This window comes from Manacus candei, unplaced genomic scaffold, assembly GCF_025592945.1.
Source record: "Manacus candei isolate 608988 ecotype Guabito, Panama unplaced genomic scaffold, ASM2559294v1 h1tg000185l, whole genome shotgun sequence".
In the NCBI taxonomy this organism is placed as follows: Eukaryota; Metazoa; Chordata; class Aves; order Passeriformes; family Pipridae; genus Manacus; species Manacus candei.
This window is the reverse complement of record NW_026138233.1, coordinates 216,011-448,066: the sequence shown is the minus strand read 5'-3', so window position 1 is coordinate 448,066 and position 232,056 is coordinate 216,011. Positions and strand designations below refer to the sequence as shown.

General features: G+C 54.3%; 8 protein-coding genes, 4 long non-coding RNA genes and 2 pseudogenes across 47 annotated transcripts; 6 read left to right on the top strand and 8 right to left on the bottom strand.

Annotated features, from left to right (window-relative positions):
- The first annotated feature begins 12,423 nt into the window (after positions 1–12,423).
- LOC127464000 (class I histocompatibility antigen, F10 alpha chain-like) lies at positions 12,424–202,258 on the top strand. 30 transcript variants are annotated; one of them, XM_051774096.1, is made up of 7 exons: positions 12,424–12,739; positions 12,952–13,221; positions 13,455–13,727; positions 13,843–13,877; positions 97,567–97,642; positions 201,719–201,757; positions 202,112–202,258. In XM_051774096.1, exons 1-7 carry the CDS (start codon positions 12,439–12,441, stop codon positions 202,123–202,125), a joined length of 1,008 nt encoding a protein of 335 aa, XP_051630056.1. In that variant the 5' UTR covers positions 12,424–12,438; the 3' UTR covers positions 202,126–202,258. The 30 variants fall into 30 exon arrangements, with proteins under 30 accessions (XP_051630056.1, XP_051630048.1, XP_051630055.1 ...); XM_051774088.1 differs by having other exon boundaries at positions 202,109–202,258; XM_051774095.1 differs by lacking the exon at positions 201,719–201,757 and adding an exon at positions 97,741–97,779.
- Positions 21,481–22,289, bottom strand: LOC127464015 (uncharacterized). Its single transcript, XR_007901110.1, has 3 exons — positions 22,218–22,289; positions 22,081–22,119; positions 21,481–21,729 (listed from the first exon to the last, which is right to left on the bottom strand). It is a non-coding gene; the product is annotated as an uncharacterized LOC127464015 (long non-coding RNA).
- On the top strand, positions 23,725–40,549 carry LOC127463999 (zinc finger protein 696-like). 2 transcript variants are annotated; one of them, XM_051774068.1, is made up of 2 exons: positions 23,725–24,815; positions 39,980–40,548. In XM_051774068.1, the coding sequence occupies exons 1-2, from the start codon at positions 23,725–23,727 to the stop codon at positions 40,155–40,157; spliced, it is 1,269 nt and encodes a 422-aa protein (XP_051630028.1). In that variant the 3' UTR covers positions 40,158–40,548. The 2 variants fall into 2 exon arrangements, 1 of the variants encoding a protein (XP_051630028.1); XR_007901109.1 differs by lacking the exon at positions 23,725–24,815 and adding an exon at positions 38,840–39,033 and having other exon boundaries at positions 39,980–40,549.
- LOC127464019 (uncharacterized) lies at positions 25,078–25,715 on the bottom strand. The gene is made up of 3 exons (XR_007901114.1): positions 25,574–25,715; positions 25,220–25,438; positions 25,078–25,183 (listed from the first exon to the last, which is right to left on the bottom strand). It is a non-coding gene; the product is annotated as an uncharacterized LOC127464019 (long non-coding RNA).
- On the top strand, positions 52,336–170,920 carry LOC127464006 (gastrula zinc finger protein XlCGF7.1-like). 6 transcript variants are annotated; one of them, XM_051774108.1, is made up of 5 exons: positions 52,336–52,546; positions 141,618–141,696; positions 141,841–142,105; positions 170,186–170,290; positions 170,542–170,920. In XM_051774108.1, exons 2-5 carry the CDS (start codon positions 141,645–141,647, stop codon positions 170,801–170,803), a joined length of 684 nt encoding a protein of 227 aa, XP_051630068.1. In that variant the 5' UTR covers positions 52,336–52,546; positions 141,618–141,644; the 3' UTR covers positions 170,804–170,920. The 6 variants fall into 6 exon arrangements, with proteins under 6 accessions (XP_051630068.1, XP_051630069.1, XP_051630064.1 ...); XM_051774109.1 differs by lacking the exon at positions 141,618–141,696 and adding an exon at positions 107,481–107,559; XM_051774104.1 differs by lacking the exons at positions 141,618–141,696; positions 141,841–142,105 and adding exons at positions 107,481–107,559; positions 107,704–108,136.
- Positions 53,071–54,246, top strand: LOC127464024 (zinc finger protein 70-like; the record flags this gene model as incomplete). The annotated part of the gene is given in 3 exon segments (XM_051774119.1): positions 53,071–53,076; positions 53,666–54,080; positions 54,083–54,246. Coding segments are annotated over 3 exon segments (585 nt in total), but the record flags the coding sequence as incomplete, so codon positions are not given.
- LOC127464012 (class II histocompatibility antigen, B-L beta chain-like) lies at positions 66,443–72,235 on the top strand (annotated as a pseudogene).
- Positions 73,514–74,856, top strand: LOC127464023 (DLA class II histocompatibility antigen, DR-1 beta chain-like). The gene is made up of 3 exons (XM_051774118.1): positions 73,514–73,838; positions 74,335–74,604; positions 74,783–74,856. The coding sequence occupies exons 1-3, from the start codon at positions 73,754–73,756 to the stop codon at positions 74,854–74,856; spliced, it is 429 nt and encodes a 142-aa protein (XP_051630078.1). The 5' UTR covers positions 73,514–73,753.
- LOC127464013 (class II histocompatibility antigen, B-L beta chain-like) lies at positions 80,537–83,358 on the bottom strand. The gene is made up of 5 exons (XM_051774115.1): positions 82,962–83,358; positions 82,190–82,459; positions 81,328–81,609; positions 80,736–80,842; positions 80,537–80,621 (listed from the first exon to the last, which is right to left on the bottom strand). The coding sequence occupies exons 1-5, from the start codon at positions 83,044–83,046 to the stop codon at positions 80,613–80,615; spliced, it is 753 nt and encodes a 250-aa protein (XP_051630075.1). The 5' UTR covers positions 83,047–83,358; the 3' UTR covers positions 80,537–80,612.
- LOC127464017 (uncharacterized) lies at positions 105,392–106,246 on the bottom strand. The gene is made up of 3 exons (XR_007901112.1): positions 106,081–106,246; positions 105,944–105,982; positions 105,392–105,589 (listed from the first exon to the last, which is right to left on the bottom strand). It is a non-coding gene; the product is annotated as an uncharacterized LOC127464017 (long non-coding RNA).
- LOC127464009 (class II histocompatibility antigen, B-L beta chain-like) lies at positions 120,532–122,687 on the bottom strand. Its single transcript, XM_051774111.1, has 3 exons — positions 122,597–122,687; positions 121,814–122,083; positions 120,532–121,117 (listed from the first exon to the last, which is right to left on the bottom strand). Exons 1-3 carry the CDS (start codon positions 122,685–122,687, stop codon positions 120,675–120,677), a joined length of 804 nt encoding a protein of 267 aa, XP_051630071.1. The 3' UTR covers positions 120,532–120,674.
- LOC127464011 (class II histocompatibility antigen, B-L beta chain-like) lies at positions 125,116–128,006 on the bottom strand. The gene is made up of 5 exons (XM_051774113.1): positions 127,525–128,006; positions 126,742–127,011; positions 125,766–126,047; positions 125,360–125,466; positions 125,116–125,254 (listed from the first exon to the last, which is right to left on the bottom strand). The coding sequence occupies exons 1-5, from the start codon at positions 127,607–127,609 to the stop codon at positions 125,246–125,248; spliced, it is 753 nt and encodes a 250-aa protein (XP_051630073.1). The 5' UTR covers positions 127,610–128,006; the 3' UTR covers positions 125,116–125,245.
- Positions 175,940–178,885, bottom strand: LOC127464014 (class II histocompatibility antigen, B-L beta chain-like; annotated as a pseudogene).
- Positions 202,259–209,722: 7,464 nt separating the features above from the next.
- LOC127464020 (uncharacterized) lies at positions 209,723–210,301 on the bottom strand. Its single transcript, XR_007901115.1, has 3 exons — positions 210,250–210,301; positions 210,113–210,151; positions 209,723–209,758 (listed from the first exon to the last, which is right to left on the bottom strand). It is a non-coding gene; the product is annotated as an uncharacterized LOC127464020 (long non-coding RNA).
- Between the last annotated feature and the right edge of the window lie 21,755 nt (positions 210,302–232,056).

The following is a 232,056-nucleotide window of genomic DNA, read 5'->3' as shown; positions in this document are numbered from 1 at the left end:
CTGCACCCTCTCCCTCTGCACCAGAACCCCCTTAAACCTCCTTATCCGGCACCAGGACCCCCTCAGTTTCCATTCCTGGGCACCGAGACCCCCCTGAACACCCATTCCCGGGTACGGGAATCCCCTTCAACCTCCATTCCTGGGCACAGGAACACCTCTGGAGCCCCATTCCTGAGTACTTGGACCCCCTGAATACCCATTCTTGGGCTCTGAGACCCACTGAACCCCCATTCCCTGGCACGGGAATCCCTCCCCACCTCCATTCCTGGGCGCTTAGACCCCCCTGCACCCCCTCCTGCAGTGCTGGGACCCCCCTAAAGCCCCTTACCTGGAACTAGGACCCCCTGAACCCCCATTCCTGGACACAGAGACGCCCCTGGACACCCATTCCTGGGCACTGGGAATCCCCCTGAACCCCCATTGCAGGCACAGGGATCCCACTGCAGCCCCTTATCCAAAACAGGGACACCCCTGGACCCCCATTCTGGGCACTGGGACCCCCCTGAACCGCCTTACCCTGCACTGGGACCCCCCTGCACCATCCCCGGCACCAGGACCCCTCTGAACCCCCTTATTCTCAACAAATACCCCCCTGTGCCCCTTTTCCTGCCAATCCTGCCTCTCCCAGCCCCCTCATCCTCCCTTTTCCTTGACCCTGGGACCCCTTGGACCCCCATTCCTGCCTTTCCCAGACCTCAGCCCCCACTTTCCTCAACACCGGGGACCAGTGCACCCCCCTTTCCTGGGCACAGGGACCCCCTGGATCCCCTATCCCACCTCTCCCAGTCCCAGCCCTGCCTTTCCTTGAACCCTTCCCAGCTCTCCCAGCTGTCCCAGTTCCGTTCCCTTGACCCTTGGACCCCCCAAACCCTCCAATCTCTGTGACCCCCCCAGTTCTCCACTCCCTGTGCTTCCTGCAGGGGGGTCCTACCTATGCCAGACCCCCTTTTCCTTGACCCTGAGACCCCCTCGACCCCCTCTTCCTGCCTTTCCCAGACCCTAGACCCCATTTTCTTCAACAATGGGGCCCCCTGGACCCCCCTTTCCTGGGCACAAGGACCCCTGGATGCCCCATCCCACCTCTCCCAGTCCCTACATTCTCCTTCCCTTGGCCCTGGGATCCCAAAATCCCCTTGAAGCCAGGTAACACCTGAAAAGCGAATTTAAGCAATATAAAGAGTTAAGCACAAAATATAGATGCAAGCTTTAGCAAAGCACATAGAATTCAGTATTAGGAAAGCGGAGACAATAAATTCACTGAGGTACAGGACACCCTGACACAGAAGAACATAAACATGAACAGAAAATGCTAGCACACACAAAAAGGCATATGGAGAGGAAACCAAAGAGATAAAGAGAGGGACAAGCCAAGAAATTAGGTATTAGTGCCAAATACCAAAACTCTCTGCCAAATTCATAAGGAAGCTACCCAAATTAGGAAAGGTTCAAAAGTTTAGGAGGATGATGATGAAAAGGACATGAGGCTCATGATGAAGAAAGACCGGAACTCCCACCGAAGTTCTCCCCAAATTAAGGACCACGCCTATAACTCCGCCTCAACTCCACCTGTTATGAATATTAAAAGCAGATGTTGCAATGTAATGAATATTCATAATATATGATGTAATTGCTTAGTAAAAGGTGTATAAAAGTTGGATTGTGTGTTTCTCGAGTCGGAGCAGTTTGTCCAGGGCGACCTGGCTGCTCCCCGGCCGTGAAATAAATACCTCCTGCTTATAGACTGAAATTCTGTCTCTGAGCAGTTTCTCCGCGCCTTGTTTTGGGGCATAAATTGGCATCAATTTGGCGAGCCAGGCAGGAGAGAGGGGGTCTTCCCGAGCCAGGACCCAAGGGGCCGGGACGCTCTCGGGCCCCCCCGACTGAATTTTTGTCGGCAGAGTCTCCCAGACCCCTTGGATCTGCGTAATGGTGGACAAGAACCTCCTGCTTCAAATTAAGAGGTATTTATGTTTTGAACTGCAGTTTATAAAGGAAAGTAATTAAGTTGGTGGGGATAGGACGCTATCGCCCAAAAGGGAGCTGGAGGGACGCCTCAGCATTAGCCCTAAAACTGGGTTAGAGTCCCAGGTATTGAAAGTTGCGGGTTAGAGTCCTGCAAAGATAGCGGGTTAGAGTCCTGCCAAGAAAGGGTTAGAGTCCCAGGTATTGAAAGTTGCGGGTTAGAGTCCTGCAAAGATAGCAGGTTAGAGTCCTGCCAAGAAAGGGTTAGAGTCCCTGATCGGGTTAGAGTCCCGACACTGCAGTGTAAAATTGTCTTTTCTTTGTAATGCTGTGTTCACCCTTTATGTTTCTGTGTCCTGTTTGCAAATGTTCTTGCTCTAATTTCTCCTGATCATTTTTGTTTCGTGCAAGATATTGTCTGGTAATGCATTGGAAACTGTGCTCGAATCAGAGAGTTAACCATTTTTAATTCTTCCGAAGCTGCTTGAGTGTTTCTAGGAGCTTTAGGACCCAGGGAACTCCTTGTACCAGCAAAGAATTCTTGGAATGCGGTTTCTCTTGCAGACTGTTCTGGTTTTTGTTAACGAGTAAAACGAAACTAAAATAAGCTGTTTAGGTACTGAGAGACTCTCATTTATGATTTTATTGTTTGCAGCGGTTTGTTTGTCCATTGAAAAATTAGATGTTGTGTTTTCATATACAGTATAATCCTTGAAACGTCTTTTAACTCTATATGGGAAATGATTGCAATCTCAGTTCTATAAGAGTGAATAAGCTTTTGCCGGCACGTATAAATCCTAGGATTAAAATCTGTCCTTTCTGTTATTGCTCACTGTATGTTAGAGCTTTGTGTAACAATTGTGGTAAATATATTTTGGGTCCAAGAGGAACACAAGAAATAGCGCTCAATCGTACCCTTACCTTCCACTGTATACGCTGTTGGTCAAATCAAGATTTGGCAGAAACTAAGTGGGTGAGATTTTATTGCCGCCACACTCATAGACAAGTATTTGTAACATCTTGGTTGCATTTTCTGTAAGAAGTGTGTTTTATAGTTTGCAGCGGCATCCTGTGATTTTGTGATAACATAAGATCGGACAGCCAACAGCAAACCCATATTTCACGGTCTGCGGCGCCCTCTCGCAGCTTTGTTTGGTGACGTAGATTGCTCAGATAGAAACCAGAAGGTAGGAAAGCTTTTTTATTGAGCGTGCAAGTGTGTGAGTGTGTGAGTGAGTGAGACGCGGCATTGCTGCGAAGCGAGTGGGAGTCCTGCTCTGCGGTTCCTGTTCTCCGTGAGGAGCCAGGCCAGAAACGGACGAAGCGGCTGGAAATTGCGTACATGAAGTGTTGGGATAAAGTGAGAAATACCTTGAGACGGTGGAATAGAATAAGGAGAGTATTGCGGTTCAAAGTACAGTTCACTGACATACCGAAAGCTACTCAGCTAGAACACATTGATGGAAGCCTAGCCCGGTTGGATACAGAAGCACAAATCCAGAGACAAGAATTGCTTGATGTAATAGAGTATCACATAAGAGAATTCATAGCAAAATTAGAAAAAGAAAGTGACAGGTTAGGATACGATCCTCTAGTAATAGAGAATTTTCTTGATTGGGCACCAGTCTGGGAACACGATCCCCAGGTCAGTTGGTATATCACTGACGCTCGAATAATAAGAAAATCTGGTAAGACACCCTATAGGTTTGCCTGGTAAACCCCTCTGTCTCCCGTAAAACCTTATCAATCGCTACATAACTTAAACCTTACGATAATAATGGGAACCCAGCAAAGTAAAGACATAAATATGAAAACCCCTCTAGGATGCATCTTAAAACACTGGAGAGATCTAGGGGGAGCCCCAGGAGGAAACATAAGCAAAAAGACACTCTTAAAATACTGCACGCAATGGTGGCCTCTGTATAAACTAGATGATGATGAAAAATGGCCACCTGAAGGGACAATAAATTACAACACTATTTTACAGCTTATGTTGTTCCTCCGTCGACTGGGCAAGTGGGATGAAGTGATTTATTGCGATATGTTTTTCACGCTCAGGAATAAGCCTGAGTGGCAAAGAGAATGCGGAGTAAATGTTGCACCGCAGGACCCCTTGGTTTTAGCTTTGGAAAAGGATAAGAAAAATTTGAAACCAAAAGAACGCTGTTGTGATGCTTGTAGTATCGGACAACAGTGTCTTAAATTAAAAAGAAGGGACAGTGAAGAAGAAAGTAGAATAAGTCTATGGGAGTATCAACCATATGCTCCAGGATACGGGATACCACGACCAAAGCGGAGAGAAGGTGAAAGAGACACTAGCCTATTAGGAGATATTTCACTAGAGCTAGGAAGATTTAGGACCGGATATAGTTCTCAAAAATCAAAAGACAGTTGGGAAGAAAGTAGCCCATCAAAATCGGAGAGCCCCCAAGGAGAAAGCAGCTCGCAGGGACTGAGTAGTCCACAGGGATCAGAAAGTTACAGAGAAGAAAGCAGTCCACCTAGATTAAAGGTCGATAGGGAAAAAAGTAGCCTGATAAGACCGGAGGGTCACGGGGAAGAGAGTAGTCCGCCTAAACCAAAAGACGACAGAAATAGAGATAGCAGTACACCAAGAAAAGAAGATAGCATCTATAGAGTGGAGAGTAGCACACCAAGAGCTGATTATAAAGGCGAAAGTAGCCCATTGAGACCAGGGGGCAATGAAAAGAAGGGTGATTTCCCCAAGACAAGATGTAGTAAAGAAGATAGTGACATTATAACTCAAGGGGAAAAGGAAAACAACTCACAAAGATTAAACATAGTGATTCAAATAGACGATAAAAGGGATACCAGAGAGATAGAGGAAAATGAGGAACGTAGCCCCGGGCAGGCTGAACGCCGACAGCATCTCCTCCAAACCCAGAGAGAGAGGCGGCTGGACTGTGTGAATCATGCTAGAGGGTTGGCAGAAGATGACTGGGCAGGAACAGGGAGTGAAGACGAGGAACCGAAACGGGGAAAGAGAAAAGAAAAAAGAAAGAATAGAATAGATACCGGGGCCCAAGAAGACCCTGGGGAAGGAACTAGTCACCTACACTATACTAGATCTGTAGCACGAAAAGAGGCAAGAGAAAGGATCGGGGGAAGTCATACAATAGCTCCCCTCCGACAGATAATGCCTATTGCAGGAGACCAGGGACGAGTAAAGGTGCCATTTACGACGAGTGATTTGAACAGCTGGAGAGAAGAAGCCCGGAATTTTAGGAAAAATCCAGAAGGGGTAGCTAAGAGGTTCGAGTTAATTGCAAAGAACCTAGACATTGACTGGAGTGATATAGAAGTAATGCTATCAGAATTAACAGAAACGGAAAAGGAACTAGTATTAAAAACGGGGAGAGATCATGCCAGCATGTTACCTGAAGAGTTAGAAGTTGTATTTCCAAGTAGAAATCCGGAGTGGGATCCAAACAACCCCGATTCTTATGGGAAACTGGTGCAATATAGGAAGCTAATAGCATTAGGTCTGCGGAAAGCAATACCTAAAGCCATTAACTGGGCAGCCTTGTATGATGTTAGACAGGGAAAGGATGAAAGTCCCTCAGAATTTCTGGATAGACTCAGGACCGCCATGAGACAATATACACCCCTAGACCCAGCATCAGAAGAAGGGAGACAACAGCTACTAGGATTGGTAATGGGGCAGTGTACTCCCGACATTAGAAGGAAATTACAAAAACTTAAACATCCAGCAAATAGAGATCTAGAGACATTGATGAATGAGGCCTGGGAAGTATACAACAACAGAGAAAAAGAAGAGAAAAAGAAGGAAGATAAGAGAATTGCTCGAGTCGTGGCAGTAGCAGTGGCAACTCAAAACGCAAAATTCCCAGATGCAGGTGCCAGGGGTAGAGGTCGTGGTTACCCTATGAGGGGGAGAGGGGGATTCAAGCCCCAACCCATCAGAGTAGGACCGGATCAATGCTCCAATTGCTTCCAGATAGGCCATTGGAAACGAGACTGTCCCCAGCTAAGAGAAAGGCTTGCAAACACTGCCATTGCACATCAGAGCAGTGACTGAGGGGGACCGGTGAGTCGTTCCCTAGCAGACCCACTGGTTAAAATGGAGCTAGGGGAAGGTGAAGAAGAATTAGATTTTCTGATTGATACAGGAGCAACATTTTCAGTTTTAAATCAAGAACTAGTACCAAAGAGTGATGAGTTTGTACAAGTTGTGGGAGCAACAGGCCAACCAGAAAAAGCTTACTTCCTAAAACCTATTAAATATAAAATTGGAAAACAAATGGGGATCCATCAATTTCTATATTTACCAAATTCTCCAAAGCCTTTACTAGGAAGGGATTTACTGGAAAATTTGGGAACCGTAATAAAATTCAACAAAGACAAACTCGAATTCCAGGTAAATGAAGAACAACTGATTGCAGCTTTAAGTTTGACAATCAGTTGCATAGAACCAAAACCTGAGAGTCGTAATATCGAACGGATTATGAGCGAGGCATACCCATTGGTATGGGCCACTGATGTACCTGGGAAATCCAAACAAGCAACACCTATTGCTATTGAACTTATACCTGGAGCAAGACCAGTGGTAAGAAAGCAGTACCCACTGAGATTAGAAGATAGGAAAGGGATTGAACCCATAATTAGAAAATTCTTAGAGTTAAGGTTATTAATAGAATGTGAATCAGATTATAACACACCAATCCTGCCAGTTAGGAAACCAAATGGAACTTATAGACTGGTTCAAGATTTAAGAGCTGTGAATGCCATAACAAAAACACTACATCCAGTAGTAGCCAATCCTTACACACTCCTAACCAAGTTAAAAGACAATTTGATTTGGTTCACAGTATTGGATCTAAAAGACGCATTCTTTTGCCTTCCCTTAGCCCCCGAAAGCCAAAAGATTTTTGCCTTTGAATGGGAATCTGTGAGCAAAGGGAGAAAGACTCAATTAACCTGGACAGTGTTACCTCAAGGCTATAAGAATAGCCCAACAATTTTTGGGAATCAATTGGCCAAAGAATTAGAACAATGGGAAAGGCCACAGGGAGATGGTACTCTTCTTCAATATGTGGACGATCTACTAATAGCAACTGAGTCAGAAGAAGAGTGTGTTAAATGGACTATTTCTCTGTTGAATTTCTTGGGTTTAAGTGGATATCGAGTCTCTCAACAGAAAGCGCAGCTAGTGCAAGAAAAGGTAATATACCTGGGATATGAGATCTCCAGAGGACAACGATCTCTAGGAACAGCAAGGAAAGAAGCCATCTGTCAGATGCCCAAACCGGAAACTGTGAGAGATCTACGAGCCTTTCTGGGAATGACAGGTTGGTGCCGTTTATGGATCTACCAATATGGGGTACTCGCCAAGCCATTGTATGATTTATTAAAAGAAGCTAAGAGTATCCTGGTTTGGACTCCCGAAGCAGAGGGAGCTTTTAAGAGACTGAAACAAGAACTCATGAGAGCCCCGGCTTTGGGCCTCCCTGATGTAACAAAACCATTCTGGCTGTTCTCTCATGAACGGCAAGGGATGGCTTTAGGAGTCTTGGCGCAACAGTTGGGACCACACAAAAGAGTTGTGGCCTATTTCTCCAAACAGCTGGATGAAGTAAGCAAAGGATGGCCCAGCTGTTTGAAAGCGGTGGCCGCAGTGATCATAAATATAGAAGAGGCCAGAAAACTCACGATGGGCCAGAAAATGACTGTGTTAGTGTCCCACACTGTATCTGCTGTACTAGAACAAAAGGGTGGCCATTGGTTGTCGCCTTCCAGATTCCTAAAGTACCAAGCAATCCTAGCTGAATCAGATGACGTAACCATTCAAGTAACTAACGTTGTGAATCCAGCCTCATTTCTAGAAGGAAGAATGTCAGCAGAACCAATAGAGCATGACTGCCTGGAAACCATCGAAGCAGTCTACTCCAGTCGCCCGGATCTCAAAGAAGAGCCATTAGAAGATGCAGACAACTGGTTCTCGGACGGCAGTAGCTTCGTGAAGCAAGGAGTAAGGATGGCAGGCTATGCAGTGACCACAACGGAAGAGGTAATCGAATCAAATCCTTTACCTGCAGGGACCTCAGCCCAAAAGGCAGAACTAATAGCTCTCACCCGAGCTCTGGAATTAGCAGAAGGCATACGAATTAATATTTGGACAGACTCTAAGTATGCCTTCTCCGTCGTGCATGCTCATGGAGCACTTTGGAAAGAAAGAGGACTGCTAACTGCTCAAGGGAAAACAGTCAAACATGCAGAAGAAATTCTACGATCGTTAGAAGCAGTCCAGCTCCCAACACAAGTGGCCATAATGCATTGCAAGGGACACCTGAAAGGTAACACTGTTCCAGAAATAGGAAATAGGAGAGCTGATGGAGAAGCTAAATTAGCTGCTGCAAGAACTGAAGAAGTGGTTATAACAGCTCTAGTACCAGGGGAACTAGATACTGATTTCCAACCAAATTATCAAGACTCAGATCATAGGTGGATTCAAAAGAACAAAGGTAAATTGTTAGATAATGGATGGGGTCAATTAGAAACAGGACAGCTAATAATACCAGAGAAATTAATGTGGCAATTTGTAAAAACAGAACACGAGAAGGCACATTGGAGTTTAGATCCACTTTATCAGTATTTACAAACTAGAATAGCAGGACCAAAATTATTCACTACCATAAAACAAGTTACATCCCAGTGTGAACGATGCCTGAAGAATAACCCAAATACAGGAACCAAGATACACCAAGGGGCAATAGATCGAGGTAAATTCCCAGGTGAAGCATGGCAAATTGATTTCTCTGAACTCCCAAGAAAAGGGGGGTATCGATATCTATTGGTACTAACTGATACATTTTCTGGGTGGCCTGAAGCGTTCCCCTGTAGAACAAACAAAGAGAGAGAAGTAACTAAAGTCTTACTAAATGAAATTATACCACGGTTTGGAGTACCAAGAAGTATATCTTCAGACAGGGGTTCACATTTTTGTGCAAAGGTTGTGAGAGCAATAAGCAAAGCACTGCAAATTAAATGGCAATTGCATACGCCCTACAGGCCACAAGCCAGTGGGCAAGTGGAAAAGATGAACCATCTTATTAAACAACAAATTGCTAAAATATGCCAAGAAACTAACTTACAATGGTATCAGGCTCTGCCTATTGCTCTGATTAGATTGAGAGTCAAACCTCGATCGAAAGAAAGGTTGAGCCCATTTGAAATTCTGTATGGTAGACCTTATGCTATGCAGATTGTAAATAGCGATGCTGTAGACCAAATAGGCAATCAATATATATATGATTATGTAATTGCTGTGGGGAAACATTTTGATAAAAATGCCACGATAGTAATAGAACACCAGCCCAAGCAACCTGACTGTAAATTACATCCGTTTAACCCTGGTGATTGGGTGTATGTTAAGAATCTTCTAGGAAAACCCCTACAAGAAAAGTGGGAGGGACCTTTCCAAGTGCTGCTGACCACCTTCACCGCGGTTAGGATCAAAGAACGACCTACATGGATTCACTACTCTCGAGTCAAGAAAGCTCCAGAAGATAAGCGGGAAGACCTGGCATCATGAATCCGGCTCTTTCAACATTGATCATTGGACTTTTGATAAGTATTGTTTTATCCCAAAACCCTACTCCAGAAGGGCCGTGGTCTAGTGCACGCACACTACCACGCTCCGAGGAAAACCCAGACTTTGAGATTTATGTATTACATAACAATCAACCCTATACGATAGATGAATGGGATAGCGGAACCCATTTCATAGCACAAAAAGAAGACCAAATTCAAGTAGGATGCCGAGAAGTCGAGGCTTTAGTGGGAAAAACAGATAAACTAACATTGACAATTGAATTCTGGCAAGAAGCCCCTAGACAGAACTTAATTACTCATAGCCAAGTAGAAGATGGGAAGCCCATCGTCTGGATTGAACAGAAGGGACCAGTCTCATGTCAATGGGATAGTACTGAAGGGGGTAGAGCACAGTGTGAAATTATATTCAAACTAGATCAATCGATGTCGTTTTCATGTAGCAGAGAAACCAAGATTCTTGAACCCATTGGTGAACAAGGCATTGTAACCGGTAGAGCCTTTAAGCGGGCCATTAGATTAGCAACAGACTCGATTGTGAGCCCGTCTCGTGAAACCACTCCGCCTCTAGAATGCAGGAAGATACATAATTTAACCTTTATAGGACCTCAAGTAATAAGACAATCGAACGAACTAAAGTTGTTATTAGATCCTACATATTCTCTGAAGAAAATACAGATGAACATTCAGCCAGACATTACACACTTACAGGGAGATTGCCGACCATTTATACAGCACAGCCTCAAAGGCTGGAATGCCTGGTTAGCAACTAGATCACACCGCAAACGAACACAAAGAGATATAAGCGGATGGGTTGGTACAGGGTTCGGCATATTGAACACTATAGACCAAGAAGTATTAGTGAACAAATTAAGTACCGTCACTTCGAATTTGGGAAAGCTTAAAGTACCTTTAAGCTCGTCTATGCTAACCTTAGCAGAGACACAGTCATTAGTGGTCAAATTGATGACCTTAGTAGCCAACCACACCGCTGAAGATTTTGTTAAACTTACTGACTATACTGGAGAGATTAGCAAAGAAATTGCACTTGCTATCCAGTGTGTTCAGACACAGCAATGGGTACAATCAGTAGCAGCGGGAATATTAAGAGAAGGAATGTCAGGTATACTGCCTCAGGAAATAAGGGAGAGTATATTAAGAGGTAGTTCCACCACACAGTTTGAAAGAGACCACCAGGCTTGGTGGCAACTAGTTAATTTCACTTATGATCCACAAGAGGAACACATTGAAACCTATGTCCTTACTATTAGTGCCGCGGAAGAAAGGGTTATATTTCCTGTTTTAACATTAGGAGCTATGCATCAGAATGTCATTGTCAAACCTGTGGACCATAACGTTTGGGCAAATTATGATAGTACTAAGAACAAGTGGCAATCAATTAGTACAGAAGCATGTATTCCTAAAGGGCAATTAGGTTATATCTGCGAAAATGCCATTGTAGAAGCTGAGGATCTATGCTTAGATGCCGAAGACAGTGTATGCACTTTTGAAATGCTTCCACACAATAGAGCGCCATCACAAGTATTCTATATAGGGAATGGATGCGCTTGCATTAGAACCGCCTGTAATGATGTTACTATAGATAATTGTCATGAAGTGACTAACGATACTAACTTTTGCATATGCAACTTCACAAAAGTCATAGGTTGTGACTTTAACTACACTGCTCCCATAACTACACAGCAGTTAATCGAAGCTGAGTATACTTTATATCATGAGATACCCAAGCTACAGATAGGCATGGATGTTAAGCTTCTCAAAGAGATGCTTGTGCATCCTGAAGTAGAAAAGTTAGTTCAGAAGGTGAACCAAACGACCCAACGCATGTTGTGGCAAGTAGAGCATAATTCTAAAGGTATAAAAAATATCCTGACAAAAGTTGCGCAAGTAGGCCAGCATCATTGGTGGGACATTTTCACAGGATACTCCCCAACAGCAACACAAGTCTTTCACTACCTAATACACCCCATATTGATTATAACTATGGCCATGTTCTTGTTAACTCTCATGAATATATGTCTGTGGTATAAGTTAAGATCCATAGTCAAAAGAACCCAAATAATCTGGGCAATGATGAAAGCCTATCAGCGCCCCTTAGGATTAGAACTTGACGAAGGAATTCGTAAGTTCTGAGAAAAGGGGGGAAATGAAGCCAGGTAACACCTGAAAAGCGAATTTAAGCAATATAAAGAGTTAAGCACAAAATATAGATGCAAGCTTTAGCAAAGCACATAGAATTCAGTATTAGGAAAGCGGAGACAATAAATTCACTGAGGTACAGGACACCCTGACACAGAAGAACATAAACATGAACAGAAAATGCTAGCACACACAAAAAGGCATATGGAGAGGAAACCAAAGAGATAAAGAGAGGGACAAGCCAAGAAATTAGGTATTAGTGCCAAATACCAAAACTCTCTGCCAAATTCATAAGGAAGCTACCCAAATTAGGAAAGGTTCAAAAGTTTAGGAGGATGATGATGAAAAGGACATGAGGCTCATGATGAAGAAAGACCGGAACTCCCACCGAAGTTCTCCCCAAATTAAGGACCACGCCTATAACTCCGCCTCAACTCCACCTGTTATGAATATTAAAAGCAGATGTTGCAATGTAATGAATATTCATAATATATGATGTAATTGCTTAGTAAAAGGTGTATAAAAGTTGGATTGTGTGTTTCTCGAGTCGGAGCAGTTTGTCCAGGGCGACCTGGCTGCTCCCCGGCCGTGAAATAAATACCTCCTGCTTATAGACTGAAATTCTGTCTCTGAGCAGTTTCTCCGCGCCTTGTTTTGGGGCATAAATTGGCATCACCCTTCCCGGCTCTCCCAGCTCTCCCAGTTCCCCCTTTCCTTGCCCCTTGGATGCCCTCAGACCCCCCAAATCTCCGTGTCCCCCCAGTTCTCCACTCCCTGCATTTCCTGAATGTGGCGGTGTCAGAGCCCAGCCCGGGGATCCCTCAGTACGTGGAGATTGGATACCTGGACGGGATCCCCTTCGAGCGCTACAACAGCGAGCGGGGCCGGATGGAGCCGCTGACGCCGTGGATGGCGGCCGAGGTTGAGCCGGGATATTGGGATGGAGAGACCCAGATCAGTGAGAGGATTGGGCTCATGGCTGCCACTGACCTGGAGAGAGTGGGGGGCCTGTACAACTGGAGTGGGGGTGAGTGGGGGGAGCCGGGGAATGGGGGGATCTGTGGGGCTGGGATGTGGATCCAAGGTGCTCCAAGGTGCTTGGATATGGATCCAAGGTGTGATCTGGGATGAGGCTCTGTGGGTCTCCATTGGACTCTGGGGCTCCATAGGGCTGGAATGGGGCTCCGTGGGGCTGGGACACAATTCCAGGGTCTCCATGGATCCGATCCCACCCCCCAGGTCTCCACACATGGCAGCGGGTTTGTGGCTGTGACCTCCTGTCCGACGGGAGCGTCCATGGATCCCATCGGTACGGCATCGACGGGCGGGATTTCATCTCCTTCTCCCCGGAGACCGGGACCTTTGTGGCAGCCGATGGAGTTGCCCGGATCACCGAGAAGCGCTGGAAATCCAACGGGTACGAGGCTTTTCAGCTCGACCTGGCACAGAGCTGTGGGGAAGACCTCCGAATATACATCGAATACGGGCGGGAGGCGCTGGAGCGCAAAGGTGAGGGAGACAGAATTCCCATGGGAATGTGGGATTTGGGAGGGTGGAACTGAGCAACATGGGAATTCCCATGGGAATTCCATGGATGAATCTGAGTCATCCAACTACCATGGGAATTCCATGCATGGATCCCACTGTTGTCCCACTCCAGTGGGAATTCTGTGGATGGATCTCATTGCCATCCCATTCCCACGGAAATTCCGTGGATGGATCTCACCGTTATCCCATTCCAGATCCCCCTGATGTCCACGTGTCCGGGAAAGAGGAACACGGGATCCTGACGTTGTCCTGCCGCGCATACGGATTCTACCCTGGGATAATCGGGATCAACTGGCTGAAGGGGGATGAACTGCGGGATCAGGAGACGGAGTGGGGCGGGATCGTTCCCAACAGCGACGGCACCTTCCACAGCTGGGCCAGGATCGAGGCGCTGCCGGGGGAGCGGGAGCAGTACCGGTGCCGGGTGGAGCACGCCGGAATGCCGGAGCCCGGGATCTTCGCCTGGGGTGAGGCTGGGAACGGGCAATGTGGGAACTGGGGGTTTGGGAAGGAGGAATTTGGGAGTGTGGAGCAGCGGGATGGGGGTAACCCTCCTCCTCCTGCCCCTCCTGCCCTTCCCAGAGCCAGAATCTGTCGGGAATTCCAGCCCGGTGTTGGTGGCTGTGTCCGTCATCGCTGCCATCATCATCATCATCATCGGCCTCGTGGCAGTCGGTGTCTGGAAGCTCCGATCCGGTAACTCCCGGGATGGGGGTCGGCAAGGGGCACGGATCCGCCCGGCAGCATTCCGGGGATCCTGTGCCACGGGTGCTGATCCCACTTTCTTTCCATAGGGAAGAGGGAGGGGAATGGATACGACCCCGCGCCCACCAGTGAGTCCCAGCAGCATGTGTGGATCCAGATCCTCTGTGCAGGGATCCCAGGATGGATGCCGGGATTCCAGAGGGGAATGGGGGCCTAATGGCTGGAGTGGGATTGGAAGGGGATTGCAGCTCAGGGCAGGATTCCAGAGTGGGATCAGGTGGAATTGTGGATTGGGATCAGGGCTGGATTCTGGAGTGGGATTGGGGTGGGATGGATGGAGTGGGATTGGGGTGGGAGGGACGGAGCAGGATCAGGTGGGATTCCGGAGCAGTTCCTACTCTCCCTGGGCTCCACAGCCGGCTCCATCCCTTGGGATGGGAACAGGGACATGGTGACTCCTTTCCCCGCTCTCATCCCGGCAGGAATCACGTCCTGAGCGATTCTGGAGCTGGATCCACCCCTTCCCTCTCCCTGTGGAAAGGCAGGAGCTGCTGGCAGAGCTCATCCCGCTGCTCCCACCCACCCCGGCCCCCCTGCGGCTCTTCCGGATGGATCAACTTTCTGCTTTTTCCTGTGTGAACCTGTCAGAGACTGAAACAGTCAATGATTTCTGCATTCTGGGATTGCCAGGAGGCTTTTGCAGGACTTAGGCATTATCCCTCTGATGGGCAGCTGGGCCCATCTCCCCCTCCAGTGCTGCTGAAGGTGTCAAGCCCTGGAAAGGAGAGAAGAGCCGAGTTTACCAGGCCCCTCACGGGAACTCTGCTCTGGGCTGTCCGAGGTGTTGGGGGTTCATGGCATGGCCCATCAAAGCCCATCCCCCTCTGCCAACCTTGGAAGGTGGGAAAAAACCTTTTCCCTGCCCCTCACAGGAACTCTGGGCAGGCCTGGGAGATGTTGGGGGTTCGTGGCATGGCCCGGGACACTGTCCATGGATATAATAACTCATAACTTCCCTGAGTGTGGGGGCTTCCCTCCTTCACCCCCAGTGGATCAAGGCCACCACTTCAACTGACAGACATGGGAGCTGCAACTCCCAAGTTCCATCGCTGGACCCCATGGGCAGTGACTATGGACATCTGTCCACTCTCAACTTTTCTTTCCCTTCCTCTCCCTTACCCTTATCCTGTCTTTCCTTTCTCTCCCTTATGCATTTTCCCCAAAGGTTCTCTTTATGCCATATTGCTGTAGATGAGAGATGCAGATGATAACACCCAAAATGGCAACGTACCTGTTTACCTTTGAAACAAAATTGTTCTAAAATAAACCCTACATATGTAAGTTTTCAAACACCAATTATTCAGTGTCGTTTCACTCTAATCCACCCCAAGGGATTCATTAATAAGAACCTGGGTTACCCTCCCCCTTTTCTGGGGTGCGTTGTAAGGTTTTTGGTGTCAGGGACAAGGACCCTTTGGATGTGGTGGAGTAATCAGTGTAGTCCAAAACTGACACTGAGGGTGAGTCAAATGGTGACCATCCCCTTGTTGTGAAATTATAGTGAGAATTTTTCTCCTCTCGGTGTGACCCGGGCACATCAGACCTGTTGAAAGGCTTTCTGGTGTAGCCTGGACCTGTTGAAAGGTTCTCTGGTACCTGGACCTGTTGAAAGGTTTTCCAGGAGAGAGTCAAGCCGACCCTCAGAGGGTTAAGGGGGAGAAAGACATTAACCTGAGCTGGGTTAACGACTGAGTCAAAAGGAATGACACCCCAGGGTGAGTTAGGTGGGGGTTATACCATCAGACCTTGGTGATGCAGTCATCATCACCTTGTATGAGAAGAAGGGAGATAAATCAGACTGCTCAAACTACCGGGGTATTACTCTGCTCTCCATTGCTGGCAAGATCCTGGCAAGAATACTTTTGAACAGACTAAAATCCGCTATAGCAGAAGGAATTCTTCCTGAAAGCCAATGTGGTTTCAGAACCAACAGGAGCACCACAGACATGGGATTTGTTCTCAGACAACTGCAAGAGAAGTACAGGGAACAGAACAAAGGTCTCTATGGAACCTTTGCTGACCTCACCAAGGCTTTCGATACTGTGAGCAGGAAAGGTCTGTGGCAGATTTTGGAACGTTTAGGTTGTCCCCCCAAGTTCCTCAAAGAGATCATCTCACTCCATGAGGATCAGCACGGCCAAGTCAGATATGGCAATGCACTTTCTGAGCCCTTTCTAATAACCAATGGTGTGAAACAAGGCTGCGTTCTTGCACCAACCCTATTCACAATCTTTTCCAGCAGGATGCTCCAAAGGGCCACGGCAGACCTCGATGATCAGGACGGGATCTACATCCGATACCGTACTGATGGAAGCCCTTTCAACCTAAGGCAACTGAAGGCCCACACCAAGACCTTAAACCATCTTGTCCAGGAGCTGCTTTATGCTGATGACGCCGCCCTCGTCGCTCACACAGAAGCAGCTCTGCAGCATTTAACATCCTGCTGTGCTGAGGCTGCTGAGCTCTTTGGGCTGGAAGTCAGCTTAAAGAAAACAGAAGTTCTCCATCAACCTGCACCTCAGGAAGTCCCCCATCATCCCCATATCACCATTGGCCAATCAGAGCTCAAATCAGTCCAGCAGTTTAATTACCTAGGGAGCCTCATCTCCTCGGATGGTGAGATTGACGGAGAGATGGACAACAGGTTAGCAAAGGCATAGAGAGCTTTTGGGAAAACTCCATAAAAGAGTTTGGTGAAATAAACACTTGAAGAAAAGCACAAAGATCGGTGTTTACAGAGCCATTGTGCTGTCTACTCTCTTATATGGGTCCGAATCCTGGGTCATCTACAGCCACCACCTGCGACTCCTGGAACGCTTCCATCAACGCTGCCTCCGTACAATCCTAAACATCCACTGGTCAGATGATGTGACCAATCCATCTGTTCTGGAACAGGCAGCAGTCACAAGGATTGAGGCCATGTTGCTGAGAACACAGCTGTGCTGGGCAGGGCACGTCTCCAGGATGAAGGACCAACCACCCCCTCCCTAAGATCGTGCTCTGTGGTGAACTTGCCACCGGCTGCTGCAAGAGAGGAGCCCCGAAGAGGAGATACAAGGACTGCCTGAAACAACATCTCAGCCTTGGCCATATTGATCTCCATCACTGGTCTACTCAGGCCTCCAGTCGGGAGGTCTGGAGACACCCCATCTCTAACGCTGCTGCTGCCTTTGAGAACGCAGCAGGATCACCATCGAGGAGAAAAGACAACGCAGAAAGAACCGTGTCCTGTCCATCCCATCCAAGGAGTCTTTCTGCTCTGCCTTTTGCAACTGGACGTGTCTATCTCGTATTGGCCTCTTTAGCCACCAATGTGCTTGCAGCAAATGTGGGCAGAGCCCTTCCCACATCTACCTTTGCGAAGCCCAGCCATGATTTTGGATATTAATTTGGGAGTCTGGACTCACTGGTTTATTTGGTTCTGGAACTGGTATTTGTTTTATTTGGTTTTGGAAACAGGTATTTGATTTATTTTGTATTATGGGTACTTCAGGTTGCAAAGAAAGAATCTTGAAGAAATCCTTTCTGGTATTTTGGATATTAACTTGTGATTTCTGGACTTATAAGTTGATTTGGATTTGGAAACTCGTATTTGGTTTATTTTGTATTCTTGAACCATTGGAAACAAATTGGGACCCCTGTGGAGGGACAAAGCTGTTGATACTCCAGAGGTTCCAGGACCCTGAGGATTCCAGTGCTCACTGAAAGTGTTATTCAGGGAGATCCTCTCAGTCCCTGGATGCGGGGAGTTCCAAGAAAGATCGCTGGGATTTTATTAAGGCATTAAAAGGTTTATAAAAGGTATATAAAGGTATATAAAAAGTATATAAAGGTATATAAAAGGTATATAAAGATATATAAAAGTTGAACATAATAAACATAGAAATGGAGCTCTAAAATATAATATGATTGACTTATAAAAAGTTGTGAAAGAACTGTAAAAGAAGAGGTGTGATGCCTCAGAGCTTTTTGGGCTGCCCAGGGGGGTGGTGGAGTCACCGTCCCTGGAGGTGTTTAAGCAAAGACTGGCCATGGCACTGAGTGCCGTGCTCTGCTTGACGTGCTGGGGATGGGGCGTAGGCTGGACGCCGGTTGATCTCCCAAGTCTCTGCCAAGCTCAGGGACTCTGGGCTTCTGTGCCACCCCAGCCTTTGGGGACAGCGTGCTGGTGGCTCAGAGGCTCCGTCCTTGCCTTGCCTTGCCCATCTCCTGGCTGCCAGGCAAGGGCCTTGTGACATCACAGCCTCTGTGGAACAGCGCAGGGGCTGAAAAGTGTCAGTGCTGCGTCCCCGTGCCCAGAGCCTGGGCAGAAGTCGGCTGGCAGGGACGGGCAGAGACTGTGCAGAGGTGTCAGCTCGTCCCGCAGCAGCACCATGCCCAGCCAGGGCATCTCCTGGCTCCTCAGGCTCTCGGTGCTCCTGCTCTTGCCTGGCCCACTGGAGCCTTGCAGCCGTGCCACAGGTGCCATTGCTGAGAACCGGGGTTTGCCTTGGATGGCCCCTTGCCAGAAAAGGCAGGAGAGGCTGGAGAGAGGGGAAGGAGGGGGGTCAGGCCGCTGGGATGGTGCCGGCGGGCCGTGAGCCCGAAGCCAGCAAGGCCTTGGGCCCACCCGGTGTCAGGGGAGGACTGAGAGCCCCCAGGGAGGAGGAAAGCTGGGCAGGCCCCAAGGCTCCTGGGCCTCTTCCTTGGCAGCCCTTTGGCCAAGGCCCCGAGGCAGAGGTGGGGCTCAGCCCCTGCCCAGCAATGGGGCACAGGCTGAGCCCCAGGGACACCAGACCCAGGCGGCCTGAGCTCTTCTTCCTGCAGCGTCTGCCTGGGGCAGCCCAGCCAGGCCTGAGTCTCTGCAGGAGAGGCCAAGCCCAGCCAGAGAGGGCTCAGCCCTCTGAGGCTGCACTCACTGCAAAGGGAGCAAAACATTGGCCCAGAGGACATCCTGCCCCCAAATGGAGAACTGGAAAGGTCAAGAATAAAAAAGTCACCCCCCTCCATTGTTCAAGAAATGTTCAGACCTCTTTCCTAAAAGCATCCAGGACTCAGGTCACCCAGTTTTCTCTCTGACAAGGCTTTGCAGGGGCTGCTTGGGAAAGGGAAGCCCTGGGGCCCCAGTGCAGATGGTGGGGCTGCACTCTGGGGGGGTCGGCCTTTGGCTCTTGGCTTCCAGGGGCCCCCAGGAGTCAGTGAGCCGGGCTGGGGCCGAGGGGCAGGACTGGCTGGGATTGCCTCTGGGGCCTGGCCCAGAAAATGGAAGTGTCCCCATGGGGGCAGCTGGAAAGGGCCCAGGAAGGAAATGCTGCCCCAGCGCAGGCTGTGGCAGTGGGGAGTGTGCAGGGGGAGGAGGCTGGGCCAGAGCAGGGCTGGGCAAGAAGGGCCAAGCCGCGGGTGGGTTCTCCCCCGGCCCCCAGGGCCCAGCCCCTGATGGGAGGGCCTTGGGCAGGGCCTGGGGCGACTGCAGGAACCTCCGAGGCAGCCCAAGGGCCGTGCTTTTGGCAGCTGGGTTGACAGGCCCAGCTCTCTGCAAGAGAAGTTGAGGGCTCTGAGCCAGAGAGGGGCTGAGAGCCGGGTCCAGGCTTGGGAATGGCCGGGAGGGGAAAGGGATGTCTAAGAACAAGTCCCTCAGGAGAGGGAAGCAGAGAGGCTGTGTTTTGACCCCAGCACAAGGGTCTGCAGGGCAGAGCAGAGAATATCCCCCACGTGAGATTGTTCTGCATCCCTCCTTGCAGTTGTGACAGGCACTTCTCTTCAAAGGTCGGTCTGTGAGCGTCTTCTTGTTCTTTCCAGGTGGGATGCAAGCGGTGGGGGGGCCTTTGGCACCAAAGGGGAGACATGCAAGGTGAGCATTTTCCTGCCAGTGTGAATCAGATGTTAATTCTGGTGGGCTGTATCTTTGGTGAATCTAAGCACATCCCTTGGCATTTGGGTTTTTTCCGGGTGGTTCGCAACCTGAGAAGCATCATCAGAGTGGGAAGGAGGTCCCTGCAGTCAGAGGTCAGTGTAAAGGAAGCTGAGAGGGGAGCTTTGGTGAGAATGTTGCCCTCTGAGGGGATCCGTCAGTGTGTGCCTTCCCTGGGGGATTTCTTTGCAGTGGCCGTGCCTATTGCCAGGGGAGCAGAGCCACAGGCCCAGGAGCCGAGCGACAAGGTCAGGTGCTCTTGTGCTGGCCTGGTGGGCAAGGGCAGGGGATTGCAGGGCTCAGCAATGAAGCATTTCCCTCTTCTCTTTGGAGGGAATGTTGCACTCTGAGGGCATCCATCAGTTTGTGCCTTTGTCTCTGTGATGCTGAAAAACCCAGTCCGAAGAACTGCTCAGAGACTTTGGATCTTTGAGCAGCAAAGGGATTTATTGCCAACGTCGGCAGCGAGCGTGGTTCGCACCACAGAGAACTTGGTCGAGAGTTTCACACAATATCGGGGTTGTATACAATTTTCATATATGATTAAATGTGATAAATCATATTCATCTGATCACAACATCTCTCTATGCATATTAATAATGGGCAAAGCTCGGGCGGAGCTCAGGCGGAGCTTCTCTTGGCCCTCAGTTCTGGGAGGGGTTTAGGTGAGTCTGGGGTCTCTGCTCCTCTCCATCAGTCCCCAGTGTCCCCATCCTGGTCCCTCATGTTCCCACTCCATTCCTGCTGTTCCCATTCCCAGTGTTCCCATTCCCAGTGTTCCCATTCCCAGTGTTCCCATCCCATTCCTGATGTCCCCATTCCCAGTCCCTGGTGTCTCCAACCTGCTGCCGATGTCCCCGTTCTCTTTCCTGGTGTTGCCATCCCAGTTCCTGCTCTCCCCAGGCTGCTCCCAGTGTCCCCAGCATGGTCCTCCAGGTCCCCATTCCCATTCCTGGTGTCCCCATTCCCATTCCTGGTGTCCCCATTCCCATTCCTAGACTTCCCAACCCAGTTCTGTTTTCCCCATTCCCATTCCTGGTGTCCCCATTCCCATTCCTGGTGTCCCCATTCCCATTCCTAGACTTCCCAACCCAGTTCTGTTTTCCCCATTCCCATTCCTGGTGTCCCCATTCCCATTCCTGATGTTCCCATCCCAGTTCTGTTTTCCCCATTCCCATTGCTGTGTGTCCCCATTCCCAGTTCCTGCTGTCCCCAACCTGCTCCCAATGTCTCCATTACTATTCCTGGTGTCTCCATCCCATTCCTGATGACCCCAGCCTGTTCCAGTGTCCCCAACCTTCTCTTGGTCATCCCATCCTGCTCCTGGTGTCCCCATCCCTTTCCCCATTGTCTCCTGGTGTTCCCATTTCCATTCCTGATGTCTGCAACCTACTCCCAGTGTCCCCATCCCTGTCCGCAATGTCCCCATCCCAGTCCCGACGTCCCCATTCCAAATCCTGGTGTCCCCAACATGCTCCCAGTGTCCCCATCCCTGTCCCCAGTGTCCCCATCCAAGGCCCCCTGTCCCCATTCCCATTCCTGGTTCCCACAGAGGAACTGCCGAATGCCGGAGGAGGGAGCCAGGATTTCTTGCCCAAAGCAGGAGATTTTCACACCCAAATTAAAGCCTCAGGAATAATTGTGGTCCTGGGTTTCACACGGGAAAAAGCAGGAAGTTGATCCATGGGGAAGAGCCGCAGGGGGGCCGGGGTGGGTGGGAGCAGCGGGATGAGCTCTGCCAGCAGCTCCTGCCTTTCCACAGGGAGAGGGAAGGGGTGGATCCAGCTCCGGGATCGCTCAGGCTGTGATTCCTGCTGGGATGAGAGCGGGGAAAGGAGTCACCATGTCCCTGTTCCCATCCCAGGGGATGGAGCCGGCTGTGGAGCCCAGGGAGAGTAGGAACTGCTGCGGATTCCCACCTGGTCCTGCTCCGTCCATCCCACCCCAATCCCACTCCATCCATCCCACCACAATCCCACTCCAGAATCCAGCCGTGATCTCAGTCCACAATTCCACCTGATCCCACTCTGGAATCCTGCCCTGAGCTGCAATCCCCTTCCAATCCCGCTCCCGCCATTAGGCCCCCATTCCCCTCTGGAATCCCGGCATCCATCCTGGGATCCCTGCACAGAGGATCTGGATCCACACACGCTGCTGGGACTCACTGGTGGGCGCGGGGTCGTATCCATTCCCCTCCCTCTTCCCTATGGAAAGAAGGTGGGATCAGCACCCGTGGCACAGGATCCCCGGAATGCTGCCGGGCGGATCCGTGCCCCTTGCCGACCCCCATCCCAGGAGTTACCGGATCGGAGCTTCCAGACACCGACTGCCACGAGGCCGATGATGATGATGATGGCAGCGATGACGGACACAGTGTCCTAGTTAGAACAGCTGGGACCGATTCCTCACTGGATGGGTGTAGCCCAAAAGTGTGTATTCTATGGCCTTCCATGCCATTTTCCCAGGAACTGTTGTCGGGGGGTGGGGGCCTGCGAGGTGGGGGGGGTGTCCCTGTCCTCATACCCTTTTATGGAATTGCCCACTCTGGCAATCTTCATATCCTTTTATGGAATTCCCTGCTCTGAGGGAACGAACTAAGCATCCTTTTATGGAATTCCCTGCTCTGAGGGAGCGACTGACCATTCCTGCCTGAACTGGAGAATATATAAACCTGGAGTTTCAGAACCTTTCCACCACTCGTGGGATCCACAGGAAGGCTGCAGCTCTCCACTCTCAACCAGACTGAGATCACCACCCTCAACTGGACTGCAATCACCACTTCTGACCAGACTGCAACAGTTCTCCCACCAGCAGGTTTTTTTTCCCTCTCCCTTTACTTTGGACTCGGGGGGGGCAAGGAAAACCACTTTGTTCATGCCCCAGGGTGCTGGGTTATACATTTGGGTTTTGTGGATTTAAACCAATTGCTTGTCTGTATAATCAGACTTATTGGGCAAGAGGGGCCCAAGGGGGGCCCAAGGGGGGCCCAAGGGGGCTGGTCCAGGGGGGGAAGGGCTGCAGGGGGCGGATCCCGGAGGAGGAAACCCGCCAAAAGCGGCGGCCCAGCCGAGGGAGGAGCCGAGCGGGAGCACAAAGAAGAGCAGCCAAAAGGTCCTGGCGGTGGCTGGGCAATGGCGGGGGGGGCGAGAGCGGTTTGGGGGCCCCCGTGAGAGCCGGGGGGGAACCCCGGTAGCCGCGGAGTGGGGAGAGCGGAGAGGGGCGATCCCGGAGCTGGGGGACCCCCGGAATGCTGGAGGGGGGGGAGCAGAGAGGGAGCGCCGGGCCCCTTAAGCGGGGGTCCCGGAGAGGGGGAAGGCCTTGGAGTGTGGAGAGGAGGGGGGGCCTTGAGGCGGGGTGGGAGCCGAGAGCGCCAAGAGGTTTGCGAGGGTGGGAGCCGAGAGAGGAGGGCCGGCCGGCCCCGGGAGGCAGAGTGGGGAGAAGTGAGCCCTGGGACCCCCCTGGCAACACTCAAGGGGACCCCGGTGAGTGGGAACCCGCCGGAACTGCGGGACCCCCGGCAGCCCGGAGAAGGGGGACCCCCAATGCAGGCAGAAGTGCCATCAGGCCAGACAGGGGGGACCCCCTAACCCCAGAGAGCAGAGAGGGGGAACTCCTGGGAGGGGAATTTGGGCTTAATGTTGGTGTTTTGGGGGTTTTTATGGACACAAGATGCCCGGTGAGTCCTAGAGCTGGACTTGGGTAGGAGAAACCCCCAAGACAACGCGCTCACCCCTTGTTTTTACCCCCATCAGGATTTCTGCTTCCCAAAGCTTGGTCGGATGGAGGAGGAGGCTGCAAGGAAGAGGAAGATGCCTTGGGCCCCCCAGGCAGGTGAGGAGGAAGTCAGTGCCCCTTTGGGTGGGTCTTTTGTCTTTTGTGGCCGTCCTGCCGGGGCCAGAGTTGGGGGGATGTCCTTGGGCTTCCCTGTGGGCCGGAGGCAAATCCCCTGCGTGTCCTTGTTGGTTCCTGCCCCAGGCCCCGAGGTGAGGCCGGAGAGCGCGGAGGACAAATCCCCCCGGCAGAGCCTGGTGGGAGAGGCCGTTTTGAAGGGCTCCCCGGCGCAGGAAGGCAGCGGGGAGGAAAAGGGCCGGAGATGCCCCCGCAGGAGGGGCTCCAAAGCCAGCCCAGGGGGCTGTGAGGAGGAAAGAGCCAGCGTGTGCCGGGAAGGCGGCCGGAGCTTGAGGCGGAGCTGCGAGCTGGTGGTCCCTGAGCAGCCTCCCAGCAGGGAGAAACCCTTCAGGTGCTTGGAATGTGGGAAGAGCTTTAGGAAGAGAACCAACCTCCTGAGGCACCAGCACGTCCACAGTGGGGAACGGCCCTACACGTGTGGGGAATGTGGGAAAAGCTTCAGGCAGAGCTCCACCCTCCGCAACCACTGTCGCATCCACAGTGGGGAACGGCCCTACACGTGTGGGGAGTGTGGGAAGAGCTTCAAACTGAGCTCCAACCTGCTCCGACACCAGATGATCCACAGTGGGAACGGCCCTACACGTGTGCGGAGTGTGGGAAGAGCTTCAGGGACAGCTCCAGCCTTTGCAAACACCGTTGCATCCACACCAGGGAATGGCCCTACAAGTGCTTGGAATGTGGGAAGAGCTTCAGCACAAGCACCAAGCTGCTCAGCCACCAGCACATCCCCACTGGGGAACGGCCCTACACGTGTAGGGAATGTGGGACAGCTCCACCCTCTACACCCACCATCACATCCACATCAGGGAGAGGCCTCACAAGTGTGGGGAGTGTGGGAAGAGCTTCAGGGACAGCTCTGCCTTGACCTCCCACCAACGGACCCACCGGTAAGAGAAGCCCCGAGTGCCCCGACTGCGGGAAGAGCTTCGGCCGCTGCTCCAACTCCATCAGCCATGGGAGGACCCGCGTTGGATGATCCACAGGGACCCCCGTTGGGCACAGCCCTGGTGTGCTGGTTTAAAGGTAAACCAGCAGGGGAAATGACAGCGGTGACACCTAGAATGGGATGGAACACCTGGAATGGGAATGAAAATGCCTGGAATGGGAATGGGGACATCAGGAATGGGATGGGGACAATAGCAATGGGATGGGAACACCAGGAATGGGAATGGGAACACCTGGAAAGGGAATGGGGACTTTGGGAGCAGACTGGAGACACTAGGAATGGGAATGGGGGCATCAGGAATGGGAATGGGGACACGTGGAATGGGGAAGGAACACCTGGAATGGGAATGGGAACATCTGGAATGGAAATGGGGACACCAGGAATGGGAACACCCGGAATTGGAATGGAGACACCTGGAATGGGAACACCTGGAATGGGAATGGGAACACCTGGAATGGGGACACCAGGAATGGGAATGGGAACACCTGGAACTGGAATGGAAACACCTGGAATGGGAATAGGAACACCTGGAATAGGAATGGGGGCAGCAGGAATGGGAATGGAAACACCTGGAATGGGAATGGGAACACCTGGAGTGGAAATGGGAACACCAGGAATGGAAATGGGGACACCAGGAATTGGAATGGAGACACCTGGAATGGGAACACCTGGAATGGGAATGGGAACGCCTGGAACTGGAATGGAAACACCTGGAGTGGGAACACCTGGAATGGGAATAGGAACACCTGGAATGGAAATGGGGACACCTGGAATTGGAATGGAGACACCTGGAATGGGAACACTAGTAATGGGAATGGGAACACCTGGAATGGAAATGGGGACACCAGGAATGGGAATGGGAACACCTGGAACTGGAATGGAAACACCTGGAATGGGAACACCTGGAATTGGAATAGGAACACCTGGAATGGGAATGGGGACACCTGGAATGGAAATGGGGACACTAGGAATGGGAATGGGGACACGTGGAATGGGAATGGAAACACCTGGAATGGAAATGGGGACACCGGGAATTGGAACACCAGTAATGGGAATGGGAACACCTGGAATGGGAATGGGGACACCAGGAATGGGAATGGAAACACCTGGAATGGGAATGGAAACACCTGGAATGGGAATGGAGGCAGCAGGAATGGGAATGGGGACACCTGGAATGGGAATGGGGGCAGCAGGAATGGGAATGGGGACACCTGGAATGGGAATGGGGACACCTGGAATCGGAATGAGGACACCTGGGCTGGTAATGGGAACATTGGGAATGGGAATGGGAACATCGGGAGCAGGTTGGGAACACCAGGAATGGGAATGGGATCACCTGGGATTGGAATGGGGACACCTGGAATGGGAATGGGAACATTGGGAGCAGACTGGGGACACCAGGAATTGGAATGGGGACACCTAGAATGGGAATGGAGACACCTGGAATGGGAATAGGGAAAACAGAGGTGGGATGGGAACACCTGGAATGGGAATGGGGACAATAGGAATGGGAATGGAGACACCTGGAATATAAATGGGAACACCAAGAACTGGGAATGGGGAAAACAGAAGTGGGATGGGAACACCAGGAATGGGAGGACGGACAATAGGAATGGGAATGGAGACACCTAGAATGGGATGGAACATCTGGAAAGGGAATTGGAACACATGGAATGGGAATGGGAACACCTGGAATGGGAATGGGGACACCTGGAATGGGATGGGAACAACTAGAACGGGATGGGAACACCTGGAACAGGAATGCAAACCCGTGGAATGGGAATGGGAACAGCCGGGCCCGGACTGTGTCCCTGGGGAAACAGGAGGCCAGGCCCAAAAGAGTTAACTAAGAAATTGGGGCCTGCTAACAAACTACCAACATCCAAGAGCATCTGTGCTCGTTCTGTTCCACTGACTGGAGCAAAGCTTCAGAGAATAGTACAGGAACATGTCCTAGGCCTAGAGGGGATAAATTAGAGAGACAGCAGGATCAGGGAGACATTGGAATAGGAGGAATAGGCCGGGAGCCAGGGCTTTTTCCAAGCTTCAGTGAGCGGGTCAAGAAGAATGGAAGAGAAGGAAGGTCAAGCTGAGGAAGATGAGTTGAAGGCCCCAGAGCCATGGAGGAAGAGTGGAAGTACCCTCAGGATTGAGGGCCAAGAGAAATACCGCCCCAAGCCCCGCCTGAGCTCCACCTCTACTCCGCCTGTTATTAATATGCATCGATAGATGTTGTAATCACTTGAATATGCATTTAATCCCAGCTGAAGATTGTAGAAAAATGCTGATTTTGTGTGAGGCCTTTGAGTAAGTTTGTCCAGCTCCAGCTGGCTTGCTCCCAACGTTGAATAAACAAATCCCTTGCTGCTTAAAGATAAAAAAGTCTCTGAGCAGTTTCTCGGACCGATTTTTCGCATTCAGCGCCCAGTCAGTCCCAGGATGATCCCAGTCACTCCTGGTCTCTCCCAGTTGCTCCCAGTTTCCTCCATGTGGTCCCACTCATTCCCAGTTGCCCCCAGAAGCTTCCAGCATGATCCCAGTTGCTCACAGCCACTTCCAGTCATCCCCAGTGCACTCCCAGTTGCTCCCAGTATGATCCCAATCACCTCCTGCATGATCCCACTCACTCCTGGTTTGATCCCAGGATGACCTCAGTCACCCTCAGTGTGGTCTCAGTTGCTCCCAGCATGGGCCAAGCTTCTCCCACCGTGATCCCAGGATGATCCCAGTTGTCCCCATCATGGTCCCAGTTGCTCCCAGTTGCCCCTAGCACAGATCCAGTCACTCCAAGTATGATCCCAGTCCTCCCTCCTGACAGTCCCAGTCAATCCCAGTTGCTTCTCTTGTAGATCCAGTCACTCACAGTTCCTTCCAGTTGCCCCCAACCTGGTCCTAATTCCCCTTCACGTAGTCCCAGTCACTCCCAGTATGGTCTCAGTCACCCCCACCATGGTTGCAGACACTCCCAGTATATCCCAGTAGAGCCCTCAGCATGCTCCTAGTCCTTCCCAGTCACTCCCAGTGTGGTCCCAGTAACATTCCAGTTTCCACCAGTATGATCCCAGTGACTCCAAGCCACTCCCACTATATCCTATGTGGCCTCCAGTTGCTCCCAGTACCCCTCAGTGTGGTCCCAGTGGCTCCCAGTATGATCCCTGTTGCCCCAGTTCTGGTCCTGGAGGGTCCCAGTGTGCTCAGATCCTGCTCCCGGGGGGTCCTGTTTTTTCCCAGTACTGGTCCCGTTGTATCCTTGTGTATCCTGGTGTCCCGGTCCATTCCAATCCATCCCAGTCTGTCCCAGTCCATCCCAGTCTGTCCCAGTCCATCCCAGTCCATCCCAGTCCCTCCCAATCCATCCCAGTCCATCCCAGTCCATCCCAATCCATCCCAGTCCCTCCCAGTCCATCCCAGTCCATCCCCGTCCCTTCCCAGCCGTTTCCCAGGTCCTGCCCCCCCGCCCCCCCAAGATGCTGACGGGGGTCGGGGCTCCGTCTTTGGCTTCGTCTCCCTGGGCCTGCCTGGAATGAAGGGGCCGCTGGGCCACTGCGGAACCTCCTGAGACCAAAGGAACCCCGGGAGAATTTGGATACTCCTGGAATCAAGGCACAATTGGGACACTGCAGGGCCCTATGGAAAAAAAGGAACCTTGTGACACTGCGGAATTCCTGGAATCCAGGGGCCTTTGGGACATGGGGGCCTCATGGAACCAAAGGAACCCTGAGGTGTTTCCGAAGGTCATGGAATCAAGGGGCCACTGGGACACTGCAGGGCCTCTGGGAATTAAAGGAACACTGGGACACTGGGGCAGGACATCCCCCTGCAATGGCACCAAGACAATGCCCCATTTGCAAAGGGGTCAGTGCTGAGCTGAGAGGGGGCCAGGCCAAGGCAGGAGATGTTGGACCCCAGACTGGTTTCACCCCAAATGAAGCCCCTGATGGTGAGGGAACCCCTGGAGTCCAAGGACTGTCAGTCCATGGGTTTCTACCAGAAAGGGCCAGTCCCCTTTCCCAGGGGCAGGTTCTTCCAACAGAACCCTTCTTGGGGGTGTGTGGAGATTCCTGCCTTGGCTGGGGACCCCCCAAGGTCACTGCTGGAGGTTGAGAGCAGAGATCTCCCCACGAGCGCTGCTCTGGGGCAGTTCCATCCATCTCTAATTAAGAATTCTTGCTTGTTTGCCTCCTTTAGTAGAATTGCTTCAACAATTGCTTTAGTGTAGTGCCCTGTCCTACCTTATCCTGCACTACTGGTAGTTTTAGTGTTTCTATTGTTCACTAAATAATTCTGATTAAAACCTTTTGTGTCATCATTTGCAAAAAATAAATATTTCATTTTCTTCCAATAGATCTGATGTGCCATCATTAAACCCTGGGGGCCAAACGTGGTTCAGTCACCCCTCTAGAATTGCTCTAAATTTCAACTGTTGGCACAATGCAAGGCTGAGATTGGATCCAGCAGCCCCCAGCACCCAGAGTAAGTTGGGAGCTCAGGGGGACCACCCCCCTTTCCCAACCCCCCAGTGCCCAAAGACCCCCATGGGACCGTCCATCCCTCCAGACCACCCCCCTTTTCCACCCCTCTCCCTGTTCCTCCCACTTTTCCATGGTCCCCTCAATCCCCAGCCACCCCAAATCAGTTCTGGGGTCTCAACCCCCACTTTTCCCCCTCGCTCCCACCCCTTGCACATCATTCCCCCAATCCCCAGACCCCTCATGCTCAGTTTGGGGGTCCCACCCTCCCCTTTTCCCCACTCTTCTGACCTCTCCCACCCCTTTCCCATCATCCCCCAATTCTCAGCCTCTCTCCTCCTCCACTTTTGGGGGGTCCTAGTCTCCTCCCACTCAGTTTGGGGTCCCACCACCCCTTTTATCCCCTCTGACTCACCTACCCCCCTTCCCAACACCCCCTCTCACCCAAGAACTCATCGCCTGCAGTGGGAAGGGTTCCCAGTAACACCAGAGCCCATGAAAGTCCCCCCAAAAATGGGTTAGGTTGAGTCCTCAGTGGGCTCTGAGTGGGTTTGGAGGTTCCTTGGGGGCTGTGGGGTGGTTAAGGGGGTCCCAGCACACTTTGGGATGCGTTGGATGCCGTGTTGGGGTGCAGATGTCCCCCCAAAGCTCCCCCAGAACAGGGTGACACAAGGGGGGGAGGGGGCACAGAGGTGCCCCTATTCCTGATCCATCCCAGAGCAACCACACTGGGGGCAACTGGGATCGTACTGGGAGCAGCCGGGCCCCTGCTGGGTTTATACTGGGATTGTACTGTGAGTGACTGCAATAATACTGGCAGTATGTGAGAGGGACTGCAGCCATTCTGGGGATGATTGGGATCAAAGTGGATTCACTGAATCCCCTGGAAGTGTCTAGAAGTTACTGGGATTATTGGGGGTGATTGGACTCATAGTGGGATCATCTTGGGAGCAACTGGGGCCATGCAGGGGCAAGTGGTATCCTCCAGGCAGTACCTCCCATTTCTTAGGAGAGAGTTAAAAAAACCCCACACCCTCCCACAGCCTTTGGAGGCCCTTCAACCTGGAATGTGGATGTGCTGGTTGGTTCTTTTGTGTGGGTCAATCACCCAAGGGAAAAACTCCCCTCCCCCGTTCAACATCCCCCTTTACAGCAATGCAGGGCAAAGAAAGATTCCCTGCCTGGGTTTTTTTGAACAAGTAAACCTGTGACAACCTCCCAGGCTGCTGAGCAGGGACAAGGAGGCAGTGAGGGCCCAGGGCTGCAAGGGGCACTTGTCTCCTCATGGTGGGACCCTAAATGGGCAGAAAAGAAACCCCCAAGGCTCAATTTGGGAGCAATAGTGGGCAGCCATTCTTTGTTATCAGCCCCTCACCCATGGGAGGATCTTCCCCCCAACCACCAGTGTGCCCCGTTCTCCCCCAGCACAGCTGAGATTTACTCACAATTTTACACATCCAGCAAATGTCTTACATATTCACTCCTTCCCTCAGAAAGATCACACCCATGGGAATTAGCTCAGAGAGGTCCTTCTGAAGTCCTTCCAAAGTCCTTATTCGGTCACTGGGGGCCTTCTGGTGGCCTCTTGGTGGTCTCTGGTGCTTGTTTGGAGCTTGAACTGTACTGACCTTGTCTGTTGAGCAGAGTATTTACAGCTGGATACAGAGGGCCCTTGTTCAGCATCTCTTCTCCAAAACCTGGACACTCATGTGACAACTACCCCAACTGAAAAGCATTCAGAAACTTCCTGATTTTGTAACTCCCCTGCCAGAAACTTCCACTGCAAAGACCCGTGGAAAATTGCCGAGCAAGGGAGAATTCCTGCTCTCAGGAGAGACCCCGCCTGGTTTGACGGGAGGCCTGGGAAGGACCCCCCTGGCAGAAGCTTTCCCCCCAGGCTCTCCAAGCTCCCGGCTGTGGGCAAAGCCAGCCCATGGCCCAGCGGGGTGGGCTGGGGCTGCCCAGGGGCAGGAGACACGGGCCCCACGGAGCGAGGCCAGCGGAGCCCCAGTGGGCCGGGGCTGGAGCGCCCGAGGCCCGGGAGAGGCTGGAGAGCAGGCAGGGAGCCCGCAGGCCTGCCCGCTCCCAGCTGGCAAGGGCTGCAGGCAGAGAGGCAGCTCTGCAGGCCTGGAGCAGCACAGGGGCTCTCCAGCTCTGCCCTCGGCACAGGCCTCTCCCAATGCACCAGGCACAGACGGGCACCATTGCAAAGGGGAACCTTTTAGCCCCAGTTTCGGGGGGAATCACAGACTCGCCCCGAGGAGCCACAGCCAAGAGTCTGGGGGCAGCACGGGGCCCTTCCTGGACATTAGAGACCTTTCCTAATCTTTCAGTGGGCCCACTTTGCCTTTGGATTCGTTGTTTCCATTAATCACAGAGGGGGTGTTAGGCCATAAATCACCTTTAGCCAGCACACAGCAAAAATTCCTCACAAGCTGCTTTGGAGAGAACACAGTTTGGGAAAAGCACTAGAACTGTCAGTTTTGTGAGAGTTACCCTCGATAAGCTTCAGTGAACAAAGCCTGGGAGAGAAAGATGTGTTCTTGAACCTGCATATCTGGAAACAAGGGCCTTCTGCAGAAAGCAGCAGGTAAGGAGGAAGATGAACAAAGGCTCAGCATTTGTGGGGGAAAATCCCCACCTGAGAAAAAGGTGCTCAAAAGACCGAAAGCATGAACTAATTAGCATAAGCAACAAGAGAGTACTGAGCAAGAGTGGCTAAAATACTGATTAAAGAAATGGAACAATGAAATGATGCCATTTCGTACCAATGAACATTAATTTCTTTGTCAAAAAAGCGTAAATGGGTGCAAAAGTGATGTACTGCTGTCTGTGTGAAGGCAGCATTGTTGTTGGCCACATACACAGCCAGCAAAGAAAGTAATGCCTTGCTTTGTCACACTAAACCCACGGTGTTAGAGGGTTTGATTGATCCCAACAATGTCAGAGCATTTGGCAACACCCTCAGCACTCAGTCACTTGCACTGCCAGCATGGGGGCCAAATGCTGTCCTTGGAAAAAACATGAACTGCCATCATTTCCAGGAGCCCAGCTCCAAAATTTGGATAGCACTTCCCAAATTGGATATGTCTGGGGATTGCTGCCATGCTAAAAGGGTCAGGACAGAAAGCTGCTGCTGGCCTTTGCCTGCCCTGGGAAACCTTTCCTCTGCCCCCCAGCACTGGGGCTGGTGCTGTCCTTCCCAAGGGAAGGGACTGTCATCCCCCCCGGGAGCCACCTCCAAACCTTGGATGCCACCTGCCAGCCTGACTCTGTCAGGGATTGCTCCCACCCAAAAGGGGCCAGCACAGGAACCTGTTGCTGGCCTTTGCCTGCCCTGGGCACCCTGTCACCTGCCCCTGAAACACTAGGGCTGGGGGCTTTCCTTCCCAAGGGCAGTTAATGGCACCAACTTTCAGGAGCCCACCTCTGAGCTTTGGGCATCATCTCTGTCCTGCAAAAGGGGCGTTTCCTCAACCCTTTGTGTTCCCTTGGTCTGTCACAGCCCCAAAAAGGCTGAGACCCTTGTTCCTGACCACTTTTAAAGAGGATTTGAAGCTTGAAGTCTTTTAGGAAACTAATCCAAAAGAGCCCCCCGTTTCCAGCAGTGGCTTTCCTGCATTACTGGAGGGAGCAGTGAGAATTTTGGGATGAAGTCTTTACTCTCCTGATGATGAGCTCAGAGTCGGTGTCTCCTGTGCTCTGGCCACGGGGCAGGGCCTCCCTGCCCTTTGGTCCCTGCCTCGTGGCCACCCCTGTGCCAGGGGATACTGTGCAGGCCACCTGGAAACAAACCCATTCCAGCCCAGCATTCCCCTGTGTGCCCACTGGAATGTGCACCAGACACCCTGAGGGAAGAAACATTTCCAGAGGAGAAGACTTTGCTCTTCCTGCTGCAGCCACAAATGGGACAAATGAAACCCTCCAACTCTGTCCTTTTGTATCAGTGAGTCAGGCACCACTTTCTTCTGGCCCGGGGGTGTGGGGGGGATAACTCCAACCCTCCCTGCCCCCCCAGCCTTTTCACTTATTTGTATGTGTTTAACAAAGAAAGAATTTAAAGGGCATCAGTTCTAACTTACATCATCCTCTTCAGTATTTAGCATTCTGTCCTCTATTGGTTATTGACTTCTCACTTCTCACCCTAATTAGTCCCCATCTTTCAGGCTTTTTATTATCCTTTTCCCAGGCAGGGAGTTTCCAACACCTATTGTATGGCCTTTGTTAACCTCTTCTTTATCTTCTAGTTCCTGCACAATGTCCTTGTGGTCTGTAAATTCTGCATTCCTTGTGTCCAGTTTCAGCAATCCACCTCTCTCCCCAGGCTTTGTTCACTGAAGCAGATCAGGGCTAGTTTAGCAAAACTCAGAGTTGCAATAATTTTCCCAAGCCTGTTCCCACAAGAGCAGGTGATGACAAACTTTGCTAAGTGCTGGCCAATAGTGACTTAAGACTAACCCACTGTTTAGGATGAATATTCTGGTTATGATTCACTAAAGCAATTAACTAACAAGTTAATGAACATCATTCATTTAAAAGAATCAGGAAATGATCTCGTTCCCAGCAGCAGCACCGAGTGCCCGGAGCCGATGTGTGCAAGTGCTGGGCTGGAGCAGAGACGTGCTGGAGGGGCAGATGGCAATGGGACAGCACAGAAAGGGGAAACGCTTCCCCCCAGGCCAGGGAAAGGCTGGGTTGGTCTCTGCAGCCCTGGCAGGAGAGGCCTTTGCTGTCGGGGGGGTCTCTGCAGCCCCTGAGGGGCTGTGCTGGAGGAGAAGCTGATCTCAAGGCAGGACAGAGATGCTGAAAATGTCTTTGGGTGGGCACATCCCGTGATTCAGGAACACTGACAGTCATCCCACAGAGCCTTGGTTAAATCATCAGGTGGGTGATGAAGGGACAGAAGGGCCTGCAAAGCCTGGGAGCAGGTCCCCCATTCCATTGCAAGTGGGAACACCGTGGGATCTTCTGGCAGGGCAGCAGGGCTGGGCACAGGCAAGCCAGGAGATGCTGGAGGCTGTGGCAGACAGCTCTGGGCCCCAGACAATCCCTGGGCTGCCCAGGGCTGCTCTCTTGCTGCCAGACAAGGGGGTCTGGCTGGGCAGGGGAAGGCTGAGGGAGCCAGGGCTGCAGGGAGCAGGGAATGGTGGAGTTGCAGGACAAGGAGCAGAAGGGCCCTGCAGGGCTGCAGCAGAGCTGATTGCAGGGAGCTGCCTTCAGGGCAGGGATTCTGCCCCTGGGCTCTCCCTGCTGAGGCCACACCTCGAGTGCTGTGCCCAGTTCTGGGCCCCTCACTTTGGGGAAGGTGTTGAGGTGATGGAGCGTGTCTGGAGAAGGGCACTGGGGCTGCTGAAGGCTCTGGAGCACAAGTGCTGTGAGGAGCAGCTGAGGGAGCTGGGCTTGCTGAGCCTGGGCAGAAGGAGGCTCAGGGGGGACCTTCTCACTCTCTACAACTCCCTGACAGGAGGGGGGACCCGGGGGGGTCGGTCTCTTCTCCCAGGCAACCAACAGTGGGACAAGAGGGCACAGCCTAAAGCTGCACCAGGGGAGGTTTAGGTCAGACAGGAGGCTCAAGTTCTTCCCAGAAGGGGTGACTGGGTGTTGGAATGGGCTGCCCAGGGAGGGGGTGGAGTCACCATCCCTGGAGGTGTTTCAGAAAAGACTGGATGTGGCTCTCAGGGCCATGGTCTAGTTGACAGGGTGGGGTTGGGGCATGGCTTGGACTCCATGATCTCAGAGGTCTTTTCCCACCTCGTTGATTCTGTGATTCTGGAATGGCCCCTTGGTTCCATGAGGTTTTGCAGTGTCACAGTGGCCCTTTGATTCCATGAGGTTCCACAGGGTCACAAAGGCCACTGGATTCCATGAGGGTACCAAAGGTCTCAGGGCTCGTTTGATTCCATGAGGCCCCACATGTCACACTGGCAACTTTGTTCCATGAGGCACCACAGTGGCCCCTGGGTTCCTTTAATTCCATGAGGTCCCGCAGTGTCACGATGGTCCCTTGATCCCATGGGGTCCCGCAGTGTCCCAGGGTTCCTTTGGCTCCATAAGGCTGATCTCGGGCTCTGAGACAGAACTGAACCAGCAGTGGTTGTCCAGAATGTGCCCTAGAAAATATCTGTGTAACCAACTGCAATGGAGAGAAACCAGCCAAGGAAAGGAAAGAAACAATGAAGGGAGGAACTCGTGGTTCACAGAAGCAGCAAAGCAGGCAAAGGTGGGGTGTTACAGAATCCCAGAATGAAAGAATGTGCGAGTTGGAAGGGACCCCAGAGGGATCATCAAGTCCAACCCTCAGCCCTGCCCAGGCCCATCCCCAAGAGTCACAGCCTGTGCCCCAGAGGATCATCCAAACTGTCCTGGAGCTCTGTCAGCCTTGGTGCTGTGCCCACTGCCCTGGGGAGCCTGTTCAGTGCCAACCACCTTGGGGGGGAAGAACCTCTTTCTAACATCCAACCTGAGCCTGCCCTGACACAACTCCAGGCCATTCCCTGGGGGCTGTCCCTGGTCCCCCCAGAGCAGAGCTCAGGGCCTGCCCCTCCTCTGCCCCTCTGAGGAAGTTGGAACTGCCATGAGGTCTCCCCTCAGTCTCCTCTTGTGCAGCTGAACACCCCAAGTGCCCTGAGCTGCCCCTCCTAAGGCTTCCCCTGCAGAGCCTTCCCCATCCTGGTGGCCTCCTTTGGACACTCTCGACTGGCTCAATCTCTTCCTTCCATTGTGTCCCCCCCGAGTGCCCCACTATAGAGGTGAGGCCGCCCCAGGGCAGAGCAGAGCGGGACAATCCCCTCCCCGGCCCGGCCATGCTGGGCCTGATGCCCCCAGGACAGGGTTGTCCCTCCTGGCTGCCAGGGCACTGCTGACTCCTGGCCAAGTGGGCACCCCCAGGACCCCCAGGGCCCTTTCCCAGCACTGCTCTCCAGCCTCTCATTCCCACTCTGTCCCCACATCAGGGGTTGCCCATCCCAGGGGCAGAATCCGGCACTGCCCCTTCTTGAACTTCCGTGGCTCTGCCGCCAACCCATCCCTCCACCACTGCAAAACACCCACCGGGGACCCCCAAAATCCCCCTAAGGGGCATTTGCGGCTCAGCTTTGGAGTCCTGTAAGATCCAAACATTCTCCCCCTACACCCCCCGCTTCCAAAAAAGAAACAAACACCAAAACCCCCACCAAGATATTTGGGACGAGCTCCCCCTTCCCGATCCCCCGCGAGATGGGGCGGGGGGGACGATCCTGTTGCCGTTCCCGCTCCGCCTTTCTCCCTGCCCTTCCTGCCGCCCCTCCTTCTCCTGCTGCATCGCTGCGGCCGCGGGCGGAGCTCTGGGGTGAGCGGGGGAGGGGGACGAGCCGATGGGAAAGGGGGGAAAGGGAGGGAAACGGGGGGTAGGACCCCCAAAGGGAGCGCGGGGGGCGGTGGGTGAGCCCCAAAGGGAGCTGGGGGGAGCCGGGGTTTGGGGGGCCGGTGGGCAAGGGGTGGGTGAGGGGGGCTAAGGGGAGGTGGGAGAGCGGGCAAGGGGTTCCCTTGGGGGTCCCTTGGTGTCCCCATGCGTTGATCTGTGGAGAGGGGGGCCCTGGAGAGGGGACACCCCCGGGCTCGCTGTGCCGAGCCGGCGGTCGGGGCCGTGCTGTTGGTTGCCGATCCCGGCCGGCTGAGCCAAGAGCCCGGCCACGTGTGCGGGGCCCGATCCGCTCCCTGCTCTCGTTGCCCCGGGGCAGCCTCTGGTGTCCCCCCGGCTGTGGGGGCGTTTTGTTGGCTCGGGCACAGGCGGCCCTTGTGCGGGGCTGTGTGCCGGGGGGCTGCTGGGGGTCCCCGGGGGGTGTTTTGGGGCGGTGTCGGGGTGGGTTGTGGGCAGAGCCCCGTGGGTGGTCGGGGGGCTGCGGGTCCCCCCCTTGTTGGGGGTTGGTGTTGGTGGGTGAGGCCCCGGCGGCTCCATTGTGAGGCCGGTGTGGGCGGGGGGGGCTGGTCCGGGGGAGCCGGAGGGAGCCGAGGCAGCGGGTTTGGGGAGCCCTCGGGAGAGCCGGGGCTGGGGGGAGGAAGGGCGGGAGCCCCGGAGTGTGGAGAGCGGAGCGGGGCGATGGCGGAGCTGGGGGACCCCCGGCAGGCTGGAGGGGGGAGCAGGGAGAGGGAGGAGCCCCGGGAGGCTGCAAGGGGGGTCCCGGAGAAGGGGGAGCCTGGGCAGTGGGGACCCCTGGGATCCCCGGGCCAAGAAAGTGGAGAAGGCGGAGAGGGGGAATGTCTGGGAACCCGGCCCCCTGAAGCAGAGAGTGAGGGGAGAAGGGACCCCTGGGACCCCCAAAAGCCCTGGCACCCCTAAGCAGGACCCCCAGCAGCCCAGAGAGGGGAGAGCCCAGAAGGTAAATGTGCAGAGACCAGAGAGGGGGAACTTCTGGGAGGGTTTTTTGGGCTGAATGTTCATATTTTGGAGTATTTTTTTGCTGTCCCTTGATCTTTTGCAAATTTGGGGGGACTTTGTTGTTTTTTTTTTTTTCCCAAATCTCTGTGTTTACTGTTTTTCTGGTCTAAATCTTGTTGTTTTGGAGATTTCTATGGACACAAGATGCCCAGTGAGTCCTAGAGCTGGACTTGGGCAGGAGGAACCTCCAAGACAACGCGCTCACCCCTTGTTTCCCCCCTTCCCATCAGGATTTCTGCTTCCCAAAGCTTGGGCGGATGGAGGAGGAGGCTGCGAGGAAGAGGAAGATGCCTTGGGCCCCCCAGGCAGGTGAGGAGGAAGTCAGTGCCCCTTTGGGTGGGTCTTTTGTCTTTTGTGGCCGTCCTGCCAGGGCCGGAGTTGGGGGGATGTCCTTGGGCTTCCCTGTGGGCCGGAGGCAAATCCCCTGCGTGTCCTTGTTGGTTCCTGCCCCAGGCCCCGAGGTGAGGCCGGAGAGCGCAGAGGACAAATCCCCCCGGCAGAGCCTGGTGGGAGAGGCTGTTTTGAAGGGCTCCCCGGCGCAGGAAGGCAGCGGGGAGGAAAAGGGCCGGAGATGCCCCCGCAGGAGGGGCTCCAAAGCCAACCCAGGGGGCTGTGAGGAGGAAAGAGCCAGCGTGTGCCGGGAAGGCGGCCGGAGCTTGAGGCGGAGCTGCGAGCTGGTGGTCCCTGAGCAGCCTCCCAGCAGGGAGAAACCCTTCAGATGTTTGGATTGTGGGAAGAGCTTCAGGATTAGCACCCACCTCCTGAGGCACCAGCACATCCACACTGGGGAACGGCCCTACACGTGTGGGGAGTGTGGGAAGAGGTTCAGTGACCGCTCCACCCTCCGCACCCACCGTCGCATCCACAGTGGGGAACAGCCCTACATGTGTGAGGAGTGTGGGAAGAGCTTCAAACGGAGCTCCCACCTGCTCCGACACCAGATGATCCACAGTGGGGAACGGCCCTACACGTGTCGGGAATGTGGGAAGAGCTTCAAACGGAGCTCCCACCTGCTCCGACACCAGATGATCCACAGTGGGAACGGCCCTACACGTGTGCGGAATGTGGGAAGAGCTTCAGCACAAGCACCAAGCTGCTCAGCCACCAGCACATCCACACTGGGGAACGGCCCTACATGTGTAGGGAATGTAGGACAGCTCCACCCTCTACACCCACCATCACATCCACATCAGGGAGAGGCCTCACAAGTGTGGGGAGTGTGGGAAGAGCTTCAGGGACAGCTCTGCCTTGACCTCCCACCAACGGACCCACCGGTAAGAGAAGCCCCGAGTGCCCCGACTGCGGGAAGAGCTTCGGCCGCTGCTCCAACTCCATCAGCCATGGGAGGACCCGCGTTGGATGATCCACAGGGACCCCTGTTGGGCACAGCCCTGGTGTGCTGGTTTAAAGGTAAACCAGCAGGGGAAATGACAGCGGTGACACCTAGAATGGGATGGAACACCTGGAATGGGAATGAGAATGCCTGGAATGGGAATGAGGGCATAAGGAATGGGATGGGAACACCAGGAATGGAAATGGGAACACCAGGAATGGGAATGGGAACACCTGGAATGGGAATGGGAAACTCTGGAATGGGAATAGGAATACCTAAAATGGGAATGAAGACACCTGGAATGGGAACACTTGGAATGGGAATGGGAACACCTGGAATGGAAATGGGAACACCTGGAATTGGAATGGAGACACCTGGAATGGGAACACCTGGAATGGGAATGGGAACACCTGGAATGGAAATGGGGACACCTGGAATGGGAATGGAGACACCTGGAATGGGAATGGAGACACCTGGAATGGGAACACCAGGATTGGAAATGGGGACACCAGGAATTGGAATGGGAACACCTGGAATGGGAACACCTGGAATGGGAACACCAGGAATGGGAACACCTGGAATGGAAATGGGGACACCTGGAATGGGAATGGGGACACCTGGAATGGGAATGGAGACACCTGGAATGGGAACACCAGGAATGGAAATGGGGACACCAGGAATGGGAATGGGAACACCTGGGATTGGAATGGGAACACCTGGAATGGGAATGGGAACATTGGGAGCAGACTGGGGACACCAGGAATGGGAATGGGAACACCTGGAATGGGAATGGAGACACCTGGAATGGGAATAGGGAAAACAGAGGTGGGATGGGAACACCTGGAATGGGAATGGAGACAACAGGAATGGGAATGGAGACACCTGTAATATGAATGGGAACCCCAAGAAGTGGGAATGGGGAAAACAGAAGTGGGATGGGAACACCAGGAATGGGAGGAGGGACAATAGGAATGGGAATGGAGACACCTAGAATGGGAATGGGAACTCCTGGAATGGGAATGGGGACACCTGGAATGGGATGGGAACAACTAGAATGGGATGGGAACACCTGGAACAGGAATGCAAACCCGTGGAATGGGAATGGGAACAGCCAGGCCCGGGCTGTGTCCCTGGGGAAACAGGAGGCCAGGCCCAAAAGAGTTAACTAAGAAATTGGGGCCTGCTAACAAGCTACCAACATCCAAGACCATCTGTGCTCGTTCTGTTCTACTGACTGGAGCAAAGCTTCAGAGAATAGTACAGGAACATGTCCTAGGCCTCGAGGGGATAAATTAGAGAGACAGCAGGATCAGGGAGACATTGGAATAGGAGGAATAGGCCGGGAGCCAGGGCTTTTTCCAAGCTTCAGTGAGCGGGTCAAGAAGAATGGAAGAGAAGGAAGGTCAAGCTGAGGAAGATGAGTTGAAGCCCCCAGAGCCATGGAGGAAGAGTGGAAGTACCCTCAGGATTGAGGGCCAAGAGAAACACCGCCCCAAGCCCCGCCTGAGCTCCACCTCTACTCCGCCTGTTATTAATATGCATCGATAGATGTTGTAATCACTTGAATATGCATTTAATCCTAGCTGAAGATTGTAGAAAAATGCTGATTTTGTGTGAAGCCTTCGAGCAAGTTTGTCCAGCGCCAGCTGGCTTGCTCCCAATGTTGAATTAACAAATACCTTGCTGCTTAAAGATAAAAAAGTCTCTGAGCAGTTTCTCGGACCGATTTTTCGGATTCAGCGCCCAGTCAGTCCCAGGATGATCCCAGTCACTCCTGGTCTCTCCCAGTTGCTCCCAGTTTCCTCCATGTGGTCCCACTCATTCCCAGTTGCCCCCAGAAGCTTCCAGCATGATCCCAGTTGCTCACAGCCACTTCCAGTCATCCCCAGTGCACTCCCAGTTGCTCCCAGTATGATCCCAATCACCTCCTGCATGATCCCACTCACTCCTGCTATGATCCCAGGATGACCCCAGTCACCCTCAGTGTGGTCTCAGTTGCTCCCAGCATGGGTCAAGCTTCTCCCACCGTGATCCCAGGATGATCCCAGTTGTCCCCATCATGGTCCCAGTTGCTCCCCGTTGCCCCTAGCACAGATCCAGTCACTCCAAGTATGATCCCAGTCCTCCCTCCTGACAGTCCCAGTCAATCCCAGTTGCTTCTCTTGTAGATCCAGTCACTCACAGTTCCTTCCAGTTGCCCCCAGCCTGGTCCTAATTCCCCTTCACGTAGTCCCAGTCACTCCCAGTATGGTCCCAGTCACCCCCACCATGGTTGCAGACACTCCCAGTATATCCCAGTAGAGCCCTCAGCATGCTCCTAGTCCTTCCCAGTCACTCCCAGATGCCCCAGTAACATTCCAGTTTCCACCAGTATGATCCCAGTGACTCCAAGGCACTCCCACTATATCCTATGTTGCCTCCAGTTGCTCCCAGTAGCCCTCAGTGTGGTCCCAGTTGCTCCCAGTCTGATCCCTGTTGCCCCAATTCTGGTCCTGGAGGCTCCCAGTGTGCTCAGATCCTGCTCCCGGGGAGTCCTGCTGGGTCCCAGTCCTGGTCCCGGTGTATCCTGGTGTCCCAGTCCATCCCAGTCTGTCCCAGTCCATCCCAGTCAGTCCCAGTCCATCCCAGTCCATCCCAGTCCCTTCCCAGCCGTTTCCCAGGTCCTGCCCCCCCGCCCCCCAAGATGCTGACGGGGGTCGGGGCTCCGTCTTTGGCTTCGTCTCCCTGGGCCTGCCTGGAATGAAGGGGCCGCTGGGACACTGCGGGACCTCCTGAGACCAAAGGAACCCCGGGAGAATTTGGATACTCCTGGAATCAAGGCACAATTGGGACACTGCAGGGCCCTATGGAAAAAAAGGAACCTTGTGACACTGCGGAATTCCTGGAATCCAGGGGCCTTTGGGACATGGGGGCCTCATGGAACCAAAGGAACCCTGAGGTAACGTCGCGACGGAAAGCTCTAGACACCTCAATATGAGAATCCAGGAACTTTGTTTATTGTAGATTGATAGCAGCTTAATATACACTCTATAATAGGTTCATGAATATTACAGAAATTAGGCTCATTATCGGTACTCGGTTAGGTGGTGATATCATCTTAACTGCTTTCCACTGTTTACACAGGTGGCTCATTAAGTGCCTTTGTTTTGGTAATGCCTAGCTCCTGTTTCTCAGCTCAATTTAGAATACCCAAGGACACTGCCCCTTTCTCAGGGCCCTGCTATCTCTAACTTTCTCATGGGCCTAGGGAAACTACATCTTATACTTTAGCAGTAGTCTTATACTTTAACAGCTCATCCATAGCCTTAGCCATGTTCATATGTCCTCGCATTTCTAACCAATCCTCTACAATTCCCCCGTTTTTATTATGGGTCAACAATGTTTTCTTTGTCGTAGTATTTAGACGTCTAGTAATACAAGAAAAGGTAACACGAGCTAAAAGGCATACCAAATAAGCAAGTACGAAAAGGATCTGAGGCAGATGCCAAGGACAAGCAAAAGGATGATTGTCCTGTTTGATTTGCCCAGGTGACCCATATGTTTTTCCGAGGGTCAATGGTGTGAAGAGCCCCAACATTGGCAATCATACCCGTGAAAAGAAGAAAACTTATTACATAGCCGTACAATGAAATAGACAGAAATCCTAACATCTTTGCTATACTAATACACAAAAACAGTAAATCAAGTCCGGGCACGTAAGTCTTGCAGTTCCTTTGTGTACAGTTACTCAGTTAATTCAGATGCTGTTCCAGTGTCTCCCTCTTCAGCAGGTGCAGGGGAATCAGGTGTTGAAGAGGCTGGAGGTGGTGGTGTAAGGTCAGGTGAGGCTGCAGGCACCGCAGGTGTCTCTCCTTCTCGTTCTCCAGGGCTCTCAATTGCTGGCTTGACCCAACGACTGGGAACCCACAGGGTACCTGTAGAAGTAGACACACAGAAGTAGCCTCGGCCTATAAAGATGACTTCTGCTGGACCTTCCTACATCCCAGTTTTAGGATTCCGATAATGAACCTTCATGGGTGGTCCTTTTGACACCTGCTCTTTCTGATTATGTTTGATGATAGGAGGTACTGAATCATCTCCGAAAATACACAAATGGTTAAGGACAAAAAGAGTTTTGCTAACTCTCTCTCGGGCATCCCTGATGTCTTTGTATTTCTCAAGGTAGCTTTTAATTGTTCCATTCATTCGCTCTACTGTAGCTTGTCCAGTAGGCGAATGAGCTATGCCCGTAACATGCTTTATGTCCCACTGCTGAAAGAATTGTCCCAGAATCCTGCTAACGTAGGCAGGTCCGTTATCTGTTTTTAACGTTTTAGGGACTCCCATGACAGCAAAGCAATCTGTCAGATGACGCTTCACATCTTGGACCTTTTCTCCTGGCTGCAGCGTAGCCCATACGAAGTGACTGTAGGTGTCAATTGACACATGCATGTATTTCAATCGACCAAAAGCAGGAACATGTGTGACATCCATCTGCCACAACTCATTAGCTTTTAGTCCTTTGGGATTAACTCCCACTCCGAGGCCTACTCCTTTATTTTGCTGACTGCAAATAGGGCATGCTTTCACTATTGCTCTGGCATCTTCAATTGACAGTCCATATGAGTGACTGAGACCTTTTGCATTTTGGTGATATACAGCATGAGCCTCACGTGCTCTCAGGAAAGGAGGTATAGGAGCTTCTGTGACTGTTGACACTAGACGATCTGCTCTAGCATTTCCTTCTCCCAGCCCTATATTCCATTGATGACTCCTGATATGCAACACAGCATATCTGGCTGACCGGTAAGCAATTGCTTTGTGAAGCTGCTGTAATAGTTGCATGAGTCTGGCATTCTTAACTTCTCTAATGCTGGCATCTTCGATTCGATTAGCCACTCCTGCAACATACATCGAGTCTGTAACCACATTAAGTGTTTGATCTAGCCAGTGAGATAATGCCCACACAACAGCTGCAAGCTCTAATGTTTGTAAAGAGTCCTTTAAGTGAGCGCTTAAGAAGTGTTGATGCCATCGCCCTTCGTGCCTCCAGGTGGCTACGGCACGCTGTGATCTTTTTCCAGGGTCAGTGAATGCGGTGATTGCATTCTGAAGTGGTGTCGCAGATCGTTTTGGAACTTGCAGCCACGCCTGGTTAGCCATCCAGGCTAGTGACTGCAAAGGATGGATGTTAATGATGGCATCTGACACGAGTAGTGCTCCTTGCAGCTCAGGAGAATGGACTAAATACCAATCCAAGTCCTCCTGTCTTATCGGTACTTGTATCTCATGTGGTTCTGACCCGGTCGCTTGCACAATCCGGTTTCTGCCTTTTTTAATGAGCTCTGATAAAGTCTGAATCCTTTCCTGGACTGTTCTGCATGGTTGCAAAGACGTTGTCAGCCATTCTAACACAATTTGTTGCCCTTTAGTTGATGTTGCAAGCCGCTTTTGATTGTCCCCCGTTTTTATTTTTTGCTGCGTGAGGGCTCCCATAAAATGCTTTTCTCCTGCCAAGATGGTGAGATTGACAGGTACACCCTCTATCCGTCGGTGTGTGACACGATCTGCAATACTGGTCGTAATCCGATGTAAGAGGTTTCGCTGTTCCGGGGTGACAGTTACTGCTGTTGAAGGGTCTGTACCCTTTAATAGCGGCCTGAGGGGTTCTAGCCACTCATTAGGTATTCCCACTACTGGACGCAGCCACTGTAAGTCTCCTAAGAGTCTCTGAGCATCGTGCAAGGTGGCAATCTCTATATTGATAGACAATTTCTGAGGTCGAACGACAGAGTCTGTGATTTGCCAGCCTAAATAATGCCAGGGACTGGATTCTTGAATTTTCTCAGTGGCTATGACTAAGCCTTGCTGCTGCAACTGATTAACCAGCTGCTGTTTTTGATCTTTTGTAAACTTAGTCGGCTGGGCGAACAATAAATCGTCTACGTAGTGGTAAATGACTGTCGAGGGCCATGATTTTCTGATTGGCTGTAATGCAGCGTCCACGTAGAGCTGACAAAGAGTGGGAGAATTCTTCATTCCCTGAGGCAACACAGTCCACTCATAACGTTGCGCTGGTCCTTCCTTGTTTATAGCAGGAACAGTGAATGCAAAACGCTGACGATCCTGCTCATGTAATGCAATAGTGAAGAAGCAGTCCTTAAGATCGATTATTAACAGGAACCAATTTTGTGGGATCATAGCTGGATTTGGCAGTCCTGGTTGTAATGCCCCCATCGTATGCATCTGGGCATTTACTGCACGTAAATCATGTAACAGCCTGTATTTCCCAGATTTCTTCTTGATCACAAAAATAGGAGTATTCCACGGGCTAGTTGACAAACGCAAATGTCCCTGTTGTAACTGCTCTGACACCAACGCATGTGCCTGTAAAAGACTTTCCCTTTTTAAGGGCCATTGCTCTACCCACACCGGCGTTTCTGTCTTCCATTGGAGCGGGATCGGGAAAATCCAGGCAATGGCCGTCATGCTAAAGGGGATCTTGGTTCGTTGGTCAGAACCACCCCCAATCTGAGCGAGAATGTCTCTCCCTATTAACGCTTGTACTCCATCGGGTAGGGGGAGAACAGACACTGTACAGTTCACAGTCATTTCATCCAACGTGATAGTTATAGGAGGAGACCTTTTTGCCAGAGTCAGACCACCCACTCCTGCAACTGTTGCTCCTGAGTTTACCAAGGGCCACGATGTGGGCCACTTGCGAGCTGCAACAATGCTGACGTCAGCTCCCGTATCCAAAAGAGCAATTAAATGTGCAGTTTGTGAGTTCCATTGGAGCTGGATAGCTTTTCGTGGTCGTCTGGCCAAATCTATTGTTAGCAGAGCCGATGTACCGGTAGATCCGAAGCCCTGATCTCCTCGTTCGGGCTTATCCGATGGTCAGGAGCGATCTGAGGGAGCGGTATCAGTTGTGCGATACGAGATCTGGCCGGTATATGCAAAGGTGGAAACAGTGTATTTACCATGATTGATATTTCTCCAGTGTAATCGGCATCAATCAGTCCCACTAAAACAGTTAATCCAGCCATTGTGGACGAGGATCGACCTATTAACAAAGCCCCCACTGGTTTGCCGTCGATTAACACCGGCCCGTGCACTCCTGTCGGTATTTTCTGAGGACGCTGGTCTATTAAGGTGCAGTCTATTGTGGTTGCCAGGTCCAGCCCGAGGCTCCCTCTGGTTGCGGGATGCAGTGTGAGGTCTGAGCCGGGAAGTTGTGAGTAGTTGGAGCCGTCACTTGTGTCTTGGCACGGGAGCCCTTCGCGCTGGCTTTCCCGTTTCCCGACCCACGCCAGCACATAGCAGGAACATGCGTGTTTTGCTGACAGTGAGAACACCACACCGGACCGGACTGGCACTCTCTTCGTACGTGTCCGTATGCTCCACACCAAAAACAGCGTCTTTGTGCTGGTCTGCTTCGTTGCGTGGCTCCGGTCGGAGCTTGTAAGGGCGCAAGCGCGGCTAAAACCTGAGAGCTAGTAGCCTTTGCCTGCTCCTTTAAGCTTTCACCTAGCTCTTTAACCGCGTTCACTAACATAGCATTAGGCCCCTGGGGTATTTGCGCCATTCGCTCTAACAGCTCCTCAATTGACCAATTACCCGGGAGCGTAACAATGACATTGCGAGCTGTAGAATTACAGTTCTGCAGCACACACTGCTTTAGCAAAGCGCCGCGCATATATTCGGGAACCCCCGCTAACTGGATGGCATTAGCAACCCGATCTATAAACGATCCAAAAGGTTCATCCCTTCCCTGTTTGATTCCCATATATGACGGAATTCCCCCTGGAGCTTTGATCTTATCTAGAGCGAGACGGGCTAGGCGCATAGACTCCCTGATCTTATCCGGCCCTATTAACGCTTGTGCCTCTATTCTGGCGTACGGTCCGAAGCCCATTAATTCATCTAGCGTAACCCCGTGCAAAGGGTCAGCTGCCTGTCTCTGAACCGCTACGGCCTCCTGGCAAAGCACCTGCCAGTGCGCACTATGTAGCATTTGCTGATGCTGTGAAAGAACCAACTTCATAATGTTACTAATATCTGCTGGTAAAAGCAAGTTGCTACCCCAAATATAATTTAACATTTGTCGGGTAGGCTCACCCTGGATTCCACTCTCATTAACGGTAGCACGCAATTGCGACAACAGCTCCCAATCAAGGGCAGTGATATTCGCTACCAATCCACCCCCTTGTGCCAGAGCATAAACTACTGGAAAGGCATTAGTTAAAGTTTCTGCCGCTTCTTTATCTCCCGCTTGCAAAGCATCTGCGGCAATGCCTTGCCAGAGCTTTCGCCGCTCTGCCGCGACAGTACTCGATGTATCGGGTGAGGGGAGTGACGCAGCCCCGGTAGACGAGGTCTGCTGGGACTCAGGGGACGGGCTAGGGAACTCTAGGGAAGGGGCAGTGGGAGTAATAAGAGCCTGCTCTTGGGGTTCGGGTGGGATATGTACAACATTAGTCGAGGGAGGCAGCGGGCACGGAGACTCAGCCGCGAAAGGATTGCCGATGTCTCCCAAACGCTGCGCAGCAACTCGGGCAGCCTGCTGCTCGGCCTTATGTTGTTGTAAAGCATTAGAAACAGCCTGCCACTGCTTGGCTAACTTTTTAGCTACTTTATCATCATTCAATAAATCCTCCCACAACTTATCCCCGTACCGTTTCCATTCACCTTCATCAAAGACCGTATTGGGGTCCACAAAACACCCTTTCGCAAACCCCACCTTAAGCAATTCCGGTAAATCCTTTTTTAAATCTAACCCTTTAACTCCCCGCTTTCCCAGAAAGCATTGGAGCAATGATAGTGCCGCCTGTCTCTCCATTACCTAAAAAAAACGTGTTACCACGCTTTGTGCAGCCCTTTCCACGAGACTTTGCGGCTTTGTCGGCGGGCCTCCTTCTTCAGGAGTCTTCCCGGGCGCCGGGTCCAACTATTTCGTTGCTGGGAACGCAGAACTTAACTCTTTCGCCGTCCGAAATCCCCGAAAGGGAGGCGTCCGGCGGCGGCAAGTTGAGCTCTTTTTCGTTCAACCCTTTCGCCTTCTTGTGCTGCACGGCAAGACCGACCGAAACTCCTACGTCCGACCGCGGCTGCGAGAACCCGACTTGGCTCTCGGGAGTCCGACTTGACTCCGACCCAGGAGATCCGACTTGATCTCCTAGAGACCCCCCCTTGGTCCCTGCACACGGGTGCCAGTAATAATGTCGCAACGGAAAGCTCTAGACACCTCAATATGAGAATCCAGGAACTTCCTTTATTATAGATTGACAGTAGCTTAATATACACTCTATAATAGGTTCATGAATATTACAGAAATTAGGCTCATTATCGGTACTCGGTTAGGTGGTGATATCATCTTAACTGCTTTCCATTGTTTACACAGGTGGCTCATTAAGTGCCTTTGTTTTGGTAATGCCTAGCTCCTGTTTCTCAGCTCAATTTAGAATACCCAAGGACACTGCCACTTTCTCACAGCCCTGCTATCTCAAACTTTCTCATGGGCCTAGGGAAAACTGCATCTTATACTTTAGTAGTAGTCTTATACTTTAGCAGCTCATCCATAGCCTTAGCCATGTTCACATGTCCTCGCATTTCTAACCAATCCTCTACAATTCCTGGTGTCCCCAGTCTGCTCCCAATGTCCCCATTCCCATTCCAGGTGTTCCCATATCCATTCCTGGTGTTCCCATCCCATTGCTATTGTCCCCATCCCATTCCTGATGTCCCCATTCCCATTCCAGGCAGTCTCATTCCCATTCCAGGTGTTCCATCCCATTCTAGGTGTCACCGCTGTCATTTCCCCTGCTGGTTTACCTTTAAACCAGCACACCAGGGCTGTGCCCAACGGGGGTCCCTGTGGATCATCCAACGCGGGTCCTCCCATGGCTGATGGAGTTGGAGCAGCGGCCGAAGCTCTTCCCGCAGTCGGGGCACTTGGGGCTTCTCTTACCGGTGGGTCCGTTGGTGGGAGGTCAAGGCAGAGCTGTCCCTGAAGCTCTTCCCACACTCCCCACACTTGTGAGGCCTCTCCCTGATGTGGATGCGAAGGTGGGTGTAGAGGGTGGAGCTGTCCCACATTCCCTACACGTGTAGGGCTGTTCCCCACTGTGGATGTGCTGGTGGCTGAGCAGCTTGGTGCTTGTGCTGAAGCTCTTCCCACATTCCAAGCACTTGTAGGGCCATTCCCTGGTGGGGATGCAACGGTGTTTGCAAAGGCTGGAGCTGTCCCTGAAGCTCTTCCCACACTCCACACACGTGTAGGGCCATTCCCACTGTGGATCATCTGGTGTCGGACCAGGCTGGAGATCTGATTGAAGTTCATCCCACATTCCTCACACATGTCGGGCCTTTCTCCACTGTGGATCATCTGGTGTCGGAGCAGGCTGGAGATCTGATTGAAGCTCTTCCCACACTCCCCACACGTGTAGGGCCTTTCCCCACTGTGGATGCGACGGTGGTTGCGGAGGGTGGAGCTGTACTTGAAGCTCTTCCTGCATTCCCCACACCTGTAGGGCCGTTCCCCACTGTGGATGTGCTTGTGACTGAGGAGGTTGGTGCTCTTCCTGAAGCTCTTCCCACATTCCAAGCAGCTGAAGGGTTTCTCCCTGCTGGGAGGCTGCTCAGGGACCACCAGCTCGCAGCTCCGCCTCAAGCTCCGGCCGCCTTCCCGGCACACGCTGGCTCTTTCCTCCTCACAGCCCCCTGGGCTGGCTTTGGAGCCCCTCCTGCGGGGGCATCTCCGGCCCTTTTCCTCCCCGCTGCCTTCCTGCGCCGGGGAGCCCTTCAAAACGGCCTCTCCCACCAGGCTCTGCCGGGGGGATTTGTCCTCCGCGCTCTCCGGCCTCACCTCGGGGCCTGGGGCAGGAACCAACAAGGACACGCAGGGGATTTGCCTCCGGCCCACAGGGAAGCCCAAGGACATCCCCCCAACTCCGGCCCCGGCAGGACGGCCACAAAAGACAAAAGACCCACCCAAAGGGGCACTGACTTCCTCCTCACCTACCTGGGGGGCCCAAGGCATCTTCCTCTTCCTCGCAGCCTCCTCCTCCATCCGCCCAAGCTTTGGGAAGCAGAAATCCTGATGGGAGGGGGGGAAACAAGGGGTGAATGCGTTGCCTTGGGGGTTCCTCCTGCCCAAGTCCAGCTCTAGGACTCACCAGGCATCTTGTGTCCATAAAAACCCCAAAAACACCAACATTCAGCCCAAAAACCCCTCCCAGGAGTTCCCCCTCTCTGCTCTCTGGAGTTAGGGGGGTCCCCCCTGTCTGGCCTGATGCCACTTCTGCCTGCATTGTGGGTCCCCCTTCTCCGGGCTGCCGGGGGTCCCACGGCTCTGCGGGGGTTCCCACTCTCCGGGGTCCCCTTGAGTGTTGCCAGGTGGGTCCCAGGGCTCACTTCTCCCCACTCTGCCTCCCGGGGCCGGCCGGCCCTCCTCTCTCGGCTCCCACCCTCGCAAACCTCTTGGCGCTCTCGGCTCCCACCCCGCCTCAAGGCCCCCCCTCCTCTCCACACTCCAAGGCCTTCCCCCTCTCCGGGACCCCCGCTTAAGGGGCCCGGCGCTCCCTCTCTGCTCCCCCCCTCCAGCATTCCGGGGGTCCCCCAGCTCCGGGATCGCCCCTCTCCGCTCTCCCTACTCCGCGGCTACCGGGGTTCCCCCCCGGCTCTCACGGGAGCCCCCAAACCGCTCTCGCCCCCCCCACCATTGCCCAACGACCGCCAGGACCTTTTGGCTGCTCTTCTTTGTGCTCCCGCTCGGCTCCTCCCTCGGCTGGGCCGCCGCTTTTGGCGGGTTTCCTCCTCCGGGATCCGCCCCCTGCAGCCCTTTCCCCCCTGGACCAGCCCCCTTGGCCTCCTTGGGCCCCCCTTTGGCCTCCCTTGCCCAATAAGTCTGATTATCGAGACAAGCAATTGGTTTAAATCCACAAAACCCAAATGTATAACCCAGCACCCTGGGGCATGAACAGAGTGGTGTTCCTTGGCCCCCCCCCGAGTCCAAAGTAAAGGGAGAGGGAAAAAAAACCTGCTGGTGGGAGAGCTGTTGCAGTCTGGTCAGAAGTGGTGATTGCAGTCCAGTTGAGGGTGGTGATCTCAGTCTGGTTGAGAGTGGTGAGCTGCAGCCTTCCTGTGGATCCCACGAGTGGTGGAAAGGTTCTGAAACTCCAGGTTTATATATTCTCCAGTTCAGGCAGGAATGGTCAGTCGCTCCCTCAGAGCAGGGAATTCCATAAAAGGATGCTTAGTTCGTTCCCTCAGAGCAGGGAATTCCATAAAAGGATATGAAGATTGCCAGAGTGGGCAATTCCATAAAAGGGTATGAGGACAGGAACATCCCCCCCCACCTCGCAGGCCCCCACCCCCCGACAACAGTTCCTGGGAAAATGGCATGGAAGGCCATAGAATACACACTTTTGGGCTACACCCATCCAGTGAGGAATCGGTCCCAGCTGTTCTAACTAGGACACTGTGTCCGTCATCGCTGCCATCATCATCATCATCGGCCTCGTGGCAGCCGGTGTCTGGAAGCTCCGATCCGGTAACTCCTGGGATGGGGGTCGGCAAGGGGTACGGATCCGCCCGGCAGCATTCCGGGGATCCTGTGCCACGGGTGCTGATCCCACTTTCTTTCCATAGGGAAGAGGGAGGGGAATGGATACGACCCCGCGCCCACCAGTGAGTCCCAGCAGCGTGTGTGGATCCAGATCCTCTGTGCAGGGATCCCAGGATGGATGCCGGGATTCCAGAGGGGAATGGGGGCCTAATGGCTGGAGTGGGATTGGAAGGGGATTGCAGCTCAGGGCAGGATTCCAGAGTGGGATCAGGTGGAATTGTGGACTGAGATCACGGCTGGATTCTGGAGTGGGATTGGGGTGGGATGGACGGAGCAGGACCAGGTGGGAATCCGCAGCAGTTCCTACTCTCCCTGGGCTCCACAGCCGGCTCCATCCCCTGGGATGGGAACAGGGACATGGTGACTCCTTTCCCCGCTCTCATCCCAGCAGGAATCACAGCCTGAGCGATCCCGGAGCTGGATCCACCCCTTCCCTCTCCCTGTGGAAAGGCAGGAGCTGCTGGCAGAGCTCATCCCGCTGCTCCCACCCACCCCGGCCCCCCTGCGGTTCTTCCCCATGGATCAACTTCCTGCTTTTTCCCGTGTGAAACCCAGGACCACAATTATTCCTGAGGCTTTAATTTGGGTGTGAAAATCTCCTGCTTTGGGCAAGAAATCCTGGCTCCTCCTCCGGCATCCGGCAGGTTTTTTTCTCCTCTCCTCTTATTTTGGACTCGGAGGGGGGGGGGCGAGGCAAGGAAAACCACTTTGTTCATGCCCCAGGGTGCTGGGTTATACATTTGGGTTTTGTGGGTTAAAACCAATTGCTTGTCTGTATAATCAGACTTATTGGGCAAGGGGGGCCCAAGGGGGGCCCAAGGGGGGCCCAAGGGGGCTGGTCCAGGGGGGGAAGGGCTGCAGGGGGCGGATCCCGGAGGAGGAAACCCGCCAAAAGCGGCGGCCCAGCCGAGGGAGGAGCCGAGCGGGAGCACAAAGAAGAGCAGCCCAAAGGTCCTGGCGGTGGCTGGGCAATGGCGGGGGGGGCGAGAGCGGTTTGGGGGCCCCCATGAGAGCCGGGGGGGAACCCCGGTAGCCGCGGAGTGGGGAGAGCGGAGAGGGGCGATCCCGGAGCTGGGGGACCCCCGGAATGCTGGAGGGGGGGGAGCAGAGAGGGAGCGCCGGGCCCCTTAAGCGGGGGTCCCGGAGAGGGGGAAGACCTTGGAGTGTGGAGAGGAGGGGGGGCCTTGAGGCGGGGTGGGAGCCGAGAGCGCCAAGAGGTTTGCGAGGGTGGGAGCCGAGAGAGGAGGGCCGGCCGGCCCCGAGAGGCAGAGTGGGGAGAAGTGAGCCCTGGGACCCCCCTGGCAACACTAAAGGGAACCCCGGTGAGTGGGGACCCCCCAGAGCCGCGGGACCCCCGGCAGCCCGGAGAAGGGGGACCCCCAATGCAGGCAGAAGTGCCATCAGGACAGACAGGGGGGACCCCCCTAACCCCAGAGAGCAGAGAGGGGGAATTTTGGTAGGGGATTTTTGGCTGAATGTTGGTGTTTTGGGGGTTTTTATGGACACAAGATGCCCGGTGAGTCCTAGAGCTGGACTTGGGCAGGAGGAACCCCCAAGGCAACGTGCTCACCCCTTGTTTTCCCCCCCCATCAGGATTTCTGCTTCCCAAAGCTTGGGCGGATGGAGGAGGAGGCTGCGAGGAAGAGAAAGATGCCTTGGGCCCCCCAGGCAGGTGAGGAGGAAGTCAGTGCCCCTTTGGGTCGGTCTTTTGTCTTTTGTGGCCGTCCTGCCGGGGCCGGAGTTGGGGGGATGTCCTTGGGCTTCCCTGTGGGCCGGAGGCAAATCCCCTGCGTGTCCTTGTTGGTTCCTGCCCCAGGCCCCGAGGTGAGGCCGGAGAGCGCGGAGGACAAATCCCCCCGGCAGAGCCTGGTGGGAGAGGCCGTTTTGAAGGGCTCCCCAGCGCAGGAAGGCAGCGGGGAGGAAAAGGGCCGGAGATGCCCCCGCAGGAGGGGCTCCAAAGCCAGCCCAGGGGGCTGTGAGGAGGAAAGAGCCAGCGTGTGCCGGGAAGGCGGCCGGAGTTTGAGGCGAAGCTGCGAGCTGGTGGTCCCTGAGCAGCCTCCCAGCAGTGAGAAACCCTTCAGGTGCTTGGAATGTGGGAAGAGCTTCAGCAAGAGATCCAGCCTCCTTAGCCACCAGCACATCCACAATGGGGAACGGCCCTACACGTGTGGGGAGTGTGGGAAAAGCTTCAGGCAGAGCTCCCACCTCCTCAGCCACCAGATGATCCACAGTGGGGAACGGCCCTACACGTGCGGGGAGTGTGGGAAAAGCTTCAAGCGGAGCTCCACCCTGCTCCAACACAAGATGATCCACAGTGGGGAACGGCCCTTCATGTGTGAGGAGTGTGGGAAGAGCTTCAAGCGGAGCTCCACCCTGCTCCAACACAAGATGATCCACAGTGGAGAAAGGCCCTACATGTGTGAGGAATGTGGGATGAACTTCAATCAGATCTCCGCCCTGCTCCGACACCAGATGATCCACAGTGGGAACGGCCCTACACGTGTGCGGAGTGTGGGAAGAGCTTCAGGGACAGCTCCAGCCTTTGCAAACACCGTTGCATCCACACCAGGGAATGGCCCTACAAGTGCTTGGAATGTGGGAAGAGCTTCAGCACAAGCACCAAGCTGCTCAAACACCAGCACATCCACACTGGGGAACAGCCCTACACGTGTAGGGAATGTGGGACAGCTCCACCCTCTACACCCACCTTCGCATCCACATCATGGAGGGGCCTCACAAGTGTGGGGAGTGTGGGAAGAGCTTCAGGGACAGCTCTGCCTTGACCTCCCACCAACGGACCCACCGGTAAGAGAAGCCCCGAGTGCCCCGACTGCGGGAAGAGCTTCGGCCGCTGCTCCAACTCCATCAGCCATGGGAGGACCCGCGTTGGATGATCCACAGGGACCCCCGTTGGGCACAGCCCTGGTGTGCTGGTTTAAAGGTAAACCAGCAGGGGAAATGACAGCGGTGACACCTAGAATGGGATGGAACAGCTGGAATGGGAATGAGAATGCCTGGGATGGGAATGGGGACATCAGGAATGGGATGGGGACAATAGCAATGGGATGGGAACACCAGGAATGGAAATGGGAACACCTGGAATGGGAATTGGGACATTGGGAGCAGATTGGGGACACTAGGAATGGGAATGGGGCCAGCAGGAATGGGAATGGGGACACGTGGAACGGGGAAGGAACACCTGGAATGGTAATGGGAACACCTGGAATGGGAACACCTGGAATTGGAATGGAGACATCTGGAATGGGAGCACCTGGAATGGCAATGGGGACACCAGGAATGGGAATGGGGACACCAGGAATGGGAATGGAAACACCTGGAATGGGAATGGAAACACCTGGAATGGGAATGGGGGCAGCAGGAATGGGAATGGGAACACCTGGAACTGGAATAGAAACACCTGGAATGGGAACACCTGGAATGGGAATAGGAACATCTGGAATGGGAATTGGAACACCTGGAATTGGAATGGGGACACCTGAAATTGGAATGGGGACACCTGGAACGGGAATGGGAACACCTGGATTGGAAATGGGGACACCTGGATTGGAAATGGGGACACCAGGAATGGGAACAACTGGAATTGGAATGGAGACACCTGGAATGGGGACACCTGGAATGGGAATGGGGGCAGCAGGAATGGGAATGGGAACACCTGGAATTGGAATGGGGACATCTGAAATTGGATTGGGGACACCTGGAACGGGAATGGGAACACCTGGATTGGAAATGGGGACACCAGGAATGGGAACAACTGGAATTGGAATGGAGACACCTGGAATGGAAACATCTGGAATGGGAATGGAAACACCTGGAATGGGAATGGGGGCAGCAGGAATGGGAATGGGAACACCTGGAACTGGAATGGGGACACCTGAAATTGGAATGGGGACACCTGGAACGGGAATGGGAACACCTGGATTGGAAATGGGGACACCAGGAATGGGAACAACTGGAATTGGAATGGAGACACCTGGAATGGGAACACCTGGAATGGGAATGGGAACACCTGGAATGGAAATGGGGACACCAGGAATGGGAATGGGAACACCTGGAACTGGAATGGAAACACCTGGAATGGGAACACCTGGAATTGGAATAGGAACACCTGGAATGGGAATGGGGACAGCAGGATTGGGAATGGGGACACCAGAAATGGGAATGGAAACACCTGGAATGGGAATGGGGGCAGCAGGAATGGGAATGGGGACACCTGGAATGGGAATGGGGACATCAGGAATGGGAATGGGGACAACTGGGCTGGGAATGGGAACATTGGGAATGGGAATGGCAACATCGGGAGCAGGTTGGGAACACCAGGAATGGGAATGGGATCACCTGGGATTGGAATGGGGACACCTGGAATGGGAATGGGAACATTGGGAGCAGACTGGGGACACCAGGAATTGGAATGGGGACACCTCGAATGGGAATGGAGACACCTGGAATGGGAATAGGGAAAACAGAGGTGGGATGGGAACACCTGGAATGGGAATGGGGACAATAGGAATGGGAATGGAGACACCTGGAATATGAATGGGAACACCAAGAACTGGGAATGGGGAAAACAGGAGTGGGATGGGAACACCAGGAATGGGAGGAGCGACAATAGGAATGGGAATGGGGACACCTAAAATGGGATGGAACACCTGGAAAGGGAATTGGAACACATGGAATGGGAATGGGAACACATGGAATGGGAATGGGAACTCCTGGAATGGGAATGTGGACACCTGGAATGGGATGGAAACAACTAGAATGGGATGGGAACACCTGGAACAGGAATGCAAACCCGTGGAATGGGAATGGGAACAGCCGGGCCCGGGCTGTGTCCCTGGGGAAACAGGAGGCCAGGCCCAAAAGAGTTAACTAAGAAATTGGGGCCTGCTAACAAGCTACCAACATCCAAGAGCATCTGTGCTCGTTCTGTTCTACTGACTGGAGCAAAGCTTCAGAGAATAGTGCAGGAACATGTCCTAGGCCTCGAGGGGATAAATTAGAGAGACAGCAGGATCAGGGAGACATTGGAATAGGAGGAATAGGCCGGGAGCCAGGGCTTTTTCCAAGCTTCAGTGAGCGGGTCAAGAAGAATGGAAGAGAAGGAAGGTCAAGCTGAGGAAGATGAGTTGAAGCCCCCAGAGCCATGGAGGAAGAGTGGAAGTACCCTCAGGACTGAGGGCCAAGAGAAACACCGCCCCAAGCCCCGCCTGAGCTCCACCTCTACTCCGCCTGTTATTAATATGCATCGATAGATGTTGGAATCACTGGAATATGCATTTAATCCCAGCTGAAGATTGTATAAAAATGCTGATTTTGTGTGAAGCCTTGGAGTAAGTTTGTCCAGTGCCAGCTGGCTTGCTCCCAACGTTGAATAAACAAATACCTTGCTGCTTAAAGATAAAAAAGTCTCTGAGCAGTTTCTGGGACCGATTTTTCGCATTCAGCGCCCAGTCAGTCCCAGGATGATCCCAGTCACTCCTGGTCTCTCCCAGTTGCTCCCAGTTTCCTCCATGTGGTCCCACTCATTCCCAGTTGTCCCCAGAAGCTTCCAGCATGATCCCAGCTGCTCACAGCCACTTCCAGTCATCCCCAGTTGCTTCCAGTATGATCCCAATCACCTCCTGCATGATCCCACTCACTCCTGCTATGATCCCAGGATGACCCCAGTCACCCTCAGTGTGGTCTCAGTTGCTCCCAGCATGGGCCAAGCTCTCAGTTGCCCCTAGCACAGATCCAGTCACCCCAAGTATGATCCCAGTCCTCCCTCCTGACAGTCCCAGTCAATCCCAGTTGCTTCTACTGTAGATCCAGTCACTCACAGTTCCTTCCAGTTGCCCCCAGCCTGGTCCTAATTCCCCTTCACGTAGTCCCAGTCACTCCCAGTATGGTCCCAGTCACCCCCACTATGGTTGAAGACACTCCCAGTATATCCCAGTAGAGCCCTCAGCATGCTCCTAGTCCTTCCCAGTCACTCCCAGATGCCCCAGTAACATTCCAGTTTCCACCAGTATGATCCCAGTGACTCCAAGGCACTCCCACTATATCCTATGTGGCCTTCAGTTGCTCCCAATAGCCCTCAGTGTGGTCCCAGTTGCTCCCAGTCTGATCCCTGTTGCTCCAGTTCTGGTCCTGGAGGGTCCCAGTGTGCTCAGATCCTGCTCCCGGGGGGTCCTGCTGGGTCCCAGTCCTGGTCCTGGTGTATCCTGGTGTCCCAGTCCATCCCAGTCTGTCCCAGTCTGTCCCAGTCCATCCCAGTCAGTCCCGGTCCATCCCAGTCAGTCCCAATCCATCCCAGTCCATCCCAGTCCATCCCAGTCCCTTCCCAGCCGTTTCCCAGGTCCTGCCCCCCGCCCCCCAAGATGCTGACGGGGTCGGGGCTCCGTCTTTGGCTTCGTCTCCCTGGGCCTGCCTGGAATGAAGGGGCCGCTGGGACACTGCGGGACCTCCTGAGACCAAAGGAACCCCGGGAGAATTTGGATACTCCTGGAATCAAGGCACAATTGGGACACTGCAGGGCCCTATGGAAAAAAAGGAACCTTGTGATACTGCGGAATTCATGGCAGGGAGAATATAAACTCCTGCAGGTGGCTGGGGCCAAACACAGACCAAAAGGATCAGCATCAATTCCCCCTAGTACAGATAAACAAGCGCAGGGAAAGCCCCGCGTGCGCAGAAGAGATGCACTGACATCACCAAGGGGTGGGACTGAGGGCTCTGGCTGGGCGGTGCTGGCCACACCTGCCGAGGTTGAGGGGACTCAACTAATTGTATAAAAGCAGATAGCTCTTTTTTTGGAGGGGAGCAAGCTCCACATCAAGGACAACGTTGCCTTTGGCAGGGACACCTGCCAGTTTGTGAACTTACTGACTCTCCAAGGATGCAGCTTCTGCCATTGGTAATTACAGGCATTCTAGGTCAGTGAGATAACTTTATGGGCAACAGCTGGGTGACTGGGGGAGGTCATGCTGGGGGCTTATTTCTCTCTTCCTTCCTCTCCTTTGAGTGTGTTCGTTTTGTTGGCCACCTCTTGCTAATAAAGATCAGTTTTGTTGAGCTTTCAATGGTGTCGTGCTTTCAGCTTCAGTATGATCCGAACCCCTCCCCAATACAGCCAGCCAAAGGGACGGTGGGTTGACAGGCCCAGCTCTCTGAAAGATGAGTTGAGGGCTCTGAGCCAGAGAGGGGATGAGAGCCGGGTCCAGGCTTGGGAATTGCCGGGAGGGGAAAGGGATGTCTAAGAACAAGTCCCTCAGGAGAGGGAAGCAGAGAGGCTGAGTTTTGACCCCAGCACAAAGATGTGCAGGGCAGAGCAGAGAATATGCCCACAGAAGGTTCTTTTGTGCCCATCTTTGCAGTTCTGACAGGCACTTCTTGTCACAGCCTGTCCTCTCCACTCCAGAATAGGCCCTGGCAACCAAAGAACCAACGCCCTACAACCCCAAAGTGAAACCCCACCCATGTGCCATGGGCCCTTTTGTGATGTCACAGCCTGTCCTCTCCATTCTGGAATAGCCCCTGGAAACCAAAGAACCAACACCTCACACCCCCACAGTGCAGCCCCACCTGTCTGCCACGGGACTCTTTGGGATGTCATGGCCTTTCCCCCAGGAAAGAAAGCCTGGAACCTTCGGGTTTCACATGCAGTTGGGGGGCCACCCTGGGCACTCCATGAGCAGCAAGAGCTTTCTGTCCTGGCCCTTTTTGTCTGGCAGGAATCTTTAGCTGTGTTCAGGTTGGGCAGTCAGACTGGCAATTTCAGCACAGGGCTCCTGCAAGTGAACGACAGCCCTTCCCTCCAGGAAAGAAACCCCTTACCCTCGGTCTCTTCTCCTGTTCCTTAAAACACAACCTGCTGGGGAGCTTTCTGGGATCTCTTCTCTTGGGAATTGGGAAGACAGACCCACTCCCATGTTTAACACCTCAGGCAAAACCACCCTTTGAACACCTTTCCCAACCCTCCCCAACCTTTCCCAAAGCCCAGATTTTACAGGTGTCCTGTAATTCTGGCCCAATCTCACCCAAGCCCACAAACCATGACAGAAACCTCTCAGCCTCACGCTGCGTCCTTCCCATTGCTGTGCCTTATGTGCAGGCAAAAGGCCTTAAAATCAAGTACCCAAAATTCATGGCCTGTTCTTTTTCCCACAAAAGAAGGCGTGGTGAACTCTCCAGACCAGGGAATTGGAAGATCTCCCCAAAACTCCTTTGGTACACACTGCGGGGCCAACGATTCCTCTGCTCTGCCCTGTCGGCGCTGCTTTGTCTCATCTGGGTCCCCAGAAACCGTCAGCGAAAGCCGGGGAATAAAATCTCTGAGCAGTTGGTTGGGTTCCAGAGGTGACCCTACTTCATTCAGTGGCTGAAGGGACACAGGAATTGCTCTCTAACACATGTACATCAGTTCTCAAAACTTTTATCTATTTTTACATTCTAGCAAACAAAGGAATTCCTGTCCATTGGTTTACCAGTTCTCTGCAGGAATTCTTATTCTCTCTTCTATTGACTCTTGATTTCTCACTTTGCATGATACTTAGTCCACAGTTTTTGTCCTTTTCTTGTCTTTTCCCGAGATAGAGAGAGCCTCAGTAACTGTCTGTGTTACTTTTGTCTTCATCTCTGGTTTCTCTAAGAATCTTTGTGGTTTAGAAATTCTGCCTTCTTGGTGTCCAGGTCTCAAAAAAAGATTTCTCTGCCAGGTCTCTGACCACTGAAATATGGCAGAGCTTAAACTTTTACTTTGTTTTTCTACCAAATGGCCATGGCCCAGAACTTGTCCATCATCCATTGTCTATTGCCCAAGGCTCCGTCCTTGCCTTGCCTTGCCCATCTCCTGGCTGCCAGGCAAGGGCCTTGTGACATCACAGCCTCTGTGGAACAGCGCGGGGGCTGAAAAGTGTCAGTGCTGCGTCCCCGTGCCCAGAGCCTGGGCAGAAGTCGGCTGGCAGGGACGGGCAGAGACTGTGCAGAGGTGTCAGCTCGTCCCCCAGCAGCACCATGCCCAGCCAGGGCATCTCCTGGCTCCTCAGGCTCTCGGTGCTCCTGCTCTTGCCTGGCCCACTGGAGCCTTGCAGCCGTGCCACAGGTGCCATTGCTGAGAACCGGGGTTTGCCTTGGCTGGCCCCTTGCCAGAAAAGGCAGGAGAGGCTGGAGAGAGGGGAAGGAGGGGGGTCAGGCCGCTGGGATGGTGCCGGCGGGCCGTGAGCCCGAAGCCAGCAAGGCCTTGGGCCCACCCAGTGTCAGGGGAGGACTGAGAGCCCCCAGGGAGGAGGAAAGCTGGGCAGGCCCCAAGGCTCCTGGGCCTCTTCCTTGGCAGCCCTTTGGCCAAGGCCCCCAGGCAGAGGTGGGGCTCAGCCCCTGCCCAGCAATGGGGCACAGGCTGAGCCCCAGGGACACCAGACCCAGGCGGCCTGAGCTCTTCTTCCTGCAGCGTCTGCCTGGGGCAGCCCAGCCAGGCCTGAGTCTCTGCAGGAGAGGCCAAGCCCAGCCAGAGAGGGCTCAGCCCTCTGAGGCTGCACTCACTGCAAAGGGAACAAAACATTGGCCCAGAGGACATCCTGCCCCAAATGGAGAACTGGAAAGGTCAAGAATAAAAACGTCACCCCCCTCCATTAGTCAAGAAATGTTCAGACCTCTTTCCTAAAAGCATCCAGGACTCGGGTCACCGAGTTTTCTCTCTGACAAGGGTTTTTCCATGGTTCCCCTCAATTCCCAGGTTTAAGGTGGTCCCAGAACACTTTGGGATGCGCTGGATGCTGTGTTAGGGTGCAGATGTCCCCCCAAAACTCCCCCAGAACGGGGTGACACAAGGGGGGGGCACAGAGGGGTCCCCATTCCTGATCCATCCTGGAACAACCACACTGGGGTCAACTGGGATCAGAGTGGGAGCAGCTGGGCCCCTGCTGGGCTCATACTGGGACCATACTGGGCGTGACTGCAATAATACTGAGAGTATGTGAGAGGTACTGCAACCATACTGGGGATGACTGGGATCAAACTGGATTATACTGGGAGTGTCTGCAAGTTCCTGGGATCATACTGGGGGTGACTGGACTCATAGTGGGATCATACTGGGAGCAACTGGGACCATGCAGGGGCAAATGGCATCGTCCAGGCACTGACTCAAAGTGCCTGGGGCCAGACTGGACTCAGACTGGGAGTCCCTGAGAGGGAAAGGAACCATCCTGAGCAGGACTGGGAGCAACTGGGACCACCTTGGGGGCAACTGGGATCGTATTGGGAGTGACTGGGAGTGACTGGGATCCTAGTGGGAGTGACCAGAACCATACTGGAACCATCCTGGGAGTGACTGTCAGTGCCCAGGATCATACTGGGAGCAACTGGGATCATGCTGGTGGCACAAAGGACAGAGGGAGGGGAGGGGAAAAGGGAGGGGAGGGAAAGAGAGGGGAGGGGGAATTTTAGAAAGGATAAAGAGGAAAGAAAGACAAAAAAGGAAGAAAAATAAGAGAAAAAGCCGAGTTTAAACATTCAGTACATGTGTGAGTCCCTGAGAGCTCCCAGGTCAAAGGCAGGGGAAGTGTTTGCAGGGGACAGGAGCCTGTTCAGGGCTCAGGAGCTGCTGCTGCCCAAAGGGAGGAAACGCACCGAGGGCTCGGAGCAGAGTTTGTGCTTTGGGGCCTTTGCCAAGAACCCGCAGGAGGGAAAGCAGTTCCAGCCAGGGGGGCCCAGGGGTTCCCAGCACGGGCCCAGGGGCTCCCAGTCACCCCCAGGATGGGCCCAGTCACCCCCAGGATGATCTCAGTCACTTTTAGTCACACTCAGTCTGATCCCAGCATGATCCCAGTCACTCCCAGTCTGATTCCATTCTCTCCTAGTAGGTCCAAGTTACTCCCTGCAAGTTCTGAGTTGCTCCCAGTCACTCCCAGTATAATTCTGGTGTTTCCCATTATATCTCAGTTGCCCCAATGTAGTCCCACTCACTCCCAGTCGTTTCCAGTAGCTTCCAGTATGATTCCAGTTGCTCACAGCCACTCCCAGTCACCCCCAGTGTGGTCCCAGTCACTCCCAGGATGGTTGCAGACTCTCCCAGTAGATCCCAGTTGCCCTCAGCATGCTCACAGTCATACCCAGTTGACTTCCACTTGCCCCAGGATGCTTCCAGTTCCCATCAGTATAATCCCAGTCACTCCCAGTCTATGCCAGTTGCCTCCAGTATGCACCCTGTCACTCCCAGTTACTCCCAGTTCCACCATACTTCCAGCATGGCCCCACTGGCTCCCAGTTCCACCCTGTGTAGTTTTACTCACTCCCAGTATGATCCTGGGCACTGACAGTCACTCCCAGGATGGTTCCAGTGTGGCCCTGGTCACTCCCACTAGGATCCCAGTCTCTCCCAGTCACTCCAAATAGGATCCAAGTCACTCCCAATTGGATCCCAGTTACGGTCAAGGTGGCCCCAGTTGCTTCCAGTATGATCCCAGTTGCCCTCCGTGTGGTTCCAGTTGCTCCCATTTACCCCTTCTGTGCTTCCAGTCACTCCCAGTATCATCCCTGTCACTCCCAGTCACTCCCAGTAGATCCCACTTGCCTCCAACAGGCTCCCAGTCACCCCCACTATCATCTCAGTCACTTTTAGTCATGCCCAGTATCATCCCACTATTATTCCAGTCACTCCCAGTACAATACCAGTCTCTCCGAGTAGGATCCAAGTTACCCCCTGCATGGTCCCAGTTGCTTCCAGTCACCCCACTCGAGTTCCACTCCCTCCCAGTCCCTCCCAGGACCATCCCAGTAGGATCCCAGTGACACCCCAGATGGTGGCACTCACACCCAGGATGAACCCAGACATGCCCTGGCACTCCCAGGATAAAGCCATTTGCCCCCAGCAGGGTCCCAGTTCCTCCCAGTCACTGACTATGGTTCCAGTTGCTCCCAGGATGATCCCTGGCACTCCCAGTCACTCCCACTATGATCCCAGTCAGTCTCAGTATGATCCCAGTCCCTCCTGGTCTCTCCCAGTATACCTCAGTTGAAGTCAATGTGGTCCCACTCACTCCCAGTTGCTCCCAGTATCTTCCAGCATAATCCCAGTTGCTCACAGCCACTCCCAGTCACTCCCAGTGTGGTCCTAGTTGCTCCCAGTTTTTCTACTGTGATCTCAGTTGCTCCCAGTTGCCCTGAGCAGAGACCCAGTTGCTTCCAGTATGATCCCTGTCTGATCCCTGTCTGATCCCAGTCTGATCCCAGTCTGATCCCAGTACAATCACAGTTGTCCCCAGCATGGGCCAAGTTGCTCCCAGTTGCCTCCAGCACAGATCCAGTCAATCCAAGTGTGATGCCAGTCTTCCCCCAGCATGGTCCCAGCCAATCCCAGTTGCACCACTGTAGATCCAGTCACTCCCAGTCACTCCTAGTGTGGTCCCAGTCGCTCCCAGTATGATCCCAGGAACCTCCAGCGTGATCCCACTTGCTCCCAGTCTATCCCAGTTGCACCAACATGGTCCCAACTGCCCTCAGAATGCTCCCAGTCATTCCCAGTATGACCCCAGTCACCCTCACTGTGGGCCCAGTTGTCCCCAGCATGGGCCAAGCTGCTCCCAGTTGCCTCCAGCACAGATCCAGTCAATCCAAGTGTGATCCCAGTCTTCCCCCAGCATGGTCCCAGCCAATCCCAGTTGCACCACTGTAGATCCAGTCACTCCCAGTTGCTCCCAGTTGCCCCCCACATGGTCCAACTCACTCCCAGTGTGCTCCCAGTCACCCCCACGATGGTTGCAGACTCTCCCAGTAAATCCCAGTAACCCTCAGCATGCTCACAGTCATACCCAGTTACTTCCACTTGCCCCAGGATGCTTCCAGTTCCCATCAGGACAATCCCAGTAACTCCCAGTCACTCCCAGTCTATGCCAGTTTCCTCCAGCATGCACCCTGTCATTCCCAGTCACTCCCAGTTCCACCATACTTCCAGCATGGCCCCACTGGTTCCCAGTTCCCCCTGGAATACTTGCAGTCACTCCCAGTATGATCCCAGTCACTGACAGTCACCCCCAGGATGGTTCCAGTATGGTCCTGGTCACTCCCACTAGGATCCCAGTCACTCCCAGTAGGATTCCAGTTGCCCCCAAGGTGGTCCCAGTTGCTCCCAGTATGATCCCACTACGAGTCCAGTCACCCTCAGTACAATCCCAGTAACTTGCAGACACTTCCAGTACGAATCCAGTTTGATCCCAGTCACTCCCAGTATGACCCCAGTCACACTCACTGTGTCCCCAGTTTCTCCTAGCACTGGCCAAGCTCTCCAACTGTGATCCCAGTATGATCCCAGTACTCCCCAGCATGGTCCCAGTTGCTCCCAGTTTCTCCCAGTGTGATCCCAGTTGCTCTAAGTTGTCTCTAGGATTGACCCAATCTCTCCCTTTAAGATCCCAGTCTGATCCCAGTATGAGCCCAGCAGGGGCCCAGCTGCTCCCAGGATGATCCCAGTTGCCCCCAGTGTGGTTCCAGGTGCTCCCATTCACCCCTATTATGGTTCCACTCACTCCCAAACACCCCCAGTATATCCCAGTTGCCCCCAACATGCTCCCAGTTGCTCCCAGTATGATCCCAGTTGCCCCAGTTCTGGTCCTGCTGGCTCCAGTCCAGGTCTGGGTGTATCCCGGTGTCCCCCCTGTCCCCCCACCCCGCTCTCACCCCCTTTTCTCTCCCCACAGAGCTCCTGAGCCGCCGGCGGCCGCAGCCCCTCCCCGTGGCCTCGGGCCCAGCCGGGACCCCCCAGTCCAGCCCCACCTGCACTTTGGGGGGGTCGTGTGTCCCCCCCAGGCCCTGCTTTTGTTCACACCCCAGCCAGCTCCTCCCAGTGCTCCCAGTAAAGCTTCCCAGTTCTCTGCAGTCCCGGTTTTTGGGGGGGCAGTGAGGGGGCTCTGAAAATCCCAGGAATGGGGGGGTTTGGGCACTTCCAGACCCACAAAATCCTTTGAACAGGGCTTTTGGGGACATTCAGACCCCAAAAATCTAGGGAACATGGGGGCTCTCCTAGATCCCAGAAGTTACAGGAACATCGTGGTTGGGGCACTCCCTGACCCCAAAATATTGGAAAAGAGGGGCTTGGACACTCCTAGAGCATAAAACTCATGGGAATAGGGGGTTGGGGCACTCCCAGACCCTAAAAATCCCCGAGAAAGTTGGCTTGGGCACATCCAGAGCCCAAAATATTGGAAAAGAGGGGACTGGACACTCCCAGACCCTAAAAATCCCAGGCAGAGTGGGATTTGGAAAGCGTCACACCCCCAGAATCCCAGGAAGTGGAAATTATTGGGCACTCGGGGCCACCCAGAACTTCATTCCCACGTACCCAGGTCAACCCAAACGCCAACCCCAGGAATCCGGGAACTCCCAGAACCCACCTTGGACCCCCCAAAACCCGGGCAGGGTCAGCAGCAGCAGCCAATGGGAGCGAGTGCTGTTGGTGCGTCATCAGCTGCCGGGCAGACCCGTCCGGAACGGAGCCCTCCCCGAGCTCAGCCAATCAGAGAACGCCCTCAACTCATTTTGGGGACCCGTGGGAGCTCCGGGAGCCCGGGATGGGCGGTTTTGGGGGTTCCCTGAGCTTTGGGAGCCCTGGCTGGGCATTTTTGGTGGGCCCTGAGCTCCCCCCTCCCCCGCAGCCCACGGACCCCCCGAACCCTCCAGCCCCGGGGCTGCCGCGGGGGCCCCCAACGGCCCTCAGCCAATCCCAAAGCACCCACGCCGCCCGCGCCCAATCCCAGCGCGCCGCGCTGATGACTCATCAGTCGCCGGGAAGACGCCTCGAAAAAAGGGCCCCAACTGCGCCCTCAGCCAATCAGAGCGCGCCCCAAACCCCCCAAAACGGCGCCGCCCGGCTGGTTTTGGGCTGTCAGCAGCTGTCCGGCGCTGGGCATGGAGCGTGTGCGGGGAGCTGGGGCCGTGCTGGCGGTGCTGGTGGTGCTGGGAGCCCCCCGGCTGCGGGCGAGGAGCTGTCGGGTGAGCGGGGGGGGCGGGCAGGGGGTCGGGTGGGAAAGGGGGGAAGGAGGGGAGAAAAGAGGGGGTGGGAGCCCCAAAAGTGAGTGCGAGGGGGGTTGAAAGCCCCGGAATGAGCGGGAGGGGTGTGGGACCCCCAAAAGTGAGTGGGAGGGGGTTTGGAAGTCCCGGACTGAGTGGAAAGGGGGTGGGAGCCCGAAAGTGAGGGTGGGGCGTTCTTCGGATTGGGGGGACGGTGGGAAAGGGAGGGGGGGAAAGGGGTGGTGGGAGAGCAGGCAGAGAGGTGCCATGGGGGTCCCTCGGTGTCCCTTGAGCCCTGGTAGGGGGTTCAGTTCCTGGAGCTCTGGAGGGGGTTGTATCCGCATTGTGGGGGTCCCCAACCCCCCTGTCCATCCCCGGGGGACTGATGAGGGAGTTCCCCTCACCCAAGAGCCGGTGCTGGGGCGTCCGTGGGGTGGACTGGGTTGGGAAAGGGGGGTCCGGGGTGGCCCCTTGATCTCCCACCCTGTTGTGGGGGGCTGGAGGATGATGGGGGGGACGGGGCACCCCCTGACCCGTGTCCTGCACACACAGGGGTGTTCCAGTGGATGGGAAAACAGGAGTGTCATTTCATCAACGGCACCGAGCAGGTGAGGTTCCTGGAGAGGCACTTCTACAACCGGGAGCAGCTCCTGCATTTTGACAGCGACGTGGGGGTCTATGTGGGGGACACCCCATTTGGGGAGATCTAGGCCAGAGACTACAACAGCCACCGTGAATATCTGAAGTACAAACGGGGTCAGGTGGACACGTACTGCCGGTACAACTACAAACTTGGTACCCCGTTCAGCGTGGAGAGGAGAGGTGAGCGTGGGGCAGAGCGGGTCCCCTCGGCACCTGCTCTGGGAATGACCATGGAGCCCCTCAAACCCTCCCTGGGAATCACTCCAGACCTCTCAGCCCTCCCTGTGCCCGTTCCCGTAGCCTTTTGCCCACTCCGCGTTCCTCCCAGTCCATCCCAGTCTCTCCCAGTGCCTCCCCGCGTTTCCACCCCGCTGGGGCCACCCCGCTCCCGCCCCTCAGCCAATCCCAGCGCGTGTCTCTGATGACGCTCCAGTTGCCAGGCAGACCCAAACCAAAGAGTTCCCCCACCACGACTCAGCCTCCCAGTCCCGAGCGCTCCTTCCCAGTCCACACCAGTCACTCCCAGTCCCTCTCACTCCACTCCCAGACCCTCTCGATCCACTCCCAGACCCTCACAGTCCATTCCAAGACCCTCTCAGTCCATTCCCAGTCGTTCTCACTTTACTCCCACACCTCCCAACTCTCTCCTCAGTGCCCCCCCAGCCCATCCCTTTCTACCCCAGTCTATTCCCAGTCCCTCCCACTGCCATCCCAGTCCCTCCCAATGTCCTCCAAGCCCTCTGCCCTCCCTCCCAGTGCCCCCCAGCTGAGCCCAGTGTCTCCCCCGTCCCTACCAGTGCCCCCCAGCGTGTCCATCTCGCTGGTGCCGTCGAGCTCCCAGCCCGGCCCCGGCCGCCTGCTCTGCTCCGTGATGGATTTCTACCCTGCGCCGGTGCAGGTGAGGTGGTTCCAGGATGGGCAGGAGCTGCCGGAGCACGTGGTGGCCACCGACGTGGTCCCCAACGGGGACTGGACCTACCAGGTGCTGGTGCTGCTGGAAATCCCCCCCCCGGCGCGGGGTCACCTACAGCTGCCAGGTGGAGCACGTCAGCCTGGAGCACCCCCTCAGCCGGCACTGGGGTACGGCCCGGCCCCCCCAGCCCCGGGGGCGACTGGGGGCGACTGGGAGGGAGTTTGGGGGGTGCTGGGGTTGATGGGAGGGGGGTTGAAGGGTCCTAAAGGGTCTGGGAGGGGCTGGGTGGGATCCCTGCAGGGGCTGGGAAGGGACTGGCAGGAGGTTGGAGGGACCCCCGGGTGGGCTGGGGGAGAGCGGGCCGGGCTCTGTGGGGTGCCGGGGGGTGCGTGGGAGGAGGTTTTGGGGGTGCTGACCCCCCCGGCTCCCCCCAGAGATGCCACCGGACACCGTCCGCAGCAAGATCCTGGTGGGGGTCGGGGGCTTCGTCTTGGGCTTGGTCTTCCTGGCGCTGGGGCTCGGCTTCTACCTGCGGGAGAAGGTAAAGGGGGGTCCCCAAATGGGGGTCGTGGCCCCCCCCTTGCTCTCCCACAGCCTTTGGGCCCCCCCTGTCCCCCCAGCCCCTTTGCTCTCATCCCCTTTTCTCTCCCCACAGAGCTCCTGAGCCGCCGGCGGCCGCAGCCCCTCCCCGTGGCCTCGGGCCCAGCCGGGACCCCCCAAACCCTGCGCTCATTTGGGGGGTCGCCTGTCCCCCCCTTCCCTGCATTTCTTCCCACACTAGCCAGCTGTTCCCAGTGTTCCCAGTAAAGCTTCTCAGTGCTCTGCAGTCCTGGGTGTTGGGGAGAGGTGGGGGGGGGTGTGCAAAAATCCCAGGAATGGGGGAGGTTGGGCACTGCAACAACTACAGAATCCTGGGAGCAGAGGAGTTTTGGGAACTCCCAGACCCTAAAACTCCTGGGAACTGAGGGGTCTGGACACTCCCAACCATTCAAACTAATGGGAACAAGGGGTTGGGCACTCCCAAACCCACAAAATCCTGGAGAAAGGTTGTTTGGACACATCCAGACCAAAACCAGTGGACAAGAGGGACTGGACACTCTCAGACTCTAAAACTCCCGGGAACATTGGGGTTTAGGCACACTAAGACCCACAAAATCCCGGGAACTCGGGGCTTTGGGAAACATCAGCCCCTCAAAATCTGGGAACAGGGTGTTTGGGCACATTCAAACCCCAAAAATTCTGAGAACAGGGGGGTTTGGGTACTCCCAGACTCCCAAAATCCCAGCAACAGGGGGTTACTGGACACCCACGGACACCCAGAACCTCATTCCTACGTATCCAGGACACCCCAAACCCCATCCCCAGCAATCCGGGAACCCCCAAAACCCACCTCGGACCTCCCAAGGCCCGGGCGGGGTCAGCAGCAGCAGCAGCCAATGGGAGCGAGCGCTGTTTTTGCGTCATCAGTTGCCGGGTAGACGAGTCCCGAACTGAGCCCCGATCGGACTCAGCCAATCAGAGACCGCCCTGAGCTCGTTTTTTGGTCAGCGGGGGCACTCCCAGACCCCCAAAATCCTGGAGAAAGGTGGGTTTGGACACATCCAGACCCTAAAAATCCTTGGAACGGGGGTTTTGGAAGTTCCCAGCCCCCCCAGAAACCAAGGGACAGGGGAGTTGGGAGCAATCGGACACTAAAAATTTTGGGAACATGGGGGGGTGGGCTCTCCTAGACCCTAAAAATCCCAGGAATATGGGGTTTAGGGCACTCCCAGAGCCCAAAATATTGGAAAAGAGGGGCTTGGACACTCCCAGACTCCTTCAAAATCCTGGGAATGGGGGGGGGGGGGGGGGGGGTTGGGCACTCTCAGACCCCCAAAATCTTGGAAAAAGATGGTTTGGGCACATCCAGAGGCAAAAAATCGTGGGAAAAGGGGGGTTTGGGACATGTCAGTGCCCTAAAAACCCAGGAACACAGGGGTTGGGGTACTTCCAGACCCCCAAAATCATGGAAAAATGGGGTTTGGGCACTCCCAGACACTAAAAATCCTGGGAATAAGGTGGTTGGGCACTCCCAGACCCCAAAAATCCCGGGAACAGGGGGGTTGGGACAAACCCAGACCCCAAAAATCCCGGAAAAGGGAAGTTGAGCTGCACCCAGACGGCCAAAACCGCAGGAACGGGGGGGGGGGGGGGTGGGCACATCCAGGTGCCCAAAATCCCCGGAAAACGAGGATTTCTCACCCCCTTCTTCCCCATCACGGCATTCCCACCTATCCAGGTCACCTCAAACCCCATTCCCAAAAATCTGGGACCCCCCAAAAACCAACCTTGGACCCCCAAAATCCCAGGAACAGAGGGGTTGGGGCTCTCCCAGACCTTAAAAATCATGGGAAAAGGTGGTTTGGGCACATCCAGAGCACAAAAATCTTAGGAACGAGGGGTCGGGGCACTCCCAGAGCCCAAAATATTGGAAAAGAGGGGCTTGGACAGTCCCAGACTCCATCAAAATCCTGGGAACAGGGGGGGTTTGGGCACCTTCAGACCCTCAAAATTTTGGGAACAGGGGGGTTAGGACACTCCCAGACCCCAAAACATTGGAAAAGAGGGCTTTGGACACTCCCAGACCCTAAAACTCCTGGGAACAGGGGGGTTTTGGCATTCCCAGAGCCATGGAATTGTGGGAACAGAGGGGTTTGGGCAACGCCAGACCCACAGGATTTAAGGAACAGAGGGGTTTGGGCACCCCCAGACCCCAAAACATTGGTAAAGAGGGGTTTGGACACTCCCAGACCCTAAAACACCTGGGAACAGGGGGGTTTGGGCACTCCCAGACTCCCAAAATCCCGGGAACAGGGGGTTATTGGACACCCACACCCACCCAGAACCCCATTCCAACGCATCCAGATCACCTTAAATGCCATCTCCAGTCCATCCCAGTCATTTCCAGTCCATCTCACTCCACTCCCAGACCCTCTCGATCCATTCCCAGTCGTTCTCACTTCACTCCCACATCTCCCAACTCTCTCCCCAGTGTCCCCCCAGCCCAGCCCCTTCTCCCCCACTCTCTTCCCAGTCCCTCCCACTGCCATCCCAGTCCCTCCCAGTGCCATCCCAGTCTCTCCCAACGCCCTCAAAGCCCTCTGCCCTCCCTCCCAGTGCCCCCAGCTGAACCCAGTGTCTCCCCTGTCCCTGCCAGTGCCCCCCAGTGTGTCCATCTCGCTGGTGCCGTCGAGCTCCCAGCCCGGCCCCGGCCGCCTGCTCTGCTCCGTGATGGATTTCTACCCTGCGCCGGTGCAGGTGAGGTGGTTCCAGGATGGGCAGGAGCTGCCGGAGCACGTGGTGGCCACCGACGTGGTCCCCAATGGGGACTGGACCTACCAGGTGCTGGTGCTGCTGGAAATCCCCCCCCGGCGCGGGGTCACCTACAGCTGCCAGGTGGAGCACGTCAGCCTGGAGCACCCCCTCAGCCGGCACTGGGGTACGGCCCGGCCCCCCCAGCACCGGGGGGGCAACTGGGGGCGACTGGGAGGGAGTTTGGTGGGTGCTGGGGGTGATGGGAGGGGGGTGGGAGGGTCCTAAAGGGGCTGGGAGGGGCTGGGTGGGATCCCTGCAGGGGCTGGGAAGGGACTGGCAGGAGGTTGGAGGGACCCCCGGGTGGGCTGGGGGAGAGCGGGCCGGGCTCTGTGGGGTGTCGGGCGGTGCGTGGGAGGAGGTTTTGGGGGTGCTGACCCCCCCGGCTCCCCCCAGAGATGCCACCGGACACTGTCCGCAGCAAGATCCTGGTGGGGGTCGGGGGCTTTGTCTTGGGCTTGGTCTTCCTGGCGCTGGGGCTCGGCTTCTACCTGCGGGAGAAGGTAAAGGGGGGTCCCCAAATGGGGGTCGTGTCTCCCCCCTTGCTGTCCCACAGCCTCTGGGCTCCCCCTGCCCCCCCAGCCCCTTTTCTCTCACCCCCTTTTCTCTCCCCACAGAGCTCCTGAGCCGCCGGCGGCCGCAGCCCCTCCCCGTGGCCTCGGGCCCAGCCGGGACCCCCCAAACCCTGCGCTCATTTGGGGGGGTCGCCTGTCCCCCCCTTCCCTGCTTTTCTTTGCACCCCACCCAGCTGTTCCCAGTGTTCCCAGTAAAGCTTCTCAGTGCTCTGCAGTCCTGCTCACTGGAGAGAAGGGGCTGGGGGTGACTTGGGGGGAAACCGCGGGGGGAGCAGAGTTTGAGGGGGGCAGAACCGGCCCCAGGATGGATCGGGAATGGGGAACCCCCTGAGTCCCTCATATGTCACCCCGTTCTTGGGGGGGTTTGGGGGGGCATCTGCACCCCAACAGGGCACCCAGCGCACCCCAAGAGGTGCCAGGACCCATCTAAACCCCGTAACAGAGGTGCTGGGAATCCCAAATTCAGTGGGAGGGGAGTGGTACCCCCCAAAAGTGGACGGGGGCGAGGCAGGGCTGAGGAGTGGGGAATGATGGAAAAGGGGTGGGAGAGGTCAGAAAGGTGGGGAAAAGGAGGATGTGGGACATAATCCTGTCCCCAGCTCCCTGCACACAGTGGAGCTTCCCAGTTCTCTGCACTCCTGGTGACTGGGGAGAAGGGGGGGCTTCAAAAATCCTGGCTACGGTCAGGGACACTCCCTGACCCTGAAATATCACAAAAGAGGGATGTGGACACTCCTAGACTGCAGAAATCCTGGGAACAGGGAGTTTTGGATCCTCTCAGAGATAAAAAATCTTGGGAGCAAGGGGGTTTGGACATTCTCAGAATTACAAAATCTTGCAGAAAGGTGGTTTAGGCACATGCGGACCCTAAAAATCATAGGAACGGGGGGCTGGAAACATTCAGAACCCAAAAATCTTGTGAGCATGTGGGTATGGGCTCTTCTAGACCATAAAAGTCCCACGAACCAGGGTTTGGGGCACTGTCAGACCCCAAAATACTGGAAAAGAGGGACTTAGACACTCCCCTACCCTAAGACTCCTGGGAACAGGGGGGATTTGGACATCCTAGACATTATAAATCCTAAAGAAAGATGGTTTGGACACACCCAGGCTCCGAAAATCCTGGGAACAGGGGGTTTGGGCAATGTCAGCCTCCCAGTAAACCAGGAATGGGGGGGTTGGGCTGTCCCAGAACTACAAAATCCGGGAAAAGAGGGAGTTAGGTACTCCCAGACCCCTAAAATTGTGCGAACGGAGGGGTTGGGCACTCCCAGTTCCTCAAATCTTATAAAAGTAGTTTGAGCACCATCAGCATCTAAAAAACACGGGAACAGGGGGGTTGGGGACATTCAAACCCCGAAAAACTTGGGAACACGGGAGTATGGGCTCTCATAGACCGTAAAAATCCGAGGGACAGGGGGGTTGGATCAACCCCAGACCCCAAAATATCGGAAAAGAGGGGCTTAGACACGCCCCCAACGGCCCTCAGCCAATCCCAAAGCGCCCACGCCGCCCGCGCCCAATCCCAGCGCGCCGCGCTGATGACTCATCAGTCGCCGGGAAGACGCCTCGAAAAAAGGGCCCCAACTGCGCCCTCAGCCAAGCCCAGCGCGCCCCAAACCCCCCAAAACGGCGCCGCCCGGCTGGTTTGGGGCTGTCAGCAGCTGTCCGGCGCTGGGCATGGAGCGTGTGCGGGGAGCTGGGGCCGTGCTGGCGGTGCTGGTGGTGCTGGGAGCCCCCTCGGCTGCGGGCGAGGAGCTGTCGGGTGAGCGGGGGGGGGAAAGGGGGGGCAAGAGGGGAGAAAAGAGGGGGTGGGAGCCCCAAAGTGAGTGCGAGGGGGGTTGGAAGGGCCGGAGTGAGTGGGAGGGGGGTGGGAGCCCCAAAGTGAGGGCGGGGGGTCTGGGGATTGTGGGGCCGGTGGGAAAGGGGTGGGAGAGGGGGGCAAGGGGATGTGGGAGAGCAGGCAGAGGAGTGCCCTGAGGGACCCTGGGTGTCCCTTGAGCCCTGGATCAGTTCCCTGGGGCTCTGGGGTGGTGGGATCCGCATTGGGGGGGTTCCCAACCCCCCTGTCCATCCCCGGGGGGCTGATGGGGGGGTTCCCCCCCAGCCAAGAGCCGGTGCTGGGACGTCCGTGGGGCAGAGGGGGGTGGGAAAGGGGGGTCCGGGGTGGCCCCCTGAGCTCCCACCCTGCTGTGGGGGGCTGTGGGATGATGGGGGGGGGGGGGTCGGGGTACCCCCTGACCCGTGTCCTGCACACACAGGGGTGTTCCAGAGGATCACAAAACGCGAGTGTCACTTTATCAACGGCACCGAGCGGGTGAGGCTCCTGGAGAGATACATCTACAACCGGGAGCAGCTCCTGCACTTCGACAGCGATGTGGGGGTCCATGTGGAGGACACCCCGCATGGGGAGAAGTTTGCCAGGAGCTTGAACAGCCAAAAGGAATATATGGAGTTCACACGGTCAGCTGTGGACTGGTACTGCCGGCACAACTACAGGGTCGTCACCCTGTTCACCGTGGAGAGGAGAGGTGAGGGTGGGGCAGAGCGGGTCCCCTCGGCCCCTGCCCCGGGAATGACCCTGGAGCCCCTCAAACCCTCCCTCGGAATCACCCCAGACACCTCAGCACTCCCTGTGTCGGTCCCCGTGGCCTTTTGTCCTCTCCCAGTCCATCCCAATCCATCCCAGTCCATCCCAGTCTCTCCCAGTGCCCCCCCGCGTCTCCACCCCGCTGCGGCCACCGAGCTCCCGCCCCTCAGCCAATCCCAGCGCGTGTCTCTGATGACGCTCCAGTTGCCAGGCAGACCCAAAGCAAAGACTTCCCTCACCACGACTCAACCTCCCAGTCCCGAGCGCTTCATTCCCAGGCCACACTAGTCCTTCCCAGTCCCTCTCACTCCACTCTCAGACCCTCTCAGTCCATTCCCAGTCGTTTTCACTTCACTCCCACATCTCCCAACTCAAAGGGACACTGACTTCCTCCTCACCTGCCTGGGGGGCCCAAGGCATCTTCCTCTTCCTCGCAGCCTCCTCCTCCATCCGCCCAAGCTTTGGGAAGCAGAAATCCTGATGGGGGTGAAAACAAGGGGTGAATGCGTTGCCTTGGGGGTTCCTCCTGCCCAAGTCTAGTTCTAGGACTCACCAGGTATCTTGTGTCCATAAAAACCCCCAAAACAACAACAATCAGCCCAAAAACCCCTCCCAGGAGTTCCCCCTCTCTGCTCTCTGGGGTTAGGGGGGTCCCCCATGTCGGGCCTGATGGCACTTCTGCCTGCATTGGGGGTCCCCCTTCTCCGGGCTGCCGGGGGTCCCGCGGTTCTGGGGGCTTCCCACTCTCCGGGGTCCCCATTAATGTTGCCAGGGGGGTCCCAGGGCTCACTTCTCCCCACTCTGCCTCTCGGGGCCGGCCGGCCCTCCTCTCTCGGCTCCCACCCTCGCAAACCTCTTGGCGCTCTCGGCTCCCACCCCGCCTCAAGGCCCCCCCTCCTCTCCACACTCCAAGGCCTTCCCCCTCTCCGGGACCCCCGCTTAAGGGGCCCGGCGCTCCCTCTCTGCTCCCCCCCCTCCAGCATTCCGGGGGTACCCCAGCTCCGGGATCGCCCCTCTCCGCTCTCCCCACTCCGCGGCTACCGGGGTTCCCCCCCGGCTCTCACGAGGGCCCCCAAACCGCTCTCGCCCCCCCCGCCATTGCCCAGCCACCGCCAGAACCTTTTGGCTGCTCTTCTTTGTGCTCCCGCTCGGCTCCTCCCTCGGCTGGGCCGCCGCTTTTGGCGGGTTTCCTCCTCCGGGATCCGCCCCCTGCAGCCCTTCCCCCCCTGGACCAGCCCCCTTGGGCCCCCCTTTGGCCCCCCTTGGGCCCCCCTTGGGCCCCCCTTGCCCAATAAGTCTGATTATACAGACAAGCAATTGCTTTTAACCCACAAAACCCAAATGTATAACCCAGCACCCTGGGGCATGAACAAAGTGGTTTTCCTTGCCCCCCCCCGAGTCCAAAGTAAAGGGAGAGGAGAAAAAACCTGCTGGTGGGAGAGCTGTTGCAGTCTGGTCAGAAGTGGTGATTGCAGTCCAGTTGAGGGTGGTGGTCTCAGTCTGGTTGAGAGTGGTGAGCTGCAGCCTTCCTCTGGATCCCACGAGTGGTGGAAAGGTTCTGAAACTCCAGGTTTATATATTCTCCAGTTCAGGCAGGAATGGTCAGTCGCTCCCTCAGAGCAGGGAATTCCATAAAAGGATGCTTAGTTCGTTCTCTCAGAGCAGGGAATTCCATAAAAGGATATGAAGATTGCCAGAGTGGGCAATTCCATAAAAGGGTATGAGGACAGGGACACCCCCCCCACCTTGCAGGCCTCCACCCCCCGACAACAGTTCCTGGGAAAATGGCATGGAAGGCCATAGAATACACACTTTTGGGCTACACCCATCCAGTGAGGAATCGGTCCCAGCTGTTCTAACTAGGACACTGTGTCCGTCATCGCTGCCATCATCATCATCATCGGCCTCATGGCAGTCGGTGTCTGGAAGCTCCGATCCGGTAACTCCCGGGATGGGGGTCGGCAAGGGGCACGGATCCGCCCGGCAGCATTCCGGGGATCCTGTGCCACGGGTGCTGATCCCACTTTCTTTCCATAGGGAGCAGGGAGGGGAATGGATACGACCCCGCGCCCACCAGTGAGTCCCAGCAGCGTGTGGGGATCCAGATCCTCTGTGCAGGGATCCCAGGATGGATGCCGGGATTCCAGAGGGGAATGGGGGCCTAATGGCTGGAGCGGGATTGGAAGGGGATTGCAGCTCAGGGCAGGATTCCAGAGTGGGGTCAGGTGGAATTGTGGACTGGGATCAGGGCTGGATTCTGGAGTGGGATTGGGGTGGGATGGACAGAGCAGGATCAGGTGGGATTCTGGAGCAGTTCCTACTCTCCCTGGGCTCCACAGCCGGCTCCATCCTCTGGGATGGGAACAGGGACATAGTGACTTCTTTCCCCACTCTCATCCCAGCAGGAATCACAGCCTGAGCGATCCCGGAGCTGGATCCGCCCCTTCCCTCTCCCTGTGGAAAGGCAGGAGCTGCTGGCAGAGCTCATCCCGCTGCTCCCACCCACCCCGGCCCCCCTGCGGCTCTTCCCGATGGATCAACTTCCTGCTTTTTCCTGTGTGAAACCCAGGACCACAATTATTCCTGAGGCTTTAATTTGGGTGTGAAAATCTCCTGCTTTGGGCAAGAAATCCTGGCTCCCTCCTCCGGCATCCGGCAGTTCCTCTGTGGGAACCAGGAATAGGAATGGGGACAGGGGGGACTGGGATGGGGACACTGGGGACAGGGATGGGGACACTGGGAACAGGCTGGGGACAGCAGGAATGGAAATGGGGACGTCGGGCCATGAATTTTGGGTACTTGATTTTAAGGCCTTTTGCCTGCACATCAGGCACAGCAATGGGAAGGAGGCAGCATGAGGCTGAGAGGTTTCTGTCCTGGTTTGTGGGCTTGGGTGAGATTGGGCCAGAATTACAGGACACCTGTAAAATCTGGGCTTTGGGAAAGGTTGGGGAGGGTTGGGAAAGGTGTTCAAAGGGTGGTTTTGCCTGAGGTGTTAAACATGGGAGCGGGTCTGTCTTCCCAATTCCCAAGAGAAGAGATCCCAGAAAGCTCCCCTGCAGGTTGTGTTTTAAGGAACAGGAGAAGAGACCGAGGGTAAGGGGTTTCTTTCCTGGAGGGAAGGGCTGTCGTTCACTTGCAGGAGCCCTGTGCTGAGATTGCCAGTCTGACTGCCCAAACTGAACACAGCTGAAGATTCCTGCCAGACAAAAGGTGGCAGGACAGAAAGCTCTTACTGCCCATGGAGTGCTCAGGGTGTCCCACCAGCTGCACCTGAGACCTCGAAGCTCTAAGCTTTCCTTCCTGGGGGAAAGGGTTGTCCTTGGCTTGCAGGAGCCCTGCACTGAAATTGCCAGTCTGACTGCCCAAACTGAACACAGCTGAAGATTCCTGCCAGACAAAAAGGGCCAGAACAGAAAGCTCTTGCTGCCCATGGAGTGCCCAGGGTGGTCCCCCAACTGCATGTGAAACCCAAAGGTTCCAGGCTTTCTTTCCTGGGGGAAAGGCCGGGACATCCCAAAGAGTCCCGTGGCAGACAGGTGGGGCTGCACTGTGGGGGTGTGAGGTGTTGGTTCTTTGGTTTCCAGGGGCTATTCCAGAATGGAGAGGACAGGCTGTGACATCCCAAAGGGGCCCATGGCACAGGGTTGGGCTGCACTAGGGGCTGTGAGACATTGGTTTTTTGGTTTCCAGCAGCCATTCTGGAATGGAGGGGATAGGCCGTGACATCACAAGAGGGCCCATGGCACAAAGGTGGGGCTTCACTTTGGGGTTGTAGGGCGTTGGTTCTTTGGTTTCCAGGGCCTGTTCCAGAATGGAGAGGACAGGCTGTGACACCACAAAGGAGCCCTTGGCACACGGATGGGGTTGAACTGTCACATGGTGGGGGCTTGGTTCTTTGGCTTCCAGAGGCCATTCCAGAATGGAGAGGATAGGCCAGAATGGATAGGACAACAAAAGGGCCCAAAGCACATGGGTTGGTCTGCACTATGGTGTGGGGTGTTGGTTCTTTGGTTTCCAGGGCCTATTCTGGAATGGAGAGGACAGGCTGTGACAAGAAGTGCCTGTCAGAACTGCAAAGACGGACGCACAAGAATCTTCTGTGGGCATATTCTCTGCTCTGCCCTGCACATCTTTGTGCTGGGGTCAAAACACAGCCTCTCTGCTTCCCTCCCCTGAGGAACTTGTTCTTAGACATCCCTTTCCCCTCCCGGTAATTCCCAAGCCTGGACCCGGCTCTCATCCCCTCTCTGGCTCAGAGCCCTTTCACTGGGATGGAGTTGTGATGATATTTTTGGTCTGTGTTTGGCCTTAGCCACCTGCAGTAGTTTACAGTTCTTCCTGCCAAGTTAACTGATAAAACAGTATATTTGTCCTTGGAGGGAGAACTTCTGTATAAACTGTTTTAATTGGTCTCCTGTGATTGGTTAATGGCTCGTCAAGGGCATTTGGAGGAGAAAGTGATGATGAGGTGAGGAAGGCTCACCCCCAGACTCAATTGGGAAAGACCCCCAGGACTCACTGCGCCTCCCTGGGGGGATTTCCAAAGTGCTCACCCATGCACAGGAGGGGGGCACTGACATAACCAAGGGGGTGGGATTGGGGACCCCTGACAGGGCAGTGCTGGCCACACCTCCCCGGGCAGGTGTGCTCAATGAACTGTACAAAAGCAGACACGTTTTCCGTGCTGGGGGCGGCTCTACACGAAGGACCAAGTTGCTTTTAGCGGGGCCGCCTGCTGGAGTGGGAGCCTGCCAGCCCCTCGGAACACGCAGCTGCTGCAGAGGGGCTTTAGAGGTGGTCAGAGTGGGTAAGACTCTCTTATAGGTGACACCTGGGTGAGTAGGGTGTTGTGCCTTCCTTTTAGGATCTTTTTGTTCACTTTTCTCCTCCCTAATCCCTTTCTCTTGAGTGCCTATGTTTTCACTGTTAGCCACCTTTGGTAATAAATGGTTACTTTCTTAAGTAGCAACGGTGTCTAGTTTTTCACCTTCCAGTATCTCTCGGACCTTTTCCCTCCCTGATACACCGCATGTGCCTAAACCACCTTTCTCCAGGATTTTGTAGTTCTGAGAGTGTCCAAACCCCCCTGTTCCCAGGATTTTTAAGGTCTGAGAATATCCAAACCCCCCTGTTCCCAGGATTTCTGCGGCCTAGGAGTGTCCAAATCCCTCTTTTGTGATATTTCGGGGTCAGGGAGTGTCCAAACCTTCCTGTTGCCAGGATTTTTGAAGCCCTCCCATATCTCCCCAGTTACCAGGAGTGCAGAGAACTGGGAAGCTTCACTGTGTGCGGGGAGCTGGGGCCGTGCTGGGGGTCCTGGTGGTGCTGGGAGCCCCCCCGGCTGCGGGCGAGGAGCTGTGGGGTGAGCAGGGGAATGGTGGGAAAGGGGGGAAAAGGGGAGGAAAGAGGGGCTGATGTCCCACATCCTCCTTTTCCCCACCTTTCTGACCTCTCCCACCCCTTTCCCATCATTCCCCACTCTTCAGTCCCGTCTCGCCCTCGTCCACTTTTGGGGGTACCACTCCCCTCCCACTGAATTTGGGATTCCCAGTACCTCTGTTACGGGGTTTAGGTGGGTCCTGGAACCTCTTGGGGTGCGCTGGGTGCCCTGTTGGGGTGCAGATGCCCCCACAAAACCCCCCAAGAACGGGGTGACATGTAGAGGACTCAGGGGGTTCCCCATTCCCGATCCATCCTGGGGCCGGTTCTGCCCCCCTCAAACTCTGCTCCCCCCGCGGTTTCCCCCTCAGTCACCCCCAGCCCCTTCTCTCCAGTGAGCAGGACTGCAGAGCACTGAGAAGCTTTACTGGGAGCACTGGGAACAGCTGGGTGGGGTGTGAACAAAAGCAGGGAAGGGGGGGACAGGCGACCCCCCAAATGAGCGCAGGGTTTGGGGGGTCCCGGCTGGTCCCGAGGCCACGGGGAGGGGCTGCGGCCGCCGGCGGCTCAGGAGCTCTGTGGGGAGAGAAAAGGGGGTGAGAGCAAAGGGGCTGGGGGGGCAGGGGGGGCCCAGAGGCTGTGGGAGAGCAAGGGGGGGGCCACGACCCCCATTTGGGGACCCCCCTTTACCTTCTCCCGCAGGTGGAAGCCGAGCCCCAGCGCCAGGAAGACCAAGCCCAAGACGAAGCCCCCGACCCCCACCAGGATCTTGCTGCGGACGGTGTCCGGTGGCATCTCTGGGGGAACCGGGGGGGTCAGCACCCCCAAAACCTCCCAGAGACAACCCAGGACCCCACAAACACCATCTTAGTCTCTCCCAGCCCACCCATGACTCCCTGAAATCTCCTGCCAGTCCCTTCCCAGTTCCTCTGGGATCCCAAAAAGCCCCCCCCATCCCCTTTAGGACCCTCCCAATCCCTCCCATCACCCCCAGGGCCCCCCTGAAACCCCTCCCAGTCCCTTCCCAGCCCCCTTAAGACTTCTCTGAACCCCTCCCAGTCAACCCAAGACCTCACAAGCTTCCTTCCAGCCTTTCCAGACCACTCCTGAAAACTCCCTCCCAGTTGCCCCCAAGACTCCCCAAAGCCCCTCTCAGCCCTCCCAGCACCAACCAACCTCCTTCTCAGCCTCTCCATTGCCCCCCAAATCCTTCCCATTCCCCCCCAGACTTCCTCCCAGTCGCCCCCAGTTGCCCCCCCGGTGCTGGGGGGCCGGGCCGTACCCCAGTGCCGGCTGAGGGGGTGCTCCAGGCTGACGTGCTCCACCTGGCAGCTGTAGGTGACCCCGCGCCGGGGGGGGATTTCCAGCAGCACCAGCACCTGGTAGCTCCAGTCCCCGTTGGGGACCACGTCGGTGGCCACCACGTGCTCCGGCAGCTCCTGCCCATCCTGGAACCACCTCACCTGCACCGGCGCAGGGTAGAAATCCATCCCGGAGCAGAGCAGGCGACCGGGGCCGGGCTGGGAGCTCGACGGCACCAGCGAGATGGACACGCTGGGGGGCACTGGGAGGGACGGGGGAGACACTGGGCTGAGCTGGGGGGCACTGGGAGGGACAGGGGAGACACTGGGCTGAGCTGGGGGGCACCGGAAGTGAGGGGAGAGGGCTTGGAGGACATTGGTAGGGATTGGGATGGCAGTGGGAGGGACTGGGAATAGACTGGGATAGAAGGGGAGGGGCTGGGGGGGCACTGGGGAAGAGAGTTAGGAGACCTGAGGGTGAAGTGAGAACGACTGGGAATGGACTGAGAGGGTCTGTGAGTGACGGGGCTGGACTGGGAAGGAAGCGATCCGGACTGGGAGTCCTGGGGAGGGAACTCTTTGGTTTGGGTCTGCCTGGCAACTGGAGCGTCATCAGAGACACGCGCTGGGATTGGCTGAGGGGCGGGAGCTCGGTGGCCCCAGCGGGTGGGGAAGCGGGGGGGCACTGGAAGAGACTGGGATGGACTGGGAGGAGGCCAAAGGGCATGGGAAAGTGCAGAGGGAGGGCTGAGGGGTCTGGTATTATTCCCAGGGAGGGTTTGAGGGGCTCCAGGGACATTCCTGGGGCAGGGGCCGAGGGGACCCGCTCTGCCCCACCCTCACCTCTCCTCTCCACGCTGAACGGGGTGTACAGCTTGTAGTTGTGCGGGCAGCACGTGTCCACCAGAGACCGTGCATACCCCAGTCGTTCTTGGTCGCTGTTCCATTTCCTGGCAACGTTCTCCCCATACGGGGTGTCCCCCACAAAGACCCCCACATCGCTGTCGAAGTGCACATATTGCTCCCGGTTGTAGATTTTCCTCAGCACATTCCTCACGCGGTCAGTGCCGTTGATGAAGTGACACTCGAACTTAAACATCTCCTGGAACACCCCTGTGTGTGCAGGACACGGGTCAGGGGGTGCCCCGTCCCCCCCCATCATCCCCTCCACAGCAGGGTGGGAGCTCAGGGGGCCACCCCGGACCCCCCTTTCCCACCCCCCTCTGCCCCACGGACGCCCCAGCACCGGCTCATGGCGGGGGGGAATCCCCCCATCAGCCCCCGGGGGATGGACAGGGAGGTTGGGGACCCCCCCACTGCGGATCTACCCCGCAGATCCCAGGGAACCACTCCGGGGCTCAAGGGACACCCAGGGACCCCCGTGGCACCCCTCTGCCTGCTCTCCCACACCCTTTTCCACTCTCTCGCACCCCTTTCTTACCATCCCCACAATCCCCAGACCCACCCCGACCTCACTTTGGGGCTCCCACACCCCTGTCACTCACTCCGGGCCTTCCGACCCCCCTCCCACTCACTTTTGGGGCCCCCACCCCCTCTTTTCTCCCCTCTTTCCCCCCTTTCCCCCCCACCCCCTTTCCCGCCCCCCCCCGCTCACCCGACAGCTCCTCGCCCGCAGCCGGGGGGGCTCCCAGCACCACCAGCACCGCCAGCACGGCCCCAGCTCCCCGCACACGCTCCATGCCCAGCGCCGGACAGCTGCTGACAGCCCCAAACCAGCCGGGCGGCGCCGTTTTGGGGGGTTTGGGGCGCGCTGGGCTTGGCTGAGGGCGCAGTCGGGGCCCTTTTTTCGAGGCGTCTTCCCGGCGACTGATGAGTCATCAGCGCGGCGCGCTGGGATTGGGCGCGGGCGGCGTGGGCGCTTTGGGATTGGCTGAGGGCCGTTGGGGGCCCCCGCGGCAGCCCCGGGGCTGGGGGGTTCGGGGGGTCCGTGGGCTGCGGGGGAGGGGGGAGCTCAGGGCCCACCAAAAATGCCCAGCCAGGGCTCCCGGAGCTCAGGGAAACCCAAAAAACGCCCATTCAGGGCTCCCGCAGCTCCCACGGGCCCCCAAAATCACCGGAGGGCGTTCTCTGATTGGCTGAGCTCGGGGAGGGCTCCGTTCCGGACGGGTCTGCCCGGCAGCTGATGACGCGCAAGCAGCGCTCGCTCCCATTGGCTGCTGCTGCTGATCGTGCCCGGGCCTTGGGGGGTCCAAGGTGGGTTTGGGGGTTCCAGGATTGCTGGGGTTGGGGTTTGGAGTGTCGTGGATAGGTGGCAATGAGGGTCTGGGATGCCGGGTGTGCCCAATAACCCTCTGTTCATGAGATTTTGGGAGCCTGGGAGTGTTTGAACCCCCTGTTCTCAGGAGTTTTAGGGTCTGGGAGTGTCCTAACCCCTCCATTCTAAAATTTTGGGATCTGGGTGTGCCCAAACCCTTCTGTTTTCACAATTTTGGGGCCCTGGGAGTACCTAAACTTCTCTTTTCCAGGATTTTTTTTGGATCTGGGTGATCTCAAACCCCCCTGTTCATAGGGGTTCAGGAGGCTGACATTTGTCCAAATCCCCTTTTCCTAGTATTTTGAGGGTCTGAGAGTGCCCAAACCCCACTGTTCCCAGGATTTTGATGGAGTCTGGGAATGTCCAAACCTTCTTTTCCAATATTTTGTGCTCTGGGAGTGCCCAAAACCCCTGCCCTTCAGATTTTTAGTGTCTAGGAGAGCCCATACCCCCATGTTACCAAGATTTTTTAGGTCCTAATGTTCCCAAACCCCCTGTTCCAGTTTTTCAGACACTGATGGTGCCCAAACTCCTCTTTTCCAAGATTTGAGGAGCTCGGAGTGCACAAACTCTCCTGTTCCCAGGAATTTTAATGTCTGAGAGTGCCCAAATCCCCCGTTCCTGGGATTTTCAGAGCCCCCTCAATGCCTCAAATAACCAGGACTGCAGAGAACTGGGAAGCTTTACTGGGAACACTGGGAGCAGCCGGCTGGGCTGCGAAGAAAAGCAGAGAAGGGGGGACACACGACCCCCCCAAACTCAGCGTGGGGCTGGACTGGAAGGTCCCGGCTGGGCCCGAGGCCACGGGGAGGGGCTGCGGCCGCCGGCGGCTCAGGAGCTCTGTGGGGAGAGAAAAGGGGGTGAGAGCGGGCAGGGGGGGCCCAGAGGCTGTGGGAGAGCAAGGGGGGGGCCAAGACCCCCATTTGGGGACCCCCCTTTACCTTCTCCCGCAGGTGGAAGCCGAGCCCCAGCGCCAGGAAGACCAAGCCCAAGACGAAGCCCCCGACCCCCACCAGGATCTTGCTGTGGACGGTGTCCGGTGGCATCTCTGGGGGGAGCCGGGGGGGTCAGCACCCCCAAAACCTCCTCCCACGCACCCCCCGGCACCCCACAGAGCCCGGCCCGCTCTCCCCCAGCCCACCCGGGGGTCCCTCCAACCTCCTGCCAGTCCCTTCCCAGCCCCGCCAGGGATCCCACCAAGCCCCTCCCAGCCCCTTTAGGACCCTCCAACCCCCCTCCCATCACCCCCAGCACCCACCAAACTCCCTCCCAGTTGCCCCCAGTTTCCCCCTTTCCCCCCCGGCCCCCCTGCCAGTGTGCCCCCGGTGCTGGGGGGGCTGGGCCGTACCCCAGTGCCGGCTGAGGGGGTGCTCCAGGCTGACGTGCTCCACCTGGCAGCTGTAGGTGACCCCGCGCCGGGGGGGGGATTTCCAGCAGCACCAGCACCTGGCAGCTCCAGTCCCCATTGGGGACCACATCGGTGGCCACCACGTGCTCTGGCAGCTCCTGTCTGTAGGGAATTGGCTATAGAACAGGGCTTGCCTAGGCTGTGAGAAAATCTGAGTTAGCGAGGTTACAGTGCCCTTGTACCCTGTTAGCTGGCTGGTAAACAGGACATTGTGATTAGCAAAACAAAAAGCAACTGAGTACCACCTGTGTCAACAAAGAAATGAGTATAAGAGGTGAGATCAACATTTAAGCAGAACCAATAATGAGCTTAGCTTTTGCAATATGTATGAACTAATTATAAAGCATATATTAAGCTGTTAGCAATGATCAATAAACGAAGCTTGCTGATTCTCATATTGAGCGTCTCATTAGTCCCTCGCCACGACAAATGGCGCCGAACAAGGGACTAAGTTGAATCTGCAGTCCCCGAAGCTTGAACAGGGGGCAAGTTAAATCTGCATCCCCCAGGGGCTAAGTTAAATCTGTAAGCCCCAAGGGACTACGTTTAATCTGCGGTCCCCGAAACCTGAACAGGGATAAAGTTAAATCTGCATCCCCCGAAGCCACGGTCTGACGCAGTAGCCGGTTGGTCTTGCAGCAGCACAAGAGGCAAAAGAGCTGGACTCCGTGCCCCAGGCGACCTGACAGAAGGGTCCTGGCTGACAACACCGCTGACATCTTGTAAAGGGCTGCAAAGTGCACTGAAGATTTATAGGTATGGAAAGACAAGCGGTGCTTTCATTACTCCAGTGCTTTTTAGAAAAGCGGGGACTTAAGGGTATAGATTTGAAAAAAGAATTACCAAGATTGCTTACGACGAGGGTTGCTAAAAGTTGTTTTGTGGACCCTAATACAGTTTTTGATGAAAGAGAATGGAGATGTTATGAGGTTAAGTTGTGGGAGGTTGCCACGGAGACGGAGCTCAGTGTAACATGACAGAAGTGGAGAGGCTGCCAGGCCAGCCAGACAAGACGCCTGGACAGGTGAGCCACCGAGAACAAAAGGGATCTAATGTTGCATCTATATGGAAGTCTATCCTGCTTAAAAAGGAAGAAAAATTAGACGAACTGGCTTTGTGGCAGATGCTGCTTTCATGTAAGGGCCAGGGATATGAAGCGAACACTGTAACTGCCTTTACTATCTCTACTTGGAAAGAACTTAGTGATAAGCTCTTTACTGCTGCCTCTAAGGGAGAAAAAGTTGCTGCTTCCCTCCTTACAACTTGGCGATTGTTATGTGGAACAGTAAAAGACATTAAAGCACAGTCTGAGGGCATTAGAATGCTACTAGATACCATCATACAGAGAAATCGTGTAAAAAGGGAGTCGAGCGGAGTTGAAGGGAGCCAGAGCGGGACAGGAAATCACGGATCGGGGCCGGGGACAACCGAGCGGCCCCACCAACATGAACGCGGTGCAACATCTCGGCAGTGCATATCCAGGACGATCGGAGACGATGGCTGCAGTGTGAAAGTACTGCTGATGGACCAGGGATGAACTTTACAAACACTATGACTGAGTTCCACCTGAAGACATTTCCAGCTTTTCATCTGAACTGTACTGCGGGACTGCGCTGCGCGTTTGTGGCTGTGTTCACGGCGCTGGGTGCTCACACCGCCGTGCTGAGTGAACCCGTGCCGGCGCCGGGTCTGTCCGCCTGTGGCGGGTGCCTGCGGGGCGGCGCTGGGCAGCGGGGCAGTGGCGGTGGTCGCGGTTCCTGTGCGGCCCCGGCTCGGAGCGCTCCGGGATGCCGCAGAGCTGGGGCCGGTGATATCGCTCGGAGCGCTCCCGGATGCCGCAGAGCCGGGGCCGGTGATATCGCTCGGAGCGCTCCCGGATGCCGCAGAGCCGGGGCCGGTGATATCGCTTGGAGCGCTCCCGGATGCCGCAGGGCCGGGGCCGGTGATATCGCTCGGAGCGCTCCCGGATGCCGCAGAGCCGGGGCCGGTGATATCGCTCGGAGCGGTGCGCGGCCCCGGCTCGGAGCGGTGAGCCCGCGCGCGTGCACGCCGGCGGCCCCGGGTGCGGCGGGCGGCGGGGGGGGCTCTGTGTCCCCCGCACTGCTGACAGCCATGGTCCCGGGGGGTGTGCGTTCCCCTTCCCTTCTTTGCAGCGAGTGTTTTTTCCCTGGTGCCGCTCCTCTTCCTAGAGCGGCGAGTTAATGATGGTAGCAAAAGCCTTGGGTGGTGCAGTCGGGGGAGGAGGAAAAGCTGTTTGTCCTTTTCCCCGTTACACCAATCACCCCCTCTCTGAAATGTGTCTGTTTGCAGCTGTTCTCTCCCTCTCCTATGTTTTGTCTTTTCTTAAGCAGACTCTGTGATTAAGTTCCTTCTGCTGATCTCTCTGGGTGAGCCCGGCCCCTCCTTCCCCTCCTTCATCCTTCGGCACCAAGGAGCGTGGGGGAGGCAAAGACGGTAAAACACGAAAAAAAGGGAAAAGGGAAAAAACAACTTAAAATTAACAATATCCCAACTTATAAATCAAATAAGATTGCATTGTTTTTACAGCAGTAGGTGTCACGCATACAGCGTGCTCATGGCATTCTCAAACGTTTTCTTCAAAACAGGGAGACTGACGAAAAATCCTTTGAAGCAAGATTAGAAATAACGGAACATCCGTGCTTAGCTTTTTGCATATTACAGAAGGTTATTAAGAATTTCCTATCGTTTGCTATTTTGCTTCTCTTACATGAAATTTGGCTGTTTCCCCCAGGGGCAGGGTGCAGGTAGAAGATTTGGAGACGGAATGATGAGACAGAAGGGGACATAGTCTTGCCCCCTGCAAAAGTAGTTTTATTGCCTTTATGATAGAATATCATTGCTGTATGAGAAGAGTTGAAGATTTCCAAGATAATATTCTGTTCTTTCTTGCTGTATTTGTCTTTTACATGGAGAGTTATGCAGGATTTGCAGATTGCTGATGGCAGCTATGCCATAAATTTCCTTTGTATTATGAAACTGATAAGAAGTGCACAACCAATGACTACTTGAAAATGTGTGTGAATGATGGATGTCTGAGGTGGCCCCCTAAGAGTGTGTGAAAAAAGATTGTGTGAAAGAGAAAAGCTACATGAATGTGTGACTGTGTAAACTTAAAAATACCTTCTGCCGGTGTCAAGATTTTAGAGATGTGTAACATGATTCTGTTGAACCATAGTGACTCCTTATTCTGAAGGGTAAATGAATTCTTCAAATTCCCACCATGAGTGACGAGGCTTTGGTTATTTCTGGACTAGCCCTGTCCGGCTAGCTGTTTGATCTGAACTGAGGTTGAATAAGGGGTTCTTGCATAGGTTTGGTGTTCTATTTCTGCCTTGTTTCAGAAATTTGTGAAGGTTAAGTCTCAGGTGGAGTTTTTCCACTGCTGTTGTTCCTTAGCTGTGTAAGCTGCGCAGGAGATCACCAGTTTTAAAGCGAGTAAAAACCATAAGCCAGCAAACATTGGTGCAGACTGCAAGGTTGGCAGAGCCCGAAGCAAGGTACACCACTATGCATCCAGGTGCCCGGGAACCATTCTTACAATTCGTGGAAAAGCTGCAAGACACTGTAGAGAAACAAGTTTTGTGACAGATACAGAAGTTGCTAGTTACATAACTAGCTAGAGATAATGCAGGCTTGTGCCAGGGTGAGGTCCTTAGACCATCAAATAATTGCATTTGCATCTGCTATGGCAGTAGTGAGGGTCGTTTTGAGCTTTTCTGTGTTTCCCAGGATTTAAATCAGGAGTTGTCGATGTTGCTGCCTTGTTTGCTCAGCTCATTGCAGGGGGGCCTTTAGGCTGTCAAGGCCATCCTGCGTGCCTTCTCAAAAACATCTGTAGTGTTGTGGATAGTGTGTCTTCAGGCCTCCTGGCTGGAGCCCAGAGCAGACCAGTTATGTTGATCAGTGTGACCAGAGCTGAAGTGTTGTTTTAAAGAGTCCTTATATATTGTCTTCAAAACCCCTCCTGTGCACCAGCTGGTAGCAATATTCATTGTAAAACGGCTAGTCTCTCCTCCTTAAAACATGCCCTACCCATTGTAGCTGTGTTCTCAGCAAAATAGCCTCACTAATTGTGATTACTCCTTGTTTCATACCAGACGTATTGCTTGCATAATTTGACTAGTGAATGTTTAGGGTTGTACGAAGGCAACCTGTACTCTTCATGATGCTCAAAGCTTGCTGTTAATTGTCCAAACAAACAAACAGACTTCTGTAGTCATTCCAAGAGTTAGGGTTGTGATACTAGGAGGTACTGCTCGGAGTTTTCCTTTAGAACATACAGATCCTGTGTGACTTAAACAATGGCTCCTACCTACAGAACAGCTGTTGGCCCTGCAACAGCTTGTCAGAAGGCAGCTTGATGCTGATTACATTGAACCATCTCAGAATCCTTTAATTACCCCTGTGTTTGTGATAAAGAAAAAAAAATCTGTGAAATGAAAACCTTTGCATGATCTTTGCAGACAGGTTGGTGCAGTCATGGTTAGTAAGCATTGGCTTACTGACCCCTTCTGTGCTTTCTGCTGAATAACCCATTGTTATTATTGATTTGACAGGTTATCTTCTCACAATCCAGTTAAATCCCAGTGATAGAGAAAAGATGTGCATTTTTAGTTCCATCTATTATTCGTGCAGAACCTTATGAGTGTTATCCATAGAAAACCCTCTCCCATGGAATGAAAGGCTTTTCTATAATTTGTCAGTGGTTTATGTTTCCAATGCAATTTTCTGACTGTCTTTGTTGTCATTATATAGATGATATTTCTGCTAGCTGTAGCCACTGAGGATCAGCTGGGTGTGTTGGACGCTGAAACCAGAAAGAGTCTACAATTCTTTGGCCTAGTAGTTGCTCCTGACACGGTGCAGTGAAAAGTACCCTGGAAATATTTAGGGTTCACGTACACAAAAAGCAGTCATTTCTCAACCAGTTATGCCAAGTCTTAATTTTCAAGCGTTGTTTGTACTCTAAAGAACTCCTTTGCAGAGGATTGTTCCAGCAAGTTTCCTATGCTTCGATCCAGTGCAGTTTCATAGTTTTTCACCTCTTTTACAGTTTTGGGAAAAACACGCTGTGCTTGGCCAAAAGCCTCCTTTAAGCTGATGGTCTTGTGGTCCCTGTGGGAGCTGGGGGCGGAGCGCAGCGTGCAGGTGTGGACCTTGTCCTTCTCACAGTAGCATTCCAGCAGTTTACTGTACTGGGGGATTTCCTCTCAGCCAAAACCTGGGCACCACAGAGCCCCACCAGGACGTAGTTTTTTCTGAGTGTTCTTTGTGCTGTGCTTACTCAGGTGGGCTTGGCACAGGGAGGCCTTGCAGGTCAGGCAAGTCTTCATGGCTGGACGGGGGCCTGTGGGGTAAAGGCAGAGTGGGCACTGGGAAGGGCCCTGCTGGCATATTTCTGTTCCTTCTGTATGCACTCCTTGCAGAAGCTGTGACCGCACCCCAGGGACATGGGGTTCCTGTAAATGTCCAGGCAGATGGGGCATGTCAGTTCATCCTCCAGCCTGGCCTCAGCACCCACCTCGGCCATGTTGCCTGAGCCTCGTGACAGGGCTGAGAGCAAGGAGGAGGGCACTGGTGAGAAACTGAGAGCACAGCATACAGAAGCCTTCAGATGTCGATTTAGCTTAATTCATTCTATTGCTCGCTCAGTTGTTGTCTCTTGTCCGGATTGTCGTCGTGCTTGTACTGTCTATTTTAGTACTAACCCTCGAGGTCTTACTCTGGCAAAAGATCCTCAAGAGTTAGATTTAATGGGATCACTGTCTGTACATAACACAAGTGGTAATGGGACTCAAACCTGTTTTATGTTGGGATTATTTCAATCTAGATTAAGTGTTTATCAAAGCCGTGACTTGTCCAGCTGGCACAAACTGCCTAGCCTGTACACAAAAGAACTGTAGAGCCTGAGTGAAACAGTAGGACACACAAAGAAAGTAACAGTAACAACTAGTCCTATAGACTTGTAGCTTCAATCTATTTTTGGTTCTATGTCTGAATAAGTTTTAAGTTTTGTTAAAGAAAAGCCTATGATGGTTGTTGACAATTGTTGTAATTTTAGTAATAGTTCATATTGTTTTTTCTTGTATTGTTAAATGTGTAAGTGCTATAACAGAGAAAACATTATTGGCCCAGAATAAAAAAACGGGGGTATTTGTCGGGAATTGGCTATAGAACACGGCTTGCCTAGGCCATGGGAACATCTTAGATAGGAGGTTACAGTGCCCTTGTACCCTGTTAGCTGGCTGGCAAACAGGACATTGTGATTAGCAAAACAAAAAGCAACTGAGTACCACCTGTGTCAACAAAGAAATGAGTAAGAGGTGAGATCAACATTTAAGCAGAACCAATAATGAGCTTAGCTTTTGCAACATGTATGAACTAATTATAAAGCATGTATTAAGCTGTTAGCAATGATCAATAAACGAAGCTTGCTGATTCTCATATTGAGTCTCTCATTCTTCCCTCGTCCGACAGGATCCAACATCTCCTGCCTTGGCCTGGCCCCCTCTCAGCTCAGCACTGACCCCTTTGCAAATGGGGCATTGTCTTGGTGCCATTGCAGGGGGATGTCCTGCCCCAGTGTCCCAGTGTTCCTTTAATTCCCAGAGGCCCTGCAGTGTCCCAGTGGCCCCTTGATTCCATGACCTTCTGAAACACCTCAGGGTTCCTTTGGTTCCATGAGGCCCCCATGTCCCAAAGGCCCCTGGATTCCAGGAATTCCGCAGTGTCACAAGGTTCCTTTTTTTCCATAGGGCCCTGCAGTGTCCCAGTTGTGCCTTGATTCCAGGAGTATCCAAATTCTCCCGGGGTTCCTTTGGTCTCAGGAGGTCCCGCAGTGTCCCAGCGGCCCCTTCATTCCAGGCAGGCCCAGGGAGACGAAGCCAAAGACGGAGCCCCGACCCCGTCAGCATCTTGGGGGGCGGGGGGGCAGGACCTGGGAAACGGCTGGGAAGGGACTGGGATGGACTGGGATGGACTGAGATGGACTGGGATGGACTGGGATGGATTGGGATGGACTGGGATGCATTGGGACAGACTGGGATGGACTGGGACAGACTGGGACGGACTGGGACACCAGGATACACCGGGACCAGGACTGGGACCCAGCAGGACCCCCCCGGGAGCAGGATCTGAGCACACTGGGACCCTCCAGGACCAGAACTGGGGCAACAGGGATCATACTGGGAGCAACTGGGACCACACTGAGGGCTACTGGGAGCAACTTGAGGCCACATAGGATATAGTGGGAGTGCCTTGGAGTCACTGGGATCATACTGGTGGAAACTGGAATGTTACTGGGGCATCTGGGAGTGACTGGGAAGGACTAGGAGCATGCTGAGGGCTCTACTGGGATATCCTGGGAGTGTCTGCAACCATGGTGGGGGTGACTGGGACCATACTGGGAGTGACTGGGACTATGTGAAGGGGAATTAGGACCAGGCTGGGGGCAACTGGAAGGAACTGTGAGTGACTGGATCTACAAGAGAAGCAACTGGGATTGACTGGGACTGTCAGGAGGGAGGACTGGCATCATACCTGGAGTGACTGGATCTGTGCTAGGGGCAACTGGGAGCAAGTGGGACCATGATGGAGACAACTGGGATCATCCTGGGATCACGGTGGGAGAAGCTTGGCCCACGCTGGGAGCAACTGAGACCACACTGAGGGTGACTGGGGTCATCCTGGGATCATACCAGGAGTGAGTGGGATCATGCAGGAGGTGATTGGGATCATACTGGGAGCAACTGGGAGTGCACTGGGGATGACTGGAAGCAGCTGTGAGCAGTTGGGATGATGCTGGAAGCTTCTGGGGGCAACTGGGAATGAGTGGGACCACATGGAGGAAACTGGGAGCAACTGGGAGAGACCAGGAGTGACTGGGATCATCCTGGGACTGACTGGGCGCTGAATCCGAAAAATCGGTCCGAGAAACTGCTCAGAGACTTTTTTATCTTTAAGCAGCAAGGGATTTGTTTATTCAACGTTGGGAGCAAGCCAGCTGGCGCTGGACAAACTTGCTCCAAGGCTTCACACAAAATCAGCATTTTTCTACAATCTTCAGCTGGGATTAAATGCATATTCAAGTGATTACAACATCTATCGATGCATATTAATAACAGGTGGAGTAGAGGTGGAGCTCAGGCGGGGCTTGGGGCGGTGTTTCTCTTGGCCCTCAATCCTGAGGGTACTTCCACTCTTCCTCCATGGCTCTGGGGGCTTCAACTCATCTTCCTCAGCTTGACCTTCCTTCTCTTCCATTTTTCTTGACCCGCTCACTGAAGCTTGGAAAAAGCCCTGGCTCCCAGCCTATTCCTCCTATTCCAATGTCTCCCTGATCCTGCTGTCTCTCTAATTTATCCCCTCGAGGCCTAGGACATGTTCCTGTACTATTCTCTGAAGCTTTGCTCCAGTCAGTAGAACAGAACGAGCACAGATGGTCTTGGATGTTGGTAGCTTGTTAGCAGGCCCCAATTTCTTAGTTAACTCTTTTGGGCCTGGCCTCCTGTTTCCCCAGGGACACAGCCCGGGCCCGGCTGTTCCCATTCCCATTCCACGGGTTTGCATTCCTGTTCCAGGTGTTCCCATCCCGTTCTAGTTGTTCCCATCCCATTCCAGGTGTCCCCATTCCCATTCCAGGTGTTCCCATTCCCATTCTATGTGTTCCAATTCCCTTTCCAGGTGTTCCATCCCATTCTAGGTGTCTCCATTCCCATTCCTATTGTCCCTCCTCCCATTCCTGATGTTCCCATCCCACCTCTGTTTTCCCCATTCCCAGTTCTTGGTGTTCCCATTCATATTCCAGGTGTCTCCATTCCCATTCCAGGTGTTCCCATTCCCATTCCTGGTGTTTCCATTCCCATTCCTGGTGTCCCCATTCCCACTCCAGGTGTTCCTATTCCCATTCCAGGTGTTCCCACTCCAGGTGTTTCCATTCCAGTTCCAGGTGTTCCCATTCCCATTCCTGGTGTCCCCATTTCCATTCCTGGTGTTCCCATTCCCATTCCAGGTGTTTCCATTCCCATTCCTGGTGTCCCCATTCCCATTCCAGGTGTCCCCATTTCCATTCCAGGTGTTCCCATTCCCATTCCAGGTGTTTCCATTCCCATTCCTGCTGTCCCCATTTCCATTCCAGGTGTTCCTATTCCCATTCCAGGTGTTCCCATTCCAGGTGTTCCCATTCCAGGTGTCTCCATTCCAATTCCAGGTGTTCCCATTTCCATTCCTGGTGTCCCCATTTCCATTCCTGGTGTTCCCATTTCCAATCCAGGTGTTAGTATTCCCATTCCAGGTGTTTCCATTCCCATTCCTGGTGTCCCCATTCCCATTCCAGATGTTCCTAATCCCATTCCAGGTGTTTCCATTCCAGGTGTCTCCATTCCAGTTCCAGGTGTCCCCATTTCCATTCCAGGTGTTCCCATTCCCATTCCAGGTGTTCCTTCCCCATTCCACGTGTCCCCATTCCCATTCCTGCTGGCCCCATTCCCATTCCTAGTGTCCTCAGTTTGCTCCCCATGTCCCCATTCCCATTCCAGGTGTTCCCATTTCCATTCCTGGTGTTCCCATCTCATTGCTATTGTCCCCATCCCATTCCTGATGTCCCCATTCCCATTCCAGGCATTTTCATTCCCATTCCAGGTGTTCCATCCCATTCTAGGTGTCACCGCTGTCATTTCCCCTGCTGGTTTACCTTTAAACCAGCACACCAGGGCTGTGCCCAACGGGGGTCCCTGTGGATCATCCAACGCGGGTCCTCCCATGGCTGATGGAGTTGGAGCAGCGGCCGAAGCTCTTCCCGCAGTCGGGGCACTCGGGGCTTCTCTTACCGGTGGGTCCGTTGGTGGGAGGTCAAGGCAGAGCTGTCCCTGAAGCTCTTCCCACACTCCCCACACTTGTGGGGCCTCTCCCTGATGTGGATGTGATGGTGGGTGTAGAGGGTGGAGCTGTCCCACATTCCCTACACGTGTAGGGCTGTTCCCCAGTGTGGATGTGCTGGTGGCTGAGCAGCTTGGTGCTTGTGCAGAAGCTCTTCCCACATTCCAAGCACTTGTAGGGCCATTCCCTGGTGTGGATGCAACGGTGTTTGCAAAGGCTGGAGCTGTCCCTGAAGCTCTTCCCACACTCCGCACACGTGTAGGGCCGTTCCCACTGTGGATCATCTGGTGTCGGAGCAGGTGGGAGCTCCGTTTGAAGCTCTTCCCACATTCCTCACACATGTAGGGCCTTTCCCCACTGTGGATCCTCTGGTGTCGGAGCAGGTTGGAACTCCGTTTGAAGCTCTTCCCACACTCCCCACACGTGTAGGGCCGTTCCCCACTGTGGATGCGACGGTGGTTGCGGAGGGTGGAGCTCTGCTTGAAGCTCTTCCCACACTCCCCACATGTGTAGGACCGTTCCCCACTGTGGATCATCTGGTGGCTGAGGAGGTGGGAGCTCTGTTTGAAGCTCTTCCCACACTCCCCACACGTGTAGGGCCATTCCCTACTGTGGATGCGACGGTGGTTGCGGAGGGTGGAGCTCTGCCTGAAGCTCTTCCCACACTCCCCACACGTGAAGGGCCGTTCCCCAGTGTGGATGTGCTGGTGCCTCAAGAGGCTGGATCTCTTGCTAAAGCTCTTCCCACATTCCAAGCACCTGAAGGGTTTCTCCCTGCTGGGAGGCTGCTCAGGGACCACCAGCTCGCAGCTCCGCCTCAAGCTCCGGCCGCCTTCCCGGCACACGCTGGCTCTTTCCTCCTCACAGCCCCCTGGGCTGGCTTTGGAGCCCCTCCTGCGGGGGCATCTCCGGCCCTTTTCCTCCCCGCTGCCTTCCTGCGCCGGGGAGCCCTTCAAAACGGCCTCTCCCACCAGGCTCTGCCGGGGGAATTTGTCCTCCGCGCTCTCCGGCCTCACCTCGGGGCCTGGGGCAGGAACCAACAAGGACACGCAGGGGATTTGCCTCCGGCCCACAGGGAAGCCCAAGGACATCCCCCCAACTCCGGCCCCACCAGGACGGCCACAAAAGACAAAAGACCCACCCAAAGGGGCACTGACTTCCTCCTCACCTGCCTGGGGGGCCCAAGGCATCTTCCTCTTCCTCGCAGCCTCCTCCTCCATCCGCCCAAGCTTTGGGAAGCAGAAATCCTGATGGGGGGGGAAACAAGGGGTGAGTGCATTTCCTTGGGGACTCCTCCTGCCCAAGTCCAGCTCTAGGACTCACCGGGCAACTTGTGTCCATAAAAACCCCCAAAACACCAACATTCAGCCCAAATTCCCCTCCCAGGAGTTCCCCCTCTCTGCTCTCTGGGGTTAGGGGGGTCCACCCTGTCTACCCTGATGGCACTTCTGCCTGCATTGGGGGTCCCCCTTCTCCGGGCTGCCGGGGGTTCCGCGGCTCTGGGGGGTCCCCACTCTCCGGGGTCCCCTTTAGTGTTGCCAGGGGGGTCCCAGGGCTCACTTCTCCCCACTCTGCCTCCCGGGGCCGGCCGACCCTCCTCTCTCGGCTCCCACCCTCGCAAACCTCTTGGCACTCTCGGCTCCCACCCCGCCTCAAGGCCCCCCCTCCTCTCCACACTCCAAGGCCTTCCCCCTCTCCGGGACCCCCGCTTAAGGGGCCCGGCGCTCCCTCTCTGCTCCCCCCCCTCCAGCATTCCGGGGGTCCCCCAGCTCCGGGATCGCCCCTCTCCGCTCTCCCCACTCCGCGGCTACCGGGGTTCCCCCCCGGCTCTCACGGGGGCCCCCAAACCGCTCTCGACCCCCCCGCCATTGCCCAGCCACCGCCAGGACCTTTTGGCTGCTCTTCTTTGTGCTCCCGCTCGGCTCCTCCCTCGGCTGGGCCGCCGCTTTTGGCGGGTTTCCTCCTCCGGGATCCGCCCCCTGCAGCCCTTCCCCCCCTGGACCAGCCCCCTTGGGCCCCCCTTGGGCCCCCCTTGCCCAATAAGTCTGATTATACAGACAAGCAATTTGGTTTTAATCCACAAAACCCAAATGTATAACCCAGTACCCTGGGGCATGAACAAAGTGGTTTTCCTTGGCCCCCCCCCGAGTCCAAAGTAAAGGGAGAGGGGAAAAAAACCTGCTGGTGGGAGAGCTGTTGCAGTCTGGTCAGAAGTGGTGATTGCAGTCCAGTTGAGGGTGGTGGTCTCAGTCTGGTTGAGAGTGCTGAGCTGCAGCCTTCCTCTGGATCCCACTAGTGGTGGAAAGGTTCCGAAACTCCAGGTTTATATATTCTCCAGTTCAGGCAGGAATGGTCAGTCGTTTCCTCAGAGCAGGGAATTCCATAAAAGGATGCTCAATTCTTCCCTAAGAGCGGGGAATTCCATAAAAGGATATGAGGATTGTCAGAGCGGGAAATTCCATAAAAGGATATGAGGATGCTCAGTCCATAAAAGGGTAGGAGGGTGCTCAGGACATCCCCCCCACTTCGCAGGCCCCCCCCCGAAAACAGTTCCTGGGAAAATGGCATGGAAGGCCATAGAATACACACTTTTGGGCTACACCCATCCAGTGAGGAATCGGTCCCAGTTGTTCTAACTAGGACACTGTGTCCGTCATCGCTGCCATCATCATCATCATCGGCCTCGTGGCAGTCGGTGTCTGGAAGCTCCGATCCGGTAACTCCCGGGATGGGGGTCGGCAAGGGGCACGGATCCGCCCAGCAGCATTCCGGGGATCCTGTGCCACGGGTGCTGATCCCACTTTCTTTCCATAGGGAAGAGGGAGGGGAATGGATACGACCCCGCGCCCACCAGTGAGTCCCAGCAGCGTGTGTGGATCCAGATCCTCTGTGCAAGGATCCCAGGATGGATGCCGGGATTCCAGAGGGGAATGGGGGCCTAATGGCTGGAGTGGGATTGGAAGGGGATTGCAGCTCAGGGCAGGATTCCAGAGTGGGATCAGGTGGAATTGTGGACTGGGATCAGGGCTGGATTCTGGAGTGGGATTGGCGTGGGATGGATGGAGTGGGATTGGGGTGGGATGGACAGAGCAGGATCAGGTGGGATTCTGGAGCAGTTCCTACTCTCCCTGGGCTCCACAGCCAGATCCATCCCCTGGGATGGGAACAGGGACATGGTGACTCCTTTCCCCGCTCTCATCCCAGCAGGAATCACAGCCTGAGCGATCCCAGAGCTGGATCCGCCCCTTCCCTCTCCCTGCGGAAAGGCAGGAGCTGCTGGCAGAGCTCATCCCGCTGCTCCCACCCACCCCAGCCCCCCTGCGGCTCTTCCCCATGGATCAACTTCCTGCTTTTTCCCGTGTGAAACCCAGGACCACAATTATTCCTGAGGCTTTAATTTGGGTGTGAAAATCTCCTGCTTTGGGCAAGAAATCCTGGCTCCCTCCTCCGGCATCCGGCAGTTCCTCTGTGGGAACCAGGAATGGGAATGGGGACAGGGGGGCTGGAATGGGGACATTGGGGACAGGGATGGGGACACTGGGAGTAGGCTGCAGACATCAGGAATGGAAATGTGAACACCAGGAGACAATGGGGAAAGGGATGGGGACACCAGGAGCAGGATGGGATGACCAGGAGAAGGTTGGGGACACTGGAACAGGCTGGGGTCATCAGGAATGGGGTGGGGACACCAGGAATAGCAATGGAGACATGGGGAGCAGGTTGGGGACAGCAGGAACTGGGAATGGGGACACACGGAAATGGAAATGCGGAAAACAGAGCTGGGATGGGAACATCAGGAATGGAAATGGGGACACCAGGAATGGGAATGGGGAAAACAGAACTGGGTTGGGAACTCTAGGAATGGGAATGGGGACACCAGGAATGGGAATGGGGACACCAGGAATGGGAATGGGGACCTGGAGGACCACGCTGGGGACACTGGGAACAGCCTGGGGAGAGCAGGAACTGGGATGGCAACACCAGGAAAGGGAACGGGGACACTGGCAGCAGGTTGGAGACACCAGGGACTGGGAATGGGGACATCAGGAATGGGATGGTCGCACTGGGAATGGGAACACCAGGAATGGAGTGGAAACATGAGGGACCAGGATGGGGACACTGGGAACTGATGGAGAGGAGCAGAGACCCCAGACTCACCTAAACCCCTCCCAGAACTGAGGGCCAAGAGAAGCTCTGCCTGAGCTCCGCCCGAGCTTTGCCCATTATTAATATGCATAGATAGATGTTGTGATCAGATGAATATGATTTATCATATTTAATCACATATGGAAATTGTATACAACCCCGATATTGTGTGAAACTCTCGACCAAGTTCTCTATGGTGCGAACCACGCTCGCTGCCGACATCGGCAATAAATCCCTTTGCTGCTCAAAGATCCAAAGTCTCTGAGCAGTTCTTCGGACTGGGTTTTTCAGCATCACAGAGGCAAAGGCACAAACTGATGGATGCCCTCAGAGTGCAACATTCCCTCCAAAGAGAAGAGGGAAATGCTTCATTGCTGAGCCCTGCAATACCCTGCCCTTGCCCACCAGGCCAGCACAAGAGCACCTGACCTTGTCGCTCAGCTCCTGGGCCTGTGGCTCTGCTCCCCTGGCAAAAGGCACGGCCGCTGCAAAGAAATCCCCCAGGGAAGGCACACACTGACGGATCCCCTCAGAGGGCAACATTCTCACCAAAGCTCCCCTCTCAGCTTGCTTTACACTGACCTCTGACTGCAGGGACCTCCTTCCTACTCTGCTGATGCTTCTCAGGCTGCAAACCACCCCGAAAAAACCCAAATGCCAAGGGATGTGCTTAGATTCACCAAAGATACAGCCCACCAGAATTAACATCTGATTCAGACTGGCAGGAAAATGCCCACCTTGCTCGTCTCCTCTTTGGTGTCAAAGGCCCCCCCACCGTTTGCATCCCACCTGGAAAGAACAAGAAGACGCTCCCAGAACGACCTTTGAAGAGAAGTGCCTGTCACAACTGCAAGGAGGGATGCAGAACAATCTCACGTGGGGGATATTCTCTGCTCTGCCCTGCAGACCCTTGTGCTGGGGTCAAAACTCAGCCTCTCTGCTTCCCTCTCCTGAGGGACTTGTTCTTAGACATCCCTTTCCCCTCCCGGCCATTCCCAAGCCTGGACCCGACTCTCATCCCCTCTCTGGCTCAGAGCCCTCAACTTCTCTTGCAGAGAGCTGGGCCTGTCAACCCAGCTGCCAAAAGCACGGCCCTTGGGCTGCCTCGGAGGTTCCTGCAGTCGCCCCAGGCCCTGCCCAAGGCCCTCCCATCAGGGGCTGGGCCCTGGGGGCCGGGAGAGAACCCACCCGCGGCTTGGCCCTTCTTGCCCAGCCCTGCTCTGGCCCAGCCTCCTCCCCCTGCACACTCCCCACTGCCACAGCCTGCGCTGGGGCAGCATTTCCTTCCTGGGCCCTTTCCAGCTGCCCCCATGGGGACACTTCCATTTTCTGGGCCAGGCCCCAGAGGCAATCCCAGCCAGTCCTGCCCCTCGGCCCCAGCCCGGCTCACTGACTCCTGGGGGCCCCTGGAAGCCAAGAGCCAAAGGCCGACCCCCCCAGAGTGCAGCCCCACCATCTGCACTGGGGCCCCAGGGCTTCCCTTTCCCAAGCAGCCCCTGCAAAGCCTTGTCAGAGAGAAAACTGGGTGACCTGAGTCCTGGATGCTTTTAGGAAAGAGGTCTGAACATTTCTTGACTAATGGAGGGGGGTGACTTTTTTATTCTTGACCTTTCCAGTTCTCCATTTGGGTCAGGATGTCCTCTGGGCCAATGTTTTGTTCCCTTTGCAGTGAGTGCAGCCTCAGAGGGCTGAGCCCTCTCTGGCTGGGCTTGGCCTCTCCTGCAGAGACTCAGGCCTGGCTGGGCTGCCCCAGGCAGACGCTGCAGGAAGAAGAGCTCAGGCCGCCTGGGTCTGGTGTCCCTGGGGCTCAGCCTGTGCCCCATTGCTGGGCAGGGGGTGAGCCCCACCTCTGCCTCGGGGTCTTGGCCAAAGGGCTGCCAAGGAAGAGGCCCAGGAGCCTTGGGGCCTGCCCAGCTTTCCTCCTCCCTGGGGGCTCTCAGTCCTCCCCTGACATCGTGTGGGCCCAAGGCCTTGCTGGCTTCGGGCTCACGGCCCGCCGGCACCATCCCAGCGGCCTGACCCCCCTCCTTCCCCTCTCTCCAGCCTCTCCTGCCTTTTCTGGCAAGGGGCCATCCAAGGCAAACCCCGGTTCTCAGCAATGGCACCTGTGGCACGGCTGCAAGGCTCCAGTGGGCCAGGCAAGAGCAGGAGCACCGAGAGCCTGAGGAGCCAGGAGATGCCCTGGCTGGGCATGGTGCTGCTGCGGGACGAGCTGACACCTCTGCACAGTCTCTGCCCGTCCCTGCCAGCCGACTTCTGCCCAGGCTCTGGGCACAGGGACGCAGCACTGACACTTTTCAACCCCCGCGCTGTTCCACAGAGGCTGTGATGTCACAAGGCCCTTGCCTGGCAGCCAGGAGATGGGCAAGGCAAGGCAAGGACGGAACCTCTGAGCCACCAGCACGCTGTCCCCAAAGGCTGGGGTGGCACAGAAGCCCAGAGTCCCTGAGCTTGGCAGAGACTTGTGAGATCAACCGGCGTCCAGCCTACGCCCCATCCCCAGCACGTCAAGCAGAGCACGGCACTCAGTGCCATGGCCAGTCTTTGCTTAAACACCTCCAGGGACGGTGACTCCACCACCTCCCTGGGCAACCCATTTCAATACCTAATCCCTGTTTCTCTCCAAAAAGTCCTGCTCCTGTCCCTGACAAACAGCCCCTGACAGGCAGGTCCTCGTGTCCTCTTGTCCTATCGCCTGTTGCCTCGGAGAAGGGGCTGACCCCCACCTGGCTCCAGCCTCCTGTCAGGAAGTTGTGGACAGGGAGAAGGTCAGCCCCGAGCCTCCTCTTCTCCAGGTTGGAGAAGCCCAGCTCCCTCAGCTGCTCCTCACAGGCCATGCACTGCAGACCCTTGCCCAGCTCCATTGCCCTGCTCTCCAACCACTGCAGCCCCTCAAGGTTCTCCCTGAATTGAGGGGCCCAGAGCTGGACACAGCACTCCAGGGGTGGCCTCACCAGTGCCCAGTCCAGCAGAAGAATCCCTGCCCTGCTCCTGCTGCCACACTCTTTCTGATCCAGGCCAGCCTGCCCTTGGCCTTCTTGCCCACCCGGGCACCCGCTGGCTCAGGTTCAGCCTCTGTCCACCAGCACCCCCAGGGCCTCTCCCACGGGGACCCTTTGCAGCTCCTCTGTCCCCGACCTGGAGCTGCAGGGGGTTCTTGTGGTCAGAGGCCCCAAAGGCACCAAAGGCACTCTTGAACCTCATGCCCACGGGCTCGGCCCAGAGGTCCAGCCTGTCCAGGTCCCTCTGCACAGCCTTCCTACCCTCCAGCACACCCACACTGCAAGCCAGCTTGGGGTCCTCTGCCAATTTGCTCAGGGAAGACTCAATGCCCTCCTGCAGATCCCCACGAAAAATAGGCAACAGGACTGGGCCTGTTACCCAACAAGTTCTAGTGCTTGACAAAGGAGCCCACCCAGCAGTGGGGAGAAACTGCTGGTAGGAGATTGAATGGGGGCAAGAGACAATGGATGATGGACAAGTTCTGGGCCATGGCCATTTGTTAGAAAAACAAAGGAAAAGTTTAAGGCCTGCCATATTTCAGTGGTCAGAGACCTGGCAGAGAAATCTATTTTTGAGACAGTTACTGAGGCTCTCCCTATCTAGGAAAAAGACAAGAAAAGGACAAAAACTGTGGACTAAGCATCATGCAAAGTGAGAAATCAAGAGTCAATAAAAGAGAGAATAAGAATTCCTGCAGAGAACACATAAGCCAATGCACACGAATTCCTTTGTCTGCTAAAATGTAAAAAGAGTTAAAGTTTTGAGAACTGATGTACAGGTGTTAGAGAGCAATTCCTGTGTCCCTTCAGCACTGAATGAAGTAGGGTCACCTCTGGAACCCAACCAACTGCTCAGAGATTTTATTCCCCGGCTTTCGCTGACGGTTTCTGGGGACCCAGATGAGACAAAGCAGCGCCGACAGGGCAGAGCAGAGGAATCGTTGGCCCTGCAGCGTGTACCAAAGGAGTTTTGGGGAGATCTTCCAGTTCCCTGGTCTGGAGAGTTCACCACACCTTCTTTTCTGGGAAAAAGAACAGACCATGAATTTTGGGTACTTGATTTTAAGGCCTTTTGCCTGCACATAAGGCACAGCAATGGGAAGGACGCAGCGTGAGGCTGAGAGGTTTCTGTCATGGTTTGTGGGCTTGGGTGAGATTGGGCCAGAATTACAGGACACCTGCAAAATCTGGGCTTTGGGAAAGGTTGGGGAGGGTTGGGAAAGGCGTTAAAGGCCGTGACATCCCAAAGAGTCCCGTGGCAGACAGGTGGGGCTGCACTGTGGGGGTGTGAGGTGTTGGTTCTTTGGTTTCCAGGGCCTGTTCCAGAATGGAGAGGACAGGCTGTGACATCACAAAGGGGCCCTTGGCACACGGATGGGGTTGAACTGTCACCTGGGGGGGGCTTGTTTCTTTGGTTTCCAGAGGCCATTCCGGAATGGAGAGGATAGTCCAGAATGGACAGGACAACAAAAGGGCCCAAAGCACATGGGTTGGTCTGCACTATGGTGTGGGGTGCTGGTTCTTTGGTTGCCAGGGCCTATTCTGGAATGGAGAGGACAGGCTGTGACAAGAAGTGCCTGTCAGAACTGCAAAGACGGGCGCACAAGAATCTTCTGTGGGCATATTCTCTGCTCTGCCCTGCACATCTTTGTGCTGGGGTCAAAACTCAGCCTCTCTGCTTCTGTCTCCTGAGGGACTTGTTCTTAGACATCCCTTTCCCCTACGCTCCTTTCAAAAGCCCTCCTGGCAATTCCCAAGCCTGTACCCAGCTCTCATCCCCTGTCTGTCCTCTTCCCACTCCCCTGGTCAATCCCAACATCCCAGGACAGGGATCCCAGTTGCTTGGCTGCACTCCCACCTAGTTCCATATGCTGGGCCATGATATCCCAGCACTGGAGCAGCCAGGTCAGCAGGGGCTCTCCCAGCTGGAGGCTGAAATCTTTTCACATCTCTCACAGCTCAGCCTGGGATGGGGATCTGGTGATTATCTCTGGCCCTGCCTCTTGCTCCTGTTCTGAGGGCTCTGCTTCCCCTTCATCCCTCACTAACTGAGCTGATTTGGTCTTGGATTTCTTCTGTAGAGGGGCAGCTGCTACTGGCACAGGTTGTTCCTCTGCAGTTTGAGTGGCCACAGCACCTCTTGGTCTCCTTTCCTCCTCCTCCCCCTGGGGGCACTGGGTCTTAGTTAAACAAGATTACAACTTAGAAATTAAGAGACTTCAGGTGGAAGTGTGGAAAAGGAAAAGAAGCAGCTTTTTATTAACAAAATCTGAATAAACAACAAATGGTGCAACCAAAAACTTTCAGAAGAAACAAAACAAAGTCCCAAATCCCCGGGTGGGGGGGAGAAACTGTCCCGGCAGTTCAAAGCTCTCCAAGCCCCGTGTGCTCGCAGCCAGCAGTGAAGGAGTCCCTTTTCCCAGGGCAGTCCCCAAAGCAGAACACCTCGCTCCCAGATGGGTCGGGCTCTCTCTCTCTCTCTCTCTCGGTTGCTCTCCACGAGGTGTCCCGTGGGGAAAAAACTTCCTGTCAGGAAAAGAGAACGAGGTGGCCAAAATCAGCTCCCGCTCTGTCCGGTCCCGGACAAACCCCAAAAGCCCCCGAACAAAGGACCCCCCGCCCTCCCCGCGGCCACCGCGGTGTCCCCGAGAGCCGCCCTCCCCCCACTGCCCCTGCCCAGTGCCTGCGGCTCCGCTCCAACCCACCCCATCCCGGGAGACACAGATGGGAATGGGGGGACACTGGGAAACAATTCCAACACCTCTTTTCAAACCTCTGACACCTGGTTCCCAGACATTCCCAAAGAAGGGGCTTCCCGTGGCCTCGAGCCAGGGACCGACCTTTGTATGGAACCAACTCCTGGAGAGACACGTTCCCATCCCTGTCCCCATTCCCATTCCTGGGGTTCCCATCCCTGTCCCCATTCCCATTCCTGGGGTTCCCATCCCTCTCCCCATTCCCATTCCTGGGGTTCCCATCCCTGTCCCCATTGCAATTCCTGGGGTTCCCATCCCTGTCCCCATTCCCATTCCTGGGGATCCCATCCCTGTCCCCATTCCCATTCCTGGGGTTCTCATCCCTGTCCCCAATCCCATCCCTGTCCCCATTCCAATGCCTGGGGTTCCCATTCCCATTCCCATTCCCATTCCTGGGGTTCCCGTCCCTGTCCCCATTCCCACTCCCTGCTGTACCAACCTGCTCCCAGTGTCCCCATCCCTGTCCCCAGTGTCCCCATCCCAGTCCCCCCTGTCCCTATTCCCATTCCTGGTTCCAAGAGAGAAACTGCCGGATGCCGGAGGAGGGAGGCAGGATTTTCACACCCAAATTAAAGCCTCAGGAATAATTGTGGTCCTGGGTTTCACACGGGAAAAAGCAGGAAGTTGATCCATCGGGAAGAGCCGCAGGGGGGCTGGGGTGGGTGGGAGCAGCGGGATGAGCTCTGCCAGCAGCTCCTGCCTTTCCACAGGGAGAGGGAAGGGGCGGATCCAGCTCCAGGATCACTCAGGCCGTGATTCCTGCTGGGATGAGAGCGGAGAAAGGAGTCACCATGTCCCTGTTCCCATCCCAGGGGATGGATCTGGCTGTGGAGCCCAGGGAGAGTAGGAACTGCTCCGGATTCCCTCCTGATCCTGCTCCGTCCCTCCCACCCCAATCCCACTCCATCCATCCCACGCCAATCCCACTCCAGAATCCAGCCCTGATCCCCGTCCACAATTCCACCTGATCCCACTCTGGAATCCTGCCCTGAGCTGGAATCCCCTTCCAATCCCACTCCAGCCATTAGGCCCCCATTCCCCTCTGGAATCCCAGCATCCATCCTGGGATCCCTGCACAGAGGATCTGGATCCACACGCGCTGCTGGGACTCACTGGTGGGCGCGGGGTCGTATCCATTCCCCTCCCTCTTCCCTATGGAAAGAAAGTGGGATCAGCACCCGTGGCACAGGATCCCCGGAATGCTGCCGGGCGGATCCGTGCCCCTTGCCGACCCCCATCCCGGGAGTTACCGGATCGGAGCTTCCAGACACCGACTGCCACGAGGCCGATGATGATGATGATGGCAGCGATGAGGGACACAGTGTCCTAGTTAGAACAGCTGGGACCGATTCCTCACTGGATGGGTGTAGCCCAAAAGTGTGTATTCTATGGCCTTCCATGCCATTTTCCCAGGAACTGTTGTCGGGGGGGGGGCTGCCAGGTGGGGGGGGTGTTCCTGTCCTCATACCCTTTTATGGAATTCCCTAATCTGAAAATCCTCATATCCTTTTATGGAATTCCCCGCTCTGAGGGAACGACTGACCATTCCTGCCTGAACTGGAGAATATATAAACCTGGAGTTTCAGAACCTTTCCACCACTCGTGGGATCCAGAGGAAGGCTGCAGCTCACCACTCTCAACCAGACTGAGACCACCACCCTCAACTGGACTGCAATCACCACTTCTGACCAGACTGCAACAGCTCTCCCACCAGCAGGTTTTTTCCTCTCTCCCTTTACTTTGGACTCGGGGGGGGGCCAAGGAAAACCACTTTGTTCATGCCCCAGGGTGCTGGGTTATACATCTGGGTTTTGTGGATAAAAACCAATTCCTTGTCTGTATAATCAGACTTATTGGGCAAGGGGGGCCCAAGGGGGGCCCAAGGGGGCTGGTCCAGGGGGGGAAGGGCTGCAGGGGGCGGATCCCGGAGGAGGAAACCCGCCAAAAGCGGCGGCCCAGCCGAGGGAGGAGCCGAGCGGGAGCACAAAGAAGAGCAGCCCAAAGGTCCTGGCGGTGGCTGGGCAATGGCGGGGGGGGCGAGAGCGGTTTGGGGGCCCCCGTGAGAGCCGGGGGGGAACCCCGGTAGCCGCGGAGTGGGGAGAGCGGAGAGGGGCGATCCCGGAGCTGGGGGACCCCCGGAATGCTGGAGGGGGGGGGAGCAGAGAGGGAGCGCCGGGCCCCTTAAGCGGGGGTCCCGGAGAGGGGGAAGGCCTTGGAGTGTGGAGAGGAGGGGGGGCCTTGAGGCGGGGTGGGAGCCGAGAGCGCCAAGAGGTTTGCGAGGGTGGGAGCCGAGAGAGGAGGGCCGGCCGGCCCCGGGAGGCAGAGTGGGGAGAAGTGAACCCTGGGATCCCCCTGGCAACACTCAAGGTGACCCCGGAGAGTGGGAACACTTCTGAGTCACGGGACCCCCGGCAGCCCGGAGAAGGGGGACCCCCAATGCAGGCAGAAGTGCCATCAGACCAGACAGGGAGGATCCCCCTAACCCCAGAGAGTAGAGAGGGGGAACTCCTGGGAGGGGAATTTGGGCTGAATGTTGGTGTTTTGGGGGTTTTTATGGACACAAGTTGCCCGGTGAGTCCTAGAGCTGGACTTGGGCAGGAGGAACCCCCAAGGCAACGCGCTCACCCCTTGTTTCCCCCCTTCCCATCAGGATTTCTGCTTCCCAAAGCTTGGGCGGATGGAGGAGGAGGCTGCGAGGAAGAGGAAGATGCCTTGGGCCCCCCAGGCAGGTGAGGAGGAAGTCAGTGCCCCTTTGGGTGGGTCTTTTGTCTTTTGTGGCCGTCCTGGTGGGGCCGGAGTTGGGGGGATGTCCTTGGGCTTCCCTGTGGGCCGGAGGCAAATCCCCTGCGTGTCCTTGTTGGTTCCTGCCCCAGGCCCCGAGGTGAGGCCGGAGAGCGCGGAGGACAAATCCCCCCGGCAGAGCCTGGTGGGAGAGGCCGCTTTGAAGGGCTCCCCGGCGCAGGAAGGCAGCGGGGAGGAAAAGGGCCGGAGATGCCCCCGCAGGAGGGGCTCCAAAGCCAGCCCAGGGGGCTGTGAGGAGGAAAGAGCCAGCGTGTGCCAGGAAGGCGGCCGGAGCTTGAGGTGGAGCTGCGAGCTGGTGGTCCCTGAGCAGCCTCCCAGCAGGGAAAAGCACTTCAGGTGCTTGGAATGTGGGAAGAGCTTCAGCAAGAGATCCAGCCTCTTGAGGCACCAGCACATCCACACTGGGGAACGGCCCTACACGTGTGGGGAGTGTGGGAAGAGCTTCAGGGAGAGCTGCAACCTCCGCACCCACCGTCGCATCCACAGTGGGGAACGGCCCTACACGTGTGAGGAGTGTGGGAAGAGCTTCAAACGGAGCTCCCACCTGCTCCGACACCAGATGATCCACAGTGGGAACGGCCCTACACGTCTGGGGAGTGTGGGAAGAGCTTCAGGGACAGCTCCAGCCTTTGCAAACACCGTTGCATCCACACCAGGGAATGGCCCTACAAGTGCTTGGAATGTGGGAAGAGCTTCAGCACAAGCACCAAGCTGCTCAGCCACCAGCACATCCCCACTGGGGAACAGCCCTACACGTGTAGGGAATGTGGGACAGCTCCACCCTCTACACCCACCTTCGCATCCACATCAGGGAGATTCCTCACAAGTGTGGGGAGTGTGGGAAGAGCTTCAGGGACAGCTCTGCCTTGACCTCCCACCAACGGACCCACCGGTAAGAGAAGCCCCGAGTGCCCCGACTGCGGGAAGAGCTTCAGCCACTGCTCCAACTCCATCAGCCATGGGAGGACCCGCGTTGGATGATCCACAGGGACCCCCGTTGGGCACAGCCCTGGTGTGCTGGTTTAAAGGTAAACCAGCAGGGGAAATGACAGCGGTGACACCTAGAATGGGATGGAACAGCTGGAATGGGAATGAGAATGCCTGGAATGGGAATGGGGACATCAGGAATGGGATGGGGACAATAGTAATGGGATGGGAACACCAGGAATGGAAATGGGAACACCTGGAATGGGAATTGGGACATTGGGAGCAGATTGGGGACACTAGGAATGGGAATGGGGGCAGCAGGAATGGGAATGGGGACATGTGGAATGGGGAGGGAACACCTGGAATGGTAATGGGAACACCTGGAATGGGAACACCTGGAATTGGAATGGAGACATCTGGAATGGGAACACCTGGAATGGCAATGGGGACACCAGGAATGGGAATGGGGACACCAGGAATGGGAATGGAAACACCTGGAATGGGAATGGAAACACCTGGAATGGGAATGGGGGCAGCAGGAATGGGAATGGGAACACCTGGAACTGGAATAGAAACACCTGGAATGGGAACACCTGGAATGGGAATAGGAACATCTGGAATGGGAATGGGAACACCTGGAATTGGAATGGGGACACCTGAAATTGGAATGGGGACACCTGGAACGGGAATGGGAACACCTGGATTGGAAATGGGGACACCTGGATTGGAAATGGGGACACCTGGATTGGAAATGGGGACACCAGGAATGGGAACAACTGGAATTGGAATGGAGACACCTGGAATGGGGACACCTGGAATGGGAATGGGGGCACCTGGAATGGGAATGGGAACACCTGGAATTGGAATGGGGACATCTGAAATTGGAATGGGGACACCTGGAACGGGAATGGGAACAACTGGAATTGGAATGGAGACACCTGGAATGGAAACATCTGGAATGGGAATGGGGGCAGCAGGAATGGAAATGGGGACACCAGGAATGGGAATGGGAACACCTGGAACTGGAATGGAAACACCTGGAATGGGAACACCTGGAATTGGAATAGGAACACCTGGAATGGGAATGGGGACAGCAGGATTGGGAATGGGGACACCAGAAATGGGAATGGAAACACCTGGAATGGGAATGGGGGCAGCAGGAATGGGAATGGGGACACCTGGAATGGGAATGGGGACATCAGGAATGGGAATGGAGACACCTGGGCTGGGAATGGGAACATTGGGAATGGGAATGGCAACATCAGGAGCAGGTTGGGAACACCAGGAATGGGAATGGGATCACCTGGGATTGGAATGGGGACACCTGGAATGGGAATGGGAACATTGGGAGCAGACTGGGGACACCAGGAATTGGAATGGGGACACCTGGAACTGGAATGGAAACACCTGGAATGGGAACACCTGGAATTGGAATAGGAACACCTGGAATGGGAATGGGGACAGCAGGATTGGGAATGGGGACACCAGAAATGGGAATGGAAACACCTGGAATGGGAATGGGGGCAGCAGGAATGGGAATGGGGACACCTGGAATGGGAATGGGGACATCAGGAATGGGAATGGAGACACCTGGGCTGGGAATGGGAACATTGGGAATGGGAATGGCAACATCAGGAGCAGGTTGGGAACACCAGGAATGGGAATGGGATCACCTGGGATTGGAATGGGGACACCTGGAATGGGAATGGGAACATTGGGAGCAGACTGGGGACACCAGGAATTGGAATGGGGACACCTCGAATGGGAATGGAGACACCTGGAATGGGAATAGGGAAAACAGAGGTGGGATGGGAACACCTGGAATGGGAATGGGGACAATAGGAATGGGAATGGAGACACCTGGAATATGAATGGGAACACCAAGAACTGGGAATGGGGAAAACAGGAGTGGGATGGGAACACCAGGAATGGGAGGAGCGACAATAGGAATGGGAATGGGGACACCTAAAATGGGATGGAACACCTGGAAAGGGAATTGGAACACATGGAATGGGAATGGGAACACCTGGAATGGGATGGGAACAACTAGAATGGGATGGGAACACCTGGAACAGGAATGCAAACCCGTGGAATGGGAATGGGAACAGCCGGGCCCGGGCTGTGTCCCTGGTGAAACAGGAGGCCAGGCCCAAAAGAGTTAACTCAGAAATTGGGGCCTGCTAACAAGCTACCAACATCCAAGACCATCTGTGCTCGTTCTGTTCTACTGACTGGAGCAAAGCTTCAGAGAATAGTGCAGGAACATGTCCTAGGCCTCGAGGGGATAAATTAGAGAGACAGCAGGATCAGGGAGACATTGGAATAGGAGGAATAGGCCGGGAGCCAGGGCTTTTTCCAAGCTTCAGTGAGCGGGTCAAGAAGAATGGAAGAGAAGGAAGGTCAAGCTGAGGAAGATGAGTTGAAGCCCCCAGAGCCATGGAGGAAGAGTGGAAGTACCCTCAGGATTGAGGGCCAAGAGAAACACCGCCCCAAGCCCCGCCTGAGCTCCACCTCTACTGCGCCTGTTATTAATATGCATCGATAGATGTTGTAATCACTTGAATATGCATTTAATCCCAGCTGAAGATTGTAGAAAAATGATGATTTTGTGTGAAGCCTTCGAGCAAGTTTGTCCAGCGCCAGCTGGCTTGCTCCCAAGGTTGAATAAACAAATCCCTTGCTGCTTAAAGATAAAAAATCTCTGAGCAGTTTCTCGGACCGATTTTTCGCATTCAGCGCCCAGTCAGTCCCAGGATGATCCCAGTCACTCCTGGTCTCTCCCAGTCGCTCCCAGTTTCCTCCATGTGGTCCCACTCATTCCCTGTTACCCCCAGAAGCTTCCAGCATGATCCCAGTTGCTCACAGCCACTTCCAGTCATCCCCAGTGCACTCCCAGTTGCTCCCAGTATGATCCCAATCACCTCCTGCATGATCCCACTCACTCGTGGTATGATCCCAGGATGACCCCAGTCACCCTCAGTGTGGTCTCAGTTGCTCCCAGCATGGGCCAAGCTTCTCCCACCGTGATCCCAGTATGGTCCCAGTTGCTCCCAGTTGCCCCTAGCACAGATCCAGTCACTCCAGGTATGATGCCAGTCCTCCCTCCTGACAGTCCCAGTCAATCCCAGTTGCTTCTACTGTAGATCCAGTCACTCACAGTTCCTTCCAGTTGCCCCCAGCCCGGTCCTAATTCCCCTTCACATAGTCCCAGTCACTCCCAGTACAGTCCCAGTCACCCCCACCATGGTTGCAGACACTCCCAGTATATCCCAGTAGAGCCCTCAGCATGCTCCTAGTCCTTCCCAGTCACTCCCAGATGCCCCAGTAACATTCCAGTTTCCACCAGTATGATCCCAGTGACTCCAAGGCACTCCCACTCTATCCTATGTGGCCTCCAGTTGCTCCCAGTAGCCCTCGGTGTGGTCCCAGTTGCTCCCAGTATGATCCCTGTTGCCCCAGTTCTGGTCCTGGAGGGTCCCAGTGTGCTCAGATCCTGCTCCCGGGGGCTCCTGCTGGGTCCCAGTCCTGGTCCCGGTGTATCCTAGTGTTCCAGTCCATCCCAATCTGTCCCAGTCTGTCCCAGTCCATCCTAGTCCATTCCACTCCATCCCAGTCCATCCCAGTCCCTTCCCAGCCGTTTCCCAGGTCCTGCCCCCCCGCCCCCCAAGATGCTGACGGGGTCGGGGCTCCGTCTTTGCCTTCGTCTCCCTGGGCCTGCCTGGAATGAAGGGGCCGCTGGGACACTGCGGGACCTCCTGAGACCAAAGGAACCCCGGGAGAATTTGGATACTCCTGGAATCAAGGCACAACTGGGACACTGCAGGGCCCTATGGAAAAAAAGGAACCTTGTGACACTGCGGAATTCCTGGAATCCAGGGGCCTTTGGGACATGGGGGCCTCATGGAACCAAAGGAACCCTGAGGTGTTTCCGAAGGTCATGGAATCAAGGGGCCACTGGGACACTGCAGGGCCTCTGGGAATTAAAGGAACACTGGGACACTGGGGCAGGACATCCCCCTGCAATGGCACCAAGACAATGCCCCATTTGCAAAGGGGTCAGTGCTGAGCTGAGAGGGGGCCAGGCCAAGGCAGGAGATGTTGGACCCCAGACTGGTTTCACCCCAAATGAAGCCCCTGATGGTGAGGGAACCCCTGGAGTCCAAGGCCTGTCAGTCCCTGGGTTTCTACCAGAAAGGGTCAGTCCCCTTTCCCAGGGGCAGGTTCTTCCAACAGAACCCTTCTTGGGGGTGTGTGGAGATTCCTGCCTTGGCTGGGGACCCCCCAAGGTCACTGCTGGAGGTTGAGAGCAGAGATCTCCCCACGAGCGCTGGTCTGGGGGAGTGTCAGAGACTGGAACAGTTAATGATTTCTGCATTCTAAGAGACTTCTGCAGGCTTTTGACTTTCTGATGGGCAGCTGGGCCCATCCCCCCTCCTCCAGTGCAGAAGATGTCAAGCCCCCAAAAGGCGGGAAGAGCCGAGTTTACCACGCCCTCCACATGAACTCCGCGCCAAAAAGGGGGACACCCCCCTATGGAAACAACTCCCCGCCTTGGGGGGGTGCAAAGGATATGGATATTGACTGGTGACTTTGGGGGTTTGGGGGGGATTTTTCCTTCTTCTCCCCCCACCGCCTGTGGATCCAGACCATTGCTTTTTACATGGCTGGATCCAGTGGGCGGTGACTATTTACGTTTTTACCACTCTCATCTTTTCCTTTTTCTTGCTCTCCCTTACTCTTACCCTGTCTTTCTCTCCCCTATGCATTTTGCTCCTCCCCCGAAAGGTTGGCCTTGTTATATGACAGCCCCCAAAATGCTGGCAAACCTGTTGATACAAAATTGTTCAAATAAACCTTGTCAATATGTTTTCAGACACCAATTATTCAGTGTCGTTTCACTTTAATCCACCCCAAGGGAATTATGGATAAAACCTGAGTTACCCCCCCGCCTCTTTCCTGGGGGGGTTGTAACAGTCACTGCTGTCCCTGTGATGTCACCGCTGTCCCTGTGATGTCACTGCTGTCTTTGTGATGTCACTGCTGTGACTGTGATGTCCCTGATGTCCCTGTGATGTCACCGATGTCTCTGTGATGTCACTGCTGTCCTTGTGATTGTGATGTCACTGTTGTCCCTTTGATGTCACTGCTGTTCCTGTGATGTTACCGCTGTCTCTGTGATGTCACCAATGTCTCTATGATGTCACTGCTGTCCCTGTGATGTCACCAATGTCCGTTCAACCAGACTGCAACCACCACTTTTCAATCAGACTGTGACCACCGCTCTCAACCAGACTGCAGATCACCACTCTCGACCGAACCTCAACCACCACTCTTGACCAGACAGCACCACCACTCTCACCAACAGGTTTTTTCCCCCTCTCCCTTTACTTTGGGCTCAGGGGGCCAAACAAACACCACTCTGTTCATGCCCCAGGGTGCTGGGTTAGACATTTGGGTTTTGTGGGTTAAAACCAACTGTTTGTCTGTATAATTGTACTTATTTATTATTTCATGAAATTGTTATTCTGACTGTTATAGATTAGGAAATCAGGGGGAATTTTTCTTCCCCTGCCCTCACTCCAAGGGAAAGAAAGGGAGTGAGCAGGGGGAAGGGAGGTCATTAGCATTACAAAAGATGTAGCCAACCTAGGGTAATGGACCCATTGGAGAAAGGGGAGAGGTAAGGGGGGGGGGGGCTGGGCGCTGGTGGGAAAGGTGAGAGGCAGAGTGCTGTGACTGGCTCCCGGGGTGCAGACAGGCATTTTGTTGGGGAGGGGGGCTGGAGGCCTAGCTTGTTTTTTGGCTGTTAATTCTGGGGAGTTCGGCCTCTTGTCCTGCTGGCTTCGACCTGCCTGACTGTCCCTCCTGCCGGAGCTGCTGTGTTTCATCGGAGAGTTTTGCTTGCCCGCGGGAGAGGAGGAGGAGTTTTTTTGAGACACCACCGCCTGAGACTGCAGTGAGTCCCCGCCACTTGAGACAGCGGTGAGTTCCCGTGGGAGTGTGCTGCCTGCCTTCCTTGTGGCCCCCACGGAGGCGAGGACCCCCCTCATCTCCTTCTCGGCTTCCCCCGCGGTCCCGGGACCGCTCTCTGCGGCCCCTCTGCCCGCGGGGACTGACGGGCCCACAGCGCCCCCTGCTGGCCACGGCCGGGCACTGCAGGTCCTGCAGCTCCAGCGATCCCACAGCGCCCCCTGCTGGCCACGGCCGGGCACTGCAGGTCCTGCAGCTCCAGCGGTCCCACAGCGCCCCCTGCTGGCCACGATTCGGGCTGTGCCGAAGGACAGAGCAGTGTTCTTTTGGACTTGTTGTTGTGGTGGTTGTTGCTGGTGTTGTTTTGGTTTGTGTTACTGGTTTTTTGCCAACATACATATATCTTTTAATAAAGGGTTGTTATTTCTTCTGGTTTTTCCACATTTTCCTCGAGTAAAGCCCCTTAATTTGACATTACAATTGCAGAGAGAGAGGAGTTTGGTCTACCTCATAACTCCTCCTCTTTACAGTCTAGTCTCTTCAGACTGAGACACCTTGGTAGCTGCTTTCTTTATACAGGAAAATCATGGAGAGATCCCTGCAGAAGTTGAAAATGCTGTCATGCCTTTAGTCTGGGCCAGCGAGTACCCTGGGAAATCAAAGCAAGCTGAACCAGTAAGCATCGCACTCAGGCCAGGAGCAGCCCCAGTAAGGCAGAAACAATATCCTTTGAAATTAGAAAGCTGAAAAGGCCTAGCACCTATAATTGAAAAGTTCCTTAAATTTGGTTTACTAGTAGAATGTGAATCCAGATTTAATACCCCCATACTGCCCGTGAAAAAGGCTGATGGCAAAAGCTATCGGCTAGTCCAAGATCTTAGGGCCTTCAATAGAATAACTGAGGACATTTACCCAGCAGTAGCCAACCCCTATACACTGTTAACCACATTGACAGAGGATTTAGGATGGTTCACTGTACTCGACCTTAAAGATGCCTTTTTCTGCATTCCTGTACACAAAGACAGCCAGGAGATTTTTGCCTTTGAGTGGGAAAATCCTGAGACGGGGAGAAAAACGCAACTAACCTGGAGAGTTCTTCCACAAGGCTTTAAGAACAGTCCAACACTTGTCGGAAATCAGTTGGCAAAGGAACTGGAGGACTGGAGAAGACAGCAGCAAGAAGGAGTTGACCTGCAGTATGTTGACAACATCTTAATTGCAGCCAAAAGCCGGGACCAGTGCATCAAGCTCACTGTAAGTCTCTTGAACTTTTTGGGGCTAAGTGGGTATCGGGTCTCGAGAGAGAAGGCACAGATAGCCAAGGAGATAGTCATCTACCTGGGACTTGAGATCTATCGTGGGCATCGGCGACTCAGTACAGACCGACAAGAGGCCATTTGCCGTCCCCCAGAGCCCCACACTGTACGAGAGAGGCAGGCTTTCCTGGGAATGGTAGGATGGTGTCGGCTGTGGATAGCTAACTATGGGTTGCTAGTCAAACCTCTGTATGAAGCCCTGAAAACGGCCAAAGAGGGAGTTGTAACATGGACAGATGAGACCAGAGATGTGTTCAAACAACTGAAACAGTCCTTGATGTCAGCTCCAGCACTAGGACTACCAGATTTGACTAAACCTTTTGAACTGTTCACACACGAGCAGTTAAATGTTGCTCTGGGGGTATTATCACAAACTCTGGGAAGCCAAGGAAGAGCTGTGGCTTATTTCTCCAAACAGCTGGACAGTGTTAGCCAAGGGTGGCCGGGGTGCCTGCGAGCTGTCGCAGCAACTGTTATCCTGATTGAAGAGGCCCGGAAGCTCACCCTTGGGCAGCACATCACTGTGTATGTACCCCATGCAGTTCAAGCTGTGCTTGAGCAAAAGGGAGGCCACTGGCTGTCCCCCAGCAGAATGCTTAAGTACCAGGTTGTGTTGCTGGAACAGGACGATGTTACCTTAAAAACAACATCTATTGTAAATCCAGCTATGTTTCTGTCTTCAACACTAACTGACAGTGTCCCCGAGCATGACTGTTTGCAGACTATAGAGGAGACTCACTCCAGCAGACCAGACCTGAAGGATGAGCCCCTGGAAAACGCAGACTGGGAACTGTATACGGACGGAAGCAGCTTCATGCGGGATGGTAAACGCTTCACAGGGTATGCAGTGACAACCAGAGACAAAGTGATCGAGGTAAAAGCCTTGTCCGCAGATGTGTCATCCCAAAAAGCAGAATTAATCGCACTGACAAGAGCCTTGGAACTGAGTGAAGGAAAGAAGGTAAATATCTGGACTGACTCAAAATATGCATTTAGTGTTGTACATGCCCACGGAGCCATCTGGAAGGAGAGAGGACTACTGACAGCCCAAGGCAGTGGAGTCAAGCATGCAGACCAAATCCATGCACTCCTGCAGAGTATTTGGAAACCAGAGGAGGTAGCTATTATGCATTGTAGGGCCCACCAGAAGGGGAAAACAATTCCCGAGTTGGGAAATCAGTTTGCTGATCGAGCAGCAAAAGGGGCTGCAGAAAAAGGCATCTTGGCAGTAGTGCCACAAAAAGAAATTGATTTGACAAAACACACCCCTAAGTATGATGAGAGAGACAATCAGCTAATTAGATCACTGAAAGCTGAAATCAAAGAAGGGGGGTGGGTGTTACCCCTACTGGACAGGTTGTAGTCCCACCACCACTCCTCAGGGAAATAGCTCAACAGGAACATGAGGCTACCCATTGGGGAACGGAAAACCTCCTGAAACATCTAAAGAAATCAGTAATAGGAACAAATATGACCGAAGCTGTGCAGTCTGCGGTAGGTAAGTGTGAAATCTGCAAACGAAACAATCCAGATACATCAAAGAGAGTGGTACTAGGGGTAACCAAAGCTGGAGACCAACCCGGAGATTACTGGCAAATAGATTTTGCTGAGTTACCACCATGGGGGGGTACAAATACATCCTTGTACCTGTTGACACTTTCAGTGGATGGCCTGAAGCATACCCCTGTCGCACTAACACAGCAAGGGAAGTGGTAAAAGCTTTACTAAACCACATAATTCCAAGGTTTGGGGTTCCTCTAGGAATGGCATCAGATAGAGGAACACATTTTATTGCGACAGTAGTAAAAGAAGTATGCTGCATCCTGGGAATTGTCTGGGACCTACATACCCCCTACAGACCTCAGGCCAGTGGCAAAGTTGAACGAATGAATGGCACCTTGAAAATGCAAATTAGTAAAATTTGTCAGGAAACATCTATGTCCTGGGTTCAGGCTTTGCCACTAGCTCTGCTGAGAATTCGTATCCAGCCGAGGCGGAGGGATAACATAAGCCCCTATGAAATATTATATGGAAGACCATATCAGGCACCACACGTACCAGGGGATGTACACTTAAGGGGGAGAGCCGATTTACAAAAATATTTGATTGCTTTAGGCTCTACTTTGCAGAAGCTGCAGAAGGTCATCGAGCTATCCAGACCCATAGGACTGGACACCCCTGCTCACCCATTCCAGCCAGGAGACTGGGTCTACGTCAAGTGGTGGAACAGTGGCCCCTTGAGAGCCAAGTGGAGAGGACCATACCAAGTCCTGCTGACTTCCCTCACCTCCGTCAAAGTTGCTGGCAGAGAACCCTGGTTCCACTATTCCAGAGTCAAGAGAGCATCAGCTCCTGGAACAACCAACCAGACAGAACCAGGCACCGACGACGAGGATGTGGAATAGACTGCTTGTTCTGTGCATTCTGTTCGTGCAACCGGTAACTATGAACCGAGTTTGGGACCAAAAATTGCATGTGGCCCTAGTCCAAAACGGATCTAAAATTCTCCGAAAAACGGAATGCTGGATTTGTACTCAAGTACCAGCAATTGATGATGAGAATAGTGAGTGGCCCCTAATTGGCATTTTACTAAATGAGACAAACTTCGGTAAGTCCATGATGAATTTCCCAGGGACCTGGAAGCCTGTTACAGAGGCCTATTACCCGGTGGCCCTAAGTAATGTAATTTCTAATCAGGATGTTGTTCCCTGTATGATCATAAACGCTACAGGAAAAATCATTCTCCCCCCCTACTGTGATAAAAACAATTCAAAAGAAGAAATAAACCCAGAAATTGTTGCAGGGATGGCACAGTTCCCTTTGAGATTAATTCCTCCCCAGGGTTCAGGATGGTATTGGATTTGTGAAAAGGAGGCCTGGAAAGTTTTGCCCCTTGATAAAGATTGGGCCTGTGCCCTGGGGGCAGTGATTCCAAATATAACAATTCTCGACCCAATTGATGAACAGGAATGGGAAAGACCCTATCCAAAAAGAGTGAAAAGAACTAGCAATCCCCTCATTGAGCGCCCTACGATTTTCCATAGCATAATCAGAGCTTTAATCCCATCTCTAGGAGTGAGTGAATTGGAAAAGGCAATTGTAAATATTTCGGCTGTTATGGAAAACATACAAGATCACACTCTGGATGCAATTGAAACCCTGAAAGAACAATTCCAGAGCTTGTCTCATGTAGTAATACAAAACAGAATGGCCCTCAATTTTTTGCTAGCCTCACAGGGAGGCGTGTGTAAAGTCATCAATACCAGCTGCTGCTCTTACATAGACCAGACTGGTAGAATTAATAATGATTTGGCCGCAATTCAAAATCAAACTAAAATCTTACACCAAATATCTCTGGATGATGTCTCCCTAGGTTTAGGAGATGTCTTCAACAAACTCACCTCATGGTTACCGAACTGGACATGGATGAAACAACTGTTTATTTTAGTATTGTATATACTTAGTGTTAGTGTAATAGCTCACTGCATGCACCGTTTTATAGTTGTTGTAGGTGTAGGTAGTAGAGATTGGACAAGACCTTTGGGTTTTGTCCAGTCTCTAAGGGGGGACTGATGCCTTAAGCCCCTAATGTTTTTTTATTTTTCTAATATTTGTAAGACTTGTAAGTTTTATAAGTAGTGGAAGTAGATTTTAAAAGCAGCAACCTCCCCTCCCCCTTTTTGTCCCTTGTTCCTTTCCCTCTCTCTAGCACCCTTGTTCATACATTCCTTAACCCTCTTCCCCCATTCTATCCTCCCGATATCACTCATAGCCCCAAATCCAATAGAAATGTTTAGTCTTTTGTCAAGGCAAGGCCTAGATTGTTGGCAGAACAGCATATCAAGGCCTAAACCACAGAATACGGTCAAGAATTAGGTAACTATGTACCCTTTGTGCTCTGGTGATGGTGAAGATGGGATGAATGGGGGGTCCCGAAATACACCCCAGACTCATTTTAAGGGGGTCGACCCAGGGCGGACCAGAGTAAAGGCCACAGGGTGGGCACATCTGGGATTGGATGGATGGTGTTATAAAACGTAACCTCTCAGGCACGGCCTGCGCGGGTCTTGTAACATCTTAGCCTTGGTAAATAAACCCTTTCTTATCTCACCCCTAATTAACTGCTCCGGAGAATTTTTCAGCACCAAAATACAGCAGCAACAGGGGGGACACACGACCCCCCAAATTCAGTGTGGGGCTGGACTGGGGGGTCCCGGCTGGGTCCGAGGCCACGGGGAGGGGCTGCGGCCGCCGGCGGCTCAGGAGCTCTGTGGGGAGAGAAAAGGGGGTGAGAGCGGGGTGGGGGGGCAGGGGGGGGTCCGCAAGCTCTGGGAAAGGGGGACACGACCCCCGGGGACCCCCCTTTACCTTCTCCCGCAGGTAGAAGCCGAGCCCCAGCGCCAGGAAGACCAAGCCAAAGACGAAGCCCCCGACCCCCACCAGGATCTTGCTGCGGACGGTGTCCGGTGGCATCTCTGGGGGGAACCGGGGGGGTCAGCACCCCTAAAACCTCCCAGACACCACCCAGGACTCCACAAACCCCATCCTAGTCTCTCCCAGCCCACCCAGTACCACCTGAGACCTCCTGCCAGTCCCTTCCCAGCCCCTTTGGGGATTCCACAAAGCCCCTCCCAGCCCCTTTAGGACCCTCCAAACCCCCTCCCATCACGCCGAGGACACCCCAGAACCCCTTCTAGTCCCTTCCCAGACCCCCCACCACTTCTCAGATCCCCTTCCAGTCATGACAAGCCCCCCCAGCCTCCCTCCTGTCCCGCCCAGGCTCCCCCAAACTCCCTCCCAGCTGCTCCCAGGATTCCCCAAAGCCCCTCTCAAGCCCTCCCAACACCCACCAACCTCCTTCTCAGCCTCTCCACCACCCTCGAGCCCTTCCTATTCCCCCCCAGTCTCCCTCCCAATTGCCCCCATTGTCCCCCTGAGCCCCCAGCCCCCCTGCCAGTGTGCCCCCGGGGCTGGGGGGGCCGGGCCGTACCCCAGTGCCGGCTGAGGGGGTGCTCCAGGCTGACGTGCTCCACCTGGCAGCTGTAGGTGACCCCGCGCCGGGGGGGGATTTCCAGCAGCACCAGCACCTGGTAGGTCCAGTCCCCGGTGGGGACCACGTCGGTGGCCACCACGTGCTCCGGCAGCTCCTGCCCATCCTGGAACCACCTCACCTGCACCGGCGCAGGGTAGAAATCCATCACGGAGCAGAGCAGGCGGCCGGGGCCGGGCTGGGAGCTCGACGGCACCAGCGAGATGGACACACTGGGGGGCACTGGGAGGGACGGGGGAGACACTGGGCTGAGCTGGGGGGCACTGGGAGGGAGGGCAGAGGGCTTGGAGGGCGTTAGGAGGGATTGGGATGGCAGTGGGAGGGACTGGGATGGCAGTGGGAGGGACTGGGATGGCAGTGGGAGGGAGTGGGAATCGAGTGGGGGAGAAGAGGCTGGGCTGGGGGGGCACTGGGGAGAGAGTTGGGAGATGTGGGAGTGAAGTGAGAACGACTGGGAATGGACTGAGAGGGTCTGGGAGTGGAGGGAGAGGGTCTGGGAGTGACTGGTGTGGACTGGGAAGGAGCGCTCGGGACTGGGAGGCTGAGTCCTGGGGAGGGAAGTCTTTGGTTTGGGTCTGCCTGGCAACTGGAGCGTCATCACAGAGACGCGCTGGGATTGGCTGAGGGGCGGGAGCTCGGTGGCCCCAGCGGGGTGGAGACGCGGGGGGGGCACTGGGAGAGACTGGGATGGACTGAGATGGATTGGGATGGACACTGAAAAACTGGAATGGATTCAGATGGACTGGGCCTCACTGGGAGAGACTGGGATGGACTGGGAAGAACTGGGAGGGGCAAAATGCCACGGGACGGGCACAGGGAGGGCTGAGGGGTCTGGAGTGATTCCCAGAGAGGGTTTGAGGGGCTCCAGGGTCATTCCCGGGGCAGGGGCCGAGGGGACCCGCTCTGCCCCACACTCACCTCTCCTCTCCACACTGAACGGGCCGTACCCCTCGTAGCTGGGCAGGCAGACCCTGTCCACCAGAGACCGATAGTACTCCAGCCTTTCCTGTTGGCTATTCCAGTTCCTGGCCTGGTACTCTCCAAATGGAGTGTCACCCACAAAGATCCCCACATCGCTGTCGAAGTGCACTTGCTGCTGCCGGTTGTAGATGTACCTGTGTACGAACCTCACCCGCTCGGTGCCGTTGATGAAGTGACACTCAGATTTCACCATGTCCTGGAACACCCCTGTGTGTGCAGGACACGGGTCAGGGGGTGCCCCTTACTCCCCATCATCCCCCAGCCCCCCACAGCAGGGTGGGAGCTCAGGGGGTCACCCCGGACCCCCCTTTCCCAACCCCCCTCTGCCCCACGGACACCCCAGCACCGGCTCTTGGCTGGGGGGAAACCCCCCCATCAGCCCCCCGGGGATGGACAGGGGGGTTAGGGACCCCCCCAGTGCGGATCCAACCACTCCAGAGCCCCAGGGAACCGCTCCAGGGCTCAAGGGACACCCAGGGACCCCCAGGGAACCCCTCTGCCTGCTCCCACACTCCCCTTTCCCCCCTCTCCCACCCCTTTCCCACCGGCCCCACAATTTCCAGAACCCCCCAACCTCACTTTGGGGCTCCGAACCCCCTCCCACTCACTCCGGGCCTTCCAACCCCCCTCCCTCCCACTTTTGGGGCTCCCACCCCCTCTTTTCTCCCCTCTTTCCCCCCCTTTCCCACCCGACCCCCCTGCCCGCCCCCCCCCGCTCACCCGACAGCTCCTCGCCCGCAGCCGGGGGGGCTCCCAGCACCACCAGCACCGCCAGCACGGCCCCAGCTCCCCGCACACGCTCCATGCCCATTGCCGGACAGCTGCTGACAGCCCCAAACCAGCCGGGCGGCGCCGTTTTGGGGGGTTTGGGGCGCGCTGGGCTTGGCTGAGGGCGCAGTCGGGGCCCTTTTTTTCGAGGCGTCTTCCCGGCGACTGATGAGTCATCAGCGCGGCGCGCTGGGATTGGGCGCGGGCGGCGTGGGCGCTTTGGGATTGGCTGAGGGCCGTTGGGGGCCCCCGCGGCAGCCCCGGGGCTGGGGGGTTCGGGGGGGTCCAAGGTGGGTTTTGGGGGGTCCCAGATTCCTGGAGATGGCATTTAAGGTGATCTGGATGCGTTGGAATGGGGTTCTGGGTGGGTGTTGGTGTCCAATAACCCCTTGTTCCCGGGATTTTGGGAGTCTGTGAGTGCCCAAACCCCCCTGTTCCCAGGAGTTTTAGGGTCTGGGAGTGTCCAAACCTCTCTTTACCAATGTTTTGGGGTCTGGGGGTGCCCAAACCCCTCTGTTCCTTAAATCCCGTGGGTCTGGCGTTGCCCAAACCCCTCTGTTCCCACAATTCCATGGCTCTGGGAATGCCAAAACCCCCCTGTTCCCAGGAGTTTTAGGGTCTGGGAGTGTCCAAAGCCCTCTTTTCCAATGTTTTGGGGTCTGGGAGTGTCCTAACCCCCCTGTTCCCAAAATTTTGAGGGTCTGAAGGTGCCCAAACCCCCTCCGTTCCCAGGATTTTGATGGAGTCTGGGACTGTCCAAGCCCCTCTTTTCCAATATTTTGGGCTCTGGGAGTGCCCCGACCCCTCGTTCCTAAGATTTTTGTGCTCTGGATGTGCCCAAACCACCTTTTCCCATGATTTTTAAGGTCTGGGAGAGCCCCAACCCCCCTGTTCCCGGGATTTTGGGGGTCCAAGGTGGGTTTTTGGGGGGTCCCGGATTTTTAGGAATGGGTTTTGAGGTGACCTGGATAGGTGGGAATGCAGTGATGGGGAAGAAGGGGGTGAGAAATCCTCGTTTTCCGGGGATTTTGGGCACCTGGGTGTGCCCACACCCTCCCGTTCCTGCGGTTTTGGGCGTCTGGGTGCAGCTCAACTTCCCTTTTCCGGGATTTTTGGGGTCTGGGTTTGTCCCAACCCCCCTGTTCCCGGGATTTTGGGGGTCTGGGAGTGCCCAACCATCTTGTTCCCAGGACTTTTAGTGTCTGGGAGTGCCCAAACCCCATTTTTCCATGGTTTTGGGGGTCTGGGAGTGCCCCAACCCCTGTGTTCCTGGGTTTTTAGGGCACTGACATGTCCCAAACCCCCCTTTTCCCACGATTTTTTGCCTCTGGATGTGCCCAAACCATCTTTTTCCAAGATTTTGGGGGTCTGAAGGTGCCCAAACCCCCCTGTACACAGGATTTTGTGGGTCTGAGAGTGCCCAACCCCCTTGGTTCCCAGAATTTTGAAGGAGTCTGGGAGTGTCCAAGCCCCTCTTTTCCAATATTTTGGGCTCTGGGAGTGCCCTAAACCCCATATTCCTGGGATTTTTAGGGTCTAGGAGAGCCCACACCCCCATGTTCCCAAAATTTTTAGTGTCTGATTGCTCCCAACTCCCCTGTCCCTTGGTTTCTTGGGGGGCTGGGAACTTCCAAAACCCCCGTTCCAAGGATTTTTAGGGTCTGGATGTGTCCAAACCCACCTTTCTCCAGGATTTTGGGGGTCTGGGAGTGCCCCCGTTGACCAAAAAACGAGCTCAGGGCGGTCTCTGATTGGCTGAGTCCGATCGGGGCTCAGCTCGGGACTCGTCTACCCGGCAACTGATGACGAAAAAACAGCGCTCGCTCCCATTGGCTACTGCTGCTGCTGACCCCGCCCGGGCCTTGGGAGGTCCGAGGTGGGTTTTGGGGGTTCCCGGATTGCTGGGGATGGGGTTTGGGGTGCCCTGGATACGTAGGAATGAGGTTCTGGGTGTCCGCGGGTGTCCAGTAACCCCCTGTTGCTGGGATTTTGGGAGTCTGGGAGTACCCAAACCCCCCTGTTCTCAGAATTTTTGGGGTTTGAATGTGCCCAAAGACCCTGTTCCCAGATTTTGAGGGGCTGATGTTTCCCAAAGCCCCGAGTTCCCGGGATTTTGTGGGTCTTAGTGTGCCTAAACCCCAATGTTCCCGGGAGTTTTAGAGTCTGGGAGTGTCCAATCCCTCTTGTCCACTGGTTTTGGTCGGGATGTGTCCAAACAACCTTTCTCCAGGATTTTGTGGGTTTGGGAGTGCCCAACCCCCTGTTCCCATTATTTTAAATGGCTGGGAGTGTCCAGACCCCTCAGTTCCCAGGAGTTTTAGGGTCTGGGAGTGCCAAAAATCCCGCTGCTCCCAGGATTCTGTAGTTGTTGCAGTGCCCAACCTCCCCCATTCCTGGGATTTTTGCACACCCCCCCCACCTCTCCAAACACCCAGGACTGCAGAGCACTGAGAAGCTTTACTGGGAACAGTGGGAACAGCTGGTTAGTGTGGGAAGAAATGCAGGGAAGGGGGGGACAGGCGACCCCCCCAAATGAGCGCAGGGTTTGGGGGGTCCCGGCTGGGCCCGAGGCCACGGGGAGGGGCTGCGGCCGCCGGCGGCTCAGGAGCTCTGTGGGGAGAGAAAAGGGGGTGAGAGCAAAGGGGCTGGGGGGGCACAGAGGCTGTGGGAGAGCAAGGGGGGGGACACAACCCCCATTTGGGGACCCCCCTTTACCTTCTCCCGCAGGTAGAAGCCGAGCCCCAGCGCCAGGAAGACCAAGCCCAAGACAAAGCCCCCGACCCCCACCAGGATCTTGCTGTGGACGGTGTCCGGTGGCATCTCTGGGGGGAGCCGGGGGGGTCAGCACCCCCAAAACCTCCTCCCACGCACCCCCCGGCACCCCACAGAGCCCAGCCCGCTCTCCCCCAGTCCACCCGGGGGTCCCTGAAACCTCCTGCCAGTCCCTTCCCAGCCCCTGCAGGGATCCCACCCAGCCCCTCCTGGCCCCTTTAGGACCCTCCAACCCCCTTCCCATCACCCCCAGCACCCACCAGACTCCCTCCCAGTCGCCCCCAGTTGCCCCCTTCACCCCCGGCACCGCTGCCAGTGTGCCCCCGGTGCTGGGGGGGCCGGGCCGTACCCCAGTGCCGGCTGAGGGGGTGCTCCAGGCTGACGTGCTCCACCTGGCAGCTGTAGGTGACCCCACGCCGGGGGGGGATTTCCAGCAGCACCAGCACCTGGTAGGTCCAGTCCCCGGTGGGGACCACGTCGGTGGCCACCACGTGCTCCGGCAGCTCCTGCCCATCCTGGAACCACCTCACCTGCACCGGCGCAGGGTAGAAATCCATCACGGAGCAGAGCAGGCGGCCGGGGCCGGGCTGGGAGCTCGACGGCACCAGCGAGATGGACACACTGGGGGGCACTGGGAGGGACGGGGGAGACACTGGGCTGAGCTGGGGGGCACTGGGGGGAAGGGCAGAGGGCTTGGAGGACATTGGTAGGGATTTGAATGGCAGTGGGAGGGACTGGGATGGCAGTGGGAGGGACTGGGAATAGACTGGGGGAGAAGGGGCTGGGCTGGGGGGGCACTGGGGAGAGAGTTGGGAGATGTGAGAGTGAAGTGAGAACGACTGGAAATGGAGTGAGAGGGTCTGGGAGTGGAGGGAGAGGGACTGGGAGTGACTGGGAAAGACTGGGAGTGACTGGTGTGGACTGGGAAGGAGCGCTCGGGACTGGGAGGCTGAGTCCTGGGGAGGGAAGTCTTTGGTTTGGGTCTGCCTGGCAACTGGAGCGTCATCACAGAGACGCGCTGGGATTGGCTGAGGGGCGGGAGCTCGGTGGCCCCAGCGGGGTGGAGACGCGGGGGGGGCACTGGGAGAGACTGGGATGGACTGGGATGGACTCTGAATAACTGGAATGGACTGGGAGTGACTAGGGAGCATTGGAAGGACTGGGAGACACTGGGACGGACTGGGAGGAACTGGGAGTGGGGAAAAGGCAAGGGGATGGGCACAGGGAGGGCTGTGGGGTCTGGGGTGATTCCCAGTGAGGGTTTGAGGGGCTCCAGGGTCATTCCCGGGGGAGGGCCCAGGGGACCCGCTGTGCCCCAGGCTCACCTCTCCTCTCCATAGCAGGTGGAGTGTACACCTCGTAGTTGTGCCGGCAGAACGTGTCCACCTCAGCCCGTTTACGCTCAATGATTTCTGGGTTGCTGTTGAAGTACCTGGCCTGGATCTCCCCAAACGGGGTGTCCCCCACATAGACCCCCACATCGCTGTCGAAGTGCAGGAGCTGCTCCCGGTTGTAGATGTACCTGTCCACGAGCCTCACCCGCTCGGTGCCGTTGATGAAGTGACACTCGCTCGGAGACAACAACTGGAACACCCCTGTGTGTGCAGGACACGGGGTAGGGGGTGCCCCGTTCCCCCCCATCATCCCCCAGCCCCCCACAGCAGGGTGGGAGCTCAGGGAGCCACCCCGGACCCCCCTTTCCCACCCCCCTCTGCCCCATGGACGCCCCAGCACCGGCTCTTGGCTGGGGGGAAACCCCCCATCAGCCCCCCACGGATGGACAGAGGGGTTGGGGACCCCCCCACTGCACATCCGACCCCCCCAGAGCCCCAGGGAACCACTCCAGGGCTCAAGGGACACCCAGGGACCCCCAGGGCACCCCTCTGCCTGCTCTCCCACACCCCTTTGCCCCCCTCTCCCACCCCTTTCCCACCGGCCCCACAATCCCCAGATCCCCCCGCACTCACTTTGGGGCTCTCACCCCCCTCCCACTCACTCCGAGCCTTCCAACCCCCCTCCCTCCCACTTTTGGGGCTCCCACCCCCTCTTTTCTCCCCTCTTTCCCCCCCTTTCCCACCCGACCCCCCTGCCCGCCCCCCCCCGCTCACCCGACAGCTCCTCGCCCGCAGCCGGGGGGGCTCCCAGCACCACCAGCACCGCCAGCACGGCCCCAGCTCCCCGCACACGCTCCATGCCCAGCGCCGGACAGCTGCTGACAGCCCCAAACCAGCCGGGCGGCGCCGTTTTGGGGGGTTTGGGGCGCGCTGGGCTTGGCTGAGGGCGCAGTTGGGGCCCTTTTTTCGAGGCGTCTTCCCGGCGACTGATGAGTCATCAGCGCGGCGCGCTGGGATTGGGCGCGGGCGGCGTGGGCGCTTTGGGATTGGCTGAGGGCCGTTGGGGGCCCCCGCGGCAGCCCCGGGGCTGGGGGGTTCGGGGGGTCCGCGGGCTGCGGGGGAGGGGGGAGCTCAGGGCCCACCAAAAATGCCCAGCCAGGGCTCCCGCAGCTCCCACGGGTCCCCAAAATGAGTTGAGGGCGTTCTCTGACTGGCTGAGCTCGGGGAGGGCTCCGTTCCGGACGGGTCTGCCCGGCAGCTGATGACGCACCAACAGCGCTCGCTCCCATTGGCTGCTGCTGCTGACCCTGCCCGGGTTTTGGGGGGTCCAAGGTGGGTTCTGGGAGTTCCCGGATTCCTGGGGTTGGCGTTTGGGTTGGCCTGGGTACGTGGGAATGAAGTTCTGGGCGGCCCCGAGTGCCCAAAAACCTCCAGTTCCTGGGATTCTGGGGGTGTGACGCTTCCCAAATCCCACTCTGCCTGGGACTTTTAGGGTCTGGGAGTGTCCAGTCCCCTCTTTTCCAATATTTTGGGCTCTGGATGTGCCCAAGCCAACTTTCTCGGGGATTTGTAGGGTCTGGGAGTGCCCCAACCCCCTATTCCCATGCGTTTCATGGTCTAGGAGTGTCCAAGCCCCTCTTTTCCAATATTTTGGGGTCAGGGAGAGCCCCAACCACGATGTTCCTGTAACTTCTGGGTTCTAGGAAAGCCCCCATGTTCCCAAGATTTTTGGGGTCTGAATGTCCCCAAAAGTCCTGTTCAAAGGATTTTGTGGGTCTGGAAGTGCCCAAACCCCCCATTCCTGGGATTTTCAGAGCCCCCTCACTGCCCCCCCAAAAACCGGGACTGCAGAGAACTGGGAAGCTTTACTGGGAACACTGGGAGCAGCCGGCTGGGGTGTGAACAAAAGCAGGGCCGGGGAGGACACACGACCCCCCAAAGTGCAGGTGGGGCTGGACTGGGGGGTCCCGGCTGGGCCCGAGGCCACGGGGAGGGGCTGCGGCCGCCGGCGGCTCAGGAGCTCTGTGGGGAGAGAAAAGGGGGTGAGAGCGGGGTGGGGGGACAGGGGGGACACCGGGATACACCCAGACCTGGACTGGAGCCAGCGGGACCAGAACTGGGGCAACTGGGATCATACTGGGAGCAACTGGGAGCATGTTGGGGGCAACTGGGATATACTGGGAGTGTTTGGGAGTGAGTGGAACCATAATAGGGGTGAATGGGAGCAACTGGAACCACGCTGGGGGCAACTGGGATCATCCTGGGAGCAGCTGGGCCCCTGCTGGGCTCATACTGGGATCAGACTGGGATCTTACAGGGAGTGACTGGGTCAATCCTAGAGACAACGTAGAGCAACTGGGATCACACTGGGAGAAACTGGGAGCAACTGGGACCATGCTGGCGAGTACTGGGATCATACTGGGATCACAGTTGGAGAGCTTGGCCAATGCTGGGAGAAATTGGGGACACAGTGAGTGTGACTGGGGTCATACTGGGAGTGACTGGGATTAAACTGGATTCGTACTGGAAGTGTCTGCAAGTTACTGGGATTGTACTGAGGGTGACTGGACTCACAGTGGGATCATACTGGGAGCAACTGGGACCACCTTGAGGGCAACTGGGATCCAACTGGGAGTGACTGGGTCCTAGTGGGAGTGACCAGGGCCATACTGGAACCATCCTGGGGGTGACTGTAAGTGACTGGGATCATACTGGGAGTGACTGCAAGTATTCAGGGGGGAACTGGGAACCAGTGGGGCCATGCTGGAAGTATGGTGAAACTGGGAGTGACTGGGAATGACAGGGTGCATGCTGGAGGAAACTGGCATAGACTGGGAGTGACTGGGAGTTACTGGGATTGTCCTGATGGGAACTGGAAGCATCCTGGGGCAAGTGGAAGTAACTGGGCATGACTGTGAGCATGCTGAGGGCAACTGGGATTTACTGGGAGAGTCTGCAACCATCGTGGGGGGGACTGGGAGCACACTGGGAGTGAGTTGGACCATGTGGGGGGCAACTGGGAGCAACTGGGAGTGACTGGATCTACAGTGGTGCAACTGGGATTGGCTGGGACCATGCTGGGGGAAGACTGGGATCACACTTGGATTGACTGGATCTGTGCTGGAGGCAACTGGGAGCAGCTTGGCCATGCTGGGGACAACTGGGCCCACAGTGAGGGTGACTGGGGTCATACTGGGAATGACTGGGAGCATTCTGAGGGCAGTTGGGACCGTGTTGGTGCAACTGGGATATACTGGGAGCAAGTGGGATCACGCTGGAGGTTACTGGGATCATACTGGGAGCGACTGGGACCACACTGGGAGTGACTGGGAATGACTGGATCTACAATGGGGCAACTGGGATTGACTGCGACCATGCTGGGGGAAGACTGGCATCACACTTGGATTGACTGGATCTGTGCTGGAGGCAACTGGGAGCAACTTGGCCCATGCTGGGGACAACTGTGATTGTACTGGGATAATACTGGGATATTACTGGGATCAGACTGGGATCAGACAGGGATCATACTGGAAGCAACTGGGTCTCTGCTCAGGGCAACTGGGAGCAACTGGGATCACAGTAGAAAAACTGGGAGCAACTAGGACCACACTGGGAGTGACTGGGAGTGGCTGTGAGCAACTGGGATTATGCTGGAAGATACTGGGAGCAACTGGGAGTGAGTGGGACCACATTGACTTCAACTGAGGTATACTGGGAGAGACCAGGAGGGACTGGGATCATACTGAGACTGACTGGGATCATAGTGGGAGTGACTGGGAGTGCCAGGGATCATCCTGGGAACAACTGGAACCATAGTCAGTGACTGGGAGGAACTGGGACCCTGCTGGGGGCAAATGGCTTTATCCTGGGAGTGCCAGGGCATGTCTGGGTTCATCCTGGGTGTGAGTGCCACCATCTGGGGTGTCACTGGGATCCTACTGGGATGGTCCTGGGAGGGACTGGGAGGGAGTGGAACTCGAGTGGGGTGACTGGAAGCAACTGGGACCACGCAGGGGGTAACTTGGATCCTACTAGGAGAGACTGGTATTGTACTGGGAGTGACAGGGATCATAGTGGGATGATACTGGGCATGACTGAAAGTGAGTGAGGTGATACTGGGGGTGACTGGGAGCATGTTGGAGGCAAGTGGGATCTACTGGGAGTGGCTGGGAGTGACAGGGATGATACTGGGAGTGACTGGAAGCACAGAAGGGGTGGATTGGAGCAACTGGAACCACACTGGGGGCAACTGGGATCATACTGGAAGCAACTGAGACCACCTTGGGGGTAACTGGGATCCAATTGGGAGTGACTTGGATCCTATTTGGAGTGACTGGGAGTGATTGGGATCCAGGGCCATACTGGAACCATCCTGGGAGTGACTGTCAGTACCCGGGATCATACTGGGAGTGAGTAAAACTACACAGGGTGGAACTGGGAGCCAGTGGGGCCATGTTGGAAGTATGGTGGAACTGGGAGTAACTGGGAGTGACAAGGTGTATACTGGAGGCAACTGGCATAGACTGGGAGTGACTGGGATTGTCTTGATGGGAACTGGAAGCATCCTGGGGCAAGTGGAAGTAACTGGTTATGACTACGAGCATCCTGAGGGCAACTGGGATATACTGGGAGTGTCTGCAGCCATCCTGGGAGTGACTGGGACCACACTGGGGGTGACTGGGAGTGGCTGTGAGCAACTGGAATCATGCTGGAAGCTACTGGAAACGACTGGGAGCGAGTGGGACCACACTGGGGGCAACTGAGATATAATGGGAAACACCAGAATTATACTGGGACTAACTGGGAGCAACTGGGAACTTACAGGGGGTAACTTGGATCCTACTAGGAGAGAATGGAATCAGACTGGGAGTGACTGGGATCATGCTGGGATCAGACTGGGCATGACTAAAAGTGACTGAGATCATCCTGGGGGTGACTGGGCCCATCCTGGGGGTGACTGGGCCCATCCTGGGGGTGACTGGGCCCATCCTGGGGGTGACTGGGAGCCCCTGGGCCCGTGCTGGGAGCCCCTGGGCCCCCCTGGCTGGAACTGCTTTCCCTCCTGCGGGTTCTTGGCAAAGGCCCCAAAGCACAAACTCTGCTCCGAGCCCTCGGTGCGTTTCCTCCCTTTGGGCAGCAGCAGCTCCTGAGCCCTGAACAGGCTCCTGTCCCCTGCAAACACTTCCCCTGCCTTTGACCTGGGAGCTCTCAGGGACTCACACATTTACTGAATGTTTAAACTCGGCTTTTTCTCTTATTTTTCTTCTTTTCTTTTGTCTTTCTTTCCTCTTTATCCTTTCTAAACTTCCCCCTCCCCTCTCTTTCCCTCCCCTCCCTTTTCCCCTCCCCTCCCTCTGTCCTTTGTGCCACCAGCATGATCCCAGTTGCTCTCAGTATGATCCTGGGCACTGACAGTCACTCTCAGCATGGTCCCAATATGGTCCTGGTCACTCCCACTAGGATCCCAGTCACTCCCAATAGGATCCCAGTTGCCCCCAAGGTGGTCCCAGTTGCTCCCAGTCCCCCCTAGGATGGTTCCTTTCCCTCTCAGGGACTCCCAGTCTGAGTCCAGTCTGGCCCCAGGCACTTTCAGTCACTGCCTGGACGATGCCATTTGCCCCTGCATGGTCCCAGTTGCTCCCAGTATGATCTCAGTATGTGTCCAGTCACCCCCGGTATGATCCCAGGTAATTGCAGACAGTTCCAGTACAAATCCAGTTTGATCCCAGTCATCCCCAGTATGGTTGCAGTCCCTCTCACATACTCCCAGTATTCTTGCAGTCACTCCCAGGATGGTCCCAGTATGAGCCCAGCAGGGGCCCAGCTGCTCCCCCTCTGATCCCAGTTGCCCCCCATGTGATTGCTCCAGGATGGATCAGGAATGGGGACCCCTCTGTGCCCCCCCCTTGTGTCCCCCTGTTCTGGGGGAGCTTTGGGGGGACATCTGCACCCCAACATGGCATCCAACACATCCCAAAGTGTGCTGGGACCCCCTTAAACCACCCCACAGCCCCCCAAGGAACCCCCAAACTCACTCAGAGTCCATCCAGGACCCCACCTAACCCCTTTTTTGGGGGGGACATTTATGGGCTCTGGTTTTATGGGGAGCCCCCCCCGCTGAAGGTGAGGAGCTGTCGGGTGAGAGGGGGTGTTGGGAAGAGGGGGATCGGTGAGTCAGAGGGGATAAAAAAGGTGGTGGGACCCCAGACTGAGTGGGAGGAGAGTGGGACCCCCCAAAGGTGGAGGGGGAGGGAGACTGAGGATTGGGGGATGATCGAAAAGGGGAGGGAGAGGTCGGAAGAGTGGGGAAAAGGTACCCCTAAACTGAGCATGAGGGGGCTGGGGACTGGGGGAATGATGTGTAAGGGGTGGGAGAGGGAGGAAAAAGTAGGTGTTGGGACCCTAAAACTGATCCTGGGCGGGCTGGGAATTGAAGGGAACCATGGAAAACCCTTGTCAGAGAGAAAACTCAGTGACCTGAGTCCTGGATGCTTTTAGGAAAGAGGTCTGAACATTTCTTGACTAATGGAGGGGGGTGACTTTTTTCTTCTTGACCTTTCCAGTTCTCCATTTGGGGGCAGGATGTCCTCTGGGCCAATGGTTTGTTCCCTTTGCAGTGAGTGCAGCCTCAGAGGGCTGAGCCCTCTCTGGCTGGGCTTGGCCTCTCCTGCAGAGACTCAGGCCTGGCTGGGCTGCCCCAGGCAGACGCTGCAGGAAGAAGAGCTCAGGCCGCCTGGCTCTGGTGTCCCTGGGGCTCAGCCTGTGCCCCATTGCTGGGCAGGGGCTGAGCCCCACCTGTGCCTCGGGGCCTTGGCCAAAGGGCTGCCAAGGAAGAGGCCCAGGAGCCTTGGGGCCTGCCCAGCTTTCCTCCTCCCTGGGGGCTCTCAGTCCTCCCCTGACACCGGGTGGGCCCAAGGCCTTGCTGGCTTCGGGCTCACGGCCCGCCGGCACCATCCCAGCGGCCTGACCCCCCTCCTTCCCCTCTCTCCAGCCTCTCCTGCCTTTTCTGGCAAGGGGCCATCCAAGGCAAACCCCGGTTCTCAGCAGTGGCACCTGTGGCACGGCTGCAAGGCTCCAGTGGGCCAGGCAAGAGCAGGAGCACCGAGAGCCTGAGGAGCCAGGAGATGCCCTGGCTGGGCATGGTGCTGCTGCGGGACGAGCTGACACCTCTGCACAGTCTCTGCCCGTCCCTGCCAGCCGACTTCTGCCCAGGCTCTGGGCACGGGGACGCAGCACTGACACTTTTCAGCCCCCACGCTGTTCCACAGAGGCTGTGATGTCACAAGGCCCTTGCCTGGCAGCCAGGAGATGGGCAAGGCAAGGCAAGGACGGAGCCTCTGAGCCACCAGCACGCTGTCCCCAAAGGCTGGGGTGGCACAGAAGCCCAGAGTCCCTGAGCTTGGCAGAGACTTGTGAGATCAACCGGCGTCCAGCCTACGCCCCATCCCCAGCACGTCAAGCAGAGCACGGCACTCAGTGCCATGGCCAGTCTTTGCTTAAACACCTCCAGGGACAGTGACTCCACCACCTCCCTGGGCAGCCCATTTCAATACCTAATCCCTGTTTCTCTCCAAAAAGTCCTGCTCCTGTCCCTGACAAACAGCCCCCGACAGGCAGGTCCTCGTGTCCTCTTGTCCTATTGCCTGTTGCCTCGGAGAAGGGGCTGACCCCCACCTGGCTCCAGCCTCCTGTCAGGAAGTTGTGGACAGGGAGAAGGTCAGCCCCGAGCCTCCTCTTCTCCAGGCTGGAGAAGCCCAGCTCCCTCAGCTGCTCCCCACAGGCCATGCACTGCAGACCCTTGCCCAGCTCCATTGCCCTGCTCTCCACCCACTGCAGCCCCTCAAGGTTCTCCCTGAATTGAGGGGCCCAGAGCTGGACACAGCACTCCAGGGGTGGCCTCACCAGTGCCCAGTCCAGCAGAAGAATCCCTGCCCTACTCCTGCTGCCACACTCTTTCTGATGCAGGCCAGCCTGCCCTTGGCCTTCTTGCCCACCCGGGCACCCGCTGGCTCAGGTTCAGCCTCTGTCCACCAGCACCCCCAGGGCCTCTCCCACGGGGACCCTTTGCAGCTCCTCTGCCCCTGGCCTGGAGCTGCACAGGGTTGTTGTGGCCAGAGGCCCCAAAGGCACCAAAGGCACTCTTGAACCTCATGCCCACGGGCTCGGCCCAGAGGTCCAGCCTGTCCAGGTCCCTCTGCACAGCCTTCCTACCCTCCAGCACATCCACACTGCAAGCCAGCTTGGGGTCCTCTGCCAATTTGCTCCTGGAAGACTCAATGCCCTCCTGCAGATCCCCACGAAAAATAGGCAACAGGACTGGGCCTGTTACCCAACAAGTTCTAGTGCTTGACAAAGGAGCCCACCCAGCAGTGGGGAGAAACTGCTGGCAGGAGATTGAATGGGGGCAAGAGACAATGGGTGATGGACAAGTTCTGGCCCATGGCCATTTGTTAGAAAAACAAAGGAAAAGTTTAAGGCCTGCCATATTTCAGTGGTCAGAGACCTGGTAGAGAAATCTATTTTTGAGACCTGGACACCAAGAAGGCAGAATTTCTAAATCACAAAGACCCTTAGAGAAACCAGACAAAGACAGAACTAACACAGACAGTTACTGAGGCTCTCCCTATCCAGGGAAAAGACAAGAAAAGGACAAAAACTGTGGACTAAGCATCATGCAAAATGAGAAATCCAGAGTCAATAGAAGAGAGAATAAGAATTCCTGCAGAGAACTGGTGAGCCAATGGACAGGAATTCCTTTGTCTGCTAAAATGTGAAAATAGTTAAAGTTTTGAGAACTGATGTACAGGTGTTAGAAAGCAATTCCTGTGTCCCTTCAGCGCTGAATGAAGTAGGGTCACCTCTGGAACCCAATCTCTGCTCAGAGATTTTATTCCCCGGCTTTGCCTGACGGTTTCTGGGGACCCAGATGAGACAAAGCAGCACCGACAGGGCAGAGCAGAGGAATCGTTGGCCCTGCAGCGTGTACCAAAGGAGTTTTGGGGAGATCTTCCAATTCCCTGGTCTGGAGAGTTCACCACCCCTTCTTTTCTGGGAAAAAGAACAGACCATGAATTTTGGGTACTTGATTTTAAGGCCTTTTGCCACCGGAAGTGGAAAGCAGCCATTTGGAATCCCACCCGACGAGTGGCAGAAGCTGTAGAAGGTCAAGGCGAGTCCAGTCAATTTGCGGAACTCAAAGCCGTCCAATTGGCCCTGGACATTGCTGAATGAGAAGGTTGGCCGAGAGTCTACCTCTACCCAGACTCGTGGATGATAGCCAATGCCCTATGGGGATGGTTAGACCGATGGAAGAAGATGAACTGGAGGCGTGGAGGAAAACCCATCTGGGCTGCTGACTTGTGGCAGGACATCGCTGCCAGAGCGAAGAGTCTGAATGTGAGAGTCCACCATGTAGATGCCCAGGTGTCCAAGAAGCAAGCTAATGAAGCAACAACGGGATGGTTAGAGACTTTTTCAGTGCCCCACGCAACGGCCCGGAATACCATTCTGGGCCTTGAAAAGCAAGTCCTGTGGAGACATGGGACCCCAGAACGTATTGAGTCAGACAACGGGACTCATTTCAAAAATGAATTAGTCACCACTTGGGCGAGGGAACATGGTATCGAATGGGTGTACCACATTCCTTATCATGCACCAGCTGCTGGGAAGGTTGAGAGATATAACGGACTGTTGAAGACAACTCTAAAGTCACTAGGTGAGGGGACTTATAAAAACTGGGACAAGAACTTAGCCAAGGCTGCCTGGCTAGTTAACACCAGGGGTTCTGTCAATTGAGCTGGCCCCGCACAAGCAGAATCCCTTCACATTGTTGATGGAGATAAAGTTCCAGCAATCCATTTGAGGGGAATGCTAGGGAAAGCTGTTTGGGTTACCCCTGCCTCAGGCCAAGACAAACCCGTTCGTGGGATTGTCTTTGCTCAAGGGCCAGGAAATAGGTGGTGGATAATGAGGAAGGATCGAGTCATCCAGTGTGTGCCTCAAGGAAATTTAGCCTTGGGGAAAAACTGATTGTATGTCCTGAGTTGTGTTTTCACAGGAAGCCAGTCACCAGATGAGAGAGAGAGAGACCTGAACTAAGCTGGTGCTGGTATCCAGTGATGAGACAGTCCAGTGATGAAACAGCCATAAATCAGAACTGTAATTGTGACTGAGGAGACCAAAGATCTGGACTGAACTGAACTGACATCGGTATTGATTTTCCAACGACGAGACAACTGCGCTGAGAGACCAACAAGGACTATATATATATATATATGTATATGTGTATATATACGCACGGGATGTAGGCGAACGTGAGATATAGGTGTTACGTAAAAATAGTATGGAATAAGGGGTGGAGAATGTAGTGGTTTGGGCTAGGCCTTCCTTGGTGACTAGTTTGTAACCAAGGAAGGGTCCAGATTTACCCAGTATTCCCTACGATTTTTACGTAAGCCAGATTATAAGAAGAAAGGAGGAGAGGCCTTCGCTCTCTTTCCTTCCGGCGGCTTGGAGGTGCAGGTTCCCTGCTGTTGATCTGCCGTGTTGGGGAGCGAGGCCTGGTTAGGCCTTGCTGACCTTGGGAGACAGAGGTTGCCGGTGATCGTTCCGGAGCGACCCTTGGTTGTCCCAGGAGAGTAGTGAGCTATTTCTTTGCTAACTCTTTTAGTGGATAGATATTGGGCTGCTAATTGGGATATTTATATATATATAATATTTTGGGTGTGTTCCTTTTCCCTTCCCCCTTCCCTTTCCCTTATTTTAATTGTATATAAGTGTAAATATATATCTCACTTTGGTTCTCTCTCTCGTTTCGGGTTTTCTTAGGTTTTTTTTTTCTCCCTCTTCTCCCTGAGGTTTGAGGGGGGAACTCTGGTGGTGAGGTTTGGAGACTTGGCAGGGAGTCAGGTTCAAACCATATCAGTAAGATTGGGCCATAATTACAGGATACCTGTAAAATCTGGACTTTGGGAAAGGTTGGGGAGGGTTGGGAAAGGTGTAAAAGGGTGGTTTTGCCTGAGGTGTAAACATGGGAGTGGGTCTGTCTTCCCAATTCCCAAGAGAAGAGATCCCAGAAAGCTCCCCTGCAGGTTGTGTTTTAAGGAACAGGAGAAGAGACCGAGGGTAAGGGGTTTCTTTCCTGGAGGGAAGGGCTGTCGTTCACTTGCAGGAGCCCTGCACTGATATTGCCAGTCTGACTGCCCAAACTGAACAGAGCTGAAGATTCCTGCCAGACAAAAGGTGGCAGGACAGAAAGCTCTTGCTGCCCATGGAGTGCCCAGGGTGTCCCCCCAACTGCATGTGAAACCCGAAGGTTCCAGGCTTTCTTTCCTGGGGGAAAGGCCGTGACATCCCAAAGAGTCCCGTGGCAGACAGGTGGGGCTGCACTGTGGGGGTGTGAGGTGTTGGTTCTTTGGTTTCCAGGGGCTATTCCAGAATGGAGAGGACAGGCTGTGACATCACAATGGGGCCCATGGCACACGGGTTGGGCTGCATTCTGACCTTGTGGGGTGTTGGTTCTTTGGTTGCCAGAGCCTATTCTGGAATGGAGAGGACAGGCTGTGACAAGAAGTGCCTGTCAGAACTGCAAAGACGCACAAGAATCTTCTGTGGGCATATTCTCTGTTCTGCCCTGCAGACCCTTGTGCTGGGGTCAAAACTCAGCCTCTCTGCTTCCCTCTCCTGAGGGACTTGTTCTTAGACATCCCTTTCCCCTACGCTCCTTTCAAAAGCCCTCCTGGCAATTCCCAAGCCTGTACCCAGCTCTCATCCCCTCTCTGTCCTCTTCCCACTCCCCTGGTCAATCCCAACATCCCAGGACAGGGATCCCAGTTGCTTGGCTGCACTCCCACCTAGTTCCATATGCTGGGCCATGATATCCCAGCACTGGAGCAGCCAGGTCAGCAGGGGCTCTCCCAGCTGGAGGCTGAAATCTTTTCACATCTCTCACAGCTCAGCCGGGGATGGGGATCTGGTGATTACCTCTGGCCCTGCCTCTTGCTCCTGTTCTGAGGGCTCTGCTTCCCCTTCATCCCTCACTAACTGAGCTGATTTGGTCTTGGATTTCTTCTGTAGAGGGGCAGCTGCTACTGGCACAGGTTGTTCCTCTGCAGTTTGAGTGGCCACGGTACCTCTTGGTCTCCTTTCCTCCTCCTCCCCCTGAGGGCACTGGGTCTTAGTTAAACAAGATTACAACTTAGAAATTAAGAGACTTCAGGTGGAAGTGTGGAAAAGGAAAAGAAGCAGCTTTTTATTAACAAAATCTGAATAAACAACAAATGGTGCAACCAAAAACTTTCAGAAGAAACAAAACCAAGTCCCAAATCCCCAGGTGGGGGGGAGGAACTGTCCTGGCAGTTCAAAGCTCTCTCAGCCCCGTGTGCTCGCAGCCAGCAATGAAGGAGTCCCTTTTCCCAGGGCAGTCCCCAAAGCAGAACACCTCGCTCCCAGATGGGTCGGGCTCTCTCTCTCTCTCGGTCACTCTCCACGAGGTGTCCCGTGGGGAAAAAACTTCCTGTCAGGAAAAGAGAACAAGGTGGCCAAAATCAGCTCCCGCTCTGTCCGGTCCCGGACAAACCCCAAAAGCCCCCGAACAAAGGACCCCCCGCCCTCCCCGCGGCCACCGCGGTGTCCCCGAGAGCCGCCCTCCCCCCACTGCCCCTGCCCAGTGCCTGCGGCTCCGCTCCAACCCACCCCATCCCGGGAGACACAGATGGGAATGGGGGGACACTGGGAAACAATTCCAACACCTCTTTTCACACCTCTGACACCTGGTTCCCAGACATTCCCAAAGAAGGGGCTTCCCGTGGCCTCGAGCCAGGGACCCACCTTTGTATTGAACCAACTCCTGGAGAGACACGTTCCCATCCCTGTCCCCATTCCCATTCCTGGGGTTCCCATTCCTGTCCCCATTCCCATTCCTGGGGTTCCCATCCCTGTCCCCATTCCCATTCCTGGGGTTCCCATTCCTGTCCCCATTCCAGTTCCTGGGGTTCCCATCCCTGTCCCCATTCCCACTTCCTACTGTGCCAACCTGCTCCCAGTGTCTCCGTTCCTGTCCCCACTATCCCTATCCTGGTCTCCCATGTCCCCATTCCCATTCCCGGTGTACTAATTCCCATTCCTGGTGACTCCAACCTGCTCCCAATGTCCCCATTCCCATTCCTGGAGTTCCCATGCCCATTCCTGCTGTCCCCAACCTGCTCCCAGTGTCCCCATCCCTAATGTCCCTAATGTCCCCATCCCTGTCCCCAATGTCTCTATTCCTATTTCCCTATGAAAAGAAAGTGGGATCAGCACCCGTGGCACAGGATCCCCGGAATGCTGCCGGGCGGATCCGTGCCCCTTGCCGACCTCCATCCCGGGAGTTACCGGATCGGAGCTTCCAGACACCGACTGCCACGAGGCCGATGATGATGATGATGGCAGCGATGACGGACACAGTGTCCTAGTTAGAACAGCTGGGACCGATTCCTCACTGGATGGGTGTAGCCCAAAAGTGTGTATTTTATGGCCTTCCATGCCATTTTCCCAGGAACTGTTGTCGGGGGGGGGGGGGGGTCTGCGAGGTGTGGGGGGTGCTCCTGTCCTCATACCCTTTTATGGAATTCCCCGCTCTGAGAATCCTCATATCCTTTTATGGAATTCCCTGCTCTGAGGGAACGAACTGAGCATCCTTTTATGGAATTCCCCACTCTGAGGGAAGAACTAAGCATCCTTTTATGGAATTCCCTGCTCTGAGGGGAGGACTGGGCATTCCTGCCTGAACTGGAGAATATATAAACCTGGAGTTTCAGAACCTTTCCACCACTCGTGGGATCGAAAGGAAGGCTACAGCTCACCACTCTCAACCAGACTGAGACCACCACCCTCAACTGGACTGCAATCACGACTCCTGACCAGATTGCAACAGCTCTCCCACCAGCAGGTTTTTTTTCCCTCTCCCTTTACTTTGGACTCGGGGGGGCCCAAGGAAAACCATGCTCCAGGGTGCTGGGTTATACATTTGGGTTTTGTGGGTTAAAACCAAATTGCTTGTCTGTATAATCAGACTTATTGGGCAAGGGGGGCCCAAGGGGGGGGCCCAAGGGGGGCCCAAGGGGGGCCCAAGGGGGCTGGTCCAGGGGGGGAAGGGCTGCGGGGGGTGGATCCCGGAGGAGGAAACCCTCCAAAAGCGGCGGCCCAGCCGAGGGAGGAGCCGAGCGGGAGCACAAAGAAGAGCAGCCAAAAGGTCCTGGCGGTCGCTGGGCAATGGCGGGGGGGGCGAGAGCGGTTTGGGGGCCCCCGTGAGAGCCGGGGGGAATCCCGGTAGCCGCGGAGTGGGGAGAGCGGAGAGGGGCGATCCCGGAGCTGGGGGACCCCCGGAATGCTGGAGGGGGGGAGCAGAGAGGGAGCGCCGGGCCCCTTAAGCGGGGGTCCCTGGGAGGGGGAAGGCCTTGGAGTGTGGAGAGGAGGGGGGGCCTTGAGGCGGGGTGGGAGCTGAGAGCGCCAAGAGGTTTGCGAGGGTGGGAGCCGAGAGAGGAGGGCCGGCCGGCCCCGGGAGGCAGAGTGGGGAGAAGTGAGCCCTGGGACCCCCCTGGCAACACTAAAGGGGACCCCGGAGAGTGGGAACCCCCCAGAACTGCGGGACCCCCGACAGCCCGGAGAAGGGGACCCCCAATGCAGGCAGAAGTGCCATCAGGCCAGACAGGGGACCCCCCTAACCCCAGAGAGCAGAGAGGGGGAACTCCTGGGAGGGGAATTTGGGCTTAATGTTGGTGTTTTGGGGGTTTTTATGGGCACAAGATGCCCGGTGAGTCCTAGAGCTGGACTTGGGCAGGAGGAACCCCCAAGGCAACGCGCTCACCCCTTGTTTTTACCCCCATCAGGATTTCTGCTTCCCAAAGCTTGGGCGGATGGAGGAGGAGGCTGTGAGGAAGAGGAAGATGCCTTGGGACCCCCAGGCAGGTGAGGAGGAAGTCAGTGCCCCTTTGGGTGGGTCTTTTGTCTTTTGTGGCCGTCCTGCCGGGGCCGGAGTTGGGGGGATGTCCTTGGGCTTCCCTGTGGGCCGGAGGCAAATCCCCTGCGTGTCCTTGTTGGTTCCTGCCCCAGGCCCCGAGGTGAGGCCGGAGAGCGCGGAGGACAAATCCCCCCGGCAGAGCCTGGTGGGAGAGGCCGTTTTGAAGGGCTCCCCGGCGCAGGAAGGCAGCGGGGAGGAAAAGGGCCGGAGATGCCCCCGCAGGAGGGGCTCCAAAGCCAGCCCAGGGGGCTGTGAGGAGGAAAGAGCCAGCGTGTGCCAGGAAGGCGGCCGGAGCTTGAGGCGGAGCTGCGAGCTGGTGATCCCTGAGCAGCCTCCCAGCAGGGAGAAACCCTTCAGGTGTTTGGAATGTGGGAAGAGCTTCAGCAAGAGATTCAACCTCCTGAGGCACCAGCTTGTCCACACTGGGGAGCGACCCTACACGTGTGGGGAGTGTGGGAAGAGTTTCAATGACATCTCCACCCTCCGCAACCACCGTCGCATCCACAGTCGGGAACGGCCCTTCACGTGTGGGGAATGTGGGAAGAGCTTTAAACTGAGCTCCCACCTTCTCAGCCACCAGATGATCCACACTGGGGAACGGCCCTACACGTGTGGGGAATGTGGGAAGAGTTTCAAACAGATCTCCGCCCTGCTGCGACACCAGATGATCCACACTGGGGAAAGGCCCTACATGTGTGAGGAATGTGGGAAGAGCTTCAGTCAGAGCTCCAACCTGTTCCACCATCAGATGATCCACAGTGGGAACGGCCCTACACGTGTGCGGAGTGTGGGAAGAGCTTCAGGGACAGCTCCAGCCTTTGCAAACACCGTTGCATCCACACCAGGGAATGGCCCTACAAGTGCTTGGAATGTGGGAAGAGCTTCAGCACAAGCACCAAGCTGCTCAGCCACCAGCACATCCCCACTGGGGAACAGCCCTACACGTGTAGGGAATGTGGGACAGCTCCACCCTCTACACCCACCTTCGCATCCACATCAGGGAGAGGCCTCACAAGTGTGGGGAGTGTGGGAAGAGCTTCAGGCAGAGCTCTTCCTTGACTTCCCACCAACGGTCCCACCGGTAAGAGAAGCCCCGAGTGCCCCGACTGCGGGAAGAGCTTCGGCCGCTGCTCCAACTCCATCAGCCATGGGAGGACCCGCGTTGGATGATCCACAGGGACCCCCGTCGGGCACAGCCCTGGTGTGCTGGTTTTAAGGTAAACCAGCAGGGGAAATGACAGTGGTGACATCACAGGGACATCGATGACATCACTGAGACATCGGTGACATCACAGGGACATTGGTGAAATCAGGGGGACAGCGGTGACATCACTGAGACATTGGTGACATCACAGGGACATCGGTGACATCACAAGGACATTGGTGACATGACGGGGACAGCAGTGACATCACAGGGACAGTGGTGACATCACCAACGGGTTAATTTTTTTGTGAAAATCTCCTACTTTGGGCAATAAATTCTGGCTCCTCCTCTGGCATCCGGCAGTTCCTTCCTGGGAACCAGGAATGGGAATGGGGACAGGGGGAATGGGAATGGGGACACCTGGAATGGGAATGGGAACACCTGGAATGGGGATGGGAACATTGGGAGCAGACTGGGAACAACAGGAATGGGAATGGAGACATCAGGAACTCGGAATGGGGGTACCTGGATTGGGAATGGGGACACCGGGGAGAGGGATGGAGACACTGGGAGCAGGTTAGGGACACCAGGAATGGGAATGGGGACACCAGGAATTGGAATGGAGCCACCAGGACCTGGGATGGGAACACCTGGAATGGGAATGGGAATTCGTGGAATGGGAATGGGAACACCTGGAATGGGAACGGGAACATAGGGAGCAGAATGGGGACACCAGGAATTGGAATGGGGACACCAGGAATGGGAATGGGAACACCTGGAATGGGAATAGGGAAAAAAAGAGGTGGGATGGGAACACCTGGAATGGGAATGGGGACAATAGGAATGGGAATGGAGACATCTGGAATGGGAATGGGAACTCCTGGAATGGGAATGGGGACACCTGGAATGGGATGGGATCAACTAGAATGGTATGGGAACACCTGGAACAGGAATGCAAACCCGTGGAATGGGAATGGGAACAGCCGGGCCCGGGCTGTGTCCCTGGGGAAACAGGAGGCCAGGCCCAAAAGAGTTAACTAAGAAATTGGGGCCTGCTAACAAGCTACCAACATCCAAGACCATCTGTGCTCGTTCTGTTCTACTGACTGGAGCAAAGCTTCAGAGAATAGTACAGGAACATGTCCTAGGCCTCGAGGGGATAAATTAGAGAGACAGCAGGATCAGGGAGACATTGGAATAGGAGGAATAGGCCGGGAGCCAGGGCTTTTTCCAAGCTTCAGTGAGCGGGTCAAGAAGAATGGAAGAGAAGGAAGGTCAAGCTGAGGAAGATGAGTTGAAGCCCCCAGAGCCATGGAGGAAGAGTGGAAGTACCCTCAGGATTGAGGGCCAAGAGAAACACCGCCCCAAGCCCTGCCTGAGCTCCACCTCTACTCCACCTGTTATTAATATGCAGAGATAGATGTTGTAATCACTTGAAATGCATTTAATCCCAGCTGAAGATTGGATAAAAATGCTGATTTTGTGTGAAGCCTTCGAGCAAGTTTGTCCAGCGCCAGCTGGCTTACTCCCAACGTTGAATAAACAAATACCTTGCTGCTTAAAGATAAAAAAGTCTCTGAGCAGTTTCTCGGACCGATTTTTCGCATTCAGCGCCCAGTCAGTCCCAGGATGATCCCAGTCACTCCTGGTCTCTCCCAGATGCTCCCAGTTTCCTCCATGTGGTCCCACTCATTCCCCAGAAGTTTCCCCCAGAAGCTTCCAGCATGATCCCAGTTGCTCACAGCCACTTCCAGTCATCCCCAGTGCACTCCCAGTTGCTCCCAGTATGATCCCAATCACCTCCTGCATGATCCCACTCACTCCTGCTATGATCCCAGGTTGACCCCAGTCACCCTCAGTGTGGTCTCAGTTGCTCCCAGCATGGGCCAAGCTTCTCCCACCGTGATCCCAGGATGATCCCAGTTGCTCCCAGTTGCCCCTAGCACAGATCCAGTCACTCCAAGTATGATGCCAGTCCTCCCTCCTGACAGTCCCAGTCAATCCCAGTTGCTTTTATTGTAAATCCAGTCACTGAATTCCTTCCAGTTGCCCCCATCCCGGTCCTAATTCCCCTTCACATAGTCCCAGTCACTCCCAGTACAGTCCCAGTAACCCCCACCATGGTTGCAGACACTCCCAGGATATCCCAGTAGAGCCCTAAGCATGCTCCTAGTCCTTCCCAGTCACTCCCAGATGCCCCAGTAACATTCCAGTTTCCACCAGTATGATCCCAGTGACTCCAAGGCACTCCCACTATATCCTATGTGGCCTCCAGTTGCTCCCAGTAGCCCTCAGTGTGGTCCCAGTTGCTCCCAGTCTGATCCCTGTTGCCCCAGTTCTGGTCCTGGAGGGTCCCAGTGTGCTCAGATCCTGCTCCCGGGGGGTCCTGCTGGGTCCCAGTCCTGGTCCCGGTGTATCCTGGTGTCCCAGTCCATCCCTGTCTGTCCCAGTCCATCCCAGTCCATCCCAGTCTGTCCCAGTCTGTCCCAGTCCATCCCAGTCCATCCCAGTCCATCCCAGTCCCTTCCCAGCCGTTTCCCAGGTCCTGCCCCCCCGCCCCCCAAGATGCTGATGGGGTCGGGGCTCCGTCTTTGGCTTCGTCTCCCTGGGCCTGCCTGGAATGAAGGGGCCGCTGGGACACTGCGGAACCTCCTGAGACCAAAGGAACCCCGGGAGAATTTGGATACTCCTGGAATCAAGGCACAACTGGGACACTGCAGGGCCCTATGGAAAAAAAGGAACCTTGTGACACTGCGGAATTCCTGGAATCCAGGGGCCTTTGGGACATGGGGGCCTCATGGAACCAAAGGAACCCTGAGGTGTTTCCAAAGGTCATGGAATCAAAGGGCCACTGGGACACTGCAGGGCCTCTGGGAATTAAAGGAACACTGGGACACTGGGGCAGGACATCCCCCTGCAATGGCACCAAGACAATGCCCCATTTGCAAAGGGGTCAGTGCTGAGCTGAGAGGGGGCCAGGCCAAGGCAGGAGATGTTGGACCCCAGACTGGTTTCACCCCAAATGAAGTCCCTGATGGTGAGGGACGCCCTGGAGTCCAAGGACTGTCAGTCCATGGGTTTCTACCAGAAAGGGCCAGTCCCCTTTTCCAGGGGCAGGTTCTTCCAACAGAACCCTTCTTGGGGGTGTGTGTGGAGATTCCTGCCTTGGCTGGGGACCCCCCCAAGGTCACTGCTGGAGGTTGAGAGCAGAGATCTCCCCACGAGCGCTGGTCTGGGGGAGTGTCAGAGACTGGAACAGTTAATGATTTCTGCATTCTAAGAGACTTCTGCAGGCTTTTGACTTTCTGATGGGCAGCTGGGCCCATCCCCCCTCCTCCAGTGCAGAAGATGTCAAGCCCCCAAAAGGCGGGAAGAGCCGAGTTTACCACGCCCTCCACATGAACTCCGCGCCAAAAAGGGGGACACCCCCCTATGGAAACAACTCCCCGCCTTGGGGAGGTGCAAAGGATATGGATATTGACTGGTGACTTTGGGGGTTTGGGGGGGATTTTTCCTTCTTCTCCCCCCACCGCCTGCGGATCCAGACCATTGCTTTTTACATGGTTGGATCCAGTGGGCGGTGACTATTTACGTTTTTACCACTCTTTTCTTTTCCTTTTTCTTGCTCTCCCTTACTCTTACCCTGTCTTTCTCTCCCCTGTGCATTTTGCTCCTCCCCCGAAAGGTTGGCCTTGTTATATGACAGCCCCCAAAATGCTGCAATACCTGTTGATACAAAATTGTTCAAATAAACCTTGTCAATCTGTTTTCAGACACCGATTATTCAGTGTCGTTTCACTTTAATCCACCCCAAGGGAATTATTGATAAAACCTGAGTTACCCCCCCGCCTTTTTCCTGGGGGGGGTTGTAACAGTCACTGCTGTCCCTGTGATGTCACTGCTGTCTTTGTGATGTCACTGGTGTGTCTGTGATGTCACTGCTGTCCCTTGGATGTCACCGATGTCCCTGTGATGTCACCAATGTCCTTGTGATGTCACTGCTGTGTCTGTGATGTCACTGATGTGTCTGTGATGTCATTGCTATCCCTTTTATATCACTGCTGTCTATGTGATGTCATCGCTCTCTCTGTGATGTCACTGCTGTCCCTGTGATGTAATCACTGTCTCTGTGATGTTACAACTGTCCCTGTGATCTCACTGCTGTCCTTGTGATGTCACTGATGTCTCTTCAACCAGACTGCAACCACCACTTTTCAATCAGACTCTGACCACCACTGTCAACCAGACTGCAGATCACCACTCTTGACCTGATTGCACCACCACTCTCACCAACAGGGTTTTTTTCCCCTCTCCCTTTACTTTGGGCTCAGGGGGCCCAACAAACACCACTCTATTCATGCCCCAGGGTGCTGGGTTAGACATTTGGGTTTTGTGGGTTAAAAGCAATTGTTTGTCTGTATAATCGTACTTATTGTGTTATTTTATTAAATTGTTATTCTGATTTATAATCTCTCCTTTGAGTTGAGTTCATTTCCCCTGCTGGTTTTCTTTTAAACCAGCACAATCAGACTGCTCAAACTACCGTGGTATTACTCTGCTCCCCATTGCTGGCAAAATCCTGGCAAGAATACTCTTGATCAGATTAATATCTGCTATAGCAGAAGGAATTCTCCCTGAAAGCCAGTGTGGTTTAAGAGCCAACAGGAGCCCCACAGACATGGGATTTGTTCTCAGACAACTGCAAGAGAAGTGCAGGGAACAGAACAAAGGTCTCTATGGAACCTTTGTTGACCTCACCAAGGCTTTCAATACTGTGAGCAGGAAAGGTCTGTGGTAGATTTTGGAACGTTTAGGTTGTCCCCCCAAGTTCCTTAAAATGATCATCTCACTCCATGAGGATCAGCACGGCCAAGTCAGATATGGCAATGCACTCTCTGAGCCCTTTCTAATAACCAATGGTGTGAAACAAGGCTGCGTTCTCGCTCCAACCCTATTCACAATCTTTTCCAGTAGGATGCTCCAAATGGCCACGGCAGACCTCGATGATCAGGACGGGATCTACATCCGATACCGTACTGATGGAAGCCCTTTCAACCTAAGGTGACTGAAGGCCCACACCAAGACCTTAAACCATCTTGTCCAGGAGCTGCTTTATGCTGATGACGCCGCCCTCGTCGCTCCCACAGAAGCAGCTCTGCAGCGTTTAACATCCTGCTTTGCTGAGGCTGCTGAGCTCTTTGGGCTGGAAGTCAGCTTAAAGAAAACAGAAGTTCTCCATCAACCTGCACCTCAGGAAGGCTTCCATCATCCCCACATCACCATTGGCCAATCAGAGCTCAAATCAGTCCAGCAGTTTAATTACCTAGGGAACCTCATCTCCTCGGATGGTGAGATTGACAGAGAGATGGACAACAGGTTAGCAAAGGCATAGAGAGCTTTTGGAAAACTCCATAAAAGAGTTTGGCGAAATAAACACTTGAAGAAAAGCACCAAGATCAGTGTTTACAGAGCCATTGTGCTGTCTACTCTCTTATATGGGTCCGAATCCTGGGTCATCTACAGCCACCACCTGCGACTCCTGGAACGCTTCCATCAACGCTGCCTCCGTACAATCCTAAACATCCACTGGTCAGATGATGTGACCAATCCATCTGTTCTAGAACAGGCAGCAGTCACAAGGATTGAGGCCATGTTGCTGAGAACACAGCTGTGCTGGGCAGGGCACGTCTCCAGGATGAAGGACCAACCACCCCCTCCCTAAGATCGTGCTCTGTGGTGAACTTGCCACCGGCTGCTGCAAGAGTGGAGCCCCGAAGAGGAGATACAAGGACTGCCTGAAACAACATCTCAGCCTTGGCCATATTGATCTCCATCACTGGTCTACTCTGGCCTCCAGTCGGGAGGTCTGGAGACACCCCATCTCTAACGCTGCTGCTTCCTTTGAGAACGCAGCAGGATCAGCATCGAGGAGAAAAGACAACGCAGAAAGAACCGTGTCCTGTCGGTCCCATCCAAGGAGTCTTTCTGCTCTGCCTTTTGCAACTGGACGTGTCTATCTCGTATTGGCCTCTTTAGCCACCAGTGTGCTTGTAGCAAATGTGGGCAGAGCCCTTCCCACATCTACCTTTGCGAAGCCCAGCCATGATTTTGGATATTAATTTGGGAGTCTGGACTCATTGGTTTATTTGGTTCTGGAACTGGTATTTGGTTTATTTGGTTTTGGAAACAGGTATTTGATTTATTTTGTATTATGGGTAAATCAGGTTGCAAAGAAAGAATCTTGAAGAAATCATTTCTGGTATTTTGGATATTAACTTGTGATTTCTGGACTTATAAGTTGATTTGGATTTGGAAACTGGTATTTGGTTTATTTTGTATTCTTGAACAATTAGAAACAAATTGGGACCCCTGTGGAGGGACAAAGCTGTTGATGCTCCAGAGGTTCCAGGACCCTGAGGATTCCAGTGCCCACTGAAAGTGTTATTCAGGGAGATCCTCTCAGTCCCTGGATGCAGGGAGTTCCAAATAAGATCCCTGGGATTTTATTAAGGCATTAAAAGGTTTATAAAAGGTATATAAAGGTATATAAAAAGTATATAAAGGTATATAAAAGGTATATAAAGATATATAAAAGGTGTACATAACCAACATAGAAATGGAGCTCTATAATATAATATGATTGACTTATAAAAAGTTGTGATAGAACTGTAAAAGAAGAGGTGTGATGCCTCAGAGCTTTTTGGGCTGCCCAGGGAGGTGGTGGAGTCAGCGTCCCTGGAGGTGTTTAAGCAAAGACTGTCCATGGCACTGAGTGCCGTGCTCTGCTTGACGTGCTGGGGATGGGGCGTAGGCTGGACGCCGGTTGATCTCACAAGTCTCTGCCAAGCTCAGGGACTCTGGGCTTCTGTGCCACCCCAGCCTTTGGGGACAGCGTGCTGGTGGCTCAGAGGCTCCGTCCTTGCCTTGCCTTGCCCATCTCCTGGCTGCCAGGCAAGGGCCTTGTGACATCACAGCCTCTGTGGAACAGCGCGGGGGCTGAAAAGTGTCAGTGCTGCGTCCCCGTGCCCAGAGCCTGGGCAGAAGTCGGCTGGCAGGGACGGGCAGAGACTGTGCAGAGGTGTCAGCTCGTCCCGCAGCAGCACCATGCCCAGCCAGGGCATCTCCTGGCTCCTCAGGCTCTCGGTGCTCCTGCTCTTGCCTGGCCCACTGGAGCCTTGCAGCCGTGCCACAGGTGCCATTGCTGAGAACCGGGGTTTGCCTTGGATGGCCCCTTGCCAGAAAAGGCAGGAGAGGCTGGAGAGAGGGGAAGGAGGGGGGTCAGGCCGCTGGGATGGTGCCGGCGGGCCGTGAGCCCGAAGCCAGCAAGGCCTTGGGCCCACCCGGTGTCAGGGGAGGACTGAGAGCCCCCAGGGAGGAGGAAAGCTGGGCAGGCCCCAAGGCTCCTGGGCCTCTTCCTTGGCAGCCCTTTGGCCAAGGCCCCCAGGCAGAGGTGGGGCTCAGCCCCTGCCCAGCAATGGGGCACAGGCTGAGCCCCAGGGACACCAGAGCCAGGCGGCCTGAGCTCTTCTTCCTGCAGCGTCTGCCTGGGGCAGCCCAGCCAGGCCTGAGTCTCTGCAGGAGAGGCCAAGCCCAGCCAGAGAGGGCTCAGCCCTCTGAGGCTGCACTCACTGCAAAGGGAACAAAACATTGGCCCAGAGGACATCCTGCCCCCAAATGGAGAACTGGAAAGGTCAATGTGATAAGTAAACTAAAGAAATTTGCTGTTCAAGAGATAAGTTAGTTAAATTGTTATATTGTTAAAAGTTACAAATAAGGTGATTGTGAAACCTTTAACCACAAGTCTAATTACTACAGAACACAACGCAGAGTACTATTCAGTGTTTTTAGAGTTGTTTAATTAGTGTTTTGAAGCTGTTTGTTACAGGACTATTGTAAAGGCAAGCCACGAGGAGCCCTGTGACTAGATGACATCACTCTATGGAAAGCTCCAGAACCACAGTCCCATAGAGATTAATGACTCTGATATCGTTGGTGGAAACCCCTCAGCAACGACGACGCTCACAATTAGAGACACCAACCACAGATCTGCCCACGAAAGAGGAACCAAGCAGGGAGCAGCTCGTTAAAGCACAGCCAATGGACTATTGACATGACTTAGGGGGGTGGTGTCTACCGAGGGTATAACAGTTACTGTTTCGGTTCTCCATTTTGCGGACTGTGGTGGAGCAAGGGTCTCCCCGGTCGCCCGGCTAGCCGCTTTTGCTTGTTAGCTTTAATAAACTCCTTTTTCCTTGCAACCTAAATTATAGCCTCCTCGTTTTCTACCTATTACAATTGGTGCCGTGACTCGGATGGAGACCCCCTGAGTGATCGAAACACTCTTGGGGAGGGCGCCCCCGTCCCATTTTTGGACGGCCCCAGGAGATTCTGTCATTCAGCCTCTCCATACCGATCAGTTTATTGAGGCAAACAAGCAAAAGAAAGTTGGGTTTCTGCAGGTCTCCGTAATTTTCGCATGCGAATCCAGACAACACCTAGCTCAAGGGTAGCTAGGAACTGATGGTGAGCTCTGTTTGAGGGCAGCAGCCGGTTACAGGCGAGGTGACTGTGAGTTGTCTGGTTGGGGAAGGGCCGCTCCAGTGCTCTGAGCACTGCCGGAACGAGCGAAGACTCATCCACGGAGAGGTGAGTATAGCGAACCCCCTGGTGGTTGGGAGGGGGCCCTGGAGTGTGCCTGTTTGAGACGTCCACTGAGGACGAAGCAAGTGCGGACCTCTCAGTAGTGCGGTTTCTGTAGCCCGCGAGGGAGCAGACCACGACCAGAGGGAAGCGTTTGTGATTTGAGTGATTGTGTGTGTGTGAGAAGGCACTCCAGAAGATGGGTTTGGGGAAGAGCAAGGCTTCCCCACCCATGGGTGGCTGTAAGGTAGGGCAGCCCAGTAAGTCCTCTGATGAGGCGCAGCTCCTGAGGTCTGGTGGTTCCCGAGGAGGAAAAGGACTAAGGAGCAGAATCTATGTGGCGAAGAAGTGCCCTCGGGAGAGTAGACAGTTTGCACTAGGCAGCTGCAGCTCCCAGAGTGTAAGGAATCGTGCTAGGGATATACCTACCGAGAAGGGGAGTGATATTGAGAGTGAAACTAGAATAGACTCCCTGGATGAGAGAAGATTTGAGAGATGTGACTTTGAGGCTAGGTTGCAGGGCATTCCATCTAATAGCCCACTAGGAATAGTGTTGAGAGATTGGAGTAACAATCCACATACTCTCGGAAAGTCGAAGAACAAGATGATTTATTATTGCATTGAAGTGTGGGGAGGTAGGCAGATAGGAGATGGTGTATACTGGCCTATCTATGGTACTTTAGAAGGTTTGATTTGTGAAATCTTGAATTACTATGTTAATGATAAAAGACCTTATTGTCTGGAAGAGAGCCAATATGCTGTTATCTGGCTGGGAGCGAGTACACCTGCTCGGTTGTTTCCACTAAAAGAAAAAGGGAAGTGTGTGGATCATAATAAGAATTCTGAATTGTGGAGTTCACCTCCACCTTATATTCCTCCATATAGTGAGGATAGTAAAATGAAACCTAGTGCTCCAACGGTGTTAGAGCCCGCCATTTTACCCGAACAAGGGCGGGAGACCGCCATTTCACATACACAAGGGCGGGAAATTTTTATCTCACCAACAGAAGGGCGGGAATCCGCCATTTTATCTGTGCCAGGGCGGGAATCCACCATTTTATCTGTGCCAGGGCGGGAATCCGCCATTTTATCTGTACCAGGGCGGGAATCCGCCATTTTATCCGCACAAGGGCGGAAGTCCTCCATCTTGTTATCCCCCTCCACACCCCTATCAGCCGATAGGGCTAGCGAGTCATTTTTAACCATTGACTTGGCAAGGACTCACACAAAAACTGAACACCCCCCTCTACAGTCGCAGTTATATCCCCTGCGAGAGACAGCGTTACCCGGGAGGCAGGGAGGTATAGGATTTGTATCGGTGCCCCTTAGCTCCGGAGAAGTCCGAACTTTTAAGAAGGAAATGGGGAATCTTTTAGAGGACCCCATAGGAGTCTCCGAAAGGTTTGATCAATTCTTAGGGCCTAACACCTATACTTGGGATGAAATGCAAGCTATATTAGGCATTTTATTTACAGTGGAAGAAAGGGGAATGATTAGAACAGCTGGCATGAGGAATTGGGATAGGAGGCATCAGCAAGGTCCAGCTGCTGAGACTAAGTGGCCCCTTGAAAGGCCTAATTGGAATAATCAGAGACCTGAAGATAGGGCTCTAATGGATGATCTAAGGAGTATGATTGTTCAGGGAATACGGGAGTCTGTCCCGAGAGGACAAAATATAGACAGAGCATTTAAGGAATATCAAAGGAAGGATGAGTCCCCCACAGATTGGTTGGAGAGATTGAGAAAGAGTTTTCAGTTGTATTCAGGGATGGACCCTGAAGATGATGTTATGGGACAAGCAGTACTTAAGCTCAGGTTTGTCCAAGGATCTTGGGAGGATATTAGGAAGAAGTTAGAAAAGAATAGAGATTGGCAAACTAAAGGTTTGGATTTGTTGTTGAGAGAAGCTCAGGAGGTGTATGTTAGGAGAGATGAGATACGAGAAGAAGAAAGGCAAAGAAAGAAGGAGGATATGCAGAGGAAACAGACAAGGGTTTTGGTAGCAGCAATTAGAGGAGAGCAAAACAATAACAGAGAAAAGGAGAGAAAAGAGTCCTTTAGGCTTGATGACAAGACACAACCCAGCAGAAGTAGGAGAATAAGTTTCAGAGAAGTTGAGTGTCATTATTGCGGCCAGAGAGGACATATTCAGAGAAACTGCAGAAAAAAGCAGAGAGATGAGCAGATCTTTTTAGAAGATTAGAGGGGTCAGGGGCTCTATCTGCTGGGGACCCCAAAGAACACAGAGCCCTTGATAAAATTGAAAGTGGGTCCTCAGCAACAAATTATGGAGTTCCTTGTGGACTCTGGAGCAGAAAGATCAACAGTGCAACAACTACCTCAAGGATGTGTAATATCATCCGAAAAAGTCCAAGTAATTGGAGCAAAAGGGGAACCTTTTAAGGTACCTATGATTAAAGATGTTGAAATAGAAGCTTCTAATAAGTTTGCCTTGGGAACCTTTCTGTTAGTCCCAGAGGCAGAATATAATTTATTGGGAAGAGATTTGATGGTGGAGTTAGGAGTTAATTTAGAGGTCTCAAAGCAACAATTGAAAGTAAAAATCTATGCCCTTACGGCAGAAGATGAAACCAAAATTAGCCCAGAGGTGTGGTATACTCCTGACACTGTAGGGAAATTAGGTATTGAACCATTTGAAATATCTATAAAAGATCCGGATAAACCAATTAGAGTAAAACAGTATCCAATTCCTAGTGAAGGAAAAGTAGGCCTTAAGCCTATCATAGAGAGACTGCTGGCAAAAGGACTATTGGAATCTTGTATGTCTCCTCATAACACGCCCATTTTGCCGGTGAAAAAGCCGGATGGGACTTATCGATTGGTGCAAGACTTAAGGGAAGTAAACAAACGGACGGTGACAAGATTCCCTGTGGTTGCTAATCCATACACTTTATTGAGCCAAGTATCCCCAGAGCACCAATGGTATAGCGTAATAGATTTGAAAGATGCCTTTTGGACGTGCCCTCTTAAGGAGGAGAGCAGGAATTATTTTGCATTCGAATGGGAGGACCCTGATACACATAGGAAACAGCAGTTGAGATGGACAGTTTTACCCCAGGGATTTACAGAGTCGCCAAATTTGTTTGGGCAGGCTCTGGAACAGTTGCTAGAGTCCTTCAAACCTAGAGAGGGTACAGTGTTAGTGCAATATGTCGATGATCTGCTGATAGCAGGGAAAGATGTTGAATCTGTAAGAGATGAAAGCATTAGGCTCCTGAATTTTTTGGGCAGTAAGGGCCTAAAGGTGTCTAAACCCAAGCTGCAGTTTACTGAAGAGAGAGTAAAGTACCTGGGACATTGGCTGAGTAAAGGATGTAAAGGGTTAGACCCTGAAAGGGTAGAAGGAATACTGTCCCTACCTGCACCTAAGAGCAAAAGGCAAGTCAGGCAGATACTAGGACTTTTGGGATACTGTAGGCAATGGATAGAGAACTATAGCAACAAAGTAAAGTTTCTATATGAAAAGCTGGCCAAGGAGAAACTAGTGAAGTGGAATGATGACGATGAGAGTAAGTTAGAAGCATTGAAAGAGGATTTGATAAATTCTCCAGTGCTTAGCCTTCCAGACACCAGAAAACCTTTTTATCTGTTTGTAAATGTAGAAAATGGATCAACTTATGGTGTATTAACTCAGAAATGGGCAGAACATAAGAAGCCTGTAGGATATTATTCAAAAATCCTGGATCCAGTCAGCAGGGGTTGGCCCACTTGTTTACAAGCTATAGTAGCTACTGCGCTTTTGGTGGAAGAGGCTGTCAAAATCACTTTTGGGGGAGATCTAAAAGTATATACTCCTCACGATATCAGAGGGGTACTGAAACAAAGAGCAGAAAAATGGTTGTCTGATAGCAGGCTGTTGAAGTATGAGAGTATCTTGTTGAATACTCCTAAGCTGGAGCTAGAAGTAACTCATTTACAGAATCCAGCTCAATTTCTGTATGGGGAACCCCAAGGAAATATAGTACATGATTGCATCCAAGTCATAAGTCTTCGGACAAAAATTAGGGAAGATTTAGAAGAAGAGGAGTTGGATGCAGGAGAAAAGTTTTACATTGATGGTTCATCCAGAGTAGTAGATGGAAAAAGGAAATCAGGCTATGCCATAGTAGATGGAGTTACCTTTCAAGTGAAAGAATCCGGATCTTTGTGTAGTACTTGGTCAGCTCAAGTATGTGAGCTCTATGCTCTGTTAAGGTCTCTTCAACTGTTAAAAGGGAAGGTAGGAACTATATTCACAGATTCAAAATATGCTTTTGAAGTAGTACATACCTTTGGAAAGATATGGGAAGAAAGGGGACTAGCAAATGCAAAAGGAAAAGGGCTAGTTCATGAAAATCTAATTCGAGAGGTGTTGAGAGCTCTGAGAGGCCCGAAGCAGATTGCTGTGGTGCATGTGAGAAGTCATCAGAAGGGGTTGAGAGTATCAGCCAGAGGAAACAATTTAGCTGACGCTGAAGCAAAGAAAGCAGCTCTGTTGGTAGTGAGTGAACAGGAGCTAGGAAGTGAACAGACCCCTAAGTCTTTTAGCAATCAAGAAAAAGAAAAATTGTTGCAAGTGGGGGCACGAGAAGAACAGGGAAAGTGGTTGTTACCAGACGGGAGAGAAATAATTCCTAAAGGCCTTGCCCGTCAAATTATGGATAGACTGCATAAACAGACTCATTGGAGTACCCAGGCTTTAGTAGATCATTTTGAGAATAAGTATGTATGTGTCGGAGTATATGATATAGCTAAGAAAACCTTGGAAGGATGTCTGACTTGTAAAAGAGTGAATAGAGGGTATTTAAGAGATAAAGTTAAAGGAGGAAGAGAATTAGCTAAAAGACCATTTGAAAGTATTCAAGTTGATTTTACTGAATTACCAAGAGTAGGTAGGCATCAGTATTTGTTGGTGTTGGTAGACCATCTAACGCACTTTGTGGAAGCTTTTCCTACTACTCGGTGTACAGCTAAAGTAGTATCTAAAGTCCTATTGGAAGAAATTGTACCTAGGTATGGTGTTGTCACTACTATAGATTCGGATAGGGGGACTCACTTCACTTCCAAAGTAATTAAAGAAGTAACTGAGCTGCTAGGCATCAGGTGGGAATATCATACCCCTTGGCACCCTCAAAGTTCGGGAAAAGTAGAACGAATGAATGGGGAAATTAAGAAACATTTAACTAAATTGATGTTAGAAACTAAGATGAATTGGGTAAAATGTCTTCCCCTGGCATTACTCTACATTAGAACCCAACCTCGTACAGATACAGGTATTTCGCCATTTGAGATGCTATACGGTATGCCTTATGAATTTGGGACCCCAGTAGATCACCCTAAAGTTGAAGACATACGTTTAAGAGAATATATTATTGAATTAATGAGGAGGAGACAAGAATTGAAAAAGAAAGGGTTGGTAACTCAAAGACCTCCTCTAGACTTAGCTATCCATAGAATCCAACCTGGTGATCAGGTGCTAATTAAAACCTGGAAAGAAACTTCACTAACTCCACAGTGGGAGGGGCCATTTGTCGTTCTTCTCACTACAGATACCTCAGTAAGGACAGCTGAACGAGGGTGGACTCATGCCTCACGAGTGAAAGGACCGATAGAAAATTCGGAGTGGAGAGTGACTTCAAATCCTGGAAACTTACGGTTGAAAATAAAGAGAGTACGGCCTGAAAATGAACTTTGAAGAAGAGAGAGTAAGGCCCAGCCTGTATTCTTTTTTCCAGATACCACAAGGACAGACTCTAAGGAGGTCGTATTATGTTTCATGGAACTTAGAAGGAATCCCTGAGCAGACTGGAGGTTCAGGACTATATAGAGTAGTTGGAACTCAAACAGTTTTGCCTTTTTGTTGCGAGGTGGAAACAGATGTACCAGGCGGACGCGATCCACATGGAATACCTTGCATAAAACATCCCGGATCTACCCATTACAGCTGGGTGGTGTGTAAGTGTAAGAAATGCGGTAAACAGTGGCGCTGTATTTCGTTAAGAGGGCAACCTTGTTGTATGAAATGCAGAACAAGTTCTACTGAGTCTATAAGTGAACAATTAGCTAAAGCTGAAATAATAAAGGCATTTTGTGGTTGGGAATGGTTAGTCCCAGAAACTTGGGAAGTGTATGAATATAATTGGAATAGGGCACTAATAGAACTGTGCCGTGCTAGATTCTCGTGGAAATTGGAGAAACCAAGTCGGAGGAGATATATTGACTTATTGGGACTACTTGACAATATTCAAAAACTCAATATAGAAGAGTCCCAACCTGAATCAGTGACAGACAATAGAGCAAATTAATCAGTATTCCCTGAAGAATACCTCTGCTGCTAAGAAGAGCTAGAACCTCGTTGTTCCCTGCACAGGAACAGACGAAGGAAGGCAGAGAGGTAAGAGTGTGGGAAATAAGGATCACTGATAATACAGGGATGGGACTCAAAAACAAATTGGAGCAAGAATTGGCAATAATCATTGGAGTAATAATTTCTATAAGCTTTCTGGGACATGCCCACCAACCATTCGAATGGACCATAATCCGGTCAAAAGATTCTAAAGTTGTAAGAAAAATGATAACTACTATAAGTCCTAAGTTTAATGTAACTGTTTGTGATCTACTTATGGCCACTATACCTCAGGAATGTGGACAGGGAGGAAGAAAGCCCTCAGTGACAGTTAACAAAGGAGCTACATATTGGTGCCCGACCTCTAACCCAGGAAAGTCTTTTTGTAATTACCCAGGACATTATCATTGTGGGTATTGGGGCTGTGAAACCATAGCTACTGCTTGGAGGCCGGAAAAACCGGATAGGTATTTACGAGTGCAGTGGGGACCCCCACATTGTAAACCACCTGCTCTTGGAGGACTTGTCCTCCCCAATGAACCATCTAACTGTGAATATTTACAGGTCCAGATTCTCAACCATGAAGATAAGGGATGGTTGACTGGCCGGACATGGGGAGTAAGGCTAGACCGATTGTCAGCAGACCCGGGTGAATATGTTACTATAAGAAAACAACCACTAACCACATATTCTCAGTTCCTAGGACCCAATTTGGAAATAAAAGAGCCCAAAGGAAACAATCAAAAGAAAGAAAGGGAGAGAGAGAATAAAATTCTCATCAGACCAGTTCCACAAGACTTGAAGAGTACCCAAATTCTCCCCACCAAGCCAGTAAAAGAGGACGAGGTATCATATGGTGGGATTAAATCAATGCTAAATATGGTAGAGTCATCTTATAAAGCAATTAATTATATAGATCCTGAGGTGACAGAGTCCTGTTGGTTGTGCTACAATGTGAGACCTCCCTTTTATGAGGGAGTAGGGTTGAACCTCACCTTTAATTTTAGCACTGAGGATAACCCAAATCAGTGTAGATGGGGAGAAAAGGAAATAGGTCTTTCCATGTCGCAAATCAGCGGACAAGGGGCATGTATTGGGAATGTTTCACCAAGCAGTAGAGATTTATGTGGTATTGAAGTAAATAAAGTAGAAGAGGGAAACAATAAATGGGTCATACCACACCAAGGCGGGTGGTGGATTTGTTCAAAAACAGGTCTGGTTCCATGTGTGTCCGTCTCTGCCTTTAAGCGAAATAATGAGTTTTGTATTCAAATAACAGTGCTACCTCGCATATTATATCGTTCTGAAGAATCTGTTTTCGAATCTTGGGAAGTGAGTAAACATACACTACAAAAGCGAGAGCTGGTGAGTGTGACGATAGCAATGATATTAGGATTGGGAGCTACGGGAACTGGAGTTGCTTCTTTGGTCCAACATAGTCACGGACTAACCGCATTAAGAACAGCTGTAGATGAAGATTTGGACCGGATAGAGAAATCTATATCCTTTTTAGAGACCTCTCTAAATTCCCTTTCAGAAGTGGTTTTACAAAACAGGAGAGGATTGGATTTGCTGTTCTTACAACAGGGAGGATTATGTGTAGCATTGGGTGAAGAGTGTTGTTTTTATGCCAATCATTCAGGAGTTATCAAAGATTCAATGTCTAAATTACGTGAGGGAATTTTACAAAGAAAGAGGGAAAAAGAGATCACTCAAAGTTGGCTAGAAAATTGGCATAATCAGTTCCCATGGCTGACAGCCCTGATCTCAACCCTGGCAGGACCGTTGGTAGTGCTGTTTGCTTCCCTAATTTTCGGACCCTGTATTCTTAACAAAATTGTTGCTTTTGCTAAAAATAGGATTGATAAAGTGCAATTATTGACCATGAGACAACAGTATGAAGATATGAGTAGAAGGTCTTCTGATGAAGACCAAGCTTCTCTTTTAGAAGCATCTAGAGAAGCAGCAATTAGACTTGACCAGTAAATTTATGAGGAAATTAGGAGGGGGGAATTGTGATAAGTAAACTAAAGAAATTTGCTGTTCAAGAGATAAGTTAGTTAAATTGTTATATTGTTAAAAGTTACAAATAAGGTGATTGTGAAACCTTTAACCACAAGTCTAATTACTACAGAACACAACGCAGAGTACTATTCAGTGTTTTTAGAGTTGTTTAATTAGTGTTTTGAAGCTGTTTGTTACAGGACTATTGTAAAGGCAAGCCACGAGGAGCCCTGTGACTAGATGACATCACTCTATGGAAAGCTCCAGAACCACAGTCCCATAGAGATTAATGACTCTGATATCGTTGGTGGAAACCCCTCAGCAACGACGACGCTCACAATTAGAGACACCAACCACAGATCTGCCCGCGAAAGAGGAACCAAGCAGGGAGCAGCTCGTTAAAGCACAGCCAATGGACTATTGACATGACTTAGGGGGGTGGTGTCTACCGAGGGTATAACAGTTACTGTTTCGGTTCTCCATTTTGCGGACTGTGGTGGAGCAAGGGTCTCCCCGGTCGCCCGGCTAGCCGCTTTTGCTTGTTAGCTTTAATAAACTCCTTTTTCCTTGCAACCTAAATTATAGCCTCCTCGTTTTCTACCTATTACAGTCAAGAATAAAAAAGTCACCCCCCTCCATGGTTCAAGAAATGTTCAGACCTCTTTCCTAAAAGCATCCAGCACTCGGGTCACCCAATTTTCTCTCTGACAAGGGGTTTTCCATCGTTCCCCTCAATTCCCAACCTGCCCAGTGTTGGAGAACAAAAAACTGAGTGGGAACAATTTCAAGCATGGTGCAGAATTTACAACCCAGAATGAGACATTCTACACCTGAATGGACATTACTCCACTGGACTTTACCTTATTATACTGGATATGACATCACCCTGGATTGGACAGTTCATCCCCAGTTATCCCCAGTTGTCCCCGGTTTATTATTGTACTGTTATACTGTTGTCTGTACCCCAGTTGTTGTTTTTAAATTATCCACCATATTGTCTCCCTCATCCCCTCACAGTTTTCCCCTGTTTTCCCGCTCCCCTGCGCCTGATTGGCCACTAAGTGCTGCAGTGCAGGGAGAGCTGCCATTGGCCCGTTTCCCCGGTTACATCAAAACTCCTCCCCTCCTTGCCCGGTTACCCAATCACGTTCATCCCTGAGCTGTCAGTCTTATGCTCCTCCCTAGTCCAAACTCCACCCTTGAACCTGCCCTATATAAGTTACTGTTACCCCCAATAAAATCGGCATTGCTTCACGGGACCTCTGCTGTGTCCTGAACCCTTTTTGCAGTGCCGCGTCCCCATTCCTTTGCCCCGCTGGTCGTGGCAGCCCAGGATCACTTTTGGGGTCCCAACCCCCACTTTTTCCCCCCTCTCCCACCCCTTACACATCATTCCCCCAATCCCCAGCCCCCTCATGCTCAGTTTGGGGGTCCCACCCTCCCCTTTTCCCCACTCTTCTGACCTCTCCCTCCCCTTTCCCATCAGCCCCCAATCCTCATTCCCCCTCCCCCTCCACTTTTGGGGGGTCCCACTCCCCTCCCACTCAGTTTGGGGTCCCACCACCCCTTTTATCCCCTCTGACTCACCAATCCCCCTTCCCAACGCCCCCTCTCACCCGAGACCTCCTCACCTTCAGCAGGGGTGGCTCCCAGTAACACCAGAGCCCATAAATGTCCCCTCCAAAGGGGGTTAGGTGGGGTCCTGGGTGGACTCTGAGTGGGTTTGGGGGTTCCTTGGGGGGCTGTGGGGTGGTTTAAGGGGGTCCCAGCACACTTTGGGATGCGTTGGATGCCGTGTTGGGGTGCAGATGTCCCCCCAAAGCTCCCCCAGAGCAGGGTGACACAAGGGGGGGAGGGGGCACAAAGGTGCCCCTATTCCTGATCCATCCCGGAGCAACCACACTGGGGGCAACTGGGATCGTACTGGGAGCAGCCGGGCCCCTGCTGGGTTTATACTGGGATTGTACTGTGAGTGAGTGCAATAATACTGGGAGTATGTGAGAGGGACTGCAGCCATACTGGGGATGACTGGGATCAAACTGGATTCATTGAATCCCCTGGAAGTGTCTGGAATTTACTGGAATCATTGGGGGTGACTGGACTCATAGTGGGATCATACTGGGAGCAACTGGGACCATGCAGGGGCAAGTGGCATCCTCCAGGTAGTGCCTCCCATTTCTGAGGAGAGAGTAAAATAAAAAGCTCCTCACCCCCCCCACAGCTATTGGAGGGCCTTCAGCCTGGAATGTGGATGTGCTGGTTGGTTCTTTTGTGTGGGTCAATCACCCAAGGCAGAAACTCACCTCCCCCGTTCAACATCCCCCCTTACAGCAATGCAGGGCAAAGAAAGATTCCCTGCCTGGGTTTTTTTGAACAAGTAAACCTGTGACAACCTCCCAGGCTGCTGAGCAGGGACAAGGAGGCAGTGAGGCCCCAGGGCTGCAAGGGTCACTTGTCTCCTCATGGTGGGACCGTAAATGGGCAGAAAAGAAACCCCCAAGGCTCAATTTGGGAGCAATAGTGGGCAGCCATTCTTTGTTATCAGCCCCTCACCCATGGGAGGATCTTCCCCCCAACCAGGAGTGTGCCCCGTTCTCCCCCAGGGCAGCTGAGATTTACTCACAATTCTACATATCCAGCAAATGTCTTACATATTCACTCCTTCCCTCAGAAAGATCACACCCATGGGAATTAGCTCAGAGAGGTCCTTCTGAAGTCCTTCCAAAGTCCTTATTTGGTCACTGGGGGTCTTCTGGTGGCCTCTTGGTGGTCTCTGGTGCTTGTTTGGAACTTGAACTTTACTTGACCTTGTCTGTTGAGCAGAGTATTTACAGCTGGATACAGAGGACCCTTGTTCAGCATCTCTTCTCCAAAACCTTATGTGACAACCACCCCAACTGAAAAGCATTCAGAAACTTCCTGATTTTGTAACTCCCCTGCCAGAAACTTCCACTGCAAAGGCCCGTGGAAAATTCCCGAGCAAGGGAGAATTCCTGCTCTCAGGAGAGACCCCGCCTGGTTTGACAGGAGGCCTGGGAAGGACCCCCCTGGCAGAAGCTTTCCCCCCAGGCTCTCCAAGCTCCCGGCTGTGGGCAAAGCCAGCCCATGGCCCAGCGGGGTGGGCTGGGGCTGCCCAGGGGCAGGAGACACGGGCCCCACGGAGCGAGGCCAGCGGAGCCCCAGTGGGCCGGGGCTGGAGCGCCCGAGGCCCGGGAGAGGCTGGAGAGCAGGCAGGGAGCCCGCAGGCCTGCCCGCTCCCAGCTGGCAAGGGCTGCAGGCAGAGAGGCAGCTCTGCAGGCCTGGAGCAGCACAGGGGCTCTCCAGCTCTGCCCTCGGCACAGGCCTCTCCCAATGCACCAGGCACAGACGGGCACCATTGCAAAGGGGAACCTTTTAGCCCCAGTTTCGGGGGGAATCACAGACTCGCCCCAAGGAGCCACAGCCAAGAGTCTGGTGGCAGCACGGGGCCCTTCCTGGAAATTAAAGAACTTTCCTAATCTTTCAGTGGGCCCACTTTGCCTTTGGATTCGTTGTTTCCATTAATCACAAAGGGGGTGTTAGGCCATAAATCACCTTTAGCCAGCACACAGCAAAAATTCCTCACAAGCTGCTTTGGAGAGAACACAGCTTGGGAAAAGCACTAGAACTGTCAGTTTTGTGAGAGTTACCCTTGATAAGCTTCAGTGAACAAAGCCTGGGAGAGAAAGATGTGTTCTTGAACCTGCATATCTGGAAACAAGGGCCTTCTGCAGAAAGCAGCAGGTAAGGAGGAAGATGAACAAAGACTCAGCATTTGTGGGGGAAAATCCCCACTGGAGAAAAAGGTGCTAAAAAGAGTAAAAGTGTGAACTAATTAGCATAAGCAACAAGAGAGTACTGAGCAAGAGTGGCTAAAATACTGATTAATGAAATGGAACAATGAAATGATGGCATTTGGAACCGATGAACATTAATTTCTTTGTCATAAATGTGTAAATGGGTGCAAAAGTGATGTACTGCTGTCTGTGTGAAGGCAGCATTGTTGTTGGCCACATACACAGCCAGCAAAGAAAGTAATGCCTTGCTTTGTCACACTAAACCCACGGTGTTAGAGGGTTTGATTGATCCCAACAATGTCAGAGCATTTGGCAACACCCTCAGCACTCAGTCACTTGCACTGCCAGCATGGGGGCCAAATGCTGTCCTTGGAAAAAACATGGACTGCCATCATTTCCAGGAGCCCAGCTCCAAAATTTGGATAGCACTTCCCCAATTGGATATGTCTGGGGATTGCTGCCATGCCAAAAGGGCCAGGACAGAAAGCTGCTGCTGGCCTTTGCCTGCCCTGGGAAACCTTTCCTCTGCCCCCCAGCACTGGGACTGGGTGCTGTCCTTCCCAAGGAAAGGGACTGTCATCCCCCCCGGGAGCCACCTCCAAACCTTGGATGCCACCTGCCAACCTGACTCTGTCAGGGATTGCTCCCACCCAAAAGGGGCCAGCACAGGAACCTGTTGCTGGCCTTTGCCTGCCCTGGGCACCCTGTCACCTGCCCCTGAAACACTGGGGCTGGGGGCTTTCCTTCCCAAGGACAGTTAATGGCACCAACTTTCAGGAGCCCACCTCTGAGCTTTGGGCATCATCTCTGTCCTGCAAAATGGGTGTTTCCTCAACCCTTTGTGTTCCCTTGGTCTGTCACAGTCCCAAAAAGGCTGAGACCCTTGTTCCTGACCACTTTTAAAGAGGATTTGAAGCTTAAAGTCTTTTAGGAAACTAATCCAAAAGAGCCCCCCATTTCCAACAATGGCTTTCCTGCATTACTGGAGGGAGCAGTGAGAATTTTGGGATGAAGTCTTTACTCTGCTGCTGATGAGCTCAGAGTCGGTGTCTCCTGTGCTCTGGCCACGGGGCAGGGCCTCCCTGCCCTTTGGTCCCTGCCTCGTGGCCACCCCTGTGCCAGGGGATACTGTGCAGGCCACCTGGAAACAAACCCATTCCAGCCCAGCATTCCCCTGTGTGCCCACTGGAATGTGCACCAGACACCCTGAGGGAAGAAACATTTCCACAGGAGAAGACTTTGCTCTTCCTGCTGCAGCCACAAATGGGAAAAATGAAACCCTCCAACTCTGTCCTTTTGTATCAGTGAGTCAGGCACCACTTTCTTCTGGCCAGGGGGTGTGTTGGGGATAACTCCAGCCCTCCCTGCCCCCCAGCCTTTTCACTTATTTATATGTGTTTAGCAAAGAAAGAATTTAAAGGGCATCAGTTCTAACTTACATCATCCTCTTCAGTATTTAGTATTCTGTCCTCTACTGGTTATTGACTTCTCACTTCTCATGCTAATTAGTCCCCATTTTTCAGGCTTTTTATTATCCTTTTCCCAGGTAGGGAGTTTCCAACACCTATTGTATGGTCTTTGTTAACCTCTTCTTTATCTTCTAGTTCCTGCAAAATGTCCTTGTGGTCTGTAAATTCTGCATTCCCTGTGTCCAGTTTCAGCAATCCACCTCTCTCCCCAGGCTTTGTTCACTGAAGCAGATCAGGGCTAGTTTAGCAAAACTCAGAGTTGCAATAATTTTCCCAAGCCTGTTCCCACAAGAGCAGGTGATGACAAACTTTGCCAAGTGCTGGCCAATAGTGACTTAAGACTAACCCACTGTTTAGGATGAATATTCTGGTAATGATTCACTAAAGCAATTAACTAACAAGTTAATGAACACCATTCATTTAAAAGAATCAGGAAATGATCTCGTTCCCAGCAGCAGCACCGAGTGCCCGGAGCCGATGTGTGCAAGTGCTGGGCTGGAGCAGAGACGTGCTGGAGGGGCAGATGGCAATGGGACAGCACAGAAAGGGGAAACGCTTCCCCCCAGGCCAGGGAAAGGCTGGGTTGGTCTCTGCAGTCCTGGCAGGAGAGGCCTTTGCTGTCGGGGGGTCTCTGCAGCCCCTGAGGGGCTGTGCTGGAGGAGAAGCTGATCTCAAGGCAGGACAGAGACGCTGAAAATGTCTTTGGGTGGGCACATCTCGTGATTCAGGAACACTGACAATCATCCCACAGAGCCTTGGTTGAATCATCAGGTGGGTGATGAAGGGACAGAAGGGCCTGCAAAGCCTGGGAGCAGGTCCCCCATTCCATTGCAAGTGGGAACACCGTGGGATCTTCTGGCAGGGCAGCAGGGCTGGGCACAGGCAAGCCAGGAGATGCTGGAGGCTGTGGCAGACAGCTCTGGGCCCCAGACAATCCCTGGGCTGCCCAGGGCTGCTCTCTTGCTGCCAGACAAGGGGGTCTGGCTGGGCAGGGGAAGGCTGAGGGAGCCAGGGTTGCAGGGAGCAGGGAATGGTGGAGCTGCAGGACAAGGAGCAGAAGGGCCCTGCAGGGCTGCAGCAGAGCTGATTGCAGGGAGCTGCCTTCAGGGCAGGGATTCTGCCCCTGGGCTCTCCCTGCTGAGGCCACACCTCGAGTGCTGTGCCCAGTTCTGGGCCCCTCACTTTGGGGAAGGTGTTGAGGTGCTGGAGCATGTCTGGAGAAGGGCACTGGGGCTGCTGAAGGCTCTGGAGCACAAGTGCTGTGAGGAGCAGCTGAGGGAGCTGGGCTTGCTGAACCTGGACAGAAGGAGGCTCAGGGGGGACCTTCTCACTCTCTACAACTCCCTGACAGGAGGGGGGACCCGGGGGGTCGGTCTCTTCTCCCAGGCAACCAACAGTGGGACAAGAGGGCACAGCCTAAAGCTGCACCAGGGGAGGTTTAGGTCAGACAGGAGGCTCAAGTTCTTCCCAGAAGGGGTGACTGGGTGTTGGAATGGGCTGCCCAGGGAGGGGGTGGAGTCACCGTGCCTGGAGGTGTTTCAGAAAAGACTGGACATGGCTCTCAGGGCCATGGTCTAGTTGACAGGGTGGGGTTGGGTCATGGCTTGGACTCCATGATCTCAGAGGTCTTTTCCCACCTTGTTGATTCTGTGATTCTGGAATGGCCCCTTGGTTCCATGAGGTTTTGCAGTGTCACAGTGGCCCTTTGATTCCATGAGGTTCCACAGGGTCACAAAGGCCACTGGATTCCATGAGGGTACCAAAGGTCTCAGGGCTCGTTTGATTCCATGAGGCCCCACATGTCACACTGGCAACTTTGTTCCATGAGGCTCCACAGTAGCCCCTGGGTTCCTTTAATTCCATGAGGTCCCGCAGTGTCACGATGGTCCCTTGATCCCATGGGGTTCCGCAGTGTCCCAGGGTTCCTTTGGCTCCATAAGGCTGATCTTGGGCTCTGAGACAGAACTGAACCAGCAGTGGTTGTCCAGAATGTGCCCTAGAAAATATCTGTGTAACCAACTGCAATGGAGAGAAACCAGCCAAGGAAAGGAAAGAAACAATGAAGGGAGGAACTCGTGGTTCACAGAAGCAGCAAAGCAGGCAAAGGTGGGGTGTTAGAGAATCCCAGAATGAAAGAATGTGCGAGTTGGAAGGGACCCCAGAGGGATCATCAAGTCCAACCCTGAGCCCTGCCCAGGCCCATCCCCAAGAGTCACAGCCTGTGCCCCAGAGGATCATCCAAACTCTGCTGGAGCTCTGTCAGCCTTGGTGCTGTGCCCACTGCCCTGGGGAGCCTGTTCAGTGCCAACCACGCTGGGGGGGAAGAACCTCTTTCTAACATCCAACCTGAGCCTGCCCTGACACAACTCCAGGCCATTCCCTGGGGGCTGTCCCTGGTCCCCCCAGAGCAGAGCTCAGGGCCTGCCCCTCCTCTGCCCCTCCTGAGGAAGTCGGAACTGCCATGAGGTCTCCCCTCAGTCTCCTCTTGTGCAGCTGAACACCCCAAGTGCCCTGAGCTGCTCCTCCTAAGGCTTCCCCTGCAGAGCCTTCCCCATCCTGGTGGCCTCCTTTGGACACTCTCGACTGGCTCAATCTCTTCCTTCCATTGTGTCCCCCCAGAGTGCCCCACTATTGAGGTGAGGCCGCCCCAGGGCAGAGCAGAGCGGGACAATCCCCTCCCTGGCCCGACCATGCTGGGCCTGATGCCCCCAGGACAGGGTTGTCCCTCCTGGCTGCCAGGGCACTGCTGACTCCTGGCCAAGTGGGCACCCCCAGGACCCCCAGGGCCCTTTCCCAGCACTGCTCTCCAGCCTCTCATTCCCACTCTGTCCCCACATCTGGGGTTGCCCCATCCCAGGGGCAGAATCCGGCACTGCCCCTTCTTGAATTTCCGTGGCTCTGCTGCCAACCCATCCCGCCACCGCCCCAAAACACCCACCGGGGACCCCCAAAATCCCCCTAAGGGGCATTTGCGGCTCAGCTTTGGAGTCCTGTAAGATCCAAACATTCTCCCCCTACATCCCCCCCTTCCAAAAAAGAAACAAACACCAAAACCCCCACCAAGATATTTGGGACGAGCTCCCCTTTCCCGATCCCCCGCGAGATGGGGCGGGGGGGACGATCCTGTTGCCGTTCCCGCTCCGCCTTTCTCCCTGCCCTTCCTGCCGCCCCTCCTTCTCCTGCTGCATCGCTGCGGCCGCGGGCGGAGCTCTGGGGTGAGCGGGGGAGGGGGACGAGCCGATGGGAAAGGGGGGAAAGGGAGGGAAACGGGGGGTAGGACCCCCAAAGGGAGCGCGGGGGGCGGTGGGTGAGCCCCAAAGGGAGCTGGGGGGAGCCGGGGTTTGGGGGGCCGGTGGGCAAGGGGTGGGCGAGGGGGGCTAAGGGGAGGTGGGAGAGCGGGCAAGGGGTTCCCTTGGGGGTCCCTTGGTGTCCCCATGCGTTGATCTGTGGAGAGGGGGGCCCTTGAGAGGGGACACCCCCGGGCTCGCTGTGCCGAGCCGGCGGTCGGGGCCGTGCTGTTGGTTGCCGATCCCGGCCGGCTGAGCCAAGAGCCCGGCCACGTGTGCGGGGCCCGATCCGCTCCCTGCTCTCGTTGCCCCGGGGCAGCCTCTGGTGTCCCCCCGGCTGTGGGGGCGTTTTGTTGGCTCGGGCACAGGCGGCCCTTGTGCGGGGCTGTGTGCCGGGGGGCTGCTGGGGGTCCCCGGGGGGTGTTTTGGGGCGGTGTCGGGGTGGGTTGTGGGCAGAGCCCCGTGGGTGGTCGGGGGGCTGCGGGTCCCCCCCTTGTTGGGGGTTGGTGTTGGTGGGTGAGGCCCCGGCGGCTCCATTGTGAGGCCGGTGTGGGCGGGGGGGGCTGGTCCGGGGGAGCCGGAGGGAGCCGAGGCAGCGGGTTTGGGGAGCCCTCGGGAGAGCCGGGGGTGGGGGGAGGAAGGGCGGGAGCCCCGGAGTGTGGAGAGCGGAGCGGGGCGATGGCGGAGCTGGGGGACCCCCGGCAGGCTGGAGGGGGGAGCAGGGAGAGGGAGGAGCCCCGGGAGGCTGCAAGGGGGGTCCCGGAGAAGGGGGAGCCTGGGCAGTGGGGACCCCTGGGATCCACGGGCCAAGAAAGTGGAGAAGGCAGAGAGGGGGAATGTCTGGGAACCCGGCCCCCTGAAGCAGAGTGAGGGGAGAAGGGACCCCTGAGACCCCCAAAAACCCCGGCACCCCTAAGCGGGACCCCCAGCAGCCCAGAGAGGGGAGAGCCCAGAAGGTAAAGGTGCAGAGACCAGAGCGGGGGAACTTCTGGGAGGGGTTTTTTGGGCTGAATGTTCATATTTTGGTGTATTTTTTTACTGTCCCTTGATCTTTTGCAAATTTGGGGGGACTTTGTTGTTTGTGTTTTTTTCCCAAATCTCTGTGTTTACTGTTTTTCTGGTCTAAATCTTGTTGTTTTGGAGATTTCTATGGACACAAGATGCCCAGTGAGTCCTAGAGCTGGACTTGGGCAGGAGGAACCTCCAAGACAACGCACTCACCCCTTGTTTTCCCCCTCCAGTAGGATTTCTGCTTCCCAAAGCTTGGGCGGATGGAGGAGGAGGCTGCGAGGAAGAGGAAGATGCCTTGGGCCCCCCAGGCAGGTGAGGAGGAAGTCAGTGCCCCTTTGGGTGGGTCTTTTGTCTTTTGTGGCCGTCCTGCCGGGGCCGGAGTTGGGGGGATGTCCTTGGGCTTCCCTGTGGGCCGGAGGCAAATCCCCTGCGTGTCCTTGTTGGTTCCTGCCCCAGGCCCCGAGGTGAGGCCGGAGAGCGTGGAGGACAAATCCCCCCGGCAGAGCCTGGTGGGAGAGGCCGTTTTGAAGGGCTCCCCGGCGCAGGAAGGCAGCGGGGAGGAAAAGGGCCGGAGATGCCCCCGCAGGAGGGGCTCCAAAGCCAGCCCAGGGGGCTGTGAGGAGGAAAGAGCCAGTGTGTGCCGGGAAGGCGGCCGGAGCTTGAGGCGGAACTGCGAGCTGGTGGTCCCTGAGCAGCCTCCCAGCAGGGAAAAGCGCTTCAGGTGCTTGGAATGTGGGAAGAGCTTCAGCAGGATCACCAGCCTCCTCAGCCACCAGCACATCCACACTGGGGAACGGCCCTACAAGTGTGGGGAGTGTGGGAAGAGGTTCAGGCAGAGCTCTACCCTCCACAACCACCGTCGCATCCACAGTGGGGAACGGCCCTACACGTGTGGGGATTGTGGGAAGAGCTTCAAACGGAGCTCCTACTTGCTCGGACACCAGACGATCCACAGTGGGGAACGGCCCTACATGTGTGGGGAATGTAAGAAGACCTTCAAATGGAGCTCCCACCTGCTCCGACACCAGATGATCCACAGTGGGAACGGCCCTACACGTGTGGGGAGTGTGGGAAGAGCTTCAGGGACAGCTCCAGCCTTTGCAAACACCGTTGCATCCACACCAGGGAATGGCCCTACAAGTGCTTGGAATGTGGGAAGAGCTTCAGCACAAGCACCAAGCTGCTCAGCCACCAGCACATCCACACTGGGGAACAGCCCTACACGTGTAGGGAATGTGGGACAGCTCCACCCTCTACACCCACCTTCGCATCCACATCAGGGAGAGGCCCCACAAGTGTGGGGAGTGTGGGAAGAGCTTCAGGGACAGCTCTGCCTTGACCTCCCACCAACGGACCCACCGGTAAGAGAAGCCCCGAGTGCCCCGACTGCGGGAAGAGCTTCGGCCGCTGCTCCAACTCCATCAGCCATGGGAGGACCCGCGTTGGATGATCCACAGGGACCCCCGTTGGGCACAGCCCTGGTGTGCTGGTTTAAAGGTAAACCAGCAGGGGAAATGACAGCGGTGACCCCTAGAATGGGATGGAACACCTGGAATGGGAATGAGATTGCCTGGAATGGGAATGGGGACATCAGGAATGGGATGGGGACAATAGCAATGGGATGGGAACACCAGGAATGGAAATGGGAACACCTGGAATGGGAATGGGGACATTGGGAGCAGATTGGGGACACTAGGAATGGGAATGGGGCCAGCAGGAATGGGAATGGGGACACGTGGAATGGGGAAGGAACACCTGGAATGGGAATGGGAACACCTGGAATGGAAATGGGGACACCAGGAATGGGAACACCCGGAATTGGAATGGAGACACCTGGAATGGGAACACCAGGAATGGGAATGGGAACACCTGGAATGGGGACACCAGGAATGGGAATGGGAAGACCTGGAACTGGAATGGAAACACCTGGAATGGGAATAGGAACACCTGGAATAGGAATGGGGGCAGCAGGAATGGGAATGGAAACACCTGGAATGGGAATGGGAACACCTGGAATGGAAAGGGGAACAGCAGGAATGGAAATGGGGACACCTGGAATTGGAATGGAGACACCTGGAATGGGAACACCTGGAATGGGAATGGGAACACCTGGAACTGGAATGGACACCTGGAGTGGGAACACCTGGAATGGGAATAGGAACACCTGGAATGGAAATGGGGACACCTGGAATTGGAATGGAGACACCTGGAATGGGAACACTAGTAATGGGAATGGGAACACCTGGAATGGAAATGGGGACACCAGGAATGGGAATGGGAACACCAGGAATTGGAATGGAGACACCTGGAAATGGAATGGGAACACCTGGAATGGAAATGGGGACACCAGGAATGGGAATGGGGACACCTGGAACTGGAATGGAAACACCTGGAGTGGGAACACCTGGAATGGGAATAGGAACACCTGGAATGGGAATGGGGAAACCAGGAATGGGAATGGAAACACCTGGAATGGGAATGGGAACACCTGGAATGGAAATGGGGACACCAGGAATGGGAATGGGAACACCTGGAATGGAAATGGGGACACCTGGAACTGGAATGGAAACACCTGGAGTGGGAACACCTGGAATGGGGATAGGAACACCTGGAATGGGAATGGGGACACCAGGAATGGGAATGGGGACACCAGGAATGGGAATAGGGACACCTGGAATGGGAATGGGAACATTGGGAATGGGAATGGGAACATCGGGAGCAGGTTGGGGACACCAGGAATGGGAATGGGATCACCTGGGATTGGAATGGGGACACCAGGAATGGGAATGGGAACATTGGGAGCAGACTGAGCACACCAGGAATTGGCAGGGGGACACCTGGAATGAGAATGGGAACACCTGGAATGGGAATAGGGACAATAGGAATGGGAATGGAGACACCTGGAATATGAATGGGAACACCAAGAACTGGGAATGGGGAAAACAGGAGTGGGATGAAAACACCAGGAATGGGAGGAGCGACAATAGGAATGGGAATGGGGACACCTAGAATGGGATGGAACAGCTGGAAAGGGAATTGGAACACATGGAATGGGAATGGAAACACCTGGAATTGGAATGGGGACACCTGGAATGGGAATGGAGACACCTGGAATGGGATGGGAACAACTAGAACGGGATGGGAACACCTGGAACAGGAATGCAAACCCCTGGAATGGGAATGGGAACAGCCGGGCCCGGGCTGTGTCCCTGGGGAAACAGGAGGCCAGGCCCAAAAGAGTTAACTCAGAAATTTGGGCCTGCTAACAAACTACCAACATCCAAGACCATCTGTGCTCGTTCTGTTCTACTGACTGGAGCAAAGCTTCAGAGAATAGTACAGGAACATGTCCTAGGCCTCGAGGGGATAAATTAGAGAGACAGCAGGATCAGGGAGACATTGGAATAGGAGGAATAGGCCGGGAGCCAGGGCTTTTTCCAAGCTTCAGTGAGCGGGTCAAGAAGAATGGAAGAGAAGGAAGGTCAAGCTGAGGAAGATGAGTTGAAGCCCCCAGAGCCATGGAGGAAGAGTGGAAGTACCCTCAGGATTGAGGGCCAAGAGAAACACCGCCCCAAGCCCCGCCTGAGCTCCACCTCTACTGCGCCTGTTATTAATATGCATCGATAGATGTTGTAATCACTTGAATATGCATTTAATCCCAGCTGAAGATTGTAGAAAAATGCTGATTTTGTGTGAGGCCTTTGAGTAAGTTTGTCCAGCTCCAGCTGGCTTGCTCCCAACGTTGAATAAACAAATCCCTTGCTGCTTAAAGATAAAAAAGTCTCTGAGCAGTTTCTCGGACCGATTTTTCGCATTCAGCGCCCAGTCAGTCCCAGGATGATCCCAGTCACTCCTGGTCTCTCCCAGTTGCTCCCAGTTTCCCCCATGTGGTCCCACTCATTCCCAGTTGCCCCCAGAAGCTTCCAGCATGATCCCAGTTGCTCACAGCCACTTCCAGTCATCCCCAGTGCACTCCCAGTTGCTCCCAGTATGATCCCAATCACCTCCTGCATGATCCCACTCACTCCTGCTATGATCCCAGGATGACCCCAGTCACCCTCAGTGTGGTCTCAGTTGCTCCCAGCATGGGCCAAGCTTCTCCCACCGTGATCCCAGGATGATCCCAGTTGTCCCCATCATGGTCCCAGTTGCTCCCAGTTGCCCCTAGCACAGATCCAGTCACTCCAAGTATGATCCCAGTCCTCCCTCCTGACAGTCTCAGTCAATCCCAGTTGCTTCTACTGTAGATCCAGTCACTCACAGTTCCTTCCAGTTGCCCCCAGCCTGGTCCTAATTCCCCTTCACGTAGTCCCAGTCACTCCCAGTACAGTCCCAGTCACCCCCACCATGGTTGCAGACACTCCCAGGATATCCCAGTAGAGCCCTCAGAATGCTCCTAGTCCTTCCCAGTCACTCCCAGTTGCCCCAGTAACATTTCAGTTTCCACCAGTATGATCCCAGTGACTCCAAGACACTCCCACTATATCCTATGTGGCCTCCAGTTGCTCCCAGTAGCCCTCAGTGTGGTCCCAGTTGCTCCCAGTATGATCCCTGTTGCCCCAGTTCTGGTCCTGGAGGGTCCCAGTGTGCTCAGATCCTGCTCCCGGGGGGTCCTGCTGGGTCCCAGTCCTGGTCCCGGTGTATCCTGGTGTCCCAGTCCATCCCAGTCTGTCCCAGTCCATCCCAGTCCATCCCAGTCAGTCCCAATCCATCCCAGTCCATCCCAGGCCATCCCAGGCCATCAAAGTCAGTCCCAATCCATCCCAGTCTGTCCCAGTCCATCCCAGTCCATCCCAGTCCGTCCCAGTCCATCCCAGTCCATCCCAGTCCATCCCAGTCTGTCCCAGTCCATCCCAGTCCATCCCAGTCCATCCCAGTCCATCCCAGTCCCTTCCCAGCCGTTTCCCAGGTCCTGCCCCCCCGCCCCCCAAGATGCTGACGGGGTCGGGGCTCCGTCTTTGGCTTCGTCTCCCTGGGCCTGCCTGGAATGAAGGGGCCGCTGGGACACTGCGGGACCTCCTGAGACCAAAGGAACCCCGGGAGAATTTGGATACTCCTGGAATCAAGGCACAACTGGGACACTGCAGGGCCCTATGGAAAAAAAGGAACCTTGTGACACTGCGGAATTCCTGGAATCCAGGGGCCTTTGGGACATGGGGGCCTCATGGAACCAAAGGAACCCTGAGGTGTTTCCAAAGGTCATGGAATCAACGGGCCACTGGGACACTGCAGGGCCTCTGGCAATTAAAGGAACACTGGGACACTGGGGCAGGACATCCCCCTGCAATGGCACCAAGACAATGCCCCATTTGCAAAGGGGTCAGTGCTGAGCTGAGAGGGGGCCAGGCCAAGGCAGGAGATGTTGGAACCCAGACTGGTTTCACCCCAAATGAAGCCCCTGATGGTGAGGGAACCCCGGGAGTCCAAGGACTGTCAGTCCATGGGTTTCTACCAGAAAGGTCCAGTCCCCTTTCCCAGGGGCAGGTTCTTCCAACAGAACCCTTCTTGGGGGGTGTGTGGAGATTCCTGCCTTGGCTGGGGACCCCCCAAGGTCACTGCTGGAGGTTGAGAGCAGAGATCTCCCCACGAGCGCTGGTCTGGGGGAGTTCCATCCATCTCTAATTAAGAATTATTGCTTGTTTGCCACCTTTAGTAGAATTGCTTCAACAATTGCTTTAGTGTAGTGCCCTGTCCTATCTTATCCTCTACTACTGGTAGTTTTAGTGTGTATGTTGTGTAGTAAATAATTCTGGTTTAGTCCTTTTGTCTGATCATTTTTAAGAATAAGTAGTTAATTGATATAAATATAACTGCTTTTCCATCATTAAAACCTATGGGACAAAACTGGTTCAATCCCATCTCTATAATTCCTTAAATTCAAACCATTGGCACAATGCAAGGCTCAGATTGGATCCAGCTGCCCCCAGGCTCCTCTGGGAGCAGGAGTTTAGTGTCACCGGACACAGAGATTTCTGTGAACAGTTTTTCCTGCACTCTGTAGGCCTTGCTTGCCATGGAAGTGTCAAGTGTGTATTGTTTCTACTTATAGACTGTGTGAAAATATGTGATGCTTATACTTGTTAGCTGTGTGTCTAATTATAAGGTTTGAGAACATGATATGTTTATAGAAAGAAAACCTTGAGAAACTGAAGATAATGAAACACCTGCAAATTTAGTAAAACCCCAAAACCAGATTAATTAGAAAGAGGTTTCTATGCCAAGGATGATTTCAGATCGCGTGGACAGAACATCAGGTCCAGTGAACTGGGGACATGAGACACGTGCACAGACTGATCTATCCAATCACCTTATTGTGAGCATGTGCCCTAAACAAACTAAACTGTATAAAAGTTAACTGATTTAAATAATAAATTGACATATTGCCGATCCTAAGGGTCTGTGAGCTTATGTTCGTGCCTCCCCATCGATAACTGGTGCCCGAAACAGGATGGGACTTCCTCTTTGTCGAGTTCTGAGGGACGTAAGGCGAACAGAAGGACGTGGGAGAAGCAGCCGTTTACAGGTAGCGTGACCCCGGCGCTACGGAACAAAGTCATGCGCGTGGGGAAAAAGAAATCTTACCCTGATCAGGTGAGTCGGCTGAAGAAAGGAGAATCGGGGTCTGCAGAAAGAGGCAGTGCAAACGCTCCTTTATTTAATTCTCTCTGAGAGGGCTGGGGGGGACACACGACCCCCAAAAGTGCGGGCGGGGCAAAATTGGGAGGTCCCGGCTGGGCCCGAGGCCACGGGGAGGGGCTGCGGCCGCCGGCGGCTCAGGAGCTCTGTGGGGAGAGAAAAGGGGGTGAGAGCGGGGTGGGGGGGCAGGGGGGTCCAGAGGCTGTGGGAGAGCAAGGGGGGGGGACACACCCCCCCTTTGGGGACCCCCCTTTACCTTCTCCCGCAGGTAGAAGCCGAGCCCCAGCGCCAGGAAGACCAAGCCCAAGACGAAGCCCCCGACCCCCACCAGGATCTTGCTGCGGACGGTGTCCGGTGGCACCTCTGGGGGGAGCCAGGGGGGTCAGCACCCCCAAAACCTCCTCCCACGCACCCCCCAGCACCCCACAGAGCCCGGCCCGCTCTCCCCCAGCCCACCCGGGGGTCCCTCCAACCTCCTGCCAGTCCCTTCCCAGCCCCTGCAGGGATCCCACCCAGCCCCTCTCAGACCCTTTAGGACCCTCCAACCCCCCTCCCATCACCCCCAGCACCCCCCAAACTCCCTCCCAGTCGCCCCCAGTTGCCCCCCCGGTGCTGGGGGGGCCGGGCCGTACCCCAGTGCCGGCTGAGGGGGTGCTCCAGGCTGACGTGCTCCACCTGGCAGCTGTAGGTGACCCCACACCGGGGGGGGATTTCCAGCAGCACCAGCACCTGGTAGGTCCAGTCCCCGGTGGGGACCACGTCGGTGGCCACCACGTGCTCCGGCAGCTCCTGCCCATCCTGGAACCACCTCACCTGCACCGGCGCAGGGTAGAAATCCATCACGGAGCAGAGCAGGTGGCCGGGGCCGGGCTGGGAGCTCGACGGCACCAGCGAGATGGACACGCTGGGGGGCACTGGCAGGGACGGGGGAGACACTGGGCTCAGCTGGGGGGCACTGGGAGGGAAGGCAGAGGCCTTGGAGGGCACTGGGAGGGACTGGGATGGCAGTGGGAGGGACTGGGATGGCAGTGGGAGGGACTGGGAATAGACTGGGGGAGAAGGGGCTGGGCTTGTGGGGGCACTGGGGAGAGAGTTGGGAGATGTGGGAGTGAAGTGAGAACGACTGGGAATGGAGTGAGAGGGTCTGGGAATGGATCGAGAGGGTCTGGGAGTGGAGTGAGAGGGACTCGGATTGACTGGGATGGACTGGGAGTGACTGGTCTGGACTGGGAAGGAAGCGAGCGGGACTGGGAGGCTGAGTCCTGGTGAGGGAACTCTTTGGTTTGGGTCTGCCTGGCAACTGGAGCGTCATCAGAGTCGCGCTGGGATTGGCTGAGGGGCGTGAGCTCGGTGGCCCCAGCGGGGTGGAGACGCGGGGGGGCACTGGGAGAGACTGGGATGGACTGGAAGGAACTGGGAGGGGGCAAAAGGCCACGAGGGAGGGCTGAGGGGTCTAGGGTGATTCCCAGAGAGGGTCTGAGGGGCTCCAGGGTCATTCCCGGGGCAGGGGCCGAGGGGACCCACTCTGCCGCACAGTCACCTCTCCTCTCCTCGCTGAACGGGGTGATCCCCTCGTAGTTGTGCCGGCAGTACCTGTCCACCATAGACCGTTTGTACTCCAGCCATTCCAGTTGGCTGTTCCAGTACCTGGCCTGGATCTCCCCAAACGGGGTGTCCCCCACAAAGACCCCCACATCGCTGTCGAAGTGCGCTTGCTGCTCCCGGTTGTAGATGAGCTTCTCGAAAAACCTCACCCGCTCGGTGCCGTTGATGAAGTGGCACTCCTCCTTTCCCATGTGCAGGAACACCCCTGTGTGTGCAGGACACGGGTCAGGGCGTGCCCCGTCCTCCCACCATCTTCCTCCAGCCCCCCACAGCAGGGTGGGAGCTCAGGGGGCCACCCCGGACCCCCCTTTCTCACCCCCTCTACCCCATGGACGCCCCAGCACCAGCTCTTGGCTGGGGGAGAACCCCCCCATCAGCCCCCTGGGGACGGACAGGGGGATTGGGGACCCCCCCACTGTGGATCCGACCCCCCCAGAACCCCAGAGAACCGCTCCAGGGCTCGATGGACACCCAGGAACCCCCAGGGCACCCCTCTGCCTGCTCTCCCACACCCCTTTGCCCCCCTCTCCCACCCCTTTCCCACCGGCCCCACAATCCCCAGACCCCCCCGCCTTCACTTTGGGGCTCCCACACCCCTCCCACTCACTCCGGGCCTTCTGACCCCCCTCGCACTCACTTTTGGGGCTCCCACCCCCGCTTTTCTCCCCTCTTGCCCCCCTTTCTCACCCCCCCGCTCACCCGACAGCTCCTCGCCCGCAGCCAGAGGGGTCCCAGCACCACCAGCACCGCCAGCACGGCCCCAGCTCCCCGCACACGCTCCATGCCCAGCGCCGGACAGCTGCTGACAGCCCCAAACCAGCCGGGCGGCGCCGTTTTGGGGGGTTTGGGGCGCGCTGGGCTTGGCTGAGGGCGCAGTTGGGGCCCTTTTTTCGAGGCGTCTTCCCGGCGACTGATGAGTCATCAGCGCGGCGCGCTGGGATTGGGCGCGGGCGGCGTGGGCGCTTTGGGATTGGCTGAGGGCCGTTGGGGGCCCCCGCGGCAGCCCCGGGGCTGGGGGGTTCGGGGGGTCCGTGGGCTGCGGGGGAGGGGGGAGCTCAGGGCCCACCAAAAATGCCCAGCCAGGGCTCCCGCAGCTCCCACGGGTCCCCAAAATGAGTTGAGGGCGTTCTCTGACTGGCTGAGCTCGGGGAGGGCTCCGTTCCGGACGGGTCTGCCCGGCAGCTGATGACGCACCAACAGCGCTCGCTCCCATTGACTGCTGCTGCTGACCCTGCCCGGGTTTTGGGGTGTCCAAGGTGGGTTCTGGGAGTTCCCGGATTCCTGGGGTTGGCGTTTGGGTTGGCCTGGATACGTGGGGATGAGGTTCTGGGTGGCCCCGAGTGCCCAAAAACCTCCAGTTCCTGGGATTCTGGGGGTGTGACGCTTCCCAAATCCCACTCTGCCTGGGATTTTTAGGGTCTGGGAGTGTCCAGTCCCCTCTTTTCCAATATTTTGGGCTCTGGATGTGCCCAAGCCAACTTTCTCGGGGATTTTTAGGGTCTGGGAGTGCCCCAACCCCCTATTCCCATGCGTTTCATGGTCTAGGAGTGTCCAAGCCCCTCTCTTCCAATATTTTGGGGTCAGGGAGTGCCCCAACCACGATGTTCCTGTAACTTCTGGGATCTAGGAGAGCCCCCATGTTCCCAAGATTTTTGGGGTCTGAATGTCCCCAAAAGCCCTGTTCAAAGGATTTTGTGGGTCTGGAAGTGCCCAAACCCCCCCATTCCTGGGATTTTCAGAGCCCACTCACTTCCCCCCCAAAAACCGGGACTGCAGAGAACTGGGAAGCTTTACTGGGAGCACTGGGAGCAGCCAGCTGGGGTGTGAACAAAAGCAGGGCCGGGGGGAACACACGACCCCCCCAAAGTGCAGGTGGGGATGGACTGGGGGGTCCCGGCTGGGCCCGAGGCCATGGGGAGGGGCTGCGGCCGCCGGCGGCTCAGGAGCTCTGTGGGGAGAGAAAAGGGGGTGAGAGCGGGGTGGGGGGGCAGGGGGGACACCGGGATACACCGAGACCTGGACTGGAGCCAGCGGGACCAGAACTGGGGCAACTGGGATCATACTGGGAGCAACTGGGAGGATGCTGGGGGCAACTGGGATATACTGGGAGTGTTTGAAAGTGAGTGGAACCATAATAGGGGTGAATGGGAGCAACTGGAACCACGCTGGGGGCAACTGGGATCATCCTGGGAGCAGCTGGGCCCCTGCTGGGCTCATACTGGGATCAGACTGGGATCTTAAAGGGAGAGACTGGGTCAATCCTAGAGACAACTTAGAGCAACTGGGATCACACTGGGAGAAACTGGGAGCAACTGGGACCATGCTGGGGAGTACTGGGATCATATTGGGATCACAGTTGGAGAACTTGGCCAATGCTAGGAGAAACTGGGGACACAGTGAGGGTGACTGGGGTCATACTGGGAGTGACTGGGAACAAACTGGATTCGTACTGGAAGTGTCTGCAAGTTACTGGGATTGTACTGAGGCTGACTGGACTCATAGTGGGATCATACTGGGAGCAACTGGGACCACCTTGGGGGCAACTGGGATCCTACTGGGAGTGACTGGGATCCTAGTGGGAGTGACCAGGACCATACTGGAACCATCCTGGGAGTGACTGTCAGTGACTGGGATCATACTGGGAGTGACTGCAAGTATTCCAGGGGGAACTGGGAACCAGTGGGGCCATGCTGGAAGTATGGTGGAACTGGGAGTGACTGGGAATGACAGGGTGCATGCTGGAGGAAACTGGCATAGACTGGGAGTGACTGGGAGTTACTGGGATTGTCCTGATGGGAACTGGAAGCATCCTGTGGCAAGTGGAAGTAACTGGGCATGACTGTGAGCATGCTGAGGGCAACTGGGATTTACTGGGAGAGTCTGCAACCATCGTGGGGGGGACTGGGAGCACACTGGGAGTGACTTGGACCATGTGGGGGGCAACTGGGAGCAACTGGGAGTGACTGGATCTACAGTGGTGCAACTGGGATTGGCTGGGACCATGCTGGGGGAAGACTGGGATCACACTTGGATTGACTGGATCTGTGCTGGAGGCAACTGGGAGCAACTTGGCCCATGCTGGGGACAACTGTGATTGTACTGGGATAATACTGGGATATTACTGGGATCAGACAGGGATCATACTGGAAGCAACTGGGTCTCTGCTCAGGAGAACTGGGAGCAACTGGGATCACAGTAGAAAAACTGGGAGCAAGTAGGACCACACTGGGAGTGACTGGGAGTGGCTGTGAGTAACTGGGATTATGCTGGAAGCTACTGGGAGCAACTGGGAGTGAGTGGGACCACATTGACTTCAACTGAGGTATACTGGGAGAGACCAGGAGGGACTGGGATCATACTGAGACTGACTGGGATCATAGTAGGAGTGACTGGGAGTGCCAGGAATCATCCTGGGAGCAACTGGAACCATAGTCAGTGACTGGGAGGAACTGGGAGCCTGCTGGGGGCAAATGGCTTTATCCTGGGAGTGCCAGGGCATGTCTGGGTTCATCCTGGGTGTGAGTGCCACCATCTGGGGTGTCACTGGGAGCTACTGGGATGGTCCTGAGAGGGACTGGGAGGGAGTGGAACTCTAGTGGGGTGACTGGGAGCAACTGGGACCATGCAGGGAGTAACTTGGATCCTACTAGGAGAGACTGGTATTGTACTGGGAGTGACTGGGATCATAGTGGGATGATACTGGGCATGACTGAAAGTGACTGAGATGATACTGGGGGTGACTGGGAGCCTGTTGGAGGCAAGTGGGATCTACTGGGAGTGGCTGGGAGTGACAGGGATGATACTGGGAGTGACTGGAAGCACAGAAGGGGTAAATGGGAGCAACTGGAACCACACTGGGGGCAACTGGGATCATACTGGAAGCAACTGGGACCACCTTGGCGGTAACTGGGATCCAATTGGGAGTGACTTGGATCCTATTTGGAGTGACTGGGAGAGACTGGGATCCTAGTGGGAGTGACCAGGGCCATACTGGAACCATCCTGGGAGTGACTGTCAGTACCCAGGATCATACTGGCAGTGAGTAAAACTACACAGGGTGGAACTGGGAGCCAGTGGGGCCATGCTGGAAGTATGGTGGAACTGGGAGTAACTGGGAGTGACAGGGTGCATACTGGAGGCAACTGGCATAGACTGGGAGTGACTGGGATTGTACTGATGGGAACTGGAAGCATCCTGGGGCAAGTGGAAGTCAACTGGGTATGACTGTGAGCATGCTGAGGGCAACTGGGATATACTGGGAGTGCCTACAGCCATCCTGGGAGTGACTGGGACCACACTGGGGGTGACTGGAAGTGGCTGTGAGCAACTGGAATCATACTGGAAGCTACTGGAAACGACTGGGAGTGAGTGGGACTACATTGGGGCAACTGAGATATAATGGGAAACACCAGAATTATACTGGGACTAACTGGGAGCAACTGGGAACTTACAGGGGGTAACTTGGACCTACTAGGAGAGAATGGAATCAGACTGGGAGTGACTGGGATCATGCTGGGATCAGACTGGGTGTGACTAAAAGTGACTGAGATCATCCTGGGGGTGACTGGGCCCATCCTGGGGGTGACTGGGAGCCCCTGGGCCCGTGCTGGGAGCCCCTGGGCCCCCCTGGCTGGAACTGCTTTCCCTCCTGCGGGTTCTTGGCAAAGGCCCCAAAGCACAAACTCTGCTCCGAGCCCTCGGTGCGTTTCCTCCCTTTGGGCAGCAGCAGCTCCTGAGCCCTGAACAGGCTCCTGTCCCCTGCAAACACTTCCCCTGCCTTTGACCTGGGAGCTCTCAGGGACTCACACATTTACTGACTGTTTAAACTCGGCTTTTTCTCTTATTTTTCTTCTTTTCTTTTGTCTTTCTTTCCTCTTTATCCTTTCTAAAATTCCCTCTCCCCTCTCTTTCCCTCCCCTCCCTTTTCCCCTCCCCTCCCTCTGTCCTTTGTGCTGCCAGCATGATCCCAGTTGCTCCCAGTATGATCCTGGGCACTGACAGTCACTCCCAGGATGGTTCCAGTATGGTCCTGGTCACTCCCACTAGGATCCCAGTCACTCCCAATAGGATCCCAGTTGCCCCCAAGGTGGTCCCAGTTGCTCCCAGCCCCCCCCAGGATGGTTCCTTTCCCTCTCAGGGACTCCCAGTCTGAGTCCAGTCTGGCCCCAGGCACTTTCAGTCACTGCCTGGACGATGCCATTTGCCCCTGCATGGTCCCAGTTGCTCCCAGTATGATCCCACTAGGAGTCCAGTCACCCCTAGTATGATCCCAGGAACTTCCAGACACTTGCAGTATGAATCCAGTTTGTTTCCAGTCATCCCCAGTATGGTTGCAGTCCCTCTCCCATACTCCCAGTATTATTGCAGTCACTCCCAGTACGATCCCAGTATGAACCCAGCAGGGGCCTGGCTGATCCCACTCTGATCCCAGTTGCCCCCAGTGTGGTTGCTCCAGGATGGATCAGGAATGGGGACCCCTCTGTGCCCCCCCCTTGTGTCACCCTGTTCTGGGGAAGCTTTGGGGGGACATCTGCAACCCAACACGGCATCCAGTGCATCCCAAAGTGTGCTGGGACCCCCTTAAACCACCCCACAGCCCCCCAGGGAACCCCCAAACTCACTCAGAGTCCATCCAGGACCCCACCTAACCCCTTTTTGGGGGGGACATTTATGGGCTCTGGTTTTATGGGGAGCCCCCCCCGCTGAAGGTGAGGAGGTCTCGGGTGAGAGGGGGTGTTGGGAAGGGGGGAGGTCGGTGAGTCAGAGGGGATAAAAGGGGTGGTGGGACCCCAAACTGAGTGGGAGGAGAGTGGGACCCCCCAAAGGTGGAGGGGGAGGGAGACTGAGGATTGGGGGATGATCGAAAAGGGGAGGGAGAGGTCGGAAGAGTGGGGAAAAGGTACCCTTAAACTGAGCATGAGGGGGCTGGGGACTGGGGGAATGACGTGTAAGGGGTGGGAGAGGAGGGAAAAAGTAGGTGTTGGGACCCTAAAACTGATCCTGGGCGGGCTGGGAATTGAGGGGAACCATGGAAAACCCTTGTCAGAGAGAAAGTTGGGTGACCGGAGTCCTGGATGCTTTTAGGAAAGAGGTCTAAATATTTCTTGAACAATGGAGGGAGGTCACTTCTTTTTTCTTGACCTTTCCAGTTCTCCATTTGGGGGCAGGATGTCCTCTGGGCCAATGGTTTGTTCCCTTTGCAGTGAGTGCAGCCTCAGAGGGCTGAGCCCTCTCTGGCTGGGCTTGGCCTCTCCTGCAGAGACTCAGGCCTGGCTGGGCTGCCCCAGGCAGACGCTGCAGGAAGAAGAGCTCAGGCCGCCTGGGTCTGGTGTCCCTGGGGCTCAGCCTGTGCCCCATTGCTGGGCAGGGGCTGAGCCCCACCTCTGCCTGGGGGCCTTGGCCAAAGGGCTGCCAAGGAAGAGGCCCAGGAGCCTTGGGGCCTGCCCAGCTTTCCTCCTCCCTGGGGGCTCTCAGTCCTCCCCTGACACCGGGTGGGCCCAAGGCCTTGCTGGCTTCGGGCTCACGGCCCGCCGGCACCATCCCAGCGGCCTGACCCCCCTCCTTCCCCTCTCTCCAGCCTCTCCTGCCTTTTCTGGCAAGGGGCCATCCAAGGCAAACCCCGGTTCTCAGCAATGGCACCTGTGGCACGGCTGCAAGGCTCCAGTGGGCCAGGCAAGAGCAGGAGCACCGAGAGCCTGAGGAGCCAGGAGATGCCCTGGCAGGGCATGGTGCTGCTGCGGGACGAGCTGACACCTCTGCAGTCTCTGCCCGTCCCTGCCAGCCCACTTCTGCCCAGGCTCTGGGCACGGGGACGCAGCACTGACACTTTTCAGCCCCCGCGCTGTTCCACAGAGGCTCTGATGTCACAAGGCCCTTGCCTGGCAGCCAGGAGATGGGCAAGGCAAGGCAAGGACGGAGCCTCTGAGCCACCAGCACGCTGTCCCCAAAGGCTGGGGTGGCACAGAAGCCCAGAGTCCCTGAGCTTGGCAGAGACTTGTGAGATCAACCGGCGTCCAGCCTACGCCCCATCCCCAGCACGCCAAGCAGAGCACGGCACTCAGTGCCATGGCCAGTCTTTGCTTAAACACCTCCAGGGACGGTGACTCCACCACCTCCCTGGGCAGCCCAAAATGCTCTGAGGCATCACACCTCTTCTTTTACAGTTCTATCACAACTTTTTATAAGTCAATCATAATACATTACAGAGCTCCATTTTTATGTTGGTTACGGACACATTTATATATCTTTATGTACCTTTTATATACCTTTATATACCTTTATATACCAAAGGAATTCATCTGAGTCATTTGGGTTCAGGAGAGGACATTTTTGGCCTTCTTGGTGAATCCGAAAAATCGGTCCGAGAAACTGCTCAGAGACTTTTTTATCTTTAAGCAGCAAGGTATTTGTTTATTCAACGTTGGGAGCAAGCCAGCTGGCACTGGACAAACTTGCTCGAAGGCTTCACACAAAATCAGCATTTTTATACAATCTTCAGCTGGGATTAAATGCATATTCAAGTGATTACAACATCTCTCGATGCATATTAATAACAGGCGGAGTAGAGGTGGAGCTCAGGCGGGGCTTGGGGCGGTGTTTCTCTTGGTCCTCAATCCTGAGGGTACTTCCACTCTTCCTCCATGGCTCTGGGGGCTTCAACTCATCTTCCTCAGCCTGACCTTCCTTCTCTTCCATTCTTCTTGACCCGCTCACTGAAGCTTGGAAAAAGCCCTGGCTCCCGGCCTATTCCTCCTCTTCAAATGTCTCCCTGATCCTGCTGTCTCTCTAATTTATCCCCTCGAGGCCTAGGACATGTTCCTGTACTATTCTCTGAAGCTTTGCTCCAGTCAGTAGAACAGAACGAGCACAGATGCTCTTGGATGTTGGTAGCTTGTTAGCAGGCCCCAATTTCTTAGTTAACTCTTTTGGGCCTGGCCTCCTGTTTCCCCAGGGACACAGCCCGGGCCCGGCTGTTCCCATTCCCATTCCACGGGTTTGCATTCCTGTTCCAGGTGTTCCCATCCCATTCTATTTGTTCCCATCCCATTCCTATTGTCCCCATTCCCATTCCAGGTGTTCCCATCCCACCTCTGTTTTCCCTATTCCCATTCCAGGTGTTCCCATCCCACCTCTGTTTTCCCTATTCCCATTCCAGGTGTTCCCATTCCAATTCCAGGTGTCCCCATTCCAATTCCTGGTGTCCCCAGTCTGCCCCAATGTTCCCGTTCCCATTCCAGGTGTTCCCATTCCCATTCCACGAATTCCCATTCCCATTCCAGGTGTTCCCATCCCAGTTCCTGGTGTCTCCATTCCAATCCCAGGTGTCCCCATTCCCATTCCTGGTGTCCCTAACCTGCTCCCGGTGTCTCCATCCCTCTCCCCGGTGTCCCCATTCCCAATCCAGTTACCCCCATTCCCAGTTCCTGATGTCTCCATTGCCATTCCTGTTGTCCCCAGTCTGCTCCCAATGTTCCCATTCCCATTCCAGGTGTCCCCATTCCAATCCCAGGTGTTCCCATTCCCCCTGTCCCCATTCCCATTCCTGGTTCCCAGGGAGGAACTGCCGGATGCCGGAGGAGGAGTCAGAATTTATTACCCAAAGCAGGAGATTTTCACACCAAAATTAACCCCGGTGATGTCACCGCTGTTCCCGTGATGTCACCACTGTCCCTGTGATGTCACCGCTGTCCCCGTGATGTCACCAATGTCCCTGTGATGTCACCAATTTCCCTGTGATGTCACCGCTGTCCTCGTGATGTCACCAATGTCCCTGTGATGTCACCAATGTCCCCGTGATGTCACCAATGTCCCCATGGTGTCATTGATGTCCCCGTGGTGTCACCGCTGTCATTTCCCCTGCTGGTTTACCTTAAAACCAGCACACCAGGGCTGTGCCCAACGGGGGTCCCTGTGGATCATCCAACGCGGGTCCTCCCATGGCTGATGGAGTTGGAGCAGCGGCCGAAGCTCTTCCCGCAGTCGGGGCACTCGGGGCTTCTCTTACCGGTGGGTCCGTTGGTGGGAGGTCAAGGCAGAGCTGTCCCTGAAGCTCTTCCCACACTCCCCACACTTGTGAGGCCTCTCCCTGATGTGGATGCGACGGTGGGTGTAGAGGGTGGAGCTGTCCCACATTCCCTACACGTGTAGGGCTGTTCCCCAGTGGGGATGTGCTGGTGGCTGAGCAGCTTGGTGCTTGTGCTGAAGCTCTTCTCACATTCCAAGCACTTGTAGGGCAATTCCCTGGTGTGGATGCAACGGTGTTTGCAAAGGCTGGAGCTGTCCCTGAAGCTCTTCCCACACTCCCCACACGTGTAGGGCCGTTCCCACTGTGGATCATCTGGTGTCGGCGCAGGGCGGAGCTCAGTTTGAAGCTCTTCCCACACTCCCCACACGTGTAGGGCCGTTCCCCACTGTGGATGCGACGGTGGTTGCGGAGGGTGGAACTCTGCCTAAAGCTTTTCCCACACTCCCCACACGTGTAGGGCCTTTCCCCCGTGTGGATCATATGGTGACTGAGGAGGTTGGAGCTCCGTTTGAAGCTCCTTCCACACTCCCCACACGTGTAGGACCGTTCCCTAGTGTGGATGCGACAGTAGATGCGGAGGGTGGAGCTGTCACTGAAACTCTTCCCACATTCAAAGCACATGAAGGGTTTCTCCCTGCTGGGAGGCTGCTCAGGGACCACCAGCTCGCAGCTCCGCCTCAAGCTCCGGCCGCCTTCCCGGCACACGCTGGCTCTTTCCTCCTCACAGCCCCCTGGGCTGGCTTTGCAGCCCCTCCTGCGGGGGCATCTCCGGCCCTTTTCCTCCCCGCTGCCTTCCTGCGCCGGGGAGCCCTTCAAAACGGCCTCTCCCACCAGGCTCTGCCGGGGGGATTTGTCCTCCGCACTCTCCGGCCTCACCTCGGGGCCTGGGGCAGGAACCAACAAGGACACGCAGGGGATTTGCCTCCGGCCCACAGGGAAGCCCAAGGACATCCCCCCAACTCCGGCCCCGGCAGGACGACCACAAAAGACAAAAGACCCACCCAAAGGGGCACTGACTTCCTCCTCACCTGCCTGGGGGGCCCAAGGCATCTTCCTCTTCCTCGCAGCCTCCTCCTCCATCCGCCCAAGCTTTGGGAAGCAGAAATCCTGATGGGGGGGGGGAAACAAGGGGTGAGTGCGTTGCCTTGGGGGTTCCTCCTGCCCAAGTCCAGCTCTAGGACTCACTGGGCATCTTGTGTCCATAAAAACCCCCAAAACACCAACAATCAGCCCAAAAACCCCTCCCAGGAGTTCCCCCTCTCTGCTCTCTGGCGTTAGGGGGGTCCCCCCTGTCTGGCCTGATGGCACTTCTGCCTGCATTGGGGGTCCCCCTTCTCCGGGCTGCCGGGGGTCCCGCGGCTCCGGGGGGTTCCCACTCTCTGGGGTCCCCTTTAGTGTTGCCAGGGGGGTCCCAGGGCTCACTTCTCCCCACTCTGCCTCCCGGGGCCGGCCGGCCCTCCTCTCTCGGCTCCCACCCTCGCAAACCTCTTGGCGCTCTCGGCTCCCACCCCGCCTCAAGGTCCCCCCTCCTCTCCACACTCCAAGGCCTTCCCCCTCTCCAGGACCCCCGCTTAAGGGGCCCGGCGCTCCCTCTCTGCTCCCCCCCCTCCAGCATTCCGGGGGTCCCCCAGCTCCGGGATCGCCCCTCTCCGCTCTCCCCACTCCGCGGCTACCGGGGTTCCCCCCCGGCTCTCACGGGGGCCCCCAAACCGCTCTCACCCCCCCCGCCATTGCCCAGCCACCGCCAGGACCTTTTGGCTGCTCTTCTTTGTGCTCCCGCTCGGCTCCTCCCTCGGCCGGGCCACCGCTTTTGGCGGGTTTCCTCCTCCGGGATCCGCACCCTGCAGCCCTTCCCCCCCTGGACCAGCCCCCTTGGGCCCCCCTTGGGCCCCCCTTGCCCAATAAGTCTGATTATACAGAAGAGCAATTGGTTTTAACCCACAAAACACAAATGTATAACCCAGCACCCTGGGGCATGAACAAAGTGGTTTTCCTTGGGCCCCCCCCGAGTCCAAAGTAAAGGGAGAGGGAAAAAAAACCTGCTGGTGGGAGAGCTGTTGCAGTCTGGTCAGAAGTGGTGATTGCAGTCCAGTTGAGGGTGGTGGTCTCAGTCTGGTTGAGAGTGCTGAGCTGCAGCCTTCCTCTGGATCCCACGAGTGGTGGAAAGGTTCCGAAACTCCAGCTTTATATATTCTCCAGTTCAGGCAGGAATGGTCAGTCGTCCCCTCAGAGCAGGGAATTCCATAAAAGGATGCTCAGTTCGTTCCCTCAGAGCAGGGAATTCCATAAAAGGATATGAGGATTCTCAGAGTAGGGAATTCCATAAAAGGGTATGAGGACAGGAACACCCCCCCCACCTCGCAGGCCCCCGCCCCCGACAACAGTTCCTGGGAAAATGGCATGGAAGGCCATAGAATACACACTTTTGGGCTACACCCATCCAGTGAGGAATCGGTCCCAGCTGTTCTAACTAGGACACTGTGTCCCTCATCGCTGCCATCATCATCATCATCGGCCTCATGGCAGTCGGTGTCTGGAAGCTCCGATCCGGTAACTCCTGGGATGGGGGTCAGCAAGGGGCACGGATCCGCCCGGCAGCATTCCGGGGATCCTTTGCCACGGGTGCTGATCCCACTTTCTTTCCATAGGGAAATAGGAATAGAGACATTGGGGACAGGGATGGGGACATTAGGGACATTAGGGATGGGGACACTGGGAGCAGGTTGGGGACAGCAGGAATGGGCATGGGAACTTCAGGAATGGGAATGGGGACATTGGAAGCAGGTTGGAGTCACCAGGAATGGGAATTAGTACACCGGGAATGGGAATGGGGACATGGGAGACCAGGATAGGGATAGTGGGGACAGGAACGGGGACACTGGGAGCAGGTTTGCACAGCAGGAAGTGGGAATGGGGACAGGGATGGGAACCCCAGGAATGGGAATGGGGACAGGGATGGGAACGGGTCTCTCCAGGAGTTGGTTCAATACAAAGGTCGGTCCCTGGCTCGAGGCCACGGGAAGCCCCTTCTTTGGGAATGTCTGGGAACCAGGTGTCAGAGGTTTGAAAAGAGGTGTTGGAATTGTTTCCCAGTGTCCCCCCATTCCCATCTGTGTCTCCCGGGATGGGGTGGGTTGGAGCGGAGCCGCAGGCACTGGGCAGGGGCAGTGGGGGGAGGGCGGCTCTCGGGGACACCGCGGTGGCCGCGGGGAGGGCGGGGGGTCCTTTGTTCGGGGGCTTTTGGGGTTTGTCCGGGACCGGACAGAGCGGGAGCTGATTTTGGCCACCTCGTTCTCTTTTCCTGACAGGAAGTTTTTTCCCCACGGGACACCTCGTGGAGAGCGACCGAGAGAGAGAGAGAGAGAGAGCCCGACCCATCTGGGAGCGAGGTGTTCTGCTTTGGGGACTGCCCTGGGAAAAGGGACTCCTTCACTGCTGGCTGCGAGCACACGGGGCTTGGAGAGCTTTGAACTGCCGGGACAGTTTCTCCCCCCCACCCGGGGATTTGGGACTTTGTTTTGTTTCTTCTGAAAGTTTTTGGTTGCACCATTTGTTGTTTATTCAGATTTTGTTAATAAAAAGCTGCTTCTTTTCCTTTTCCACACTTCCACCTGAAGTCTCTTAATTTCTAAGTTGTAATCTTGTTTAACTAAGACCCAGTGCCCCCAGGGGGAGGAGGAGGAAAGGAGACCAAGAGGTGCTGTGGCCACTCAAACTGCAGAGGAACAACCTGTGCCAGTAGCAGCTGCCCCTCTACAGAAGAAATCCAAGACCAAATCAGCTCAGTTAGTGAGGGATGAAGGGGAAGCAGAGCCCTCAGAACAGGAGCAAGAGGCAGGGCCAGAGATAATCACCAGATCCCCATCCCAGGCTGAGCTGTGAGAGATGTGAAAAGATTTCAGCCTCCAGCTGGGAGAGCCCCTGCTGACCTGGCTGCTCCAGTGCTGGGATATCATGGCCCAGCATATGGAACTAGGTGGGAGTGCAGCCAAGCAACTGGGATCCCTGTCCTGGGATGTTGGGATTGACCAGGGGATTGGGAAGACGAGAGAGAGGGGATGAGAGCTGGGTACAGGCTTGGGAATTGCCAGGAGGGCTTTTGAAAGGAGAGTAGGGGAAAGGGATGTCTAAGAACAAGTCCCTCAGGAGAGGGAAGCAGAGAGGCTGAGTTTTGACCCCAGCACAAGGGTCTGCAGGGCAGAGCAGAGAATATGCCCACAGAAGATTCTTGTGCGTCCGTCTTTGCAGTTCTGACTCGCACTTCTTGTCACAGCCTGTCCTCTCCATTCCAGAATAGGCCCTGGCAACCAAAGAACCAACACCCCACACCATAGTGCAGGCCAAGCCATGTGCTTTGGGCCCTTTTGTTGTCCTATCCATTCTGGCCTATCCTCTCCATTCTGGAATAGCCTCTGGAAACCAAAGAACCAAGCCCCCACCACGTGACAGTTCAACCCCATCTGTGTGCCAAGGGCTCCTTTGTGGTGTCACAGCCCGTCCTCTCCATTCTGGAATGGACCCTGGCAACCAAAGAACCAACACCCCACAAGGTCAGAATGTAGCCCCACCCATGTGCCATGGGCCCCTTTGTGGTGTCACAGCCTGTCCTCTCTATTCTGGAATAGCCCCTGGAAACCAAAGAACCAACACCTCACACCCCCACAGTGCAGCCCCACCTGTCTGCCACGGGACTCTTTGGGATGTCACGGCCTTTCCCCCAGGAAAGAAAGCCTGGAACCTTTGGGTTTCACATGCAGTTGGGGGGACACCCTGGGTACTCCATGGGCAGCAAGAGCTTTCTGTCCTGGTCCTTTTTGTCTGGCAGGAATCTTCAGCTGTGTTCAGTTTGGGCAGTCAGACTGGCAATTTCAGAGCAGGGTTCCTGCAAGTGAACGACAGCCCTCCCCTCCAGGAAAGAAACCCCTTACCCTCGGTCTCTTCTCCTGTTCCTTAAAACACAACCTGCAGGGAAGCTTTCTGGGATCTCTTCTCTTGGGAATTGGGAAGACAGACCCACTCCCATGTTTAACACCTCAGGCAAAACCACCCTTTTACACCTTTCCCAACCCTCCCCAACCTTTCCCAAAGCCCAGATTTTACAGGTGTCCTGTAATTATGGCCCAAGCTTACTGATATGGTTTGAAGCTGGCTCCCTGCCAAGTCTCCAAACCTCACCACCAGGGTTCCACCCCCCCCCCCCAAACCTCAGGGAGAAGAGGGAGAAAAAAAAAACCTAAGAAAACCCAAAACGAGAGAGAGACAACCAAAGTGAGATATATAAATATATTTACACTTATATACAATTAAAATAAGGGAAAGGGAAGGGGGAAGGGAAAAGGAACAAAACCAAAATATTATATATATATAAATATCGCAATTAGCAGCCCAATATCTATCCACTAAAAGAGTTAGCAAAGAAATAGCTCACTACTCTCCTGGGACAACCGAGGGTCGCTCCGGAACGATCGCCGGCAACCTCTGTCTCCCAAGGTCGACAAGGCCTAACCAGGCCTCGCTCCCCAACACGGCAGATCAACAGCAGGGAACCTGCACCTCCAAGCCGCCGGAAGGAAAGAGAGCGAAGGCCTCTCCTCCTTTCTTATAATCTGACTTACGTAAAAATCGTAGGGAATACTGGGTAAATCTGGACCCTTCCTTGGTTACAAACTGGTCACCAAGGAAGGCCTAGCCCAAACCACCCCATTCTCCACCCCTTATTCCATACTATTTTTAAGTAACACCTATGTCTCACGTTCGTCTACATCCCGCGCGTATATATACACATATACATATATAGATATATATAGTCCTTGTTGGTCTTTCGGCGCAGTTGTCTCGGCGTTGGAAAATCAATACCGATGTCAGTTCAGTTCAGTCCAGATCTTTGGTCTCCTCAGTCACAATTACAGTTCTGATTTATGGCTGTTTCATCACTGGACTGTCTCATCACTGGATACCAGCACCAGCTTAGTTCAGGTCTCTCTCTCTCTCATCTGGTGACTGGCTTCCTGTGAAAACACAACTCAGGACATACAATTAGTTTTTCCCCAAGGCTAAATTTCCTTGAGGCACACACTGGATGACTCCATCCTTCCTCATTACCCACTACGTATATCCTGGCCCTTGAGCAAAGACAATCCCACGAATGGGTTTGTCTTGGCCTGAGGCAGGGGTAACCCAAACAGCTTTCCCTAGCATTCCCCTCAAATGGATTGCTGGAACTTTATCTCCATCAACAATGTGAAGGGATTCTGCTTGTGCAGGGCCAGCTCGATTGACAGAACCCCTGGTGTTAACTAGCCAGGCAGCCTTGGCTAAGTTCTTGTCCCAGTTTTTATAAGTCCCCTCACCTAGTGACTTTAGAGTTGTCTTCAACAGTCCGTTATATCTCTCAACCTTCCCAGCAGCTGGTGCATGATAAGGAATGTGGTACACCCATTCGATACCATGTTCTCTCGCCCAAGTGGTGACTAATTCATTTTTGAAATGAGTCCCGTTGTCCGACTCAATACGTTCTGGGGTACGGTGTCTCCACAGGACTTGCTTTTCAAGACCCAGAATGGTATTCCGGGCCGTTGCGTGGGGCACTGAAAAAGTCTCTAACCATCCTGTTGCTGCTTCCACCATGGTAAGTACATAGCACTTACCTTGGCGGGGTCTGTGGCAGTTTGATGTAATCAACCTGCCATGCCTCTCCATACTTATACTTATCCCACCGTCCACCATACCACAGGGGCTTCAGTCTTTTCGCCTGCTTAATAGCGGCACAAGTCTCACAGTCATGGATAACTTCAGAAATGATATCCATGGTTAAATCCACCCCTCGGTCTCGTGCCCATCTATGGGTGGCATCTCGGCCCTGATGACAGGAAGCATCATGGGCCCATCGAGCTAGAAACAACTCTCCTTTCTGCTGCCAGTCTTGGTCTACTTGTGACACTCCTATCTGTGCAGCTCGGTCCGCTTCTCTGTTGTTATTGTGTTCTTCATTAGCTCGCTTCTTGGACACCTGGGCATCTACATGGTGGACTCTCACATTCAGACTCTTTGCTCTGGCAGCGATGTCCTGCCACAAGTCAGCAGCCCAGATGGGTTTTCCTCCACGCCTCCAGTTCATCTTCTTCCATCGGTCTAACCATCCCCATAGGGCATTGGCTATCATCCACGAGTCTGGGTAGAGGTAGAGTCTCGGCCAACCTTCTCGTTCGGCAATGTCCAGGGCCAATTGGACGGCTTTGAGCTCTGCAAATTGACTGGACTCGCCTTGACCCTCAGTAGCTTCTGCCACTCGTCGGGTGGGATTCCAAACGGCTGCTTTCCACTTCCGGTGGCAAAAGGCCTTAAAATCAAGTACCCAAAATTCATGGCCTGTTCTTTTTCTAAGAAAAGAAGGCGTGGTGAACTCTCCAGACCAGGGAATTGGAAGATCTCCCCAAAACTCCTTTGGTACACGCTGCAGGGCCAACGATTCCTCTGCTCTGCCCTGTCGGCGCTGCTTTGTCTCATCTGGGTCCCCAGAAACCGTCAGCGAAAGCCGGGGAATAAAATCTCTGAGCAGTTGGTTGGGTTCCAGAGGTGACCCTACTTCATTCAGCGCTGAAGGGACACAGGAATTGCTCTCTAACACATGTACATCAGTTCTCAAAACTTTTAACTCTTTTTACATTTTAGCAGACAAAAGAATTCCTGTCCATTTGCTTACCAGTTCTCTGCAGGAATTCTTATTCTCTCTTCTATTGGTTATTGATTTCTCACTTTGCATGATGCTTAGTCCACAGTTTCTATCCTTTTCTTGTCTTTTCCCTGGATAGGGAGAGCCTCAGTAACTGTCTGTGTTAGTTTTGTCTTCGTCTCTGGTTTCTCTAAGGGTCTTTGTAGTTTAGACATTCTGCCTTCTTGGTGTCCAGGTCTCAAAAAAAGATTTCTCTGCCAGGTCTCTGACCACTGAAATATGGCAGGCCTTAAACTTTTACTTTGTTTTTCTAACAAATGGCCATGGCCAAGAACTTGTCCATCATCCATTCTCTATTGCCCAAGGCTCTGTCCTTGCCTTGCCTTGCCCATCTCCTGGCTGCCAGGCAAGGGCCTTGTGACATCACAGCCTCTGTGGAACAGCGCGGGGGCTGAAAAGTGTCAGTGCTGCGTCCCCGTGCCCAGAGCCTGGGCAGAAGTCGGCTGGCAGGGACGGGCAGAGACTGTGCAGAGGTGTCAGCTCGTCCCGCAGCAGCACCATGCCCTGCCAGGGCATCTCCTGGCTCCTCAGGCTCTCGGTGCTCCTGCTCTTGCCTGGCCCACTGGAGCCTTGCAGCCGTGCCACAGGTGCCATTGCTGAGAACCGGGGTTTGCCTTGGATGGCCCCTTGGCAGAAAAGGCAGGAGAGGCTGGAGAGAGGGGAAGGAGGGGGGTCAGGCCGCTGGGATGGTGCCGGCGGGCCGTGAGCCCGAAGCCAGCAAGGCCTTGGGCCCACACGGTGTCAGGGGAGGACTGAGAGCCCCCAGGGAGGAGGAAAGCTGGGCAGGCCCCAAGGCTCCTGGGCCTCTTCCTTGGCAGCCCTTTGGCCAAGGCCCCGAGGCAGAGGTGGGGCTCAGCCCCTGCCCAGCAATGGGGCACAGGCTGAGCCCCAGGGACACCAGACCCAGGCGGCCTGAGCTCTTCTTCCTGCAGCGTCTGCCTGGGGCAGCCCAGCCAGGCCTGAGTCTCTGCAGGAGAGGCCAAGCCCAGCCAGAGAGGGCTCAGCCCTCTGAGGCTGCACTCACTGCAAAGGGAACAAACCATTGGCCCAGAGGACATCCTGCCCCCAAATGGAGAACTGGAAAGGTCAAGGATAAAAAAGTCACCCCTCTCCAATCTTAAAGAAATGTTCAGACCTCTTTCCTAAAAGCATCCAGGACTCGGGTCACCCAGTTTTGTCTCTGACAAGGCTTTGCAGGGGTTGCTTGGGAAAGGGAAGCCCTGGGGCCCCAGTGCAGATGGTGGGGCTGCACTCTGGGGGGGTCGACCTTTGGCTCTTGGCTTCCAGGGGCCCCCAGGAGTCAGTGAGCCGGGCTGGGGACGAGGGGCAGGACTGGCTGGGATTGCCTCTGGGGCCTGGCCCAGAAAATGGAAGTTGATATCGATAAAGAGGCTATAATTTCAGTTGCAAGGTAAAACAAACAGTTTTATTAATGCTAACAAGCAAATGCGGCCAGTCAGGCGACCGGGGAGACCCTTGCTCCACCACAGTCCGCAAAATGGGGAACCGAAACAGCAACAATTATACCCTTTGTTGACACCACCCCCCAAAGTCATGTTCATAGTCCATTGGTGGGAGGTTCGCGGGCTGCTCCCTGCTTGGTTCCTCTTTCGCGGGCAGATCTGTGGTTGGCTCCTCCACTCGCGGGCATCTGCCGTTGCTGAGGGGCTTCCTCCAATGATTTTAAAGTCACTAGTCTCTATGAGGCCGTGGTCCTGGAATTTTCCATCGGGAGATGTCATCTAATCATAGGACTCCTCGTGGCTTGCCCCTCCATCTTAGTCCATATCAATATGCCTGTAATCAAACAGTTCCAAAATACTGAGTCACTCTGCGTTGTGTTCTACAGCATACAAACTTGTGGTTAGATATTTCATAATCAGTCAACTCATGACTCTTAACAATGTGGTTAGTAAAATACAGCAACTTTATTAACCCCTTTGAGCAGCAAATTTCCTGGGTTTACTTATAACACCAACAGCTAGAATTTTTTACCAAATGGAGTGCCAGTTGTGCTACAGGAGTTGCAAAACCTAGGCAGAAAGGACACCCTCTCTTTGGTGTTTCTGTTGACATGCTCATGGGTTTTGGTCAGTACAACAGTGCATATTTGCAAAATCAGTTTCCAAATGAGGTATTAAAAACTAGTCAGGAATTGGCTTATAAGTCATTGCTTATGATAAGGGATGCAAAGTCAAGACTCCCATGTATTTCAATTGAGCAAGGACCCTCGGAACCGTACGATCAATTTGTAGATCGTTTAAATGAGTCAATAGATTCAGATCCAGACATAGATGATAACATGAAAGCAAAATTCTTAAACATGCTGGCCTATTATAATGCTAATGAAAATGCAAAACAGGTTTTGGGTGCACTACCTAGGAGTCCCACTACAGCCCAGTTTTTAGAAGCTGCTGAAAACATGGTCCAACAAGAGAAAGCAGCCTATTCAGCTGATGCTACAACTGCAGTTATAAAACCCCTTTTGTCTGTGGAGACTGACACTTCTTCAGATTCAGACATAAGTTCTGATGATGATGAAGAAAATAATGCTGGAGTTTAGAACAAATCAGCAACATTCCCAGAATTTTTTCAGAATTATTAAATAATAGAATTAGTATAGTGGAGTTTGTTATAGAATAAAGCTGTTATAAGTTTAGAATTATTAACATAAGAGTATTTAGTAAAGAAATCAGTGCTTTAAGAATTTTTAACACACTTTCGCACAAAGAAAAGGGGGAAAAGAGAGATAGCAGTTTTCCTCTATTGACTTGCAAAAGTGTTTCATATGTTTTAAGTTTTTTGGGCACAGGTGTTCTCTGAGTATCTGCACATAAATGAAACCCTGGAAAGAAGCTGGTTCTTCAAAACAAGGCTGATGTTGTTGCTGTTGTAGGTAACAGTGAATTACCAAAAGGGCACAGTATTCAGTCTTATTGAGAGCACAATTTATGAGCACAATTTTTTGATATTTCTAAAGCACATAAGTAAGTTAGGAAGCACATAATTATAGAGGTTTAGAATTCAAGAAAGTGTGTTGTGTGAACTTTAGATTCTTCACTATATATTAGTAAAAGAAAGTTTATCTATTTGGTTAAGAAGCTTTAACATCATAAGGTACTAAAGAATTATAACTTTTTAGCTCATAAAACACAGTGATATGGAATTCAAAAGTATGATTGTGTGAATGATTGACAGTGGCCACTGTGAGAGTTTGTATGTTTGCATGTGTGTGTGAATGCATGATGATTAATGTGTTTTGATCCATCAGATACACAAACATCTTCAAATACAGAAGACACATAACAAAAATAAATGGAGTTCCATTTCCAGAAGTGTTTTACACTGAATAAAGATTTTTCAAGAATAAATCCTATATTTAGAAAAGCACTTTTAAGAAAATTTAAGAGCACAAACCTTGAAGTTATTAAGTTGTTAAGTTTGTTAATGTACTATTATTGTTATATGTAATCATGTTTGTTGATATGTTATTGGTACAATAAGGAGTATTACAGAAATGCAAATCAAATTGTTCAAGAACAAAAAAGGGGATTTGTCGTAAGGCAAAAATTGTGTGAACAATTTTCTTTACATTTCTGTGTGTTTCACCTTAGCATGGCTGGGTGCAGATAGTAAAAAATGCTGCGCCACTAATATGGCTGCAGGCCTTGTGCCAAGATGCCAAGGAGGAGTTTTTGGCAGGTGAATAAAGTTTTCTCAACTCCTATGACCACCTGTTGTGGTCCAATTAGCAGTGAACAGCAGAGTATGTTTCCTTATGTAACCAATGTAGTGTGAACAAGAAGCTGAGCGTCATGAGCACTATATAATCTGTCTTTCTCCTAATAAATCTGACATTTGCCTGATCATATTGATCCTGGAGCAATCTGTCCATACCCTTCCATCGATACCCATTCCCACTGCACGTATTCCCATTCCCATTCCAGGTGTTCCCAACCCAGTTCCTGGTGGCTCCATTCAACTTCCTGGTGTCCCCATTCCCATTCCTGGTGTCCCTAACCTGCTCCCAGTGTCTCCATTCCCTCTCCCCGGTGTCCCCATTCCCAATCCAGGTGCCCCCATTCCCAGTTCCTGATGTCTCCATTGCCATTCCTGTTGTTCCCAGTCTGCTCCCAATGTTCCCATTCCCATTCCAGGTGTTCCCATTCCCATTCCAGGTGTCCCCATCCCCATTCCCCCTGTCCCCATTCCCATTCCTGGTTCCTAGGGAGGAACTGCCGGATGCCGGAGTGCGAGCTAGAATTTATTGCCCAAAGCAGGAGATTTTCACACCAAAATTAACCCCTTGGTGATGTCACCACTGTCCCTGTGATGTCACTGCTGTCCCCGTGATGTCACCAATGTCCTTGTGATGTCACCAATGTCCCTGTGATGTCACCGATGTCTCAGTAATGTCATCGATGTCCCTGTGATGTAACCGCGGTCATTTCCCCTGCTGGTTTACCTTTAAACCAGCACACCAGGGCTGTGCCCAACGGGGGTCCCTGTGGATCATCCAACGCGGGTCCTCCCATGGCTGATGGAGTTGGAGCAGCGGCCGAAGCTCTTCCCGCAGTCGGGGCACTCGGGGCTTCTCTTACCGGTGGGTCCGTTGGTGGGAGGTCAAGGCAGAGCTCTGCCTGAAGCTCTTCCCACACTCCCCACACTTGTGAGGCCTCTCCCTGATGTGGATGCCAAGGTGGGTGTAGAGGGTGGAGCTGTCCCACATTCCCTACACGTGTAGGGCTGTTCCCCAGTGGGGATGTGCTGGTGGCTGAGCAGCTTGGTGCTTGTGCTGAAGCTCTTCCCACATTCCAAGCACTTGTAGGGCCATTCCCTGGTGTGGATGCAACGGTGTTTGCAAAGGCTGGAGCTGTCCCTGAAGCTTTTCCCACACTCCCCACACGTGTAGGGCCTTCCCCACTGTGGATCATCTGGTGTCGGAGCAGGGCAGAGATCTGATTGAAGTTCATCCCACATTCCCCACACATGTAGGGCCGTTCCCCAGTGTGGATCATCTGGTGTTGGAGCAGGTTGGAACTCCGTTTGAAGCTCTTCCCATAATCCCCACACGTGTAGGGCCGTTCCCCAGTGTGGATGCGACGGTGGTTGCGGAGGGTGGAGCGGTCACTGAAGCTCTTCCCACACTCCTCACACGTGTAAGGCCGTTCCCCAGTGTGGATGTGCTGGTGCCTCAAGAGCTTGCATCTCTTGCTGAAGTTCTTCCCACATTCCAAGCACCTGAAGTGCTTTTCCCTGCTGGGAGGCTGCTCAGGAACCACCAGCTCGCAGCTCCGCCTCAAGCTCCGGCCGCCTTCCCGGCACACGCTGGCTCTTTCCTCCTCACAGCCCCCTGGGCTGGCTTTGGAGCCCCTCCTGCGGGGGCATCTCCGGCCCTTTTCCTCCCCGCTGCCTTCCTGCGCCGGGGAGCCCTTCAAAACGGCCTCTCCCACCAGGCTCTGCCGGGGGGATTTGTCCTCTGCGCTCTCCGGCCTCACCTCGGGGCCTGGGGCAGGAACCAACAAGGACACGCAGGGGATTTGCCTCCGGCCCACAGGGAAGCCCAAGGACATCCCCCCAACTCCGGCCCCGGCAGGACGGCCACAAAAGACAAAAGACCCACCCAAAGGGGCACTGACTTCCTCCTCACCTGCCTGGGGGGCCCAAGGCATCTTCCTCTTCCTTGCAGCCTCCTCCTCCATCCGACCAAGCTTTGGGAAGCAGAAATCCTACTGGAGGGGGAAAACAAGGGGTGAGTGCGTTGCCTTGGGGGTTCCTCCTGCCCAAGTCCAGCTCTAGGACTCACCGGGCATCCTGTGTCCATAAAAACCCCCAAAACACCAACATTCAGCCCAAAATCCCCTCCCAGGAGTTCCCCCTCTCTGCTCTCTGGGGTTAGGGGGGTCCCCCCTGTCTGGCCTGATGGCACTTCTGCCTGCATTGGGGGTCCCCCTTCTCCGGGCTGCCGGGGGTCCCGCGGCTCCGGGGGGTTCCCACTCTCTGGGGTCCCCTTTAGTGTTGCCAGGGGGGTCCCAGGGCTCACTTCTCCCCACTCTGCCTCCCGGGGCCGGCCGGCCCTCCTCTCTCGGCTCCCACCCTCGCAAACCTCTTGGCGCTCTCGGCTCCCACCCCGCCTCAAGGCCCCCCCTCCTCTCCACACTCCAAGGCCTTCCCCCTCTCCGGGACCCCCGCTTAAGGGGCCCGGCGCTCCCTCTCTGCTCCCCCCCTCCAGCATTCCGGGGGTCCCCCAGCTCCGGGATCGCCCCTCTCCGCTCTCCCCACTCCGCGGCCACCGGGGTTCCCCCCCGGCTCTCACGGGTGCCCCCAAACCGCTCTCGCCCCCCCCGCCATTGCCCAGCCACCGCCAGGACCTTTTGGCTGCTCTTCTTTGTGCTCCCGCTCGGCTCCTCCCTCGGCTGGGCCGCCGCTTTTGGCGGGTTTCCTCCTCCGGGATCCGCCCCCTGCAGCCCTTCTCCCCCTGGACCAGCCCCCTTGGGCCCCCCTTGGGCACCCCTTGACCAATAAGTCTGATTATACAGACAAGCAATTGGTTTTCATCCACAAAACCCAAATGTATAACCCAGCACCCTGGGGCATGAACAAAGTGGTTTTCCTTGGGTCCCCCCAAGTCCAAAGTAAAGGGAGAGGGGAAAAAAACCTGCTGGTGGGAGAGCTGTTGCAGTCTGGTCAGAAGTGGTGATTGCAGTCCAGTTGAGGGGGGTGGTCTCAGTCTGGTTGAGAGTGCTGAGCTGCAGCCTTCCTCTGGATCCCACGAGTGGTGGAAAGGTTCCGAAACTCCAGCTTTATATATTCTCCAGTTCAGGCAGGAATGGTCAGTCGTCCCCTCAGAGCGGGGAATTCCATAAAAGGATATGAAGATTGTCAGAGCAGGGAATTCCATAAAAGGATATGAGGATGCTCTGTCCATAAAAGGGTATGAGGACAGGGACAACCCCCCCACCTCGCAGCCCCCCCCCCCCCCCCGACAACAGTTCCTGGGAAAATGGCATGGAAGGCCATAGAATACACACTTTTGGGCTACACCCATCCAGTGAGGAATCGGTCCCAGCTGTTCTAACTAGGACACTGTGTCCGTCATCGCTGCCATCATCATCATCATCGGCCTCGTGGCAGTCGGTGTCTGGAAGCTCCGATCCGGTAACTCCCGGGATGGGGGTCGGCAAGGGGCACGGATCCGCCCGGCAGCATTCCGGGGATCCTGTGCCACGGGTGCTGATCCCACTTTCTTTCCATAGGGAACAGGGAGGGGAATGGATACGACCCCGCGCCCACCAGTGAGTCCCAGCAGCGTGTGTGGATCCAGATCCTCTGTGCAGGGATCCCAGGATGGATGCCGGGATTCCAGAGGGGAACGGGGGCCTAATGGCTGGAGTGGGATTGGAAGGGGATTGCAGCTCAGGGCAGGATTCCAGAGTGGGGTCAGGTGGAATTGTGGACTGGGATCAGGGCTGGATTCTGGAGTGGGATTGGCGTGGGATGGATGGAGTGGGATTGGGATAGGATGGACGGAGCAGGATCAGGTGGGATTCCGGAGTAGTTCCTACTCTCCCTGGGCTCCACAGCCGGCTCCATCCCCTGGGATGGGAACAGGGACATGGTGACTCTTTTCCCCGCTCTCATCCCAGCAGGAATCACGGCCTGAGCGATCCTGGAGCTGGATCCGCCCCTTCCCTCTCCCTGTGGAAAGGCAGGAGCTGCTGGCAGAGCTCATCCCGCTGCTCCCACCCACCCCGGCCCCCCTGCGGCTCTTCCCCGTGGATCAACTTCCTACTTTTTCCTCTGTGAAACCCAGGACCACAGTTATTCCTGAGGCTTTAATTTGGGTGTGAAAATCTCCTGCTTTGGGCAAGAAATCCTGGCTCCCTCCTCCGGCATCCGGCAGTTCCTCTGTGGGAACCAGGAATAGGAATGGGGACAGGGGGGACTGGGATGGGGACATTGGGAACAGGGATGGGGACACTGGGAGCAGGTTGAGAACACCAGGATTTGGAATGGGGACGTCGGGACTGGGATGGGGACATTGGGGACAGGGATGGGGACACTAGGAGTAGGTTGCAGACATCAGGAATGGAAATGGGAACACCAGGTGACAATGGGGAATGGGGACACCAGGAGCAGGATGGGATGACCAGGAGAAAGTTGGGGACACTGGAACAGGCTGGGGTCATCAGGAATGGGATGGAGACACCAGGAATAGTAATGAAGACATTGGGAGCAGGTTGGGGACAGCAGGAACTGGGAATGGGGACACATGGAGATGGGAATGTGGAAAACAGAGCTGGGATGGGAACATCAGGAATGGGAATGGGGAAACCAGGAATGGGAATGGGGAAAACAGAACTGGGTTGGGAACTCTAGGAATGGGAATGGGGACACCAGGAATGGGAATGGGGACACCAGGAATGGGAATGTGGACCTGGAGGACCACGCTGGGGACACTGGGAACAGCCTGGGGAGAGCAGGAACTGGGATGGCAACACCAGGAAAGGGAACGGGGACATCGGCAGCAGATTGGAGACACCAGGGACTGGGAATGGGGACATCAGGAATGGGATGGGAACACTGGGAATAGGAACACCAGGAATGGGAACACCAGGAATGGACTGAGAACATGAGGGACCAGGATGGGGACACTGGGGACTGATGGAGAGGAGCAGAGACCCCAGACTCACCTAAACCCCTCCCAGAACTGAGGGCCAAAAGAAGCTCTGCCTGAGCTCCACCCAAGCTTTGCCCATTATTAATATGCATAGATAGATGTTGTGATCAGATGAATATGATTTATCATATTTAATCATATATGAAAATTGTATACAACCCCGATATTGTGTGAAACTCTCGACCAAGTTCTCTGTGGTGCGAACCACGCTCGCTCCCGACGTTGGCAATAAATCCCTTTGCTGCTCAAAGATCCAAAGTCTCTGAGCAGTTCTTCGGACTGGGTTTTTCAGCATCACAGAGGCAAAGGCACAAACTGACGGACGCCCTCAGAGGGCAACATTCTCACCAAAGCTCCCCTCTCAGCTTCCTTTACACTGACCTCTGACTGCAGGGACCTCCTTCCCACTCTGCTGTTGCTTCTCAGGTTGTGAACCACCCAGAAAAAAAACCCAAATGCCAAAGGATGTGCTTAGATTCACCAAAGATACAGCCCACCAGAATTAACATCTGATTCAGACTGGTAGGAAAATGCTCAATGTGCTCGTCGTCCCTCCAGTGCCAAAGGCCCCCCCACCGCTTGCATCCCACCTGGAAAGAACAAGAAGACGCTCACAGAACGACCTTTGAAGAGAAGTGCCTGTCACAACTGCAAGGAGGGATGCACAACAATCTCACGTGGGGGATATTCTCTGCTCTGCCCTGCAGACCCTTGTGCTGGGGTCAAAACACAGCCTCTCTGCTTCCCTCTCCTGAGGGACTTTTTCTTAGACATCCCTTTCCCCTCCCGCCAATTCCCAAGCCTGGACCCGGCTCTCATCCCCTCTCTGGCTCAGAGCCCTCAACTTCTCTTGCAGAGAGCTGGGCCTGTCAACCCAGCTGCCAAAAGCACGGCCCTTGGGCTGCCTCGGAGGTTCCTGCAGTCGCCCCAGGCCCTGCCCAAGGCCCTCCCATCAGGGGCTGGGCCCTGGGGGCCGGGGGAGAACCCACCCGCGGCTTGGCCCTTCTTGCCCAGCCCTGCTCTGGCCCAGCCTCCTCCCCCTGCACACTCCCCACTGCCACAGCCTGCGCTGGGGCAGCATTTCCTTCCTGGGCCCTTTCCAGCTGCCCCCATGGGGACACTTCCATTTTCTGGGCCAGGCCCCAGAGGCAATCCCAGCCAGTCCTGCCCCTCGTCCCCAGCCCGGCTCACTGACTCCTGGGGGCCCCTGGAAGCCAAGAGCCAAAGGCCGACCCCCCCAGAGTGCAGTCCCACCATCTGCACTGGGGCCCCAGGGCTTCCCTTTCCCAAGCAGCCCCTGCAAAGCCTTGTCAGAGAGAAAACTGGGTGACCCGAGTCCTGGATGCTTTTAGGAAAGAGGTCTGAACATTTCTTTAAGATTGGAGAGGGGTGACTTTTTTCTTCTTGACCTTTGCAGTTCTCCATTTGGGGGCAGGATGTCCTCTGGGCCAATGGTTTGTTCCCTTTGCAGTGAGTGCAGCCTCAGAGGGCTGAGCCCTCTCTGGCTGGGCTTGGCCTCTCCTGCAGAGACTCAGGCCTGGCTGGGCTGCCCCAGGCAGACGCTGCAGGAAGAAGAGCTCAGGCCGCCTGGGTCTGGTGCCCCTGGGGCTCAGCCTGTGCCCCATTGCTGGGCAGGGGCTGAGCCCCACCTCTGCCTGGGGGCCTTGGCCAAAGGGCTGCCAAGGAAGAGGCCCAGGAGCCTTGGGGCCTGCCCAGCTTTCCTCCTCCCTGGGGGCTCTCAGGCCTCCCCTGACACCGTGTGGGCCCAAGGCCTTGCTGGCTTCGGGCTCACGGCCCACCGGCACCATCCCAGCGGCCTGACCCCCCTCCTTCCCCTCTCTCCAGCCTCTCCTGCCTTTTCTGGCAAGGGGCCATCCAAGGCAAACCCCGGTTCTCAGCAATGGCACCTGTGGCACGGCTGCAAGGCTCCAGTGGGCCAGGCAAGAGCAGGAGCACCGAGAGCCTGAGGAGCCAGGAGATGCCCTGGCTGGGCATGGTGCTGCTGCGGGACGAGCTGACACCTCTGCACAGTCTCTGCCCGTCCCTGCCAGCCGACTTCTGCCCAGGCTCTGGGCACGGGGACGCAGCACTGACACTTTTCAGCCCCCGCGCTGTTCCACAGAGGCTGTGATGTCACAAGGCCCTTGCCTGGCAGCCAGGAGATGGGCAAGGCAAGGCAAGGACGGAGCCTTTGAGCCACCAGCACGCTGTCCCCAAAGGCTGGGGTGGCACAGAAGCCCAGAGTCCCTGAGCTTGGCAGAGACTTGGGAGATCAACCGGCGTCCAGCCTCCGCCCCATGCCCAGCACGTCAAGCAGAGCACGGCACTCAGTGCCATGGCCAGTCTTTGCTTAAACACCTCCAGGGACGGTGACTCCACCACCTCCCTGGGCAGCCCATTTCAATACCTAATCCCTGTTTCTCTCCAAAAAGTCCTGCTCCTGTCCCTGACAAACAGCCCCTGACAGGCAGGTCCTCGTGTCCTCTTGTCCTATCACCTTTTGCCTCGGAGAAGGGGCTGACCCCCACCTGGCTCCAGCCTCCTGCCAGGAAGTTGTGGACAAGGAGAAGGTCAGCCCCGAGCCTCCTCTTCTCCAGGCTGGAGAAGCCCAGCTCCCTCAGCTGCTCCTCACAGGCCATGCACTGCAGACCCTTGCCCAGCTCCATTGCCCTGCTCTCCACCCACTCCAGTCTCTCAAGGTTCTCCCTGAATGGAGGGGCCCAGAGCTGGACACAGCACTCCAGGGGTGGCCTCACCAGTGCCCAGTCCAGCAGAAGAATCCCTGCCCTGCTCCTGCTACCACACTCTTTCTGATCCAGGCCAGCCTGCCCTTGGCCTTCTTGCCCACCCGGGCACCCGCTGGCTCAGGTTCAGCCTCTGTCCACCAGCACCCCCAGGGCCTCTCCCACGGGGACCCTTTGCAGCTCCTCTGCCCCCGGCCTGGAGCTGCAGGGGGTTCTTGTGGCCACAGGCCCCAAAGGCACCAAAGGCACTCTTGAACCTCATGCCCACAGGCTCGGCCCAGAGGTCCAGCCTGTCCAGGTCCCTCTGCACAGCCTTCCTGCCCTCCAGCACATCCACACTGCAAGCCAGCTTGGGGTCCTCTGCCAATTTGCTCCTGGAAGACTCAATGCCCTCCTGCACATCCCCACGAAAAATGTGCAACAGGACTGGGCCTGTTACCCAACAAGTTCTAGTGCTTGACAAAGGAGCCCACCCAGCAGTGGGGAGAAACTGCTGGCAGGAGATTGAATGGGGGCAAGAGACAATGGATGATGGACAAGTTCTGGCCCATGGCCATTTGTTAGAAAAACAAAGGAAAAGTTTAAGGCCTGCCATATTTCAGTGGTCAGAGACCTGGTTGAGAAATCTATTTTTGAGACCTGGACACCAAGAAGGCAGAATTTCTAAATCACAAAGACCCTTAGAGAAACCAGACAAAGACAGAACTAACACAGACAGTTACTGAGGCTCTCCCTATCCAGGGAAAAGACAAGAAAAGGACAAAAACTGTGGACTAAGCATCATGCAAAATGAGAAATCCAGAGTCAATAGAAGAGAGAATAAGAATTCCTGCAGAGAACTGGTGAGCCAATGGACAGGAATTCCTTTGTCTGCTAAAATGTGAAAATAGTTAAAGTTTTGAGAACTGATGTACATGTGCTAGAAAGCAATTCCTGTGTCCCTTCAGCACTGAATGAAGTAGGGTCACCTCTGGAACCCAACCAACTGCTCAGAGATTTTATTCCCCGGCTTTCGCTGACGGTTTCTGGGGACCCAGATGAGACAAAGCAGCGCCGACAGGGCAGAGCAGAGAAATCGTTGGCCCTGCAGCGTGTACCAAAGGAGTTTTGGGGAGATCTTCCAATTCCCTGGTCTGGAGAGTTCACCACACCTTCTTTTCTGGGAAAAAGAACAGGCCATGAATTTTGGGTACTTGATTTTAAGGCCTTTTGCCTGCACATAAGGCACAGCAATGGGAAGGACGCAGCGTGAGGCTGAGAGGTTTCTGTCATGGTTTGTGGGCTTGGGTGAGATTGGGCCATAATTACAGGACACCTGTAAAATCTGGGCTTTGGGAAAGGTTGGGGAGGGTTGGGAAAGGTGTTCAAAGGGTGGTTTTGCCTGAGGTGTTAAACATGGGAGTGGGTCTGTCTTCCCAATTCCCAAGAGAAGAGATCCCAGAAAGCTCCCCTGCAGGTTGTGTTTTAAGGAACAGGAGAAGAGACCGAGGGTAAGGGGTTTCTTTCCTGGAGGGAAGGGCTGTCGTTCACTTGCAGGAACCCTGTGCTGAAATTGCCAGTCTGACTGCCCAAACTGAACACAGCTGAAGATTCCTGCCAGACAAAAAGGGCCAGGACAGAAAGCTCTTGCTGCCCATGGAGTGCCCAGGGTGGCCCCCCAACTGCATGTGAAACCCAAAGGTTCCAGGCTTTCTTTCCTGGGGGAAAGGCCGTGACATCCCAAAGAGTCCCGTGGCAGACAGGTGGGGCTGCACTGTGGGGGTGTGAGGTGTTGGTTCTTTGGTTTCCAGGGGCTATTCCAGAATGGAGGGGATAGGCTGTGACATCACAAAGGGGCCCATGGCACACGGGTGGGGCTGCACTAGGGGCTGTGAGACATTGGTTTTTTGGTTTCCAGCAGCCATTCTGGAATGGAGGGGATAGGCCAGAATGGATAGGACAACAAAAGGGCCCAAAGCACATGGGTTGGTCTGCACTATGGTGTGGGGTGTTGGTTCTTTGGTTTCCAGGGGCTATTCTGGAATGGAGAGGACAGGCTGTGACAAGAAGTGCCTGTCAGAACTGCAAAGACGGACACACAAGAATCTTCTGTGGGCATATTCTCTGTTCTGCCCTGCAGACCCTTGTGTTGGGGTCAAAACTCAGCCTCTCTGCTTCCCTCTCCTAAGGGACTTTTCTTAGACATCCCTTTCCCCTATGCTCCTTTCAAAAGCCCTCCTGGCAATTCCCAAGCCTGTACCTGGCTCTCATCCCCTCTCTCTCGTCTTCCCAATCCCCTGGTCAATCCCAACATGCCAGGACAGGGATCCCAGTTGCTTGGCTGCACTCCCACCTAGTTCCATATGCTGGGCCATGATATCCCAGCACTGGAGCAGCCAGGTCAGCAGGGGCTCTCCCAGCTGCAGGCTGAAATCTTTTCACATCTCTCACAGCTCAGCCGGGGATGGGGATCTGGTGATTATCTCTGGCCCTGCCTCTTGCTCCTGTTCTGAGGGCTCTGCTTCCCCTTCATCCCTCACTAACTGAGCTGATTTGGTCTTGGATTTCTTCTGTAGAGGGGCAGCTGCTACTGGCACAGGTTGTTCCTCTGCAGTTTGAGTGGCCACGGCACCTCTTGGTCTCCTTTCCTCCTCCTCCCCCTGGGGGCACTGGGTCTTAGTTAAGCAAGACAAAACGAAGTCCCAAATCCCCAGGTGGGGGGGAGAAACTGTCCTGGCAGTTCAAAGCTCTCTCAGCCCCGTGTGCTCGCAGCCAGCAGTGAAGGAGTCCCTTTTCCCAGGGCAGTCCCCAAAGCAGAACACCTCGCTCCCAGATGGGTCGGGCTCTCTCTCTCTCTCTCGGTCACTCTCCACGAGGTGTCCCGTGGGGAAAAAACTTCCTCTCAGGAAAAGAGAACGAAGTGGCCAAAATCAGCTCCCGCTCTGTCCGGTCCCGGACAAACCCCAAAAGCCCCCGAACAAAGGACCCCCCGCCCTCCCCGCGGCCACCGCGGTGTCCCCGAGAGCCGCCCTCCCCCCACTGCCCCTGCCCAGCGCCTGCGGCTCCGCTCCAACCCACCCCATCCCGGGAGACACAGATGGGAATGGGGGGACACTGGGAAACAATTCCAACACCTCTTTTCAAACCTCTGACACCTGGTTCCCAGACATTCCCAAAGAAGGGGTTTCCCGTGGCCTCGAGCCAGGGACCCACCTTTGTATTGAACCAACTCCTGGAGAGACACGTTCCCATCCCTGTCCCCATTCCCATTCCTGGGGTTCCCATCCCTCTCCCCATTCCCACTTCCTGGGGTTCCCATCCCTGTCCCCATTGCAATTCCTGAGGTTCCCATCCCTGTCCCCATTCCCACTTCCTGCTGAGCCAACCTGCTCACATTGTCCCCATTCCTGTCCCCACTATCCCTATCCTGGTCTCCCATGTCCCCATTCCCATTTCCAGTGCCCCAATTCCCATTCCTGGTGACTCCAACCTGCTCCCAATGTCCCCATTCCCATTCCTGGAGTTCCCATGCCCATTTCTGCTGTCCCCAACCTGCTCCCAGTGTCCCCATCCCTGTCCCCAATGTCCCCATCCCAGTCCCCCCCTGTCCCCATTCCTATTCCTGGTTCCCACAGAGGAACTGCCGGATGCCAGAGGAGAAGCCAGGATTTCTTGCCCAAAGCGGGAGATTTTCACACCCAAATTAAAGCCTCAGGAATAATTGTGGTCCTGGGTTTCACACGGGAAAAAGCAGGAAGTTGATCCATCGGGAAGAGCCGCAGGGGGGCCGGGGTGGGTGGGAGCAGCGGGATGAGCTCTGTCAGCAGCTCCTGCCTTTCCACAGGGAGAGGGAAGGGGCTGATCCAACTCCGGGATCGCTCAGGCTGTGATTCCTGCTGGGATGAGAGCGGGGAACGGAGTCACCATGTCCCTGTTCCCATCCCAGGGGATGGAGCCGGCTGTGGAGCCCAGGGAGAGTAGGAACTGCTCCGGAATCCCTCCTGATCCTGCTCCGTCCATCCCACCCCAATCCCACTCCATCCATCCCACCCCAATCCCACTCCAGAATCCAGCCCTGATTCCCGTCCACAATTCCACCTGATCCCACTCTGGAATCCTGCCCTGAACTGCAATCCCCTTCCAATCCCACTCCAGCCATTAGGCCCCCATTCCCCTCTGGAATCCCGGCATCCATCCTGGGATCCCTGCACAGAGGATCTGGATCCACACACGCTGCTGGGACTCACTGGTGGGCGCGGGGTCGTATCCATTCCCCTCCCTCTTCCCTATGGAAAGAAAGTGGGATCAGCACCCGTGGCACAGGATCCCCGGAATGCTGCCGGGTGGATCCGTGCCCCTTGTCGACCCCCATCCCGGGAGTTACCGGATCGGAGCTTCCAGACACCGACTGCCACGAGGCCGATGATGATGATGATGGCAGCGATGACGGACACAGTGTCCTAGTTAGAACAGCTGGGACCGATTCCTCACTGGATGGGTGTAGCCCAAAAGTGTGTATTCTATGGCCTTCCATGCCATTTTCCCAGGAACTGTTCTCGGGGGGTGGGGTGGGGGGGGGCTGCGAGGTGTGGGGGGTGTCCCTGTCCTCATATCCTTTTATGGAATTCCCCGCTCTGACAATCCTCATACCCTTTTATGGAATTCCCCGCTCTGAGAATCCTCATATCCTTTTATGGAATTCCCCGCTCTGAGGGAACGAACTGAGCATCCTTTTATGGAATTCCCCGCTCTGAGGGAACGACTGACCATTCCTGCCTGAACTGGAGAATATATAAACCTGGAGTTTCAGAACCTTTCCACCACTCGTGGGATCCAGAGGAAGGCTGCAGCTCACGGTTCTCAAACAGACTGAGACCACCACCCTCAACTGGACTGCAATCACCACTTCTGACCAGACTGCAACAGCTCTCCCACCAGCAGGTTTTTTTTCCCTCTCCCTTTACTTTGGACTCGGGGGGGGCCCAAGGAAAACCACTTTGTTCATGCCCCAGGGTGCTGGGTTATACATTTGTGTTTTGTGGGTTAAAACCAATTGCTCGTCTGTATAATCAGACTTATTGGGCAAGGGGGGCCCAAGGGGGGCCCAAGGGGGCTGGTCCAGGGGGGGAAGGGCTGCAGGGGGCGGATCCCGGAGGAGGAAACCCGCCAAAAGCGGCGGCCCAGCCGAAGGAGGAACCGAGCGGGAGCACAAAGAAGAGCAGCCAAAAGGTCCTGGTGGTCGCTGGGCAATGGCGGGGGGGGGCGAGAGCGGTTTGGGGGCCCCCGTGAGAGCCTAGGGGGAACCCCGGTAGCCGCGGAGTGGGGAGAGCGGAGAGGGGCGATCCCGGAGCTGGGGGACCCCCGGAATGCTGGAGGGGGGGGGAGCAGAGAGGGAGCGCCGGGCCCCTTAAGCGGGGGTCCCGGAGAGGGGGAAGGCCTTGGAGTGTGGAGAGGAGGGGGGGCCTTGAGGCGGGGTGGGAGTCGAGAGCGCCAAGAGGTTTGCGAGGGTGGGAGCCGAGAGAGGAGGGCCGGCCGGCCCCGGGAGGCAGAGTGGGGAGAAGTGAGACCTGGGACCCCCCTGGCAACACTAAAGGGGACCCCGGAGAGTGGGAACCCCCCGGAGCCACGGGACCCCCGGCAGCCCGGAGAAGGGGGACCCCCAATGCAGGCAGAAGTGCCATCAGGCCAGACAGGGGGGGCCCCCCTAACCCCAGAGAGCAGAGAGGGGGAATTTTGGTTGGGGTTTTTGGGCTGAATGTTTGTGTTTTGGGGATTTTTATGCACACAAGATGCCCGGTGAGTCCTAGAGCTGGACTTGGGCAGGAGGAACCCCCAAGGCAACGCGCTCACCCCTTGTTTTCCCCCCCCATCAGGATTTCTGCTTCCCAAAGCTTGGGCGGATGGAGGAGGAGGCTGCGAGGAAGAGGAAGATGCCTTGGGCCCCCCAGGCAGGTGAGGAGGAAGTCAGTGCCCCTTTGGGTGGGTCTTTTGTCTTTTGTGGCCGTCCTGCCAGGGCCGGAGTTGGGGGGATGTCCTTGGGCTTCCCTGTGGGCCGGAGGCAAATCCCCTGCGTGTCCTTGTTGGTTCCTGCCCCAGGCCCCGAGGTGAGGCCGGAGAGCGCGGAGGACAAATCCCCCCGGCAGAGCCTGGTGGGAGAGGCCGTTTTGAAGGGCTCCCTGGCGCAGGAAGGCAGCGGGGAGGAAAAGGGCCGGAGATGCCCCCGCAGGAGGGACTCCAAAGCCAGCCCAGGGGGCTGTGAGGAGGAAAGAGCCAGCGTGTGCCGGGAAGGCGACTGGAGCTTGAAGCGGAGCTGCGAGCTGGTGGTCCCTGAGCAGCCTCCCAGCAGGGAAAAGCGCTTCATGTGCTTGGAATGTGGGAAGAGCTTCAGCAGGATCACCAACCTCCTGGGGCACCAGCTTGTCCACACTGGGGAACGGCCCTACACATGTGGGAAATGTGGGAAGAGCTTCAGGCAGAGCTCCACCCTCCGCACCCACCGTCGCACCTACAGTGGGGAACGGCCCTACACGTGTGGGGAGTGTGGGAAGAGCTTCAAACAGAGCTCCCACCTGTTCCGACACCAGATGATCCACAGGGGGGAAAGGCCCTACACGTGTGAGGAGTGTGGGAATAACTTCAATCAGATCTCCGACCTGCTCCGACACCAGATGATCCACACCGGGGAACAGCCCTACACATGTGGGGAATGTGGGAAGAGCTTCAAACGGAACTCCCACCTCCTCAGCCACCAGATGATCCACAGTGGGGAAAGGCCCTACATGTGTCAGGAATGTGGGAAGAGCTACACACAGAGCTCCTACCTGCTCCGACACCAGATGATCCACAGTGGGAACGGCCCTACACGTGTGGGGAGTGTGGGAAGAGCTTCAGGGACAGCTCCAGCCTTTGCAAACACCGTTGCATCCACACCAGGGAATGGCCCTACAAGTGCTTGGAATGTGGAAAGAGCTTCAGCACAAGCACCAAGCTGCTCAGCCACCAGCACATCCACACTGGGGAACGGCCCTACACGTGTAGGGAATGTGGGACAGCTCCACCCTCTACACCCACCATCACATCCACATCAGGGAGAGGCCTCACAAGTGTGGGGAGTGTGGGAAGAGCTTCAGGCAGAGCTCTTCTTTGACCTCCCACCAACGGACCCACCGGTAAGAGAAGCCCCGAGTGCCCCGACTGCGGGAAGAGCTTCGGCCGCTGCTCCAACTCCATCAGCCATGGGAGGACCCGCGTTGGATGATCCACAGGGACCCCCGTTGGGCACAGACCTGGTGTGCTGGTTTTAAGGTAAACCAGTAGGGGAAATGAGAGCGGTTACATCACAGGGACATCGATGACATCACAGGGTCATTGGTGACATCACGGGGACAGCGGTGACATCACAGGAACAGTGGTGACATCACAGGGTCATTGGTGACATCACGGGGACAGCGGTGACATCACAGGAACAGTGGTGACATCACAAGGACATTGGTGACATCACGGGGACAGCGGTAACATCACAGGGACAGTGGTGACATCACCAACGGGTTAATTTTTGTGTGAAAATCTCCTGCTTTGGGTAATAAATTCTGGCTCCTTCTCCGGCATCCGGCAGTTCCTCCCTGGGAACCAGGAATGGGAATGGGGACAGGGGGAATGGGAATGGGGACACCTGGAATGGGAATGGGAACACCTGGAATGGGAATGGGAACATTGGGAGCAGACTGGGAACAAGAGGAATGGGAATGGAGACATCAGGAACTGGGAATGGGGGCACCTGGATTGGGAATGGGGACACCGGGGAGAGGGATGGAGACACCAGGAGCAGGTTAGGGACACCAGGAATGGGAATGGGGACACCAGGAAATTGAATGGAACCACCAGGAACTGGGATGGGAACACCTGGAATGGGAATGGGAATACGTGCAATGGGAATGGGTGTCGATGGAAGGGTATGGACAGATTGCTCCAGGATCAATATGATCAGGCAAATGTCAGATTTATTAGGAGAAAGACAGATTATATAGTGCTCATGATGCTCAGCTTCTTGTTCACACTACATTGGTTACATAAGGAAACATACTCTGCTGTTCCCTGCTAATTGGACCACAACAGGTGGTCATAGGAGTTGAGAAAACTTTATTCACCTGCCAAAAACTCCTCCTTGGCATCTTGGCACAAGGTCTGCAGCCATATTAGTGGCGCAGCTTTTTTTACTATCTGCACCCAGCCATGCTAAGGTGAAACACACAGAAATGTAAAGAAAATTGTTCACACAATTTTTGCCTTACGACAAATCCCCTTTTTTGTTCTTGAACAATTTGATTTGCATTTCTGTAATACTCCTTATTGTACCAATAACATATCAACAAACATGATTACATATAACAATAATAGTACATTAACAAACTTAACAACTTAATAACTTCAAGGTTTGTGCTCTTAAATTTTCTTAAAAGTGCTTTTCTAAATAGAGGATTTATTCTTGAAAAATCTTTATTCAGTATAAAACACTTCTGGAAATGGAACTCCATTTATTTTTGTTATGTGTCTTCTGTATTTGAAGATGTTTGTGTATTTGTTGGATCAAAACACATTAATCATCATGCATTCACACACACATGCAAACATACAAACTCTCACAGTGGCCACTGTCAATCATTCACACAATCATACTTTTGAATTCCATATCACTGTGTTTTATGAGCTAAAAAGTTATAATTCTTTAGTACCTTATGATGTTAAAGCTTCTTAACCAAATAGATAAACTTTCTTTTACTAATATATAGTGAAGAATCTAAAGTTCACACAACACACTTTCTTGAATTCTAAACCTCTATAATTATGTGCTTCCTAACTTACTTATGTGCTTTAGAAATATCAAAAAATTGTGCTCATAAATTGTGCTCTCAATAAGACTGAATACTGTGCCCTTTTGGTAATTCACTGTTACCTACAACAGCAACAACATCAGCCTTGTTTTGAAGAACCAGCTTCTTTCCAGGGTTTCATTTATGTGCAGATACTCAGAGAACACCTGTGCCCAAAAAACTTAAAACATATGAAACACTTTTGCAAGTCAATAGAGGAAAACTGATATCTCTCTTTTCCCCCTTTTCTTTGTGCGAAAGTGTGTTAAAAATTCTTAAAGCACTGATTTCTTTACTAAATACTCTTATGTTAATAATTCTAAACTTATAACAGCTTTATTCTACAACAAACTCCACTATACTAATTCTATTATTTAATAATTCTGAAAAAATTCTGGGAATGTTGCTGATTTGTTCTAAACTCCAGCGTTATTTTCTTCATCATCATCAGAACTTATGTCTGAATCTGAAGAAGTGTCAGTCTCCACAGACAAAAGGGGTTTTATAGCTGCAGTTGTAGCATCAGCTGAATAGGCTGCTTTCTCTTGTTGGACCATGTTTTCAGCAGCTTCTAAAAACTGGGCTGTAGTGGGACTCCTAGGTAGTGCACCCAAAACCTGTTTTGTATTTTCATTAGCATTATAATAGACCAGCATGTTTAAGAATTTTGCTTTCATGTTATCATCTATGTCTGGATCTGAATCTATTGACTCATTTAATCGATCTACAAATTGATCGTACGGTTCCGAGGGTCCTTGCTCAATTGAAATACATGGGAGTCTTGACTTTGCATCCCTTATCATAAGCAATGACTTATAAGCCAATTCCTGACTAGTTTTTAATACCTCATTTGCAAACTGATTTTGCAAATATGCACTGTTGTACTGACCAAAACCCATGAGCATGTCAACAGAAACACCAAAGAGAGGGTGTCCTTTCTGCCTAGGTTTTGCAACTCCTGTAGCACAACTGGCACTCCATTCGGTAAAAAATTCTAGCTGTTGGTGTTATAAGTAAACCCAGGAAATTTGCTGCTCAAAGGGGTTAATAAAGTTGCTGTATTTTACTAACCACATTGTTAAGAGTCATGAGTTGACTGATTATGAAATATCTAACCACAAGTTTGTATGCTGTAGAACACAACGCAGAGTGACTCAGTATTTTGGAGCTGTTTGATTACAGGCATATTGATATGGACTAAGATGGAGGGGCAAGCCACGAGGAGTCCTATGATTAGATGACATCTCCCGATGGAAAATTCCAGGACCACGGCCTCATAGGGACTAATGACTTTAAAATCATTGGAGGAAGCCCCTCAGCAACGGCAGATGCCCGCGAGTGGAGGAGCCAACCACAGATCTGCCCGCGAAAGAGGAACCAAGCAGGGAGCAGCCCGCAAACCTCCCACCAATGGACTATGAACATGACTTTGGGGGGTGGTGTCAACAAAGGGTATAATTGTTGCTGTTTCCGTTCCCCATTTTGCGGACTGTGGTGGAGCAAGGGTCTCCCCGGTCGCCCGGCTGGCCGCTTTTGCTTGTTAGCATTAATAAACCTTTGTTTTACCTTGCAACCGAAATTATAGCCTCATTCTATCGATCACAATTGGTGCCGTGACTCGGATGGAGACCCCCTGAGTGATAGAAACACTCTCTGGGGAGGGCGCCCCCGTCCCATTTTGGACGGCCCTAGGAGATTCTATTATTCAGCTTCTCCATACCGACCAGTTTATTAAGGCAAACAAGCAAAAGGAATTGGGTTTCTGTGGGTCTCCATAATCTCTGCATGCAGGTCCGGACAACGTCTAGCTCAAGGGTAGCTAGGATTTGTGGTGAGCTCTGATTGAGGGTGACAGCCGATCAAAGGCTGTGGTTTGTCCGGTTGGGGAGGGTCTGCTCCAGTGTCCAGAGTGACGCTGCCAGAAAGAGCGAAGACTCATCCGAGGAGAGGTGAGTATAGCATACCCCCTTGGCGGTTGGGAGGGGGTCCTGGGGTGTGCCTACCTGAGACGTTCTCTGAGAACGAAGTGATTGTGGACCCCTCAGTAGTGCGGTTTCTGTAGCCCGCGAGGGAGCAGACCACGACCAGGGGGAAGCGTTTGTGTTTCGAGTGAGTGCGTGTGTGAAAGAAGGCACCCCAGAAGATGGGTTCGGGGAAGAGCAAGCTTTCCCCACCCATGGGTGGCTGTACAGTAGAGCAGCCAGGCAGGTCCTCTGATGAGGAACAGCTCCTGAGGTCTGGTGTTTCCCGGAGGGGAAAAGGACTAGGGAGTAAAATCTATATGGCGAAGAAGTGCCCTCGGGAGAAAAGACAGTCTGTACTAGGCAGCTGCGGCTCCCAGAGTGAAAGGAACCGTGTTAGGGATTTATCTACCGAAAAGGGAAGTGGATTTGTGAGCAAGACGAAAATAGATCCTCTGGAGGAGAGAGGATGTGAAGAAAGCGGCTTTGAGGCTAGGTCGCAGGGCATTCCAGCAAACAGCCCATTAGGAATATTGTTGAGAAGTTGGAATAGTAACCCACAAACTCTCGGGAAGTCGAGGGATAAGTTGATTTATTATTGTGTTGAAGTGTGGGGAGGTAGACAGATCAGAGATGGCGTGTATTGGCCAATTTATGGCACCTTAGAAGGCTGGATTTGTGAGATCCTGAATTATTATGTTAGCGATAAGAGACCCTATTGTCTAGAGGAAAGTCAATATGCCGTTATTTGGCTGGGAGCTAGTACACCTACCCGGCTATTTCCTCTAAAAGAAAAAGGGAAGCAAGTGGACTCTAGTAGGGATCCTGAATTTCGGAGTTCACCTCCACCTTATATTCCCCCATATAGTGGAGCTAGTAAAGTGATACCCAGTGCTCCAACAGTGTCAGAGCCCGCCATTTTACCTGAGCAAGGGCGGGAATCCACCATTTCACTCACACAAGGGCGGGAAATTTTTATTCTACCATTAGAAGGGCGGGAATCCGCCATTTTACCTGCGCAAAGGCGGGAACCCACCATTTTGTGTCCAACGGGGCGGGAGTCCACCATTTTGCCTGAGCAAGGGCGGGAATCCGCCATTTTGCCTGCACAAGGGCTGGAGTCCACCATTTTGTCTAAGCAAGGGAGAGAGCCTACCATTTTAACATCTACCTCTACACCTCTATCAGCCGAAAGGGCCAGTGAGTCGTTCTTAAATCATGACATGACATCGACTCATGGAAAAACTGAACACCCCCCTCTACAGTCACAATTATACCCCCTTCGTGAGACCGCTTTGACGGGAAGACAAGGAGGGATAGGATTTGTGTCGGTACCCCTTAGCTCTGGAGACGTACGAGCTTTTAAAAAGGAAATGGGGAATTTACTAGAGGACCCCATAGGGGTTTCTGAAAGATTCGATCAGTTCTTAGGACCAAATACCTATACCTGGGACGAGTTGCAAGCTATACTGGGCATCTTGTTTACGGTAGAAGAAAGAGGGATGATTAGAGTTGCTGGGATGAGAAATTGGGATAGGAGGCACCAACAGGGACCGGCTGCTGAGACAAAGTGGCCCGTTGAGAAACCTAATTGGGATAATCAGAGGCCGGACGACAGGGTCAAAATGGACGATCTAAGAGGCATGATAGTGCAAGGAATAAGGGAATCTGTCCCTAGAGGGCAGAACATAGATAGAGCATTTAAGGAATATCAAAAGAAGGACGAGTCACCCACAGATTGGTTGGAGAGATTGAGAAAGAGTTTTCAACTGTATTCAGGAATGGATCCTGAGGATGATGCCATGGGACAGGCGGTACTCAAACTTAGATTTGTCCAGGGATCGTGGGAGGATATCAGGAAAAAGTTAGAGAAGAATAGAGATTGGCAAACAAAAGGCTTGGATTTGTTGTTAAGAGAAGCGCAGGAGGTGTATGTTCGGAGAGATGAGGTAAGAGAGGAGGAGAAGCAAAAGAAAAAGGAAGATATGCAGAGGAGACAGACACGGGTTTTAGTAGCAGCTATCAAAGGAGAACAAAATAGTAACAGGGAACAAGAGAGAAAAGAATCCTTTAGGCTCCATGATCAGGCACAGCCAAGACGGAGTAGGAAGGTAAATTTCAGAGAAATTGAGTGTCATTATTGTGGTCAAAAGGGACATATTCAGAAAAATTGCAAAAAGAAGCAGAGGGACGAGCAGATTTTTTTAGAAGACTAGGGGGGTCAGGGGCTCTATCTGCTGGGGACTCCAAAGAATACAGAACCCTTGATAAAATTGAAAGTGGGTCCTCAGCAACAAGTTATTGAGTTCCTTGTGGACTCGGGAGCAGAGAGATCAACTGTACAACAACTACCTCAAGGATGTGTAATCTCATCCGACAAAGTTCAAGTGAATGGAGCTAAAGGGGAGCCTTTTAAAGTACCTATAATTAAGAACGCCGAAATAGAGGTTTCCAATAAATTTGCCTTGGGAACATTTTTGTTAGTTCCAGAAGCAGAGTATAATCTGTTGGGGAGAGATTTAATGGTGGAATTGGGGATTAATTTAGAAGTCTCAGAACAACAGTTGAAAGTAAAAATTTATGCCCTTACGGCAGAAGATGAGACAAAAATAAACCCAGAGGTGTGGTTTACTTCTGAGACTGTGGGGAGGATAGATGTTGAGCCATTTGAAATATCTATAAAAGATCCAGATAGACCTATTAGGGTAAAACAATACCCGATCCCAAATGAAGGGAGAGTGGGCCTTAAACCTATTATAGAAAGATTGTTGGCAAAAGGGTTATTAGAACCTTGTATGTCCCCTCATAATACACCCATTTTACCGGTTAAAAAGCCAGACGGGACTTATAGGTTGGTGCAAGATTTAAGAGAAGTGAATAAAAGAACAGTAACAAGATTCCCAGTGGTTGCTAACCCATACACTCTATTAAGCCAAGTGTCCTCAGAACATCAATGGTACAGTGTAATAGATTTGAAGGACGCTTTCTGGACTTGTCCTCTTAAAGAGGAAAGTAGAAACTATTTTGCCTTTGAATGGGAAGACCCCGACACCCACAGGAAGCAGCAATTAAGGTGGACAGTCTTACCCCAAGGGTTTACAGAGTCACCGAATCTGTTTGGGCAGGCTTTGGAGAAACTGTTAGAGTCCTTCAAACCTAGGGAAGGAACAGTATTGGTACAATATGTTGATGACCTGCTGATAGCAGGGAAAGATGCGGAGACTGTAAGGGAAGAAAGTATTAGGCTTCTGAACTTTCTGGGTGACAAAGGCCTTAAAGTGTCTAAGTCTAAGTTACAGTTTACAGAGGAGAAAGTAAAGTACTTGGGACATTGGCTAAGTAAAGGATGTAAGGGGTTAGATCCTGAAAGAGTAAAGGGAATATTATCCATGCCTGCACCTAAAAGCAAAAGGCAAATCAGACAGATGTTAAGACTTTTGGGATATTGTAGGCAATGGATAGAGAACTATAGTAATAAAGTAAAATTTTTATATGAAAAATTGGCTAAGGAAAAGTTGGTAAAGTGGACTGATGAAGATGAGGGTAAGTTAGAGATATTAAAGGAAGACTTGATGAACTCTCCCGTACTTAGCCTTCCAGACATCAGAAAACCCTTTTATCTATTTGTGAATGTGGAGAATGGAGCAGCTTATGGGGTATTGACTCAGAAGTGGGCTGAACATAAGAAACCGGTAGGGTATTATTCAAAAATCCTAGATCCAGTCAGCAGAGGTTGGCCTACCTGTCTGCAGGCTGTAGTGGCCACTGCACTTTTAGTGGAAGAAGCTGTGAAGGTTACTTTTGGTGGAGATTTAAAGGTGTACACTCCTCATGATATCAGAGGAGTATTAAAACAGAGGGCAGAAAAGTGGTTGACAGATAGCAGGTTGTTGAAATATGAGAGCATTCTGCTAAATACCTCTAAGCTGGAGTTGGAAGCAACTCATTTGCAGAATCCAGCTCAGTTTTTATATGGTGAACCTCAAGGAGGTGTGGTACATGATTGCACCCAGGTCATAAACCTCCAGACGAAAATTAGGGAGGATCTGGAGGAAGAGGAATTAGATACAGGTGAAAAACTTTATATTGATGGTTCGTCTAGAGTAGTAGATGGAAAAAGAAGATCAGGCTATGCTATAGTGGATGGAGCTACTTTGCAAGTCAGGGAATCTGGATCTTTGTGTGGCACCTGGTCGGCTCAAGTATGTGAACTCTGTGCCTTGTTAAGATCTCTTCAATTGTTGGAAGGGAAAATAGGGACCGTATTCACGGACTCAAAATATGCTTTTGGGGTAGTACACACGTTTGGGAAGATATGGGAAGAAAGAGGGCTGACAAATGCGAAAGGAAAAGGGTTGGTTCATGAGAGTTTGATTCGAGAGGTATTGCGAGCTTTGAGAGGTCCAAAAGAGATTGCAGTAGTGTATGTAAAAGGTCACCAGAGGGGATTGAAAATGACAGCCAGAGGAAATAATCTAGCTGATGCTGAGGCAAAGAAAGCAGCTCTGTTAGTGGTGAGTGAACAAGAGCCAGGAAGTGAACAAGTTCCTAAGTCTTTTAGCAATCAAGAGAAAGAGAAGTTGTTGCAAGCCGGTGCAAGGGAAGAACAGGGAAAGTGGTTGTTGTCAGATGGGAGAGAAGTAATCCCTAAGGGCCTTACCCGTAGGATTATGGGAAGGCTGCATGAGCAGACGCATTGGAGTACCCAGGCCTTGGTAGATCATTTTGGGAACAGATATGTATGCGTTGGAGTGTATGATATAGCTAAAAAGGTCCTGGAGGGATGCCTGACTTGTAAGAAGGTGAATAGAGGGTATTTGAGGAATAAAATCAAAGGAGGAAGAGAATTAGCAAAAAGACCATTTGAGAAAATTCAAGTTGACTTCACCGAATTGCCAAAAGTGGGGAGGTATCAGTATTTATTGGTGTTAGTGGATCATCTGACACACTTTGTGGAAGCCTTTCCCACTGCTTGGTGTACAGCTAAAGTGGTATCTAAAATCTTATTAGAAGAGATTGTACCTAGGTATGGTGTGGTCACTGTAATAGATTCAGACAGGGGAACTCACTTCACTTCAAAGGTAATCAAAGGAATAACAGAATTGCTAGGTACCAAGTGGGAATATCATACCCCTTGGCACCCTCAGAGTTCGGGGAGAGTAGAAAGGATGAATGGAGAAATTAAGAAACACTTGACCAAATTAATGTTGGAAACAAAGATGAATTGGGTAAAGTGTCTCCCTTTGACACTGCTGTACATCAGAACTCAACCTCGGGCAGATACTGGTATTTCACCATTTGAAATGTTGTATGGTATGCCTTTTGAGTTTGGGACCCCGGTAGACCATCCTGAGGTTGAAGACACACATCTAAGAGAGTATGTAATTGAGTTAATGAAGAGGAGACAGGAGTTAAGAAAGAAGGGACTAGTGACTCAAAGACCACCTTTAGATTTAGCTATCCATAAGATTCAACCGGGTGATCAAGTGCTAATTAAAACTTGGAAGGAAACATCTCTAACTCCACAGTGGGAGGGGCTCTTTGTTGTTCTTCTTACTACAGATACCGCAATAAGGACAGCTGAGCGAGGGTGGACCCATGCATCACGAGTGAAGGGACCAGTAACAGGACCAGAGTGGAAAGCGACCTCGAATCCAGATTTACAGATGAAATTTGAAAGAGTATGGCCCGCAGATGGACTTTGATGAAGAAGCAGTAAGGCCCAGCCTGTATTCTTTTTTGCAGATACCCCAAGGACAGACTCTAAGGAGAGTGCATTTTGCCTTCTGGAACTTAGAAAGGATACCTGAACAGACTGGAGGTTCAGGACTGTATAAGGTCATAGGAACTCAAACAGTTTTACCCTTTTGCTGTGAAGTGGAAACGGACATACCTGAAGGACGTGGCCCGCATGGAATACCCTGTATAAAACATCCAGAGTCCACACATTACAGTTGGGTACTGTGTGAATGTAAGAAATGGCGCTGTGTGTCGATAAGGGGACAACCTTATTGTATGAAGTGCAGGACAAGGTCTGACGAATCAGTAAGGGAGCAATTAGCCAAAGCGGAAATAATAAAAGCCTTTTGTGGTTGGGAGTGGTTAGTCCCAGAGACTTGGGAAATTTATGAAAACAATTGGAATAAAGCATTAATAGAGTTATGCCGAACTAGATTTTCTTGGAAATTGGAGAAACCTAATAGAAGGAGACATATTGATCTATTGGGGTTGATTGACCAAGTCCAAAATCTTGAAGTAGATGAGTCTCAGTCCGAACATTCAGTGAGCTAAATTATCCCCTGAAGAATATCTCTGCTGCCGAGAAGAACTCAAAAACCTCGCTGTTCCCTGCACAGGAATAGACGAGGGGAGGCAGAGAGATATGCGTGTGGGGAATAAAGAACAAGAGTCACTGAAAACGGTGAGGAGGGACTCAGACAAAATGGGGCAAAATTGGTTACTAATTGTTGGTTTAATAACTCTAGTGAGTTCTCTGGGATGTGCCCACCAACCATTTGAATGGACTATAATTAGGTCAAAGGATTCTAAGGTTGTGAGGAAGGTCATAACCGCTATAAGTCCTAGATTCAATGTGACAGTTTGTGATTTGCTGATGGTCAATATACCCCAGGAATGTGGACAAGGAGGAAAGAAACCTTCTGTGACAGTTAACAAAGGAGCCACATATTGGTGCCCAACTTCTAATCCAGGGAAGTCTTTCTGTAATTATCCAGGGCACTATCACTGTGGATATTGGGGTTGTGAAACAATAGCTACTGCCTGGAGACCTGAGAGACCAGACAAGTACTTACGAGTGCAGTGGGGACCCCCACACTGTACTCCACCCGCCTTGGGAGGACTTGTACTCCCTAATGAACCTTCTAATTGTGAATATTTGCAGGTTCAAGTTCTTAACCATGAGGACCGGGGATGGTTAACTGGCCGAACATGGGGAGTAAGGTTAGATCGACTGTCCGCAGATCCAGGTGAATATGTGACCATAAGAAAACAGCCATTAACGACATATTCTCAGTTTCTAGGACCCAATCTGGAAATAAAAGAATCCAGAGATAACAATCAGGAAAGAGAAAGGGAGAAGGAGAGTAAAGTCCTCACCAGACCAGCGTCACAGGAGTCAAAGGCTACCCAAATCTTTCCCACCGAATCAGTCAAAAAGGACGAGGTATCATATGGGGGAGTAGGATCAATGCTAAACATGGTAGAGGCCTCATATAAAGCTATTAATTACACTGATCCGGATATGACCGAATCTTGTTGGTTATGTTATAATGTGAGACCTCCCTTTTATGAGGGAGTAGGGTTAAATCTCACTTTCAATTTCAGCACTGAAGATAACCCAAGTCAGTGCAGATGGGGAGAAAAAGAAATAGGTCTCACTGTGTCTCAAATTAATGGACAAGGAACATGTATTGGAAATGTTTCCCCCAGTAGTGAAAACTTATGTGGTACCAGGGTAAATAAATTGGAAGGGGGAAGGAATAAATGGGTCATTCCACATCAGAGTGGATGGTGGATTTGCTCTAAAACAGGTCTAGTTCCATGTGTGTCCGTTTCCGCATTCAGAAAGAATAATGAATTTTGTATTCAAATAACTGTATTACCTCGCATGTTATATCGTTCTGAAGAATCTGTTTATGAATTCTGGGAAATGAGCAAGCATCGGATACAAAAACGGGAACCAGTAAGTGTAACAATTGCAATGATTTTGGGGTTGGGAGCTACAGGAGCTGGAGTTGCCTCTCTGGTACAACAAAGTCATGGGTTGACTGCCCTAAGGACAGCAGTCGATGAGGATTTGGACCGAATAGAAAAATCTATATCATACTTAGAGACCTCCCTAAATTCACTATCGGAAGTAGTCTTGCAAAATAGAAGGGGACTAGATTTGCTGTTTCTGCAACAGGGAGGATTATGTGTGGCATTGGGTGAAGAATGTTGCTTTTATGCCAATCATTCGGGTGTTATCAAAGAGTCCATGTCCAAATTACGTGAAGGAATTTTGCAAAGAAAAAGAGAAAAAGAAGCCACACAAAGTTGGCTGGACACTTGGCATAACCAGTTTCCTTGGCTAACAACCTTGATCTCAACTCTGGCAGGTCCCCTGGTAATGTTGTTCGCTTCTCTAATTTTTGGACCATGTATCCTCAACAAAGTTATCGCATTTGCTAAGAGTAGGATTGAGACAGTACAATTATTAACAGTAAAACAACAATATGAGGATATGAGTAGAAGGTCTTCTGATGAAGATCAAGCCTCTCTTTCAGAGGCAACTAGAGAAGCAATGATTGGATTTGATCAGCAAATTTATGAGGAAATCAGGAGGGGGGATTGTTATAAGTAAACCCAGGAAATTTGCTGCTCAAAGGGGTTAATAAAGTTGCTGTATTTTACTAACCACATTGTTAAGAGTCATGAGTTGACTGATTATGAAGTGTTTAACCACAAGTTTGTATGCTGTAAAACACAACGCAGAGTGACTCAGTGTTTTTGGAGCTGTTTGATTACAGGCATATTGATATGGACTAAGATGGAGGGGTAAGCCACGAGGAGTCCTAAGATTATATGACATCTCCCGATGGAAAATTCCAGGACCACGGCCTCATAGGGACTAATGACTTTAAAATCATTGGTGGAAGCCCCTCAGCAACGGCAGATGCCCGCGAGTGGAGGAGCCAACCACAGATCTGCCCGCGAAAGAGGAACCAAGCAGGGAGCAGCCCGCGAACCTCCCACCAATGGACTATGAACATGACTTTGGGGGGTGGTGTCAACAAAGGGTATAATTGTTGCCGTTTCGGTTCCCCATTTTGCGGACTGTGGTGGAGCAAGGGTCTCCCCGGTCGCCCGGCTGGCCGCTTTTGCTTGTTAGCATTAATAAACCTTTGTTTTACCTTGCAACCAAAATTATAGCCTCATTCTATCGATCACAACTGGGAATAACTGGGGATGAACTGTCCAATCCAGGGTGATGTCATATCCAGTATAATAAGGTAAAGTCCAGTGGAGTAATGTCCATTCGGATGTAGAATGTCTCAATCTGGGTTGTAAATTCTGTGCCATGCTTGAAATTGTTCCCACTCAGCTTTATGTTCTCCAATACTGGGCAGGCTGGGAATTGAGTGGAACCATGGAAAAACCCTTGTCAGAGAGAAAATTGGGTGACCCGAGTCCTGGATGCTTTTAGGAAAGAGGTCTGAACACTTCTTGAACAATGGAGGGGGGTGACTTTTTTATCCTTGACCTTTGCAGTTCTCCATTTGGGGCAGGATGTCCTCTGGGCCAATGTTTTGTTCCCTTTGCAGTGAGTGCAGCCTCAGAGGGCTGAGCCCTCTCTGGCTGGGCTTGGCCTCTCCTGCAGAGACTCAGGCCTGGCTGGGCTGCCCCAGGCAGACGCTGCAGGAAGAAGAGCTCAGGCCGCCTGGGTCTGGTGTCCCTGGGGCTCAGCCTGTGCCCCATTGCTGGGCAGGGGCTGAGCCCCACCTCTGCCTGGGGGCCTTGGCCAAAGGGCTGCCAAGGAAGAGGCCCAGGAGCCTTGGGGCCTGCCCAGCTTTCCTCCTCCCTGGGGGCTCTCAGTCCTCCCCTGACACCGTGTGGGCCCAAGGCCTTGCTGGCTTCGGGCTCACGGCCCGCCGGCACCATCCCAGCGGCCTGACCCCCCTCCTTCCCCTCTCTCCAGCCTCTCCTGCCTTTTCTGGCAAGGGGCCATCCAAGGCAAACCCCGGTTCTCAGCAATGGCACCTGTGGCACGGCTGCAAGGCTCCAGTGGGCCAGGCAAGAGCAGGAGCACCGAGAGCCTGAGGAGCCAGGAGATGCCCTGGCTGGGCATGGTGCTGCTGCGGGACGAGCTGACACCTCTGCACAGTCTCTGCCCGTCCCTGCCAGCCGACTTCTGCCCAGGCTCTGGGCACGGGGACGCAGCACTGACACTTTTCAGCCCCCGCGCTGTTCCACAGAGGCTGTGATGTCACAAGGCCCTTGCCTGGCAGCCAGCAGATGGGCAAGGCAAGGCAAGGACGGAGCCTCTGAGCCACCAGCACGCTGTCCCCAAAGGCTGGGGTGGCACAGAAGCCCAGAGTCCCTGAGCTTGGCAGAGACTTGTGAGATCAACCGGCGTCCAGCCTACGCCCCATCCCCAGCACGTCAAGCAGAGCACGGCACTCAGTGCCATGGCCAGTCTTTGCTTAAACACCTCCAGGGACGCTGATTCCACCACCTCCCTGGGCAGCCCATTTCAAGACCTAATCCCTCTTTCTCTCCAAAAAGTCCTGCTCCTGTCCCTGACAAACAGCCCCTGACAGGCAGGTCCTCGTGTCCTCTTGTCCTGTCGCCTGTTGCCTCGGAGAAGGGGCTGACCCCCACCTGGCTCCAGCCTCCTGTCAGGAAGTTGTGGACAGGGAGAAGGTCAGCCCCGAGCCTCCTGTTCTCCAGGTTGGAGAAGCCCAGCTCCCTCAGCTGCTCCTCACAGGCCATGCACTGCTGACCCTTGCCCAACTCCATTGCCCTGCTCTCCACCCACTGCAGCCCCTCAAGGTTCTCCCTGAATTGAGGGGCCCAGAGCTGGGCACAGCACTCCAGGGGTGGCCTCACCAGTGCCCAGTCCAGCAGAAGAATCCCTGCCCTGCTCCTGCTGCCACACTCTTTCTGATCCAGGCCAGCCTGCCCTTGGCCTTCTTGCCCACCCGGGCACCCGCTGGCTCAGGTTCAGCCTCTGTCCACCAGCACCCCCAGGGCCTCTCCCACAGGGACCCTTTGCAGCTCCTCTGCCCCCGGCCTGGAGCGGCAGGGGGTTCTGGTGGCCACAGGCCCCAAAGGCACCAAAGGCACTCTTTAACCTCATGCCCATGGGCTCGGCCCAGAGGTCCAGCCTGTCCAGGTCCCTCTGCACAGCCTTCCTACCCTCCAGCACATCCACACTGCATGCCAGCTTGGGGTCCTCTGCCAATTTGCTCATGGAAGACTCAATGCCCTCCTGCAGATCCCCACGAAAAATAGGCAACAGGACTGGGCCTGTTACCCAACAAGTTCTAGTGCTTGACAAAGGAGCCCACCCAGCAGTGGGGAGAAACTGCTGGCAGGAGATTGAATGGGGGCAAGAGACAATGGATGATGGACAAGTTCTGGCCCATGGCCATTTGGTAGAAAAACAAAGTAAAAGTTTAAGGCCTGCCATATTTCAGTGGTCAGAGACCTGGCAGAGAAATCTATTTTTGAGACCTGGACACCAAGAAGGCAGAATTTCTAAACCACAAAGACCCTTAGAGAAACCAGAGATGAAGACAAAACTAACACAGACAATTACTGAGGTTCTCCCTATCTAGGGAAAAGACAAGAAAAGGACAAAAATTGTGGACTAAGTATCATGCAAAGTGAGAAATCCAGAGCCAATAGAAGAGAGAATAAGAATTCCTGCAGAGAACTGGAAAGCCAATGGACAGGAATTCCTTTGTTTGCTAAAATGTAAAAAGAGTTAAAAGTTTTGAGAACTGATGTACAGGTGTTAGAGAGCAATTCCTGTGTCCCTTCAGCGCTGAATGAAGTAGGGTCACCTCTGGAACCCAACCAACTGCTCAGAGATTTTATTCCCCGGCTTTGCCTGACGGTTTCTGGGGACCCAGATGAGACAAAGCAGCGCCGACAGGGCAGAGCAGAGGAATTGTTGGCCCTGCAGCGTGTACCAAAGGAGTTTTGGGGAGATCTTCCAATTCCCTGGTCTGGAGAGTTCACCACGCCTTCTTTTGTGGGAAAAAGAACAGGCCATGAATTTTGGGTACTTGATTTTAAGGCCTTTTGCCTGCACATAAGGCACAGCAATGGGAAGGACGCAGCGTGAGGCTGAGAGGTTTCTGTCATGGTTTGTGGGCTTGGGTGAGATTGGGCCAGAATTACAGGACACCTGTAAAATCTGGGCTTTGGGAAAGGTTGGGGAGGGTTGGGAAAGGTGTTCAAGGGGTGGTTTTGCCTGAGGTGTTAAACATGGGAGTGGGTCTGTCTTCCCAATTCCCAAGAGAAGAGATCCCAGAAAGCTTCCCTGCAGGTTGTGTTTTAAGGAACAGGAGAAGAGACCGAGGGTAAGGGGTTTCTTTCTTGGAGGGAAGGGCTGTCGTTCACTTGCAGGAGCCCTGCGCTGAAATTGCCAGTCTGACTGCCCAAACTGAACAGAGCTGAAGATTCCTGCCAGACAAAAAGGGCCAGGACAGAAAGCCCTTGCTGCCCATGGAGTGCCCAGGGTGTCCCCCCAACTGCATGTGAAACCCGAAGGTTCCAGGCTTTGTTTCCTGGGGGAAAGGCCGTGACATCCCAAAGAGTCCCGTGGCAGACAGGTGGGGCTGCACTGTGGGGGTGTGAGGTGTTGGTTCTTTGGTTTCCAGGGGCTATTCCAGAATGGAGAGGACAGACTGTGACACCACAAAGGAGCCCTTGGCACACGGATGGGGTTGAACTGTCACATGGTGGGGGCTTGGTTCTTTGGTTTCCAGAGGCTATTCCGGGATGGAGAGGATGGGCCAGAATGGATAGGACAACAAAAGGGCCCAAAGCACATGGGTTGGTCTGCACTATGGTGTGGGGTGTTGGTTCTTTGGTTGCCAGGGCCTATTCTGGAATGGAGAGGACAGGCTGTGTGTGACAAGAAGTGCCTGTCAGAACTGCAAAGATGGACGCACAAGAATCTTCTGTGGGCATATTCTCTGCTCTACCCTGCAGACCCTTGTGCTGGGGTGAAAACGCAGCCTCTCTGCTTCCCTCTCCTGAGGGACTTGTTCTTAGACATCCCTTTCCCCTCCCGACAATTCGCAAGCCTGTACCCAGCTCTCATCCCCTCTCTGTCCTCTTCCCACTCCCCTGGTCAATCCCAACATCCCAGGACAGGGATCCCATTGCTTGGCTGCACTCCCACCTAGTTCCATATGCTGGGCCATGATATCCCAGCACTGGAGCAGCCAGGTCAGCAGGGGCTCTCCCAGCTGGAGGCTGAAATCTTTTCACATCTCTCACAGCTCATCTGGGGATGGGGATCTGGTGACTACCTCTGGCCCTGCCTCTTGCTCCTGTTCTGAGGGCTCTGCTTCCCCTTCATCCCTCACTAACTGAGCTGATTTGGTCTTGGATTTCTTCTGTAGAGGGGCAGCTGCTACTGGCACAGGTTGTTCCTCTCCAGTTTGAGTGGCCACAGCACCTCTTGGTCTCCTTTCCTCCTCCTCCCCCTGAGGGCACTGGGTCTTAGTTAAACAAGACAAAACAAAGTCCCAAATCCCCAGGTGGGGGGGAGAAACTGTCCCGGCAGTTCAAAGCTCTCTCAGCCCCGTGTGCTCGCAGCCAGCAGTGAAGGAGTCCTTTTCCCAGGGCAGTCCCCAAAGCAGAACACCTCGCTCCCAGATGGGTCGGGCTCGCTCTCTCTCTCGGTCACTCCCCATGAGGTGTCCCGTGGGGAAAAAACTTCCTCTCAGGAAAAGAGGACAAGGTGGCCAAAATCAGCTCCCGCTCTGTCCGGTCCCGGACAAACCCCAAAAGCCCCCGAACAAAGGACCCCCCGCCCTCCCCGCGGCCACCGCGGTGTCCCCGAGAGCCGCCCTCCCCCCACTGCCCCTGCCCAGCGCCTGCGGCTCCGCTCCAACCCACCCCATCCCGGGAGACACAGATGGGAATGGGGGGACACTGGGAAACAATTCCAACACCTCTTTTCAAACCTCTGACACCTGGTTCCCAGACATTCCCAAAGAAGGGGCTTCCCGTGGCCTCGAGCCAGGGACCCACCTTTGTATTGAACCAACTCCTGGAGAGACACGTTCCCATCCCTGTCCCCATTCCCATTACTGGGGTTCCCATCCCTGTCCCCATTCCCATTCCTGGGGTTCCCATCCCTGTCCCCATTCCCATTCCTGGGGTTCCCATCCCTGTCCCCATTCCCACTTCCTACCTTACCAACCTGCTCCCAGTGTCTCCGCTCCTGTCCCCACTATCCATATCCTGGTCTCCCATGTCCGCATTCCCATTCCCGGTGTCCCAATTCCCATTTCTGGTGACTCCAACCTGCTTCCAATGTCCCCATTCCCATTCCTGGAGTTCCCATGCCCATTCCTGCTGTCCCCAACCTGCTCCCAGTGTCCCCATTCCTAATGTCCCTAATGTCCCCATCCCTGTCCCCAATGTCTCTATTCCTATTTACCTATGGAAAGAAAGTGGGATCAGCACCCGTGGCACAGGATCCCCGGAATGCTGCCGGGCGGATCCGTGCCCCTTGCCGACCCCCATCCCGGGAGTTACCGGATCGGAGCTTCCAGACACCGACTGCCACGAGGCCGATGATGATGATGATGGCAGCGATGACGGACACAGTGTCCTAGTTGGAACAGCTGGGACCAATTCCTCACTGGATGGGTGTAGCCCAAAAGTGTGTATTCTATGGCCTTCCATGCCATTTTCCCAGGAACTGTTCTGGGGGGGGGGGCCTGCGAGGTGTGGGGGGTGTTCCTGTCCTCATACCCTTTTATGGAATTCCCCACTCTGAGAATCCTCATATCCTTTTATGGAATTCCCAACTCTGAGGGAAGAACTAAGCATCCTTTTATGGAATTCCCTGCTCTGAGGGGAGGACTGACCATTCCTTCCTGAACTGGAGAATATATAAACCTGGAGTTTCAGAACCTTTCCACCACTCGTGGTATCCACAGGAAGGCTGCAGCTCACCACTCTCAACCAGACTGAGACCACCACCCTCAACTGGACTGCAATCACCACTTCTGACCAGACTGCAACAGCTCTCCCACCAGCAGGTTTTTTTTCCCTCTCCCTTTACTTTGGACTCGGGGGGGCCCAAGGAAAACCACTTTGTTCATGCCCCAGGGTGCTGGGTTATACATTTGCGTTTTGTGGGTTAAAACCAATTGCTCGTCTGTATAATCAGACTTATTGGGCAAGGGGGGGCAAGGGGGGCCCAAGGGGGGCCCAAGGGGGCTGGTCCAGGGGGGGAAGGGCTGCAGGGGGCGGATCCCGGAGGAGGAAACCCGCCAAAAGTGGCGGCCCAGCCGAGGGAGGAGCCGAGCGGGAGCACAAAGAAGAGCAGCCAAAAGGTCCTGGCGGTGGCTGGGCAATGGTGGGGGGGGCGAGAGCGGTTTGGGGGCCCCCGTGAGAGCCGGGGGGTAACCCCGGTAGCCGCGGAGTGGGGAGAGGGTAGAGGGGCGATCCTGGAGCTGGGGGACCCCCGGAATGCTGGAGGGGGGGAGCAGAGAGGGAGCGCCGGGCCCCTTAAGCGGGGGTCCCGGAGAGGGGGAAGGCCTTGCAGTGTGGAGAGGAGGGGGGGCCTTGAGGCGGGGTGGGAGCCGAGAGCACCAAGAGGTTTGC

Coding starts and splice junctions, on each gene's coding strand:
- LOC127464000 (XM_051774072.1), top strand. CDS start 12,439: ATGCCCTCAGACCCCCCAAATCTCCGTGTCCCCCCAGTTCTCCACTCC. Junction 12,740..12,951: donor CCTGTACAACTGGAGTGGGG/GTGAGTGGGGGG, acceptor CCCACCCCCCAG/GTCTCCACACATGGCAGCGG. Junction 13,957..97,740: donor TGTCTGGAAGCTCCGATCCG/GTAACTCCCGGG, acceptor TTCTTTCCATAG/GGAAGAGGGAGGGGAATGGA.
- LOC127464011 (XM_051774113.1), bottom strand. CDS start 127,609: ATGGAGCGTGTGCGGGGAGCTGGGGCCGTGCTGGCGGTGCTGGTGGTG. Junction 127,012..127,524: donor TGCGGGCGAGGAGCTGTCGG/GTGAGCGGGGGG, acceptor CTGCACACACAG/GGGTGTTCCAGTTGTTGTCT. Junction 125,467..125,765: donor CCCCCTCAGCCGGCACTGGG/GTACGGCCCGGC, acceptor GGCTCCCCCCAG/AGATGCCACCGGACACCGTC.
- LOC127464006 (XM_051774104.1), top strand. CDS start 107,508: ATGGAGGAGGAGGCTGCGAGGAAGAGGAAGATGCCTTGGGCCCCCCAG. Junction 108,137..170,185: donor AGTGGGGAACGGCCCTACAC/GTGTGAGGAGTG, acceptor AAAGCGCTTCAG/GTGCTTGGAATGTGGGAAGA. Junction 170,291..170,541: donor TGTGGGGAGTGTGGGAAGAG/GTTCAGGCAGAG, acceptor GTGTGGGAAGAG/CTTCAGGGACAGCTCCAGCC.
- LOC127464009 (XM_051774111.1), bottom strand. CDS start 122,687: ATGGGCATGGAGCGTGTGCGGGGAGCTGGGGCCGTGCTGGCGGTGCTG. Junction 122,084..122,596: donor TGCGGGCGAGGAGCTGTCGG/GTGAGCGGGGGG, acceptor CTGCACACACAG/GGGTGTTCCAGGACATGGTG. Junction 121,118..121,813: donor GTTCAGTGTGGAGAGGAGAG/GTGAGTGTGGGG, acceptor CGTCCCTCCCAG/TGCCCCCCAGTGTGTCCATC.
- LOC127464023 (XM_051774118.1), top strand. CDS start 73,754: ATGGAGCGTGTGCGGGGAGCTGGGGCCGTGCTGGCGGTGCTGGTGGTG. Junction 73,839..74,334: donor TGCGGGCGAGGAGCTGTCGG/GTGAGCGGGGGG, acceptor CTGCACACACAG/GGGTGTTCCAGAGGATCACA. Junction 74,605..74,782: donor GTTCACCGTGGAGAGGAGAG/GTGAGGGTGGGG, acceptor AGTCTCTCCCAG/TGCCCCCCCGCGTCTCCACC.
- LOC127464013 (XM_051774115.1), bottom strand. CDS start 83,046: ATGGAGCGTGTGCGGGGAGCTGGGGCCGTGCTGGCGGTGCTGGTGGTG. Junction 81,610..82,189: donor GTTCAGCGTGGAGAGGAGAG/GTGAGGGTGGGG, acceptor CGTCCCTCCCAG/TGCCCCCCAGCGTGTCCATC. Junction 80,843..81,327: donor CCCCCTCAGCCGGCACTGGG/GTACGGCCCGGC, acceptor CGGTTCCCCCAG/AGATGCCACCGGACACCGTC.
- LOC127463999 (XM_051774068.1), top strand. CDS start 23,725: ATGCCTTGGGCCCCCCAGGCAGGTGAGGAGGAAGTCAGTGCCCCTTTG. Junction 24,816..39,979: donor GATGATCCACAGGGACCCCC/GTTGGGCACAGC, acceptor GGAGACACCTAG/AATGGGAATGGGAACTCCTG.